This window comes from Mustela putorius, unplaced genomic scaffold (assembly GCF_011764305.1).
Source record: "Mustela putorius furo isolate JIRA1106 unplaced genomic scaffold, ASM1176430v1.1 tig00000095_pilon_pilon_pilon, whole genome shotgun sequence".
Classification (NCBI taxonomy): Eukaryota; Metazoa; Chordata; class Mammalia; order Carnivora; family Mustelidae; genus Mustela; species Mustela putorius.
This window is the reverse complement of record NW_025421280.1, coordinates 16,068,053-16,356,410: the sequence shown is the minus strand read 5'-3', so window position 1 is coordinate 16,356,410 and position 288,358 is coordinate 16,068,053. Positions and strand designations below refer to the sequence as shown.

Below are 288,358 nucleotides of genomic sequence, written 5' to 3'. Positions count from 1 at the left end.
ACCATGTAGAAAAAAATATAAATTAAGAAATCAACACCTGGAGAGCAATATTATGCATACAGTTACCACTGCTTTTTCATCTTTAAGTAGAATTAATCATTTCACACTTTAGGCCCCTAAACAGATATAAAATGAGAGAAAATACTGTATTTCAAATAACCACATGAGAATCTTCGGATTGTGCAGCACATTAGATACAACCAGTCCTTAAAATGCATTAGAGCATCCAACTTACAAGACAATTACCCCCAAATGTAGTCTATTAAGTAGAAAGAGATTTTGCACATATGTGTGTAAACTTCACATTTTTATCATGAATCGCTGGACTAAGTCACAAAAGTAGCAGAGGGACACCTGGGTGGCTCAGTGGGTTAAAGCCACTGCCTTTGGCTCAGGTCATGATCTCAGGGTCCAGGGATCAAGCCCCACATGGGGCTCTCTGTTCAGTGGGGAGCCTGCTTCCTCCTCTTTCTCTCTCTCTCTCTCTCTCTGCCTGCCTCTCTGCCTACTTGAGATCTCTGTCAAATAAATAAATAAACAAACAAATAAATAAATAATCCTGCATTTTAGGTTAGCTCTGCACAGTCTAATGGAAATATAAAGAAAGCTGCATACATAATTTTATATTTTCTAGTAGCCACATTTTTTTAAAAGATTTTATTTATTTATTTGACAGAGATCACAAGTAGGCAGAGAGGCAGCAGAGAGAAAGGAAGGGAAGCAGGCTCTCTGCCGAGCAGAGAGCCGGATGCGGGGCTTGACCCTAAATGAGCCACCCAGGTGACCCAAGTAGCCACATTTTTAAGATGTAAACACAAACAGGTGAAATTAATTTCAATATTTTTTATTTAACCCAATATATCAAAAGTAATATCATTTCAACATGTAACCAACATTAAAAGTTGCTGACATACTTTACAATCCTTTTTCTGTACTTTACTTTTTTACTTTTTCCCCAGTTTTATTGAGAAATAATTGATATACATCACTACGTAAGTGTAAGGCATACAAAACACTGGTTTGATTTGCATATATTGTGAAATGATTGCTGCAGTAAGTTCAGCTGACAACTATCTTCCCATATAGATACAATTAAAAAGGAAGAAGAATGACTAAAGGGAAAAAAAAGAAATTTCTCCTTGTGATGAGAATTCTTAGGATTTACTCTCTTAACTTTCATATACATCATACAGCAGTGTTAGCTATCTCCTTGTAGATTACGTTCCTGGTAATTAATTATCTTATAGCTGGAAGTTCATATCTTACTTAAAATTTTATTTTTTCGGTGTTCCAAAATTCATTGTTTATGCACCACACCCAGTGCTCCATGCAATATGTGCCCTCCTTAATATCCACCGCCAGGCTCACATAACCGCCCACCCTCTGTACTGTCTTTTGACCCCACATGTACATGTACTGTCTTTTAACCGCACATGTATGTCAGACTTAAAGCACATCTCAATTTGGATAGCCCACATTTCAAATTCTCAGTCACCACATGTGACCCATAACTACTGTATTGGACAGTGCGGGGTTAGTGCATTTCTTCTATCTTATTAATCTGCAGAGAACTTTTTTCATGCTGTTATTGCTTACCAAGATAGCTCATCTATCCTGAATTTAAACTAAAGCCCAACCACATAGAGATGAAAAAGCAAAATAACCTGGTGCAGCTTCTATTCACTCATGAAATAACAGAAATAGTGAGCACTTTCTTCAGGCAGACATTGAGCCAAGTACTTTACATAGCTCATTTCATTTCATGCTCACAACAACCAAATAGGAAGGTTCAATGTAATCCCCATTTTACAGAAGAGAAAACGGAAACACAGAAAATTAATAATTTGCCTAAAGCACTTTTCTAGCAAGTGGTATTCCTTGGATTTCAACCCAAAAATGCTGACTCTAGAATGTACACTCTTATTCATCATACTTACTTAATCAGAGGGACAGGAGATAAATGGTTAAGAAATCTTAGTCTGATGTGAGTGTGAATAACAGAAAAGATTCAGGAAGTATTTGAAAATGCTGGGACAGAAATCTAGGCTTGAGGTACAGGGATAAATTCATCTACAAGGTAAGGAAAGGAGAGCAAAAACCACGCAACCAACTGAAAACTCTTGTATCGACAACGATGATGACAATAATAATGACAATGATGTTAATGATAAGAGCTACCATTTTTGGAGCCTCTGTTCTGGGCCAGACATTGTGCTAAAATCAGAGTTTCTCAACCCCAGTACTACTGACATTTGTAACTAAATAAAGGTTGTGGGGGCTATCCTCATACTATAGGACATGTAACAGTATCCCTGGCTTCTACCAGTAATCGCCTTCCACTCTCACCAGGCCTGTCAATCAAAAATGTTTTTAGACATTGACAAATGTTCCCTGGCAGGCAAAACTGCCCCCAGTTGAGAACCCTGGATTAAGTGCTTCCCATACATTATCTTACTTAATTTCTTCACAGCTGCCCACAGGAAAGAAATATTATTGCTTAGTCCCCACTACTAATTAAAAAAAAGACCTGGGACTAGAACCCAGGTTTGTCTAATTCTAAGGCATATTTTTACTGCTGGTCAATACAAGTTCCCCTCTTGTCTCTGATTCATGCATGGGTTTGCACGCTCTCCCACTCCCTCATCAGATCCCAAAGAGGAATATAAACAAAACATCTTCAAGGCTCATTGCTGAGAAGTTCTCCTCCTACTACAATCACCTTTAGCTTCCCTTTTCATTTTAAGCTCTTTGAGCTCTACTTGTACCCATGTTTTCATGGCTAATTACCCTTTAGGTCAGCTTGGCATGAATGAACAAATAAATGTTTATAGCCTGAATACCTCCTTCTGGAGAATGTGTGTTCATGTCCTTCATACAAAAACCTAACCAACAGCAATTAAAAGCCACAAATATGTTTTTATAAAGAAATTGAGCTATCAGCATATCACCTTTGATATAAAGTGAGATGTGACTAAAAATGTAAACTTGACAAATGGAGCTTAAGTTCAAATTGATACAAGTTGTAAATTTGTTCTTGAAATATTAAACACATGGGAAACAGAAGCTAATTATTTTGTCCTATTTTGGTATGTGAAAATTACTTATAATCTGCCTGTTAAACAATTCAAAATGATTTTAAATGATAATTGACTATAAAAGTAGGCCAATTTACACCTACAATCCCTCTGAAACCACCTAAAATGGGGACAAAGCAAAAGAAAAGAAAAACACTTCCATGTGTGTCAATTTCTTTCTGTTTCTTAACCATCAGTCCCCAAGGCTAAAAGAAGGAAAATCAGAAAAGTTTAACTAAACACAACTGATTAATAAGGTAGCACTTTTCAAGCTTTGCAAGTTTCACATTATTTGACTTGACTACACCAAGGAAAATCCTATGACTCACACTTAAAACAAGTCATTATTCCAATGTGGTTCATGGGAAATTTCAGGTTTTTTTAAGTAAGAAAAAATGAGAATTTCTTCTAACCACATCATCAACAGTATTTTTAAAGAACTGCATGATTTTTTTAATGCCTTTATCCCATCCCAAAGAAGGAAAATGTATTTGCATTCATATTATTTAGTTTTTCATCAAAATGCTCAACATCAGTCAGGGAAATACAAATCAAAACCACAATGAGCTACCACCTCATACCAGTCAGTATGGCTAAAATAAACTCAGGGAACAATAGATGTTGGCAGGATGTGGAGAAAGGGGAACCCTCTTACACAGTTGGTGGGAATACAAACTGGTGCACCCACTCTGGAAAACAGTATGGAGGTTCTCAAAAACTTAAAAATAGAACTACCCTATGACCCAGCAATTGTACTCCTAAGTATTTATCCGAAGGATACAAACATAGTGATTTGAAAGGGCACACACACCCCAATGTTTAAAGCAGCAATATCCACAATAGCCAAAATATGGAAAGAGCCCAGATGTCCATTGACAGAAGAATGGATAAAGAGGATATGATATATATGTATATATCATAGTGATGGAGATAGATACATATATATATACATACACACACATACTTACATACATATATCATGGAATATTACTCAGTGATCAAAAAGAATGAAATCTTGCCATTTGCAATGACATAGATGGAACTAGAGGGTATTGTGCTAAGGGAAGGAAGTCAGTCAGAGAAAGACAAATACCATATGATTTCACTCATATGTGGAATTTAAGAAACAAAAGATGAACATAAAGGGAAAGAAAAATAAAATAAGGCAAAAAAAAAAAAAAAAAAAGAGGGGCACCTGGGTGGCTCAGTGGGTTAAGCCTCTGCCTTCAGCTCAGGTCATGATCTCAGGGTCCTGCAATCGAGCTCCGCATCAGGCTCTCTGCTCAGCAGGGAGTCTGCTTTCCCTGTCTCTCTCTGCCTGCCCCTGCCTACTTGTGATCTGTGTCAAATAAATAAATAAAATCTTAAAAAAAAAAAAACAGAGGGAGGTAAACAATAAGAGACTCTTAACTCTAGGAAGTAAACAGGGTTGCTGGAGGGGAAGTGGATGGAGGGGTGGGATAATTGGGTGACCGGCATTAAGGAGGGCACCTGATGTAATGAGCACTGGGTGTTATATGCAATAGATGAATCACTAAATTCTACCCCTGAAACTAATAATATAACATACATTAACTAAATTGTATTTAAATTATAAAAATTTTCCACCATTTCCCCAAAAAAGCTCTTAGCAATTTTGGGGTCCTCATACTCTTTATAAGTCAACAGTCAATTTTCAGTTCCCAAATAATCTGATCTGAAGCATCTGAAACAACTGATTATGTCCTGCATTATGAAATACTTTTCTGCACTTGACTTCAAAGATACCATATTCCTTATTTTCATTCCAGCGCAACTACTTGACCTCTTAATGTTACAATATCTGAGGGCTCAATTCTTGGCCATCTTCTCTTCTCTGTTTATACTATATAGTTTATTTTGTACTCGCACTTTTGGTGATCTGATCCAGACTTCTACCCAAGTTTATGTCTTGAGCCTGACTGTCTCTCCCTTGAATTCCTAACTTACAGAGCCTAGCCATCTCCACTTAGAAGTCTAACAGACATCCCAAGTTTCACATTGCCAAAACCAAATACCTGGTTTTACCTTCCAAACTTGCTTCCCTGAAATATCCCCCTCAGTAAATAACAACTCCATCTTACTGAGTGCCCAAGACCCAAACCTTGGAATCATTCTCAATATGATATACATACACAATGGAATATTATTCAGCTGTAAAAATGAATGAAATATTGCCATTTGTGACAACATGGATGGAACTACAGAGTACAGAGCAAGTGAAATAAGTCATTTAGAGAAAGACAAATACCATAGGATTTCATTTATATGTGAAATCTAAAAAACAAACAAAATGAACAAACAATAGACAAATGGATTCATAAATATAGAGAAAAAACTGGTAGTTGCCAGAGAGGAGAGGTAAGGGAATAGGCAAAATAGGTGATGGGGATTAAGAGGTACAAGCTTCCAATTATAAAGTAAATAAGTAAGTAACGGGGATGAAATTTATAGCATAGGGAATATACTCAGTAGTATTATAATAACTTTTTATGGTGACAGATGGTAACTACACTTACCATGGTGAGCATTTCATAATGTATATAATTATCAAATCATTATGTTAAAATTATGTATTATATGTAAAATACACTTCAATTAAAATTTTTTATAAGGGTCACCTGGGTGGCTCAGTGGGTTAAAGCCTCTCTGCCTTTGGCTCAGGTCATGATCCCAGAGTCCTGGAGTCGAGCCCCACATCAGGCTCTCTACTTAGCGAGGAGCCTACTCCCCCGCCCCCGTGCCTGCCTGCCTACTTGTGATCTCTGTCTGTCAAATAAATAAATAAATAAATAAATAAATAATAAATAATTCTTTCAAAAAAATTTTTTTATAAAAGAGGAGAAAAAAGAGAAAATGGGAAGGGTTGTTTATTTTGACTAAATGAAGACTCCAAACTACATCGTAAGAGTGAACATAGCTCCACAAGAATTAGAAACCTACTGGAAATAATTAGGAAAATAGTCAAACCATAGGTGAAAAATCAAGATATCCCAAATTCAATAACAGAAAAAAAAAAAAGATGATTTCAAATTCAGAATATTCTAGAGTAAATAAAATATTAATGCTTAAGTCAGAGTGAAACTCTCAAGCATTCCAGATTCCTATGACTCTTGTTCCTGGTTCAATGCTCATAGAAAGCAGCTCTGATTATAATTTTCTCTTATTTTATATATTTTTTAAAGACTTATTTATTTAAGGGGCACCTGGTGGCTCAGTCGGTTAAGAGACCAGTTCTTCCGAGATCAGACGAGATCGGGCGCGTTCAGGGTGGTATGGCCGTAGACAAGAGACCAGTTCTTGATATGACTCAGATCATGATCTCAGTGCCCTTCAACAGACAAATGGATAATGAAGATGTGACCCATATACACATAGAATATTACTCAGCCATCAGAAAGGAAGAATACCCAACTTTTGCATCAACATGGACGGGACTGGAGGAGATTATGCTAAGTGAAATAAGTAGAGAAAGTTAATTATCATATGGTTTCACTTATTTGGGTAACATAAGGAATAGCATGGAGGATATTAGGAGAAGGAAGGTAAAAATGAAGGGGTGGAAATCAGAGCGGGAAACGAACCATGAGAGACCGTGGACTCTGAGAAACAAACTGAGGGTTTTAGAGGGGAGAGGGTTTGGGGGATGGCTTAGTCCAGTGACGGGTATTAAGGAGGGCATATATTGCATGGAAAAGTGGGTATTATTCGCAAACAATGAATCATGGAACACTACATCAAAAACTAATAATGTACTGTATGGTGACTAACATAACATAATAAAAAATTTAAAAACTTAAAAAAACAAAATAAATTTTAAAAAAGAAAGATCATGATCTTGGTGGGCAGGGATGGGGTGGGGGGGCGCCTCAGGCTCCTTGATCATAAGGGAGTCTGCTTCTCTCCCTCTCCTCCCTATGCCCTCCCCCTATTGATGCACTCTCTTGTCTAAAATAAATACTTATGTTATAAATAAATAGAGAGAGAGCATGTGTGTGAGAACAGAACAGAGGGGCAAGAGGGATAGGGAAAGAAAATTTGAAGCAAACTCCATGCTGAATGTGGAGCCAGCTATTTCATTCAGTTTCACAACACTGAGTTCATGACCTAAGCTGAAATCAAGAGTTGGACACTCAACCAACTATGCTACCCAGGCGCCCCAGCTTAGTTTATTTTAATAGAAAGACCCAGATTACAGAATTATCCTCAGAGCTTCCCAACTCTGGAGATCTTCCACACCTTCTGGAGATATTTTAGAAATACAGGCTCCAGTCCAGACACTAAATCAGAATCTCTACTGTTGGGTGTTGTTACCTGTTTTCTTCTTATTGTTTTTTAAACTCCTCCCCACCCCCGGCCCCAGCTGATTCTAATGATAAGTGGAGCTTGGGAACTGTTGGTCCAGACCCCACACCTCTACTGGTTTCCCATGCTGGAGAGATAGCAATAGTAATTGGCTGGGTCAATGAACAGGGCACCACTGTCACTGGGAGATAGCTACTGCTATTAAAGATGATGAATTCTAGACCACACAGAAACATGGAGAAGTGCATATAATATAATGCTAATTATAAAACAAACACCAAATATAAACAGTTTACATAATTTAAAGTTGTGGCCTGGTAAAATAATAGGCACAATATAAGCTCTTTTATCCAACATGAACAGCATATAAAGGTGATTACAACAGAGCCTAAAGCCTTCTGTTGGTAGCAAGGAGTTGTCTAGAACCACCTATGAGAAGGATTCAGGTGGTTTTCAAGTGCTCTCCTATCACAGATATCCCTTAAATGAATAGAAGTTCTGCCACAGGCATTCTCCATCAGTATATCATCCTTAACTTCAATTCAATAGCAACAGACATCCAACTGCACTGGTCACAATGAACAAGTCTTTTTTTGTTGTTTGTTTACAAAATAAGAAGTCTTGAGGTAGGTGGCTGCTGGCATTAGTTATGCCATTTAATGATGCCATCCAAAACCCTGATTCTTTCCATCGTTTTTCATTCTTACCTTCATACTTCTATCACCAGAACAAAATAGCCACTTCAGTTCCAGCATCAAGTCCAGGTTCAAAGCAAAGGAAGAGGAAAATGGGAAGGCATCAGCTTTCCCAGATGCTCCCTCCAGCCTTTTTCCTCTTATGTGTCAGTAGTCCTTGGGTTACATGACCACTCCTAACTATAAGGGATGCCAGGAAATAAAAATTCTATCAAAGAAAGTAGGATTATCTTTACCAATTTATATCAATCCTGGTTCATCTTCTGGGCATGGATTTTGTTTGGTGATCCAATCAAAATTAACTTCTGTTACCAAGAAAGATGAGTAGTAATTGTTGAGTAGAAATAGTTTCTACTACAACTTTCTTGCCTCGGTTTTGAAATAAATATTACAACAACAAAAGAATTAACGTGCTTTGCTTTAGAACTATAACAGGCCAACCATCACGCTAGTCACATCAAGGGCTAAATCTGGATCAGACAATGGTTCTGTCTGAAACTTAACCTAGCTGGGACTTACAGTAAAGCCACAGAGATAAGGCTTGACCATAGACAACCAGAATCAAGGTATGTTAAGATTCCTAAATATGTATTATTAAAAATGTGCTATAGCGAAATAGTATCCAAAGTCCCTAATCTATAATAATTTATTACTATATTAAAATTTTAAGTATGTGCAAATTTCAGGTAAATTAGAAATACAATAGAGACATTAAGGAATGTCAAATTAACTTTAAAAAATGCAAAAGTGCTATGAATTGAAATCATTTACAATTCCTGTGGAAGATTTAACAATTGTTATTATGACTATAGAGAAATCTCTACTATGATATTCAATAGTTTTGACCTCCATCTAATTTTGCCTAAGCCTCAAGAATTCTCATCACACTGTGGATGTTCTTGGTTTCTTTAACCCACACAATGTAAAGTGATTTTTTTTAAATCCTCTAAAATGGACATGCCAGTAAAATGGGCAGTGGACCATACTAAAGATTACTTCCCTGCTGTCCCTCCCTTGTTTGACTATTCAGTCTCAACCATTTTGTGTCCGTGAAACCTGGGATCAGGTCAGGCAGGTGCAGGATAATATTCTTTCACCATGACAACACCATCACCTCTGCTAATGCATCCAAGCCTTCAAAAATGATGAGAAGATTTTAAAACCTCTCTAGTTGGGCTCTTCTCACTGCCTGAACAGAGGAGAGGCTAATCAAATTCCATTTCAAAGAAAAATATCATTGCCCTTCTGCCACCTCTTTCCTTTCCAGGAGAGTCCTCACAAAAAGTTTATGACCCAGCCATCAATGCTAAAGAGAAATGATTGATTGGGTAAAAGGACAGAGAGAGTATCGCATTTCTGTCTCTAACTCTCTTTTTCAAGAAAGGCTGTCTGCCTGTGACTAGAATCATTTGTTATGTAGACAAAACTGGAATTAACAGATGAATACCACATCTTCTTATACATTTGTAGATGTAGACGTGATCCTCATAGATGATTCCTGTTTTCGTCCTCCAATCTTATTCCTTCCATGATCACTCCTTTCCTTTGAGTAAAACTTTTCCAATGTCATATTTACACATCCAAACCTCAACTCATGATTTTCATAATAAAATATTTATGGAGTACCTACTGTGCGCTAAGGATTATGTTCAGCCCTAAGCATACAATGGGACACAAGAGTCCACAGAACTTGCCCTCACAGAGCTTAAAGTCTGAATTTCCCATGGCTATTTCAAATGTCACCTCCTCCAGGCCTTCTACGGTTACCTTCCTTATTCTACATCCCCACATCTATATCATTTTCTACTTTATACAGCAATTGTATATACATCTCATCTCCTCTGTTCATCTGGAAGAAGCTGAAGCGCGCATTCATTTTTTTAACCCCCAAAAGCACCTCACCTAATAGCTTGCTTATAAGTGGAATCCCCCCCAAATTATAAACTGGATAAAAAACACAAGGAAAAAGAAATGTGGCAACCTTCAAAATCAGCACTAATTACATTTCCAGAGTTCAAAGAGAAATTACAGATAAGAAAAGAAACTTATGAAAATTATGAGGCAATAGAACATTCATAGTATTGGGAAACACAGAGTATAAAAATTATAGTGCACATATTATAAGTCTTCTTATAAGGATGGAGAAGGAATAGCTCACTTTCTGGTCTGACCACACTCTACCTGGGGAAAACAAAAAATAAAAGCCAGTTAAGCAATAGATGTTAGGTGTTGAATATTGATCACAGGACAAACAATGAAAGGGAGGAAAGAAATATATCAAGGAGTTCATTAACAAATACAGAAGAATCTATGCCAGTCATCCAGAGGCGAGAGTCATACTTCATAGAGAAAGAGAGCTAACAAAATACAGAGAAAAAGCAGGTGTCAGTGTGGAATGATCTGTGTTCATTTTACCAGAAGAGTAAGTGAGGCACAGAGAAGTAGCCTGACTGAGCAGTGTTCATGATCTCTAGACCCATATACATATTATTCAGCTATGCTGACAGGGGTACCCTAGTTCATGTCAATGGCACAACAATGAGATAAATCACCTCCAAATGAAATGAAATCAACTCACCTACAATCTCTGGTGAGGCCCACACATGTTCTTTCTAGTGCCATCTCAGAAGTTGTGCTACAGAAAGAACAATGTCCCAGAAAGAAAGACCAGACATTAGGTTGAGCCTGTGCTCTCTACAGCACTGGTCTGTTGTTTCTCCAGTTGACTTTGGCTGGAATCAACAGAGATAATAACTCATGTCTTTGTCTAGTCCCTTTATCTCACTCTGCTACTCTTTGATGTTGTGCTTGAAACAAAACCCTAGAAATCAGGAAGCCTAAGCAGAAAACCAACAGATGTCATTCTGTGGGTAAAGAAAGGTTCAAAGCATTCAAGAAATCTGCAGAAATCTATTGTCTCTTGACCTAGAAGTGCTAGACCCATCTAGATGGAGGTTAAGAACAGGAAGTTAACAACAACTAACCACAGCTCCAAAAATCCAACTTCACAAAGCCTGCTAAGTTTTGTAGTTAAATCTACAGGTGACTCTGAAAGGGAGACTAAAATAAGGCTGAAATTTTAACAATGAAAAATGATCTTAGTTAGTAATTCCTTTTTCCATTCAAAACCAGTGACAGTGAATAAATAAATGCCCATGTTGAACTCAGGAATGGAATAAAGTGTTCTTACAATGAAAAATGTAATCCTTTTCTCAGAACCTCTTTCAACAGGATAAAATGCCCTGATTAGTAACTTTGTTAATTAGCTTTTCCATCAAGTGTATTTTACCCTCCTCAAAAGATCTATCATTCAACTTCTTGGAAATCCTCCTGCTGAGTTTCAGGGAAAAAGATTACAACCAACTCAACACTAGGTTTCTAATAACTTTCTTATTCATACAACAAAAATAGAATTTAGTGACTTTCTTCTCATAGCTTGCTTTTCAAACTAAAAAGCAAGTTTGACTCTATGTGATTAAGTAATGAGAATATTATAAGCTACATTAACAATGAAAAGCAAAAGAAAAAAAAGAAAGAATGAAGGAAAGAAAGAAAGAAACAAAACAGCAAATGATAGTGACTGGTTACCTTGGCATCCTGGGTTTAGAGGGATTCCAAAGCCAAAACTAGTTTTAGTGTAGTGGGAAAAGTGTTATGACTGATTAGTGATTTCTGCCATTGGAGCCAAAATGGAGAGCAGCAGTACATTTATCACTGGGGCAATCTATATACACACTACTTAGAAATAAGAGGAAAAAAATGAGAAATATTTTCAATAGGAAGAAGATTATTGAGTTTTATTTTTAGGATTCAGCTAGTTCACATGCCACATAAAGAGTTCAAAGATCTGGGGCGCCTGGGTGGCTCAGTGGGTTAAGCTGCTGCCTTTGGCTCAGGTCATGATCTCAGGGTCCTGGGATCGAATCCCGCATTGGGCTCTCTGCTCGGCAGGGAGCCTACTTCCTCCTCTCTCTCTCTCTCTGCCTGCCTCTCTGCCTACTTGTGATCTCTCTCTGTCAAATAAATAAATAAAATCTTTAAAAAAAGAAAAGAGTTCAAAGATCTGATCTGATGAAAGTGGGGGATTATCATGCCACAGGATGTAATCTTAACACTTGCTTGCTTCCGGCCTAGGTCACATCCAGGACTAGCAAAGTACTATTCACAAGGACCCCTCCCAGTTACAAGAGTCCATTCATTCTGTTTTACTCCAACATCCTAATAGAGCTATGGGCAAAAGGGTATGAAGGAAAAGCACTGAACTTAGAGCACCTTTTCAATTCCTAAATGTGACTCAGACTACATCAGACTGACCCCTGAGCCTTAGTTTTGTCATCAGTTAAATGATGATAATGGTTCTTGCACCCATCTCATCCCTTATGGAAATTAAAATGAGAACCTGAATGAAGCATTCCGACCACAACATGCTTTAAAAACTTTTTGATCTCACATCTAAAAGACATTCCAAAAATAAGTGTTAAATTAGATTCCCAAATACAATACCAACACTGCAAATTACTCTCCACCAAAAGATTACTATAAGGAATAGGAGGCTGAGTCCCCTGCTGTCCCCTGGATGAAAGCCACAGTGTCACTCCACCTAAGCAGCCTATTCCCAGCTTGCAATGCACAACACTGACTATACACCCCTCATCAGTGAGGGGTTAAGAACAAAATAATGTCAGAGATTAATGTCCATCTAGAACTTCAAAGTTTATCAATCACTGACCACATACACTAGAGATATTACCATCATTCCCATTTTTGGAATAAGGAGCCTGAGAAAGAGAAAGATTAAAGGACTAGGGATTGGGGGGCAGGGAGAGAGTTGTAGTCTTGATTCTAAATGTCATGCCATGTCTACTGTTTAAGGTAAGAAGTAGCAACTTTAGTGGCTCCTGGGTGGTTCATTGGGTTAAAGCCTCTGCCTTTGGCTCAGGTCATGATCCAAACGTCCTGGGATCAGCCCCGCCATAGGGCTCTCTGCTCAGCAGGGAGCCTGCTTCCCTTCCTCTCTCTCTCTCTGCCTGCCTCTCTGCCTACCTGTGATCTCTGTCTGTCAAATAAATAAATAAAATCTTAAAAAAAAAAAAGTACCAACTCTAGTAAGTAGGTATATGGTGACAGCTGAGTGATCACCCCACATTCCTTCTTATCACTTAGAAAGAGACAGAAAAAATTAGTTATTTATAGAGGTAAAAACAGGTTTCATGTAAGGTAGAGTGTACTGACTCATGCACAGGAATGGGTTACTAATGACACTGTGGAGAACATCTCTCCAGGGTGCAGAAAAATATGGCTGTAATTAGATACTTTTTTTATTTGCCAAATTAAAATAGGCCTATGGGCTTTAGAAAAAATACTAAAAATAACCTCTCTATCCCCTGGGCATCATACTATCCCAAATCATATCTGATGGAAGATTAATTTTTCCATTCCATGAATGCTATCCAATTTTAAGTCAAATCAAATATGTATCATGCATCTACTGTGTACAAAGCAGTCTAGCAGATTACATGCTATGCAATGTATTCAAGTAAACATATTAGAACCATGTACTAAAACCATTAGCAAAGATACTACCTACCCTCTGCTAGATAAAGGTGAAGAAACTTCAAAGAAACAATTTTAAAGAAATGGTTTTAAAGAAATGTTTCAAATATCAGTATTATCAAGATGCAAGCAAATTCCTCCAAGAAAGAGTATGTATGCGTGTATATACGAATGTCCATGTAACATTTGATTCCACCACAGAGTTTTATTTCCTTTATGTTTTCTGGCCATAAACTATGGAAATATTTCACTTATATCTTGGTTCTCCATCTTGAACCAAGTTAACCTCATGGAATGTTTATGTCATCATGATATTTGCTACCAACAAAAGCATCCTCTATCAATACCATTGAGTCTTATAACATGACAATTTCAAAAAGCAGCTGTGGGCATGTATACAGTGACTCTAAAATCACTGCTTCTACAGGGAGATGAAAAATATTTATGTTGACTCCCTTACTGAAATTCATTTTGCCCAAAGGTACTTAAATTCATTAACGGATGGCAATTGTCCTTCCTTGACCATTATGCTAGGATTCACCAAAGTATAAAGTCCTCTTTCAGTACAAAGTAACAGAATAGGAAAAAGTTAACTAGCTTTCCATGGAGGTGAGAAGGAGGAAATAAAATCCTTGAATACATTTCATTTTTTTAATATGTATTTTAAAGTATGCATTTTAAAATATGTATTTTAAATATGAGACTTTTATACAAAGTTCAAAAGTAAATGGCTTCCAATAAAGACAGTGGTGGTTATAATGAAAGAATGTCAATGACCAAGGACCTCAAATTTGTGAACCTTTCCTCACTAGTCCCTCACTGTGACTAGAAAAGCCCAAACAAGCTTCCCTGGCCCAGGAAGTCCTACCTAACAGTACTACTATCAACCTTCATAAACTCACCTAAAACCACCCTCCCTTTAGCTCGCTCTTCTCCAAAATTCCCTTTCATTTCCTCCCACTTGCCACTTTCTCAAGGTCTCCACACCTGCTATTCCCTTTGCCTGGAACATCCTATACCTTCACCCTCCCCCACTGTCCCTTTATATTACAGCTAAAATGTCATTCCCTCAGAGAAGCTTTCTCTGTATCCTACACGGATAAGACTTCCATTATGGTCCCTAGTTATGCCCTCTTTACATGCCACTTAACATTACTGTAATTCATTATTTGTACAGCTGTTTAGGAACTATCAGGCTGGACTATTAGATCTTGAAACCATGGATTAAGTCTGTTTTTTTCACCTCCGTATCCTTAATAGTCAAGCCAGTTTCTGGCACAGAACCTAATAAATTCATAGATTAAATGAATGAACTGAATTAAATAACTAGAAAGTTCTCTAACCAAGAAACCTTCTCCTTTCATTTTTTCTCTAAATCAAACACCATGTACTTAACTGAAAGCCAGGATCAGCAAACCATCGGCTATACCACCATAAACCTCAGTAAAGACCATAAAAGCATCATAGCACAAAGTTCAGTAAGCCATCAAACAAAATTTCTTTTTCAGGAGATGAAACATTCTAAAATAAATTGTGGTGATGTTTGTTCATCTCTTTGAATACACTAAAAAAATCACTGAATTGTCCACTTTAAATGGGTGAATTGTATGGTATGTAAATTACATCTCAATAAAACTGTTATTTTTTAAAAATTTCATGATTTACGCTATAAAAACCAAAGTGCCAGCGTCTTTAAGTACTTTATTTCAAACCTTAAGTTCATTAAGTTGTCTCTGGATTCAGTCTTCAATTGTTAAAAGAAAAACTGGAGTTTTTTATGGCTTGAGAAATCCAGCTGGAGACTGCTGTATTTTGAATGGGAAGTTCATGAAAGAATACTTTTTACCAGTGGGCTAAGGGTCTCTCCTTTCATAGAATGGACAGTTCACTAAGGAGAAACTCCAAATGGATGCTAAACTAATTGGCTTACAAAGATTTTTTTAAATGTAAATTAAAATGAAATCTTATTTTTTTGCTTATAATTCAGTAAAAGGCTCGGGATTGGAAAATGTGTAGTTAACAAGGAATTCATACTCACTGTTGGAGAGAGTAGAAATTTGCCTAACCATCTGAGGGACAATTTGGCAAGAGCTATTAAAATTGTACATGTTCATATCATTTTACCTTGATACTCTCTCCTATTAGCTCATTCTTCAGAAACACTTGCTCAATTGAGAAATTATTTGTAATACTGAAAAGCTAGAAACAAACTGGATGTCCATGGTAAGGACAAGGTAAGGTAGATAAAATAGTCTGTCTACTCAAAATTGAGTATTAAAAAGAATGAGGTAGGGGTGCCTGGAAGGCTCAGTAAGTTAAGCATCTGCTTTCGGCTCAGATCATTTTCCCAGGGTCCTGGGATTGAGCCCCATGTTGGAACCCCTGCTCTGTGGGGAGCTTGCTTCTCCCCCTCCTTCTGCAGCTTCCTCTACTTGTGTGTGCAAGATCTCTCTTTCTTTCTAAGAAATAAAAAAAATATTTAAAAAAAAAAAAAAAAGCAAAGAGGTAGGGGTGCCTGGCTGGCTCAGTTGGTGGAGTGCGCAACTCCTGATCTCAAGGTTGTAAGTTTGAGCCCCACATTGGTTGTACAGATTACTTACAAATAAAATCTTTTGAACAATACAAATGAACATAGGATAAGCAAAGGTAAAATATAATAAGATAAAAAGAGGGAGGCAAACTGTAAGAGACTCTTAACTATAGAGAACAAACTGAGGGTTGCTACAGGGGCTGTGGGTAGAGAGATAGGTTAAATGGGTGACAGACATTAAGGAGGGCACTTGTTGGGATGGGCACTGGGTGTTGTAAGTGATGAATCACTAAATTCTACTCCTAAAACCAATACTACACTATATATTAACTAATTTGAATTCAAATAAAAACTTAGAAGAAAAAATAATTTTTTAAAAAAATTAAAAAATAAAAAGAATGAGGTGGTTTGACATGTACTTACATAGAAAAGTGTCCAAGATGTATCATTAAACAAATAAAAAAGAAAGCTCAACTATAAATGCCTTTATAATGTTAATACATGCATAGGAAAAATATGAAGGAATATACTCCAAATTTAATGGTAGTTATCTTAGAGTGATGGTATTTCATATTCTACCTTAAATATTTCTATCAACTTTGAATTTTTTACAATTCAAGTCTTAATCGTATTACTCTTGCAAGCAGAAAACAGAAAGTTGTTCTTTGTTTTGTTTTATTTTAATTTTCCCTTTCCTTTGGCTCTCTGGAGAATGGGGGCGAGGGGAACTAAGAGAGGCAAAAATTGCAACTAATTCCAATAACTAGGAAGAGGGGCAATTTTCTAACTTCCATTGTGATAAATCATTCCCTTCCCCTTTTCTTATTCTCCTATAGTCCTTCCTTTCTGGATTCTGGCACTTAACAACTTTTTACCTCAAACTGAATGGATCAATCAATTCTCATGCCTTTATCCTCCTGTTGGAACACAAGCTCCTAGAAAACAGAGGACTCAATTCATCTCTAGGCCTCCACAGCACAAAGGATAATGCCTGTACACAGTGTTCTGGGGAGCTTCAGCAAGCGTATCAGAACTTTTAAAAAAAACATTTTTTATCGTTAAAGTTTTTTAAATGGCTTGGGTTTTAAAATTCAATCAGTACAAAAAAAATTAAAAATGTCTGTCTTCCTCTCATTCTGGATTCTCAGTTCCCCAGAAAATTATTTATTTATTATGTTCTTTATTATTATTTATCACAAAGTGCCTGGAAGTCAGTATTATACGGCTGTTCTGGTACTCTACTATGTCAGGCACCCATGTCTCTCTTCTCTTATTATTCTACTAGACATGGCCTCATTCCAACCAAGTCCACTGCATAGTCCAAGATGGTGGCTCCAACTCCAGCTACTGTGTCCATATTCCAGTCAATAAGAAGAAAAAGAAAGGAGAAAGGCGCACCTTCCCTTTAAGTGCACTTCCCAGAAACAGTACGTACTACTTACACTTACAACTTAGTCATACGTTGTTCCAAAGAAAGTTAAGAAATGCAGTTTTTACTCCAGGCAACCACGTGCTCACCATAAATTACCAATTCCTTTACTACAGAGTATGGGAGAAAAGAGTGTTGGAAATAACAGTCTCTACCATATCTTCCAATCTTTAGAAAGTCAAACAAAACCACAAAGAACATCGTTATGTATCTGCCTATATACACTTATGTGAGAGTGTCTTTGCACAAATTATAAGAGCAACATTAGAGACCCTATTCCAGCTCCCTCATTTTACAGATGAGGATTAAGACTCAAAGAGGTGAAGTAACTAGCCAAAAGTCATATAACTAGCTCCCAGCAGAGTAGGGATGCCAGATAAAATTTAGAACACACAGTAAAACTTGAATTTCAGGTAAACAATATTTTAGTATAATGTCATATGTAATATTTGGGATATACTTACACTGAAAAATTATCCCGTGCTTATCTGAAATTCAAATTGAACTGGACATCCTGTATTTTTATTTGCTAATGCTAGCAACTCTATAGCAGAGCTTTAGAATTTAAATCTCTTGACTTTAGCCGACCAGTTCTCCTATATATAATGTGGCTATGTCACACGGACACTCAGTTAATAAATGAAGTAGAGTACACCAATAATTCACAGACAAAGAATATACCTTCCCATCAAAGATTAGCCTTTATAAAGGATCAGACATGGTATTCATGCAATATGCTTAAATTAACTGAGTTTTTCTATGTCATCAATACAGAGATAACAGAACAACTGTTCCACGGAGATTACAATAAATCCAACAGCCATTAGAGCATACATGCTCCTATTCAAAATAAAATTAGCCTTAAATTAATGCAGATATCCAAAAGCTGAAAGTAGGCAAATCTTGTCAGAGTTCTGCTTTTTACACATATAGAGAAGAACACAAGGATGGAATACAGACATGCTACAGCACTCAGAACTCCTTTGAAATACAGTAGTCACTTCATAGTAGTGATAATGACTGGGAATGGGGAACTAAGCCGAAAATTACAATTATGCCAGCAAATATATTTCATTCTCTATATATGGTTTAAAATTTTTAAACCTAACAAAGTAAGACCTCTGCATATTCTCTTCCTGATTGCAAATAAACAGTACTGCAAAGTTTTTCATCACAAGATTTTACAGGCACACCCCCACATTTTATAACAAAGAAATCAAGAACTGTAGCTCTAAGCGTATTTTTCATGCTAAGTTAGTATATCATTTCCCTAAAAGAGAATCACCTGAAAACTTAACTTCCCAAAATTTAGCAAACTGTATTTAAAAAAAAAAAAAAGAACCTGATTGTTACCCAGTCTCTATATTCAGCTACCAATTTCCAGAAAACACAAAAAGAATAGCATTTTAAACTCTGCAGGGATGCAATCAACAAAATCCAGGCCACAGGAATCTCAACAGGACAAACAACCTGGTCTCTTCAGTTTCTAAAAAACAAATGGAAAAAAAGTAAATGACACTTAAAAAGCATCATCCAATCACAAAGTGTGATCCTTATTTAAACCCTGATTCAAACTGTTTTTAAGAAACAAATCAGGGGCACCTGGGTGGCTCAGTCAGTTAAACAACTGACTCTTGTTTTCAGCTCAGATCATGATCTCAGGGTCTTGAGATCAAGCTCAGTGTGGGACTCTGCTTAGCACAGAAGCTGCTAGAGATTCTCTCTTTCTCTCCCTTCTCCTCTGCCCATCCCCACCCCAGTATGTGCACACTTGCTCTGTCTCTCAAATAAATAAATACCTTTAAAAACAAAACTATGGCACCAATGAGAAGATTAAAAATGTGGACACTGCCTGGATATTTGGTAGTAGTAAAAAAGTATTGTTGGGGCTCCTGGGAGGCTCAGTGGGTTAAGCTTCTGCCTTCATCTCAGGTCATGATGTCAGGGTCCTGGGACTGAGCCCTGCATTGGGCTCTCTGCTGATCGTGAAGCCTGCTTCCCCTTCTCTCTCTGCCAGCCTCTCTGCCTATTTGTGATCTCTCTCTCTGTGTCAAATAAATAAATAAAATCTCAAAAAAGAGAAAGTATTGTTAATTTTTCAGTGCATGTGATAGTGTTACAGGATTTCTATTCCCTTAGAGCCAGCAGTTCCTGGTCACACCACTTCAAAGAATGAGGAGGTAGACCAGACAAAGAGTAGTAGGCAGCAAGGCAAAGTTCACTGATAAATAGTACAAAGCCCCCAGAGAGGGAGAGGACCCAAGAGGGTCGCCGTTTTGCCATTCACATCTAAGGGGGTTCATAAGCTTTTTTGCAGAACTATCTTGAGCATCCTGAGTGTGGGCCTCCTGTGGATTGGCTGCAAAGCTGTGCCAGTCAAGGCTTTGATCATGTCTACCTATCGGGTTATTGTTCATGTGCTGACAGCCTCTTGAGCTGACATTTGAAGACTAATTGCCTCAACTTGTGATAGGGACCAATGTTTTATGGATAACTGTTTTGTTTCAGGATGTTTTGCAAAAGTCACTTCTGTAAAGGCTAATAAATAGAAATGTTATTGTGGTCTTGTCTAAGCTGTAAAACAGGATGCTAGTGTGATTTTCTTAGCTGTCCTAGCTCCCTGTTTTCTTGTTGGGGACTCTGGCCTTGACTACCTAATTGTCCAATAAACTCTTAACAATAATAGCATTATATTAGAACTTGTTTAAGATCCTTATCTTTTAGAGATAAAACTAAAATATTTACGTATGAACTGATAGAATGTCTGCTTCAAACTAACAGAGAAGGAGGAAGTAGGTGGGCGGGGGGGGGGGGGGGAGCAGGCAGGAGTGTGCACAGGTTGATGGATTAGGAAAAGATGATAAGTACACAGGGAGTCATTATGCTATTTTCTGTTTATATTTCTGCATGTTTGAGATTCTCCATAATTTTTTTAAAATGTCTAGTACATGCCAAAAAAATTAAACTAAAATCTGAGGATAGTTGCAAATATCTGAAATATGATAATGTTCCATCAGAAAAAATAACTTAGGGGCGCCTGGGTGGCTCAGTCGGATAAATCCTCTGCCTTCGGCTCAGGTCATGATCCCAGGGTCCTGGGATCGAGCCCCGCATCCGTCTCTCTGCTCAGCGGGGAGCCTGCTTCCCTTCCTTTCTCTCTGCCTGCCTCTGCCTACTTGTGATCTTTGTCTATCAAATAAATAAATAAAATCTTTAAAAAAAAAAAAAGAAAGAAAGAAAAAATAACTTAAACAATCCGCTATTTCAGATCTTATTGTGGATAATGCATTAATTCAGATAAAAATCTTGTCTTTAATAGTTTTCAGAAGGGCTTGACTCACCAGTTATGAATTAAATGAAGAAAAATACAAGTTAAGGTAATTTCAAACATACAAATTTCCCACAAGCCAGCAAAATCAAGACTCTCTCCTAAAAAAGCAATTATTATTTTCCACCAAAAAAACTGTAAACAAAACCCTAACAAATAATTTTTTAATATTTGTTTTTACTATGTTCAGTACTCTGTGATCCAATTTCTAGTCTGATATATAATTAGAACATCTATCAAATATCAAGAGAAGGATAAGTTAGTCTGATTTTTTTTTTAAGATTTTATTTATTTATTTCAGAGAGATCACAAGTAGTCAGAGAGGCAGGTGGGTGGGGAGGGGGGCAGCGTGGAAAGCAGAGAGCCTGATGCGGGGCTCAATCCCAGGACCCTGAGATCATGACTAGAGCTGAAGGCAGAGGCTTAACTACTGAGCCACACAGATGCCCCAGTTAGTCTAATTTTAATAGAAGCTAAGAAACCTAAGCTCCAAGCACTTTTTTAAAAAAAGGTTCCAAGTGAGAAACCTCAACAGCCATACCCTGAAATAATTTTTAACAGCCTTATCAGCCATAACCTTGAAAAAAATAAATAAATAAAAGCTGCCCTCCTCTTGCATGTTCTTTCAGTTTGTTTTCTCTCCCTTGCAATTACCTGAAAAGAGGGAAGAAGGCAAGTCCCAAGGTTGTGCAATCTAAACAATGCCTGGGGGAAACAGCCTGTGAATTCTTCTAGCTCGCTTAAACTTTTATATCACAAAAGCTCAAATAATTTTAAATTAGGCCAGTGCCAACCTGGAGGCATTAAAACACAGAGTGCCTTTTTGCAAACAAAGCATCAATTTCAGTCTAGGCATCTTGTAAAATGAGTAGACTGCTCAGGAATTACTCTCACTTTACACATGAAGAAACTGCAACACTGAATTAACAGATTTGTCAAATGAGAAGAGTCAAGGAGTAGCTGACTTAAACTCGAAATCCCCTGACAACTAGTCCTAATTTTTCCCCATTCCTCCCAAATGTAAACACATGGTCATACGTGCATATCTTTTGCAAAATAAAATACTATTCCATAACCTGGCCAATATTTTTTTCTATCATCAAAATCCTTCCATTGATCAAGGTCCACCTTACTATATGAATGACTGCAGAATATTCCATGGCAGAAAAGTACCATGATTAATTTAGCCAATCCTTTAAATTGGACATTTAGTTTCTTATCAGTCTTTGCCATAATAAACAATGCTATATAATGCATGTCCAAATATGCATATCTACATGAATCTGTTCCATTATTTCTCCAGGATAAATTCTTAGAAGTAGCTTGTGGGCAAAGGGTATGCCCTTTTAAAATACGGATTTTGGGCGCCTGGGTGGCTCAGTGGGTTAAGCCGCTGCCTTCGGCTCAGGTCATGATCTCGAGGTCCTGGGATCGAGTCCCGCATCGGGCTCTCTGCTTGGCAGGGAGCCTGCTTCCCTCTCTCTCTCTCTCTGCCTGCCTCTCTGACTACTTGTGATCTCTCTCTGTCAAATAAATAAATAAAATCTTTAAAAATAAAATAAAATACGGATTTTAACAGCAAATTGTTCCCAGAAGGGCTGGGGTAACTTAGAGCCCCCACTAACAGTGATTAAGGTCCATTTTACCACTCTGCCCACTACTGCCCATTTTTTCCTTTAAACTTTAGCAATTTGAGGGGCACCTGGGTGGCTCAGTGGGTTTTGCTCAGGTCATGACCGCATTGGGCTCTCTCTCTCCCTGCCTGCCTCTCTGTCTACTTGTGATCTGTCAAATAAATAAAATCTTTTTAAAAAAATAATAAAAATAATAAACTTTGGCAATATGATAACTGAAAATAATCTCATTATTTTAGCCTGCATTTGTTTTTATCAGTAGTAAGGTTACTATCTCTCCCTGAATCTTCTTCCCTCCTGGGAATTGCCTATCCATGCTTTTCACTAATTTCTCTGCTTCATTGTTAAAATTATTATTGATTTATAAAAGCTCTCTATATATTAAGGCAAGGTTCCTTCACCTCAGCATTATTGACATTTGGGGCTGGATAATTCTTTGTTGTGGAGAACTGTCCTGAGTTTTGCAGGATGCTTAGCAGCATCCCTGGCATCTACCCACTAAATGCCAGCAGCATTCCCTCCAGCTGTGACAACCAAAAATGTCTCCAGGTGTTGCCTCTGGAATGCAAAACAGCCCCTAGCTGAGAACCACAGTATTATATAGATTAACTCTCTGTTCCAATTACACGCTATAGCCTCTTGGGTACTAGTACTCCCCAACACCCGTCCCATAGGAGTATCCCTTCTTCAGTATTCTTTGAAGATTCTTTACAGACTTGATTACTAATTTTCCAGGAAGCTGTCTCAATACTGAATTACTACAATTGCTCCAAAACTCATAAAACTAAAATGAAGTCTAAATCCCTTTAAGCTCCAGTCATTAATTTTAGTTATACTACCAAGAACTGTACTGTTTAATACAGCAGCTACAAAAAAAAAAAAAGCAGCTACTAGCCATCTATAACTATTTAAATTTAAATTAAGTAAAATTAAATAAAATTTAAAATTCAGTTCCTCACACCAGCCATATTTCAAAAGCTCAATAGCACATGTGGCAGGTGGCTATCATATTGGACAGCACAGATATAGAACACTCCCATCATCTTAGAATGTTCCACTGTACAGAGCTGCTCTAGAACATTTGCCACTCCAAGTGTGGTCCAAGGACAAGCAGCACTGGCATCATGTAGATGCTTTTTAGAAATATAAAATCTTGGACCCCACCCCAGACCTACTAAATCAAATCAGGATCTTCATTTTAACAAAATCCTCAGGTGATTTACATACACTCGTAAGTATGAAAAGTACTGCATTAGGAGACTGAAACATCTGATGTCAGTTATCAAAAGTGCTTTCATTCCACAAATGTTTACTTCTCCAGACTCAACAACCTCAGCTTTTCATCATAGGACCTAGTTTCCAAATTTCTACTGATCCAACTATTGATTGGCTTCTATAAGCTTCTTGTCTATAAATGACAGAAGGTAAAGCTATGCTTCAGGAGAGGTCAGAAAATGAAACATGGCCTTCTTCGAGGTGAGTATCAGGTTCCTTTCAATGTTGTCTTAGTGCACATTAGTTTTGTCCTTATTTAGTAATTTCCCATTAGTTAGATCACACTAGAGGCATGTAATAAACTTATGGCCAACAGGTTCCTTGCCTTCTTCACGGAACTGCAGTGAAGTCACACATTTCAGAAACCTTTACAGATGCTTGTTTAAATTGATGTTCAGAAAGTACAATTATCTGTATTAAATTTAACCTTGTTGGCTTCTTTTGGTTTCATCTGCCAAGTTCCCAATGTGTCCCAATTCTTTCATCCAAATTTGAAAACTTGACGAGCATACCTATTTCTTCTTCCAAACACTCAAAAATGTCAAGCAGAAGGAAATCCTGAATAGTGATCTAGAGTCCCACAGAATCTTCTCCCCACTGCCTTTGTGAATCTACTGAGATTCTTCGGTGTATTTCTAGACCAGTCATTAATCCGCCTAACTGACCTGATACTTGAAATCACTTCCTAACTCCAAAGTGCGTTGCTTCAAAAACCAATAGAATTCTTCTAGCAAAAGAAAAAAATTATGATGTTAGATTTATAGGTCTTAAAGACTGAAAACCAGGTGATATTTCCCAAGTCCTCTCTCACTACCAATACTTTATAATAAAAGCATGACACTCTCTTTTCTATCCAGTCCCCAAATTAGGTTGACCAAAACGACGCCTTTTCATTAAGATATCTTCATTTACAATGAAATAAATAATCAAAAGTAATCTTAACACTTAACTTGTATCTGTGATGGGATCAACTCTCCACTGCACAAATGTGGTTTACCCAGAGACTCTCTCATTACTTACATCAATGACTCAGTTGTCTTTACGTCTTATAATGTTCTCCTCATTATTTTTACAAATACATTCCACATAGATTAATGAATGATGTACCAGTGAAGAAAAACACTAGATATATGAAAACCTGTGAGATGGCCTCTTATTTTCAAATATGATAAAATTATTTTTATTCTTCCACTAATTTAATTTTAGACTTTTAAAGTTTGTATATCCCTAAACTTTTATCCTTTTCTCATTTTGCTGTATCTTTTCTTTGTCATCCTTAGAAATTTCCTACTCATGTTGCCCTCATCATGCAATTAATTGAACATATGCACTAGGAGATTATATATCAAATGACTCCTACAAGGGAGATGACTTGGGTGATTCAAAGATTCAAATATAAGAATTCCTCCTTGAAGGACTAATAATCCAGTGGGGGGGAGACTTGGCACCAATAATTATGATAGAAAGCAATATACAGGGTGCCTGGGTGGCTCAGTGGGTTGAGCCGCTGCCTTCGGCTCAGGTCATGATCTCAGAGTCCTGGGATCGAGTCCCGCATCGGGCTCTCTGCTCAGCGGAGAGCCTGCTTCCTCCTCTCTCTCTCTCTCTGCCTGCCTCTCTGCCTACTGTGATGTCTCTCTGTCAAATAAATAAATAAATAAAATCTTTAAAAAAAAAAAAAAGAAAGCAATATACAGAGCATGCCATATAAGTAATACAATCAATAAGCTATTTAAAAAATGAGAGGAAGAACCACTCAATGTCTGGCTAGGATAATTAGAAGGGGCTTAGAACTTCTCAGAGAGGGCGCCTGGGTGGCTCAGTGGTTAAGCCGCTGCCTTCGGCTCAGGTCATGATCTCAGGATCCTGGGATCGAGTCCCGCATCGGGCTCTCTGCTCGGCAGGGAGCCTGCTTCCCTCTCTCTCTCTCTCTGCCTGCCTCTCCGTCTACTTGTGATTTCTCTCTGTCAAATAAATAAATAAAATCTTAAAAAAAAAAAAAAAAGAACTTCTCAGAGAGAATAGAATTGGTAATTCTATTTGAAAGATGGATAGGATTTCAAGATGTAGATGAGGAGATCTAGAGATTAGTCCTGGCCAACCAAGCAAAGGTGCAGAACAACAGAGGTGTAAATACAAATGCATCTACTTTGGCCAAAGTAATGGATAGATGGTGGAAACAAGGCAAAAAAGGCCACAGTTCAAGTGGTGGACACATCTGATGATTAGAAAAGAATGAATCAATCTTGACTGGGCAGTAGCCCTGAGCAATGTCACTGTCCCTACAATATCTAAGCGTGTCTATTATCAGGGGTGACTGGAGGGGAAGAATCAAGGACCATTTATTTATAATATATGGCATAAGATACAGCAACTCCCATGTCATTAAAAATTCTTCAGCTTTTAAATGTCCGGTGGGCATTTAGTAATATGATAACACGGATATCCTTTATTGCTGGATATTTAGGTTAGTTCCAATGTTTTGTTAATAGAACAATTGTGATGGATATCTTTTTATTTTGTGTGCATATAATTCCTAGAAGAGGAATTACTGGTAGAAGGATAAGAATATTTTTAAGAATCTCAATACACATTTACTAATTCCATATCACAAAACAGGTATCCATTTAAATCTCTAATACTGGTATGTATTTTTGTTCAGTATATGTGACTATATCCATCTCACCAAAAAAAAGATTTCTGAATACTCTGCCTTCTTCCTCAATGGTGTGAGGAATCAAACCAGAGAGAAGAGGGTCTACTGCCCCAGCCCCAGGGAGGTGCAAAAAGGAGCCAAGTTACAGTTGATTCTGCTCTCTCCATATGACTGTGACTCCTCAATGAGCACTGCAGAACCCCACACCCAGGCTGACTTCATGGGTATAACCTGTGGAGCCTCATAGGGCCCCAGGCTTAGAAGATCCCATGCTGGAGGTTCCTCAAAATGTTGAAAATAGAACTACCCTATGACCCAGCAATTGCACTACTGGGTATTTACCCTAAAGATACAAACGTAGTGATCCGAAGGGGCACGTGCACCTGAATGTTTATAGCAGCAATGTCTACAATAGCCAAACTATGGACAAAACCTAGATGTCCATCAACAGATGAATGGATAAAGAAGATGTGGTATATATACACAATGGAATATTATGCAGCCATCAAAAGAAATGAAATCTTGCCATTTGTGACCATGTGGATGGAACTAGAGAGTATCATGCTTAGCGAAATAAGTCAAGCAGAGAAAGACAACTATCATATGATCTTCCTGATATGAGGAAGTGGAGATGCAACATGGGAGGTTTGAGGGGTAGGAAAAGAATAAATGAAACAAGATGGGATCAGGAGGGAGACAAACCATAAGTGACTCTTAATCTCACAAAACAAATTGAGGATTGCTGGGGAGAGGGGAGTTGGGAGAAGCGGGGTGGGGTTATGGACATTGGGGAGGGTATGTGCTATGGTGAGTGCTGTGAAGTGTGTAAACCTGGCGATTCACAGACCCATACCCCTGGGGATAAAAATATGTTTATAAAAAATAAAAATAAAAAAATCTTAAAAAAAAAAAGAAGATCCCATGCTTAGTTTAATGTCTGTTGTCCAATAATTTTTAACAAGGCCCTGAATTTTCATTCTGAGCCCCCAAGATTAGCCAGTCTTGTTGCTACCCCCACAGTGCCTAAGAGGGTGTGTTGCACATAAGAGACATTCAAAATTTCACCCAATTAGCACAATATTATTGTGTTTATGGGAAAGGGGGAGGAGAAAAATCAAACTAAATCCACATTAATTGCATCTCTAAAGAGTATGCATTTTTCAAAAAAGTCATTTTCAAATTACCTTTTAATTTCATTAGTTACACAGTTCAAAGGAACAATTAAGTTAAATCAAAGTCACAGAAATTCAGAAGAGTCATGAAAAGAAAAAGTAAACAAAGTTTTAAAAACCTAGAGAGACAATAATTCAGAAAAACATTAAATTCAAAGTCAATGAGACTTTGGCATTTGCTATAACTATATCATCTTCCCAGTAGGTTCTTGAACTAAATAAATGTGATTTCTGCTTGGAAATTTTCCTGGAGGCCATCTGGAAAATTAAGACAGACAGGATAAGTGTCTTTTTATTATTCTGAGCCACATAAAACAATTGGTCTCAGGAGCTGACAAAAACTATTCCAGAGGAACCCAGACCACTAATCTTGCTACCCTCAACAACTTTCCCCAACTTCCAAATTTAATAGGCCATTAGTATCCCTAGTGTGAACATTGCCCTTTTCCAAAGTTTTATTTAAAGCTTAGATGACCAAAAAGTATTTGAAATCTGCAGATGGATTCACCAAAGGGAGGCCCCAGACTTCAGAAGGCCAGAAGCAGTTTCAAGTTTAAGTTCAAGTCCATATCCTTCTCCCCTCCTTAATTCTATCCCAACTCCCATCCTGACAGTCAAAAGCGTGTTCTTAAATCTGGTCTTTGATCAATTGCTTCTGAACTACATTCTTAAGAATGCAGATTTCTGGGCCCTATGACTGACCTTCTGAAACAACATATCTGAGATAGAATGAAGAAACCGACTGATTCTTTTGACCAACATTAGGTGAATCTATGGGCAAACCAGAGCTTCTCCCTTCATTGCGCACACATGTCACCTGGAGATCTTGTTAAAATGCAAATTGTCTGATTCACTAGATCTAGGTAGAGGTTTGAGAGTCTGTATGTCTAATAACCCAAGAGCAGTAGTTCCCACCCCAGTTGCACATTAGAGTGTAGAGCCCAATTCTAATTCCCAGATGAATCAGAATCCCTATAATGGAGCCCAGGCAACACTCTGGAATGAAATTCTGGGTAGATAAACCCTGAACCTCAGTTTCCCGCTCTACAAAATGAGAATAATACCCACATGAGATATCACTCATCGCTAGTCATCTCACAAACTCCCTGCTCCCCCATCATGCTGTCCTTCACTTTGGAGCCTTTGCAGACACGATTCCTCCACCGCCAGCTACCCCCTCATTGTGGGCCTCATTAAACCGTACTCTCTGTCTTCACACTGAAGCTCAAATGTCACCTCTGCTGGGAAGACTTCCTGACCAGCCCCCAGTGCAAATCTAAATGAGGTTCCTGCATTTGTACTGTTCACAGCACCTTGAACATCCTTCAGAGCCCCACATATTTCATAACGATGTACTTTCATGCAAGGAATAATACCCACCTCATCCCACTAGTCTTAGTGGGTCCCAGATCCCAGTCCTTGATTCGTCACTGTAACCTCCACAGCTCCCCAGCACTTCACCCTAACAAATGTTAATGTAGGTTGAGCTACCTTACTCTGTGCCAGCTTCTGCTCTCAGCATTTTACAAGATTCAATTAACTTCATCTTCACACACTCATACAGGACAGGTGCCATTATTATCCCTATTTTATGGACGAAAAACAAGCATAGAGAGACTAGGTTGCTCGCCCAAGGAGTCACAACTGGAGGCCCCTAGTGGAGGAAACACGATTTGAACCCAAGTAATCTGGGTTAAGAAAGGTAAAAAGGGGGCGCCTGGGTGGCTCAGTGGGTTAAGCCGCTGCCTTCGGCTCGGGTCATGATCTCAGTGTCCTGGGATCGAGTCCCGAGTCGGGCTCTCTGCTCAGCGGGGAGCCTGCTTCCCTCTCTCTCTCTTTCTGCCTGCCTCTCTGCCTACTTGTGATCTCTCTCTGTCAAATAAATAAATAAAAATATTAAAAAAAAAAAAGAAAGAAAGGTAAAAAGGCACAATGAGGGACTAGAGAGGTTCCCTGGAGATTCTTCCTCTTCTTCCTTTCCTTTTCTTTCTTGCTTCCTTCCCTCCCTCCTTCCTTCTCTCTCTCTTCTCTCTCTCTCATACACACACACTTTATAATGGTCACTATGCAGGGGCAGCCACAGCTCATTTATTCTATTTGCATCGCAGATACCTTAGTTCATGCTCCTTCTTTGAAAACAAAGGTACTGACAAGTCCCTGCTCCGATGGAGGTATTCCAGAAACATGTAACACACTCAATGTACCTTTACCAGACAGCTAACGGGAATAAGCAACCAACGAAACTGATCAAATGCACAGCTGAACTAAATGGGGTTGTGAGGTGGGGTCGGCAGGCTCCTTGGCACACCGTCAGGAAGGCAGGCCTCTCGGAGGAGGTGCGGTCGAGCTGGAACCTGGAGGGAACAGAAGCCAGCTCTTCCCCCGGGGAGGAGAGGGCAAGGTGGGAAAAGCAATGCAGGCAAAGGCCCAAAGCACCACACTGCGGCCATGCCTGAGAAGCGAGAGCCGTCAGTGTGACGGTCGCTGAGGGACGGACAAACGTGCTTGGAGAAGAGACGTTAATAAGAGAACTCGGGTCAATATTTAAAACCCTCATTCCGGGGCGCCTGGGTGGCTCAGTGGGTTAAAGCCTCTGCCTTTGGCTCAGGTCATGATCTCAGGGTCCTGGGATCGAGCCCCGCATGGGGCTCTCCGCTCAGTGGGGAGCCTGCTTCCTTCTCTCTCTCTCAGCCTGCCTCTCTGCCTACTTGTGATCTCTCTCTGTCAAATAAATAAATAAAATTTAAAAATAAATAAATAAATAAAACCCTCATTCCTCTGCCTCTCGTGTGGCCATGTATTCTCAACTCCAAGCCCCAGCTAGACGTCGGTTCTTATCATCAGATTTCTGGAAGAAGCTAGACGTCTTAATACCACTTGAGTAATAATAGCACTTATTAAACACTTACTCTGTGCTTTGCTTTAGGGACTTTCCATGCTAGCTCACATAGTCTTGCTAGCAGTTACTGAAGCCAGAATCACTATCCCTGTGCTTATACCTAAAGAGTCATCTCCAAGAAGTTGAGTTACTTACCCAAAGTCATAAGAAAGCTGTAATGGGCAGACCTGGGACTCCAACAGTCTGTTCTATTAACCACTATGATTAACTGATTCTTATTTTTCTTAAAACAGAGCCTCATTTACTAGAGGTGGTCTGAGTGAGGCTCTGTTCCCTACAGATGGAACAGAATATCCTTTTCAAGTGTACAAGTATCTATTGGTGCTTGTAATTAGAGTGACTTTTTTTTTTTTAATTATGTACAAGCTGTATCCAAAATGTCAAATTTCAGGATATATATATAGCAAACTGATTTTAATTTGTGTCCATGCGATATAGAATGTCAATTAGTAAATGAGCTTTGGCCAAAGATTTAAAGACGGATAATAGAGCATTCACTCATTAAATGTACCATGCAATGTAACGCATAAGTAAATATCAAGCCGTATGAATAAATTAACAAAATTACTCCATAAACAGCTCTTCCCATGATTCTTTATTCCTATTGTAATAACGACTAGCATTTACTGGACACTTGCTATGTGCCAAGTTTCATGATTAAGCACTCTGTATATTATCTCATTTAAACCTCACTATTGGGAAAATAGTAAAATAACCCCAGTTTACAGATGTGAAAATAGAAACTCAAATACAGACCAAGTGTCCAATTTTGATTTTAGAGAGGCAAAATTTAAATGCAGGTATATCCCCCTCTAGAAGACTTGTCCTTGACTACTTCAAGCAATTAGCACACCTCAATCAGAGCACCTATCACATACTATGCTTTGGTGGTTTATCTGAAGATCTGTCCTCCACTAAGAATCCACCTTTGAAGAGTTTATGGACTCTCCTATTCACCTCTATCTCCTCCTTGATTAAAACAGAAGAGAAATATATTATTTTTTAAAAGATTTTATTTATTTATTTGACAGAGAGATAGAGAGAGAGAGATCACAAGTAGGCAGAGAGGCAGGCAGAGGTGGGGTGGGGAGCAGGCTCCCTGCTGAGCAGAGAGCCCAATGCGGGGCTCAATCCCAGGACCCTGAGATCATGACCTGAGCCAAAGGCAGAGGCTTAACCCACTGAGCCACCCAGGCGCCCTGAGAAATATAATATTAATACAAAGCAATTAGCTCATCTGTTTTTAAAACAAAACTTAGTCCAATAATCACTCCTGCTGACTCTAGGCTACTGGATGAATTTTGCAAGGCACTGAATTATCACAGAAAATAAAATCAGGACCAGAAAACTAAATTTCATTTTAGATACAAAACTGAACGGCAGCCAGTCTCCACACAGGAGACTGCTAAGTTCTTCAGCTTCTTATTAACAGATTGATTTGTGACAACTCTGCGCCACTCAGAGATGAGGGAAAAAACTGAGCATCTCTGAAAATTTCTCATAAAAATTATCTGTAAATAACGAGAAAGATGTTGAAATATTAACGCCTCCTCCATGAGCACATCAAAATGCTCCCTCAGCCACCTTCCATCTGCTTGCCCGCCTCTTCCAACGTGAGCACAGCCACGCTCCGTTTTCAGCTTATTTGATGTCTAAAAAGATTAGCCAAAAATTGTTTCAGGAAAAAAAAAATTGTTTCAGCATGCTGGAAAGTATAATCCTCACATTTCAGACATATTTGGACATCCTAATTTAAAATATGGTGGAAAAATAGCATACTTGTGGGTTGTTCCTTGTCATATTTTAAATGCATTCCTGTAAAATATATTTCTCTATTAAAACCATGGGCATAAACTTAACTTCTAAATGGATGTAACAACAGCAACAATAATAATGGCAGCTAACACCAACATAATATTGTTCTAAATACTTTATGGTCATTCACTTAATGATCCTGAAATGTTTCTATTACTAGCTCCATTTTACAGAGTAGAAATCAGAGGCCCAGAAGCATTCAGTGACTTGTTCAAGGTCACAGGGCTGACGGTAACAGAGCCACTGCTTGAAACAGGGGTCTTGACATACTATGTTCTTACCCACTGTATCAATCTATCCAGGAGGCATTAGCCACTACCTAGCTTTAATCCTTCTTTTCTAATATCTTTTGTCATTGTCATATTGCAGCAGATAAAAAGCTGGATCATGACTGTTGTGGGTTAAATAGTGGCCTCAAAAAAGATATGCCTACGTCCTTACCTCCCAAATCTGTGAATGTGAACTTATTTGGAAAAAAGAGTCTTTGAAGATATAATTAAAGTTAAAAATCTTGAGATGAGATCTTCCCAGATTTAGGACAAGCCCTAAATCCAAAGACAAGTGTCCTCATAAGAGGAAGACAGACAGAAATTTGAGACACAGAGACACAGGGGAGAAGGTGATGTGAAAATCAGAGGCAAAGACTGCAGTGATGTGTCTACAAGCCAAGGAATGCCAAGGGTTACCAACAGAAACTAAGAGAAAGGCATGGTATGCATTCTCCCTCCAAGCCTCCAGAGGAAACCAACCCTGCATATACCTTGATTTCAGACTTCTGGGTCCTACAGGTGTGAGAGAATAAATTTCTGCTGTGAAATTAAGTGAAGTTAGTAGTCATTTATTACAGTAGCCCCAGGAAGCTGATACAGTGAGTCTTGGGCCCAAAAACCCTGAACAAAAATCACATCCTCACTTGATAGATCAGGGAAATAGGTTCAGAATGAGGAATACATTAGCATGCTGTCAATCATACAACAGGTTTGTGGCAGAGCCAACCCAGGCTCTAAGGTACATGCTGGTCTCCCAATTCCTGGGCCAGCTCCCTCTTCTTAACCCACCTCTTTGAGAGACAGAATTATACATGCACTTTAGAACCTGACCACCTACGTGGTGTCCTTGTTCTAACATTTGCTAGCTGTGTACCTCTATTTTCTCATCTGTAAAATGAGAATAGAAATGACAACTACATCACTGTGTTATTTGGGGAACAAGTGAGTCAATATATGTGAATAGTATGCAGTAGCTCTCAATAAATGTTAGTTATTACTCTTATTTTATTCCAATATCTATTTAGCTATTGATAAAGGGCAAATTATGAAATCAAGAATATGGGAGTACCTAGGAAAAAAAGAAACCTGATAGACACATTAGCAGGGTTTATCATTATGTGTGGAAATTTGTGACAAACCTTATTTCCCAATTTCTTATGAAGATGTTGGACATCAAAAGGTAATGCCCATCACCCTTGACTTATACCTCTCTGACAGTCTTCACTGGCCCCACTCCCAATGTGATTGACCAGTGACCAGGACATTGACTAGAATGTGGTGCTAGCAAAAGGAACACAGGCATGCCCCCACATCCTCTTTCCCACTTGTGCAGCCCCGAAAGAGCAAGTGGCCCCGCGCCTCCCATCTGCTTCCTGCTCTCCCACGGTGACCACTCCTGAAAACACTGCTTTCTTAGGCAGTTCGGCCATCCACCCAACTTTCCAGCTATGGGAACCCGCCCACCTTCCTTAACCCTTTCACTTCTGGGTATCCATGTAGTAAGCACAGCAGAACCTCCTCCTTTCGCTAACCTTGATTTCCCCCTGAACATCGTGGCTACCTGGAGTCAACATGCAGCAGGGATGGCCATCTGGAGGTCTGATGGGGACGGAACAGCAAGGTCTCTCACCTAGTCAAAAAATCCCTGCATGAGGGATACTGAGCCCATCCTTGGGCATTGATAAAGACTTACTATGTTTCTCTTTTGACTTCTAGTCCTCAGGTGTATATTCCTTTTTGGTCAGACCCTGGATAGGGGCAGAAAGAACAGTAGCACTCAGACACCAAAACCCCACCCAAACTCCTAACAACCTCTTATTATCTTCTGATGGAACTGTACAATAAGCTCACTTTTTTCCAAGAATAATGTTCATTATAAAGTGTCCTCCAATGTATTGAACTTCCTACTAGTCATCTGAATGATAATGCACACTTGCAGAATACCAAGAAAATGAAACACTTGGGGAAATTAAAGCCATTTCACCCCCAAATCAAATAACCATCAGTTTTTTGTAATAGTTATCCTGCTCTAATTATAGTGCTGGATCTAAACACACACACACACACACACACACACACACACGCACACTCTACACTCCTTGTCATATCTATCCCTATATAAAATCTAAGCCAGCTGCTGGAATTAAGCTAAATAGTATTGGAATCAACAGTGTCCTTAGGAAACATAGGGCTGGGATGCTGATTTCATCACAATTCTATCGCCTGTACTTTTTCCAGGAAGTTCAAGAACCATGAGCAGCTGTAGAAATCCAAGTCATCAGAAAAGCAAACAAAGGCAGTGCCTCTCCTGCAAAGCAAGTTCCCTCAAAGGGCCTTAGCGTCTGCCTTCTTAGCATAAAAGCCAAGCCCTTGATCTATGGTGAATTTTTAATACTTCTCTCTTTTTGTTTCAGTCATTTGGGAAACATGATCCCTTTTTCTCCAGGCCTGGTACCAGACTTCCACCATCACCCATAATCATGTCATTTGCCTCCAACTCTCAAGAATTAACCAATGCCTGACACACCTTACCCATTTCTCCTTCCCCCAATAGCAAAAGGAGGTCCTGTCCCATTCCCAAGCCTGGGTGGAGATTACCATGATGCTGTCACCTCTTTCACAGGAGGGTTAGGATTTCATCTAAGTCTCTGAGACCAAAAGATGCTTATATCTTATTAATATCTCAAATTTGAAAACATTCTCTATTTCACCTTCAAACTAAGAATCTGTCAACCAAGGGGTAGACCAGAGCAAACTGGAGATACAACACCCCAGCTAAGGCGAGCAGTAACTCACTCAATCCCAGCTCACTCAGTTCAGGGCTACCAGATATGCCCAGCATTGAAAAAAAATCAGAAATCCAGGCTTTTCATAAAGTCTCCCAGTTTTACAATGCTGGCAACTAGTTCCCAAGGTCACACGGCCAAATTATGGCCGAGTGAGGACTAGATCCAGGCCGCCTAACTTCACAAAGCCCAAGAGGTCTTGACTCAGTATATACTTCTGTATTTTACTCAACAGCTATTTATTAAACAATTACTATATTGAGGGATATTATTTTAAGAAGTAGATGAATGGATGGAGGGACACCCAGATATTTATTAAGGAACTAAAGAATAAGGCAAAAAAAGAAAGAAGGAAGAAGAAGAGGGAGAAAGCAAAACTTAATTCCCAAGTTTACAACATACCTTTTTAAAAAACTGAGATACCCGGGGCAGCTGGGTGGCTCAGTTGGTTATCAGCTCAGGTCATGATCCTGGAGTCCCAGAGTCCCCGGATCAAGCCCTGCACTGGGCTCCCTGCTCAGCAGGGAGTCTGCTTCTCCCTCTACCCCTCACCCTGCTCATGCCCTCTCTCTCAAATAAATAAATGAAATCTTAAAAAAAAAAAAAAAAACTAAGAATACAACATTTAATTCATAACTATCATTTTCCTTCCAACAATAATTATATTTGAGAGTAATGCTGAATAGGGAATAGATCACATAGTCTGAAATCTTAGAGTAAGGCAAACATAGAAATTCTGTTTAAGCCAGAGCATCTTCCACTAAGAAAACCATGACTGTGGGCTGTAGCTTTAATCCACAGGTAAAACCTCTTCTTGGATTATTTAAGAACAACCTCTTTACTCCTCTGCACTATTGGGAGCACAGGGTATATTTCTGCAGTGTTTCTATCAGGATGGTAATTAGTATAGCTGAGAAATGCCATCAACAGCAAAAGTAAAATTAGCCTTTACTTGTAAAATGTCTCCTGGGGCATACTGGTGGCTCCTGTCTCAACCAAGCAGAGTTTTGGGCTTGCTGTGTCATCCCACAGCAAGCAAATTGCCCCATTAGCAGCACCTGAATAAAACCACCAACACATCATACTGACCACCAACATGTCTTCCTTTGCCTATTTTTTTTTTTAAGATTCACCCATTTATTAGAGAGTGAGAGAGAGAGAGAGCGTACAGGAGACAGGGACAGAGGGAGAGAAAGAGAGATAATCTCATACAGACTGCCCACTGAGTGTGGAACCCAAACTGGGACTCAATCTGATGACCTTGAGATCACCAAGTGAGCGGAAACCAAGAGCTGAACGCTTAAAACACTGCACCACCCAGACACCCTTTCCTTTGCCTATTTCAACCACACGTGCCTCATCCTAGCCACATACTTCCATCAAATTGCACACATGACCTTTTTTTGCCACTGGGGCACTCCTAATTTCCCTGAAAATTAGCTTAGACCTGTAGCATGTGTTAGCCAACATGAGTTTTTGAGACCATTTTATTCAACATAGTGATGCAACAGGGAAAACAGGGACTCAGGGAGCGGAGATGATTTGGCCAATATCACATCCTGTTTGGCATTAAAGTGAAATGTAAACTAATTCCTAGTCTGGAGCATTCTCTTTTCACTGAGCCAAGCAATCTCTTTAGGTTTAATCTTTTTACTCCACACCCACCATCTCTTTATCTGAACCTTTCCTGACCACCTCTTCCCTGGGTTTGAGGAAACCTCAACATCCTTTCTCTCTCTCTTTCTCTCTCTCACTATCTCTACTGGCCCACTCCCTACATGGTAAGAATATGGTCAAATGTGTCACATATTGGTAAGAGAAGATTCCCCAAACTCCGCATCTCCAGTTACCATATTCAAAGCCAAGCTACCTGCAGAAAGAATACAAAAATCAACATTACCACTTCTAACCCACTACAGCCCAATATCTATTCTCACCACCTTCATAATGTTCTAGCAGAGGCCACAAGACAGCCAGCTCCACCAAACCCACATCTCTACTTAGTGTCACCACTTGGATGAATGAGGTTTTGCAATAAAATGTGATCAAAGAACAAACTCCTGATCTACCCTCCTACTAAGCCTGTTTGGCCTCAATCTTCCCTAGGGGCTCAAGCCCCAAACTTAACTCCTTTTGTTTCCCCCACTAGAATGGAAGCTCCAAAGAGGCAGGAATTTTTGTCTATTATTATACACTCAGCACCTAGCCTAACACATGGTAGAAGTTCCATATTGGTTGACTTGATCCATTTCAGCCATTCAATCATCATCTTGCTTGACTCTCTTGGGGATACCAGTGACACCTCTAGTGGAAAATGAGTAAACACATCTAAGGCCAATGGAGAGATTTGGGTTAGAGAACTTTGTCTGATAGATCATTCCTTTGGTACAAACTGTTAAAGTGTCATTGTAAGAGTTTTAGTTGGCCAGAGATAATGCAGCAGATGGATTTAGTAGACAAAGATTAGCAAAACAGGCCAAAGTTTACAAAAATCAATCAGTCAAACACTTCCTATGAGTCCTCAGCTTTCTAACTGGTTGGATTAATGTGTGGAATTATCTAGACCTGGAAGCCATGTGAACTTTCTTGGGCGACTTGAGTCTGTCTTTCCCAAGGGTTCAGACAACATCTTTTACTAGGAAGTTTTCTTCATCTTTTTTTCTCTATTACTCCCTATAGCGATACAAAAATTTACAGTTTCCATCTTATGCTGCAAAAAATATTTCAATTCAGCCTACCAGGAAAATGTAATGTGATTCTCTTTATTTTTTTAAAGCATGAGAAAAGTCTGGCTATGGCCCAAAATTTTCCAGAGCAGCCATCTGCAAAACAACATGAACTGGCTTGGATTCAGCTAAAAAGGTCAATACCTCGGTCAAGAAAACTCTCCTAGCCACCCCTAAGAACAGAACAACAACAACAAAACTGTTCCCAAGATTGTGATTTGGTATTTCCTTGGAATATAACAATACTTACACATCCAACAATGATAATCTGGAGACCTTCTCTCTCTCTCTCACACACACACACACACACATATTAATAATAGAAAAGGGATATCAAAGAATTAAGTCAAGGAAAATTAAACTATTCTCAACCCAATAGACCCATAACTTCTGCTGTGTATAATAAGCACTTTTCCCTTTTGACCTTTGGTATATTACAGTGGAGCTCTTAAAGTCATCCTGGTGCTGTACCATGGCAGTCCCAGAGGATTTCACAGAACCAGAAACATATAGGAAAAACCATAGAAACAAAATACAGTTTGTCCCAACATATGCCTCTGTGCCTATTATGTGCCATAGTAACATCTCTTAAATTAGAAAAATTTAAAAAGTGATCTCCAAGGGCCAAACTCTCTTTCTCCTCTTTAGATAGAAGTGTAATACTTGGGCCACTACTTTGCCCTATCTCCATATCTAGGCTTTATGAATAAATCTCTAGTCATCTAGTTTTTCTTGGCAATTCCCTCCATTGAGCACTTGGACCTCTACAACCAACCCCTGCTCCCACCTACCATTTTGAATAGTTGTCCATCCTCAGGGACTATCTCTAATGTCACCTTCTCTATATAAAGTCTTCCTTCATCTTTTCCTTCTCTGGACTCCTAATCAACTTAATTATATTTTGAATGGGCAGGGACAAATTTCTTCCTTTTTTATGGGTCTTTTTTTATAAGTTTTTATGAGTACAGCATTTTCTCTGTAGACTAGGTTCTCATGGCAGGAACTGGGACTTCCTCATTTTTTAACTATAAAGCTTCTAAACAGAGAGCCCTAAATATTCATAGCTCTATCAGTCAAGATGCATTGAGCTATTAGTAACAAAGCCTGAACTCAAATTGGCTTATACAAATTAAAGGAAAATCAGAGACAAGACAATCTTCAGGTGTGGCTTTGATTTCATTTCTCTACCATTCTTTTAGCACTCTACTTCCCCCATCTGACGACTTTGTCCTCAGATTGGTTTCCCTCATGGTTATCATCATCATCATCTATTATTTGGATATTTACCCATGTTGACATGGTGCTAAATATTTTTTACCTGAACTCTCTCATTTAATCCAATGAAACTTAAGTCCTATTAAATTTACTCCACTAGCAGTAAATTTACCCCTAGAGCAGGTACTATTATTACACTTATTTCACAAGTGGGGAAACAGTTTCAGAAAGATAAGGTTGCCTGAAATCCCACAGATGGAAATGAAACCCAAGCAATCCACCTCCAAACCTGGTGCTCTCAACCACTGTCAAAGACAGTCATGCAAGACCCAAGAAGACAGCCCCCACTAAGACCACATTACCAGACTGCTCACAGAAACTCTAAACAGACAGCGTTATCAGATACAAAGAGTAAAAATGGGGCTGCCAGATTATGATATAAGCATCGTTTAGGAATGTCACTCCACATCCTACAGTAAGGACAGGAAACACCTAACAGGTATTAGGAAGGTGATCAAGACTGGTAAGAAGTTGAGACTTTCTCACTGAAGTTCATCAGAAGTACTAGATGAGATTTGGAAAGGCAATGACTTTCTCATTGTAAAGCCCAGTGGCTTGGGCCTCTAAGTTGTGTAATGCAGAGTCCATACCTGTACTAAGATCACCTTGTGTACACACGACTGGCCACTCCATATTACAATTAGGGTTGACTGACTGGAGACCAAATTTGGAGTTAATTTGGCTGGGCTCAATTCCCTCTCTGCCACTTACTAACTGCAGCCTTGGACAAGTGATCTCTCCTCTAGCTTTGCCTTACATCCAAATGAAATAGTGATTTTTTTAAAAAACAATTTTGTTTATTTATTTGTCAGAGAGAGAGAGAGAGCACAAGCAGGGGAAGCAGCAGGCAGAGGAAGAAGCAGGCTCCTGCTGAGCAAGGAAACCATGCAAGACTCAATCCCAGGACCCCAGGATCATGACCTGAGCTGACTGAGTTGCTTAACCGACTGAGCCACACAGGCATCCCAAAATAGTGATATTATTAACAGTACCTACTTCACAGGATCATCATGAGGATTAAATGAGATACCATATGTGAGCCCATCAGCACAGTGTTTGAAATATCATTATTTCATTTAGGGTATACGTAGGAAGTGCTTTACGAGCTATACTGATCATCTTTATTCTTATCAAGGGAACATATTGTAGTCAGGTGGGTGTGCTAGATGGGAAAGTGATTCACAGGCTCACATGCTCGTCTGAGAAAGGCAGGAGCCCAGACTTTCTCCAACTTCCCCTCCCCAACCCCTTCCAGAAGCCCTACAATATCCGGGTGTTGGAAAGCTGCTGTGCCCACTCTCCTGGACTCTGGCTAGGCTTCTACAGAAGAGAAAGCTCACATCAAGGGCTCTTCTCAGAAAGAGAACTGAGAAAGAAGCTTCCTTCCCTAACCCAAATGTCATGCTCAAGTAAAGTTCCAAGGTAGAGTAAACTGTCAAGGTACATCACTGCTGTTTCTTAGTTATGTTCCACATAGGAAAAAAAAAAAAAAAAAGGTCCTCTAATGATTTTCCAAGATAGTAAGAGTGTCTTACACTTTATAGCCTTCCTCAGCCCTTAGTCTTCACTGGAAACACAGTAGGTATCCAATGATCCTTACTTGGTAACTTCCAAAATTCCTTTTTTTCCTTGCGCTATCACAAATGTCTACAGCACAATTTATCTACAGTTTAATTTTACCTGCAATCACACACACACACAAAAAAAAAAGTGAAACAATTATCGGCAGTGAACTGGGAATTTTGGAACCCCAAGAAAAACATAATGAACTAAAAGTCCTTAATGAAAATATGTGAACATATATTCAGTATGACACCCAACCCCATACAAACTCTTCAGTCATAACTTATTCCTGAGTGTAGACTAAAATCTATCACCTCTAGGATATTGTACTTGAATACGTTTAGTGAATGTAGTGCTGTCCATCTATCAGTTTCCACCCTACCAATGTACACACCTTTTAACTCATCAAAATCCTGGCACATGTCCTCTACTTCTCAGCAAAAATTGAAGAGCAGTGAGCTGAAGACATGTCTCACATTACCAAGAGCTCATTCATTTCATTAACTACCAGGAACTACTTACTCCTAATACATGTGCAATACGTAATATTAAGTGGCATTATCTAGAGAGAGGTTGTACCTAAATATCCTCAGATGCCCTTGGGGTTAGAGTGGGGATAAGGAAGTGAAATGCTGTGCACAATTCAGGTTATACACATTTTTCTAGAAAAGATATAAAAGTTTTCATTGGCTTCTAAAAGAGTACATGGCTCACCAAAGTTAAAAATCACAAACAGAAGTTTAAAAAATTTGAGAAAGCAAACTTTATTATTTGCTACATTTCTAAATTTGAGCAATTTCTAAATTTGGTCATCATGTGCACTGTCCAACTATCCACCTCATATATTTACTTATTTCTCTGGTTCTAAAACTCCTTGGGAACTTGTATATTATTTTACATGGATATTTCAGAAAGCTCACCCAAGGGACAAATCAGTGAATTTTAATTTTATTCAATTCCTTTTTAGATAATATATGCTCAGGAGACAATACTTTTTAGAACTCAAGCTAACTGTTATAACTTAAAATAGAAGATGCCAGATTATAACACGCCTAGTTCTGAAAGTTTATAACTGGCATCCTAGCCTCATCCACTTTGGAGACCCAATTCTTCAATAAGACTAAAGGAGTTTATAAAAAGTGGAGAATGTTTTAGAGTTCCATAGAGGATGTGATCTGACATTATATTAAAAAAAAAAAAAAACCATATGGGTCCACTAAGATAAGACAGCATGATTTGATCCTGCTGTCAGTTAATACCATCTCTAGACTTTCTCCAGTGGGCACCATCAGAGGTAGGGATTGACAACGTGGGTGTGAAGGTCAGGAGATCCCAAAAGGCTACTGATGTTGCTCTTGAAACAGCTGTCTACAGACAGAGGTGAGAGTAGTTACCTTTCTTTGCTTGTGGCCTTCTTAAAAACTGAAAAAGGTAAGCTCCCACAGAGGTATTTCCCAGCAAGGGCTATCCTTTCCTCCTTACCAAAACTTATCCTTATGTTTCCTCCTTAGAGAATCTACCCATCATGATCCTTTCTCAGAAAGATTCTTTCCATAATTCTGCTGAGAGACTGTGCTTCTCCTGACTCCCTTGGGCACAGCTGACTGGACCTAGCACAAACTCTGGATTCACACTGGGCCAATGAGATTTTTGGTTCTCTGAATTTGAAACTGAAACTCTAGGCAGTCTCAGTTAAGCACTTGAATGGAGAAGATGCTTTCCTTAAGTGGCCACTTTTTCATAAGCAGCATATAAAAACAGGCATCAAGAAAGAAAGTAGTGAGACAGGAGGGAAAAATAATGAGCAACTGACTTCGTCCTTTTATTCCTGATTATTTTCCAACTATCTTTATTCCAACCCCCAGGGACACCTGACTGCCCTATCTACATTTAGAGCCTGAAAATAACTCTTCTATGTCCCTAGTAAATCTTTCTTTTCCCCTTCAACATGTTTGAATGGGCCTCTGCTAATTGGAACTACATTTTCCCTTAAATAAGTGGTGACTGAATCAATTATTTAAAAAAAAAAAAAATAAGCTGGATTCTCAAAGAAGACAAAGAAGAGGTTTCATAGGAGAAAGTTGCTGGGAGAAGTGGAAACCAGGAACGCTGGGACCCAAGAGGGCAAGATCTGACTTGGAGACACAAGATTGAGAACAATCCGAAGACAAATTCTGAATAAGTGTAACCATTCCCTGAAGTCAGACAGAAACCACCTGAAAAGGATGCCTAGAGCCCCAGTTGAAGGGAATACTGGGTCAGGAAGCTATCCATGTCCCTTTAAATTCCTGTAGAGAGAGGCAAGTTCAGGAAGAATTCTATCTAGATTAATGAGACCATCCTCACTGGATACAATAATCCATAATAAAGAATTTCCCCATTCCTGAAGCCCTGCCCTTATGGATCCAGTGAATTTGTCAAAGTCATAACCACCTCAGCAGATCTACCAGAACGTTAATGAGCATTCTGAGAGATGATCTCTCTCATTCTTCTGCCACCTGCAGTTTTAATTTTCCAGCCAGTCCCTGGAGTTGCTACTTCCCATCCTTCTGGGTGGGCTTCCAAGATAGGAGTTTTCCTCTGGCATTCTCCTCTGCACATGTAACTGACAAGAGTGCATTTGGTCTTTCCTGCTTCCCTCTCTCCTCTGTTGTTCTCGAAAACATGCTCCCTTCCTTGCTCTGGCTTTCTGTTCTTCCTGTATAACTTCTTGACAGCATCCTTAAGATACCTTCAAGCAGTACATTCCTACTTCCACTCTATATTAGGGCTTCCATTTCCACACCAAATTCCCTGGTTTTCAAGCAAATCTGTTGTTTTTCTCATTAAGACAATAGAAAGAACACACTTGTGAAGCTAAAGCATACCTCAGATTCAAATTCCAGCTCCACCTAAGGGTGAGGGCTCTGGCAGGCCATTTAATCTCTCCATCTTGTTTCTCATCTATAAAATGGGGGTACCATGTTTCGCAGGGCTGTTGAGCTCACGCACATGGAAAGCAACTACTAAATTCCTGATACACAGTAGGAGCTAAAAAATGCTTATTCTCTCTCCCTTTCCTTTCCAAGATCAGTATCAGACATAGTCAAAAAACACCATTAAAAAGCCAGTAAAGGGGCACCTGGGTGGCTCAGTGGGTTAAAGCCTCTGCCTTCGGCTCAGGTCATGATCCCGGGGTCCTGGGATCGAGGCCCGCATCAGGTTCTCTGTTCAGTGGGAAGCCTGCCCCCTCCTCTCTCTCTCTGCCTGCCTCTCCGCCAACTTGTGATCTCCCTCTCTCTGTGAAATAAATAAATGAAATCTTTAAAAAAAAAAAAAAAGAAAAAGCCAGTAAAGTTATAAAGAAATGATGGTTTAAAAAATGGGTTTCACGGTGCCTGAGTGGCTCAGTCGGTTAAAGTGTCTGGCTCTTGATTTCAGCTCAGGTCATGAACTTGGGGTTGTGAGATCGAGCCCTGTGTAGGAGGACTCTGCATTGGGTGTGGAGTCTGCTTAAGATTCTCTATCTCTTCTTCTGCCCCTCCCACCTCTCTCTCTCTCTCTCTCTCTCTCTTTAAGAAAAAAAAAAAAGTTCATTTCCTTAAAGGGTTGTCTATTTCCTTAAAAGATTAATCTCTATTTACCAAATATCCACCTCCAAAAGAATCAAGGTATTTGAAGATTCATGGTTACTAGTCCAGGTCATTATTTTTTTAAAAAAAGAAAAAAAAAAGATATAATTTACAATTAATTCCTTCCCATACAATGTTGAATCAGGTTTTACCTTTTATATGAATATTTTTGCATAAATACATACATTTTGATCACCACTCCACAAAGTGAAAGAATTGAGTGTAGGCAAGGTATTAAGAAAAATGAAGATACAGTAATCACCCAATTAACTCAAGGTTTCTCATCATTGTAGGTATAGACATTCTTGGCCGGATAATGTAGAGCTCAATTCTATGCACTTTCGGCTATTTAGCAACACCCCTAGCCTCTACCCACTGGATGTCACCTCTTCCAGTAGTGACAACGAAAAACGTCTCCAGACATTGCCAAATGTCCCTTGGGAGGCAAACTGCCCTCACCTGAGAACAGGTAAGTTACAGTGTACAGAGCCAAACCAGACAGTACAAGCCCAGCCATTGGTTTATAAGACAGGAAGTAGCTGTACTTTTTCTCTCCAGAATGTTCCCACTGAAAACAAAATCGCTGCACATCACTTCCAAGATATAAACAAATGCTGGCTTCACAGAGAAACAGAACGTGCCAGAGTTCTATTTGTTGAGCTGCCCTAGCTCTTGGCTACATGCCCACACTCTGCCTAAAACCTACTTCCCAAACTTTTTGAAAATGCTTTCCACAGCTTTCAGAATCTGACCTTTAGAGCAGCTGTGTGTGTGTGTGCGTGTGTGTGTGCATGCGTGTATGAAATAGATTTACAATTTTCTATATTCTTGCAAAGCCAAAAACCACTTATTGAGTCCAAATGCCAACTGGGGGTGGTGGGAATTTGCACACAGATGTCAGTGGACTCCTAAACAGCAACACAAGAGCTCCACCTGCAACTAATTATAGAAACTGAAATTGCACTCTGGCCAGAGGAGGCTAGGTTCAGAAACCACCCCATCTGCTTTGGCCAATAAAATCACTCTGTTACTTTTCTCCTGTCAACATAGACTTGCTTCTTAAAATCCTCTGAGGATGTTGTCTGTAGGGAAATTTATTAGGCAGTGAATTTTTTGAGGGTGACCGCTCCCTCTGCCTTCTCCCCCTAGAGCTTGGTTTCAAAAAGTGCCTTGGCACAAGTGAGACTAAAATAATCTATCCATTGAAATATTCCAAAATGTTTTCTTTAGTTCCTGGTGTGCTGTTGCTACCCCTTTGCCAAAATAAAATGATCCAGAGAGAAAATGGAAGAGGGAAGTCATTTAGCTCTCCCAAGGTCCAGCATACAGGAATGTTTATATTCCTCCCCCCATTAGCCATGTCTTTCATAAAATAAAACCTGGGAATAAAAATTTGTAAGGCTACTAATGCAGTGCACATGGCTGATCCTAGGGCTGACTATAAGAGATTACGGAGGCAAAACAGCAGACATCTGTGACAAAGATGTGTGTAGCTCACTTCAAATCATTCTCCTACATTCTAGCAAACAAAGAAATCAACTGTTGGCTCTGTGCCATGTCATCTATCTTCAGAACCAAAGGAAGTTTTCACCTACCCAGGAAATCCATTTAAAATCGTGGTTTCAGACTAAGTAGGTCATTGCCTAAGTCTGGACCAGAGTTTTTCCACCTTTCTGGAAAGGTAGACAAAAGCTACACTTCTCTGAAGAGCTGAAGACTATTTCAAGATGAGAAAGGTGAACTTTTGTTGTTGTTGTCCTTGTAAAATTCAGGACATGTCCTTTCAAAATTCAAGTTATGCTGTGGTGCTAAACTGGTTTATATTATGCAGTTCTAAATCTGTGTGCCTATGCAACATTGAGGAAGGCATACATAAACACTCATACTTTAAATCAGAGTTAAAATGAAAAAAAGTTATATACCTATACAACATTTGATTGACTTAATTTCTCAGGTCTCTTTTCTTTATTTTTATTTATTTATTTATTTTTTTTACTTATTTATTTGACAGAGAGAGTGAGATCACAAGTAGGCAGGGAGGCAGGCAGAGAGAGAGGGGGAAGCAGGCTCCCTGCTGAGCAGAGAGCCCAATGCAGGACTCGATCCCCGGACCCTGAGATCATGACCTGAGCCAAAGGCAGAGGCTTAACCCACTGAGCCACCCAGGAGCCCCAGGTCTCTTTTTTTTTTTTAAAAGATTTATCTATTTGCTTGAGAGAGAACACAGTGTGGGAGGGGCAGAGGAAGGAGGGAGAGAATCTCAAGTAGACTCCCCACTGAGTAAGAAAACTGACACAGGGCTTAGTCCCATGACCCTGAGATCATGACGTGAGCAGAAATCAAGAATCAGACTTAACCGACTGAATCACTCAGGCACCCCTCAGTCTCTTAATATGACTTATGAACCCTTTAAGATATTTGAAGAAAGAAGGTGACTAAGGACAACTCAAGTCAGTGCAATAAAAGTCTGGTTTTTTCCTACAGCATCCCTTTGTCCTTCATCTCAGTTCCTGTAAAGAACCTCCCTTCTCCCAATGCCTGCAATCTAAAGGGCTCACCAGTCACAGTAACCCCTTCTCACATACCTATCCTTTGCCCCAGCTGTACACACTCACCAAGTCCTGGAGCAGGATATGACTAAGGTGAGACAAAGTCCTGCAAATTTTCCAAATGGGAAGTAAAGACATAGGGATCCCTTAACCCTTCAGTTATGACCCTGGGGTACAGGCAGCCAAGACCACCCACCACATCAAAGACAAAAATGAGGCTTACACGTAGATGGAGGCAGATATCAAGAACCAGAGATGAACAATAGTGAGAGACAAAATCCTGCTACAGTTTGAGGCACTGGATCTAGTCAACCCCAAGTTCCACATCCAAGCCTTCCTGCAATTTCATTACAGGAACTAATAAGTCTCCATTTTTCGTCTACATAGGCTTTTTTTTTTTTTTTAAGATTTTATTTATTTATTTGACAGAGAGAGAGACCACAAGTAGGCAGAGAGGAAGCAGCTCCCTGCTGAGCAGAGAGCCCCATGCGGGACTCGATCCCATGACCCCGGCATCATGACTTGAGCCAAAGGCAGAGGCTTAACCCACTGAGCCATCCAGGCACCCCACATCTATATAGGCTTAAAAACTTTTCTGTCACTACTTTGGAGTGTTGCCCAATACTATTAGTAAGTAGGTTTTTTCATTCTAATGTGTAAGGTCCTTTAAGATCTCATTTCACTCCACTGAAATGCACCTATTTTTCTGGTTATCATGACTTATAATTATTATGAAAAATATTATCAATTAATAATTTTTTATTTTATCAGTTAGGAAGGTATTGAGCTGCCCAACTAACAATGACTTAAACCACTAGTGGTATTTTCTCATATGACTAGAGGGCTGGAGACCAGCCCCTGTGGGTGCTGCTGCAAGTGCTCAGTGAACATAGGACATAGGACATAGTCTCTGTTTTTGGCATGGCCTTTCTTTCATGGTTACTACACAGCTGTCACAGCCCCAGGCAACAAATCAACACTTATGACAAGAAAAAGGGGGAAGGAACATTGCTGGTGACATTTACAAAAAAAAACTTTCCCAGAATCTCTCACTTGGGTTTCATTGGCCAGTTACATGAGGCAAAAAGGGAGAAGTCTGATGCTGAGACATTAAATAGGCATCACGAGGGCACTCTGGAAGGCCCAGCCACTGAAGGAATTGGTTACACTGAAAATGCCATCTGCCTTCACAGGTTTCAAACTTTAATACCTTGCTTCTAGAGCTACTCCTGAGCCAGTCTTTTCCAAAGTGTGGCCTTTATTTGCTTAGTTTAGAAAATATTTATAGTTTATGGCAAATAAAATTATTAAAAATATATATTAAACTGTGTGTGTGTGTGTGTGTGTATAAAATAACATCCATATGTTAACCTATATAACTATATATATATGAGACTTGGAAGGAAGTATATTCCTCTGACCCCACTGACTTTGGGCTTGGCCATGTAACATGCTTTGGGCAATACGTGAGTTGACTTGATGATATAAGCAGAGGCTTTAAAAGTGTCTGTGTGGTTTGGTTGGACTCTTGGCATCTATGATCTACCATAAGAGGAATTACTGAATAGATTCTGTCCCAAGGAGAATGTGGACACATGTAAAACATATTTACAGCCAACTTTCAACCTCCAGCCTGGTGTCAAAAGTCCAGCCCTGCCCAACTAAGTAGCACCCAACCTGCAGATACATGAGGGAGAGGTAAATGCTTATCTTTTTAAGCCAATTAGGTTTTGGAACAGCTTGTTACACAGCATTACTACAGCAACAGCTGCTCAATATATAGATGCTTGGTTTAAGATAAGGTTTCATGGTCTTTGCTGGGGTTAAGCAAACTTAATAGATTTTTTTTTCCTTTTTTTAAAAATTTATTTTGGAGGGGTGTGGCAGAGAAAGAATCTCAAGCAGACTCTCCACTGAGCATGCAGCTTGACGCATGGTTCAATCTCACGACCCCAAGATCAGGATATAAGCCAAAATCAAGAGTCGGACGCTCAACTGCTCAACCAACTGAGCCACCCAAGTGTCCCCTTAATAATCATTTTTTAGGGGCACCTGGGTGGCTCAGTGGGTTAAGCCTCTGCCTTCAGCTCAGGTGATGATCTCAAGGTTCTGGGATCAAGCCCCACATCAGGCTCTCTGCTTGAGCGGAGCCTGCTTCCCCCTCTCTCTCTCTGCCTGCCTCTCTGCCTACTTGTGATCTCCTTCTCTTTCTGTGTGTCAAGTAAATAAATAAGCAAATAAAATCTTTTTAAAAAAATCATCATCATCATTTTTTTAACTGCAAAAGTGAGAGCATTTCATTTCACATGCTGATATATCGTATGTGTTTGTTAGGGCTGCCATAACAAAGAATCACGAACCAGGTGGCTTAAACAACAGAAATTTATTGCCTCATAGTTCTGGAGGCTAGAAGATCCAGATAAAGGTATCACTGGGGTTGCTTCCTTCTGAGAACTGTGAGGGAAGAATCCAGGCCTCTTTCCTTGGATGGTAGATAACCATCTTCTCCCTGCGTCTTCACGTGGTCTTCCCTCTGTTCATGTTTATGTCTGTGTCCAACTTTCCCCTTTTGGTAAGGACATCAGACATATTGGGTTAGTGCCCACGCAAATGACCTCATTTTAACTTGATTACCTTTCAAAAGGCCTTATCTCCAAATAAAATCACATTCTGAGTTACAGGAAATTAAGATTCTAACATATCATTTAGGGGGGAACATAATTCAACCCATAACATTATGCATTATGGATTTCCGGGATAAGAGTATCTAGTATGTCATGCCTCAAGTTTATTTGACTGGGAAATCCCCTCTGGAAAGTATTGTTTCCCTGGAAATACTTTGGAAAGGTGGCTTTGATGGCTCCATGGATCTCAGATTCAAAGTAGCAGGAGGAATGGAGCCTGAAAGAAGGCACAGGGATAAAACGGATCTATCTGAACAGTGAATATATTTAAGTTCCATTGACAGACTAGATGGACCTGGGCACTGCAAGGCTGAGTCCTTGATTTCACAAAAACCCAGTGCTCAAGGGGACTGCAGCTGCATTTAACAGTTAGTGGATGCCCCCTTCACAATGCAGCTACCTCGCCATCTTCCCAACAGGAAACAGAATGAATTCTACCACCTTTTTCCAACTGGCACAGCTCTTCGTATCTGGATACTCCCAGTGACAGCAGTATTTTAGAACAGAGTTTAATGACCCCTGTTGAAATGGCCCTAGAGTTAATCAAATAAAACAAAAAATAATGATAAAAGAAACATGGAAACGTGACCTATCTCGACCTGTTCAAGTTACAGGCTCAGAATGAGAACCAAAAAAAATCATACGTTGAAACTAGCTTAAAAAAAAAGTCATCAAAACCCCATACGAATATTGATTTAGAGTAGATTATTTCCTATTGTGTTAAGCCAGAAATAGAAATGATCACATAACCATTGCTTCAAAGCCATAAAACTCCCCAGGCAGGTTTACTTACACTTCTTAGGTTACGTTTCCCAGTGACCTTGTCCCACTTCTTCGTGCAAGATGGGTAAATATTAGATCGAGTACAATCTCCCAGCGTGTGATGCTATTTATATTCAAGCAGATCCTTGGCTAGCCATGCACAAGTTAGGAAAACGTCTCAAAACTGCTTAATACACATCTAATTTAGAAAAAGTAATCTATTAGAAATATAAAGTTAATAACGACCCCAAAAAATCCAGGAATATGAAAAGTCAGTAACTTACATGCATCAAACTGCAAGACATAAGTCCTTATGAACTTTCTGAAAATTTCTTCTCTATCATGTTTTCCCTCTCTGATCTCTATCATGCAGGTAAATAGAATGAAGGGGTAAAAAAAAGACAATAGTATAAACTTTAAGAGAAAATTAGGTCACTTAACCTTCCAGGATTTGGATTCTCCTGCCCTCAACATCCACCCCAACTCCACAGGCTATTACAAATAATAAGGGGGCTATCTCAAGTGGTAGCCAAACACCCATTCCGAATCTTTTCTTCTCACCTCTCCCCAAATCAGTCTACATGGGTGACATTGAGAGCAGAGGCTATGGGTTCACACCATTTCAAAGAATTAGACGTCATAATACTCCACCACCCTCTTCCTCCATTCCAGAAAGTACATCATGAAGCAGAAAGCGCAAGTGATAACATAAGGGTAACTGCATCCATGCATTCCAGTGATTCCACATGCCAATACTACAACTCTTAGTAGTCCCAAATTTATTTCTATTCATGCAGACCTACGTGGCTGAGAAGTAGCACCTTGGAGAGAGACTAGGAGATGGAAGTGAGGAGTCTGGATAGGTGTCTGGTGTGGAATACCCATCCAGGAATCTGAGTATCTATCCTTTGCCTGTATGATATTTGGTCACAGCTCCCTACCCAATTGCCTCCAAGGTTGCAAATGTCCTGCCCTTCCTGTAACACAGGAAAGGTGTTCAACATCGTCTCTTAGATCTGGAGCTGGGTTCACCTCCCCTGGACAGAATCACTAGAACTTCAAAATATAGTGCAAAAGAACTGATGAGTGGTTTCCCTCTTCAACACTGCACATAAGAGTGAAAGGTCTGTATTAGTGACCATTAAGTACACAGAACCATGAATCTCATACACAAGAGCACTTGAGCTTCCTGACCTCTAGCCTATGATGGACCTGCTTCCCATTTGTATTCACGTAATATAGTTCAAATTGTTTTAGATCACCTGAATTTATGCTAGCAAACTTCTAATTATCCAAACAGACAGTGGTTGAACTTCATTTGTAGATGCAGTCTCTGGTTGTTGTGCATAAGAAACCACAGTCAAATGTTCCCCATCTGCTTTACATTTTTTTCTTTCATATAGAAAAATTTTCCATGATTTTTTCCTCTAAAGGGAAATTACAGTCAGTAATGGTAAATGGTTGAAATTCTAAACAGCACAAAAAACCACTTCTACGAAAATGAAATAAATTCCTAATTAAGGGGGCGCCTGGGTGGCTCAGTGGGTTAAGCCGCTGCCTTCGGCTCAGGTCATGATCTCAGGGTCCTGGGATCGAGTCCCGCATCGGGCTCTCTGCTCAGCAGGGAGCCTGCTTCCTCCTCTCTCTCTCTGCCTGCCTCTCTGCCTACTTGTGATCTCTCTCTGTCAAATAAATAAATAAATCTTAAAAAAAAAAAAAAATTCCTAATTAAGAATAAAAATCCCCCCCCCCAAAAAAAAGAATAAAAATCCCCAGGGATGCCTGGGTGGTTCAGTTGGTTAAGCTGCTGCGTTCGGCTCAGGTCAGGATCTCAGGATCCCAGGGGCTCCCATCAAGGAATCCTGCATTGGGTTCGTTGCTCAGCAGGGAGCCTTCTTCTCTCTGCCTCTGCCTGCTGCTCTGCCTGCTTGTGTTCTCCCCCTCCATCTCTCTCTGACAAATAAATAAATAAATAACATCTTTAAAAAAAAAGAATAAAAATCCCAGGGCACCTGGGTGGCTCAGTGGGTTAAACCTCTGCCTTCAGCTTGGGTCAGGATCTCAGGGTCCTGGGATTGAGCCCCGCATCAGGCTCTCTGCTCAGCAGGGAGCCTGCTTCCCCAGCTCTCTCTGCCTGCCTCTCTGAATATTTGTGATCTGTCTGTCAAATAAATAAATAAAATCTTAAAAAAAAAAAAAAGAATAGAAATCCATTAAACTAAATCACATTCTTAGTCACTCTATCAGAACAAGTCATTTTTCTCATCTAACATATATGATCTTCCCATTAAACTAAGATTACACTCACAGTTCAGTGTTCCTGTAAGGAGTTACTGAACATAAGTCCTAGACATTTCCATGAACTAGACCAAAGCATTGAAGACCAGCTCTCATTAACTAGCTGTGTGAACTTAGGCAAACTGCTCATTCTTTCTACATTTATTGTTCATGTGCAAAACAAGAAAAAGTCTAGCACCTACTCAAGGTGACTAATGCAAACAATAAATAAGCTAATACACACAAAGCTCCAAGAACAATGATTGGCACATAGTAAGCCCCCAACAGAGGTCTACTGGTCACAGTAGTAGTAATAATAGAAACAGCAGCAACAGCAGGAGTCTAGATTGTTCCCCAAGCTTTATTTCATCTTGCTCCACTTTTTGATGAACACCAAAACCCCACTGGTAGAAATTTCTAGATGTCCTTTGTATCTTACTCTCCTCCCTGGAAAGAAGAAAGGACTATACTATAACTCCCAATCCCTTGCAATTGGGTCACTTCCAGCCCAAGGAACTGAGGAGCCAATGTGCCATCTCCACACACCCCCTTCCTCTGGTGTGACAACTCCTGAAGCCATGTGCCAAGATGCAGAAAGCTTGAATCCTGAGTCACTGCCTGGAGGAGGGCTGCCCTGGAGTCACCTGACCTACTTCATATTTCCAGTGAATCTTGATGTGTTAAGCCACTGAGATTTGACTGCTGCAGAAGGATCTACCCTATCCTGACCAATAGGTACTCACATACTCCTAAAACAGATGCTGGCATAATTCCTACAGGAGAAGGAGAAGTGCTTCAATTTTTAAAAAATGACTTGCTTTTTGTCAATCTTTATATTCTTTACTTTGTAATACTACCTCATACTGCAAGTAAATTGACTTTTCAAACACTCCATGCTGCTTCCTCCTTTTGCATTTTTAGCCTAAAAAAGAAAATGTTCACATTTTAATCATATTTAATAGAAAGATTAACACTGGAGCTTTTACTGGATCATACGTCACATGATCACAGGGCACCCATAGTACCTAAGGTAGCCTATGATCATAGTATTTTCCAGAACTAAGAAGGGGTAGTAGGAGCCCCCTCAAGTATTCACTTATTTCTGACTTATAGCAACTTGGGACAGTTAAGTAGGATTATGGATATTTAAACTAAACTAACGCTAACAAAATAGACAAGGGGTTTAAAATGCTTTTACAACAGCATGAAGGTTTTGTGTGTCATTAAAATGTACCTCAATATGTCATTTATTTTATTTTGTCAACAACTTCCATACATATTTAATTCTGTGTGAATGTCGGAAAAGACACATAATAGATTGGCATAATAGCACATCACGTAATTTATAAGTAAACATACATGTGTGTAAGTGAGAGTCTGTGCTCAAAAAAAAATTTAATGATAGCAACATAAGATAAAAGTAATTTTTGAGCTGACAGTTTAAAGAATGGATTTCAAACTTTTTTGTCATTATTTGCATGATTCCTAAATAGCTGTAACCGTTTTTCCAAAACAACTAAATAAGAAAACCAGTACAGAATTAGGGAAATACACATAGCAGTGACAGGTTCATAAAGACATCACGAACCAGCAAAGTCAGGGGAAAAAAGCAGAAATGATAGTAAAGAGCATTAATTTGATTTAGGACTGAAGAACAAAACTTTCTGTTCTAACTAAAAATCACACTTTCACATCTGAAAACCAGCAAAGACTCTGTCAGATAGTCAAAAGGATAAGGTGATTGCTTTCTACACATAGAAGAGAATGAAGAACAGATTCTCACAAAGATCAGAAATGCTTCTAAAGATACTTGGACTCCAAGGGGTGGTATCCAGGGCAACAGATAGGAGGGCCAGCAGATAACCCCAAGAAAGGCAGAGAGCTTCGTGAGGCCAACATCAAGACCAATTATCAAAGAATCACAAGGTCAGCCAAGTTAGAATTATCTCAAATTTCTACAGAAAGTTAAGTGATACCCAGAAATTTTTCCACCAAATGCCACAGCACTCTACTCCCCATCTCCTAGCACTTATCTCACTACTCATAAGAGGTGAAGCTGGGATTTAAACCCAGGAATGTCAGACTCCAAAGCCCTTATGAAAACAGGAGCAGATGAATGAGCCCCACAGAATAGGTAGGATTTGGAAATGGGAGACTAGCCAACTATAAAAGGGAAAAGGAAGGGAGAGGCTTCCAGAGAAGGGAAACCTTTCTCTGGCAGAAAGCTACCAGAGAAAGGGAACAGAAAGAGTAAAGAACTGAAGGGGTAAAACCCTGAGTAAGTGCAGCAATCACCAAGTTGGAGTGCAGGTAACACAGGAGATGCGCAGGGAGAGGGTATGAGATAAGGCTGGAAAGCCTGGCTCAGGCCTTCCAAAGTAAGGTGCTGATGGCTCAGCCAAAATGCCAAATTCACTCTGAAGCCAATAAGTAATTATTGAGGGCTGTAAAGCAGAGAAATGGTATAACTGAAAGTAGACACAGGGAAAACTAATCTTGCTATAACATGGAAGATAGATCAAAGAGTAAGAAGGTGTCTTGCACATAGTACATGCTTATTTAATATGAATGGATAAAGGAAAGATCAGGTTACAAATTTTTTTGTTTCTCCAACCTGGTATCAAACCCATTCCACCCAGTGTTACTTAATATTATTTGGTTTGCTGTTTAGAGTATAAACTCCACTCATTCTAGAAAGAAATAAACTTGCTCTCACTTCAAAAATAAATCAATTCATCAGTCAAATGTGGCTCTTTAAATGTTGCTGTTAAAGTGTCTACTCTTGCAAAAATTAACATTTTCCTCTTCCATGCAGAAGGAAGTACATCTGAGCTGCTGTTGTTACCACTGAAAAAAGAAAAAAAATAACCAAGTATAAAAGTTAGGCAATAAAGAATGATTCCCCCTCTTCTGCAACAGTGTGAAAAAGTTAATGGAAAATAAGATCAGAAGTTATAATTTCATATTGCTTATATGACCTTTTGTAGTCTTTAAGTCAAACACGTCCTAAACCATAGCTTTCTTGATGATGCTGAACTTTCTTCCACATAGGTCGTGGTGCCATCTGCAAAGCATCAACTACTCAGTGAAAAGCCAAGGCTGAAAAACACAGAGATGAGTCATAACCTACCTGATTTTCTTCATGGGACACCCTCATCTGTTCCTTGAGAACGGACATTCGGGCTGCCTCTTCTTTCCTCAAGACTCTCTCCTTTTTGAGCTCAGGACTCCAGAAGGTCTTGATACTGTTCATGGAAGATCCTAACTTGCTGTCTTTGATGTCTAGTTCTTTCCGGAGGAGGTCATTCTCTCTCTGAAGTTCTTTGAGCTGAGCTTGAAGGTCTAACATTGTGCTGTCCCTTACCTGCCTCAACATGGAAGGGACCTGATGGTGGTGGTGATGGGATGAGCTAGTCAGACCACCATGTTGATCTGTGTATGAAAGAACATCTGTGTGGGAAAGTCCAGCAGAAGCAATATTGGGACTACTCCCCATGGCTGTGACTCGGCCTCCATAAACAGCTCGATTTGTGGCTCTTCCCAGAGTCATGGTGCCCTTTGGGTAAGTTGTCGAAGCCACCCCTTCATGATCACTCAGGTACATAGGTCCAGATGTAGCATAGGCTGCATTTAGGGACTGGATGTTCTCCATGGACAGTGTCTTGCCTGTTCCTCCACCTCCCCCACTGCTTGTTCTTCTGTGGCCCAAACGAGGAGACCTTGGCAAACGAGGAGATCTGGAAGGACTACCTTCCAGATTGGTGATTGTTCTTGCACTTCCATACATTTTTCTTCTATTATGAGGTGCTATTGAAGAGAAGGAATGTTATACTAAGTTGGGGGTTAAGCCAGTATTTCCACTATTGGCCAGAATTTTCAATGCATTCTTTTCACACTCTGTTCCAGAAAATGACTCCAGAGGATCTGAAAAATGAGAAGAAGAAAAAAATAATCAAAAACAAACTTCTTTAGAACTCTGACTACATTATATTTTTTAAAATGTATCAATAGGTTAATGATGATAATGACAGATACAAGAACAATAGTCACACCCATATTCTTTTTTTTAAGTAGTCCCAAACTTTATTTACTACATGTAAATATTTTGTCTATTTCCCACACCCAAATCCCAAGCAAGCTCAAAAGTTCTCAGAGCAAAGAAGCAGCTCATTTTTCTTCAGGAAAATGATGCTCTGCATTTTGGTTTGTGCTAAGTGACAGCTGGGACTTCCAGAAAATTCACCATAGAATTCCTCATCATAGGGAAATTTGCTATAAAATACTCCATCCTAGGGGCATGGCCCCCATACACAAGTGGCTTGACAGTGACTCTGAGAAGCTTTTTCTTCCTAGGACGTCACATAATAGTCAGGCATGTTGTTACTTCCCACCCCTGTACACATTCCAGTCATCACTAATCCACCACAGTCCTCATTTCCACTAAGGCTGGAACTCTTCTCAACATAACACTCTAGAGGGTTTACCACCAATCAACTTGCACTGGCTCAGGAGTGAAACTATTGGCCATTTTGGAGCTAGAAGAAAAAAAGGAGGCTCAACCATTAAGATTCCTGTACATCTAGCCAGATCCTAAATGCTATTACCAGAGAAAATGGTAGTCCTGTCTTTTTCTCCCGTCACACACTTCTTTCAGGCTGGTGTTTTGGGACTTCCTTTTCCAATTCTGGTTGACCTAAATAATTACTCCACATTAATTCACACCTGAAGAGAAATGGCACAAGGGAATAGTAGACCATGTTAGAGCTCCTGGGCCGATACCCCCTGGAGAAGAGTAGTAGAAGCTCCCTGTCATAGTCACTCAAGAACTTTGTTGTAGAATTTTATGTAGCTGGGATACAGGGTTGTGATTATCCCTTCAATGTTGGGCCCAAATGGCCTTATTGTGGTGCATAATGGCCTCCCGCTCTTCCTTTGAGGATATGTTTAGTATACTTTATTTTTCTTCACGTTTTAGACACTAAGAACACAGATTTTGGAGAAGGGCAAACCAGGGTTCAAATTTCTATTCTAACACTGACTACCTTAGTGACCTTAGGTTAGGGATAGGCATGTGGTCCACATTGGCCCAAAAAGAGTTACACCATACTTTAGTTGGAACAATTGGGAAAGGCAAGCTCTTTTGCAGCTAGAATTACTTGCTTTTGAGATGGAGCTTCAGAGGACCTCCACATGGAAATGGCTGTCTTGGGAGTGAAGCTAATGCAAAGGAAAGCAGAGCCAAACTTTTTGTTTCCCCCAAGATTTTATTTATCTATTTGACAGAGAAAGAGAGAGAGCGCACAAGCAAGGGGAGTGGCAGGCTGAGGGAGAAGGAGAAGCAGACTCTCCATTGAGCAAGGAGATACATGTGGGGCTCCATCCCAGGACCTGGGGTAATGACCAGAGCTGAAGGCAGTTACTTAACCAATTGAGCCTCCCAGGCACCCCAGAGCCAAACTTTAGATAGTATGAAATCAAACCAAGTGACATAACTTGATACCCTGGATCCAGCACTCACTGAAGGTACATCTACTCCAGACCATTTTGGCTACACATGCCAGGCAGACTGACTGAATTATTGACCCCAATTCATCACTCCTTCTTGCACCTATGTCCTTGGCAGTGCCCTCCCAATCTGACTCTGAGTTCACTCATATGATTTGTTCTGGCCAATAAGGTGGTAGCATATGTGAAGGAAGCAGAGGCCTAAAGCAGCTCTTGTGTATCTATTTTCTTGCTCATTTTCCTCTGCAACAGTAATTAGAATATGCCCAGTCTTGCTTGCTGGAAGATGAGAAATATGAAATAGAGTCAAGGTGTCCTGGCCAACAGCCAACCAACCCCAAGACATTTAAGCAAGCCCACTCAAGATGAGCAGAGCTGCCTAGCCAACCTGCAGCTGACCACAGAGGCATAAGCAAGTGCAGCTGATATCCAATGAGCCCCATACACCAATGGACAAAACAAATCCTTATTATGTCAATGATGTTTTGCAGCTGGATGTTCTGCAGCATTACTAGAGCAACAGACAATGGATAGCTTCACTCATATGTTTCTTTTTTCATTACGTTCAATTCTAGTTGGGGTATCTGTGTTTTACATCCTAAAAAGTCCTCATATACAGTATGAATAAATATTTTCCATAAAGTCTCCTCCTTTCCCTAAAAAGTCCCAAGAGTTACACTCATTTCTAACTAAGGAACTTCGTTTCAAATGTTTACATTACTTAGAGCTATATTTTATTCTACTTGAAAATACACAAAAATCATTTTGTATCTAAGATTTTTGCATGATAATCTGTTCTGTAGAAAAGGCAAATCAACAGTTCCAACAATAGGATTCAGTTACATAAATGATGAAAGAGACAGACTGACAGTGGATAGAATAATGTAACCATAACATGAATAGTTAATGAGATGGAAAGATATTCGTGACACACTAGTCGGGAACGACTACAAAACATTTTTTGACTTACATAAAACACGCATACATACACACTACTTAAAGAGAAGACTGGGACAACACACATAAAACGTTATCAAGTGGTGGGGTTCCACATGGTTTTCATTTTCTTTTGTTTATATGTATGTGTGAAAATTTCTATAATAAAGATCTTTTAGATTGTGTTTTTAGTCTCTATTTCATTTGTTTGGCCTTGTGACTACTTAGACCAGCATCTCCTACAGAAGTGACACTGTTCCAGCTCTGAGCCTGGCTCTAAAAGGCCTAGCAGCCCTAAAAAAACAGAGATTTAAGGTCCAAGCTATCTTACTGGAAAGAGAGTCACACAAGAAGATCCCAGAAGAGAACACTCCTACACTGTTGGTGGGAATGCAAGCTAGTGCAGCCACTCTGGAAAACAGCATGGAGGTTCCTCAAAAAGTTGAAAATAGAGCTACCCTACGACCCAGTGATTGCACTACTGGGTACTTACCCTAAAGATACAAAAGTAGTGATCCGAAGGGGCATGTGCACCCGAACATTTATAGCAGCAATGTCACAATAGCCAAACTATAGAAAAAGCCTAGATGTCCATCAACAGATGAATGGATAAGGAAGACGGGGTATGTGTGTATGTATATATGCATATGTGTACACACACACACACACACACACACACACACACACACACAGGAATACTATGCAGCCATCAAAAAGAAATCTTGCCATTAGCAATGATGTAAATGGAACTAGAGGATATTATGCTAAGCGAAATAAGTCAATCAGAGAAACAATTATCATATGATCTGTCTGATATAAGGAATTTTGAGAGGCAAGGTTGGGGGGTTCATGAAGGGAAGGGAGGTAAAAAATGAAACAAAATGGGACTGGGGAAGGAGACAAAGCATAAGACAATCTTAATTTCAGGAAACAAACTGAGGGTTGCTGGAGGGCAGGGGGGTGGGAGGGGTAGGGTGGCTGGGTGATAGGACACTGGGGAGGGCATGTGCTATGGTGAGTGCATTGTGTAAGACTAATGATTCAGACCCGTACCCCTGAAAAAATATATTATATGTTAATTTTTTTTTAAATCCCAGAAGATGAGACATCACATGAAGAGAGCTACAAGGAGAACCAAAACATCCCAGCTAAAAGCCAGCACCAAGACACCAGACTGGTGAGACAGGCCTCTTAGACCGTCCAATCCAGCTGCCATCTAAAATTAGGTATGTGAGTGACAGCCAACACTGTGTAATAGAAGGACCACCCAATCAACCCGAAGAGTGATAGGAAATATAGGAGATCAAAATAATGACTGGTTGGAATTCTGACCCTATTAGAATAAGAAAGAAATATAATTCTGTATTTATTTTGCAAACACTTAACAGAGAAGTCAGAATGTCAAAAGGAATACAGGTCCATCATCATCAGTCTGGGTGTCTAAGAAATGAAGAAACAGGTGGAAATTGGTTACTCCCAGAGCACACCAGACAAGAGTTATGTACGATTCCACAGAACTTATTAAATCAAAGAGGAATTTCAGGGACCATCAAAATGGTTAACAGAATAATTTCTTTACCAGTACACATCTTCTTAACAATAAATCATCATTAGCAACCTAGGCCTGAAACTTTATTTGGAAATTACTCTCTTCCGCCACATTCGCAAAGAGTGGGATGGTTTCCTGGAACAACATTGCCCTTATAGCTAGCTGCAGCACACACGGTGATGTTCTTCTCCCAGATGAGGCAGGCCCAGTTGACAAGGTAAGCCAAGGCAAGTTCCCATGGCTGTCATGTCCTCCTAAGCCTCATGATTCTTATTTGTTCTACTGAGACACTCACAAACCCCCCACCCCCAGCTGTGTTTAAGTCTCCTGATATATTTTTAGGTACTTTGTTTTGACACTCGGGCCTTTTTGGGTTGTAGTCTCCTAATTCTCGTCTATCCTAATTCTCGTCTAATTTTTTTCTTTCGTTCTGTAAAATGAATATCACAGCAAAGAGATCAACTTTATTCAGCAATCAATAATGCAATAACGCCTTCTATTTCCAATCACTGACTTCAAGGTAACCATTTCTAAGCTTTTCCCTCTACCTATGAATGCATTACAGAAAATAAGGTCAAAGTTAAGATCTTACGGTTTCAAATACTATGATGAAGCCAAGATAGGCTCAGTCATTGAGCTTTCTTGTAAACTCTTAAAAACACCTGCTTTCTTATATAGTTGGATATAAGGATAAATTATTAATTAGATTAAACCAAGCACAGAAAAACAGACAAATACTGCTGAATACAATACCAAAGAAATTAATTGCATGACACCTTTCACTTCAAAAGGACCTCATGAAAAAAATTCAAAGTTTGAGGGTAAATTCCATTTAAGGCTCAAAAACAAAATCAAGTCAAGGATGCTATTATAAACCTATATGAATACTTTCTCTAATTGCATATGGATTCATAAATAAAATATACACTCATCCACTCATTCTTTAAAAGGTTTATGGACTCTTGATCTCTAAGCTCAGGGGGAAACAAGGTGGAGAGAGCCTTGATTTCTGTCTACCTCAGTGTCTCAGACTATCATGGTCTGGAATGGTCTATTTTAAGACGAAAGCACTTCCTGCTATCTGCTCTAAATTAGGTTAAGTTTATTTCCACAGATCTCAGCCTCAGCCCATCACCTGAGCCCTGCTGACAGACCGTGTGAGCTGAGATCATCAGTATCTCCCAAGATTTAGCCCAAATTAACAAATCCTTTTTTTTCTTCTCAGCATCCCTAAATTTTAAAATATTTTGTGTCACAGAGTACAGTAACTTCTGAAATTCTTCTAGAGGAAGACAGAGTGTAGGAAAAAATCTCAAGCAAGAAGCAGCTGCCCAGGAGCCAGATGCTGCCTGCAGATGTGTTATATATGGCTAGCCCCGTGTTCTTTAGGATTTTGATCTAGTTGCCAACAGGGAGAGATACAGACATTTCACATTAAAACACAGACTGCAGCATCTCCTGAAAAGCCGGAAAATCTGACACCATGAAACCCATTTCACCGCATGACAACAACTGGTTAGAGCCAGCCAGCAGCTACCCCTTCAAGAGAGACCATGCCACCTACAGTTTGCCACAGTCCCCTCCACTCCTAATGGCCTTATATTAAGTCTGACTCCCTCTTTTCATGTTTGTCCCTCTAGGCATTTACATTTTACCAATCTTACCCATATAAAATATCTTTTTTTTTTTAAGAGTTTTAAAATTTATTTTAGAGAGAGTGAATGGGGGCGAGGGGATGGAGCAGAAGAAAGGGAGGGAGGGGGGAATATCAATCAGACTCTGCACTGAGTGGGAAGCCTGACATGTGGCACAAACTCAGAACCCTGAGATCATGACCTGGACCGAAACCAAGAGTCAGACACTTAACTGACTGAGCCCCTAAAATATTTTAGAAAATAATTCATTCTCCTTCACCACCCAGTTTGAGTCTGTTACCAATATCTATCAATTTTGCCTCCAAAATCTGTCTTTTTTTTTTTAAGATTTCATTTATTTGTCAGAGAGAGGGGGAGAGAGCGAGCACAGGCAGAAGAATGGCAGGCAGAGGCAGAGGGAGAAGCAGGCTCCCTGCCAAGCAAGGAGCCCGATGTGGGACATGATCCCAGGACGCTGGGATCATGACCTGAGCCGAAGGCAGCTGCTCAACCAACTGAGCCACCCAGGTGTCCCATCCAAAATCTGTCTTGATCGATTGGCTCTCTTGTTTCCACTTCTACTGCCTTCACTCTATTGCTTCAATGTGACTGGCTTCAGCTCTCCCATACACCCCCCCATACACCCCCCCTCCCGCAAAAGCATCTCTCCTTTTCTATTCCTCCTTCTGTCTCACATCGCATTCTAAAGTGCAATTCTCAATCACAAAATACCTCCCCTGAACCTGACCCTCTTAAAGCCCTTCAAAGCATCTCATTGCTCTTTGGACAAAGACGAAAATCCTTTCCATGGCTGGAGGCCCTACCGGATTTGGCCAATGCCAACAGTTCTAGCCTCCTTTCTTGCCATTCTAATTGCTGACTCTGCCTGAGTCTTCTCTCTGATGTTCAGTTGCATCAAGTCCCTTCCTGACTCAGAGCTTCAGATCTCATTCCTAGTCATCACTTTAGATCACAACATCCAATAGCACACTCTCTACGAGTCTATCCCATCCAAATCAGGTCTCTTGGCTACATTCTCCCAAAGCATAATGTGGGTTTTTTTTTTCATGGTAATGGAAGACCCAATCAAAGCTGTACCTCCTCAGACTCTTGGTTTGCAAAATAGGAAACCGTGCAGAAGAGTAATCAGTATGCACAAAGGATTCTGGGAGGAAAGTCAGTGACACTCTAGTCACAAAGACCAAAATCCAGAGTAAGGAGATGAACATGCTTACAAGCAACACTACAGCTTCCAGGAACAAAATCATTACCTCAAGATAAGAAGGTATCCAGGCTGGTGATGGGGACTCAAGACAAGTGACCAAGGAGTCATGGAGAAGCCTGTATGGGCAAAGCATGTGGGTGAGGTGGGAAACTCCCAGGCACCATGCCATACTGTGTGGAGCCTATGCAGTGGGGCACAATGCTATGTAGAAGGATATGAGCCACGAGGAGGTCCAAGTGTTCCAGAGAGGGTTCCCCACAACCAGACATTGAGACAAGGATTTGAGTATAGGTGGTTCACTTAGAAAGTAATTCCAGGAAGCACTTAGGGGAGATTTGACACTAAAACATGGAAGTGAAAGAAGTCAATATGGGGTACATTTTCAAGGGAGTTTCTGCTCCAGAAAACTGGTTTCAGTCCTGCTGAAGGATCTCTGAGAAACAGTGTAAAGCCTGCCTCACAGTTATCCCTCCATAAGAGTAAGATACCCAAAGACCGCTGGCAGACATCTGCTCCCCTGGCATTTCCAGCCGGCACTGCATGGAGGCCATGAGAAAGCCTTCATGTTCCAAGTACAGTCCGTAAGCACTGCGATGTGGGCGAGGCACCAACAGCACCTGCTGCACCATGCAAGGCACACCAGTGGCTGATCTGGCCACTGAGAAATGGGTTGGCCTTCCCTCGCTGGACCATATAGCAAGGACCATAGCATCTTTTTGTCTGAAGACCAGTCTCCGTGGCAACACCTGGTGGCTCAAAGATGCAATCATATAGCAGGACAGCTGGACAGAAACCATCTCTGAACTTAGGTAAGGGATTTAGAGCCATATCCCCCTCACTTTGGGGCAGTGTAATTCTGGGGTAGGGAGTCAGGGGAGAAGAAAGGGAGATGTAGAGAGGTAGGGGAAGCCTCGAATGAAAGATCTGGAACTTCCTACAAAGCTGGCAGGTGTGTTCCAGCATTTTGGGTTTAATTTGGACAAGTGAAATTTGGAGCAATTTTTTGTTTGTTTGTTTGTTTGTTTGTTTTTAAAGATTTTATTTATTTCTTTGTCAGTGATAGAGGGAGAGAGAGCGAGCAAGCACAGGCAGACAGAGAGGCAGGCAGAGGCAGAGGGAGAAGCAGGCTCCCTGCCGAGCAAGGAGCCCGATGTGGGACATGATCCCAGGACGCTGGGATCATGACCTGAGCCGAAGGCAGCCGCTTAACCAACTGAGCCACCCAGGCGTCCCTGGAGCAAGGTTTTTAAACAATCCATATAAGACCCAAAAACACTTCTATAATTTATAATTCTATATTAATTTATGTGATTATTTACTGGGGCCTTGGTGGCCTCCTACTTTAAACCCTAACCCTGTACCCCAGGGTTTAACATTTCTTCTAACATTTGTAGGGCCCAGGGGAAGGGTACAAATAGTCACCCAAGTACGGTATGTCCATATGTTTTACAGTCATAAACAAGCTAACAAACTGGTAAATAAAATATATTCTATCTTCCTTCTTTGACAAACATAAAAATGTGGAAGGTGAAGTTTGAATTTTAAACTGAGAATTCTTGGATTCTTCAAAGTCCTAGCCAAAATATTGTGGCAAGAGGCAGGCCTGTCTCCAGCCAACATCCTCCTCTCCACACCCCTGGCTTAGACACACCTCAGAGGGTCTCACACACAGGAATTCTGCAGTCTGCACACGAGGCTAGCTCTGTCTAGACCAGAGGTCAGCCAACTTTCTCTATAAAATACCAGACAGTAAATATTTCAGGTTTTGTGGGTCATCAGTCTTCATCACAACTACTCAACTCTGCATTTCAGCACAAAGGCAGCCATAGACAATCTGCAATCAGATGAGTGTGGCTGGGTTTCAATAAAACTTTATTTATAGAAACAAGTGTTAGCTGGATTCAGCCCACAGGCAGTAGTTTGCTGACACTTGGTCTATTCTTTTATAAACAGGCGCCCCTCAGCAACTCCAGGCCTAAGGGTATACACACAGGTAGCATGATTTCTCCTCAGGAGGACAGACCTGGCAAAAAAAGCCCAAACAGACCCTGGAAGACAGCTCAAGGTCATTTAGGAAGGGAAGTCTCAGGCCTGTGGGTACCGAGTAGACCCTAGAAAGCCGACAGGTGGGCACCACCTCTCAGCAGTGCAGACTCCTCCCCCACAGGGAAGACCCAGTCAGATGAGGGCTAGAGTGGGCCCTCTAGAGCCTGAGGCCCTGTACAAGGACTCTTCTGACCAGACCTAAGGGTACACAGGAGATTCAAAACAGTTTTGAATATCTGAAAAAACATGTTTAATATTATGACCTTTCCATCATTTCACTGAAATCCCTTCCATGACAACTGATACAACAATTTCATTATCACAGTCAGAAAGGTGAAACACAGTGTTTGCTTTTTATTTTTATCTATTTATTTTTAAATATTTTATTCTTTATTTGAGAAAGAGTGAGCAAGAGACAGAAAGACAGAACAGAAGCAGGGGTGGAGGGTGCATAGGGAAAAGCAGGCTCCACACTGAGCAGCGAGCCACATATAGGAGGCTGGGATAATGACCTGAGCTGAAAGCAGATGCTCAACTGACTGAGCCACCTAGTGTGTTTGTTTAAAAAAAAAAAAAAAAAAAAAAATTTTAAGATTTATTTATTTATTTGAGAAAGAGAGTGCACCCACCTGTGCATGGGATGGGAGAGGGGCAGAGGGAGAGAGAATGCCAAGCAGACGTCATGCTGAGCATGGAACCCAATGTGGGGATTGATCTCACAAACCTGAGATCACGACCTCAGCTGAAATCAAGAGTCAGATGCTTAACCGACTGTGCCACCCAGGTGCCCTGACATAGTATTTTTTTAAAGACTTTATTTATTTATTTGACAGAGATCACAAGTAGGCAGAGAACGAGGGGTAAGCAGGCTCCACCCTGAGCAGAGAGCCCGGTGCGGGGCTCAATCCCAGGACCCTGGGATCACGACCTGAGCCAAAGGCAGAGGCTTTAACCCACTGAGCCCCCCAGGTACCCCCTAAAATAGTATTTCTTTTTTAAGATTTTATTTATTTATTTGACAGATGGAGAACACAAGTAGGCAGAGAGGCAGGCAGAGAGGGAGGGGAAAGTAGGCTCCCCGCTGAGCAGAGAGCCCGATGTGGGGCTCTATCCCAGGACCCTGAGATCATGACCTGAGCCAAAGGCAGAGGCTTTAACCCACTGAGCCACGCAGGCGCCCCCCCAACATAGTATTTTTTTAAAGGAAAGAAAAGACCTCAAAATCAGAGAGACATCTTTAATTTCTTGATGTGCAGCCTTAAGCAAATTATTTAACTTCTCCAATTCTCACTTTTCTCAGCTACAAATGGGGATAATGGCAGTCCTTTTCATAGTGATTTGGGAAAGAGTAAATAAGATAATAAAAGAAAAGTAATTAGCAGAATGCCCAGCACACAGCCAATGCTCAAATAAAGCTGACCGTCATAAGCTCAAGGCTACCAGAACAGGGCACACTGGTTCCAAAATTCCAAGGTGTCAGAATTCTCTCATTCCACAAAGCTTGCCTCGTCAGACAATGCTAAGACAAACTCAGCCTACTATTCAAAACGGCTCAATCAAGATATCAGCCATTTTTTAAAACTGGAAAGAAAAATCTACAGATGTGGAATATTGTAGTCTTCAAGCTACAATATTCCACATCTGTAGATACTGAAAGTCCCAATAATAAGCCATTTCATTTTAAATTCCACAATGATACAAATCAGGGGGGGAAAAAGTCAAGCTTGATGTGGCAGAGATTTTTTTTTTTAATATTTTTATTTATTTGCCAGAGAGAGCGTCCACACATCAGGCTAAGAGGCAGGCAGAGGCAGCGAGAGAAGCAGGCTCCCGGCTTCTCTCTGCAAGGAGCCTGATGCGGGACTGGATCCCAGGACCCCGGGGTCATGACCTGAGCTGAAGGCAGCCAACTAACCAACTGAGCCACCCAGGCGTCCCAATGTGGCAGAGATTTTAAAAAATGCTTTCCCATCATTCTCCAAGAAGCACACTGCAACTCAAACGCATACATCCACACATCACTACTCTCTCCTTTGGTTCCCTCAAACTCGTTTTATAATTACTGTTTTCCATACGCAGATTTAGCATGATTACATGTTCAGCTGCCTTGGCTCTATTTTATGGTAAGGTACTTACGTGAAGAGGCTGACTGTATTCTGTACTACAAGGTAAAGACTCTGTATATCCATGTATTAGTTAACTGCACTTTCCATTAACCATTTCCGTAGTTTTAATTTCAAACTCTGTCAATTTATTCTAAAGGATTAAATTTAAAACCTGAAACACCTAAAAACTTTTGTTAAAGGAATAGACCACAATCTAGTACACAGCTAAATCCCCAAGTTAAAAATACAGCAAAATTTCAAACAATAAAAACAGTAAAAATAGAAAAGCTGAGATGCTAAATCAAAATAAAAAGACAATTATGGTTAATATAATATACTGACTATAACAACATTATTTATTGCCTCATAAAGTTTCATAAATGTAACAAATTAAGCTGGTTGCACCGAAGAGATAAATAAGGTTTTTAGATTCATTTTTAAAACATCTGTGCATTTTCTTTAATCTGCAAACATAAAATGTCAATTGGCAAAGCTTTAGCTATAGTGAACTTGCAAAAAAAGAATAGTCAGGAATTATTGGGTTCACACTAAAAAATTCTCCATCTGTCAACAGATGTTCCAGAGAAAGTGACAGAAAGGTAAAAGAATAACTCTACCCCTACGTCCTTAAAAACTCAATCACACAAAATTTTTTTACATTTAAAATCAACATGAAGGATTATGTCTAAATAGGCTTTGGCTAGAAAAGAATATACACATAATCATGCACATAAGGAAAAATTCTGGCAAAGATTTAAGCTATTCCCAAAAAAGAAGGGAAAAAAAGGACCACCATCAACAGCAAGAGATGGGAAATGGCTTCAATGTGCACATTCTGGAGACAAGCATTCATCTATGTATTCTGCAAAGAAGAGAAAGAATAAATGCAGTATCTTAATTCTGGGGTCTCTCAAAAAATATGACTGATTACCATGAAGGAGTCACATGAGACTTTAGCAAGGGCCGAGTGCAAGGCAGTGCTGAATGGTACTCAGAAATGCCTCAAAAAAAACTGAAATTACAGTGAATCAGAGTCAATATCTACATTAAGTCATCAAGAAACTCAGTTAAATCTCTAAGTGCACAGATAAGGGTGAATTATCAAATATAAAAATATATTAGAAGGGAAATTACAGCACATAGTTAAAATCTCTTCAACAATATTTCTAGAGAACAAGTCTGTAATATGGTTTCTGACCTTCCAGAGACCCAAAGTCCTCCATTTCAAAGGGAAGCCACAGCCCCTTTATTCAGGTACCATGAGCAATAACTCTAGTTACTGTGCAGGGCTGCCAGGTGTTGGGAACACTGGAAATAGATGAGAGCCTCTCTAGGAGTACAGGGTGCTGCCGCAGATGGAGAGTCTTATGACAGAAGACGGAGTAGTGCTAGAGAGACAAAACCCAGTTTTTTAACCTGGTCAAGTACTGAGAGGGGGCAGATTCACAGCTGTGTATAAAGAATTTATAGGGGCGGGACGCCTGGGTGGCTCAGTGGGTTAAAGCCTCTGCCTTCGGCCAGGGTCGTGATCTCGGGGTCCTGGGATCGAGCCCCGCATCAGGCTCTCTGCTCAGCGGGGAACCTGTTCCCCCCACCCCCCGCCTGCCTCTCTGCCTACTTGTGATCTCTGTCTGTCAAATAAATAAATAAAATCTTTGGGGGGAAAAAAAAAGGATTTATAGGGGCTCCTGGGTGGCTCAGTCATTAAGCGTCTGCCTTCGGCTCAGGTCATGATACCAGGGTCCTGGAACTGAGTCCATCATGGGTTCCTTGCTCAGCTCAGCGGGGAGCCTGCTTCTCCTCTGCCTGCGATCCCCCTGCTTATGCATGCTCGCTCTCTCTCTGTCTCTCTGGTAAATAAATAAATTCTTTTAAAAAATTATCGGTGTTCCTGGGTGTCTCAGTCAGTTTAGCGTCTGCCTTCAGCTCAGGTCTTAATCTCCTGGTCCTGGGAGGGAGCCCTGAATCAGGCTCTCTGCTCAGTGGGAAGCCCGATTCTCCCTCTCCCTCTGCCTGCCACTCCCCCTGCCTGTGCACTGTGTGTGTGTCAAATAGATAAATAAAATCTTTAAAAAAAAAAATTCTAAAACTCGTGACAATTTCAGGTTGTTTTTATTTCAATACTCTAAAAACAAATAATGTAAGGATACCCTTGATCATCAAAGCAGCTATGCCCACTGTGTTTGAGCAACAAGCCCTACCCTCAGGAATCACCTTGGGTCATTGAGAAAGGAAAAAAGATGGACTTGGGAATCTAAATGATGTGTTCTTACTCAGTGAAAGGTAAGGGAGGTCAAGCTCCTTGGCGTGAATCGGAGTTTCCCAGAAGTTGCATATTGCGAATGTGATGGGAGAACTAAGTTACCACCCAGTACATGGCAGGGTAGAGCAGCTGACTGCCAAAGAACCCACCCAGAAGAGGAAGCAGATTTTTATATGTTTATCACACTTATTACAAGCAGTAATTTAGTTATTGTGGTTAAATTAATTTTCTCTATTTGAATTAGTAATATGAAGTGTACTTAATTTCTTTTGTTAAGTTTATTTATTTTTAGTAATCTCTACACCCAGTGCGGGTCTCAAACCCACCACCTCAAAATCAAGAGTCACATGCTCCATGGATTGAGCCAGTCGCGTGTCCTGAAGTATATTTAATTTCCAAATTGACTAAGGTTTTATAAAGGAGAAGGAACTAAAAACAAAAAACAAAACCAAAAAAACCTCACCTGCAATTACATTACATCTTAACATTACAATCATTAAACATTACGTAGTCTAATAATTACAATACAATGATTTAAGTCAACCCTGGGGTGCTATAAATCATTTCTTTATAAGGTATCTCATCTCAGCACCTAGGTGGCGCCTTCAGCTCAGGTGAAGATCCAGGGTTCTGGGATGGAGCCACTAGTTGGGCTCCTGGCTCAGAGGGGAGCCTGCTTCTCTCTCTGTTCCCTCCTTCCTTTCCCTCAACCAGCACCTGTGCATGTGTGTGTGCCTGCCCCCTCTCAAAAATAAACAAAATATTTTTAAAAAGCGGGGTGGGGGGGTAAGGATCTCATCCAACTTTTAAGAAATTCTGTTTAAGTCCTGAATCCCATATTCATTAGCTGTTTGAGTTCTGAATCCACATTTATTATCTTTTTAACCTTGAGCAAGTTAACAAACCTCTCTGAGCCTCAGTGAATAACAATGGCCTCTGGAGTAATGGCTCCATTACTCCATGGAGTAATGGAAGATCGGCTACTTCACAAAACTAAGGTGAGTCCTGATTAAATCAGAGAAAGTGCAAGTGCTCAGCACAGTGACTGAAGCTTAGTAAATACCAGTACAACCTCATCTTCATCAATATTCTTGTTGTTAATATTTAGTTCTTTGCTTTCTATTAATTTCACATATGATACGAAAATCATTCGAATTTTGAGCCTTATGTTCTCTTTAATCTCTATAATCAGTTCTTGAAAGACAGTAAATTGACTGAATTATTAGAAATAATACTACTACTTATGTGTGTGGTTTTACATGGATTCCAGGAAGAGAGCTAGACCTTTAAGCACAATGTATTATGTATAAAAGAGGAATAATAATATTAAATATGTTGCAATGGCTCTACAAAGATTGGCTGATTAAAAAGGTTGCTAAGCAATTTGCTCATGAAGGTAAAATTTTTGCCAGTGCAGCAAATTGCCTCATTTGTTCAAAATATTCACTGTCCCTCTCTAGTTAGTTCATTCCCACAGTCTGTTTTCCGTAAGAGGAGAATCCGTCCTGCCCCTCTGACATCGGCCTTGGCCATGTGTCTTGTTTCACCAAATACAATGCGAGCTGAGGTAACACATGCCAGATCCAAACAGAAGCTGTAAGAGCCATCTTATGCGCCATCCATTGGTTTCTTCTTCTTCACAGTAAGACTGGCTCATCCAAGAAAGAGACCACTCCTTCAGCCCGAGAACCAGAATAAAGACAATGTAGGGCAGCACCACAGACAACCCATGAGAGAGAAATAAACCACTGAGATTTGAAGGTTGTTATCTCAGCATAACCTAGCAGTATCTGATTAATACACTCAGCTCCCACAACTGCAGTCCTAAAACAAAATATTTAACATTTAGGTTAAAATATAGAGCAGCATTTTCTCGCTGATTTATTTCTCATATCTTTCCTCCTATTGCCACAATATCAATCTGGTAATGTCATTCCTTCAGGGATAAAATATCTTATGTTAGGTCTCTAAATAAATGCAAATCACTTGTAAATGATGTATTTTGAGGCAGAGATATACATACATAACCAACCGTTTTAACTGCCTCCAAATGTATTCTTTTTATCATTCCTGGGCTCTGATTTCTTTCCTAACAAATAGCTATTTCTAATGCTTGGACATCTAGAGGAAGATAATGGTTGGAAAGACTTAAAGGAGGATAAACCCTGCAAAGATAATATAGTTATGCAAACAGCTCAAGTGAATAGCAGGAAACATCAATGCGTGTAGGCTGCAACTCATAACACCAATGGTCTCCACATGTGTGAGTGCCTGCCCTGGAACACAGTCCCATGAAGCGTCCAGTCATGTCTGGTCCAAGCATGCCTCACCATAGGATGTCAAGAAAAAGGGATCCCATGCACCTGTTATCTGTGATTCCATCTTACAGTGACTGGTTCTGTAAGTTCCAGATTGTACTAAATAATGCCACCGTCTTCCTGGGAACCTTTTGCAGACAGAGGATTCAACCCTGACAGATCTCTTAAAGGCGATAACCATGTCTCATTCATCTTCATACCCCAGTGCTATTATACTTGTAATTAAAGGGAGCTCAGTGCAGAGCAATTAAAAGAATGGGCTTTTAGTCAACAGCTCAAGATTCAACTACTAGCTTCTCCATTTCCTTGTATAACAACCTTATGAGCAGATGCTGTTAAGTGCCCTACTAATGTCCCTCTGACTTGAAAATTCTAGAGTGCTCCAAAGGACTTCATATCACCAACATCAGCATCTTTACCGAGGACTTCTTTTGAACCTTGGAAAACTACTCTGCTCTTGCAGGGTTCCAAATAGAGTGCAAGGGGAATTAATCACCCTCAAAAACAACTGGCACAGATGCTTATACATCAATGTCTACAGAAGCATTATTCACAATAGCCAAAAAATAGAAACCAGATTCCCATCAATGGATGAATGGGTAAACAAAATGTGGTATATAAATACAATGGAGTCTTATTCATCCTTAAGAAGGAATGAAATTCTCACTCATGCTATATCAAAGATGAGCCTTGAAAATATTATGCTGAGTGAATTAAGCCAGACAAAAGGGGACAAATATTGCATGATTCCACTTGCATGAGGTACCTAGATTAGTCAAATCTGTAGAAACAGAAAGTGGAATCATGGCTGCCAAGGAACTGGGGGCAGGAAGGAATGGGGAGTCATTGTTTAATGGGTGTAGAGTTTCCATGTGGGATGATGCAAAAATTCTGGAGATGGAATACCTGAGTGGCTCAGTCGGTTAAGCATCCAACTCTTGATTTTGGCTCAGGTCATGATTTCAGGATTGTGAGATCCAACCCCACACTGGGTCCTATGCTGCGTGTGGAGCCTGCTTAAGATTCTCTCTCTCATTCTTAATCTCTCCCTCTCTCTCTATCTCTTTCTCACTCTCCCTCACCAAAAAATTAAAATAAAAAAAAATTAAAAATTCTGGAGATGGATGGTCATAATGGTTTCACAACATTGTGAATGTACTTAATACCACAAAAGTATAATTTAAAAATGGTTAAAACTGTAAATATTATATTATATATATTTTACCACAATAAAAAAAATAAAGTTAACAATAAAAATAAGTTTAAAAAAATAAAAGAAAAAAACAACTGACAGAAGCGGGTGGTTACACATCCCTGTTTCCTCACCACTCGTGTGAGATCATCTAAGGGAGGTGTTTTACGCCATCTCCAGAACTTCCTTGTGAGCTTAAACTCTAGCCACCACTGTAGCAGCTTACTGAATAAGCTACTGCCTGTTGCCTGCCTTCTCCTCCTTCACACCCTTGTTCACCTACTGGTGATACCTGTATGCCCCCAAATAATTACGTTCGCAAGTATGCTTGTCTCAGGGTTTGCTACTGAAGGCAAGTTTCTTAACTTCTCTAAATATGAATTTCCTCATCATGAGAAATAATACTTGGATCATGGACTTATTGTAAAGATTAAATGAGATAAGTCTTGAACATGCTTAGCAAAGTGCCTGACACATAGTAGCTACCTGTAAATTTCTTGAACTTCTAATCCAATAGTTACTTGCCTTTTTAACTGAAGATAAATTAAGTCTCTCAGTTTCAGAAGAGACTGAAAGTGCAAGAGCTATTGTATCCCATCTTCTACCTAATTAGCACCTTCCATGATTTATCATTCACCCTTTAAACACAAGAGGCATCAAAAGGAACTGGAATTTTGCATTCCATCCAATCCTTCGCTTGGAAGTGGGCTAGGACCACAAAGTAAGTTAGATAAGTTCCCAGATATCAACCAGATTTTCCAAAACAGACAGATCACCACCATATCCTTCCGTCCTAAAGAATTAGGGTGAGGTTAACTACACACAAACCTTAATGCCTACCCTTGCTCTTTGCCTCCAAATATCCCATCTTAGCATCATTATGGCTTATGATGAAAACTTAAGATGCACTTTAGTCTTTTTCTGTTCTACAGTATACCAAGTGAAACCACAGAATCATGAAAATCCATTGAAGTGTATCCTTTGCTAAGTACCATTTTATTTGCTTTGGTTTCTCTTTACTTGCTTGCCAAAACACACAGAGAATTTTGTTAGCACAGCGATCACCTATGCCCATTAGCAAACCAGAAAAATAGGTTACTAACTCTGGTGGACATTCCTAAATAAGACTGGTGAGATATTCAGTTTCTGTCCCCAGTTTTTATAGAAAATGGCTCTAAGAATATGTTAAAAAAAAAAAAAAAAGCTGAACAAATTTGCTAAACTTACATGTTAAAAAGGGAAGCTCTGTTACCCAATTAATAATAAAACCCCAAATTACAACTTGCCCTTTATCATAATCCCCAAAGCTTGTTTCTAATATCTCATATATGCATAGCCTTTAACTTTGTTCTTATCTTTCACAGGTATACAGGGGTGACCAACTTACATCCAAAGCGTCTGACCAAAGGTAAACCATCCATACTGGACATGTCTAATGGATTCCATCTTTGCCTCAATTACATTAAGTTTATGAGGTTCAAACTTCTCCCTACATTATTATATTTTTCCTTTTCACTTACTTTTTATAAAACAATGACAAGATTCAAGAAATATTCAAATAATCACACAAACTCTGCTACACAAATATGATGATGGTGCTGGTGAACTAAAACGTTTGTTATGAGTTGAGGTCAGGATTACAATAGCTTAGAATGCTGGTTCACCAGCTGAAGCATCAAAGTCAAGATTAGTGTATAAAAGGCAGTTTAGCCATGTTACCATCTGATGTACGAAAGTGGTGTAAGTCACATCAAAGTCAAGTCACAGGAGTATGGCTGGGATGCATGGGACACTGGTCGTGGCTACAGCACACTCAATCTTGTAAATTTCAGGGAGTAAATCATTTCCCTCCATGAGCTTTCTCACACCACTTTCAGAAGCTTCACATTACGAATTGCCTTCTGTTAGTCTAACAAAGGCGGTTTAATGCCATCCATTAACTGCAAACATTTGCAAGGATTTTAAAACAAGCGCCATACTCTCTGGCTCTGCTCAAAACTCACTGAAAAGAACTTGGTCCCTGGAGACATTTGGAGAGATTCTCAAAATCAACAAGCAGTGTGGAGTCCCACTACAGATCAGGAGCAACTTCACTTGGAAAGCGGTCTTTTAAAGGGAGGAAAGTTGCGTAAATTGTGTTTGGTCAATGGAATCGAAATGGGCGCCGCTAGGATTTCCAAGGCCATATTCATAATCTTCCTATTGCTTTCCAGCCCATTCTTCCACTCGCCCACCCCAAACCCCATGTCCTCCCACAAACACCAAAAGCAGGTGTTATTGCCATGAACGGGGAATGGAAGAATATAGAGAATTCAGCATCTCGGTTTATGTCAGCCTCCGACTGAAACCGCTTAGTGATTAAGTTCAAACCTCATCTCCTTAGTGGATCATAGGGTCTTCACACCTGCCACTCTGTCTAGCCCCTTTCATCAGCCCCCATCCCAGCCAAGCGAATATCCAGTTCCACAGGTCTTTCATTCTCCCAAATCCCAAATCTCCCATTCTCTTGCTCACCTTGGGACCTAGACTGTCCCCTCTGTTATTTGTACCGTCAAAACCAAGAGCACCCAGCTAACACCACTTAATGCTCTGCCTCTCCCTAGGTGTCACCCTCTTCAAGAAGACCTCCTCATCCTTCATCCATGAATCTCCTAAGTCCTCCATGACAGCCTGGGTGCCCCGCCATAAGAGTTCCCATTACAACAGCCTCCTTACTTGTCTAGTGCTCCACTAAAGGCTACATACAACCCCTGAGCCCCTAAAAATCACTTGCTCGGTTTATAATTGCACCCCCATTGTGCCCAGCAGAGGACTGGCAAGGAGCACACACACATTTGGTGACTATATAATACAAACACTTAACTCTTTGTTAATTAAGTCCATCATGAAAGCACACTGGCCATTCTTGTTTTCCAGGATAAAACAGCTAATACAATGACAGTTCCTCCATCGATTCTTTGCAAGAAGAAACTGTTGTAAAAAATATATATATATATCACTTTAGATCTGGAAAAGGACCAGCCTGATTTTGACATATACCAAGAGATTCCCCAAATAAGGAGAAAGCTAGTGGCAAAGCCAAAAATGGAACTTGGGTCTTTTGACTCACAGGTCAGTGCTCACGTCTCTTTATCCAAAAGAATCTGCTCTGAAGTTATTCTAAGCAACTATTTGTGTAACTGAATTCAAGATGGGCTGTCAAAGTATTTGAAGCCTGTGTATGAAAAGATAGCTTTTCCCTGGACTTTACAAAAAAGGTAAAGAATTTCCCTGTGTACCCCGCTAACTGCTCTGTGCTTGCCAGCCTGAAGAACAGCAGTCCCTGAAACTCAGCTGCCTTTGTATCCACCCAGCATCAAACAAGATCTATTTTCAAAGAGTCCCTAAGAATGCCAAGCTATCATCCCATTCACAACCAAACCTCCTGCATCCCCCCCATGGAGAGGTTCCAGGGACAAGATGGTTAAAGGGCCAAAATGCAAAAGAGGGGGTGGGAGGGAATTTTACCTAGAAGGAAAAAGACACACGCATCATGGGAAAGAAAGAAAATACATCAAAAGCCGTCTCCTGAGAGCCAAATGTGAGTCAACCACACTGCTCCCAGGATCCTGCCCTTTTAAACCACGGTCTTGCTCCTCCAGGTGGTAAGAGTTAATGTTAAGAGGGCTGGCAGGAAGTCTAACCTGCCTGAAACCAGGCTTAAGAAAGCCATCTTGGGGGGCGCCTGTGTGGCTCAGTGGGTTAGAGCCTTTGCCTTCGGCTTGGGTCATGGTCCCAGGGTCCTGGGATTGAGCCCTGCATCCGCTCTCTGCTCTGCAGGGAGCCTGCTTCCTCCTCTCTCTCTCTCTGCCTGCCTCTCTGCCTACTTGTGATCTCTGTCAAATAAATGGATAAAATCTTTAAAAAAAAAAAAAAAAGAAAGAAAGCCATCTTGGTGGCCACCAGGATCACCAAGAAAATAACAAGATCACGGTACCAATCCAACCACATATCTTGCAGAGTTCAAGCTCAAACCTCCACCTTCAAAGCAGAGTTCACCCCCAAAGCAACTCCCAGACCTCACCTTCAGTCACCTTGGACCCACAGAAGATGAACCCCCCCACCCACAACCACACCCACCTTGTTTCAGAGAAACTTGATACAAAGGAGCTAGTAACTGCAATGCACAACTAGGTTTAGTTTGTTCTCTAAAACCCTGCCCTTTCTTACTATAATTAGCCACACTGCTTTAGGGGAAAGTCTCTCTCAGTCTGTATAAGGATCCGAGCATATTCCTATAGAACAGAAACATTGCTTAATTCCCACTCAAGCTCCTGTCTTCTGAGCCACTAAGGAGTTGCCTTGAATTAATAGTTTGCTCTTAATACATTTACGGGGAAGGCACTTTGCTGCCTGTAATTCATTCATACTCTGAAATCATGTAATGACAACTACGTTTAGGGGTGGAAAGCTGTAAGGCAAGGGGGAAAAAAAGAAACACTATCAGACACCCCCCCACACACACACACATGCACGCGCAAACACGCTGCATACATACAAGAGAATCAAATGAGCAAAACGTACACTCTAAAGAATAAGCCACGGCAAAGTAAAGCTGCTTCTGCAAGGCACCAATGACTAGCGTCTCACTGGCCTTCCATCTACAGGGGTATCCCAGGGATGCCCTCTGACCCAACCCATATTTTTCATCTGCTGGGGCCACAATCTCACTACTGACTTCCAGGAAAAAGTAATCCCTTAGTTTCTTCCTGAAAGTGCTGGCAGCCTTTCCTTCCTTCTCTCTTTTTAATTTTGTTGAGTGCCCACTAGGTGCCAGCAACCAGAGATTTCCTGGACCTTCAAAGCAATAAATCTGAAAGATGGAAGTGGAAAAGGAATACCCAAAAAGTTAAATGCAGAACTCTGAAGCACAACACTGGGAAACAGAGCCAGCCAAGAGCTAAGAAAATCGGACTACAGCAGAAGTTGAACTGGCCCAAGAGAGGGGTGACCAATTATATCAGCAATTAAGTCACTGAGGTTGTAGCCTTGAGCTTCCACAGCTGAGGCAGAATTAATAGCAAATCACACAGAGGACTCAGCCCTAGCTGTGTAAGAAAAACAGCTTGCCTCTTCGTGATGCCTTCCCACTGACAACAGGGGCTACTTGTTGCTTCTATTGCAATCATGGGGCCACACACTGCTCTTTCTACAGCAAGCAATAATTTACGACCTTGAGAATCAGGCAGATGGGGGTTCAAATTCCAGATCTGCCACGGCATTAGCTTTGAGCGAGTTCTTCCGTTCATTCGTTCAATCAACAGATATTTATTTGAGCATCTACTACGTGTTAAAAACTCTTCTTGAGGGTGGGTGCCTGGGCGCCTCTGCCAATTAAGTGTCTGACTCTTGATCTCAGCTCAGGTCTTGATCTCAGGGTCATGAGTTCAAGCCCCACATTGGGCTCCATACTGGGCATGGAGTCTACTTTATAAAAAACAAAAACAAAAACCCTCCTCTTGGCACTGGGGATACAGCAAAAAGCAAAAGCAACTGCCTTCATAGAACTTAACAAATTCTTCGAGCCTCAGTTTCCTCATCTATAGAATAAGAATAATATTACCTACCATTATAGGTAGTTTGAAATGAGGAATACAAAGCACCTAGCACCTAGTAAATGCTCAGTAAATGGTATCCTTCACAGAACAGAGTTAACTTACCTACAGTTTCTAACTAGAGTGTAAGCTCCAAGTAAAGAACTATCTATGGCTCACCTCTATACCTCCCCAGTACCTATCACCATAGTAGATGCTCAATAAATATTTCAATGAATAAGTACTCAATCAATAGTAGCCATTATTATGGTAACTGATATTCATTATTCTTCTCCAAGACACTGAGCTCTATTACTTAAAAAAGCAAAAGGTCATTAAATTAAAGCCCCCCCCCCACTTTTTTTAAGGAAAGTAAGGTACACTACATAATATATCTTCAGAGGTTTTTTTGTTTTTTGTTTTTAATTTGAAAGTGAATGTTACTAAGCATAAGTATTTCAATCCAAGGACTCTCTTAATACAGAGACCTGCATGGACAGCTAATATAGATGCCTACCCCCTGCTTTCCTAACCACAAAGTAAGGACAAGTTGGACAAGCTTCAGGTTGATCCAGGAGACATGTAAAAAGTAAGTTAAAAGATGGGGCATCTGGCTAGCTCAGTTGGTGGAGACTACAACTCTTGATCTCAGGTAGTGAGTTTGAGTCCCACACTGTGTATAGCAATTACTTAAAAATAAAATTTTTAGGGGTCCCTGCATGGTTCAGTCAGTCGATTAACCATCCAACTCTTGATTTTTGGCTCAGGTCATTTTCTCAGGTTTGTGAGATCATGCTCTGCACTGGGTATGGAACCTGTTTAAGACTCTCTCCCTCTCCCTCTGATCCTCCCCTCTTCTCTCTCCCTCTCCCCTGTCCCTCCCTCCCTCACTTTAAAAAATAATAGTAAAACCAAAATAAAATAAATTATTTAAAAATAAAAGTAAAGTAAATGAAGTTTGTCACATGTACTAAACGATAATCAGAAAGGTTAAGGTTTTTAAAAAATGCCACATAAACAAACAATCACAAAATCTCAATGGCTTAAAACAACAAAGGTTTCTTTCTTGGTCACATTGTAGATCCAATGCCAGTTGCTCATTCACTGACTCAGGGACCCAGGCAAACGGAGGCTCCATCTCAACACATGCTTCCATGACCATCAGAGCAGAAGTGAGCACTGTAGGGTCTCACACCGGAAATTAAATATTGTAGCATGGAAGTGGCTTGTGTCACTTCTATGTGGAAGGAAAGAGAGAAACGTAGCTAGGGAGAATATGAATGATCTCCAACAAAGGTGATACAAAGACCAACAAGCTGTGGAATAACAAAGGGATTGGTTAAAGAAGATGCTCCAAAAACACAACTCCATCACTCTAAGGTTCTCAAATTCTAGACCTGGGAAGGTGTTTAGGGAGCATTTGAGAGCAGCGACCTCAATATGAAGGCATCTCAAACAACATAAACCTAGACTCTGACTTTTCAGAGCAGCTCTGCTTTTTTCTCTAACTGTATGGAGAGGCCAGATAAGTTTTTTTGTTTTTTTGTTTTTTTTAGGAAACACGAGAAAAGTTTCTACAGCTGAAAAACCTATGAAAACCACTAATGTAAACCAAATCCTTTGTTTTACAGATTTTTAAAAAAAGCAGAGGGGCACCTGGGTGGCTCAGTGGGGAGGGCCTCTGCCTTCAGCTTGGGTCAGGATCCCAGAATCTGGGATAGAGCCCCATGTCCAGCTCTCTACTCAGCGGGGAGCCTGCTTCCTTCTTTCTTTCTCTCTGCCTGCCTCTCTGCCTACTAGTGATCTCTGTCTGTCAAATAAATAAATAAAATCTTTTAAAAAATAAATGTAGAGAGAGAGGAGGGAAAGAAGAGAGACCCAGGAAGTTCAAGTGACCCCGCCCCACCCCAGCCACAGGAAAGTTCCGGAATACTTAGCCGCTGTCCTTTGATGGATTTGTTGTACCGCTGCACCACCCTCTGGTCTTACCCTTCTTCTCTGCTCCCTTTAACTGGCACAAGAGAGCCAGACCCAGACCAAGATCATGTCACACAACGAATGGTATGGACGATAAGTAGTCCCCACTCTACTGCACTAAATAATGATTCACAACCCATTAGCAATTCTCTACATTACTCATTCCCCACTTCCTGGCAAATGTGAAGCCATTAGTAGACGTTAATACTAACCTTCAGAAGACTTTCATTTTGTTCTCAGAACAGGTTAACAGCCACCTATGATTTGCATTCACTCAATTCCATTCTCTTCTCATGTTCCCAGCTCTGCTTTGTGCCCAGCTTTTCCTCTACCTTCATTCACACTAAAGCACTGGGTGTCACATACTTAAACCTCAATGGTCTTCTAACCTCCAGTCTCTGCCTTTTTCAAATCATCTTATACTTGCTAGCCCATGAAATAAAACTCACACTTTTCAACTGGGAATCCAGTTACCTCTTCAATTTTCCCCCAGCCTATTTTCCCAACATCATCTCCGCTGTAGTACTTATCCTGCCCAGCCAAAAGCAAGATGATGAGCCTGGAAGTCGAAACGACATAGTAATCAATCCTAGATTTTGTGCTAGTTCTTAATCTGAGTTTCAATGTTCTCTCCTACAAAATTGGTATGATGATGTCTACTTTGAGAGGCCCTTAAGCGAGTGTAACAGTGAGGATTATGTTTGACTGCAAGCAACAAATAGTGGCTTGCAAGTAAGAAGGTTATTGGTTTTGGGCAATAGGAAGTATAAGGAAGGGGGTGCTGGGTGGCTCAGAAGATTAAGTGTCTGACTCTTTATTTTGGCTCAGGTCATGATCTCAGAGTTTTGGGATAGAGCCCGGTGTTGGGCTCCGTGCTGGGCATGGAGCCTGCTTAAGATTCTCTTTCCTGGGGCGCCTGGGTGGCTCATTGGGTTAAACCTCTGCCTTCGGCTCAGGTCATGATCCCAGAGTCCTGGGATCAAGCCCCGCCTCGGGCTCTCTGCTCAGCGGGGAGCCTGCTTCCCTCTCTCTCTGCCTACTTGTGATCTCTCTCTGTCAAATAAATAAATAAAATCTTTAAAAAAAAAAAAATTCTCTTTCCTTCTCCCTCTGCCCTCCCCCTCCAAAAAAAAAAAAAAAGGAAAGAAGAAGAAGTTTGGGAAAAGTCCGTTTAGGCTGGTACTATGGCTCAACAAGGTCATCAAGATCAAGACCCTTCCAAGTTCCAACTTGGCCATTTTTAATACATGGTCCTATTTCTGTTGCTGTAGCTGGCTGCTGTCCTTTCAGGCACTGCACCTAGGTCCCCAGCACCAAGAAGCAGAAAGGGGCCAAAGCTGTTGGGGTGTACTAGCCAAGTGTGTCCTCCTCATTTAGCTTTCAGGAAAGCCCCCATCCAACAACATCTACTTATATCATTGTAAGACCTGAGTCTCATGACTGCTGTGGGTTGTTACGGGAGTCTTGGAAAGTGAGATGGGCATATTCCCACCTCAAGCAAAATTGGAGTTTTTCTAGTTAGAAAAGAGATGAGGAATATTGGATAAGCAATCAGTAATGTCTATCTCAGTATTAAAGTACATATTTTATATAAAGTGCTAAGCACAGTAGTTAGCTGCTCAATCAAAATTGAGCTGTAATTACTGCTATTATTATGATTACTGTTGTTATTATCACCATTTACCTATCTTACCCTCTAACCAAATGGAATAACTCATTATATCTAGATTTTTTTTACATTTCTACTATATAGCATCTGTATATGCTATATGTATCTCCCACAGTATCTCTGCTTCAAGGTCCAGGAAAATGCCATTTAATCCAAGAAGTCTTTCCTGACACCTACTCCTAATAGTAAGTTCTATGAACCCACATCAGACAAAAACTCCTGCGTTCATTATTCCATTGAGCATAGTCTCTTGGAACACGGTAGTTCTAATAAAGAGTGCCTTGATAATTTAAGTAATTAATGTACCTATTTTTCTTTAAGATTATATTTATTTGAGAGAGAGAGAGTGAGAGAGAGCATAAGAGGGGAGAGGATCAGAGGGAGAAGCAGATTCCCCACTGAGCTGGGAGCCCAATGTGGGACTCCGTCCTGGGATTCCAGGATCATGACCTAAGCCAAAGGCAGTTTAACCAACTGAGCCACCCAGCCACCCAGCATGTACATATTCATATCCACATTTACAGTCAGTCTTTTAGAATCAAATATGGTATATTCCTGAAATGTCAAAGTAAAACACTAGCTTTATATGTCATAAAGTTAGTTGTGGGAGTGAGGGGATGAAGACTGTATTCCCCAAGAATAAGAAGAAAAAAGTAAAAAATTCTCTAAAACACCATACGTTCTACATGTTGTCGGAGTTCAGATTATAGTTCATCACATATCCCCTCCTCTACTATGGGCAGAGTCTACTTTTATCCATGGATGTTGATCTTCACCATGTGACATGCTATGTCCGAAAAGGCTGTTTGTGAAGATGACATTGCTTGTGCAGTTTGACTCAGCTATCAAATCCAGTTATCCACCATGAGAAGGGTATGCCTCAAGTAGCTGCTATCCCTTCCACTTCGGCCCCAGAACACATAGCAGACCAAAACCAAGTGCAGCCAGCAGCAAAGCCACCCGGGAACCCAGCCTAGATCAGTCAAATTAGAGTCAACCTAAAAACTCAGGAGAGGGAGGGACATCTGGGTGGCTCAGCGGGTTAAACCTCTGCCTTCAGCTCAGGTCATGATCTCAGGGTTCTGGGACTGAGCCCCACACGGGCTCTCTGCTCAGCGGGGAGCCTGCTCCCCCCACCCCTCTGCATGCCTCTCTGCCTACTTGTGATCTCTGTCTGTCAAATAAATAAATAAATCTTTAAAAAAAAAAAAAGAAAAGAAAACTCAGGAGAGTGAGAATTAATACCTGTTGCTGTAAGTCCAAGAAGTTTTGATACACAACTAATATAACTTTATCAATTGACATATCTTAGCATTTCTTACATATTAATTTACTTTTTTTTCCTTTTATTCACACACACACACACACAAAAAAAAAAACAGACTGAAGAATCTCTGTGTTTGGTACACCCAATGATGATTGGATCATTTGGATCAACTGTTTTAGATATAGGACCTACAACTATCATTAATATCAGTCCTTTTCCATTTCCCATTTGTTCTATTTTTCTAAAATAAGGAAAATCACAATAAAGTATCAAGGAATAATTGCTGAAATTAAACCACTGGCTGGCAAGTAGTTCTCCCATATAACAGCCAAAATGTTAACTTCTTTTTTTTTATTAAGATTTTATTTATTTATTTGACAGAGAGAGAGAGCACAAGCAGGAGGAGCAGCAGGAAGAGGGAGAAGCAGACTCCTCACAGAGCAAGGAGCCCAATGGAAAACTGGATCCCAGGACCATGGGATCATGACCTGAGCCAAAGGCAGACACTAAACCAAGAGACACCCAGGCATCCCCAAAATGTTAACTTTTTAGCTGATAAAAGAGGTTAAAGATTGTCCCTAGTAAGATAAACAAAAATGTAGATTATACAAAATTAACCTCACCGAACTCAAAGACTATCTGTTGAGGTGAATTTATGGATTCCAACACCATTCATTCAAACTAATATTTGAGTATATGTCTTTCGGCAAATCACGATCATTGAATTTCACCAAAGGGAAAACACTGATAAGGCTTAAGTCTTGTGGCTTTTCCAACATAATAAAACAAGAGGGCCACACTACTTCAATAGAATAATTTTAAATACAATTATATTTTATCCCTAATGAAAAAGAGTCTCTTTGAAGGTGAAAGAGAAAATAAAAGTCTAATCCCTTAGCAAAAGAAAAAAAAAAGCCAAATGAATGATAAGAGCCCATATTCAACCTATACCTATTCAGAACTCCAACTGGAAATATAAGGTATCAGTAAAAATAGAAGAGTAAGGATTTTGTTTTGTTTTACCTTCTTTTAAATAATCATCATTACATTCGGAACCAAATTTCCACTGGGCCAAAGCTGACTTACTAGAAATATACACGAAGTTACTAAATTTATCTACTGGTGAAGTGATGGCGTTCAGAGAGTCAAGGCACACATTAACATCACAGTGGATTCTAAACGAAATAGAACTTATGTATGCTGGAAAAGTCCATACTTCAGAATGGACACATAGACGGCACAGCCAAAATTTGAATTCAAGGCCATAGCCAAGGTCACAGGCTCTGGGTCAGAGAAATGTGCACTCAAGTGCTCACTCTTACCCTAAACTGTGGCAAGATACATAATCCCTTTAGCTTCCTTACCTATAATTTGAGGGTAATAATAGCCCCTACCTCATAGGAGCTCTGAAAGTTTTTAAAAAGATAATGGCATGTAAAATACTCCACAAAGTGCTAACATTTACAAAGTGCTAGCCTTCACAATAGTAATAATACTACCTTGACAAACCTGGCTTGGACATGAAAACCATCCTAATCAGTGCACTCTGGCTTACAATCTGTTCACGAAACAGCGAAGGCACAGCTTTATATTCACATCCACATACAGCTTCTATAAGGTAACAGGATCAACCAGTAATTTTTCTACTGAATTCAGAGAGAAGGGCACTGAAAAAAATAAGCCTTTCATTTATAGAGAATGAGGAGGAGCTGGTCCTGCTGCCCACACTCCAGCCACCCATGAAAAGTCTTGCTGATGAAACCATCACCATCCACACACCGCCCTCCCAAACTGTGCAGGGTTTTTATTTAAGCACAGAGGCAGACAGACAAGATGGCTCACCTTAGAAGCAAACTCACCTTAAAGGCAAACTCTTCTAACCCTCCGGAAGGGATCTTTCTTGACCTCACTGCCACCTCCAAACTGACAGCCAAACTGTAAGTGAAGAAGGCAAGCCCTCACTTTCAGAAGTTGAGTCACACTGTCAAAAACTACAGGAACCCCTTCTATTCATGGTAATCCTAATAAAGTATGCCTGTCTGCTTCAAAAATATCTTATAAATCCATTAATAGAGCCAAGAGCCAATTACAACTGTATACTGAGAAAACGATGTGACTTTACAAGGACAAGAGTGACCATTGGAGACAAAGTGCCACACCCTTTTCCCAGAGAGCTCAACAGTAAATGGTGTCTCTTATAAAGGAGCCTGCAATTCCAGAGAAATAGGTGGACGATTCTAACCCCCCAATACGTACCCCCATCATTGCATTTTTTTTACACAGATCCATTTCATTTTCATTTTTAAGCCAATGGCCTGAACATCCCCAACTACAACTAGTGAGGAGAGAAAAAGGAAAGAAAAAACAAACACGAGTCAAGCATACTTGCTTCTAAGCCCATTTTCCAAGAGTTTCCTTCCCGCTCGTCTTGCCTCTCACAGCTGGAGCCTCATACCTGGTGGAAACCAATGGTTAAGTAAAACCACTGATTTAAAAAGCCAACCAGGAAACTAACCATGACAAGTGGGAGCTGCCCTCCTCTCCCGAGCGTTGATTGGCTCTTGAGGTTTTACCGGTCCCCGTTCTGCCCACATAAGTGGCAGGTGTGACTGTCAATCACAGAGGGACCTGACAATTCACCACTCCGGGAGTAAACTGCCTTTCATCCAGCAAAGGCAGGTAGCCGCCTAAAATCGATCCGCTCCTAACAGAGCAGACCCTCCCTCTTTGGCAAGAACAGAGACCCTTAAGTACAAAATAAATAAGGCCGGGCCGATCCGCGAGTTTATGAGCGCTGTTTTATTATCCCGCACCAAAGCAGCCCTTAATCTTCACTGTCCTAAGATGATCTTTCAAAGGCTCGGGCGAATTTTTTTTAAATGAGAATAAAAAATTAGGTACCACCTTCTAAGTACGCCTTTTCTTGTAAAATTCGGAGATGGGGAGGGAGAGGAAAGGAATGTCGTTCCATTTAATGTCACGTCGTATTCGTTTTCATACACCACCACACTCTACCCCTCCCCAATAAAGCCGGCTTCATTTTCCCTGACACGGATTTTTTTTTTTTTTTCTTAACACGCTCCCCTCGAAGCCCACCGAGGCAGCCAGGCACCCCACCCCCCTGGACTGGGGCTCCACCTTTCAACACTTTGTTCTGCTTGGGGTTCCCCGAGACCCTTGCCCCTGAGAACACCCACCCTCGAGGCAAGAGGGGGAAAGCCAGGAGAAAGAGGGGAAGCTGGAGAGAAGAAAGGCGATGGCAGTGAGGGTGGCAGCCGGAGAGGGACTGCGGGAGGTGGCCCGGGCCGCTGGGGCGAGCGAGCGGCGCCCGCGCGCCAGAGCAAGCCGTGCACTTGTTCCAATCCGGGGGTTTCTACATCAAGGCAAATCCGCCCTTAGGCCGCCCCATCCTTTCCTCCGCCCCAGAAAGCCCCGGTGGAGGCGGATGGTTCACCCCTCGGCTCCCCGCGATAACGCATTGCAGCTCCCCACGAGTGAGGGGGACCCGGCACGAGGGATGCCCGGCACGCGCGCCCCGAGGGAGCCAGGCGCCCAGCGGCCCCAGCCCCGGCGTCGACGTCTCACCTTTCTGATGCTCGCCCCGGGGCCGTCCCACATGGATTTTTACAACCTCACGTCGCCCTGGCCCCGGGCGGCCGGGAGGAGCCGGAGCCGGCGCCGAAGCCGGAGCCCGAGCGAGCCGGAGAGGGAGGAGGAGGAGGAGGTGGAGCGAGGCTGGGAGGGAGGGCACGGCTCGAAGGGCCGGGGCCGGGCGCGGGGCCGGGCGGGGCTGACGGCCGAGGGGGCGGCACCCGCCGCAGTCCTGAGACGCGCGCTCGCGCGGCGCTGCCAGAGCTGCGCTCTGCCGGGCCCCCCGCCCGGCCGCTCCGCGCGCTCGCCCGCTCGCCCTGACTCACATTCCCAGCATTCCCGAGGAGCCGCTGGGGGGGCCGGGGCTGGGACGCGGGCGCCTCCGCGGGGGGCAGCAGAGAGCGCCTGGCCCCGCGCCGCGGGGGGTCTTCGAAGCGCCTCCTCCCAGGTAGCTGCCTTCTCAAAGCACCTGGTCCTCATCTCCTCTCCCGGACTCCTCTTCTCGGGTACCCTCCAAAGGCTGCCAGGCACTCCTGGGACTGGTCAGGTGGCTTTGGCGACAGGGACAGGGAAGACACTCGATAGAGGGGATGCAACTGTCTTGTAAGTTAAGCTTGGGGGGTGGGGGGGAAGTCGGGGTTCCCATACCCTGGCACCCTCCTGTTAGCTTAATCTTGTTTAGGAGAGTGAAGGGATTTCGTAAGGTTTTCACTTCCCCGTTCCCTAAGGAAAAGAGAGAATGGAAGATGAAAAAAAAAAAAAAAAATCATCATCAACCTCATAGTTATCGTTCATTGAATGCCTTCTCTGTGCCCTCCAATGTGTGTGCATCGTCCCATTTAAGGTAGAAAGATGGCGTCAGAGTTCATTCACACACACACACCTCAAAATAATGTGCAGCAAGAGTTAGACACGTTTTTCAATGGAAAAAGCTACCATCCAACAAGTCTGGAGCCCCAGCCACTACCATTTTATATTGGGGAGAAGACCTTACTGGAATCTCCAGATTTGGTCTCACACTGAGTAGTCAATTTGCAAGACTAAAGCAGTGATTTCCTTCCTGTCCTGATGAGTCTGCTGCTGGCAATGTCAGCGACCAAACCTAAATGTCTCCTGCTGGGAAGCTCTAACAAATGAAGCTGAATCCAGCCTTGGATGTCTGGACCAGCAGAGATACAGAATCAGCACAATGATTAGGGATGACTCCTTCCTTCCTCCCACAATGGGAATTGAAATATTAAATGAAGGAAGTAGACTCGAGTCAAATGCCCTGTTCCTTAAGCCTTCCTTTTACACCTCTGTGTTCACTGACTCACGGCCCCTGAAGCCTCTTTGCCCTTACCCTCTTCTTTCTCTCAGCCACCAAGAAACCAGCACTCATCATTCTGTTGACCTGGCTGCTCCAGGGTAAAAGCAAGCTACACCTGTTGTGTTTAGTTCTCTTTGTACCTCCTTGACTGCCTCTGCTAAAACGGCCTGTTAAATAGATGGATGGATGGATAGACAGATAGATGTACTTTGTTGAGAGGGCTTTAAGAAGTCCTAAAATCCCTTATCTTTTGAAATGTGACCAGCTTATTGACTCCCTCCTATGTGCACCACTTACATTTCCTCCACTACTCTCACAAAAACTTCATAAGATATTTACTCTCTTTCAGAAAGTCATGTAACATATCCAGCTGAGAATGTATTTAAATCTATGCCTAAAGCTCACCACTCTTGGCCATCCATTCTCTATCCCTTTGATCCATAGGTTCTAAACAAGAATCGCTGGACTTCGTGGGGACAATTTCCTGTTTGTATGCCTAGGTGCATTTTTCCCCCAGAGAGAAGATCTATGGTTCTCAACAGATTTCTTTGCATTGGGTCCTTGAAAAAGTTAAGAATAACCACTTTAAACAGAAAACAACTTCATGTAGTAAAACAAGGACTGGAAGTTTAGGGATCTTAAGTCATCTTTATCCTCTCTGGGACTTAGTTTTTGTTGGGCTGGCAGGAAGGGCTACCAAAGATGGCGAAAATTCCCGCCACAAGACCTGAACTCGGACAGGAGAACAAAGGACCAAATGGCGAAAGTTCCCGCCACACGAAACTTCACCGGAGAGAACCTTTAATAAACCTTGCCTTACACTCACTTTGCCTGGTGTTGTGTTTATCTCGCCAGAAAAACCTTACAGTTTTCTCATCCGAAAAATTTAAAAGCTGACCTAAAGGATCTTAAGTACACTACAGTAAGGGAGACAGGCAAGAAAACAGGCCATTACAATATGGCTTATGAAGGAACAATGCTGGGGTGCCTGGGTGGATTAGTTGGTTAAGCATCTGCCTTCGGCTCAGGTCATGATCCTGGAGTTCCAAGATCAAGCCCTGTGCCAGGCTCCCTGCTCAGCCGAGAGCCTGCTTCTCCTTCTGCACCTTGTCCTCCGTGTAAGGGAGCCAGTTTGTGAATTGTGAATTGTGATTTGAATCTCTTGCTCTCTCTCTCTCTCTCAAATAAATAAATAGAATCTTAACCACCACCACCCCCCCCCCAAAAAGGAGCAATGCTCTAGGTACTCTAGGAGCATATGGAAAAGACAGAGAGCCCTTACCCTGGGGCTCAGAAATGGATTCCCAGGAAAATGTCATCAAATTTGCTTGCTATATTCACACTCCCTGTCCCCACCCTGTGCTCAGCCCAGAGTAGCAGCCTGCATACTCTGTGAAGCCAACCATAGGAGACTGAATCTTTGGAGAACACCTGCCCCTGGGTGGGCTGTCACAAGCTCTCCTCACAGTATTTGAAACTAGGCCATTGGAATGAGTCAGCCAGTGGGTACTGAGTGAGCTTGTAGCCCAAATCAGAACTAGGACACCCAAAACCATGGTGCCAAAGTCACCAAAAAATGAGCTCTAAGACCTTGGTTCATTGGCAGAAAGGAGAATAGACAGCCAAGTAGACAGAAACTGAGATTCCTAAAGGTCTGAAAGATTTGAATATCTACCTGCTTACCTGATAATACTGATGTGGGTATCTAACTGGCATCTCAAACTTGATCTGTTCTAACAGGACTCTGGATTTGTGTGTACCACATCTCTTCTCTCCCAAGGTCACCCATCAGATTAATGACACCACCCTTTAACCAGTTGCTCACGTACAAACCTAGAAGCATCTTTGATTCCCCCTTTTGCTTATACTACACCTTTATCTCATCAACCAATTTTATTAGCTCTGCCCAGGACCATATTGGAGCTTGAGACCAAAAGAAAACTGTGTACTCCTATGTATATATACATATATATGTATATATGCATATATATACATAAACATATATACATATATATCCATATATGTATATATATACATACATATATATACATTATATATATATAAGCTCAAAAATATATATATATATATATTTTTTTTTTTTTAACTAAGTAGAAAAAGTTAACAAAATCTCCACACTGAAAAAAACACAACTGTATCTAAAGCCCCATGTTGCCTAATATGTTTGGTCACTACTGCCAACCCTCATAAACCCAGCCAGTAGGTAAACACAATGGCCAAGTGGCCCAGGAACTGAGCACTTGTTAGAAATGATTATTCTTGTTGCACGATGATACAGAGTCATAAAACACAGCAACAGCAACCTCTCTCTCTTTTATATACACAACTAGGAAGTTTCAGGACTGAGATTCAAATCACAATTCACAATTCACAAACTGGCTCCCTTATATGGAGGGCCAGGAGAGACCAAGAAAGAAGCAGACCACTCCAGATAGGTAGGTGGCAGGTTTAATAAGAAAAGGAAGGCTTATCTCCAGTGATTCCAAGATGAATAGATCTCTGCACCTGCCCATCAGAATCTTAAAGTTTATATAAAGGCCCTAACTGCATTCAGTCATGTGTACTATCCAGATGGTCTCAACGACACCTTACTCTCTCAAGGCTACGTCCTTAAATGGTTCCCCCTGTGGGAACGGTGAGCAGAGTGTACATTCTAAGGACTGGGGAGTGGATGAGGAGCTTCAAATTCCCCACCTCCAGCTCGTGGCTAACTGGTGAACACATTCTCTCAATTACCTGCTCCAACACAGGGCAGTCACAATCAACACAGCAAAATCAACTAAACTTGGTGAGTACTTGGATATGGGACATGAGGGAGGAGCCAAGAGTGCTCCCAGGAGTCTGGTTCCAGCAAATGGTTAATGTGCCATTCACTAAGACCAGAAATAAAGTTGGGGGGAGGTGATAAAGATTTATAGAAAATTTATGAATAATTTATGGGTTCATTTGGAGCTTTCTGAATTTTCAGTGCCAGGGACCTCAAGGTAGAAATATCCAGAAGGTGACTATTTCAGTGTGCTCTGAAGTCTGTTGAAAGATTCCACACACTGAAGACAGGAAAAATATTTAAAGATTTTAAAGATTTTATTTTTTCATTTGACAGAGATCACAAGCAGGCAGAGAGAGAGAGGAAAGCAGGCTCCCTGCTGAGCCCCATGTGAGACTCTATCCCAGGATCCTGAGGTCATGACCTGAGCTGAAGGCAGAGGCTTAACCCACTGAGCCACCCAGGTACCCGGAAATTTTTTTTTTTAAGATTTTATTTATTTGACAGAGAGATCACAAGTAGGTAGAGAACCCGGCAGAGAGAGAGGAGGGAAGTAGGCTCCCCGCTGAGCAGAGAGCCCCATGCGGGACTCAATCCCAGGAACCTGAGATCATGACCTGAGCTGAAGGCAGAGGCTTAACCCACTGAGCCACCCAGGCACCCCTCCCCATGGAAATTTTTGAAAGTTTTTTGGCTTTGCTTTTACAATTATTTAGCTAATTTATTAAATTCACTGTGGCTATGATTTGTCCGTAATCATAGAGCATACGCAAGAATTATTGTGAAATGAGGAGAAAATCTAAACCTACAATTATTTTCAAATGGAATGAAATGTTTGTAAATATGAAAAACCATAAAGTTATGTTTTGTACACATTTATAAAATTAAACATTTATTAATTCCCCATTTGCAGTTTCCTATAAATCAGTAATCTCAAGGTATACAAGGCTTTCAGGGGCTTGCAAAAATGTTGGTTAAATGTCTATATAATGTAAAATTACATCAATTGCTTTAGTTCCTCATAACTTAGTTAGTTCCAATAACTTTCCATTTCCACAATTCTAACCACTCATGAAATCTGGCCACCCTTGCTGTCCTTGGGTTCCATGAGGTGCTCTGTGTCCTTCCAATAGATACATACCGTTATTTTTTTGCCTCAGGTAGCTTAAGCAATTTTCTCTTCCTCATAGCCACAATTACTCCCTGAGTTGGAAAGCTAGCTTCCTTAGCTTAAACAAAGCCCTTCCCAGTCCACTAGAATCCAAATCCCGAATCTGGCCTAGCTAGCTACCAGATTCCCCAAAGAAAACAAACCTGGGAGAAACCGCATAAGTGGATATTGTTATAGTTATTGGGTATTCCTTACTCTGCTTCTGGAAAGATACGGCAGATGGCCATGCCAAGCCCTGAGCCTGGACTGTGTCTGTTTCTTTATGGTATTTTCCATGATCTACTGCCCATTCCATAGGCCTCCACTTCTTTCTGCAGTCCCTGGTTTGGCTATTTAAAGGTAGTTCATTAACACATTTTAAATTATGCTAAAAGCTGTAAAATTAAAAGGACTTTTTGCCATGCTCATTTTTCAAGAACAATTTCAAGGTGGAAAAGGTCTCTTGGAAGCCCCTAAGGAGAGAAATAACTACAGATGCAGGGTTTAAACCCTTCCAAATGCTGCAGGCTCACATATTCTTTTGGCTTCACCCAAACCCTGGCTCCTTCACACTTGTGCTTTTTGCTACTAAAGAAATTACATTCAGACACCACCATGTTCTCTTTCTGAAAAGCTAAAGGCCTTATGGAGAGTTAAGCTATTCTAAAAACCCATAAAAATTTCTTACCTTGAATCCTCTCTGCATTTCCATCCATGCAGATGCTGGAAAGACCCAGCAAAACTTTTAAGGGCGCTAATAATGGGATTCATTACATGAGAGAAAAATAATTTTTAAAAATGGGGATGAGGGAGTTGAAACATGAAAGATGTTTAAAATATCAATAACATAGCAAAGCCACCCACTTTTCTGTTTTTCTCCCTAGTGGCAAAAGTTCAGCATTTAAAAAGCTATGTGTCTTCAGACAAGTTACTTACTTTGAGATTCAGTCTCCTTATTTATAAAAGGGGAGTAGTTCACAGTCTCTTCTGTACATGGCTATGACAAGGGTAAAATAAAATCATGCAGGTAAAGTCCTTAGAAGCTTCAAGGAATGGGGGTGCCTGGGTGGCTCAGTGGGTTAAGCCACTGCCTTCAGCTCAAGTCATGATCTCAGGGTCCTGGGATCGAGTCCCACATCTGGCTTCTGCTCAGCAGGGAGCCTGCTTCCTCCTCTCTCTCTGCCTGCCTCTCTGCCTGCTTGTGATCTCTGTCTGTCAAATAAATAAATAAAATCCTAAAAAAAAAAAAAAAAAAAAAGATTCAAGGAATGGTGACTTCTGTACCCATAATGCTTATCCTGTTAAGGAAAAGAGTAAAACTTACATTAATATTGTCAGGAGTTTTAAACAAATTTGTGAATCTCCATGCTAAATGGTCAGGACCAGGATAGATGCTGGGCTTGGGTGCAAAATTAGAGGCATCAAAATCTCAGCAATCAAGGTAAATCTTACTTTTTAAAAAGATTTTATTTATTTATTTGACAGAGAGAGATCACAAGTAGACTGAGAGGCATGTGGAGAGAAGGGAGGAAGCAGGCTTCTTGCGAAGCAGAAAGCCCGATGTGGGCCTCGATCCCAGGACCCTGAGATCACGACCCGAGCTGAAGGCAGAGGCTTAACCCACTGAGCCACCCAGGCACCTGGTAAATCTTATCTTAATACAGTATTTTTTGAAAAAACAAATCAGCAAACTACAGCCCAGGGGCTGACTGCCTGTTTTTGTAAATGAAGTTTTATTGGAACTTTTAGGAACCAAAACCAAAACCAAATGAAAACAAACAAACAAATAAACAAACAAAACCACAAAAAAACTTTAAAAGAAACATCGAGAAAAAGAGGCTGGAGCTTCAGTTATAGGCATTTTACACTCTGGCATTCCAAAAAAGAATTTCTTACGCTCGGGCTTTTAACCAACAGCCTGATGTGCTTCCAGTATATTGTTCCTGTGAGAACGCCTGTATTCATCTAGTGTCTTTACCGCCTGGAGTCTCTCCGGGAGAGAGAAAAACAACTGCCCTAAAAGGTGGATTCTTGTGAGAAAAAGGGTTAACATGATGCCTAGAAATGTTTCTTGGGACCAAAATGGACTTGTTTACCCAACTTAACCAAGAACCCAAGGTCTTCAAGATAACAGCTTCGGGCTACATATTTGAAAAGTCACTGAGACAAATGTCTGAATAAACACTCTGAGAACTCCATAAACATGAGTTGTTTTTTTAGTAACTGGAGAATCGTTAATGTAATATGAAGAGTGGAATCCACAGTCGCACTGCAAAGATAAAAGTGATCGGCTCATTAATCAGCCTGCCCCAGGGCAGGGGTTGATGCTAGATAAAGGTAGACATGCGTGTGAACGCAGAAAACAGAAGAGGGAGCTCCTTCCAATCATAGGTATCTATCCTACTACCTACGAAAATAGCTCTGATTACTGAGTGTTCTATCACCAAGCAATTCATATAGACAGTAAAAAGCTTCATAACTTACATTGCCAAAAATTCATCCATTTCTTGAAACAGGCTTTGGATCAGCTCTGAGAAACAGAGTTCTTTTCCAAACAAAAGCCTTAACTACACAATTAAATGAAAGGGAACTAATTTGCTTGGAGGAGAATAATAAAAGAAAACAAGCTATTCTGAATGATAAAAATATGTACCAAATTGGCAACAGCTTTAGAATGATGCTCCTGGGTTTGATTAATGAGATATATTATCAACTGAACAAACAAAGAGCATACGGGTTTACGACCTTTTCTGCTTAACTTTTTTTTTTTTTTTAAGATTTTATTTATTTTATTTGACGCAGAGAGAGAGAGAGATCACAAGCAAGCAGAGAGGCAGGCAGAGGGGGTGGGAGGAACTGGCTCCCTGCTGAGCAGAGAGCATGATTCGGGGCTCCATCCCAGGATCCTGAGATTATGACCTGAGCCAAAGGCAGAGGCTTAACCCACTGAGCCACCCAGGTGCCCCTTCTGCTTAACTTTTTTTTTTTTTTAAGATTTTATTTATTTTATTTGACAGACAGAGATCACAAGTAGGCAGAGAGGCAGGCAGAGAGAGAGGGACGAGGAAGCAGGCTCCCTGCCGAGCAGAGAGCCCGATGCGGGGCTCGATTCCAGGACCCCGGGATCACGACCCTAGCCGAAGGCAGAGGCCTTAACCCACTGAGCCACCCAGGGGCCCCTCTGCTTAACTTTTTAATAAAAATCTTTAAAAGAATTTTTGAGTTACAAAAGTTAGAAGAATGGATTATAAAATAAAATTCAAACATTCCAGGGGCACCTGAGTGGCTCAGTTGGTTAAGCATCTTCCTTCGGCTCAGATCAGGGAACTGGATTGAGCCCCACATGGATCCCCACTTCAGGCTCCCTGCTCAGTGGGGAGCCTGCTTCTCCCTCTCCCTCTGCCTGCTGCTCCCTCTGCTTGTGCCCACCCCCGATCAAATAAATAAATAAATAATTTTTTAAAAGTTTAAAACAAATCAAACATTCCAGAAAAAGTGAAAATCTACCCTCAGAGACAACCAATCACTTTTTAAAAATTTTTTTTAAATTTTTATTTATTTAGGGCACCTGCGTGGCTCATTTGGTTAAGCAACTGCCTTTGTTCAGCTCAGGTCATGATCCCAGAGTCCTGGGATGGAGTCCCACAATAGGTTCCCTGCTCAGCAGGGAGTCTGCTTCTCCTTCTGATCTTCCCCCTCTCATGCTCTCTCTCTCTCTCTCATTCTCTTTCTCTCTCAAAAAAATAAATCCATAAATAAAAACTTTTAAAATTTTTTAAAAAAGATTTTATTAATTTTTTTAAAAGATTTTTTTAAAAAGATCTTTTTTTAAAGATTTTATTAATTTGAGAGACCACAAGCAGAAGGAGGGGCAGAGAGAGAGGGAGAAGCAGAGCAGGGAAGGCTCAGGGAGTCCAACTCACAGTTTGGCAGGGAAATTCCATCCCAGGACACTGGGATCATGACCTGAGTCGAAGGCAGAGGCTTAACTGACTGAGCCACCCAGGCACCCCAACAACCAATCTCATTTAACACGGGCTGGTATATATTCCCTTGGATTTTTTAAATGTATATTTTAACAAAAATTGAGCCAAATTGCGTTTTTTTCTCTCAGTATCCTTTATCTTCTCCTCTGAGGTTTAGACCTTGTCTTTCTGGTTTCAGGGATTTTCATATCACCTTTCTTCTTTGGCCACAGTGATTGCTCCAAGAGCTGGACATATGACCACAGTCAGACCAGTCAGAATCCTTCCCTGGGATTTTTCAACTGGCTCTCTGTTCTTTAGTCAAAGAGCTCTAAGAAGGTAATTACAGAGTTGGTGGCATCCATGGCTCCACTCTTATGGAAAATTTGCAAACTCTGAGAAGCAGAGATAAGAGGCAGAGAGGACCTCAGCTCTAAGAACATTCAGGTCCCTGATTCCATTGCTAAGGACCACAAAGCTCCCATGATTCCAAAAGCTCTTTTGTGCAACATTGTCTCCAACTCTCTGAGCTACTCTATCATCCTTCTAGTTCTTGTGACTGTGCTAGACCCACAGTAAGTTCTATTTCTCCCTGAAGCTATTTCCCATGGTCATCTGCCACTTGCAACCAAGAGAGTCCTAAGACACATTTACTTCCGCGATTTGATTTTGTTCAGCTGAAATTCTGTAAATCATGGACAATTTCATGTTAGTACACATCTCCCTTTTCTCTTTTAATGGCTGAATCATTGTCCATTGTATGGATGAATGTTTCTGATCTTCTAGAGCCAGGAACACAAGATAGTTTAAAAAGTGATAAACACAAGATTCTCAAACTCACATATCAGGAAAATACAAATCAAAACCACAGTGGTATATTTTCTTACACTAGTCAGAATGGCTAATATCAAAAAGACAAGAAATAACAAATGTTGGCATGGATGTGGAGAAAAGAGACAGACCCCTCATGCACTGTTGGTGAAAATGTGAATTGGTGCAGCCACTATGGAAAATGGTATGGAGGTTTCTCAAAAAATTAAAAATAGAAATATCATACAACCCAGTAATTCCACTTCTGGGTGATTTACCCAAAGAAAAAAAATAAGGTCAATTTAAAAAGATAAATGCACCCCTATGTTTATCCCAGCATTATTTATAATAGCCAAAATATGGAAGCATCCAAAGTGTCCATTGATAGCTGAATGGATAAAGTTTTACCACTGGATAAATGTAACACACACACACACACATACACACACACACACACTGAAATATTACTCAGCCATAAAGAAGAATTAAATCTTGTCCATGGTGACAACACAGATGGATCTCGAGGTTATTACATATGCTAAGTGAAATAAGTCAGACAGAAAAAGACAAATACAATATGATTCCACTTATATATGGAATCTAAAAACAAACAAAAAACAGAACAGAAATAGATTCATAAATACCAAAAACAAACTGGTGGCTGCCAGGGGGGGTGGATAAATAGATAACAGGGATAAAAAGTTACAAACGTCCAGTTATAAAACAAATTAAGTCCCAGAGATGAAAACTACAGCATAAGGAATAGAGTCATCAATATTGTAATAACTTCGTATGTGGCGAGTGGTGTCTACACTGACTGTGGTGAGCATTGCATAAGGGACATAATTGTTGAATCACTACGCTGTACCCCTGAAACCAGTATAATATCATATGTCAACTATTTCAGTAGAAATAAGAATTTAAAAAATTAATTAAAAATAAGTAAAGGAAAGGAAAATTTAAAACAAAAAGAAGAAGAAGAAGAAAGAAAAGAAAAGAAAACTGCTCCAGAAATAAAAGTGGGGGGAGTCGAAGAAGGATGGATGTCAAGCAATGGTGAAGCTGAATTCGTTTTCACTTTTTTCTCTACTTTCATGTATGCTGGAAAACTTGCAAAATGAAAAGTTAAGAAGAAGGGGGGAAAGGAAACAAGGGAAAAGAAAGAGAGAGAGAGAGAGAGAGTGGTAAAACTTGGTGGAAATTTGTTCCTAAATGAAATAAAGTCTACAAAGTATCATTCTTTTAAACAAGAAAAAGCGATAAGCATGGAGAATTATATTCAGCTTGAAGAGCAGCAGGCACAGCTCTGCGTGGGGACGATTGTCTTGTAAATGACAGGCCAGCCCAGATGAAGGTCAAGTGTGGGTGTTCCCCAACCGCCCCGCCCACGCAGTACTTATCACACCTGCCTCAGGGAGAGTCCCTCCAGGCTTGTATTACCTCGCCTTTTGCATCTCAAGTTTCTCCATCACACCTAGTAGTGAACTTGTCCATTCAGAGGGTCTTTAAACCTCTGTTTGTCAGAGGAACTTTGTGAGTCACGTGGAGCGAGGGGAGGTTGTGCTTGTAGATGTGGTAAACAAAGACAGAAGAATACTTTGATTTCCTTACTACCTAGAGCCTACAGACAAGTCCTTGAGAAAGGCAGAGTGACATTCCTCTAAGGACTCAACTGCCTTGCTGTTAATACTTTGTGGAGGGCCAAAGGCAATCAAAGCCTAGCCCTCTAGCCACCACCACCACTCCCAGCCACCACCACCGCTCCCCACCCCCCCTTCATCCCCAGGATCCTGTAAGTCTAATGTATAAAAATTCCTTTAGAGGGCGTCTGGGTGGCTCAGTCGGCTGGGCGACTGCCTTCTGCTCAGGTCCTGATCCTGGAACCCCGGAATCAAGTCCCGCATCGGGCTCCCAGCTCCACGGGGAGTCTGCTTCTCCCTCTGATCTTCTTCTCTATCAAGCTCTCTCTCACTGTCTCTCTCTCAAATAAATAAATAAAATATTTTTTAAAAATTCCTTTAGAAATTTATCTCTAACCTCCCAAGAAACGTGCTATCAGTCATCCCCCAAGCATATGGCCCACCAAAGTGTCTCATGACTAAGGTTTTACTAGCTGGTAATAAATGACACTTTCCCAACAATAGCTATCCTGGAGACCTTGCTTCCAAAACTCCTTAGAAATTTACACCATCCCTAACTCCCTCTCAACTTGAAATTATATGACGGGTCACTCCTCATGACCCCGGTGCAGCTCCTTCTGCCCACGGGGTCCTGTCTCCGTACTTTAATAAAACCACCTTTTTTGCACCAAAAAAATCTCAAGAGTTCTTTCTTGGATGTTGGCTTCGAACCCTAACATTCTTTCCTACCTCGCTTGCATTAGTTGTTGAGGCCCAGAACCCTAAGTACAATTGAGTTTGAATTTGTCTGAAGATCTAACACCCCGTGTTTCTGTATTTCCACTGTGCAGTTTCCAAGACATGGAGCAACTGTAAAAGAGCTGAACTTGGGCTTTGTGGCCACACAATTATGGGTTCAAGTCCCAGTCCCTCCATTGATGAGTTGTGTGATCTTGGGCAATTTACTTATCCCATCTAAGCCTGTTCCTCATTAGAAAAAAAAGGGGTGAGGTGAGTTGATGAATAGTACTTGCCCCATAGGCATTTTGAGAGAATTAAATACGAAATTGTGTGGAAAGTTTCTATGACTGTGCTAAGCTTGTAGTAAATGCTCCGTAAATAGGGAGGAACATCATCTTCGTGCTCTACAGTAAATTCCATTGTCGGGCTGTATGCTGTTTTCACTTTCTGAGTTTCTCCGTTGCCAGTCTAACTTTCAAAAACTATTCTTTCCAAACTTTCAGAACACACATAAAAAGCTGGGTGCTGGGACGCCTGGGTGGCTCAGTTGGTTAAGCAGCTGCCTTCGGCTCAGGTCATGATCCCAGCGTCCTGGGATCATGTCCCACATCGGGCTCCTTGCTCCGCAGGGAGCCTGCTTCTCCCTCTGCCTCTGCCTTCCACTCTGTCTGCCTGTGCTCGCTCTCACTCTCTCTCTCTCACAAATAAATAAATAAAATCTTTAAAAAAAAAAAAAAAAAAGCTGGGTGCTAGCCAGAACACATCTGAAAGCAAAACAGTCCTAAAAATAAGAAAAGGATGCATGACTTTTTAATGCTGGGTTTCTCTTTAAGAGAGAAATTAAACTGTGAGTAAAGACCAAAATTCATTCTTTCTGTGACCTTGTTCAAAAACAGAGCTTATTGGAACATCATGCATGTCAGATGTTGTTTAGAGTGGCATATGCCCTTCTCAGGACATTCTGAACATGCATTGTATGTCTGCATTTATCGCTAGTGGGTATTTCTGGGCCGAAGAGGGAAGAAGGGTCCTACACTGGACTACAGTGTCCACAGTGCTCAGGGTTGCCCTGGATTATGTTCCGCAAAATACAAACAGGTACAAAAAAGATAATTTCCTATAGTCTTAAGACAAACAGTCTGGGAGATAAAATTCAAGGGCTTTTCCCATATAGGTTTTGAGGTGCCTTGGGAATTCAGACTGATATTCATAGAAAATCCACCAGGGGAAAAAGTGCAACCTGATTCTGGATGCAAATGAATGCTTTCCCAGAAACAAACTCCTTTTTGCTTTATCCTCTGCTTAACACCCTCCTCTCTGCCCACGGGAGCCTGCTCTCTCACCACTCACCTAGTTAACTTTTATTCAGCTTTCAGCCTCAACTCAGATGGCATCTTCTCCAGAAGCTCTCCCCAAGCCATCTGTGGGATGCCCACGCAACCAAATCTCATTGCCCCCTGCAATTCTCTTTCACGGTTCCCATCATGACTATGCTAGGATAACCACATTATTCGTGGTCCAGCCAGTGCTGTCCAGCATCTACATGCTCCAGCTCCACCAGGAACAGGATCACCTCTATTACGTGGACACCAACATCAGTGATATAATAAATATATATATAATATATATTATATATGGTATATATAATATATATTATATATGGTATATATAATATAATGTGTAATAGTGATATAATAAATATCTGTTGAAAATTCCAGAATAAATTTTTTTATTCTGTGAATTTAGACTCTAAGTTTTAGAAACTCAAAGAGTACCTAATTTGCTAAGAAGCTTTCCTTATGAAAGTCAGAAGAATGCCTTTATTCCATGTAACCAAACCAAACAAAACCAAATAAAAACAAAAACTCTAGCTATTTGATGTCATATCATCTACATTCTATGAAATTAATTGGTTATCAGCTTCACGAAAAAGTGATAATTAAAACAATTAGCACTAATTGGATGTGTAACTGGTTAGATCCAAAAAGGAATTGAGAAAGACTCAGATAAGAGGGGGGTTTAGAAGCCATACCTTACCTCCCTGTTCGGGCATACTTGAAAATGAGGGTTCTAGAAAAAAGAGCTAACAGGTTGCTAATGATACCACTCACCTTCTCAGAGCACCTGCAACATTAGGCTTTAGCACAATATTGAAAAGAAAGCAATTCTGACACAGCTGCTGCTTCTCAGAGCCTACCCTCTGCTTGGATCTTCCCTGTGAGACAGGACTCACTCACACCACAAAGCGGTCCTTTCCATTATTGAATGGTTCAAAGGGTTAAGCAATTTCTTCCTATATTAAGACCAACGTGTGTCTGACTTTAATTCTGCTCCTCCAAGGCAAAACAAATGGATGTGTCAATAAACTAATATTTACTAATTTGGAAAATGAGGCTTATTGCTGTGTTTAAAAATATAATAAACCTCCGAGTTTCTTCATTCTGTGTGTAAATCGTGAGCAAGCATGTGTGTGACTGTGTGCATGTGTGTGCAGATATATATGCGTAAGCATAATTGTTTTTTGTCACATCAGCATAAACAGTTGTAGGTTTATAAGATTCTGGAGGGTTACTCCACTGTAGTTATTTTATAGCCTTCTTTGTTAATTCTCAAAACTATTAAAAATCAAAAGCACCTAAATAAGGCAAATTTAATTATGGACTAAACACATAGATCTGCCTCATTTTTAATACAAGACGAGAAATGGAATAGAGTCAAATGTTTTGTCTGTTTTGCCAAAGCCCAAAACCTTTCTTCTTTGGGCAAGGAAATACTTACACCATAAGGAGTAATTCTTTAATTGCTACTAATTAGAATAAATGGCCAATGCATGCTGGGTCTCAGGGAACATGACTAACACTTGCCTCACCTTGCAATAACTGCAGATGAAGTGTGGGTGAGGGCGTGAAAATGGGGGGCATCGCCTCGACTCCACCTCCTCCTCTATCCTTGTAGCTGAAATCAGGCACCCGTTAATATCAGAGCCTGGAGGCTCTTTCCGACAAGTGTGTGAAATATTAGGGGAGCTCAGATGCTGAGTCATTCTTGAAACAGTTTTTGGGAAGAAGTAGCTGGGTCGTTCGTCTAGCCTTTGGAGACCAAGAGACACCGCACCGCCCCCCTGCAAGTTCCACCCAGGCTCAACCTCAAACTCAGCCCCGAGCAGCTTACGTAGGCTCTCAGTAGAATGGGGATAACACCTCATATGGTTGTTATGAGGATTCCATAAGCTAATTCATAGAAAGCTCTTAGCACAGTGCCTGGAATAAACACTCAAAACCATATATATATATATATATATATATATATATATATATAGGGCTATATATAGATATCTATAAATATCTATCTCTATAAATAGATATCTATATATAGCCCTATATATAGATAGCCCTATATATATATATATATATATATATATATATATATGTTTTTGAATGTTTATTCCAGTTTATCCATATATATATATATATATGGATATATATAGATATCTATATATATCCCAGATATATAGGACCAGTCCCACACAGTGATTTAACTGTCAACAGTGTGGCACCTATATGTTCTAGAAGCCCCCCACCATACAATCTAATGTGTAGCCAGGACTGAGAAGCCCTGCATCAGTTTTAACCCAAACATTGATGAAGACTGAGTGAGGGCACCCGCTATATCCATGATTGAGCTCCAGTGGCAAGTCAGTTACGTGTTTCAGAATGAGCAATAATAAATTTTTCCTGAGGAACTTCTGGATTTGCTTGAGGGTTTGGAGGCATTTAGTGTGTGGGGGTGGGGGGTGTTGAGAGGGAGAGGAAGAGGGTCATGATAGTCTTAGGCAGACAGAAGGATGAGGACAGCTGAGAGATACTTGAGATACTTTAGATACTGCCCCAGGGAGTCAAATCTCGGTTCTGTGCCGAGGGAGCCTGCAAGCCAGAAATGATGGGACCGCTTCCATTGCATAAGGGTCTGTGAGACCAGGGGGCTGAAGCAAAGCCGGTTCAAGGTCCAGGTGACAAGGGACAACACTCACAATAATTATGGTATAGCAGCCACCCTTAATATACATATTTGTGCCAAGCACTTTGCATGTGTTGATAACACTAGCCCATATCCATTGAGTGCCTACTACTTATCAGACATTACTCTAAGAGCTTTATAGGGTTCATTTCATTTAACCTTCATTTCATTTAACCTTCAGAGCAATACTCTAGAACGGTTACCATTCTAGGTACACTATAAAAGAAAACAGAAGCTCAGAGAGGTGAAGTGACTTCCCCAAGCTCACACAGTTAACAAGGTCAGGCTCTAACCTGGTCATGCTCATCCCAAGTCCAAGCTCCCAACTAACCACTAGACTACTAAGACTCTCTCCACCGAACACATCTGTGACAGTTCCTGAATGCCTATCCTAACCTTCAAATAAACAATTACCTCTTTAGAAGATGCTCCCCACACAACCAGAGGATATAATTTGGTACCAGCCTCCTCAGAGTGGTCTGTGGTTGGGTTTCTTAATTGTCCAAGGAGCTCTGGCTATTCAGTCCACTTTGAGGAAAGACAGCTGGTGATCTGTCAAAGGGAACACTGCAAAATATTTAAAAGGCAGGGGGTAGGGGAACAGATGTAGTCTCAAGTAGGAAGGAAGGTTAAAGAACGCATTTCTTCCATGAGATTGGCTTCTAAAACGTAAAATGACAAACGAACCTCAGCTTCTGGGCAATGGAAATGTCTCCCAGGATATCAGCAGTAAGTGTGATTTTTTTAGTATCTCTATGGTTCTTCCTTGTCTCAACCCATTGACTGAGAAAGTAGACCTTCACAGCACCTTCACCTCAAGGAGCTGAAACACTTCCATGTCAGAAGTAAATCAGAGAGGACAGTATTTCTGCCCCATCTCTGCCTTTAAGACTTGGCTTTTGACCTTAGGTAAGGGATTGTACCACAGGGAGTTCATGAGAGGAAGTAGAAAACAGGATAGCCGACCCTCTCACATTGGCAGTCCACAGAGGAAGACCAAAGACAAACAAATAAGGCTTTATTCTGTCACTGGGTTTCTTTATGGGTTTGGGCTGTTTCCTGTTGCAGAACATACCCTTTGTGGCATTTCCAAGGTCTTTAGAAGCTGATAGTAAGGACTGCTGGTAGTACATTTTAGCTTTCCATTTGTTGGATTTGTCAGCTGACTAAAGACCATTTGGGGAACAGAGTACCAATTTTATCCCTGCTGAAAAGTAAGGAAACTGAGGCACAGGGCTTGTCTAATTTTACACAGCTGAGATTAGTATTATGGCCTCTGACTTCTCCAATTAACTTGGACCCAAGCATGCTTATACGGAGATTGACTCAGAGCCTCTATCTTGAACACTCTTTGACAGTAGGTATAACGTGAACCTTAAATAATGAAGATATGGGGCGCCTGGGTGGCTCAGTGGGTTAGAGCCTCTGCCTTCAGCTCAGGTCATGATCCTTGGGTCCTGGGATCGAGCCCTGAACTGGGCTCTCAGCTCTGCGGGGAGCCTGCTTCCTCCTCTCTCTGCCTGACTCTCTGCCTACTTGTGATCGCTGTCTGTCAAATAAATAAACAAAATCTTAAAAAAAAATAATGAAGATGTATATGAAGGCTACGGAGTCAGGAACATGGAAGAGAAAATAGAGGAGGCCTCTAGAGCTGAACTCGAAGGACTCCCTGAATAACAACAGAATCAGCTTCCACTCAGGGAGCACTTGCGTGTGCCAGGCACAGGACCAAGAGCTTCACAGACATACACTCCTCTCTCAGCACTCACCACAATTCTGGGAGGTGCAATTTAGTACTCCCCACTTGCAAGATAAGGGACCGTGTCCCAAAAAGTAATTCTCCCCCTATTGGGACTCTTCTCACACCAAAGGTGTGACTGCTCACTGACACCATGATGTCTCCTGTAACATTTCTTAAAAGTAATTCAGTGGTTCAATTCTTAAAAGTACATTATCTTAAGATTTTGTATGCCAAAAAGAAAAGAAGGCAAGTGTTTCTAAGGAACATTTAAATTATTTCTAAGCTTTCCGTTGCTATATATAGCATGGGAGAATGGTTAAGCAGCCTGGCTGGCTTTGAAGCAGGAGAACTTTGTTAAGCCTCAGTTTCCTTCTTAGTAAAATGGGAATAATATAGCACCTCGTTGTGTTGCTGTGAGAACTCGATGATGTATGTAGTGTTTGGCACAGCTGTTGTTCCATAGTAGGCACTGTATGAAAGACTGCTGCCGATACGTCATGGTAATATGACAATATTGTTGATAATAGATTGGTGATAATTATCCGTGATAAGCAAAATATTCTGACTTAAGACTACCACTTTTTTTTCTTTTTTGCTAATAACTATTTCTCATTGATGGGTATTTTGTCGGTGTTTATTCATAGAAGCTTAGATTTGTGGCTTTGTTTGGTGGGGAAGGTTCTGGAATCATTATAGAGTGATGGTTGCTTCTGCTTGGAGAATAGCCAGAATAGCACCAACAGCGGGGTGGAAAGATGTGATTTATTAGTTCTTCTCCTATTGCAAAACCAGCAGTGCAGATTGACCAGATAAGAGCCAAGCAGGATACTCCAGGTTTTAAGAAAATGATATTGGGGCATCCACCATCTGGCCTCCAAGTATGCATGGAGGATGGCCTTTCTTGTTTAAGGTGAGGAACAGTGGTAAAGGCAGTACCAGGAGCATCCCAAGTGTCTAAGTTCCTCACCTTGTGGGAAAAAACAGCTGTAGCTCCATGGCTGGCTCCCTGTAGAGGCTCAATGCCATCTGAAATGTCCTCAATCCCAAGGACTAATTGACACTCTTCAAGAAGTCAGACAGGAAAATTCTTTTTTTTTTTTTAAGATTTTATTTATTTATTTGACAGACAGAGATCATAAGTAGGCAGAGAGGCAGGAGGGGGGTCGGGTGGGGGGCAAGCAGGCTCCCCATTGAGCAGGGAGCCCAATATGGGGGCTCGATCCCAGGACCCTGAAATTATGACCTGAATGGAAGGCAGAGGCTTTAACCCCCTGAGCTACCCAGGCGCCCCTGAGCTCCCAGTTTCATACTCATCATCTTCATGACCCCAAGCATATTCTTGCCCTCTCTGAGCCTTGATTTCCTCATCTGTAAATTGGTTATAATCACAGAAAACCTGGATTTAGTTTAGCAACAATACAATTTTGGGGCACCTGAGTGGCTCAGTTGGTTGAGTGTCTAACTCTTGGTTTCAGCTCAGGTCTTGACATCATGCATTATGGCTCAAACTCTGCAACAGGCCCTGCCTTCAGCAGGGAGTCTGCTTGGGGATTCTCTCCCTCTGCCCCTCCCAACCCCCACTCATGAACGCGCTTTCTCTTTCCATCTCTCACTCTCTAAAATAATTAAGTAAATCTTAACCAAAAAAAGAAACAATGCGACTTTGAAAATAACATTTCAGTAGGTTTTACCTAACAAACTAAATGATGCACTGTCACACAAAATTGTGACTTACACCCAAAAGGTCCTTTATAACTGGATCAACTACAAAATTTTTTTTCTTTTTTTTTTTCTTTAAGATTTTATTTATTTATTTGACAGAGAGAAATCACAAGTAGACGGAAAGGCAGGCAGAGAGAGAGAGGGAAGCAGGCTCCCCGCTGAGCAGAGAGCCCGATGCGGGACTCGATCCCAGGACCCTGAGATCATGACCTGAGCTGAAGGCAGCGGCCCAACCCACTGAGCCACCCAGGTGCCCTACAAAATTCTTTTTCAATAGATAATTCTCAGCTGTAATTTTTTTTGTCAGTTTTTATACCCTGCTTCTAATTTACAGTAGTATTTCTCCCAAGAGTCAAAGTGCATTCCATTCCCTTGAGATGCTTCTAGAAGAGAAACTGGACACTAGAAACCTCTCTCAGAAATTCCCATTACAGGGTGGCTCAATGGGTTAAGCCTCTGCCTTTGGCTCAGGTCATGATCTCAGGGTCCTGGGATCAAGCTCTGCATTGGGCTCTCTGCTCAGCAGGCAGCCTGCTCCCCACGCCCCAACACCGACTGCTTCTTGCCTACTTGTAATCTCTCTCTCTCTGTCAAATAAATAAAATAGTTTTTTAAAAATTCCCTTTACAAATTAACAAAGTAAAGGTTCTGAGCAAGTGCAGTATAGAAACCTACCTGTATTTAAGTCAGTGTTTCCCGGGGTGCCTGGGTGGCTCAGTGGGTTAAAGCCTCTGCCTTCAGCTCAGGTCATGATCTCAGGGTCCTGGGATCAGGCCCTGTATCAGGCTCTTTGCTCAGTGGGGAGCCTGCTTCCTCCTCTCTCTCTCTGCCTACTTGTGATCTCTGTCTGTCAAATAAATAAATAAATAAAATCTTAAAAAAAAAAAAAAGATCAGTGTTTCCCAGTCATTGGTCCCTTGAATGCTTTTATCCTTTAACACTCATTTAAATCCCATTTAAAATCCAAGGAACATACCTTGGGACAACGGTTCCTAAATTTTTTATGTTCCTTAGAATCACCTATACAGCTCAATAAAACACAGGTTCCCAGTCATGTCCCCAGAGTTTCTGATTTAGTAGGAGCCCCAAGAATTTGCATTTCTGGGATGCCTGAGTGGCTCAGTGGGTTAAGCTGATGCCTTCTGCTCAGGTCATAATCCTAGGGTCCTGGGATCAAGTCCCTCATCGGGCTCCTTGCTCAGTGGGGAGACTGTTTCTCTCTCTGCCTCTGCCTGCCTTTCTGCCTGCTTGTGCACACTCTCTTTCTCTGACAAATAAATAAATAAAATCTTTAAAAAAAAAAAGAAAATAATTTGCATTTCTAATAAGTTTCTATGGGATACAAATGCTGCTGACTCAGGGACCATAGTTTGAGAACCACTACTTTGAGACAGGCAGAATTAAACCAAGTTTCAGGCTGTTTTATAATAACTCTGGGCTGTTAAAATCCACAGCAATCAATAGAATATCAGATCTGAGCTGGAACTTGCATTCACTTATTCAACCAATATTAATTGAGCACCAACTATTTGTGGTTTTTTAGGGGGGTGGGCTGGAGTTTTTTTTTTTTAAAGATTTTATTTATTTGAGAGAGAGAAAGAGCACAAGCTGGGGTGGGTGGGGTAGAGGGAGAGGGAGAAGCGGACTGCCCCCTCAGGAGGAAACCCGACATGGAGCTCGACCCCAGGACCCTGGGATCATGACCTGAGCTGAAGGCAGATGCTTAGCCAATTGAGCCACCCAAGCGCCTGGACACCAACTATTTATAAGGCACTAGGGTAGGCAGTTGGGATAAGTAGAGAAACACTGGCATGCTATCTATCCTCTCAGAGCTCACAGCATAGCAGAGAAAAATTAAGACAGAAATAAACCTGATTGTCAGTTGTGGTTAGAAGAACAATGAAGGAAAATCAGGGCATGGACAGGGAGAGATTAGCATGAGAATTTAGGTTAGTTTGCTCAGATAGATCCAATATGACCACAAAGTCATTGTAGCTCTTTCCACAAAAGGCAGATCTGTTTTCCTACCCGTGAATCTGGGCTGCCTGTGTGACCTGCTTTGACCAACAGAATACGGCAGGAGTGGTGATATGCATGTTTCAGGGCCTAGGCATCAAGAGGCTTTCAGCTTCCGTTCTCAGCCTCTTGGAACCTTGAAACCCCCATACCATGACAAAGCCAAAATGAAAGACCAGAGGAGAAAGGGAGACTCCCTGTCCCAGCGGAGCCCAGCCCCAAGTCAACCTGCCAGCTGACTACTACCCCATGAATGAGCCCAGGCAACACCAGCAGAAGACCCAGTCCACCCATTCACATGATCATAAATAATATTGTTACGCCACTACGTTTTATGGTATTTGGTACAAAACAGTAGAAGCAATCGAGGATCATGCAAGAGCTCTGTGAGTGGGTCATTTAGGCTGATGAACGCATAGAAGTTGCCGGGGGCAGCTGGGTGGCTCAGTCGGTTGAGCAGCTTGATTTCTCTTGATTTCGGCTCAGGTTGTGATCCCAGGGTCCTGGGAGGGAGGGTGTATCAGACTCCCTGCTTGGCGGGGAGTCTGCTTGTCTGTCTCCTCCCTGCTTGTGCTTTCCCTTGCTATCTCTCTCTTTCTCTCAAATAAATAAATAAATAAATAAAATCTTTAAAAAATAAAAAAAGTAAAATCTTGGTATTTTTTCCATTATGAGTATTTTACATAATTTTGATTTTTAATATTATTTATCTTTGTCACTGAATTTTTTGGTCATGCCCCTAACTTTTGTACCTCCCTCCCTCTCTCTTGTCTCAGTCCTGAAAATGTTTGCTGTCCCAAGAGACTAAGTTTGAAATAATTCATTATACAGCAAAAGTTAACTAGTGTGCTATCAGTCCTTTGGAAATTTATCTGATCTCTCCAAGCCTCAGTTTCTTACCTGTGAAATAGGGATAACATCGTATTTCTCATAGTTATAAATGAAAAGTAAATGAAATATTTCAGGAAAAGCCCTTAGTGTATTGATTGCTACATAGCATTTCAATGCAAACATAATTATCATCAATAGAATCTTAAGAGTTTGATCCTGGTTTTAAGATCTCAGAGTAATATTGATCTTTTTTTTTTTCCAGACCACTGATGAGAATTCCCTGTTCTGTTTCTTAAATAAGTTTTCTAATTTTCTCCATTTACTTCTTAAAAAATAATTTTTATAAGCCTAAGTCTGGACGTTTAAAAATGGGAGGTAAAATCTAGTTGCTTAAGAGCAACGGGTAAATCATCCTGAGGTACTATATTTTTTTTTAATATTTTATTTATTTGATAGAGAGAGATTACAAGTAGAGAGGCAGGCAGAGAGAGAGGAGGAAGCAGGCTCCCCGCTGAGCAGAGAGCCTGATGTGAGCTCGATCCCAGGACCCTGAGACCATGACCCTATCGGAAGGCAGAGGCTTCAACCCACTGAGCCACCCAGGAGCCCCCTGAGGTACTATCTTAATTACTGTTAGCGTTTATGGAGTACTCATGAAGTGTGAGAACACTAAGGCAAGAATGTCACATACATTATGTCACTTAACCCTCCAGGACCACCTACAAAGAAAGCATTCCTCCGCTCCCCCCAAGATATTCCCCATTTTACATAGCGAAGGTAAGCCCTATGCCCAAGGGTACAGCTAGAAGGAATTTGCCTCCAGCACTAGGGCTCCCAAGCGCTCCACAGCTTGTGTACAGTTCACAAATGGAAGCATTTCTCTCAATTCCAGCTGTGCCCTTGACTGGGCAAATCACCTTTCCGTTGCCCAATGTAAAAATCGCATCGGGTCATGCTCGCCCAAAATAATATGGGTGTTTCATCCCTTAGGAGTTAGCCCTTTCAAGGATTTCTCTATTCATAATACGAATTGTAGGCTGATGCTGAGTCAGCACGTTGAGTCTTACTGGTATCCCCGCTTCTGCAAGAATATCAGCATGTGCTGAGTAAGAGGTCTGGCCTTGCTTTAATTCCCTCCCCGTGGCTTTTGCCTCAAGAATTGGCTTACTCCGCTGCTGGGGCCCGATATGCCAGCACGACACAGCAGCCTTCTTGGGTTGCAGGACTCTTCGTTTTTTCAGTGCCTTATGGTCTCTTTTGCCCTTGAACTACAGATATTGACTTTTCACTTTAATGCACATTACCTCGAGAAATTCAAGGCCAAAGACAAACATTCCACAAGACCTGCCTCTGTAGGAACTGGAATTGAGTAGGAATTGGGAGAGATGGCGCAGAGGCCACATTTGTGCCCACAAGTCCGGATTGCCTGAGCAACACTGAACAACTCCCCTCACCAGGGAGGGCTTATCTTGGGGAGACTCAACATACTCAGAAACAACTGGATTTCTTATCTTTTTGAAAAAAAAAAATGAAGTTTGACATCCAGAAGGCAAAGTATTGCATTTTTATTCTTTATATTTACTTTTAAAAAACATCTCTTGGTAGGAAGGATCATAGTATTAGTGCAGGTGTTATGTATTTGCCAAGCCCACATTAGATTGCTAAGCACTTAAATTTATCTTGTGTCCTAAAGTTTTGAGAAGTTTAAATCAGATCCAACTGAAAATGGATGTCCCTCTAAAGAAGGTATAAATATCTTAATCCCAGAAAATAAAACCCTTGACCTTCTGAGTTATAGAAATCCTAGAAAATGACAGAGGCTTATGTACTACACTATCTACATAAAAAAGGGAAAAGGAATTATTTATTTATGCACATTGAGGATCAATTTAACTTCATCAGTTCATTACATATTGTCAGGAGTGTTTATCAGGCACTCTTCCCGAAAGGTCTCTGCCAGCTGGAGAATTCTCTGACCTAATATTCACAGAATCTTATACTTGGACAGGCTTTTTGAGGTCACCTCATCAAACACTTTCCTAGTGCAGAGTTTCCTCCCTGACATTCCTGACAGATGGTTTGCAGATGCAGGTCCTCCTCTGGCATCATCTTCCCCTGCAAGCTTCCCTGACCTCAGTCAGAATTCACTGCTGCCCCCGCGGAGTCTCTGTGTGCCACTTCATACATCACAAATGGGATCATTATTCAATCATCAGAATAATTGCAACTTCCTGAGCACCTACTATACCCCAGGCAGTATAGGACCTAATATTCTATAATAACCCTGCATAATAGATATGATCATCCCCATATTTCACATAGGAGATGGGGTAAATGTGCACTCCCATGTGACTGTATTTAGAGATAGAGCCTTCATAGAGGTAATTAAGAGGGTGCCTGGGTCTCTCAGACAGTTAATCATCCAGCTCTTGAGTTCAGCTCCAACCATGATCTCAGGGTCCTGGGATTGAGCCCTGAGTCAGGCTCCATCCACACTCAGTGAGGAGTCTGCTTGGGATTCTCTCTCCCTCGCCCTCTGACTCCCCCGCTTCCCTGGCTTTGTGTTCTCTTTCTATTAAATAAATAAAGTAAAATATTTTTTAAAAAATAAATTAAATAGGGGCACCTGGGTGGCTCAGTGGGGTAAAGCCTCTGCCTTTGGCTCAGGTCATGATCTCAGGGTCCTGGGATCGAGTCCTGCATCGGGCTCTGTGCTCAGCAGGGAGCCTGCTTCCCCCCAGCCTCCTGCCTCCCTGCCTACTTGTGATCTCCATCTGTCAAATAAATAAATTTTTAAAATTAATTAAATAAAGAGGTAATTAAGGTTAAATGAAGTCATAAGGTTGGGGTCCTAATCCAACAGGACTGATGTCATTGTAAGAGGAGGAGTAGGGCACACAGAAGAAAAGCCATGTGAGGACATAGAGACAATATGGCCATGGGCAAGCCAGTGAGAGTCCTTCAGACAATCCGACGCTGTCAATACCTTGATCTTGGCCTTCCGGCCTGCAGAATTGTAAGAAAATAAATTTATGCTGTTTAAGCCACCCAGTCTTCAATATTTTGTTATGGCAGCCTGAGCAGACTAAGACATTTCTCTCTGGAGATTTTTGGCCTTTTTTTTTTTTTTTTTTTAAAGATTTTATTTATTTATTTGACAGAGAGAGATCACAAGTAGGCAGAGAGGCAGGCAGAGAGAGAGAGAGAGAGGAGGAAGCAGGCTCCCTGCTGAGCAGAGAGCCTGATGCGGGACTCGATCCCAGGACCCTGAGATCATGACCTGAGCCGAAGGCAGAGGCTTTAACCCACTGAGCCACCCAGGCGCCCGATTTTTGGCCTTTTGTGTAGCCTCTTTGGTAGTTTACACTGTCTTGTTTTCAGTCTTCGTATCAGATTTAAACCTGTTCTATTTACTGCTCCCTTGTTCACACATTACTTCATCAAAATGTGTCTTATCTCCCAAAGCACATTATCAACTCACAGGGAGAAAAAAAAAAATCAGGTTACATAAGCATCTTTTATTCTAAAAGGCCCAGAAAGAAGGTATAAACTCTGGACATTCAACAAATCTAAACTGCTTAAGTAAATGGCAGTTAAATTACTCCTCTTCGTTACCTGCCATGTAACTGGGGTAAATTAATCCTGTTTTCACAGCTGTAAATGGGAAATAAATTATCTCTTTAACAGAATTTTTCTGAGACAGCAGCGGGGATTAAATGAGATAAAACTATTTGGCACATAGTAAGTGTTTCATTATAAAAGAACTATTATCATCTTATTGTTTCGTTCTAAAGCCACATCTGGGAAAGGGAAAATGATCTCACCTAGAAGGCGCAAAGTCACTGCTGATTCAGTTTTCTCCAGTGGGCAGAGAAGTCCATGTCTCTTGCCTTTCACTTTTTCTTGTTTTGAGATGAGCCAGACTGAAGTTTACTGGTTGAAAGAAATAAATAATGGAACCCAGGTTCCCTTTTTTCTCCGCTGGTACTCCAAACTGGAATGCTCTTTGCCTCAGTAATGTTTTCTGTTTCAGTTTAAATCACAATTTGATATGGCCAAAGCATCAACTGTAATATGCTTTATTTATGAAACACATAAAATGTAAGGATGAGGAAATGTTAAAAGCCAGACCTACCAGTCCCTAGTTGTGAAGGGCCTGGTTTGACTTTTTAACTTTCTAACAACTCCAATGTCCTCAAGATGATTCTGAACAGATTGTACAGAAAAGACAGCTTAACTGTATTAAGATCTTATTAGAAAATTTCTAATTACCCACATGCAGATGGAAGTGTAATCTGTTTTAGGATTTCAGCCTTTGTGGTGACTCACTCCACCCCACCCCACTGACACAAGTCAAAGGAATTATCCTACGACTGTACAATTTGCAAACTGGATAAATCTGAAGACCTAGATTGTTTTTATGAAGGATCTATTGCAATATTCACCTTTAAATTAGAATCTTTACAGAGATTCCTTCTATGGCTAGTTCAGAAATCTTTCTAATACTAAACAGACTTCCTACTCCCCCTTCCTCACTGCCCCTTCCAAAGTCAAAGAGTTTAATCATTACTAATTGAGCTTGGCATAAGGCACTTAAAAATTATCCTTATAAGCTGGCATGGATCCAAACCATGTTTTGCCAGATCGTTGGATTCAAAAGAGCAGCACCTGAAACCTCACAGCCAAGAAGCCTTGGTGAGTGGCTTATATAGCCTTAGCTATCTGCTGCTATAAGACGCGAAGAAGAGACATGTGAGCTGATCTACCTGAGCTGCCAATGGACTTTGTGATTTGATTTTTGGTGAGGAATTTTTAGTGTAATAGCAATCTCACTTTTAAAGAGGTTTCTGATAAAGTTTCTTGCTGGGGACCAAAAGGGGGAAAGAAAGACTAAGGAGTATCAAATTTCCTAGTGGCATTAATTATAAAATTGCAAAGAATAAAATTTTAGGAGATATGGACATAGGAATGGTAATACATTCTACCTCAATATTTTTGTTTAAATAATTCCTTTTTATCTTTTAAAAATATACAATGGTACATGCTAATTGTATATATGAATAATATATATATGCACAAAACAAGTGAAAAATCCCTCACCTTTCCCCTGGCATCCCATTTATTTGACATTAATATTTCAGTGGATGGCCTTCTATATTCTTCTACACATACATATGCAAATTTCTTCACCTTAATAAATTATACTATGTATATCATTCTCTACTCTGTATTTTTTTAATCCAACAAAATGTTATGGTTCTCTTTCCTTGTTAATTCATATAAATCAACCTTCTTAGTGTCTGTATCTTAATTGCTGAGGCGTAATTTCACCTCTCTCTTGCTAATAACATTTAGGTTGGTTTCAACTTTTTTACCACAAGAAACAATGGTATAATGTCTGTATGATTGCAATATAAAGATACTGCATACTTACTAATATTTCTCTAGGTTAAATACTTAATGTGGAATTATTGGGCCAAAAAAAAAATACTCACTGATATTTTAATGGGTTCTGCCACATTGCCCTCTAAAGGGCTGTAGCAATTTAAATATTTTGTTTTTAACTAATCTCTACACCTAACATGGGGCTTGAACTCACAAATCCAAGATCAAGAGTTGCATGCTGTACTGATGGAACCACTCAGGCACCCCAAGAGCTGCAACAATTTAAACTCTCAGGAACATTATACATCTATACTTATTTTCTCAATCCCTCACCAACTTTGAGCACTGTAGACAGTTTTCATTTTTATGAAGTTTTCATTTCCACAATTACTTACAATCTTTACAGTGTAGGGCTTGGTTATCATTTACAAACTGTGTGATGAAAGAGTTCAAAGTTTGGGCTCTTTAAGTTAAAGACAATGAAATCTTTGGAGTGCCTGGGTGGCTCAGTCAATTAAGCACCTGGCTCTTGATTTTGGCTCAGGTCATGGTCTCATGGTAGTAGGATTGAGACTGTCATCTGGCTCTGTGCTCAGTGGGAAGTCTGCGTGAGATTCTCTCTCTGCCCCTCTCCTTCCTCAGTCTCTACCTCTCTCTAAAATAAATAAATAAACCTTTATTAAAAAAAAAAAGACAAACTGGCTGTGGTGCATAAACAATGAATTCTGGAACATTGAAAAGATATTTTAAAAAGTAAATAAAAATTTTAAAAAATAAAATAAAATAAAATTTAAAAAGACAATATAGTCTTTAAAAAAACTTATCTTCTTTTCCTAGGCCATATCCTCTCCCAATTTTTGAGAAGTAGGCTAGAATTCATAATCTCTTTTGCTAGATGAACTTTATACTCCAAGTTTCTGGGCTGTCAATCTCACCAGAATTCCTGATGACAAAGAGTCCTCTCTTTTCTTGAGTGAGGAGCATATTGAAAGACAATCACTTGGGGTGCCTGTGTGTCTCAGTTGGCTGGGTGACAGACTTGATTTTTGGCTCAGGTCATGATCTAAGGGTCGTGAGATCGAGCCCTACATCAGACTCCATGATCAGCATGTAGTCTGCATAGTCTGCTTGTCCCTTTCCCTCGGTTCTCCCCCTCACCTTACTGTCTCTCTTTCTTAAACAAACAAACAAACAAACAAACAAAATCTAAAATTTAAAAAAAAAAAGTACAGGGGCGCCTGGGTGGCTCAGTGGGTTAAGCCGCTGCCTTCGGCTCAGGTCATGATCTCAGGGTCCTGGGATCGAGTCCCGCATCGGGCTCTCTGCTCAGCGGGGAGCCTTCTTCCTCCTCTCTCTGCCTGCCTCTCTGCCTATTTGTGATCTCTCTCTGTAAAATAAATAAATAAAATCTTAAAAAAAAAAAAAAAAGTACAGTCACTTGCTTACCCTTCTCTGACATGCCAGAGCTGACTCGTGCTGGAATGACAGAGAGGGCTAAAGAATTTAGTGCAATCCATAGTCTAGCCTAACACCCAACACCAATTGACTCTCAGCTGCAGAACTTGGTAGTGGAGGCTCCAAAGGGCTTTCTAAATGTTCCTGTGTCACTCCAGTGAGCTACCCAGCCTACACACTTCAGCACCTGGACAGCTCTCTCAGCACGACCTCTAGAGGGAGATCATGCTAAGCAGCTTGTCGAGCCCTCTAGTGGTTGCTTTAGTTGTTGCACAACCGTTGTTTAATAACACAGATAACAAATGAAGGCATTACCGTTAGAAAAGACCTAAGCATTTTAAGAATACAGAAAGTAAATATGAAAAATGTTCATTATCCTTTCCACTCCACTCCCCTTCTCAGAGGAAAGTACTGATAATACACAACACACACATATACTTACCCACATCTTTTTTTGTGTGAACGGATTCATCAGAGACCCATTTCCTTTTATCTCCAACAATACAATTCCTAGTTGTTGGGTTTTTTTTAAGATTTTATTTATTTATTTGTCAGAGAGAGAGCGAGCGCGAGCGAGCACAGGCAGACAGAGTAGAAGGCAGAGTCACAGGGAGAAGCAGGCTCCCCGCGGAGCAAGGATCCCGATGTGGGACTCAATCCCAGGACGCCGGGACCATGACCTGAGCGGAAGGCAGCTGCTTAACCAATTGAGCCACCCAGACGTCCCTGTTGTTTTGTTTTTAATCTGAGCACATATGTCTCCTCATATTCGCGGAAGACAGTATAAAAGAGTGGTTGAAAGTATGTGTGTTAGCAACACACGGGCTGTGAACCCTAATTCTGCCACTTCCTAATTGTCTAACCTTGGCCAAATCATTCAAATTCTATGTGCCTCAGTTCATTCATCTGTAAAGTAGGGATAATAAAAAATGATACCTTACCGGGATTTTAGGGGAGATCAATGATAAAATACAGGTAAGCATTCAATAACTCTTAGCTCCTATTGTTATTACTACTGTTAATTACAAATTAAGGTACAATAGAATTCCATAGTGTGGTTGCATCATAAATTATGTAACGGCCCTCTTACTGATGGACATTTCCATTGTTTTCTAGTTTTCCTCTGTTGCAAACAATGCTGTTAAGAACCACTCCCGTATATATGTCTTTATGTCCACATGTATGTGATTCTTTAAGATCTATTCCCAGCATGAGAGTGAAATTTTTTCAATTAACTTCCAAAGACTCTGAAAGTCCACATCATCGAATGATTTGCAAAGTTCTACTGACAGAGAGAGACCCTGAGAGACAATTTCCCCAAGAAAGATGGTATCGTTATAGGTCTAAGTGCTGTGAAGAAAAACAAAGCAGGGTCAGGCATAGAAGAGACTAGGGATGATAGATCGGGCACCCTATTCAGATGGGGTGGTGCACAATGACTTCAAGGACCTGAACGAAGTAAAAAACTAAACATAGCAAATGGTTTATAAATATGTGGGTCCAGAAAACAGTCCTGACTTTCTGGTCCTTTCCTCCCCTTTTCCAGTGAAAGCAAACCTTATATCCACCCCTCCATCCCTCCTACCAACCCCCATACATTGTCTCTATTTATCTTAGGGTTCTCCCCCATTCATCTTCCCCTACCTTGAACTTAAGTATTTAGCAGACAGGACTTAATTTCTTATGTTTCATATTTTCTCATCTCCCCACCAGAATAGGATTCTGGGTTATATAGTCTGTGGGCACACCAATGTTAACTGGCGGGGATGAGGCTGCTGTTAAATTTAAGTAATCCCTAAGGTTGCTATGCAACACGGCCCTTGGCCACTAGAACACACTCTACCCAGTGACATGAGCACATGGATGGGGAGGCATTCGAATGTGTATTCTACAGGTGTCAATATTCTGAACAAAATGAGTCCTTCACCAAGACCTTGGGCTTTAGTCAAAAGAAAGCTATTTTTTGCCGGAGCTGTGTATTAGATGTGGAGTTAGTGTTTTTTGTATAGTCCTAAAGGTATCCGAGGGTTTATAGAACTTATTTTGTTCTAATGTGTTTTGTTCTGGGTTTCAATTGTACCAATTAGGATGCTTTTGGCTGCAAGAAAGAGAAAACACATTTCAACTGGCTTAAAAATAAAGAAAATATGTAACTTTATTAAACTAGTCAGAGGTGGTTGACCCCAGGATGATTTATTCAGGGATTAAATAGCATTATTAAGGATTCCGATTCTTTCTGTTTTTCTGCTTTCCTATCCTCAGCAAGGCAGAGTGACTCCTTGGACTGCCTTCTCTCATCCCAACACGGCTATGGAGTTCCAGACACCATTGTAACTAAAACTGAAAAGGAGACTGTGCCTTACTATATGTCTCACAACCTAGGAAAATGCAGAAACACTCTGAACTTTTCATCTCTCTCTTTTTTTAAAAATTTATTTATTTGACAGACAGAGATCACAAGTAGGCAGAGAGGCAGGCAGAGAGAGAGGAAGGGGGGCTCCCTGCTGAGCAGAGAGCCCCGATGCTGGGCTGATCCCAGGACTTTGGGATCATGACCTGAGCCGAAGGCAGAGACTTTAACCCACTGAGCCACCCAGGTGCCCTGGACTTTTCATCTTTTAAAAATTTATTTGGTTGGGATGCCTGGGTGGCTCAGTTGGTTGGACGACTGCCTTTGGCTCAGGTCATGATCCTGGAGTCCCGGGATTGAGTCCCGCATCGGGCTCCCAGCTCCACGGGGAGTCTGCTTCTCCCTCTGACCTTCTCCTCGCTCATGCTCTCTCTCACTGTCTCTCTCTCAAATAAATAAATAAAATCTTTAAAAAATTATTTTGTTTATTTATTTGAGAGAAAGACAGAGTGAGCACAGGCAGGGAGAGGGGCAAAGGGAGAAGGACAAGAAGACTGCCTCCCTGTAGGGAGCCTAATGTGGGACTCAATACCCAGACCCTGACATCTTTACTGGAGTTGAAGTCAGATGCTCAACCAACTGAGCCACCCAGGTGCCCCTTTTCACTTATCATTGGCTAGAACTGAGTCACATGTGCATTTCGAAATCAATAACCGATGCAAGAAGGGACCTACCAGTCCCTTTCAGCACCCTTCAGGTGTTGCTGGCATCTACTGGCACAAACACGAATTGGGCCCATTTCTCACAGAGAAAAGTGGACATTTAAACCAAGTTAAGTTTCTATTGGAGAGGAAGAGGGGATGAAGATTGTTGGGGTTTGGGTACTATATTAATTTGTGAAGGCTGCTGTAACTAAATACTGTCAACTGGGCAGCTTAAATAACATAAATTTGTTTTCTCACTGTTCTAGAAGCTGGAAGTCCAAGATCAAGGTGTTGATGGGATCAGTTTCTTCTGAGTTTCTTCTTGTGGCCTGTACATGGCCGTCTGTTCCCTATGTCATCATATGGTATTCTCTGAACACGTCTATGTCCAGATTTGCACTCCTTATGAGTATACCAGTCCTATTAGATTAAGGCCCTTCTAATGACATCTTTTAAACTTAATTATTTCTGCAAAGATTCAGTCTCCAACTATAATCACATCCTGAGGTACTGGGGGTTAGGATTTGACCTTATGAATTTTGGTGGGGACATAATTCAGCCCATAACAGTTACCAACAATGACTGCCACTAGTTATTTGCAGAATATATAGAGAACCAAAAAGAAGGAAATCTAAAGTACTCATATTTTCACTATCCCTAGGGACCCACTGTGTATATCTTTCTAATCTTTTCTTATACAGATGCACATACCATAAAGATATGTTCTTTTTTCTGAAATGGCATCTAACTGTGCCTACAGTTTGCAGTCTGCTTTTTTGGTCTTACCATATCTTGAATATCTTTCTATGTCAACTTTTTTTTTTAAACAGGTGCAGAATATTCCACTTTTAAGGTACTTAGGAAATCTCCACTTTTTTTATTAGAAACAACACTGCAGTGAACATCTTTATAGTTAGATCATACCTATTCCTATCATCTTTTAAAGATAGGTTTCTAGAAGCAGAATTGCTCACTTAATCTTTCCGGAAATGCTAAGTCAAGAAGCCCTGGGCCTTTCAGTTGTCATGTCATTACTGTCACTGTCATTGTAGAGTTGAGAAACAGCCCAAAGAAAGCAGAGAAGGGAACTTCTCCTCTGCTCCTCAGAATTCTTGTAGCCCCAGAGAATGTGTGATCAACCATTCATTATTCTATTTCATGATTTGTTTTACAAACAATTGGAGGCAACATGACAAGGATGTATGTTTTAGGGGCCAGAAAGCAAAGAACTTCATATTCATGCCACTCAGATCAGTTATAAAATCCCCCTAAAGGTTTTGAGTGATAATTACAAAGTGAAGCTGAGAAGTGCAGAGAAAATGCATTACTTTCTAATCGTGCTTTTGAAAATTGGTTTCTAAATCTAAAAAGAAAATGAGGGGCACCTGGGTGGCTCAGTTAGTTAAGCATCTGTCTTTGGCTCAGGTCATGATCTTGGGGTCCTGGGATTGAGCCCCGTGTCTGGCTCCCTGCTCAGTGGGGAGTCTGCTTCTCCCTCTGCCTGCTGCTCCCCCTACTCATGCTTGCTCTCTATATATCAAATAATAAGTAAAATTTTAAATAAATAAATAAACAAATAAATAGAAAATGAACTATACACAATGTCCCCATGGAAAGTCTCCCATGCCCAGGATGTAATATGAACAACTGAGTGGGGTTGAAGGTAGACCAGGCAGGATATGGGATCATTTAAGTCCCCGGTGTTGGCACTCTGGTTCTGTGAACAGGTTTTCTCATGTGTCTCTGCAAACCACACCAGCTATTCTTATTTTCAACAACAACAAAAATGATACTTGATTTAAGAGGCTTTCTGGAAGGTTAAGACTCAACATTCGTATCAAGCTTATTTCTAAGCATTGAAAATGACCATAGAATAACATTGTAAAATTATCAAGTCTCTTCCTAATAATTCCTATTTGAACTTTTTGATCAATTTTCAAAGTAATTTTTCTAATAGGGCTTTTACCTTCACTTAATCAAAAGAACCTTCCATTTAAATCTATCTACCGTACTCAAAATGATAAAAACTGGACTGTAAGCTCTATGAAGGCAGGACTGTTTCTTTTTCTTTTCTTCTCCTTTCTTTCTCCCTTTTTATTCCCTCCCTCCCTTCCTTCCTTTCTTTCTTCCTTCCTTCTTGTTATTGTCTACCACCTGGACCATAGCTGGTGTTTGATAAATATTGTAGAGAGAAAAAAAAAATCAATGGTTGGATAGCTAACATTTACTGTACACTTGCCATGTGCCGGAAACAATGCTAAAAGCAGTATATCATGTGAGTCCATGAAGAAGGTGCTATTCTTTCTCCACTTTACAAAGCAAGAAACAGGCTTTAAAAAGTTTTACCTTTTTTCAAATCAAACTGCTAGTATGCAGCAGAACTGGAATTACAATCATGGTCTGAATTTTACTTGTGCTCTTAACTATGACACTATGGAGGAGAAATTCAAACTACTAGCAACATCCAGCATCTTAACAAAAGAAGATCCCAAAGGGAAATCATGGAACTGAATCTTTTGAGTGCCATGATTTCCATCTGTATTTCAAAGAGCACTATGAAATGCATCATCCTCACTGATCATTCTGATAATCCATCATTTCAGCCATTGCCACAGAGCAGCAACTGACTGGTGGTATTTGTTTATTTTGAAAGTAATCAAGGTGATAAGCCTAGAGCTTCTGAAATTCATTTCAGAGGAAAGAATGGTTAAGGAAGTGGGTGATGTCCATGAGTCTGTGTCATAGCAATGCAGTAATTGTGTACAGCAGCATTTCCTCTTATGCAGCCAATCATACCTATTGAGCATCAAGAAAGGATCTGTCTCTGGCAAGACAGGGGAGAAATTTAACACAAAATCCCCTTCTTTAACTAAGTTCATTCTGTTTGGACAGTTAAGATAAACATACCTGAAACAACTCAAAAGTCAAAAAGAGCCTATATACTAAAGATGCCATCTCAATCACTTGCAAAGGAGAGATTGTGGTCTCCATTATGCTAATGAGGAGACAAGGCACAGAGAGGCTAAACAGAGAGTTGTCCAAGTCACACAGCTTATATGTATGAATGTCGGGGTTATCCCCACATTCACCTTATTCTGAAGTCCATCCACTTAAACCACTTGAATTCACTGCCTCCAAAGAATGACACAGTTACTGGTTGAAATCATCAGAAAATGTTGTATGAAGAAATGGGACTTGAGTCTGACCTTGAAGAGCAAACAGGAGGGCAGGCAAACAGAAACAGATAAATCACTGTAAGATGCTGAAAAGCATGCACGAAGCCCAGAGGCGAGAATGAGCCTAACACAGAGGGCAGAGGAACAGGGAGGGAGGTAGGTCTCCCTGACTGATGGGAAGAAGTGAGAAATAAATAGGAATTGAGGGCAGATTATGACAAGTCCTGAAAGTACGTGGGGGTAAGAGGAGGTGAAGGAAGAGTTTGAGTGTATCGTGTCAGGCACATGGGAGGCTATTGGAGCCTTGAAGCAATATCAAAAGTCAGTTAGGATGGTGGTTCTTAAGTAGAGTGACATTGCCCTCCAGGGGCGTGGCAATGTCCAGAGACATTTTTAGTTGTCACCACTGGGGAAGGTGCTCCTGGCATCTAGTGTGTAAAGGATAGGGGTGATATGCAACATCATTCAATGCAAAGAAGAGCTATCCACCCAAAATTCTCAGTTGTGTCAAGCTGAGAAACCCTGGTGTAGGCAGATAGTATGATGGTAGCTGTCAAGATAGGACAGAGAGGAGGGGATGGAAGCCAAGAGTCCAGGGAAGACAGTCATTCAGGGAGATAGAAGTTAGACCAGGTTTAAGGGGGGTGGAGGAGGATGAACAGGAAATAGGAAATCCTCCAAGTAGTTGAAAAGAAAAAGAAAGATGCAATGTGTTAATCCCTCTTACAGGTTGTTTGCTACAAAATGTGGGAAAACTAAACAAAACTTTTTTCTTTTAAATCATCTAAGGGCATCTTATTATATGATCTAAAAACTTGTAAATGATATACAACTGCAAGAAAATTGCCACCATGAGGGTATAGGGCATAGAGCTTTAACTGTAGCATAACATTTTCATTCTTTTTTTAAAGCAAAAGCTGAAGCAAATTTGACAAAATGTTAACATCTGTTACATTTGGATGGTGGATACATGAGTATCTGTTATATTATTTTCTGTACCTTATGTATACTTGAAAATGTTCGTGATTAACAAAAAACAGGGTGGAGAAAGAAAGAAAAAAAGTCTTGGAGTGGTAGTTGATAGCTTTCATTAGAACTTATATTAATATTGACAAATGTCATTTTTTAAGTCCAGAAGTTATATGTGAATATGTGTACATTGAAGAAGCTGTCCAACCATACAAAAAAAAAAAAGAAACAAAAAATAGAAATTTCTCTTTCATTCTTCTTCAATGCTTTTCCTTTTTCCATAGTTAACCACTGCTAAACGTTCATGTGTATGTATATATCCAGATCTCTTTCTATACATTTATAGAAAGATGGGGAAGGAGCTTGAGAGGCAGGGAGAAGAGGGATATGTTGCTTCTAGATACAGATATAAATTTATAGATCTTTCTATCCATCTGTCTTATGTGGGACCACAGCACTCATAAAGCATGCTTTTTAAAAAGAATTTATTTATTTATTTGAGAAAGAGGGAGAACAGGAGGGAGGAGTGAGGGGCAGGGGGAGAGGGAGAAGCAGACTTCCCACTGAGTAGGGATCACGATGAGGGACTTGATCCCAGACCCTGAGATCATGACCTGAACTGAAGGAGATGCTTAACTGACTGAGCCACCCAGGTGCCCATAACGTGCTTTTCTTATTAACACATCTTATAGGGCTGTCTTTCCAAGTCAATTCATAAAGATTCCTCTCTTTCTTTTTACCTTGTCATAATATGTCATAGTATAGATATACCATAATTTATTTACTAAGATTGCTGTATATTTAGGTTGATTTCAGTGTTTTGCCATCTCAAACAATGTTGGAATGTATAACTTCATGTTCATTTGTAAGGATTTCTATAGGGAGGATTCCTAAAAATAGAACTTCTGGATCAAAGGGTAAGCATGTTTCTAATCGTGATGCAGCACAACTGCGCCCCTCAGACAGTGTATGAGCTACCCACTTCCCAGAACCTTCACTGACGCTATATACAATCAACCTTTAAAAGTGTTGCCATTTTTTTACTTCTGTTTGGTTCTGGGAGCAGCAGGAAATTTATTTAGTCTCTTGTGACTAGTTGCCAATGGTGATTGACGTCTGGGTTACCTCTTGTCCTACACGCTCCTCCTTTAGTCTGGCATAGACATTGTAGAACTTCTGGTAGCCAAGATTGGAAGGGGAGGTAGAAAGGGAGAGAGAGACCTTTATGCAGGCTCCACCTGTGGTGCAGAGCATGATACATGCCAGGGGCTCGATCTCATAACCCTGATATCAGGATCTCAGCGAAAATCAAGAGTTTGTCCCTTAAATAAAAGAACCATACAGGCAAAAAAAAAAAAAAAAAGTGTTGCCATTTTTATCAAATCTCTGTGTAGGCATCTACTCCAGACATATATAAAGTGATGAATGTCCAGGACAATGTAAATGGGAAAATGCTGAAAAAACATTCACACCAATAGGGAACATTTAAATAAACTGTGGTATATCTGCACATGACATTCTATACAGCTTTAAAAAAATTGGGGCGGCTGGCTGGCTCACTCGGTTAAGTGTCTGTCTTGGGCTCAAGTCATGATCTCAGGGTCCTGGGATTGAGTCCTGTATAAGCTCCTTGCTCAGTGGGGAGCCTGCTTCTCCCTTTCCCTTTGTCTGCTGCTCCCCCTGCTTGTGCTCTCTCTCTCTCTCTCTCTCTCTGGCAAATAAATAAAATCTTTAAAAAACAAAAACAATGAGGACACTATCCAGGGACTCACTGGGGTAGCTCTTGAAAGGGAGAGGACAGAGCAATGTGCGCAGCAGCATAAACAGGGGCAAAATATCTGTGCATAAAATGGTGGTGGTAGATACACAGATTTCCCCCAACATACATTAAGGATCTCTGTAAAATTCACAGGAGCCTGTTAACACTGGTTGCAGTGAGGGAAAAGACATTAGATGTCTGGGAGAAAGAACCAGAAAGGGGACCTTCACTGTCCATTTTTACATTCTTTCCCATTTTTATCTTTGAATGTTTTAGATGTATTCCCTACTCAAATAATGTATACAATTTGAATTAAAATGCTAAAAAATTGCCAAATGATTTACGACAAGTATACTTATTGCTGCTTTACAATGTAGTTCCCTTATTGCTAGTGAAATTGAGCTTATTTATATCTTTATTAGCCATCTGTACTTGCTTTCCTGCAAACTTCCCGCTTATATCTCTTTCACATTTTGCTGTTGACCTGTTTCCCCAAAACAAAAAATTGTTTTGTAGTTCTTTGTGTATCGAGGACTTTTTTATGTAGTTATATTGAGGTATATTTTACATACCAGCAAACTCACCCATTGTAAGCTATTCAACAATTTTAAGCAAATTTATAAAGTTGTGCCACCGTTATTGTATATGAAGGATATTAATTCATTGTTACAGAGTTCTTTGATGCCTCTTGATTACATAATCCCCTTTTGCAAACGTAACTAGAGGAAATGTTTTCTCTCAATCTGATGTTTATCTTCTAGTTCAGACTCTGATATGAATATTTTAAAATTTATCTAGTCAAATTTGAATACAGAAAGACAAAAAGAGACAAAAACAAGGAGAAAATGCCAGTCATACTGGGTCTCAAGAAGAAAAAAAGGCCTCATTATCCAAGCAGACCAAATGGAATATACTTGATTTTGTCATTAATTTCATTTATAAAAAATAAATTTAAACTGAGCGTAGCCGAGAACATGTATCACCACCAAAGCAATTATGTAGTTAAATGTAGTACATGAAAAAAGCTACTTTTGAAAACATACACAGTTCTATGTAACTTACACAGTTTAAGAATAACTAAAAAAAAAAAAAAAAACAAACAAAAAAAACAAAACAAAACCCCAAACCCTCCATATTCCTCAAACAGTACCTTGAAGCTATCTGTGAAAAAGGACACTCTCAATCAGAAGGATGACACCGCCTTCCCCACCACCACCTCCAATGCAGGAGCTTCCTGGGATGGGTTGATTCTTTCTGCTTTCAATGACAGCTCTGAGTCTCCTGTCAACTGCACAGGCCTTAGAATTTTAAAAATGACCAAGGCTAACATTACTGACCTTTTTTTGTAGAAAGCCCCATGGTGGGCACTTTACAATTAGTGTCTTGCTTAATTCTCACAGCAACAGTGACACCTGAGAGCCGCGTTATTGTGGATTTACAGATGGTGAACCCGAGACCTGAAGAAAGAAATAGCTTCCCCAAACTCACAGAGCTGGGAGGTTGTGAGGATTTGCACCCAGGTGTGCTAGCCTTCCAAGTCCAACTTTTGTAACCACTGAATTCTATTGCATCTCAAGACAGAAATGCTATTTTTTTAAAAGATTTTATTTATGTGACAGAGATCACAAGCAGGCAGAGAGACAGGCAGAGAGAGAGGGGGAAGCAGGCTCCCTGCTGAGCAGAGAGCCTGATGCGGGGCTTGGTCCAAGGACCCTGTGATCTTGACCTGAGCTGAAAGCAGAGGATTTAACCCACTGAGCCACCCAGGCGCCCCAAGACAGAAATGCTACTAAATAAATCTTTAAAAATCTCATATTTCTACATAACTTACTTTCTTATTTTTTAAAGATTTTATTTATTTATTTGACAGAGAGAGAGGAGAACACAAGAGTGAGAGCAGGAACACAAGCAGGGGGAGTGGGAGAGGGAAAGCAGGCTTCCCACCAAGCAGGGAGCCCGATGTGGGGCTTGATCCCAGGACCCTGGGATCATAACCTGAGCCAAAGGCAGATGCTTAACCATCTGATCCAGCCAGGTACCCCTCTACATAACTAACTTTCTCTTCTCAGATGTAGGTGTATACCATTTCTCAACAATCGGCAGTGTGTACGTGTGTGTTTTATTTTTTACTTTTTCCATAATAAATATTTTTAGATTGTCCAAATAACACAAAATGGGACTGTCCTATTCAGTCTTTCAGATCTTCCTTTAACCAAGTGGGTTGTTTTTTTTTTTTAAAGCAGCTTTTACCTTTCCGGCCCAGCTGGAATTTTGTTTATATTTTAAAACCATGAGCAAATGACAAAAGTTTTGCCTGCTGCCTGACTTTCTCTCCCTGTGGAGTCCAGGCGAGATACTCCTACAGACAAGCAAATACAGATAAAATCTCTTTGTTGACATACCATTATGGTAATGATAATTTCCTACCTGAATTTTCATCTTTGAAATTCTAAGGGAATTAGGGAATACTTCCATTCAATAAACAATGTTTGCATAGTTCTTGTTAAGACTCCTCAGTCTAAGCCTAAACTGGGATTTAAAAAGTAACTTTCCCTTAAAGAGCTCTCTAAGAGTGCCCCAAATTACAAGTCATGTGAAAGAGTGCTGAAAACACCATCTTTCCCTGAACACAGAGTTTGTCTATTTTCCTAGTTATGCATCTGTTCTGAATAATTTCTTCTGATCTGCGATTTCCACTGCCATGGCCGTTAAAGAGATGGTAAAGGCAATTTGAATTGGACAGTGAAAGCATCAATAGGTAGCTTGTATCTAGTCTTGAGGATAAAAATGAGTAGATTCAGACTCACTGGTAATTTGTCTTAAATCCAAATTGCCCTCTTAACAGAGGTGCCAGATAAGATGCAAGCCAGCCCCTGCATGGGAGTGATGTTGCTTTATTTAAGTATTCATAAAGTGACCAATATCTGGCACACTCATTGATCTTGTAGAACAGGAACTTTCCCAAAAGCATGCTTGAAACATAAACACATTACCAAGCTAGTTTAAAGGATAATTTCCCCCCAAATCCAGCCATTTACATTTCTGTGGCAAAAAGGACTACTGTTGGGGCTCCTGGGTGGCTCAGTGGGTTAAAGCCTCTGCCTTCGTCTCAGGTTGTGATCCCAGGGTCCTGGAATCGAGCCCAGCATTGGGCTCTCTGCTCAGCAGGGAGTCTGCTTCCACCTCTCTCTCTGTCTGCCTCCCTGCCTACTTGTTATCTCTGTCTGTCAAATAAATAAATGTTTTAAAAATCTAAAAAAAAAAAAAAGACTACTGTTTGAGTTGTTCTCTGTGCCAAGCCCTTTTTATATATGTCTGTTATCAACTGCAGAGTAGATATTATTATCCACATCTTAGAGAGGAGGACACAATCCTAGAGAGAGAGGCTGCATTGCCCAAAGGCACACAGCTGAGCACTAGCTGCTGAACTGTAGCTATGTGACACCAATTCCTGGGCTATTTTTATGCCCACCAGCCTTGATTAACCCTTTTTCCAGGTTCAGCAGATTCATCAGTGACTTCTTGGACTTCACAACTTTGTGTTCTTTTAGGTCTTCCTCTTTCTAGCAACAGACCCGACTCCCTCAATAATTTCATCTCAGGGCATTTGCCATCGAGCTACAAAATGACTGTCCTTCGAGATGGAACTATGCTGATGTATCTACCAGTCACCACCACCCTGGTTTGCAGATCATGACTGCATTCGGTTTCTGGTTGCAGAAGAGGTACTTCAGATCTTGCATTATAGTTTACATAACGGGGATGGAAATTATGGGACATGTGCCATCCCCCGCCCCCCACCTGTATCAGCCAAGGAAGACATTAATAATCCATCATGTGAAGTAGCCTTCTCTAGAGGGTTCAGGATTGGCCTCAGAATCCTTCTCAGTCTGGCACTCCAGGCAAACCAATCAATCAAAATCAGCAAGTGAGATGAAATCCATTCGCCATCACTGATATAAGAAAACCTCCTTTAAGCTTACATGATGCAGAAATCTTTCTTAATTAGTGAAATGTCTGAGATACCAAAAATCATCCCCAAATAATAACTTCTAAGTATATGCATCTGGAATTCAAATTGTCTTATGTAAATCAAAATGTAACCCCTAATCTTCAAGAATTTGTAATTAAATCAGAGCGCTGGCCAAATAGGCATTGATGCCTACTTTAAATGTAATCATAGAAGCACCTGGTGCTCCTCCCCAAAAAGCTGAGGTCTCTGGGAACCCACATTCCTCGTGCGCTTCTACTGGGCCTTGGGTCTTTGGTATATCAAGTGTAATTCCCAATCAACTAATCAAAGGAGCTATAAAAATCATCTGACTAAGAATTCAAGGAGATTTAATTTTGTCTTCTCTTGCTCAAAGCATCGTTTCTTTTTTTCATGTTTATTCATTCAGGTAACAAATACTTACTGAGTGTCAACCCTACCAGCTAGTGCTTTGTGCTGGGGATGCCAATAAGATCATGGCAGAAGGCATCTCTGTCCTCTCAGAGTTGTGCTCTCCAAGGCAGCCCTGGTGGACAATGCAATTGAGGGGCATGGGGGGTGGTGAAGGAAGGAAGCCTACAGACCTCTGATTTTGCTTGCTACAGACCCTGCTCCAAATAGCTTCCAAAGCTTCCCGATACCTCTTTTTATTTTTTTTTATTTTTTTAAAAGATTTTATTTATTTATTTGACAGAGAGAAATCACAAGTAGTCGGAGAGGCAGGCAGAGAGAGAGAGAGAGAGAGGAGGAAGCAGGCTCCCTGCTGAGCAGAGAGCCCGATGCGGGACTCGATCCCAGGACCCTGAGATCATGACCTGAGCCGAAGGCAGCGGCTTAACCACTGAGCCACCCAGGCGCCCTCTGATACCTCTTTTTAAACCACATGGAGCATTTAACAGTCAACCTTATCTATCTCAAGAAACACACACGCGCACATGTGCGCGCGCGCGCACACACACACACACACCCCTTAAGCACAAGTATGTTCTTTCAGGTTTGGGGAAAAGCTGCTTTTTCTTTTTTCACGGAGAGTTCCAAGATAATTCCTTGAAAGATTTATGTACTATAAGTTGAAGGTCACAGATCAAATTTGTGGAGAATCTTGCCTCTCCCTAGTTGCTCCATTTTGTTTTAAAGAAAAAGAAATGAAATTAGGGGAAGTGGGCATATATGTTAAAGATAGAAGGTAGAGAAATAAATACTGTATCTTCATTCCCAAATATGAAGGGTGAGTATTCTTTTTGGACTCTCCAGTGCATTTTGGCATAGTTGTATGACTTGGGTATTTGGAATAGTTGCATATTCAAGCTATAAATTTTCTTCTAAATTAACATAACAGTAGAATGTGATACTCACTAGAGTTCAGACTCTACACGGGTAGGTATTGTCCCCATCCCTGGTGCCTAGTACAGCACTTGGCATAGAGTAGATACTTGATAAATAATTAAGGATAAATGGGTAAGACAGCTGCTTAGGAGACTAGTGAATTATAATTACCGAATTCCATTTTATGTATATATCATTTCCATTTTACCTTTCTATCTTTTTAAAAAGTTTTTATTTAAATTCCAGTTAACATACAGTGTGATATTAGTTTCAGGTGTACAACTTATCTGATTTAAAACTGCATTGCAGGGGCACCTGGGTGGCTCAGTGTGTTAAAGCTTCTGCCTTCAGCTCAGGTCATGATCCCAGAGTCCTGGGATCGAGCGCCGCATCAGGCTTTCTGCTTAGCAGGAGTCTTCTTCCTCCTCTCTCTCTCTGCCTGCCTCTCTGCCTACTTGTGATCTCTGTCTGTCAAATGAATAAATAAAATTTTTTTTAAAAAATGAAACACTTCAATAATTAAAATAAATAGATTTGAAAAAAAACTGCATTGCAAATAAATAAAGTTGTATTGCACCAATGCTAGCTATAATACTGTGTGCATAATCACTTCTGTGGGCATTACTGAGATTAGGAAATTTTCTTTCTAACATATTCTAGTGCTCTGATCTGGAAAAAAATAAAACAAAACAAAGCACCTTATGTGCAGCTTTGAAGGGTACAATCACCCTGAAAATAAATGTCAACATATTGGTTTTACATTTCAGATCTACAATAAATAAGACTGAGTTTACAGGATGTAGAGTAATCAAGAAGAATATGATAGACAATATATTTTTGACCAAACCCTGGGACAAAATGTATTCTGGCCACCTTTCTCCTGACACGTTGACCCTCAAATCAGAAAGCTGGTGGGGAAGGAATTATACCAAATTCCTGGGCCCATCCATTTTCCTTAGAATCTTCAGAACCCATTGAAAGTAGTCTTGGTAGATGGTCCATCACAGCCCCACCTAGCCTGGATAGGGTCACGTGACTCAAGCAAGACCAGTCAAATAATCTCTTTAGCACCTGAATCGTGAACTGAAAAACACAGGAAAAAATTAAAGCCTAATCATTCCAGCTGCACCCTTTAACCCTCACTGGTTCTTGATCCCTAGATTCCCATACCTGTCTAAATTAATATTTTTCAAACTATCTGATATCTTTCCATTAAATTCTGGTTTGTTTTTGTTCTGTGTTTTGCTTAGATTGGGCAGAATCAGTTGTTTTGTTGCTTATAACCAGAGAAATCCTGCTCGGGCTGGAACAAAGTTTCCTACCCTTTCAAGTTCAAAGTTATTGAGACTTTTTTGGTAGCCCTGGGTTAAAATAGGGGATGGTTAGACCTACTGGGGGCCCAATGGCCCAAAAAGCATTAGAATGGGGAAGTATGTAACTCATACGGAAGGAACTTCTGTATATGGTAAGGGTAGACATTTCAGAGGTGACATGGCCCCACTCTAAGCTAAAGGATAAAAGACAGTGAACCCACATATCAAGATTCTTCCCACCGCAGATTTCTTACTCCATGCAAATGCTAAGATCTCCACTTTTAAGGGGTACCTCTATGAGATGAAATAGACACTGAGAAGCTGTGTCTACTCACTGGGTCCTGCACGTGTGTCCTTTGCACCGAGTATGTGCTGGCTCAGTGGTACAACAAAGAGAGGACAATTTTAAATCAAGTCCAAGTCCTTCTTTTCTCCAGGATCCAAGTTTGGTCTATTTTTTTATTACCTGGTCCAGCTCAGGGATCACCCTGATCAAGGCAATAGAGATGGGAAGCTAGATCAGTAAGGACACAAGGAAGAAATACGAAAATGCAGAGTCATGTATGCTGTCCTCCACACCAGGAATCAGGTGGAAGGAAACCTTCAAAATAGGTCCAAGAGGCAGCCCAAACCAGATCCTAGCCCATGCCTCCATCTTTCTTAGTGCAAGACTGGCAATATATGAGAATGTAGAGAGCTATAACCCTGGGACCCAGCAATGCAGCGCAGAGAACGTTCCCTAAATGTGAATCATAGAAAATGCATGTTCTCCTTCAAGATGCCTCTGAGGCCTTAGTTGGGGTCAGCAGCAGCAGCAGCAACAGCAAAAGCCAATAGGCCAGCAGCTCGGTTCAAGCCATCTCTATTCCAACTGCAAATAGACATATCAAGTCTTGGCTTTGGCAGCATGAATGAGTGTCATAAAGAACAGGTATATGTAGCCACTCTTGTGTATCTTTTCCAAAGGCAAAGGTTTCATTAGGAGATAATGTCCGGTCTCTGATTCTGAAAGGAGCAGCATGCTCTGGATCAAGCAGCATCCTGTGATGTGGCTTGGGAGTCCTCAAGCCTGAGAGGCACACCCAAATTCCACACATGATCAAGAGCCAAGAGCCCCTCAGAACCAACGCTATAGATCTTGGAGTGACTAAAAGAAACCCTACAGGGGAAAAAGAATAACGGAAGATGTGAGGAGAAGACAATCACCAAATTTTCAGGGTCTGCAGGATATAGAAGCAGAGACATCACTTGGAAGTTGCTTAATAGTTGGAGTTCAAGGTGAACATTAGAACTGAAGGCATGGGTACAGCAGGAATAGAAGCTTCTTCCAATGGAAATGGTTGGTGTGGCTCAGAGAGAGTACATCAGGAAAACAAAACTAAAAGGGTAAGGAAGGAGAGCTGGGCAATTCCAAATTTTGGGGGGTGCTGAGAAGAAAAAGGGGGTGCCTGGGTGGCTCAGTCTGTTGAGTGTCTGACTCTTGGTTTCAGCGTAGGTCATCTCAGGGTCATGAGATCAAGCCACACATCTGGCTCTGAGCTCAACCCAGAGTCTGCTTGAGAATCTCTCTCTCTCTCTTTCTCTCTGCTCCTCCCACTTTCTCTCTCTCTCTCTCTCTCAAATAAATAAATAAATCTTTTTAAAAAAATAAGTAGAGCATACCTGGGTGGCTCAGTTGGTTGAGCCACTGCCTTCGGCTCAGGTCATGATCCCGGAATCCAGGGATCGAGTCCCGCATCGGGCTCCAGCTCCACGGGGAGTCTGCTTCTCCTTCTGACCTTCTCCCCTCTCATGCTCTCTCTCACTCTCTCAAATAAATAAATAAATAAATCTTTAAAAAAGAAGAAGAAGAAAGGGATCCCATGAAGGAGACAGAAAAAGAATGGTCAAGGATAAGGATTTCTCAAACTTGGCATGATTGACATTTGGGCCCAAATAATTCTTTGTCACAAGAGCTGTCTTATGCATTTGTTTAACATCCCTGGCCTCTACCCATGAGATGCCAATAATACCCTTTGCCCCTTGTAACAACCAAAAAATGTCTCCAAACATTCCTATATGTCCTCTGCAGGGAAAGACTGTCCCTGACTAAAAACCATTGGTCAAAGATGTAGGAGAAAAATTAGAAGCAAATTATGTCCCAGAAGGCACAGACTTGCAAAGTAATTAATAACAATAAATGTCTAAAAGATATTGAGTTATATGAGGGCTGAAGGGTCTAGTGCTTTGTCACTAGAAGTCATTAATGAACCAGCAGAGAGCAGTTTCAATGGGACAATTGAGGATGTCCAGTCTAGCTGAATATCCGTATAAGAAATACATAGTAGGGACTCCTGGGTGCCTCAGTCAGTTAAGCACCTGACTCTTGATTTCAGCTCAGGTCCTGATCTCAGGATCATGAGATCGAGGCCCATGTGGGGCTCTGCATTGAGCATGGATCCCGCTTAAGATTCTCTCTCTTCCTCTCCATCTGCCCTTCCCCACCCCTTTATATATATATATATAAACAAAGAGAAAAGAAAAAAAATACATAGTAAAGGATATTCAAGAGTTAAAAGGGTGTTTGTTGAACTAGGTGACTCTTTTAAGGGTCCTTCCAACCCTGAAACTGTGTGATTCCAGATGACCTTCAAGGAAGATCTTTTGAGATCCCTCAAGTTCTCATCTGCTGGTGGCTATTTTGTTTGCATGTAAAACCGGCCGTATCTCTGCTTGCCCTACTCATGTCACATGAAATAAAAATCCAAAGAACCACCAGCTGCTATGTGGTTTGGCCCCAGTGCATGTTGAAAACTAAAATATGTTTGTTTTTTATGTCATCACATAACTAACAGTTAAGCAATAAAAATTTGCCAGGCAGCTGTGGGTTAGAGAGAGATTGAATTGATAAGTCAGTCTGAAGGTGTCAGGCTTAAGCTTGGTCTGAGAAGAAAGAAGTGGGGTTGAAGTCACCCAAGGTCTGCTAGAAGCCTTTGTGCACCATCCAACTGCTCCAGACTTCATCCCATGTTTGGCTCAGATGAAGAAAGTCTTAGTCACAGGTCAGACTAGCAGGGGCTGGCACGTCCTGAGAGTGCCACGGGAAGCCTGCGTGGCAATTTGCCTACACAATTGCTAGCACTCTTCTCCACTTTTTGAACAATCGAACCAACTTCAATGTAAGCTGAAAAGGAATCCAAAGCAAGATGAGGTTTTCCAACTAAAGCAGAAAGAAAGCATAGCAGAGAGGTTGTTCTTTTTTCCTTTTTGTTTATGTATTTTAATGCTGAATTGAGAAATAAGACACAAAACAAAAGTTTTAGTCCTGGTTTAATTACTAACAAAAGGTAGGTCACTTCCCATGGGTTCCCATTTAAACTAGATGCTAAGCAAAGTACTTTTTGCTTCTCTAGGCAAGTAAAAGAGTTCATGGCATGTGTTTCCACTGTTGAGGTTCTTCTTACACTTTAGAGTCATAATATGTTGTGTTTATTTAGATGTTCTCCCACCAGCCTATCAGATCCTCCAGAGAATGCACCAAGCTTCTCTGATTCACCACTGAGTCCGTACCCTGCAGTTCTTGATAAATATCAAAGCATATCAAAGGCTAGCTCCAGATGACTCTAAGAGGCAACTCTAAGAAAAGGTGATTTGGTATAAATCTTTGGTGCCTGGGTGGCTCAGTGGGTTAAAGCCTCTGCCTTTGGCTCAGGTCATGACCCCAGGGTCCTGGGATCGAGCCCCAAATCGGGCTGTCTTCTCGGTGGGGAGCCTGCTTCCCCCTCTCTCTCTGCCTGCCTCTCTGCCTACTTGTGATCTCTGTCTGTCAAATAAATAAATAAAATCTTAAAAAAAAAAAAAAAGTGAGCCAAGATCAGAGCCTCTCTCTTCACTTTGCTTCCTCAAGTTTTTATAAAAGTCCAACAATGATATACAATTAGTGACAACATCCAAAGCTATTTCCCACACCTCTGACATGGATACCACTACCAGACTGTCTTATAACTTCTAATTAAACTAAAATTTTTGAAACTGTATCCCATGTCAGCTATTTTGAAAGAAAAAGAAAATCCAGTATTACCAATCCTGTTATTTACGTGTCTGTCCTTCTTTAAGGCAGTTAATTTGCCTTGAGAGTAATAAGCAGACTGTGTGGCCAGAAGAACAAAAAATAAAATATATATTTTTTTAAGGATTTTATTTATTGGGGCGCCTGGGTGGCTCAGTGGGTTAAGTGCCTTCGGCTCGGGTCATGATCCCAGGGTCCTGGGATGGAGCCCCACATCAGGATCTCTGATTGGCGGGGAGCCTGTTTCCCCCTCCCTCTCTGCCTGCCTCTCTGCCTACTTGTGATCTCTGTCAAATAAATAAATAAAAATCCTTAAAAAAAAACATACAATGAAAACTGAACATTCACAAATATGTAGAAATAAAACAACATATTCTTAAACAACCAACGGGTCAAAGATGAAATCAAAACAGAAATTAGAAAATACTTGAGAAAATGAAATGAAAACACAAAATATGTATGGAATGTAGTCAAGGCAGTGGTCAGAAAGAAATTTTATATCAGTAAATGCCTTTATTAAAAATCAGGAAAGATGTCAAATCAAAAATCTAACTTTACAACTTGAACCAGAAAAAGAGCAAACTAAACCTAAAGCAAGCAGGAAAAAAAAAAGGAAATAATAAAGATTAGAGAGAAATAAATGAAATAGAGAATTTAAAAAATAGAATTAACAAAATCAAAAGCTTCTTCTTTAAAAAGATCAACAAAACTGACAAACTTTAGCTAGGCTGACAAAGACAAAAAGATAGAAGATGCAAATAACTAAATCGGAAATGAAGACGGAGGGGCACCTGGGAGGGGCACCTGGGTGGCTCACTCAGCTGGGCATCTACCTTTGGCTTGGGACATGGTCTCAGCGTCCTGTGATCAAGCCCTGCATCAGGCTCCCTGCTCAGTGGGGAGTCTGCTTCTCCCTCTGCTTCTGCTGCTTCTCCTGCTTGTGCTCTCTCTCTGTCTGTGTCAAATTAATAAATAAAATCTTTAAATTTAAAAGAAAGAAATGAAAATGGAGACATTACTACTGAGCTGACAGAGAAAAGGGGGTTATAAGAGAATATTATGAATATTTATTTATGAATATTTATTGTGAATATTTTAATATTCACAGTATTATATACTGTGTTTTTACAATAAAGTAATCTAGAAAAAAAGAAGATGTTATTAAGAAAATCACAAGAGGGGCACCTGGGTGGCTCAGTGGGTTAAGCCTCTGCCTTTTGCTCAGGTCATGATCTCAGAGTCCTGGGAAGGAGCTCTCTGCTCTCTGGGCTCTCTGCTCAGCTGGGATCCTGCTTCCCCCTTTCTGTCTGTCTGCCTCTCTGCCTACTTGTGATCTCTGTCTGTCAAATAAAAATAAAATCTTTAAAAAAAAATTAGCAAAAAAGATTGAATAGACATTTCTCCAAAGAAGATCGACAAATGACCAATAAGCATATGAAAAGATGATTAATATCAGTAGTCATTAAGTAAACGCAAATCAAAACTGCAAAGAGATATTGCTCCACACTCCCTGGAATGGCTCTGTGAGTGTGTGTGTGTGTGTGTGTGTATTTAAAGGAAAATAACAAAAACTATAATTTTTTAAAGGGGTTGGAGAGGATATGGAGAAATTGGAACATTCACATGTTGCTGGTGGAAATGTAAAATGGTCAGCTGTTGTGTAAAACAGTTTGGTGGTTCCTCAAAAAGCTAAATGTAGAATTACCATATGACCTAGCAATTCCACTCCAAGGTTTATACATAGAAGAATTGAAAACAGCTATTCAAACAAGTACATATACATATAGGTTCATAGCAGAAGTATCCACAGTAGCCAAAAGGTAAAAATAGTCCAAATGTCTATCAACAAATGAATGGATAAGCCAAATGTGGTATTTCTGTACAATGGAATATTATTCAGCCTTCAAATGGAATCCAGCACTGGCACCTTCTGCAACATGAAAGAATCTCGAAAACATTGTGCTAAGAAAGAAGTCAGACATAAAAAAACAAATGTTGTATGATTCCATTATGTGAAATATCCAGAACGGATAAATCCATGGTGACAGAACACAGACTGGTTGTTGCTAGGAGCTGAGGGGGGGGGATGACAATGGGCAGAAATCTTTAATGGTTAAAGGGTTTTACTATGGAGTGATATGAGTGTTTTTTAACTACGTAGAAGTGGAGGTTGCACAACATTGTGAATATAATTAATACCGTTGAATTGTTTACTTTAAACTGGTTAATTTTGTATTATGGGAATTCCACCTCAACAAACTATTTTCTAAAGATAGCACCTAAAATAAGTCTTTCCTACAAATGTGCTATTTAAAAAAAAAAAAACCACTTTATTAAACACTTATTTGAATACAAAAATTAATTCCAAATTAAATAATTCCTTCTGGAGAAAGGCCCAGAAAAAGAATATAGAGCTGTTTATAGCTTATTGTTAACTTGCAAATGCTGCTGAATCCTTGCCATGCTTTTTGCATAATATGGTTCCGTCAAGTGTTGGGTAATGAGCAGTTCATTTGGAGCCATTTTTCCAAAATAGAGGATGCTATTCATGAAATGATTCTTAGAGTATTTATAGTTAGATGCCAATCTTTGTTTTTCAGTTTACGGGAAGACTCCTTTTTAAAAGCTCTTATTTGTGACTTGAGTAACTAAAGGAGCCCTGGGATGCTTCTCATTGATAATGGATACTTTCCCCTCCTCAGAGCTATTGTTTTTAGGCCAATGTCATAGTTTGCTAGGGCTGCTATAACTGAACACCACACACTGCGTGGCTTAAACAGCAGAAATTAATTTTCTCACAGTTCTGGAGGCTAGAAATCCAAGATCAAGGTGTTGGCAGATTTTGCTTGCAGATGGCATCTTTTCAGTATGACCTCACGTGGTCTTTTCTCTCTGTGCGTGCCCATCCCTGGTGTGTCTCTGTGTGTCCACATTCCCCTTGTTGTAAGGACACCAGTCATATCTGAGTAGAGCCCAGCCTCACAGCCCCATTTTAAATTATTCACCTCTTTTAAAAGCCTTGTCTCCAAATATAGTCACATTCTGAATTTGAGGGGAACACAATTTAGCCCCTAAGATGACATATCCACATTGACCCAACAAATTACAAATGTTTCAAATAATCCTGCCATATTAAAGTAGACTCAATCTCACGACTCGCAAAGGCAGTTTTTCATGATGCTTTTCTCATGTTGTTTCTGTGGCCAAGAGAAAAAATTATTCTCAGTAACATAAAAATGTTTTTGCTCTTCAAAGATCAAACTTTTTCCTTTTTGTAAAGCAAGGAGTAGTTATCAATGAAGGGATCTTAATCAAGCTCTGATAATACCCTTTCTAAGTACTTGGTGCTTTAATATTCCCAATGGGAAATACGTGATTATTCCCATTTGTAAAATAGGAATGATACCTATCTTGCAGATATCACTGTCCAGTTTTGGAAAGACATAGAGATGATATTTAACAACAGTAGTTTTAATCTATGAAATGCAACATTAATGCAAAGTGAAACTATTAATAATGCCATTCAGTGCAACAAATGGGGAATGAGGAAATTTGTGACAAAAATTCTCAGTTAATTTTTATGCAGCCTTTATTTTTTTGGCTAAGGTTTATTTCAAGAACTATTGAATGAGTTTAGAAGGAGTAGTGAAATGTATGTATATGCCATTAAGCAAGCTGCTCTTTCCATTAACTAAGAAAAGAATCCGAAGGTGGGGATTTAGGAAGGGAAGAAACTCAGCCAGATTCTAATTTCGTTTCCCTTCTATGTATACTTTTTTTTTTTTTTTGCAAACATAAATTTGTTTGAACTCACTCAGCACTCCTTTTGTGAAGGAAGTGTATGAAATGAAGGGAGTTTCAGAACTGGCCCAGTGTCTATGGCAACACAACATTCTAAGGAATGGCAATGCTCATCAATCTTTCCTATCTGATAGCACAAGAGAGGAGCTAGATGCACGTCTGGGGAAAGGTGGCAATCAGCTTCAATTCGTCTTGTGTAAATAAGGATTCTCTTTCTTTCAATGGAAGTTCAAAGCTTTTCATTTTTGTCTTTCCTGTCTACATAAATGCTCACCAAGGAAGCATTAGGCTTAGAGAAGATTCTCAAAATTTGTAATTGCTTTATCTTTTCTCTCTTGTTAGTTACCTGTGGTGAATACTGCAGGAAGGTTGAGATGTTAACACTAATTATTTCAATTCTGATTTGTTATTCAGCTTTGCAAGTGTCAGTCCCCATATGTTTCTGTTTCTATACCTAGCTTTGAAGGTTATAGATAAGATAAAGATACTTATATCAAAATTTTCAGGTAATAAGCTATTCCAATCTTATGCAGACTCTCCAGAAAATAAAAAGAAAATGAAGAATAAGACTCAGGTTATTTCATAAACTTAATATAACCTTGATATCAAAACAAAACAAGGAATATTCAGGAAAAGAAAGTTTCAGGCCAATTTTACTCACTTATGCACCAAAACAAGAATCCTGAACAAAATATTGGTAGACTAAATTATATACTATTATCACACCAAGTTTAATTTATCCAAGTAATGTACTGTTGGTCTAACACTAGAATAATTCGCTAGTGTACTTAATGATATTTAGAGGCTAAAGGGAAAAAAAATCATATAATCAACTGGGTAGGATCAGAAAAAATATTTGATAAAATTTAACACACTCTTTCAGGATCAAAGTGAGCTTCCTTAACCTATAAAAGAATAACTACAAAATGTTGACAGCAAATGTCCTTCATAATGGCAAGATTTTGAGCAATCTTATTAAAATAATAATAAGACAAGCCTACCTTCTATCATCATGTCTCTTTAGCATTACACCAGAGCTTTTAACCAGATGAGTTCTAAGAGATTAAAAAGAAATAAAGTGTATTGGGACTAGATAGTAAAAAAAAAAAAATTGTATTTATTTGAAAATGATCTAATTGTTTACACAGAAAACCAAAAGAACCTGTAAATTACTGAAATAAATAGTTATGATATGTTAACATAAGATTAATAAACATATATGAGTAATAAACAGTCAATATTCTTTTTTTTAGTCAATATTCTTTTTGTTTTATTTTTTATTTTTTTAAAGATTTTATTTATTTATTTGACAGAGACAGAGAGATCACAAGTAGGCAGAGAGAGAGAGAGAGGAGGAAGCAGACTCCCTGTGGAGCAGAGAGCCCGATGAGGGGCTTGATCCCAGGACCCTGGGATCACAACCTGAGCCGAAGGCAGAGGCTCAACCCAATGAGCCACCCAGGCGCCCTCAATATTCTTTTTAAAAAAATACTATTTACAGACACAAAACAGCTATAAAGATACCATTTGCAAAGCCAAAAACTGTGAGATACTTTTAAATTAATCTAACAAGTATGTTGAAGACTTCTATGAAGAAAATTGTAAATTTTTTTTTTAAGATTGTATTTATTTATTCGACAGACAGAGATCACAAGTAGGCAGAGAAGCAGGCCGAGAGAGAGATAGAGGGAAGCAGGCTCCCCGCTGAGCAGAGAGCCCGATGCGGGACTCGATCCCAGGACCCTGAGATCATGACCTGAGCCGAAGGCAGCGGCCTAACCCACTGAGCCACCCAGGCGCCTGAAAATTGTAAATTTTTTGAAAGACATTAAAAAGTAACTCAGACAAAGAGATATGTCCTGTTCTGGCTAGGAAACATCGATATCATAAAGATTTCAGTTCTTCCTGAGCTGACCTATAGTATAGGTTCAGTGCAATTCCTACCCAGGAACTTGACAAGCTAATGTTACAATATATATGGAAGGTGTGTTGAAATATGTATCAGAGAAAAGACCTCCCAAGATGAAAATCAGAGTGGAAAGACTTGCCATCCTGGAAATCAAGATTTATTTTCAAGCTTTAGTAATTAAGGTATTAAGATAAGCAAATATACTGATGGGGGAAAAGAAAAAAGCAAATAGGCCCAACACATACAGAACCTTGATATAGGAGAGGAGTAGCATCGTAAAGCGGTGGAGGAGGATCCCAAACTCATCCCTCACACAAAAAATCAATTACTGGGGGATTAGGGACTTTAATATGAGAAACACAACTTTTAGGGCATGGAGAGATGACTAGGTGGAACACAGAGGGTTTTTTAAGCGGTGAAAATATTCTGTAGGTTATAATCATGGTTTTATGTCATTATACATTTGTCTGAATGCACGGAATGTGCGTTCACCAAGAGTGAACCCTACTGTCATCTGCGGCTTTGGGTAATTATAATGTGTGAATGTACTTCTTCAGTTATAACACATGTACGGCTCTGGTGGGGGATAGTGACAGTGGGAGAGACTCTATATGTGTGAGGACAAGGTGTATATGGGAAATCTCTGTACCTTCCTCTCAATTTTGTTATAAACATAAAACTCTCTTTAAAAAAAATTGTCTTTATTTATTTATTTATTTTTAGGCATGGAGCACAATGCAGGGCTTAAACTCATGACCCTGAGATCAAGACCTGAGCTGGGATCAAGAGTCAGACACTTAACTGATGGAGCTACCCAGGTGCCTCCCCAAAACTAACTTTAAACAAAACTGAATTGGGGGAAACTGGAAGGGGAGAAGAACCATGAGAGACTGTGGACTCCGAGAAACAAAGTGGGGTTTTGGAGGGGAGGTGGGGTGGGGGGATGAGTGAGCCTGGTGGTGGGTATTGAGGGCATGTATGGCATGGAGCACTGGGTATGGTGCATAAACAACGAATCTTAGAACACTGTATCAAAAGCTAATGATGTATTTTTTTCCCCAAGATTTTATTTATTTATTTGATAGAGATACACACACAGCAAGAAAGGGAACACAGGCAGGGGAAGTGGGAGAGTGGGAGAGGGAGAAGCAGGTTTCTCACCAAGCTGGGAGCCCAATGTGGGGCTCTATCCCAGGACCCTGGGATCACGACCTGATCCAATGGCAGGAGCCATCCGTATTTAAGCAATCTTGATTTCTATCTTTCTCAGACAGTAAGCCAACAATTTCCCTTTGCACATGAGCTAATTTGGTTGGATTTCCGTTGCATGCAACCAGAACCTCCTGACGTGTATGTTATATTTTTCTTTTTTTAAGAATTAAAAAAAAATTATTTCATTCATTTGACAGAGAGAGAGAATGTGTGCACAAGCAGGGGGAGAGACAGAGGGAAAGGGAGAAGCAGGCTCCTTGCTTGGCAAGGAGCCTGACACAGGGCTCGATCCTAGGACCCTGAAATCATGACCTAAGCTGAAGGCAAATGCCCAACCGACTGAGCCACCCAGGCAGCCCCCCCATTTTTCTTTTTTTAGAAGAAGTTGATTTTATGAAATTTTCAATCACATACAAGGACATATGTAATAGATACAATAGGAGATATCAAAGTATTCACACAAGAAACAAATTTTCACAAAGACCACTGGCATCTCTGGTGTGCTTCCTCCTGGGCTCATCCCTCTCCTAGCCACCAAAAAGACCCACTGTTTTGATTAGGTATCTTTTTTTTTTTTTTTTTTGCTTTCCATTGTAGTTTTGCTTATATGTAGATATCTGTTATAGGCTGAATTCTATTTCCCCAAATTCATACGTTGAAGTCCTATGTAGCTAAATCTACAAAAGATGGAAAGTAAAATTCCTGAATATGTTAATTGTGAAAGTTCCATATTAGTTCATCTTCAAAAAATGAGTGCTTTACCATAATTACATAACAAGTTTTAAAATTTACATGTGTTTCTTTTTTGAAACATCCATAACCTGGAAAAATGTAATTATGTGTACATGACTACATGGTAAATTGTTTACTCTTGAATCCGCAAGCCAATCAATCCCCAAAAACCGATCTCAAAGGGTGTCAAATTCTTGCACTCAGAAGAGAAACATTTATCAAGAAAAGAAAAATAAGGACATTTCATATGACAAAATGAAACTACTTTTGTTTGTTGTTGCAATGAATGACATTAAAACCAAATAGGCTCATGAAAACCTGAAGAGAGATTATGGCTTTACTACTCTCTAAACTGATGGTATTTATATCTCTAAGAAAGGACACTAAATGATGTGACAATTACACAGGGCTCTCATTGGCAGTGGAAACATTATTCAAGAAGATGTGAATAAAGCATCAAGTGGATAGAATTGGATTATGTTTCTCCCCTTTGCAATTCTTCTTTTTTTTTTTTTAATTTTAAGATTTTATTTATTTGACAGAGATCACAAGTAGGTAGAGAGGCAAGCAGAGAGAGGGGGGAAGCAGGCTCCCTGCTGAGCAGAGAGCCAGATGTGGGCCTTGATCCCAGGACCCTGGGATCATGACCTGAACTGAAGGCAGAGGCTTTAACCCACTGAGCCACCCAGGGCACCCTCCCCTTTGCAATTCTTGAGGAGGCAGTGTTTTGCACACTGGTGGGAGGAGGAAAGAAATATTAAAAAGTCATCACAGTACATTCAGCATTTACACGTTGCATGTACCAAGGACTCCATTTACTAAGCACCTACTATGAGCCATGAACTACATGTTGAATCACATTACATGCAGTTTCTTCCACATTTTTCTCTGGCTTAATTGAATTTAACCAGGTCAAAAGCTTCTCTATAGAGACAAAAAAAAATAGATCAGGAGTTGCCTGGGGGTAAAGGAGGGAGTGTGGGTTGAATGTCATTTGTTTTCTAAATTGGATTTTTGAGGTTGATTGGCTTATCTAATCAACAACAAACATTAACATATAATTACAGTCGAACCTTGAACAACACGGTTGGAACTGCTTGGATCCACTTATACATGAATTTTTTTTATATAAATATAGTTTAGTACTGCAAGTGTATTTCTTTTTTTTTTTTTAACACATTCTAAATTTTATTTATTTATTTGAGAGAAACAGTGAGAGAGAGTATGAGCGAGAAGGTCAGAGGGAGAAGCAGACTCCCCATGGAGCTGGGAGCCCGATATGGGACTCGATCCCAGAACTCCAGGATCATGACCTGAGCCGAAGGCAGTCGTCCAACCAACTGAGCCACCCAGGCATCTCCTGCAAGTGTATTTTCTCATTCTTGTGGTTTTCAAGATTTTATTTATTTATTTATTTATTTGACAGAGAGAGAGAGATCACAAGGAGGCGGAGAGGCAGGTAGAGAGAGGAAGGGAAGCAGGCTTCCCACCAAGCAGAGAGCCTGATGTGGGGCTCGATCTCAGGACTCTGGGATCATGACCTGAGCCAAAGGCAGAGGCCTTAACCCACTGAGTCACCCAGGCGCCCCTCTTATGATTTTCTTAATAACACCTTCTTTTTTCCTAGACTACTTTATTGTATAAGCACAGTATATAATACACCTGACATACAAAATATGTGTTAATCAACTGCTTATGTTCTCTGTAAGGTTTCCAGTCAACAGTACATTATTAGTAGTTAAGTTTAGGGAAGTCAAAATTTGTATGTGGATTTTCAACTGTGCTGAGGTTCAGCACCCCGATCCCTGTGTTGTTTGTTCAAGGGTTAACAGTACTGATTCTTTCAGGTTACAGTTGTTTCAAAAGATGTGCATATAAATCATAATGGGAACTTTTGGAGTGATGGTGGTGCTCTAGAACTAGATGGTGGTGATGGATGACTTCTCAAAAGATTTTTTTTCCCCCCAAATGCTACTCATTTAAAAATAAGACCCAAGGTGATATTGAAATTTGGTACTAAGAGTAAAAACACTTAAGTGTATCAACTATTATGTGAAATAAGTATTTGTGTCACCAGCTAGTTCCCCAAGACCTGGCCTTTACAACTCAGTTGCTTGTGCTCACTAACCTTTGTCTTACACATTTCCCCAAAATCTTTTTTTCTGGCTTCCTCTACACTCAGGCCAATGAAACCCCAGAGCAACCCCCAGGTGATGGAAACCAGCCTCACCAGGTCCAGGCCCAGAACTCCCACACCTTTTGAGCTAAACCTGAGCTGCACCTGCACAGATGGACCATGGAGTTATCTCATTATAATACTAATATCCTCTCAAGGAGGAGCCTTAGCCTCATTTACATAACACACAATGTATGTATAGGCATGTTTCCTTAAGGCATATCTGTGACCGTATGCCCCTCTCTACAGAGGATGGCAGGTTTCCTTATCTAAATATTCATCCTAACCCTAAACTAAAGGAACCCAATCAGCCTCTCTCAGGGCGTCAAAGCTTTGGAAGCTATTCCCTGTGATCTCCTGATTTGCTACAAATAGAAGTTTTATTTGTTGGACAACTCAACCTCCCACAGTTTCAGACTCACCAAAGAGTGAACTCATTTTGGTTAGGTTACATTTGTGTATGAGAAATGCTTCTAAAGAACGATTACAAAATTTGATCTGGGTTTTCATGACTATTTTATCTTACAGTTAATGATGTATTGCTAGAATTTTTAAAGCTCAAGCAATAATTATGCCCATGATCAACATTTAATTCTATTTAGTAGACAAGTTTTAAGGTGTCATATTTAATTAATGATTACACATACAGCTATGAAAACATCTATCTTGGCTCTTGTAGTTTATGCAAATTTTACATAATTATTCCCCAGAGAGAATAGTCCACTTAATGTAAAACTCTTAAACTTTATTTAAATTGCTTTTTCTTTATCATGAGTGATATAACAACATCCTTATTATCATACTGTAGAAAACTACATCTCGATAAAATTTGACTTAATTTTGACTCCAAACTTGTTCAACCTTTAGATATGGATCAGCTGAAATACACAAAAAATACAATTATTTGTGTCCTCAGAAAAGTAGGTGACCTCATTAAATCCACATTTGAAATTTTCTGTTATTAACTGAAGTACACTAATATCACAAATAGGAACAGGTGGAATCATCTATAAACCTGCACTTGTGTCCAAGTTGTCAGATGTTAAAAGCAAAGAAGTCATTTTCAGAGTGTGCTGCCATTAGGGTGTATCACAGGTTCCCTCCAGCCACAGACCCTTTGCACACACTGTTTGTGTTTGCCATGCTCTTCATTCACCCCTCATATCTGAGTTCTGGCATTTCTTCCTGTAGGAAGTCTATCCCCAGCCCCCAAGTCAGATCAGACTCCCTTGTTAAACACTCTCCCCCTCCAAGAGGCATTCATTTCCTTCTAGAGCATTTCCTTGGATTGCAATTGCATAATCATTAAGTCAAAAGTTGAATTAATGCTGATCTCCCACAGTTCTACCCACCAGGGGAACAGAGTCCTTATCTTGTTTTGCTCTTTATTGACTGTATCTCTTTCTACTAACAAGTGCCTGGCACAGAACAAACACATAAAGTATTATTCCTTGAAGGAGGAAAGAAAGAAAAGAAAAACAGCATGCTAGAATATTTTCCTGGAGCCATCCTGCTTGAGGTCCAGCCAACCTCACCAAAGAGGGAAAGCGGGTGATTGGAGTCACACTTTGGGAAAGCAATATGATTGTGACCATGTGCCTCCAGGCAAGCCAATCAGACCTGTTCTCTCCCAGGAATTTAAATCTTGAGGGGATTATATAGGACAAACCCTTAGAGGTAAAACCTTATCTGGAGTGCCCAAGGTCCTACAAAGACAAGCTGTCAGCTTTTGTTCCATTGGGCCCGGGAGCAGCCTTTTGGCTTTGCTCTCTGAGACATGGTTCTTCAACTTTCATTTACATCCTGTGAGTTACTCCAGAATTTTTTATTTTTGCTCAAATTTGCCGAAGTTCCTTTCTTTTGCTCATAGCCAAAGAATTCCAACTGTTACATTTTCCTATCTCCTTTATACTGATCGGATGTAGACTTCTATATTGCAATACTTCTCAAGTCTAGGGACTCATGCTTTAAATTGTAGCTAAAGGAGTATGCTTCATTTAACCTACACAAGTGCTCAAACACAATGATTGCCTGGACCTGTTGTTTTAAATTGACCCAGACAACCCCGCTTCCCAGCCCTCCTCCTGCTGGTGCATTTCTAACACACCTTCTGCAAGACCCTGTCTATTTTCTACCTCCAAACTGTGATGTGTGGGGTGCTTTTTTTTTTTACATCCAAGTAACCTTTCTCAAAATTCAATCAGCTCTTTAAGTTCCACCTCCCTAAAACATAAAACTTCAGCTCCGTGGACTCCTTCATTTCTCTGGAGCTCGCCTACCTCTACCCAACCTTCTTCCTTCCTTCCTGTCCCTGAATGAGAGACTTCTTCCTCCAGAAACCTGGGCAGCTCAGTCAGTTGGTTGTCTTCGGCTATAAAGACCCTGATCCCAGGGTCCTTCCTGAGTCTCACAACAGGCTCTTTGCTCAGCAGGGATCCTGCTTCTCCCTCTCCTTGCTGCTCCTTCTGCCTGCTGCTCCCCCTGCTTAGGCTCTCTCTCTCTCTCTCTGACAAATGTGTACATAAAATCTTTAAAAAGAAAAAAAAAAAAAAGAGGGGCGCCTGGGTGGCTCAGTGGGTTAAAGCCTCTGCCTTCGGCTCAGGTCATGATCTCAGGGTCCTGGGATCGAGCCCTGCATCGGGCTCTCTGCTCAGCGGGGAGCCTGCTTCCTCCTCTCTCTCTGCCTGCCTTTCTGCCTACTTGTGATCTCTGTCTGTCAAATAAATAAATAAAAATCTTAAAAAAAAAAAAGAAAAAGAAAAAAAAGAGAGAGACTCCTTCCTCATTAAGGCAATCTTCCACCTGTGCCCACCTGTCTGTCTCTTCCGGTGCCATCCTCTTGGCAGTCCCAGCGAGCATTCGCCGAACTTGGGACAGCTCCAAATACTTTGCCTGCATTACCTCATTAAATCCTGACAACAGCCTTAGGAGGCGGGGAGTACTATTGCAGACCCAGGAGATAAGGCTCAGAGCAGTTAATTAACTCTAGATGAGTTCAGGATACAACATTTGGCCCATACAATTCAACACCTGAACGTGCGTGTGCTCTGAAACACTATGTTTTTCTGCCTCAATATTGTGCAAATCCACAGCCCCTCCCCAAATTAGTTTTACTGGATCCTGCATCTTCCCATGGCCTTCTCTTCAATTTCCAGTCACTAAATGCACTATAGTCTAGCTTCTGGCCTTTAAAAAAGAAAAAAAAAAAAGAAAGATTTATTTTATTTATTTATTTTACAGACAGAGAGAGTAAGCATGCTTGTGCCCACGAGCACATGTATACACACGCACTCAGGTATTAGACAGGGAGGAGGAAGGAGATCAGAGGGAGAGGATTCCCCGCTGAGCACAGACCTCAATGTGGGGCTCCATTCTACAACCCTGAGATCATGACCTGAGCCAAAATCAAGAGTCAGAAGCCTAACCGACTGAGCCACCCTAGCTTCTGAGCATCCCTAGCTTCTGCCCTTTTGATCCCACTAAATCTGCTACAGTTCTCATCACAAAAGAGATCTTCCACACACAGAGTATCTCGTAACTATTGAATTGATCCATCCATTCACCAAATTATTTTGAGCACCCATTCTGTTCCAGACACTGCAGGATATGCACTGGGTGAGCAAAACAGATGGGATCCCTTCCATCACATATGTGAGATATCAGTGACCTCCTACTTGCCAGGTCCAGAGACCACTCTGGCCACTTCTCATTTTTTTTCCAGTTGATCTCTGTAGTGCTGGTCATGCCAACCATGTCCTTCTTGAAATTTGGGGCTTTGGCTTCCACGAGCCTCTTATCCCTGCTCTCCCTCTCCTAGGACCACATCTTCTCAACTGCTTTGATAAGTTCCTCCTTTTTTTGTCAATCCCTTAAATGATTGAGTTCCTCAGAGTTCTATCACGAAGCACTTCAAAGTCATTAAGCTGCAAACTCAGTTTTCCCCACACCCCATTCTCATCTTTCCCTCCTTATTCCCTTGTTCTTGCTAACGTCAGCATTTGATATCTAATCTCTCTTTCTCTTTCTGCCCCTACACTCTCATACAATGGTCAAAAAATTCTCATAGTATTTTTCATCTTTAGAAGTTCAATTTGGAAAAAAAAAAAAAAGAGAAGTTCAATTTGGGAGGTCCCTGGTTGGCTCAGTTGGTAGGGCATTCAACTCTTGATCTTGGGGTTGCACTAGGCTTTTTAAATATGCGCAATATAGTTATGACAGTTGTTTTCATGTTTTTTTTCTTTCTCTGCTAATTCTAATATCCGTGTGGGTTCTTAGTCAGTTTCAATTGATTGATTCTTCTTCTTCTTCTGGACCACGTTTTTCTACTTCTTTGTATGTGTGGTAATCTTTGATTGGATGCCAGACAGCCGAGTACTGAATGTTTTGTAATCCTATAACTCTTCTTGAGCTTGCTCCAGGAGGCAGTTAAGTAAATTGGGAACAGTTTTATCCTTTCTAGTTTTTCATGATTTGTTAGCGAGGTCCAGAGCTGTGCTCAGTCTAGGAAAAATTATTCCTCAATACTGGGGGGTAAAAAAAAAAAAAGGAAAACCTTCCTGATTGATCTACCCAACACCATAAATCATTGGTTTTTCAATTCTGGCTGGTGGAAATTGTTACTGCTTCTGGCCCTGCATGGGTGTCAGGTACTATTCTTTCTAATCCTTTTGAATGGTTCTTTCCCTGGTGTCATACACAAGCTGGTCAGTACTCTGCTGAATACTGGAGGGGATGTCTGCAAATCTACAGGCTCTCCCTCTCCATTACTCTCTTGTCTCCAATGCTCTGTTCAATGAACTCAACTGTCCTGGTCTCCCCAGACTCTTAACTCTTTCTCTTTGATCAGGGAGACCTCTGGACTCCATATGTTCTCCTCTCCGTGCATTGCAGTCTAGAAACTCTCTTAAGGCAGTAAGTTGGGGCCACCAATCAGAGCATTCATCCCACTTGTTTACTGTTTCACAGGGATCTCTGTTCTTTGTTGTCTGATGTCCAGTGTTTTGAAAAAATATAAATATAAATAAATATATTAAAATATACATATATATGTGTGTATATATGTATATACAGTTTCAGGAAGGAGGGTAAATCCAGCCCTATTATTCCATACTGATCAGAAGAGGAAATCTTGTAGTGAAATCTTAACAGATCACCTTGCCTCAAACTTCTGTAATCTGTTCTCACTTCACCAGAGTTATTTATTTTTTTTCCTGAAACATCAATCTCTTAGTATCCCCCTGCTTAAAGGTCTTTTATGACATTCTCATTACTTACAGAGTAAAACTTAAGCTGCTTAGTGTGGTATATTTCATGCCTCCATGATGAGATCCCTTCCCAAACCTCCACCTTCATCCCTTGCCATTCCCCCATAGGTACTGTTGCTTCTAACCATTTCAAGGCATTAATTGTTGTCTTCTCCATCCCACCAACAAGCGCTTACCAGCACCTACTTCCCTGTCTTTGAACACATTGTTTCTTCTACCTGGAATATTCTTTTCCTCTTCCACGTGGTGAAATCTTCTTTAACCTAGAAGATCTTTTTAAGCATCTGTAAACTTTCCCCAGACCTGCCCATCCTTACCAGGTAGAATCACTCCCTTGCCTTTTTGCACCATTATGAACTAAATCTTGTATATGTCCCTTTAACCGCATTTGTCACACTATATTACGTTGTATGCATTTGCTTATATGTCTGTTCCCAGTAATATCTAATATACTCCATGAGGGCAAAGAATGCACTTCCTTCATCTTTTTTTTAAAAAAAGATTTTATTTATTTATTTATTTATATTTTATTTATTTATTTGACAGAGATCACAAGTAGGCAGAGAGGCAGGCAGAGAGAGAGGGGGAACCAGGCTCCCCGCTGAGCAGAGAGCCCGATGTGGGGCTCGATCCCAGGACCCTGGGATCATGACCTGAGCTGAAAGCAGAGGCTTTAACCCACTGAACCACCCAGGCGCCCCTTATTTATTTTAGAGAGAAAGAGAGTGTGCATGCACACGTGAGATGGGAGGCAGAGAGATAAAGAATCTCAAGTAGACTCTGTGCTGAATGCAGAGTCCTATGCAGAGCTCAGTCTCATGACCCCAAGATTATGACCTGAGCTGAAATCAAGAGTTGGACACTTAACCAACTGAGCCACCCAGGTACCCCCACTTCCTTCATCTTTGTATGCCTGGTGTTAAATTCATCCAACCAATGAACATTTCCTGAGTTCTAGGTCCTGGAGGCACAGCATTAAACAACACAGGGTCTTTGCCTTTATGCAGTTTATATGGGCGTGAAAGAGGCAGCTAATAAACAAATAAAAGTAGGGCATATTTAGAGAACAGAGAAGAGAGCCCGATTAAAAGGCTGTTCCAGCCATCTAGAGAACAGAGATGATACTAGCTTGGAATAGGGTGTGGGAAGGGAGGAGAAAGGGGAGAGAACTGGATCCACTTGAGACACATTTCTGAGATAAAGTCAGAAGGGTTTGTAGATGGATTTTTTGTGGGTGGGAAGGGAAGGGGAAAAAATTAGGAATGACTTTTAAAGGATAGGTACCTAGTAAATTGTGTATGAATAAGCTCCTTGATAATTAAAAACTGGTTTTAAAAAGATGAAACTAAAGGGGCTCCTGGGTGGCTCAGTCGGTTAAGCGTCTGACTTGATTTTGGCTCAGGTCATGATCTCAGGGTTGTGGGACTGAGCCGCACATCATACTTCATGCTCAGCAGAGAGTCTGCTTGAGATTCTCACCCTCTCCCTCTGCCCCTCACCTGCTCATGCACATGTTCTCTCTCTCTCTCTCTCAAGTTAATAAATAAATGAATCTAAAAAAAAAAAAGATGAACCTATAGAATTGATTCAGCATCCAACTGGCCAATTTCACTGGGAAAACTTGCCTTGTACTGACTAGTTACCATAGAATAGAAACATTGAGCAAAATGGGTGAAGGTGGTAAAAAGGTACAAAATTCTAGGTGTAAGATAAATAACTCCTGGGATGTAATATATAGCATGATGACTTAGCTAACTATACTGTATTGTATATGTGAAAGTTGCTAAGAGGTAGATCTTAAAAGTACTCATCACAAGAAAAAAGTATAACTATGTATGATGATGGATATTAACTAGACTTATTGTGGTGATCATTTTGCAATATATACACATATAAAAAATTATTATGTGGCCCACCTGAAACTAATTTAATGGTATACATCAATTATATCTCAATAATAATACAAATTAATTTTACATTAAGGTTAAACTCCAGAGTTGAACTAATTAAGCTTTATAGTTGCTTATGGTCTGAACTTACTCAAGTTATAGAAATTTTCAGGGTTTTAATTTTATCAACTGTATCATGGAGGTAATATTAGTAAGTATAGTTTAGGGGTTTTTTAAAAGAATAAACTGAGAAAAAAAGAATAAATTGAAATGCTTTTAAAGCCTTCAGTACTATGTCTAATATAGTAGGTATCCAATAAAAGGGAGCTAATTTCAAGAAAGTACTAGTGAAACAACCAATTAATTAGTTATTTTGTTGTTCTGTGTTCAAGAAGAATATCGTGATTAAAATTTTTGTTCCTATCCAGTGATTCTCTGTAGAAATAAAGTTGGGTAATTTTTGCTGTGATGTATTTTGTGTTCTGTTAAAATTAAAGAAGCTTTCAAAAATACATACGAAATAAGATACAAAATTTAACTATTACAAAAATCTTTCCAACAGAATGAAAATTTTATAATGATTTAATACCTTCAAGTATCTTTCTAAAGTGGCCCATTTCCATATATTTCTAACATTGAAAGAAGAACCTGTTGGTGCATCTTCTAGCTGAGGCAAGAAGTTCTTAGTTCTCCTGAGCCTTTCTTGGGGAAATGTGGGTGGACCCTGAAGAGAAGAAGTTTGTGTCCCCAGCAGGGAAGCAGTAGACAAGGTTTGTTGCTAAGTTCTTTAGAAATCAGGAATGAATGAGATGAACATTGGTTTATCATGAGTGAAAGGAGAGGCAAGTGGGATTTCAGAATGGTAATGACGATGAGAAGGAGGGAAGAAAAATATCAGGGCCCAGTGAAGAGCAGCACCTTAGAAAGACACATTACTCCAAAGGCTAGCAAGGAAAGACATCAGGTGATGGGTGTTTTTACATAATCTATAGAAAGGAAGAGAGAGAGGGAGAGAATATATACAAGAGGATAATAGTAGGAGTGAAGGCTGGCAATCCTTTTTTTTTTTTTTTTAAGATTTTATTTATTTATTTGTCAGAGAGAGAGATTGCACAAGCAGGCAAAGTGGCAGGCAGAGGAAGAGAGAGAAGGAGCTCCCCACTGAGCAAGGAGCCCTATGTGGGATCATGACCTGAGCGAAAGGCAGCAGCTTAACCGACTGAGCCACCCAGGTATCCCAAGGCTGGCAATCCTTAAGAGCAATTATCTGTGGTAATACTGTGAACATATTATCACCATAATCCTAAAAGCTAACATCTGTTGTTATCTTCATTTTACAGGGAAAGAAACTGAGGCTCAGAGTGGCAAATTAACCCCCCCCCCCACCGCACATGTCACAGGTGGTTAGCAGCAAAGCAGAGATTTGTTTTTCTTTTTTCAAATTTTATTTATTTATTTATTTGACAGACAGAGATCACAAGCAGGCAGAGGGGAGGGGGAAGCAGGCTCCCTGCTGAGCAGAAAGCCAGATGTCGGGCTCAATCCCAGGACCCTGGGATCATGACCCAAGCCAGAGACAGACGCTTTAACCCACTGAGCCACCCAGGTGCCCTTAAAGCAGAGGTTTGAATCTGGTTCTGTTTAACCAGAGACTTTTCTTTCCTGCATCTTCCCATTTTGTCCTTGAAGTTCTTGCTAATGGGAGGAAAGCTACAGATTCAGTAGAACCTGGGAGGGAAACCAAGGTGGTGGGGGAGAGGGGATGCCAAGAAAATTTACTGGCAAAATCTCTTATCTTCAGTTCTTTTTTTTTTTTAAAGATTTTATTTGACAGAAAGAGATCACAAGTAGACAGAGAGGCAGGCAGAGGGAGAGGGAAAAGCAGGCTCCCCGCTGAACAGAGAGCCTGACACGGGACTCGATTCCAGGACTCTGGGATCATGACCCGAGCTGAAGGCAGACACTTAACCACTGAGCCACCCAGGCATCCCTTATCTTCAGTTCTTAAATAAAAATCAATTTAACTCTCTTTGCATTTGATTTTTTTTTAAGTCTTGCAAAAAAGTGTAATCTTACATCATGGTAATGAAACATGAAGATTCCCAAGTAATTTTCTGTAAGGAGGTTTATTTTCCAAAGTCAAACTTGAAGTACCAACGAGTTCAGACAATCACTCAAATCTTGTGAGAATGAGAGTCTCTCAGTGTCTCTTTGGAAGTGATGATTCCTATTTCTGCTTAAGAATTAACTTTTCCTTTATTAACGAAGTATTTTTAATGAGCTTAATATAATTAGAAAATGTGTCTCTAAATCCCCAGGAAGGGAGTCATGACTTTGTATGATTTTATATTTTCTATGTTAACTATTTAAAACCACAAATTTTCAGCTTAAGTAAGTTTCATTGTGAATATGTCCATGTTATTATTGCATAGGAAACTGGACCTATGCTGCCATCTGCTGTGTCAAGATTAGGTGAAAAATCATCCTCATAAACTATGATTGAGGAATACAAAATATACCTGTATTACTGCACTTTATAGAAAACGAGTGCAAGGGAAAAGAAATGCCTACAGTTATATATTTCAAACTGTATTGAAAGTGTGAGGAGGGATTTATGTGTGTTTTGAATATGACATGAAAAAGATAATAAAGAACAATATAACAAAACTTATGTCCCCACCATCTATATGTAAAAAATGAATATTACCAGAGCGCCTGGGGGGCTCAGTGGGTTGAGTGACCGACTCTTGGTTTCGGCTCAGGTCATGATCTCAGGGTTGTAAGATCAAGACCTGAGTAAGGTTCCACATTCAGAGCAGAGTCTGCTTGAGATTCTCTCCTCTGCCCAGCCCCCAACCCCATGGGCTCTCTCTTTTTCTCTCCCTCAAATAAATACATAAATACATAAATAAATAAAATCTTAAAAGAAGAAAGAAAGGAAAAATGACTATTACCAATGCCTTTTTTTCTTGCTGGTCCCATTGTCCACCACTCTTAGACCCCTGCCAAAGAAATCCCTCTCTGATGTCATGTTTATTTTTTTTTAAAGATTTAATTTATTTATTTGGCAGACAGAGATCACAAGTAGACAGAGAGGCAGGCAGAGAGGAGGAAGCAGGCTCCCTGCTGAGCAGAGAGCCCGATGCGGGGCTCGATCCTAGGACTCCGGGATAACGACCCGAGGCAAAGGCAGAGACTTTAACCCACTGAGCCATCCAGGTGCCCCTGATGTCATGTTTATCACTGGAAATGTTTTAATAAGCAAATGTATACATTTATTTTTTGTAAGATATTTTATTTATTTGACAGAGAGATCACAAGTGGGCAGAGAGAGGAGGAAGCAGGCTCCCTGCTGAGCCAAAAGCCCGATTCAGAGCTTGATCCCAGGACCCTAAGATCAGGACCTGAGCAGTGGCTCAGTGGCTTAACCAACTGAGCCACCCAGGCATCCCTCTCTCTGGGTATTTCTTACTATCTTTCTCAGATTTGCTGACCTTTCTCAGATTTGCGCAATTAAGACCTTCATCCTTCACACCTGAAAAACTTACTTAATTTAATTTTGCTTTTGCCTAATATATTGTTGGTCCTTTGATCTATATCATCTGCTCCTAGTGTTATATTTAGGGCAGCAAGTTATACAGATGGATGCCACATTCAGTAGGCCAAATTGAGGAGTCTTTATTAAAAAGTCGGCGGCTGCGAGGTGGCTTATACACTCCAAAATCTCACAGCTCCAAATGAGCTCAGGGGTAGACTTATAAAGGCATAAGTTACAACCTGTTGCCAGTTTCTAAAAATTGCCAAGCACAGTACAGAAGCAAAAATGCTGGGTTAAGGAGATATTTAGGGTAGGGGTACATTTCCTGAAATTGTTATGTCTGGAGTATTTTGCGTTTTTTTTTTAGTTAAGGTTGCAATAACACAGGTATAATAATATGACTGTGTTATAAAATGCCCCCTTTTATAAAGATGGCTTGATTTTACCAGGTTCATTTCCTAGGTGTCTCACTAGAGACAGAGAAGACAGCTAATTACTGGCTCTGCAGAGTGGTGGTCACCAATGAATCACAAACCCTGCTTCACAGTAATGCTGTTTAAGGAGGAAAAGTGAATTCCACAAATGGAGGATGCAGGAAGGTCTTCCCAATTGTGTATTTCTGAGAGGCTTTTGAACAATTTCAAGCAAAACTGCAGAAATCAGCCTAGGATGCAACTTTCCAAGGTAGGGTTTTAATGATTGTGTATCATACAAAGGTGGGTGTGCTCATGTGCTCTAGGAAGAAAACCACAAAAGTAGACAGCAGGTGGGGCACCTGGGTGGCTCAGTGGGTTAAAGCCTCTGCCTTCAGCTCAGGTCATGATCCCAGGATCCTGGGATCAAGCCCTGCATCTGGCTCTCTGCTCGGCAGGGAGCCTGCTTCTTCTTCTCTCTCTCTGCCTGCCTCTCTGCCTATTTGTGATCTGTCTGTCAAATGAATAAATAAAATCTTTAAAAAAAAAAAAAAGAAGTAGACAGCAGGGTCCTTATTCACTGACAGTGAAAAGGGTTTTAGGTAGTCCTGATAGTAAAAGACTTCACAGTTTTACAGTTCTACCATCAATCCAAATGCCCCTGCACCAACTGCTGATGCTTGAGATACATGATATAATCATGTTGTAAGTGTGCCTCGGTGGCTCAGTGGGTTGAACCTCTGCCTTTGGCTTGGGTCATGATCTTGGGGTCCTGGGATCGAGCCCCATGTTGGGCTCTCTGCTCAGTGGGGGGCCTGCTTCCCCCTCTCTCGCTGCCTGCTACTCTGCCTACTTGTGATCTCTCTCTCTCTCTGTGTGTCAAATAGATAAACAAACAAACAAAAATTTAAAAAAAATCAGGTTGCAATATAAATTAAGACCGATTGATACACTGCCACAACTGCCAGTAAGAAATGTTGAAGGGTATCTGATACACTGGTAGAGTGGAACTGTGGAAGTGATTTTTTTTCAAAAAACCCTTTATTAATTTGAGAGAGAGAGTGGTATTAGTGAAAACCTTGATAGATATCAAAAATATATGTCAGTTATCATCTTACTGGTTCACTTCAGATTCATCCTTTACATCTCTGTGGAAATGGGCCCTTTAAGTATTTTTCTTTGTAGCTGACAGCATGTTAAGCTTTCTTAGTAGAGGGGGCTGGAGAGACACTGCAGGAGGAAAGGGTCCTGTCCTTGCTTCCAGTGTTTTCACTTGGCAGGCTCCTTGACATCCACCATCTTTGTGGAAGAGGCTTCGCACACTTTCCAGCTTCTGTAGCACTGGCAGCTTCTCCAACATCAGGCTCATGGAGCATAGGCAGTATCTTCCAGGGTCCAGCCCCCAGCACACAAGTCCTCAGCATTTAACTCTTGTACAGCATAGTGGCCAGTAGCACCCAGCCATCAGCAACTTCCCCCAGCAACCCTCTCAGGCAGTACTGTAGTGGCATGCCCCTGGTGCCATACCTCCTCCAAAATATTGCCCCAGGAACCTAGAGGATGGATTTCTGGCAAGATCCTCCAGTAAGTTCTGGATCTCTGTCCTGTGGGATAAGGGAGCTATTCTTCGAGGGCTCTATCTAAGTGGCTCCTTGTATCTGTTATTCCCATATTTTTTAGAGTTCTCTTTATTTTTTTTTTAAAGATTTTATTTATTTATTTGACACAGAGAGAGAGATCACAAGTAGGCAGAGAGGCAGGCAGAGAGCGAGAAGAAGCAGCAGAGAGGGAGAGAGGAGGAAGCAGGCTCTCCACTGAGCAGAGAGCCCGATGTGGATCCCAAGACCCCGAGACCATGACCTGAGCCGAAGGCAGAGGCTTTAACCCACTAAGCCACCCAGGTGCCCCAAGTTCTCTTTATTTCTTAGAGGCAATCTCTCATTATGCCAAACCCCTACTAACTATTATCATTGTTAATAATTCTCCATATTAAATTTTCCCTGTTCAAATTGCCACGTGGCTTCTCTCTCTTGACTGGACCCAGACTGTTACAAACTCCTGGAAACAAAATAAACAGAAAACACCTTTTCAACTTGAAGGTAGCTTCCTGGGCACTTGAGAAAGGCAGAAGTTTCCATAACAAAAAAGTGTTTACTCATACAGGAATAAAATATAGGGGCACCTGGGTGATACAGTTGGTTAAGTGTCTAACTCTAGATTTTGGCTCTGGTCGTGATCTCATGGATTGTGAAAATGACCCCCACACTGAGCCCTGCTTTCAGTGGGGTCTGCTTGAGATTCTTTCTCTCTCTGTCTCCCTCTGCCCTTCCCCCGCAAATAAGTAAATAAATCCTCAAAAAAAGAAAAAGAAAATACAATATACAAAGAAATAGAAATGATTTACACATCTGGGGTTTAGATGACTGAGCAAAGTAAGAGCATGGAGTTCTTTTTTTAATGCTTTTATACAAACAGTTCAAATAATCATAACCATATTTGTTTACTTTTGGATAAGCAAGATGTATACCTGTTATTATGTTAGGAGGGTCTCTGCAATGCCCTTAAGTTTGGCTTAATCAAAAGTTAAGTTCAGCAGAATCAGACAACCAAATGACTTACAAGCATTCCTTTCTCTGGTAAGATGACTCTTGGCTGGTTCTGTGGGACCCCATCAAGGTCCTCGGACCTGTCCAGCCTATATCAGTATGAATCCATTTATATGAAGTATCTAGAATAGGCAAGTCCATAGAAACAGAAATGAGATTAGAGGTTACCAGAGGGTTGCAGAGAAGAAGAAATGGGAAGTTATTGCTTAATGAGTACAGTTTCTATTTGGCACAACATTGTGCCACAGAATTGTACACTTGAAGATGGTTAACAGGGCAAATTTTATTATTATACCACAATAAAAATAAAAGATGTAGAGATTGGCTAAGTATTTACTAATAAATATACTATGTTGTTATTCTGTGTGGGGGAGAGAGATGATATTTAACAACCAAATGTAATCTGTACTCCTTAGTTGACTCTAGCTTTCTAAATAAAAAGCAATCAAAGATATTCTTAGGATAGAGAGGACAATTAAATACAGGCAGAACACTAGATGTTATCATGAAATGCTAATTTTCTTAGGTACAATAATAGTGCTATGGTTATATAAGAGAATTTCCTATTCCTAGGAGATAGTTACTTTAGTGTTTAAGGGCAAAGTGTTACAACATCTGTAACTTGCAAATAGTAATGCTAATAAAGGTGTATGGTAGGGGGCAGTGTATGGTTGTGCCTGCCCACGTGTGTGCCAATAGAGAGTAAGAGAGAGAAAGCATATATGACAAAATTTTAACAATCATCAAATCTAGGTAGAGGATATACAGGTGTTCATTGCACCCTTCTGTAATTTTTTATTTAAATATTTTCGTAATAGTAAGTTAGAAGCAAAGTAACATTTTGAAAGTCACACCATTGTATCTCCCAGAAATACTCCTGTTAACATGTTGGTTTAAATCCTTTTTGTCTTTTTTTTCTATGCAAAGATAAGTATTCCTTACACAATACACACACACAAAAGCAAGGGATCAAACGTACATCGGTCCATGTTCATTTTTTCAGTCAAGTTAATTAACACGTGCTTGTTTAAGTATATCTTCCAGAGACCAGGGACATACACGAATTTTAGAAGATCTCTGAGTTTTCACAGAATGTACCCTAAGAATTCATTGTGCCTCATTCATTACAACTACAGTTCATAAAAATCTTATGAGCAGACAGATGAAAATACTTGTGAGGTTTTAGTAATTGCATTATGATCCTCATCATGAAATAGTATTCCACCAACATAATAAAGTTGGCATTTTTTATTTTTGCTGTTCTTTCATTTCGCAAGTATTTACTGTCTACAATGTTCAGTGTCACGTGCTGCAAGGAAGTATGTAAGATACCAGCTGGCTGCCCTTCTGAAGCTCACTCTGACACAGGATTGTAAATGCATTACTATGGGGATCAAAAGGGAAGAGAATGGGGGGATAGAGAATGGGTTCCTGATTTACCAGCAGGGTCTTCCAGAGGAGGTTCTTGGAGGAAACGACTTTTAAATTTAGATTTTTAAGAATGAACGGGAGTTAGACTCATACACTAGTTCCGAACACAAACGGACTTTGGGGTATTTGATAGTCCTCGGGCAAGTTGCTTAACCTCTCTGCGCTTCAGGGATGTTGTTGTAAAGCTCCAGTAACAAAGGGCTGGGGCACCTGGGTGGCTCAGTGGGTTGAAGCCTTTGCTTTCGGCTCAGGTCATGATCCCGGGGTCTTGGGATTGAGCCCCACATCGGGCTCTCTGCTCAGCGGGGAGCCTGCTTCCTCCTCTCTCTCTGCCTCTCTGCCTACTTGTGATCTCTGTCTGTCAAGTAAATAAATAAAATCTTAAAAAAAACAAAAAACAACCAAAGTGCTTAGATCCCTGTCTGGAACAAAAGAGCTAAATTTATTGAGTACTCCTTATTATTGCAATTTATTTTTTTTTAAATATTTTATTTATCTATTGGACAGAGAGAGAGAGACAGCAAGAGAGGGAACATAAGCAGGGGGAGTGGAGAGGGAGAAGCAGGCTTCCTGCTGATCAGGGAGCCCCATGCAGGGCTGGATCTCAGGACCCTGGCATCGTGACCTGAGCGGAAGGCAGATGCTTAACGACTGAGCCACCCAGGTGCCCCTAATTATTACAATTTACAAAGAGTTATAATGTACCAGGCTTCATGCCGAGCTCAGAGCCAGAAACTAGACAAACTCTGTACCCAATCTAGGAGTCTCTTCCCAATAGCCTGCCCTCCACCTTATTTTATACCCCAGTAACCTCTCCTGCAAATATAAAATGTTCATTTCCTAAAAAGCTTATGCTTTTTGTTTCTCCACATTTTTGCCATCTACGCTTGAGCTGAGGTGCTTCTCCGAGCGCTCCGAGTGAAATCGGAGTGCTACAAGAGAAGCCAAGAGCCTCGGCACCCGAGAGGCAGGGTAGAGAGGCTGAGGCCCAGCCGACAACACCACCAGTTGCCCCTGCAGCCTCGCTCCCCTGTGAGCGCACCCGCCAGCACGCCCCACTTTGATTGGTCCGTTCTTCCGGCTCGCCGGCATCACTGTGTCCAATCGGAGCAGCGCTTGTTGAGCGGCGGCGGCAACCGGCGTACACAGAGTTTACGCGTCCTGTGGAGAGAGCGAGAGGTCAGGCCATGAACCTGGGGTAAGCTGGGCCGAGGAGGGTGGTCTTTAGCGAAGGTGGGATTCAAGCTGGGTTGGCCCCTTGGAGCCCCCTGGAACACCTTCGCAGCTTGCGCCGCCTTCAGCGGCTTTGCCCGGCTGCCCGAAGTGGAGCGGGGTTAGGGGCTAGGGGCCCGGGACGGCCTTTGCCACCGCCGTCGCTTTTCCACATCATAACTCGGAGTACATCTGCCAGGGACCTCTTTCGTCCTGTCACTGACCTCGGGGTGGTGACGGGGAAGAGACGATAAGCGGAGAGGGCAGATGGAGAGATAAAGCTTAGCGGCTTCCTGGGAGAAATCCTGGCCCAGGCCCCCGGTACTTAGCGCCTCTGGCTTTGGCGTCTTTTCAGGCTGTCGGCGCTCCCAGATGAGTTTAACCCCCGGAACGCTAGGAACCGGGTCTTCAGGGACCGAGGCGCTGCCAGTGCTTGGCTCCTGATAGACCCTCATTAAGTAGCGGTTGAGTCAAAAAGGACTGTTGCAGGGTTTTCATCCCTGGGAAGTGTAATATTTTAAGAAGATGAAAAGCCACCAAATTCAGACTGTTGCACGTCATGGAGCCAATGAATTTTGCGTTCTAGAATGTGGAGAGAGAGAGAGAGAGACCGAGAGAGAGAAAGAAAGAAGACATCAGCCCCTGAAGGAGTTTACAGTGCAGTCATGCCCAACAGGCATACTTGTCGGGTTCCTTTGGTTGGTTCCGTTTCACAGACGTAAACATGAACGGTTCTAACCCTGCCTCAGGGAAACCTTTAGAACCCATTTTTCCCCCCCAGTATTTTATCTTGACAAATTAAGTTGGGGTATTTTGATGGCCTCCACTGAGCGGCCCTGCAAATTTCGTTCTTCCCAATCAGACCTTTCCCAACCTTTCTCTTCTGGCCTCTGCTGGATTTAATTCTGTCTCTTGGACAGCACTTTTGTCCCAATTGATGATTTAGTGACACACCCCCCCCTTCTCTTAGGAAACAGTGAATTAAATGGGAACTATTTTTGTTTTCAGTGGTTTTTTATTAGAATCTTACATTGAAGTTTCCTTGGCAGTGTCTGCTGTTAACTTTGTGCTTTTGCATTGAACATGCACAAATCAATTAGAGCCGCCAAAGTTCATTACAGATTTGTTGTTGTGATAGTAAGGAACTGTCACTATGCTAAAAAAGTTAATACTCCTGGTGGCAGTGTTATAGTTCACTTTGAAAGCTGTGGCATGCCGTAGAATGCATTAGTCATGAGATCTTTATGAAACTGGTAAACAGATACATTTTGCTCTTTTAACATAGGTGGGGAGTTTTGGTAACAGCATTTTTTTTTCCCCCAGTCTCCAGTTGTAAGATTTAAGTAATGCTATGATGATTGAATTGTTGCTTACCAGTAAGAAAATGAAGTTTCATGTTAAAGATAACAAAGCTTTGCGTTATTGGAAAGTTTCAGGAATTTTCTCCCTCTAGTGTTTAGTTTTATCTTGGATTGGAAAACGTTTTTTAATTAAAAGAATGGCTTACTATTTACAAGATTACTGTATAAATTCAAAAGAACATATTTACTTTCAAGATTCAAATGAGCCTTTCGTTTCTATTTAAAATGTTGCTGCTTCTTAAAAATGACAACTTTCTTTTATTTTTGCAGAGATGGTTTAAAGCTTGAAACTGAATTGTTGGATGGAAAAACCAAGTTAATATTATCTCCATATGGTATGCTGTGTTATCAGAATCTAAAATGTTAATTTTAAATTCCTAGATAAAATTTATATGAGTTTAATATACTTTTTCCTTATAATAGAGTAATATTTAAATGGTACTTTGCAGAAAGCTGTTTGGCTAACTTTCTCAGATTTATTTTTAGCCAAGTAAAGTCAGATTACGTCTCTGCTTACCACTGTCAGTATTTATTCATAAAACTTAATGCTTCAGTATATTTATGTTTAATATGTTGCCTAATAAATAATTTAGATGAAATCTATGTAATTATGTTCTGTACATGTAAAATGTGCTGTTATAGAAAATTAAATTTGTAGTAAGACCACAGTTGCTAAAGTTTTTAGGTTTTAATTTTAAAACTCCGTATACTTTGGTAGTCCTCTTTTTCACATTATTTTCTTTTTCTCTGATCTGTTTATAGTTCTACCTTGGAAAATAAACAGAAATGAAATAGAAATACTTGCACTACACTCTAAAAGTTAGAATACTCAGACAGGAACCTAAAGTTAATGCTTTGGGTGGTTAATATTTCTACTAAGTATCTTCTTAAAACAATGCTAATCAAAATTTTCTTTTATGACTGCCTTAGTATGTTTTTGTTTGATAGTTCAGTAATTATTGTTTTCTTTTGTAGAATGTAAATCAAAAAATTCTGTGAAGGTAAGCCAAATGAACTGACATGTTCTTAATGTAAAATGCGGTATTTTTTTTTTTTTTTACAGTGGTTTGAAAATAATTCCTGTCAATATATTATAAGGGATATGAGATAATGATGAGAAGTTATTGTTCTCTTGCTTTCAGGCTGGTCCTTTCACAGAAATGGGATCATAATTTTTCAGTTTAAAAAGTCATACAGAACCTCTTTCTCTAGGTCAGTGCTGTCTAATAAATCTTTTTGTGATGATGGAAATGTTCTAAGATTAGTGTTTTCCAAGATGGTAACCAGTCACTAGTCGTATGTAGTTACTGAACACTTAAAATGTGGCTAGTGTAACTAAGGAAGTGAATTTTTAATTTTGTTTAATTTTTAATGTAGATTTAGTAGTTATTATGCAGTGCATATAACATTAACTCAGGGCAGTTCCTGAGATTTTTAAAAATATATATTCACACTTTAAAATGAAAACATTTTTCTTTTCATACTCAAATTCCATTTTCCCACACCAAAATGGTGAATTTGATTCACAAATTCATACATGCACTTTGCTTTCTCCTTTAAGAGATCATACTTGAACTTAATGATAATTTTCCTTTTAAATTATTTTTATCAGCAGCCCAAAATACCTTTACCACTTTAACAACTTTTTGATATACTACTTTTCTTATTCCCTATTTCTTTTTCCATTTTTAGATTAGTATCGGCAGAAATTTCAACTCCCCCTAAAATTCACTGTAGTCCTCTTTTTTCTTTTATCTTTGTAGCATCTTAAAGTCTTAGTTTGCGTTTCTTGAATAGAGCTCAGTTTGGATGGTGTACTTTTCACTAAGCTCTTGATGGCTTTGCTGTTTTTTCCAGGTTTAATCAAGGTGAAATTGCTTGAGTATCCAGCGTAAGTGGGTGATGATAATCAGAGTAATTCCACATGCTACCTGTAAAAGTTACTTCTTTCTAAATATGGTATATAGCTATATACCTTGTGTGCTTTTTTTTTAGTCACAATACAGAGAGAGAGATCACAAGTAGGCAGAGAGACGGGAAGCAGGTGCCCTGCTGAGCAGAGAGCCCGATGTGGTGCTCGATCCCAGGACCCTGAGATCATGACCAGAGCCAAAGGCAGAGGCTTAACCTGCTAAGCCACCCAGGTGCCCCCTTTTAGTCACAATACAAATTGTATAATTTTTCCTGGTCCTGCACTACTTTTTTTTAAAATTTAAAATTTAAATTTAATTTTAAAATTTATTTTATTGGGGGGTGCAGAGGGAGAGGAGACTTAGCTGTCTCCACAGTGAGTGCGGAGCACCACATGAAGCTCTAGGCTCAATCTCTGGACCCCGAGATCATGACCTTATCTGAAACCAAGAGTTGGATGCTTAACTGACTGTGTCACCCAGGCACCACAGGTCCTGCTCTATTAAAATACTGCAACTAATTATTTTATTCGAGTCACATTAGCAAATACTGCACCCCTTTTTGAGATGTTAGATAAAAAGCTGCTTGTCATAGTTGATTTCCATCTTCCCCTGATCTCTTCTCTTTCACTTTTCCCCTCCTTCCATTGATGTCTTTAACAGATTTGCTCTAGCTTCCACATTTGTGAAGACATTTCAGTCTTTTTAATCAACCTAGAACATATGATGGTTTCTGATAAAATCATTACAAGATTTTGCTAGTAGTCTAGAAATATTTTTTTCTAGGATTCTTTTTTCTAGAATAATGTGTCTCAGCCGATGTTAAATCGTTTACTCTCTTAGAGCAGATTGTTTGGTTTTATTCCTCTTGCTTTGGGGACTTCAGAATACTGATGATGGTAGCTATGTGAGGTGATGGATATGTTAATTCGCTTGATTGTGACTATTTCACAGTGTATGCATATATCAAATCAAGTTGTACACTTTAAATATATACAAATTTTAATTGTCAATTATACCTTAATAAAGCTGGAAAAAATTACTGATGCAACCTAAGTCTCCCTTCTATATTGGTTTTAAGTAGCTTCTCTTCCTGTATTTACAGGGGTTGCTAAGATCCTCCTCATTTTTTTCTTTGCTATTTACAGAAGACAAAAGAACAAAAAGAGTAGTGCTTATCTTTTTTTGCTTAAATCTGTTTTTCAGTCTCCCAGATCTCAGTTATATAGCTGTATGTTGGATTCTCTTTTCCATAAGTTACTGGTGAATTCTCTTTTCATAGTGCTTTTCTTTTTCTGCTGGGAGAAGTTCCTGAGTAACTACAACACCTATCTGCATTTCTGGTTTTTCCCCTACCTCACAGGTTGAATTACTGTCATTGTCATAGTGTCTTCTTTAAACACAACTGAACTTGCATCATCAAGTTAAACACGTATGGTCAGAGTACTTTCTTAATTTTTTTCAAAATCCCTTCTGCAATTTTTTGAATCTGTGTAAGGAATATAAAGTAAAAATGTTTACCAGCTCAATTTCTTAAGCTTATAGGAGGAGAAATGAAAGAAATATTTATGATTCTGTGTCATGAGTAATTTACAGATTCCAAATGCTTATGCATTTGTCTCACAAATTAGTTGAAATATTAAACATTTAAAGATTTTTTAACAGGTATTTCTACATGTGAGAACCAGAGTAGTGACACACTAAAGGGTGTATAGAGTATTGGTGTTAGGTAGCATATTTTATAACTTAAAATGTTACTTTTCTCTGGTTCTATCTGGCCTTGGATCTTGGCCCCATATAAATGGTAAACTCAGCCAATATTAAAAAATGCTTTGGACTTTGTTTATATTATGAAAAATATTGGTAGAATTAAAACTTGTTAAAAGAGCCAGCTTGCTACATAAAAATGTTTGAGACATGAAGACTATTCTTCAATCTATTAAAAAAATAATCTGATCCAATAAATGCTTGGGGAATTATTTGGGCTAGATTGCTTTGTCCTGAAGTAACTGAATATGATTGAATGTTTATTTGGTAGGTCATGATTTTTTGCTGGTTCCATTCATTTTTTTTTTTTTTTTCCTGCTGTTCAGCTACAAAAAATAATCAGGGGCTGCCTGGGCGGCTCTATCATTGAAGCATCCAAATCTTGGTTTGGGCTCAGGTCATGACATCAGGGTTGTGAGATCAAGGCCTGCTCTGAGCTGGTTGTGGACCCCGCGAGGAATTCTCCCTCTCCCTTTCCCGGGCCCCGCCCCCCCAAAAGTAATCAGACTTGAGCTGAATATATACGTACTTATGCCAGATCATTGCCCTTTTCCCCCTTCTTATTAAATATTTTTAGAAGATTTTTTTTTTTTTGGTATATTTTTTTTCTCTTGTAAGTTGAATGTGGTGGGATAATTCTACTTAAATTAGAACTCCAGTTAGTAGGTTTCTATTTAGCAAGGATTTATTAAAGCTGTAAAATTTTAGTGGAGTGCCGTTCTTGGCACTCGTATTTCTTCTGTGACTGAGAGGGAAAAATGAGTAAAGCCTAGGCCTTATTTTCTGAATGTGGGGTTATCAGTCAGGTAAATAACTACAATAAAGTAGAATATAATGTATGCTGTGGTAGTTCTATAAAAGGCAGAGAACACTGCAAAGAGCATCTCTTTGTGGTTTGCGGAGACCAGGGAAAGCTTCGTAAAACAAGGTGACATTTTAATTAGAACTTAAAAGATGAGGCAGATATTTATAGGTAAGTAGGTATGGGAGTATATTCTAACCTTAGAAAATAGCAAAACACCAAGATAGCATAATTTGCATTTGGGGAATAGTGGGTATCTTGGGGAAGTGTAGAACATAAAGCTTGGAAGGAAGGGAGCCTTACAGAGTTTAGATGTGTACTCAGACAGTTTGAACTTCCTTGATTTATGTATATGAGCATTAAAGAATTTTTGAAAAGAGAAGTCCATACAGTATAATTTGTGTTGTAGGAAAGGGCTTCAGACAGTGTGGTGAAGGGCAGATTATAATGGGGAGACCAGTCATGGACCAGTTACAGTTCAGGGAGAGTCTTAGGTGTTCCTGAATATGTGTAGTGGTTAGTGAAATGGGGAAAAGGGGACAGAAATGGGAGACTTTCAGGATATGTTAATGGTATGCACTGTACTTATTAGTAGTTTGAATGAGCAATTGATTAGAGATAGGAAATGTTCAACTATCAGTGACCCAAAAAAGGCCAATGGGAATCAGAGAAAGGTGACATCACAGTAGCTGTAGTTAGAGACTGAGGAGGTAGGGCTCAGCTGTGTAAGCTGTATGCAATCTGCTGATAATTTGCTTAATCCACATAGTAAAGTAAAAACTAGAGTGAACTATCTAAAAGTTGGAAAATTTAATGTAAATCTGGCTTTTTTGGTTCTCTTGAAATATTGGGTAATCTAGCAAGTAGACTAAAATTCCTCTTTGGAGGTGTAGGCTGGTTCTGAGTTGTGGCTGCCTCCTTTAGATGGAAAAATGATTTTCAGCTCATCCCAGTTCCTACCAAGCCTAATTTACAGTAGGTATTTGAGGTTGCCATCTCTCTTAGAGAATTAGTTGTATTAAAATAGCCTTAGTAGCACCTGGTTGGCACAGCCACTTTAACGTCCCACTCGGTTTTGGCTTGGTCATGACCTCAGAGCTGTGAGGTCAAGCCCTACACTGGGCTCTGTGTTCATTGAGGAGTCTGCTTGAGACTCTCTCCCTCCCTCTCCCTGGATCCCCCCCTTGTCTACTCTAAAATAAATAAATAAATCTTAAAAAATGCCATAAGTTGGGAGGGTAAAAAGGCATTTTCCATTGTGGTACTGGTGTTATTAAAAGCCTAAGGCCAGGAACAAATAGGATGTAGATGAGATGAAGAGGAAAATAAGCAGATCTTGTGGCTGATAGTACAGGTACATTTTGAATAGTAGGCTGAAATGGGATTGGCTGTTGGTCTACGTATGGTTATATATTTTGTAAGTTACGAAGGACAGGGAGAGTTGGGATGTAAGCTGGATGAAAGTCATGTGGCATCTACCTCACTCTTTGACGGCAAGTATGTTACTAATCTTTATCTAACACTTTTCCATATTGGTGAGCACATAAAAAGCAACAGTGAATTTTGATTGAATGACCGTTGAATTATTTTAGTTTAATTGGGTTTGCCAAATGTACAGTAGATTAAATAGAGGAAAGATATGAGATAGGCAGGGTATAATCTAGTAATGTTGTAGTGAAATCCTGAATTTAGGCTTATAATCCTGTAAATGGTGAGAAAAAGATATTTGGAAGGAAGAAATGACCAATACTTGTGCATAAGCTAAAGAAGACCATGAGGATAAAGTTAAAGACGACTCCATGCTTACTGGTCTGAGAGATTAGAAAACAGTGCCACAGAAATGGGATATTTTAAAAGAGGGAACAAGTATGGGAGAGAAAGATAATTCAGTTTTAAAATGGTATAGTTGAGGATAATAAAAAATTTACTGAACACCTACTCTGTTCCACTCCGTGTTTTGTACTGGGGTTATAGATAGCAGTGGACAAAGTATACAAAAATTTCTGCCCTAGGGAGTTTGCATTGGAAAAGGAGTTAAATGGACATACATTTAGCAAAATAAATGTAGAATGTTACAAGATGAAAAGTGGTATAGAGAAAAATAAAGGAGAGAAAGGGGGGAGAGGCACACTACAGGGGCATAGCAGACTTTGGGAAAGGGTATGCTAGATAGGTAAGAGTGTGAGAGAGTGTGAGAAAGCTGCTACAACTACCCCCCCCCCCAAAAAAAAAACACCCCAGGAAATCTACAATTTTAAATAGGATGGTCAGAGAAGACCTTACAGAGTTAGTGATGTTGGTTGAGTGCATGAACCATGTAGAATCTGAAGGAAGGGTGTCCCAGTTAGAGGGATTGTTTAGTGCTAAGGCCTAAAACTGGAGTCTCTTATGAATACGAGGAATAGTCAAGAAGCCCATATGACTGGAGGCTAGGATAGAAGATGAGATCAAAGAGATCAGATAAGGGGATAAAGTGTGAAGAATGCACAGATCATTAGGTCTGTTTTGGTTATTGTATGAAGTTCAGTTTTCCCTCCTAAGTAAGATAGGAAACCATTGGAAAGTTTTGAAGAAAGCAACATGATCTGACTTAACTTAACCTTTTAAGATACTCACTGTGGCCGCTGTGTTGAGAACAGATTGGGGAGCAAGGGCAGAAGCAAGAAAATCTGAAGGCTTTTCAGTAATTCAGGCAAGAACTAATGTCTTCAGGTAGAGGGATGGTAAGAGTTTTTCAGGAGTGGTCAGATTTAGGATATATTTTGAAGATGGAGCAAAACAAGGTCTGATGAAAGTGTGGCATATGAGAGAGGTGATCATTCCAAAATTTTTATCACGGGTAGGTGAGATGGGCAAAATGAAGGGAGGGTTATTTAGGGGCATGTGGGAGATCAAGAGTTTCGTTTTAGGCATGCTATTTTAAATGGCTATTAATAACCCAGTGGAAGTGTTTGGATAGGGAGGTGGAACCTCAAGTTAGGGGAGAGATCCATCCTGGAGACAAATTTGGGAGTCATCAGCATATGGATAATACTTAAAACCACAAGGGTAAATGAAATTAACAAGTGAATGAGGTAAGTGAGAGCTAAGAGATTCTGGGACTAAGCAATTGTTAAGAGGTCTGGGGGAAAGGGAGCCAGCCAGTGAAGACTGAGAAGGAACAGCAAGAACCAGAATTGTGGAGTCCTCAGGAAATAAAGTAGAGAAAGTGATTCAAAATGGGAGGAATAATCAACTGTGTCATGCTGCTAGTAAGTCTGGTAAGATGATCTGAAGAAGTCACAATTTGCAAAGTTATTAATGACCTTGATGAGCAGCTTTGGTGGAATGGTGTTGTTGAAAGCTTGGCTGGAATGGGGTTGTGGGAGAGGAGAAAGTAGTATCATGTATTTTTAAAGATGATAAAGATGTGATCTAGCAGGAAAGAAACAGTTGGTTCAGGAGAAAGCAAAGGCTTGCTAGAGAAAGATCCCTGAGAAAGAAGGAGTTATAGGAGTATCTACAAATAACAGAAGTATAGGCAGTTTGTATGAGTACTGATGCTGGTACAGATTTAGTAGTAGAAACTTGGAAATTTTTTCTGAATGCTTCTCTGTAAGATTGTCAGTGCAGTAGTAATCAAGATCTTCAGCTGAGAATTAAGTATGAAAGGGAAAGTGTTAGTTTTGGGAAAGAGGAGAAAGTTGAAATTGTTAAAATTTTGAGTAAGAGAATTAATGAATTTGTGAAATGTGTAACTGCCAGGTAGCATGAAGGGCACAATTGTTGTTTTGGGTTATGTATTTAAAGTGAAACTAGATATTGTGGCTTTGTGTTTTTCTTCCTGAGTGTAGGCACAGAGTAGGTGAAGAGTTAGATTTTACCAGTCTGGGGTTTTGCAAAGCATATATGTTAGAACAGAGGAGTTGAGAATACAGGATGGTGGTGGTTTTGGTTAATCGTGGAATTTAAGATTGGTAAGGGAGGACAAGAAGAAGGTGGTAGGATAAATAGATCATAGATCCCAGCTGAGTTAAAGAATTATCAGAATTGGGATATGCAAGAAAAGTGAGCTGGGAAACATTGGGTGTTGGTCATTGTGCCATACTTGAAACAGATCATGGAGGGATTGTAGTTAAGAGTAGTTACAAGGTTAGTATAAGCTGTCACTATGAGATTAAGTAGCTGAGGTAGCATGGAGGACAAGAATATAGGAGCAGAGTTCAAGGAAATGAGAGGCCAGGAAATTGAAAGAATGATCGATGTGGATATGAAAGCACTAATAATTAAGATAGGAGTTATGTTAGAGGGACGTTGACCCACAAGTTAAGTTATTCAAGAAATAACTAACCTACGTTACTAACTCACAGGTCTATAGATATCTATAAAGAAAAGAGGTGGTCTGAGTGACATAATCATGACATGAGATTCAAAGTCGAAGTAGAATGGAGATTCCTGTAACAACTAGAATCAAACTTCTGAATTCATTATGTTGAAATAAAATCGTAATTTCCAGTTGTTGATGAAGCTTTCAAGTGAAGATTTGGAAAAGTTAAATGTTAGTGTCTCATGGAGATAGTGTCTTAACAGCAAAATGGAAAAAAGTTTAGAGGCCTGACGTCACAGATTATATAAAGATAATTGTTGATTTTTCACGGACTATTATAAAGAATAAATTTTTGGTGTTTTAACAGATGGGAAATAAGACCAAGCTTGCAAAATGTCCTTTAAGAACAAAACAAACTGGATACATTCTCAAATCAACACAAAATACTTGTATCAGGAGTGGAAAACTTTTGCAAAAGAAGAGAATGGGTTCAGAAACTTCACTGGCAAAAGGTGAAAAAAATAGTATGACTTTTTCACCCACTAAGGATTTATGCAAGCAGTGTATAGATAAAGACTGTCTTTATGTCCAGAAAGAGATTTCATCTGCAACCCCCAATATACAGAAGACTAGAAACACCATAAATACATCTGTAGTAGCTAAACAGAAGCTTTGCAAAAAACACATCACAGCTGAAAATATGAAGAGCAGTTTGGTGTGTCTAACACAAGACCAACTACAACAGATTTTGATGACTGTGAACCAAGGAAATAAATCTGTTCCCCTGATTGAAAATGGAAAGGAAGAAAAAAGTAAGGTTTTTCTGAAGTTTTAATTAATATTAATTTTACCAGTATGTGTTTTAGAATTTCTCATTCTTTGGATTTTACATAACTTTGCCTCTGAAATTCTAATTTACCATGTAGCAGTCTTTTAAAATATTCTTTTAGAGAATATTCTCATGCAAAATTACTTTTATAGCTGTAATATGCCATATTTTAAGGTTAATGCTCAGAATATTACAATCATGTTACAATAGCCTTAAGAAACCCAGTTCTATGGATTCTAGAGTAAAGATCTTAGTACGAAAAGATGTACTTATTCCGAAATGTAGAAAGCTTTACTTACATTAAAAATAATTTCATAGGGGCACCAGGGTGGCTCAGTGGGTTAAAGCCTCTGTCTTCAGCTCAGGTCATGATCCCAGGGTCCTTGGATCCAGCCCTGCATCAGGCTCTCTGCTCAGTGGGGAGCCTGCTTTCCCCTCTCTCTCTCTGCCTGCTGCTCTGCCTACTTGTGATCTCTCTCTCTGCCAAATAAATAATAAAATCTTTAAAAAAATAATTATATAAAATGTTCTAAAAAATCAGTATAGTATTTCTAGTAAAAATTGGAGAAACCTTATTTTGAATATTTGACTTGAGTTGCTGAAAGGATTATTTTCCTGGCCCCTGCGTTGTACTTTTCCTGACCCTTAATCCCTGCTAAGGATTGGCAGCACTGTCTTTTTAACCAATATAAAATACAGACTTGGGGGCCGCCTGGGTGGCTCAGTGGGTTAAGCCTTTGCCTTCGGCTCAGGTCATGATCTAAGGGTCCTGGGATTGAGCCCCCATTGGACTCTGCTCAACGGGGAACTTGCTCCCCCCCCACCTGCCTCTGCCTACTTGTGATCTCTGTCTGTCAAATAAATAAATAAAATCTTAAAAAGAAAATACAGACTTGGAAGGAATAGAACAATGTTACATGTCTTCGGTTTCATTAGCCAGAGCATTGTATTATGTTTTTAAAAGTCTTCTGATTTCTTTAGTGTTGAGCTAGGAATTAATATGAATAGAAATGTCATTAAAATTTTGTTAGGCAATAATGAAATAAATAAAAATAACATTAACAGTCACCAGGAGGAGGTCCCACAATAATCTGGGGATTAGGTAAGCTTCTGTGTATTCCCAGGGTGTTCAAGTTCAAGTAATTTGTCTTGGTTTAGATTATTCTTTGCAAAATGAGGGAGCTGGGTCTTTAAAGCTAGAATTGTAGCCTAGAGAACAAAAGATAAAAACTTAAAGCATGTAATGAGAGAGAATGTCAACAAAGTTGAAGGTAGAATTTGTCTAATCATACAGTGACCTGCATATTAAATATACTTTCTCCTCGGAGCGCCTGTGTGGCTCAGTGGATTAAGCCTCTGCCTTCGGCTTAGGTCATAATCTCAGGGTCCTGGGATCAGTCCCACATCAGGCTCTCTGCTCAGCGAGGAGCTTGCTTCCTCCCCCCACCCCGCCTGCTTGTGTTATCTCTGTCAAATAAATAAAATCTTTAAAAAATATATATGTGTGTGTATATATATATATACACGCACACACTTTATCCTCATTGGGAAAACTAGCACATTAAGAAGAACTAGAACAGTTTCTGAGCCAAGCATAGAGCCTATATGAAATATTTGGAATAGATATAATGGAGGTATAGATGAAATATTTGGAATAGATATAATGGAGGTATAGAGATGGTTTTTCATTGATTTTCCAGCTAAATGAGAAAAATAAAGACAAGGTGATGAGTTTTTCATAAACCTATTTGCATTTATTCTTTAAGTTCTGATTTGTGTTTTATATTATTGGTAAAAATACTGTTAGCAAGAGTAAATAGAAGATTTTTGTTGTTGTTTGTTTTCATATTGGACACATGAGGTTATATAGCAATGGCCATATCACTGGACCATTTAACCTCTGGGCTCAGTTTCCTTTTTTGACAAAAGGGAATCATAATACCCACTAAAGGACGGCTGTGAGAGGTGATTACTTTGTTAATGTGTAAGGCAGTGTTTCTAAAGTGTGTAGTAGTATGCCAAAATAAGGTATTGTAATACATGCGATTTTAGTGTTCATTTTAAAACGTTCATTTTTACCCCCTAGGTCAGGGCAGTCTACATTTAAACAATATTTCCAATCAGCCAGAGGATGAGAACGTTATGGGAGTATTCCAGAAAACTGAGACGCTTTCATCTCTCCTAGATGAAAATAAATCTGTTTTAAGTACAAATCAAGAGACATCTAAGCAGTATGAGCAGAAAATTGCCATGTATGTAATTCATATCCGTTATGGTGGAGTCGTCTTGTGAAAATGGTTTTGCTTTTCTTTGAATTTCATGTGAAATTTTCAGTCTGAAGACTGAAAGCTATTTAAGTTTATTACTTAATATTTATGGAGTAGCTTGTATAGAAACATACAAGATTTCTGTTATTTTTTTGTGTTGTTTTAGAGAGAATGTGTGGAAACCAGCTGACATATTCAGTACTCTGGGGGAAAGAGAACGTGACAGAAGCTTGTTGGAAGCAAAAAAAGCCCAGTGGAGAAAAGAGCTTGGTAGATAATTGTTATGCCTTTTATTATAGTTTTGTTGAGGTTGAAATAGATTTTTTCAGTATGATTTTATAAAAAATTTTCGTTTTATAACATTTACCATCTAGACTAATTTGTTGAAATATGTAGAAAGCGTTGTGGTTTTATATTTCTTTAGGTTGTGACTTTTGTCTGGTAGTCTCTTGGTGTGTACTAGAAGACCAGAGGTGAGCAGTAAGCCTTACTGTCTTCAGTATCATTCCGGAGCTCAAAGATTGCTAAACTTTTCTCATTTCCTGAGAATCCATTTTCATATTTCTCCATTGAAGAAATCATATGGATTTAAAGATGGTTTGATTTAAAAATAGAGTTCATTCTTTAAAATAAAACATTCTGACCAAGAATCATTAATACGGTATCAGTAAGTATATTCCATACAAAAACAAACTTATTGCTCTTTTTCAGCCAAAGACCTTGTAACAGAAAAAATTATCTTTTCTATGAGAGTCTTAAAATATTTATAGTAACTAAGAACTCTTGCTTCTTCTTGGGCTAGATTTATGGTCTACATGTCAGAATTTGGAAAATATGTGAAGTAACAGTTATACTTCCCTTTTTTTTTTTTTTTAAAGATTTTATTTATTTATTTGAGAGAGAATGAGTGAGAGAGAGCATGAGAGAGGAGAAGGTCAGAGGGAGAAGCAGACTCCTCGAGGAGCTGGGAGCTCGATGCGGGACTCGATCCTGGAAGTCCGGGATCATGACCTGAGCTGAGGCAGTCGCTCAACCAACTGAGCCACCCAGGTGCCCCGGCAGTTGTACTTCTTAAGAATAACTGTACTAAAAGCATAAAGATGGGCTTTACCCATCTTTATGGTTAGGAAATACCTCATAGGAAATCCTATGAGGCAGTCATAACACTGTGGAGACAGGTGATAGTAAAAAAGAGATAAGCAGAAGAAAACAGGCATGAATTGGTGTTGGAAGTCAAGGTAACAGAGAAGTTTGAAGAAATTAAATGTATAGTAGCAGTATCTGAAGGTTTGGAGATTTGATGTGTGTATATCATACTTTTAGTTTTAAATATTTTCTTTCAGTACAAATTTAGCTTATCAAACTATAATACCAAACTTCTGAAGTTGGATGGAACTACTTGGAAACGACTGAAGTATTTTATGCTTTATTATGTAAAAGATTTACTTTCTTATATTTGATCTTGTTTAAAAAACTGATCTCTCTTTATTGAAGTCATGCTTTCATTAATATTCTTGAAATTTAAGTTTATATATCTCCAAAGTTTTAAGAACTACTGATGCTTTTCAGGCCTAGTTTTTATATCAGTTTGTTAGTTTTTACTCTTCAGCAGTTATGAATAACAAAGGCTAATATTTATTTCATATTACTTTGAGCTAGACCCTGTACTGGAAGGGACACTTCACATTTTACAGAAGAAACTGAGTTTTAAGAATGCTAATGGCAATTTGCCCACAGTTGCATAGCTAGGAAGTGGTTGAACTTGGATTTGATTCTAGGATCCTTGATTTTTATTGCTAATTATAATAAACATTTTATATCCATTGTGCTATACTTAAGTTTGGTTCTGGTTAAATGTTTTTTTCCATATCTCTTAAAATTCTTCTCTGTCTTGTGAGTTAATCTCCTTAAAAAACAATTTTGATTAGATCTGTATTGGAATCTCCGCTCTTTAAGAAGGTCATGATTTGTTTACATGATTTTTTTTTTACAGTTTTTTTACATTTTTTAAAAAAGGACATTATTTACAGATGAACAGGTTGCTTTAAAGAAGAAAGAAAAAGAAGCTTCTGAAAAATGGAACAATCCTTGGAAAAAATTTGACAGTGATAAAATAGTATGGGAAAAATTTCAAATTCTTGACCAGCCTAAGGTAAGAATATCAAAATGAAGCATTTATGGAATATAAGACATTTTAATTTTACTTCTTAAAATGCTAAGCCATATTTATATCATAAAGCTTTTTAAAAATTATCTTTCCTATGTTACTGTAAAACAATGTTATTTTGAATTTAATTATGACCTCATCTGGTATCTATTTGCATTCTGTAAATTGTCTTACTATGTAGGTAATTGTAGAGGCCTGAGGCACCTTGTTTAGGCTCTTGTAAAAGAGCTCTACAAATTTTTAGATGACCACGAAACTCTTACCACTGACATGTGGTATCTGCCACAAGGTTATATCAAACATAAGTGATTGCTTATCAAGCACAAGTATACACCAGGTGTCCCTCAGGTAGTGTTTTAGTGACCTTTTTTTTTTGTCTGTGCTTAATACTATACAGAGAAAAAGTACCTTTGTTTTCTCTTTGTTTTTAGACTTGTGCTAGCTCTTCCAGCATTCTGTCACAGTCTCCCAGTCAGATAACAGTGGTCCAGACTGAAGGGCACCCACTACCTAGAGCTAGTCAGATTTTAGAGGTAAGTCATAGGTGTCACTACTTTGAATATATAAGCCCTTTAATACTTGATCTTTATATTACCTATTTTCCTTAAAAGAGTGGACCTTAATACTCTTATTTTTAAATATAGGTTAATTTTTACTGAATGCACTATGCTCCTTAAATTTAAAAAAGTTATGAACTGTTTCTTTTATATGCATGTAGTAATTGTTCGTTCCTAGTGAACACTTGCTTTTAACAAATGTATTCTGAAAATAGAATAGTAACCTAAAGGGGATGATTCTGACAGGAGACATTTTCAGCACTGGTAGATTTCTTATAGAATCCCTCCAAGTTAGATTGTTTGTATGGCTTTCATGGCTGTTTGTTCTGCTCCATATAGAGCTGACTGCCTATATCATAGAGTTTTATAGTTGTTGATAATTTTACATTAATGAAGGAATGAAATCTGAATTATATTTTTCCACGTTCCGAAAAGCACTTTGACTATTGAAAGGCAGTAAATTAGCCTTGATAGAAGACATTTTGCAAAAATCTATAGTTCTGGATGATAGGTTTTTTTGTTTGTTTTTGTTATGGATGATTAGTTTTTTTTAAAGTGGGGGAGCAGCAGCGGTAGAGGGAGAGAGTATCTTCAGCAAGCTTCACTCTCATCACTCTGAGATCATGACCCAAGGCAAAATCAAGTGTTGGACACTTAATTGAGTGAGCCAGTCAGGCACCCCTGCATGATAATTTTGTAAAGTTTAAAAATTAATGCATGCTAATACTACTAAAAACTTCAGCTAAAGCTATTCATGAAGTTGGTAGGAATCAGTTGTTAGTTTATTTACATTTCAACATTAAGATCGAAGAATCTTTAATACTAAAGATATTAAGGTATTCTCAGTTTGCAAAAAAGTATGTGTTGAAATGTAGTATATTATTTATTGCTTAATTTGCACTATTTTTAAGGTTATTTGTGTAATTCATAGTATGATTGCTAATACAAATAAATAGCCATTTGAGACTATTTTTAGGTGTTTTTACATTTTGTATATATTTTTAAATGCTAGCATGCATCTTTTTTTATAATCCAAAAAACCAATAAAATTATTTATATTTTGCAGTAGAGATGGGAGTTGGGGATGGGAGAAAGACTAAAAAGAAAAATACACACTAAATATAAGGCTGGACAACCCGTGGTTAAAGAATATGATTATCTACTCATCTTCATAGTATTTAAGTACAGTTTTTATGCATTTTTATATGCGTGTGGTAAGATATTGGAGAGATGCTATTGATGGGAAGTGAATTTAACTGTGTAACTAAAAAACCCCCCTTCTTAAATGTCTGAAAACGGTTTCAGAAATCCAAGCCATAGCCAGAACTATTTATATTATTTGAATATCAAACTTTTCATGTAATTAAGAGGAGCAGAAATTTGGTTACAGGCAGAATCACCAAGGCCAATTTTGTTAAAACACAAGGTAGTGTATATAAAGTGCTTAGAACAGTGACTGACAACTAGCAAGTGTGAAGGTTTACTCTATTTATAACTTAACAAAGCAGATCCATTTGGGGCTATGCGACTGTTACGGGTCTGTCATCTCAACAGCTTTCCTTCCTCTCTTCTTGATTCTCAGTCTTACACGTCCTCCCCCAGTGGAATTGCCCCTATATTGTTCAGCCCAAACATTCTTTTATACTGTGTAATTTTGAACTATTCTGCGTTTAAGTTTCTTTTGCTACCACTATACCACAGTTCTGCATTTGTTCAGTAAAAAATTCTATTTTCATTCCTTTTGTTTTTTTAAATTTTATTTACTTGTTTGACAGAGAGACAGAGTGACAAAGGGAGCACAAGCATGGGGAGTGGGAGAGGGAGAGGGAGAAGCAGGCTTCCCACTGAGCAGGGAGTCTGATGTGGGGCTCGATCCCAGGACCCTGGGATCATGACCTGAGCCGAAGGCAGATGCCTAATGACTGAGCCACCCAGGCACCCCCTATTTTAATTCCTTTTCAACCTTTTTTTTTTTTTTTATTGTGGCAAAAGATACATAACATAGAATTTACCATTTTAATTATTTTTAAATGTGCCATATTGAGAGATTAAGTACATTCACATTGTCAGGCAACCATTACTACTGTCCACCTCCAGAATTTTTTCATCTCTGCAAACTGAAACTGTATCCATTAAACACTCCCCATTTTTCCCTCCCCCGACTGCTGGAAACCATTCTAGTTTGCCTATGATTTTGACTATTCTGAATAACTTTAAGTAGAATCCTGTAATATTTGCCTTTTGGTGTCTGACAAAGTTCATTTATCTTAATGTTTTCAGGGTTCATCCATGTTCTACACTGTATCAGAATTTCATTCCTTTTTAAGGCTAAATAATATTTCATTGTATTTATAACAATTGCATTTTGTTTATCCATTCAGATGTTGATGGACATTTGAGTTATTACCTCTTTTTGGCTACTGTGGAATAATGCTGCTATAAACATTACGTATAATCTCTTTGAGGCTTTGTTCTTAGTACTTTTGGCTATATACCCATAAGTGGAATTGTTGGATCCTATGGTATTTTATATTTAATTTTTTGGTTAAGCTTTTATCAATTTACTTTCCTATTTAAGAAGAGGGAGAAAAAAATAAAGAGTTTTTGTGGGGTGCCTGGGTGGGTCTGTTAGTTAAGCGTCTGCCTTGGGCTCAAGTCATGATCCCAGGGTCCCCGGATCGAGTCCCGCATTGGGCTCCCTGCTCAGTGGGGAGCCTGCTTCTCCTTCTTCCACTCTCCCTGCTTGTACTCTCTCTCTGTCAAGTAAATAAATAAAATCTTAAAAAAAAATTTGTGTTTGTTTTTTTGAGAGAGACCACATGCAAGCTCGTGGGGTATGAGGGGGAGCATGGAGAGTGGAGGAGCAGAGGCAGAAAGAGAGAATCTTAAGCAGGCTCCACACCTACTTTGGAGCCACATGTGGGTCTTGATCTCATGACCCTGAGATCATGACCTGAGCTGAAGTCAAGAGTTGGATGCTTAACTGACTGAGTGACCCAGGCACCCCAGACTTCTACCAATTTTCATTTGGCAGTTCTATGTTTAATTACTATCCTGTTTTCCATAGTTGCTACACTATTGTACATTTCCATCAGCAATGCACAAAGGTTCTGATTTCTTCACATTCTCAACTTTGTTTTTAAATAATAGATGACTTCTAATAGGTGTGAAGTAGTAGTAGCTCTTTGTAGTGTTGATTTATATTTCCTTTAATAATTTGTAATGTTGAACATTTTTTCATAGCTTATTGGCTATCTCTGTATGTTCTTTGGAGAAGTATAAATTTTTTGCCCATTGGAAAAAAATTGTTTTCATTGTTATAGGCATTCTTTTTTTTTTTTTTTAAATTTTTATTTCTATATGTTGGAGAGCATGAGAGGGGAGAGGGTCAGAGGGAGAAGCAGATTCCTGCTGAGCAGGGAGCCCAGTGCAGGACTCCCATCCTGGGACTCTAGCATCATGACCTGAGCCCAATGCTGTTGCTTAACCAACTGAGCCCAGGTGCCCTGAGTTGTAGGCATTCTTTATAAATTTTGCATACCTGATCAGATATATTGTTTGCAAATATTTTGTATCATGCTTCATTTTACCTTTTCATTTGCTTGATAGAGCCCTTTGATGCACAAAAGCTTTTAATTTTGATGAAGTCCATTTTATGTTTTTGTTTTTGTTTTTTTCCTTTGTTGCCTGTGCTTTTGATATCCTGTCTAATAAATCATTGCCAAATCTGGTAGGGAGCTTTTCTATGTTTTCTTCTAAGAGTTTTAAGAGTTTTATAGTTTCAGCTCTTATGTTTAGGTCTTTGATCCATTTAGAGTTATTTTTTGTATGTAATATAAGACAGGATTTTTTTTCTTTTCCATATTTTGCATTTATATCCAGTTTTCTCAGTGCCACTTGTTTGAAAAGATTATTCTTTCCCAATTGAATGGTCTTGGCACATTTGTCAAAAATCATTTGACTGTTTATAGGAGTATTTAATTCTGGGCTGTCCATTCTAGTCCGTTGTTCTGTATGTCTCTTTATGTCATTGTCTCACTGTTTTAATTATCATACCTTTGTAGTAGGTTTTAAAAGCATTTATTTTCCAGTTTTTGTTCTTTTTCAAGATTGTTGTAGCTATTCAGGGTTTCTTGAGATACCATGGGAATCTTAGGGTAGATTTTTTTCATTTCTGCAAAGTACAGCAAGTTTTTCATAGAGGTTACTTTGAATCTGTAGATTGCACTAGGTGATCTTTTTTTTTTTTTTTTTGGTAAAGATTTCATTTATTTATTTGACAGATGGAGATTACAAGTAGGCAGAGAGGCAGGCAAGAGAGAGGGGGGAAGCAGACTCCCTGCTGAGAGCCTGATGTGGGGCTCGATCCCATGACCCTGAGATCATGACCTGAGCCCAAGGCAGAGACTTAACTCACTGAGCCACCCAGGCACCCCTGTTGACAATACTGTCTTTTGATTCATGGATGCAATATCTTTCCATTTATTTGTGACTTCTTTAATGTCTTTTAGCAATGTTTTTTGTTTCCCATGTACACAACTTGGTGCCTACTTATTCCTAGGTATTTTATTCTTTTTGGTGCTATTACACATGGAATTGTTTTCCTAATTTCCTTTTCCCAGATTGTTCATCATTAGTATATAGAAATATGATTAGTTTTTCTGTGTTTGTGTTGTATCCTGCAACTTTGCTGTATTTATTTCTAATATTTTATTTCTTATGTAGAATCTTGAGGGTGATGATTATTATATGGCACATGAACTTGTAGATCTTTCTGGAACTATATTGTTTTCTTAATGAGTAGATACATAAAACACTGGTCTGCATTAATAAGACATTCATATGTATGCATAATCCTGCCTGGGTAATATGTATGTATAATTTCCTTTTTTGACTTTTACTTTGAAAAATACTATGTAATATTTCTGGCGTGCAAAAGGATATAAAGGATAATACAAAACACATTTCTACCCATGTCCTGTCCCAGAAACAGTGCAGTATAGAATAGTATAGTTTAGAGTTCATGCATTTTTATGGATTTCTATCAGTAATGGGCCAAGCTTTTTTTTAAGATTTTATTTACTCATTTAAGAGAGAGAGAGCACAGGGAGGGAGAGTGGCAGAGGGAGAGGGAGAAGTGGGCTCTCCACTGAGCAGGGAACCTGATGCAGGGTTCGATCCCAGGACCCTGGGATTATGAACTGAGCTGAAGGCAGTTGCCTACTAACTAAGCCACCCAGGCACCCCAAGATTTTTTCTTTTATAAAGATTTTGTTTATTTATATATAGAGAGAGAGAATGAGCAGGAAAAGTGCCAGAGGGAGGGGGAGAAGCACACTCCTCCCTGAGCAGGGAGCTGGATGTGGGGCTGAGCCAAAGGCAGACGCTTAACCAACTGAGCCACCCAGGCACCCAGGACAAGAATTTTTAAAAATACAGTCCACAGCCCAGTAGAATGAAAATGGAATACATATAACCATTATGTTCCTTCTCTTGTCAGTTTACTTCTGAATCTTGACAATAATGTTTGTGGATTGTGAGGCTCTTCCCACAGCAGAACTGGGATGTGACTAAGTTATAACTTAGTCCCAATCCATTGATGGCCTTATTTCAGGACAAAGAAATACTGCAGCCTGACCAAAATGAGCCAGTACTGGCGAGAGCCTTTTCCTCTCTACACAGGCAGTCTTGAACTCAAGGGAACTCTATCTCAGTTCTCCAAAATTGAACTCCCTAGGAAGAGACCTTCCTTATTCAAAACTAGGAGGGTCTCTTGGCCTTGCCAAAAAGATGTAATGGTTAACTAGAATAAGTAAATGGAATTGTTTAAAGGCTTGTTAGGCTCCAAAAGTATACTAGGCACTTCACAGACTTGTGCATCCAGTTTTAGAATAAGAGCCAAATATACTAACACTTAAACAGGTGCAGGAGAGCACTAAGAGTAACTTACACATCCTGACTACCTGTAACAATAGGCTGGATAGGTCTTTGTTCAAGGAGGGATATATAGGGAAAAATGGAGACTATGAAAATTTCACACTAGAAAGAGAGATATTCCTGCTGAGTACTCAGAAAAATCTCAAATAAGAAATATGTCTCATTTTGTGAACTAAGAAATTTTTTAAGAAAACACTGACTTAGTTTTTATTTATTCCTATCTTATTCCACAAAGGACTTGAAATGATTTAGGAAATCTGTATACAAGAATAGACCCAAGATGAGAGTAGTAGAAAACTAAGAATACAGTAGAAGGAAAGAAAAAAGATTTGGCAATGAAATAAATTGAAATCACAGGAGGGAGAGGAAATCACTGTGGGGACACTCCATGAATATAGGTAAAATTTTGTTTTTAAAGATTTTTATTTATTTGAAAGAGAGGTAGAGGGAGTATGAGTAGGCTGAGGGGCAGAGGGAAAGGGAATGGGACAAGCAGATTACCCATGGAGTGTGGAGCCTAATGCAGAGTTCAGTCCCAGGAATATAAGATCATGACTTGAGCAAAGTCAGACACTTAACTGACTGAGCCATCCAGGTGCCCCAAATAGACATAGAATTTTTAAATGAAAGTCTGGCAGAGAAGATTACAAATAGCTTATAAAGATACAACCTTGAATGATATGCTTTTTTGAAAAAGAAAACAGCAAATAGATAGCTGTTAATAGGTATCAGAGAAAAAACTTCCCTAGATCAGAAAAAAATTAAATGAAAGAGGCTGATTTGAAGAGACATCCTGATAACTGTTAAAATTTATTGAACAAGTATAGGCTTCTTCAGGCATTTAAAATAAGAAGACCGGGAACAAAGCTCAAATTAACCTTAGATTTCTTCTCTGTAGATAATAGAACAGTGTTCTTAAAGGTTTATTTGTTTGTTGTTAACATACGTATTATTTGCTTCAGGGGTACAGGTCTGTGATTCATTAATTCATAGCACTCACCATAGCACATACCCTCCCCAAAAACCATCTCCAGCCACCCCATCCCTCCCATTCCCCTCCCCTCAAACAACCCTCAGTTTGTTTACTGAGATGATGAGTCTCTTATGGTTTGTCTCCCTCTCTGGTTTCGTCTTCTTTCATTTTTCCCTCCCTTCCCCTATGATCCTCTGTCCTGTTTCTCACATTCTTCAGATCAGTGAGATCATATGATAATTGGCTTTCTCTGATTGACTTATTTTGCTTAGCAAAATAGCCTCTAATTCCATCTACGTTGTTGCAAATAGCAAGATACTGAGTTTCTTGATGGCTGCATAATATTCCATACATCTATATACATACATGTATATATATGTATACACACACAAACACACACACACACACACACGACATCATCTTTATCCATTCATCTGTTGATGGACATCTAGGCTCTTTTCCATAGTTTGGCTATTGTGGACATGGCTGCTATAAACATTGGGATGCACATGCCTCCTCAGATCACTACATTTGTATCATTGGGTAAATACCCAATAGTATAATTGCTGGGTCATAGGGTAGCTCTATTCTCAACTCTTTGAGGAACCTCCCTACTGTTTTCCAGAGTGGCTGCCCCAACTTGCATTCCCACCAACAATGTAGGAGGGCTTCCCTTTCTCTGCATCCTGGCCAACTCCTGTCATTTCCTGACTGGTTAACTTTAGCCATACTGACTAATGTGAAGTGGTATCTCACTGTGGTTTTGATTTATATCTCCCTGATCCTGAGTGATGTGGAGCACTTTTTCCTGTGTCTGTTGGCCATTTGGATGTCGTCTTTGCCGAAACATCTGTTCATGTCTTCTGCCCATTTCTTGATTGTATTGTTTGTTCTTTGGGTGTTGAGTTTGGTAAGTTCTTTATACGCTTTGGATACTAACCCTTTTTGAGACATGTCATTTGCAAATATCTTCTCCCATTCTGTTGGTTGTCTTTTGGTTTTGTTAACTGTTTCCTTTGTTGTGCAAATGATTTTGATCTTGATGAAGTCCCAGTAGTTCATTTTTGCCCTTGCTTCCCTTGCCTCTGGCGGTGTTTCTAGGAAGAAGATGCTGTGGCTGAGGTGGAGGTGGCTGCCTGTGTTCTCCTCAAGGATTTTTGAAGGATTCCTGTCTCACATTGAGGCCTTTCATCCATTTTGAGTCTGTTTTTTGTGTGTGGTGTAAGGAAGTGGCCCAGTTTCATTCTTCTGCATTTGGCTGTCCAATTCTCCCAGCACCATTTGTTGAAGAGACTCATTTTTCCATTGGACATTCTTTCCCGCTTTGTCAGTGATCAGTTGATCATAGAGTTGCGGGTGCATTTCTGGGTTCTCTGTTCTGTTCCATTGATCTATGTGTCTGTTTTTGTGCCAGGATCATACTGTCTTGATGATCACAGTTTTGTAATAGAGCTTGAATTCTGGAATTGTGATGCCACCAACTTTGGTTTTCTTTTTCAACATTCCTCTGGCTATTTGGGATCTTTTCTGGTTCTGTACAACTTTTAGGGTTATTTGTTCCATTTCTTTGAAAAAGTTGGAGGTATTTTGATAGGGATTGCATTAAATGTGTGATTGTTCTAGGTAGCATAGACATTGTCACTATGTTTGTTCTTCCAGTCCATGAGCATGGAACGTTTTTCCATTTCTTTGTGTCCTTCAGTCTTTCATGAGTGCTCTATATAGGTTTTTGAGTACAGATTCTTTGCCTCCTTGGTTAGGTTTATTCATAGGTATCTTATGGTTTTGGGTGCAATTGTAGATGGGATCGACTTTTTAATTTCTCTTTCTTCTGTCTTGTTGTTGGTATATAGAAATACAACTGATTTCTCTGCATTTATTTTATGTCCTGATATTCTACTGAATTCCTGCAGGAGTTCTAGCAGTTTTGGAGTAGAGTCTTTTGGGTTTTCCACATAAAGTATCATGTTATATGCAAAGAGTGAGAGTTTGAATTCTTTGCTGATTTGGGTGCCTTTTATTTCATTTTGTTGTCTGATTGCCAAGGCTAGGACTTCTAGTACTGTGTTGAATAACAGTGGTGATAGTGGACAGCCCTGCCGTGTTCCTGACCTTTGGGGAGAATCTCTCAGTTTTTCCCAATTGAGAATGTTAATCGCTATGGGATTTCATAGATGGCTTTGATGATATTGAGGTATGTACCCTCTATCTGTACACTTTGAAGAGTTTCGATCATGAAAGGATGCTGTACTTTGTCAAATGCTTTTTCAGCATCTATTGAGAGTACCATATGGTTCTTGTTCTTTTTTTTATTAATGTATTGTATCACATTGATTGATTTGCAGATGTTGATCCAACATTGCAGCCCAGGAATAAATCCCACTTGGTCCTGGTGAATAATCCTTTTAATGTACTGTTGGATCCTATTGGTTAGTATTTTGGTGAGAATTTTCACATCTGTGTTCATCAAAGATATTGGTTTGTAATTCTCCCTTTTGATGGGGTCTTTGTCTGGTTTCAGGATCAAGGTAATGCTGGCCTCATAAAATGAGTTTGGAAGTTCTTCCATTTCTGTTTTTTGGAACAGTTTTAGGAGAATAGGTATTAATTCTTCTTTAAATGTTTGTTAGAATCCCCCTGGGCAGCCGTCTGGCCCTGGGCTCTTGTTTGTTGAGAGATTTTTGATGACTTCTTTAATCTCCTTACTGGTTATGGGTCTGTTCAGGTTTTCTGTTTCTTCCTGGTTCAGTTTTGGTAGTTTATATGTCTGTAGGAATGCATCCATTTCTTTCAGAGCTGGCATATAGCTGCTTATAATATGTTTTTATAATTGTATTTTTTGGTGGTGTTTGTGATCTCTCCTTTTTCTTTTTCTTAAAAATTTTTTTCCTTTTTTTTTTTTTAAAGATTTATTCATTAATTTGAGAGAGAGAGAGAGCAAGCACAAGTGAGAGAGGAGAAGCAGAAGGAGCAGGCAGAGGGAGAGGGAGAAGGGAAGAAGGGAAGGGAAGAAGAAGACTCCCTCCTGAGCAGGGGGCCCAATGTGGACCCCAATTGTGACCCAAACCCAAGGAGACGCTTAACCAACAGGAGCACCTGTCCAATAGGAGGACCCACAGGTGCTCCCGTGATCTCTTCTGTTTCATTCATGATTTTACTTATTTGGGTCCTTTCTCTTTTCTTTTTGATAAATCTGGCCAGGTGTTTATTAGTCTTATTAATTCTTTCAGAGAACTAGCTCCTAGTTTGGGGGATCTGTTGGTTTCTATTTCATTGATTTCTACTCTGGTCTTTATTATTTCTCTTCTCCTGCTGGGTTTAGGCTTTGCCATTGTTTCTCCAGCTCTTTAGGTGTCCTTAGGTCTTTGTGGATAGGTCTGCTGCCAATCTAATGTTTCAACCTTTGTAGTTTACAGACCCTTTGTTCCTCTGGATGCTTTCAGGATTTTCTCTTTGTCTCTGACATTTATAAGTGTTACTATTACATGTCAGGGTGTTCACCCATTTTTAGTGATTTTGAGGGGGATTCTTTGTGCCTCCTGGATTTCAAAAAAAAAAAAATTATTCAAGATTCCATTTATTAATTTGACAGGGAGAGATCACAAGTAGGCAGAGGAGCAGGCGGAGGGGTGGAGGGAAGCAGGCTCCCCGCTGAGCAAAGAGCCTGATGGGGAGCTCCATCCCAGGACCCTGGGATCATGACCTGAGCTGAATGTGGATGCTTAACCCACTTAGCCACTCAGGTGGCCTGCCTCCTGGATTTTGATGCCTGTTTCCTTCTTTAATTTAGGGAAGTTCTCTGCTATAATTTACTACAATAAACCTTCTGCCCCTCTCTCTTCCTTCTTCTTCTGGGATCCCAATTATTCTAATATTCTTTTGCTTTATGTTATTACTTACCTCTTGAATTCTCCCCTCACGATCCAGTAGTTTATCTCTCTTTTTCTTACTTTATTCTCTATCATTTGGTCTTCTATATCACTAATTTTTTTTTAAAGATTTTATTTATTTGACAGAGAGAGATCACAAGTAGGCAGAGAGGCAGGCAGAGAGAGAGAGAGAGAGGAGGAAGCAAGCTCCCTGCTGAGCAGAGAGCCCAATGCGGGACTTGATCCCAGGACCCCAAGATCATGACCTGAGCCGAAGGCAGCGGCTTAACCCACTGAGCCACCCAGGCGCCCTATATCACTAATTTTCCCTTCCGCTTCATTTATCCTAGAGTTAGAGCCTTCATGTTTGATTGCACTTCATTAATTGCTTTTTTTATTTCAACTTGGTTAGATTTTATTTCTCCAGAAATGGATTCTCTAGTATCTTCTGTGCTTTCTTCAAGCTCAGCTAGTATCTTTACAGTCATCATTCTGAATCTAGTTCTGACATCTTAATAATGTCCCCGATGATTAGGTCCCTGACATTTGGCACCACCTCTTCTTTTTTTTTGAGGTGAGTTTTCCCATTTTGTCATTTTGTTCAGAGAATACATGGTCGAGAGAAAAAAATGCTAAAAGGGTAACAACGACCCCAGAAAAATATACACTAAACAAATCAGAAGAGACCTGTAACTGCGGAGGAGGGAGGGGAACAACAAGAAAAAGAATATGATTAGGCTGGTGAATAGAACGGAGCTGCACAGTAGATTTTGTGTATATTTTGATATGTTTGAACAAACTGCCCCTAAAATTTTAAGGAAAGAAAAACTTATATACATATATTCAAAAATAAGGGTAAATACAATGTAGGGATGGACTATGACTGTAAAAATGAACATGTAAGAAGATTTTTAAAAAGGAATTGATAAGAAGTTGGTTTGAAAGAAGAATGAAACATAATTTACAAAAAATGAATGTGATCAGGCGGGTGAATAGAATAAAACTATGTATTAGATTTAGGGTGTATTTTGGTCTGTTAGAAGAAACTGCATCCCAAACTTAAAGAAAGAAAAACTTATATACAAAAAGTAAAGTCATATACAATGAAGGGATAGAATATGACTGTAAAAATGAATATTAAAAAGATTTTAAAGAAGCAGTTGATAAGAAGTTGGTTGGAAGAGGAAAGAGGAAACATTCTTTAGAAAATCTAAAAAAAATTTAAAAAAAAACTTAGTTCTATTCCTCTGGCTCTGGAGTTTTGTGGTTCTGATTGTTTGGTATACTTGGTCTTTGTTGGATTTTTTTTTTTTTTTTAAGATTTTATTTATTTGAGAGAGAGGATGAGAGGAGAGCAGTCAGTGGGAGAAGCAGACTCCCTGCCAAGCGGGGAGTCCAATGTGGGACTCGATCCTGGAACTCCAGGATCATGACCTGAGCTGAAGGCAGTCGCTTAACCAACTGAACCACCCAGGCGCCCTTGGTTGAATGTTCTTGCTGATTTTCTTGGAGAGGGGCCTGTTGCAGTGATTCTCCAATGTCTTTGCCTGGGTGAAATTTCACTGTCCTTGTTGGGCCAGGCTGAGTAACCTGCTCAGGTTTGCTCTTGGTAGCTTTTGTTCCCTGAAATCTTTCTACATGTACAGCTTTGGAGGATGAGAATGAGAATGGTGGCGTTCCAATATCCAGCCCCAGAGATGCTTCAGACTCAAGGCCCCACTCCTCAGTGAGCCCTCAGAGAAAAGCAGTTAATCACTACTGTCTCCTGCACTCTGAGCTCACCTGGCCTGTGACTGAGCATTTCTGTCTCTGGCACAGGACCTTGTTTGGAGTTTACAAACCTAGCAGATTCCTGCTGTGTGCTCCTGTGCTATTCCTTCTAGGGGAGGAAGGGGAATCTCCCTGGATCTGCCACTTGTTCACTCTGTGCTTGAAGAGTAGTGGCCTGACTGTGCCACGGATCATGGTTAATGGCAACCCCAAGCTGAGAGCCCCCTCCTCGGCTCCCGTCTTTGCAGCCAGTTTCCTTCCTCCAATATGTGGGGGCTGTGGCACACTCAGGCATACCTGGTCTTTCTATGACCCTGAGGATCCTGAGACCACAATGTCCCAGCGAGAGTTCCAACCCCTGCTTAGCCACTGGAGTGATGTCCCTCCATGGAGCAGACTTCTAAAAGTTTTGATTTTGTGCTCCACTGCTCTGTCACTTACCAGGAGCCAGCTGATGGAGGTTCCCCCCATCAGCTGTGGTCTGTCTTCCCAGATATTGCCTTGGATTCACTTCTCTGCATGTCCTACCTTCCAGAAAGTAGTCCTTTTTATGTTGATATCATTGCTGCTATTCTTTTCTTCGATCTCCTGTTGAGTTTGTAGATGTTTAGAATGGTTTGAATTCCCCTTGTACAGGTTTAATAGGTACACTGAGACAAAGAATTTAATGCCTAAACAGCACGTTCACATGTAAAGGGACCATAAAGTTATGTTCAGACCTATAAGAATTTATAAAATATTCTTCCCAAAGATCTTTCTTTGATTTTTTTTAAAGCAGTTTTTAAAGATTATTCCTGGGTCAGAAAAGTGAATCAGAATTAAAACATAATAAGGAATTTATGGTTTTAAAAAAGGGAATATATAGCTGACACAAAGTCTCTATAAGACTTTGTGAAATAAGGTAAATTGCAAAAAAATACATACAGTGTCACCATTTCCATGTTTAAAGGAAAAAAAATCTGGAAGACCTATTAACAAATACAAATATGTAAAAGAAAGCAGATTGTTGGCATTGTCTAAGTCTAAGAGTAATGGAAACAAAGGGGACCTTTCCACTTTTGTTCTTTATGCTTTTGTTTGTTTTATGCCTTATATTTTTATGTTGATATGTTGCGTGATCTCTCTGTAAAGACAGTTAATTATGATTCTGAAACCCGGATAAAGGTTTAAGAATATGGAAAGCAAAGATAATCACTGCTTTAAGTATAAAGAGAATATCTACTAATGTAACCTGTACAACAGAAACAAAAAATAAGCTCCGAAATGTCAGAAATCTTTTATTTAAAAGCAGAGGTATGAGAACTGCCCCCTCCCCCGCAGACCTGCTGCTTAAAAGAGATACACTTAATAATAGAATTATACATTATTAAAAATAGATAACATAAAACCAAAATTTAAAAAAAATGCAAAAGGCAAAATTGCTTGTAATTTTAGAAACATTACTTTGGGAGAGAAAGCTGTTAACTTATTTTTTTTAATGTAGGCTCTATGCCTAGGGTGGAGCCCCATATGAGACTTGAACACATGCCCCTAGGGATGTTTGACTGAGTCACCCAGGCACCCCCATAACAAATTATTTTTGATGAAAAGTAGAGTCAATAACAAAGATGTAAGAATAATATTTTTGTGATTCATAAGCCAAAAATAAGTAGGAGAAATTGAGGCACATTTTTACTGGGGTATTATCAGAGTATTTAGACCATAAAAGTATCAGTGATTTTATTTTCTACAAATACAAATACCAAATTTTTAAATGTCAACAGAACATTTACAAAATTTGCTGTAATGTTATAAGAAAAACATAACCAAAATTTAAAGTCAAGCAGAAAATATTGACAATAAATAAGCTTTTACAAACTTAAAAATACTAAGATCCCATGATCAAGATACTGAACCTTGGTTATAAACTGCTAGTATCTCCCCTTAAGGTCATTTTTTGAGATAATAGGAAAATGAGGGAAGGATACTTTTTTGATTTGTTGGATTGGTAGGTGGCCTGTGATAGAAATTAACCCAGCATCTCTGTGGGAAAGGAAAATAAGAAATGAATTTTTAGAGTTCTGTTCTTGTTGAAATGCTTTCCCCCATCCCCTGATGTCATTGTCTTAAACAGTGCCTCACTTCCCATTAACTGTAAATTGGATCTCTGTTCTAGCTGTCCTCTAGAATAAAATCCTGGGCCAGTCCTTGCTTAAATCTTACTTCTTTGCAGGAACTTGGAAAATCAGGTGGAGACTACTCTACTCCTTCCTATTGATACTCACTTGTCTCGTGAATTACAATAACAGTCTAAGGAATGCTCCCAAAAAAGAAGCTCTGGGGGGAGTGATTGTAGTTTAACACCCTAAGTTTCAACCCTAGGGCTAGTCTGCTCTTTGCCATTCCTCCCACTGAATATTTGGCTGTTCATTGCTGGACAAGTTCGGTTGATAGTGCCAGGAAAAAAAATGAACTGCTGCAAATAACAAAAATGTTGGAGGCACACAGCTATTTCAAAGGAAGCAGTGTAGATAGAGTATATCAGAGTCTAACAGAAGCAAAAATATTAGGACAGATAAATCGATAAATTTAGTCTAAAGAACATAATAAAAGAAGTTAGGGAAAGTGTTACAATAAGAACATAGAACAAACAACCATGCAGAAAATTTAAGTGTGAAACATAAAAAAAAGTGTAAAATACAATAGATGTGAAATAGTGGGAATGATAGAGCTAGGGAGTAAATAAATAATTGGTAGGGCCTATTTAGAAAATATCTTGGAAAGGACAAATAGGGAAAAAAATTTAAGGCAGAATGAGAATGAAAATAGAAATGCTGACTTTTCCCTCCAAACAAGAGCGACATTGGGAGAAGAGAGGAAATACTTGAAAAAGTAATTGAGATCTGTATGTTAACTGACCTCAGATTTAAAGGGCTAGAAAGCACCCCAAAAAGAAAATAAGGAAGACCTCACTACACATACTAACCTGAAATTTAAGAATATGGAAGACCCAGAAATTCTAAAAGCCTGCAGAAAGAAAGAACAAGCAATATATAAGAGAACAAATATGAGCTTTTTTTTTTCCCCCCGGCAGTAGCACTGGGTATAAGATAACTATTAAAATTTAGAATTTAATATCTAGCCAAACTGTCATTGAAATGAGAGTAGATAATATTTCCAGTCATTAAAGTGCTCTGAGGATTTTTACTAAAAGGTGACACTGAAAACAGGTTTGAATGAAGTGCTTAACCAAAAATGTAAGGTAAATTAAGGGATGCTGGAAGAGATTTGTGATTATTTACCTTAGTAGAGTGGATTGTTACTTTTATAACAAATAAAGAAGGTCTAGTTAATACCAGTCTTGATGGGTTGGCAGAGGAAGGCAAGGTCAAAGGATATGAGAGCATTTTAAAGTTCTTATTAGAAGATGATATCTTTGACGTCAAAAATTTAGAGAGAGTCTTAAAAATAAAGTGAGATAAAGTGGAATGTAAGATTAAGATAGAAATAGGACCAAATACATCAATAAATATAATAAATCTAAGTGAACCAAAACTCACCAATTAAGAAAATACTAATTAACATAAAGAAATCTAGATACTTTCTAGAATCCAAGACACACTTAAAGCATAGGAATGCAGCAAGGTTTAAAATAATAGGATTAAAAAAAAAGAAATGCTAAACAAAATAAAATTGTTATTGCTACACTAATAAAAATAAGATCATTATTAGGTTGGTGAGGGTTGTAAATATAGATAGAAGATTTAGGAAATCAAGAAATAGCAATTTTTAACATGCATGAATCTGATAAAATAAATGAAGCAAAAATTGGATTTAAATAAATGAAAACTTCAATATCTAAATTTCTCAATTGAGAAATTGCTAAACAGATTGTTTTCAAAGATTTATTTACTTATTTATTTATTTTAGAAAGTGAGAAAGATCATGAGTGGGAGGGGCAGGGGCAGAGACAGGACAGACATTTCATCAAAGAAGACATACTCCAGACAGCCAATAGACGTATGAAGAGATACTCAGCATCACTCAGCATCTGGGAAATGCAAATGAAAAGTTAATGAGATATCACCTCACACATGTCAGAATGGCTAAAATCAAAAACACAAGAAACAACAAGTATTGGCATGGATGTGGAGAAATAGGAATTGTCACATGCTCTTGGTAGGAATGCAAACTTGTGCAGCCACTGTGGAAAAGAGTATGCTTAGAAAATGAAATATAGGGCGCCTGGGTGGCTCAGTGGGTTAAGCCGCTGCCTTTGGCTCAGGTCATGATCTCAGGGTCCTGGGATCGAGTCCCGCATCGGGGTCTCTGCTCAGCAGGGAGCCTGTTTCCTCCTCTCTCTCTCTCTCTGCCTGCCTCTGCCTACTTGTGATCTCTCTCTGTCAAATAAATAAATAAAATCTTTAAAAAAAAAAAAAGAAAGAAAATGAAATATAGAACTACCATATGACCCAGAAATTGCAGAACTGGGTTTTTACTCAAAGAATAAGAAAACACTAATTTGAATAGGTAGGTGCACCCCTATGTTCATTGCAGCATTATTTACAACGTCCAAATTGTGGAAGCAGCCCAAGTATCCATAGATGAATGGATAAAGAAGATATGGTATATGTACAATGGAATATAACCCAGCTATAAAAAAGAATGAAATCTTGCCATTTGCAACAACATGGAGCTAGAGAGTAAAATGCTAAGCAAAGTAAGTCAGAGAAGGACAGATACCATATTATTTCACTCAAATGTGTATGTAAAAAAAATTAAAAGGTAAACTGAAAAAACAGATTTGAAACCAAATCTGGTTAAATCATATGTAAGAAACGTGAACAGAGTTCTAAGGTGATTGAGTGCTGTGTTCAGAATGTCTTGTAAGGAGTTCAAAGAGCCATTTGTTTTTCTTTTCCATTTTCATCCTTAAGATAACATTTTTAAAGCTAGAATTGTTCAGTTACTTACCTGAAGATAATGCTCCTTTTGAAGTGGTTCTTTTAGGCTTAAAGAAATGTGATGGTTTTTATCTCTTTAAAACATGTAAGAATAACTGAGATACTAAGATCTTTTTTCTTTTTTATAAATATTTCCTTTGATTTAAGCAACTGCTTATAAACTAGGAGCTTTGCCATTGTTTCTGTTAAAAACAAAGGCAGAAGGTAACATCAGGTATATCGCCATTGTAGTATTCTGTCAAGCTATTTTTTAAAACATATCCTGCAGTTATTCTGTATAACAAAGTGTTTGTTGCTTAGCTTTTGCCTTTCAGAACAATCTGAGTAGAATATATTATTTTCTTTTTGTTAGAGCATGCCAAATTCTCATAAATTAAGAAGCAACTTCAATTAGGAAATTTTTCAAAATTTTTTTTTTAAAGATTTTATTTATTTGACAGAGAGAGATCACAAGTAGGCAGAGGCAGGCAGAGAGAGAGAGAGGGAGGCAGGCTCCCTGCTGAGCAGAGAGCCTGATGTGGGACTCAATCCCAGGACCCTGAGATCATGACCTGAGCCGAAGGCAGTGGCCTAACCCACTGAGCCACCCAGGCGCCCCTCAATTTTTAATTTTTTTTTTTCCTTAGAATTCAAGGACTTAATCCAAACGCAATACATTTTTCTTATTGAAATGTCATAGACTGTGATAGGGCTATAGCAGTAGAAATGGAAAAGAGGGATATCCTAAAGAGACATGATTCAGGAGAGAAAGCCTCTGGCTCTCTTACATCCTCCTGGCTTTTGGTACAAAGGCAGTATTTGTTGTATCCTGAAGCCAGATTTAAAACAATATTCATCGGGGCGCCTGGGTGACTCAGTGGGTTGAGCCTCTGCCTTCAGCTCAGGTCATGGTCCCAAAGTTCTGGGATCGAGTCCCGCATTACATTTACATTTAGTTATTCTATGTTCTCTACTTTATGTTACAAATATGATTCTGAAAATTGGAATACATCTGTTTAAGTCTTGTATAATTCAAAATTTTTTGTTTACAGTTGTTGTTCCTCTCAGATAAATGCCTTTCTGTTTGTATAAATTTTTGTCAAGATTGATAAGGTGGTTAGAAAGAGAGAGTTGCGGGAGCCTGGGTGGCTCAGTGGGTTAAGCTGCTGCCTTCGGCTCAGGTTATGATCTCAGGGTCCTGGGATCGAGCCCCGCATCGGGCTCTCTGCTCAGCAGGGAGCCTGCTTCCCTCTCTCTCTCTGCCTGCCTCTCTGCCTACTTGTGATCTCTGTCTGTCAAATAAATAAATAAAATCTTTAAAAAAAAAAAAAGAGTTGCAATTTAAATAGTATTGATTACTATTGTTTAGGAAGCAGTACCACGGGAACGCCCTTTCAGTGCCATGAAACAAGAACAGCAGAGGAAATGGATTGAAGATTTGAACAAGCAAATAGAAGATGATCGGCAGAGAAAAATAGAGGAAAAAATTACATCTTCAAAGGTAACCTAACAAATTTAGGTGGATGTTGTCAACGGGAAAAAAAATAATTTGAGTCCTTAATCATAAACCTAAAAGTATCCTAAAGCTATTTGACAAGACTACAGTATTCAAATTAATACACATTTGCTCTTGTAAACCTTTTTTGAATGCATTTAGTAAGTGATTTTGTGTAATTTCTTAAAACTGGCTTTTCAGGAATTTCCTAATTTGAATTTCTTGTACTCGTTATGTTAGTTACCTAAGTATATATGGAATTAATAAAGAATATAGCTCCGTTGATTTTTGTGATGCTTATCCTGCTCTTTGGTGACTTTTAAAAATTGTGTTTGATTATCATTTTAGAACTTTATACATGAGAACAATTGGAAGAATTCTTAGTAATTCTTATTTATCATGATTAGGGTGAGGAACATGACAGATGGGCAATGCATTTTGATTCATTAAAGACCTATCCTGCTTCTCAGTCTCAACTGTCTTCTTGGTCAACACACAACCAACCAGAGTACTTCTGTGTCTCTCCGGACACTCACGAACTGGCTGATATCAGCAGTGTTTATACACCTATGACTGGAAGCCAGGTTGAACCTTCAGAGGAGGAGCATATAGCAAAACCAGTCAGAGATAAGACCATGGCAGATAGTCAGAAAACAAAGTAAGTTTATCTTTCAGTATTTATTAATGTTTAAGGAAGTCTATGTGCTTTATTAAAAGGACTGTCATAATGTGTGTTAATTGATTTCAGGTTTGGTATTTTCCTTTAGAGTAGAAATTACTAGTGGATGTATCTGGAGCAAAAATGATTTAGCATCTTTCGGGGGTTTTGTATAACTAAAGTGTCTATCTTGCCAGCTTTCTCCGTTCTATGACTGCTCTCTTGGATCCAGCTCAGATTGAAGAACGTGAGAGGCGACGACAAAAACAGTTAGAACATCAGGTATTGCACTGTAAAATACTATTCCTCGCCTTAATAAGTAAAGTCATTTCCAGCGGATACCTAAATAAATGGAAATTAAAATTCCAATATAAATGTACAGCACAGGCCCTTCCATTTCTGTGATGAATCTAATTCTTACTCCAGCTGGCAGTAATACTAAAATTATATTGATGCTGAGAACCAGACAGTATCACATAGTACAACCAGCCACTTGCCTTCCAGAAGAGTAGGTCTTTAATATATGTTTTATATATGAAATGGCACTAAATCTTAACTTAGTACTGGTTATTTTTTTTTCATCTGTTTATAGTTCTCCTGAATTTTGTTTAGGATGAGAATTAGTTCTTTAAGGGAACTATACAGGGCACTGAATTCTGATTGAGAAATCTAGCAGATAATATAAGGAAGGAGATGAAGATTAAAATTCTAATTTTAATCTAACACTAAAAGGACTTAAAATTCTGAATAATTCTTTAAAACCTTTGATACATGAGGAATTCGATGTAATTAATATTGTTAGTCTTAATCAGTAAGCAAATTAACAGACTGTCTGCTACTTACCAGGCACTATGCTAAGTGCTGAGATTTTTTTAGTTGTTTTTGGATTACTTCTTCTAACAGACCTCCTCTGTTAAAAGAAAAAGCATATAGGGCGCCTGGGTGGCTCAGGCGCCTCAGGCGCCTGGGTTAAGCCGCTGCCTTCGGCTCAGGTCATGATCTCAGGGTCCTGGGATCGAGGCCCGAAGCGGCCTCTCTGCTCAGCAGGGAGCCTACTTCCTCCTCTCTCTCTCTGCCTGCCTCTCTGCTTGCTTGTGATCTCTCTCTCTGTCAAATAAATAAATAATTAAATCTTTAAAAAAAAAAAAGAAAAAAGAAAAGAAAAAGCATATAGAATTCCAGGAACAAGAGATGGGATAAATACATTGGAAATTTGACATTTTAACTTTATTTATATATGTAATATTGCATTATATATTATCTGCTACTGATAAACTTATTTTAGAAATTCAAATGCTTCAAATAGATTTTTTAAATTTGTGACAGTGCATTTTGTGATTTATAATTTATAACTAGAAAGCCATCACCGCTCAGGTAGAAGAGAAACGCAGGAAGAAACAGCTGGAAGAACAGCAAAGAAAGAAGGAAGAACAAGAAGAGGAGCGTCGCTTAGCACGGGAACGAGAAGAGATGCAGAAACAGTATGAAGAAGACATACTTAAGCAAAAACAAAAGGAAGTAAGTATATATTAAAACTTTTTTCATTGAAATATAGTTAACACAGTGTTACATTAGTTTCAGGTGTACAACAACATAGTGATTCAGGAGTCCTATATGTTATACTATGTTAACAAGCATACAGTACACGCTATTATAGTACCATTGACTATATTCCCTATGCTGTTGCTTTCATCCCTATGACGTGTTCATTTAATAACTGGAAGCCTGTACCTCCCACTCCTCTTCCCTCATTTACTGACTCCTGCTCCCCTGCTACCAGTTTGTGAGTCTATTGCTTTGTTTTGTTTTGTAAAGATTTTATTTATTTGACAGAGATCACAAGTAGGCAGAGAGGCAGGCAGAGAGATAGGCAGAGAGGCAGGCAGAGAAAGAGAGAGAGGAGGAAGCAGACTCCCTGCAGAGCAGAGAGCCCGATGGGATCATGACCCGAGCCAAAGGCAGAGGCTTTAACCCACTGAGCCACCCAGGTACCCCTGTGGGTCTGTTTTATTGTTTGTTTGGGATTTTTTGTTTTGCTTTTCATTTTATCTTTTTAGTTTCCACATATAAGTGACTTCATATAGTATCGATCTTTCCCATCTGACTGACTGACTTTAGCATAATACCCTCTAGGTCCATCCGTGTTATTGCAAATGGCAAGGTCTCTTTCTTTTTTATGGCTGAATGATACTCTACTTTTTGTATATACCACATCTTCTTATGCATTCTTCTGCTGATGGATACTTGAGTTGCTTCCATATCTTGGCTGTTACAGATAATGCTGCAGTAAACATTTGGGTGCATATATCTTTTTTTCCCTTTGGGTAAATACTTTATAGTGAAATTACTAGACTGTGTGGTAATTCTACTTTTAATTTTTTTTGGAGGGTCCTTATTGTTTTCCACAGAGGGTATATCAATTTCCATTCCTACCAATAGTGCACAAAGGTTCCCTTTTCTCTACATCCTCACCAACACTTGTTGTTTCTTGTCTTTTTGATACTAGCTGTTCTGACAATGGTGAGATGATATAATTATGGTTTTGATTCACATTTCCCTAATGATTAGTGATGTTGAGGATCTTTTCCTGTGTCAGTTAGCCATCTGTATGCTTTGGAAAAATGTTTGTTTGGGTCCTCTGATCTTTTTTAAAAACTAAATTATTTTGGGGGCAGTAGACTAAGTGTCTGAGTCTTGGTTTCAGCTCAGGTCATGCTCACTGGGTTGTGAGATCAAGCCTAGTATGGAGCCTGCTTAAGATTCTCCCCCCTCCCCCACTTTGTCAGCCCATCTCCCCATTCATGTGGTCATGCTGTCTCCCTTAAAAAAAAATCATTATTTGGTGTTTTGGTGTTGAGTTGTATGAGTTATTTGTATATTTTGGATATTAACTCCTTTTCACATATGTTGTTTACAGATATCTTCTCCCATTCAGTAATTTGTTGTTTTGTGGATGGTTTCTTTTGTTGTGTAGAAGCTTTTTATTTTTATGTAATCCCAACAGTTTATTTTTGCTTTTATTTCCTTTGCCTGAGGAGACAGATCTAGAAAATGGAAATTAAAATTCCAGTATAAATGTACAGCGCAGCGCAGGACCATGGTAATGCCGATGTCCAAGAGGTTACTGCCTCTGTTTCCTTTAAGGAGTTTTATGGTCTTAGGTCTCACAGTTTATATCCATTTGAGTTTATTTATGTGTATGGTGGAAGAAAGTGGTCCAGTTTCATTCTTGTGCATGTAACTGTCCAGTTTTCCCAGCATATTTTACTGAAGAGACTGTCTTTTTCCCATTGGATATTCTTGCCTTCTTTGTCATTGATTACTTGACCATATAAACATGACCAGGTTTTATTCCTGGGCTCCCTTTCATCTTCTTTTGATCTGGTTTGTGCCATTGCTATACTATTTTGAGTACTGGCATTGTAGCATATATGATTTGAAATCTAAGATTGTGATACCTTCAGCTTTGTTCTGCTTCCTCAGAATTGCTTTGGCTATTTGGGGTCCTTTGTGGTTCCATACAGATTTTAAGATTATTTGTTCTAGCTCTGTGGAAAATTCTGTTGGTATTTTGATAGGGATTACATTCAATCTGTAGATTGCTTTAATAGAGTGGATGTTTAAAGTGTTAATTCTTCCAAACTGTGAACATGGTAGTATTTATATTATAAATAACATTATAGAGTAAAAATGGATAGAGTAAAAATGGGTGTATTTTTAAAAGAAAATAATCAGAAGTTGAACATTTGCATCTGTTTTGAAATTTTGAAGGTGTATGCAGAAACACTGAAGTGTTGCATTATAAAGGTTATGAATGTAAAGGAGAATCTAGAGAAGTTTTTAATTATTTCAAGTGATCAGTTCACAAATGCCATATTGCTTGGGTTTTTTTCTCTGCTAAGAAAGGCCAGTACAGCACAACAACAACAAAAATTACCCATGTGCTTCATTTTGAAATGTTTTCTAAGCAATAATTATTATTATTATTTTTTAAGATTTTATTTATTTATTTGACAGATCACAAGTAGGCAGAGAGGCAGGCAGAGAGGGGTAGCAGGCTTCCTGCTGAGCAGAGAGCCCAATGCAGGGCTCGATCCCAGGACCCTGAGATCATGACCTGAGCCAAAGGCAGAGGCTTAACTCTCTGAGCCACCCGTACACGCCTAAGCAGTAATTATTAATAAATATCCTAGATGTGTTAAGAGAAATGATATTGGCCTTTCTGTCTGTGTCCATTAGTGAACAGGAGCATATATTTGCAGGCTGGCATTGATGATACATTTCATTGCTGTGTTAGAGTTTTCCTGTGTGCTTAAATAAGATTATTTTTTTAAATCTTAAAATTTTATTTATTTATTTATTTTAAAGATTTCATTTATTTATTTGAAAGACAGAGATCACAAGTAGGCAGAGAGGCAGGCAGAGAGAGAGGGGAAGCAGGCTCCCTGCTGAGCAGAGAGCCCAGTGCGGGGCTCTATCCCAGCACCCTGGGATCATGACCTGAGCCAAAGGCAAAGGCTTTAACCCGCTGAGCCACCCAGACGCCCATTTTTTTTTTATTTTTTTATGATTTTATTTATCCATTTGTCAGAGAGAGAGAGAGAGCGCACAAGGGAGAGCACAAGCAGGGGGAGGGGCAGAGGGAAAAGCAGGCTCCCCATCGAGCAGGGAGCCGGATGTAGGACTCGATCCCAGGACAGTGGAATCATGACCTAAGCTGAAGGCAGCTGCTTAACCAACTGAGCCAACCAGGTATCTCTAAATAAGATCGTTTTTTTAAAAAAGAGTAGATACCTGGTTAGCTACAAGAACATCTCTGTTAAGTGGTACATGTGGCCTAGGGATGATTTTGTGAAGTGTCATGTTTGAGCTGACCTGACGTGAGCAAATCCTACAGTGACGTGATTACCAAGGATTTGTGAGGTTTATAGTAGAGCATAGAGCATTTCCACTCGCCCTCGGAGATGCAGCCCAGAGCCTGCATTTTCTTGATTTTTCCCTTTTCAGCCTTAACTCCACACTGATGAAGTGGATGATCTGGGTTCTATTTTCATTATGTTGAATAGGTTAAGCCAACTGCTCCTATGAAAAAACTATATATGTGAATAAAGTCAAAGGGTCATTTGTTTGAATTGTAAGAAATGGCTGTAAATCCTGTTTTACCTCTTAATAATCTGTTTTTAATCTTAATGGAATTTTGATGGAATTAATCACTGGTTTTAGAAGCTTTGAAGACTTTATTATAATAAATTTCAGTGGGTAAAAGAATTTTTACATTTGTGGTCTAATACAGCTGTAGAATATGATACTAAAATGTAAGTTCCAAAAGGGAGAACGCTTTGCCCTATTGACTTTGTCCCAGTATCTTGAATAGTGCCTCGCACATAGTAGGAGCTAATCTGCTCAGAATAGTCAAGTCTGCAGGTGTCTGATAATTGCATTTAATAATTCTGTGCCCTTCAATATTAACAGGAAATCATGACTCTCAAAACAAATGAGCTATTTCAGACAATGCAGAGAGCACAGGAGCTAGCACAGAGGCTGAAACAAGAACAGAGAATCCGAGAATTGGCTCAAAAGGGACACGACACTTCTGGATTGATTAAAAATCTTGGTGGTAAGCAGTTCACTACAATTTTACTTAAAATATCTTTTGAAGAGGATTTTAAATAACTGCCTATTTTCGGTACCTTTAACGCACCTAGTGAATAAATACTGTTTTAGGAATTTCAGATCTTGACCTGATGTAACTTTATAAAAATGCTTATTTTGTTTGGGAAATTGGTTTAAGAGAAGAACTAAATAATAACTAAGCAGGGTCGGGCACTTTCCAATAATCTTTGATACAGGAAGGATGTTAGGGGTTGAAGACAACAACCAAGAATTCTCCAGATGTTTTTGGTGCAAAAAGGTGGTTTTATTAAAGCACTGGGACAGGACCCGTGGGCAGAAAGAGTTGTGCTAGGGTCGTGAGGAGTGGCCCATCATATACTTTCAAGTTGTGAGGGATTAGGGATAGTGTAAATATGTAAGGAATTTGGAAGAACAGTTTCCAGGACCTTAAGGGGGCTAGCAGTTATTGGGAAAACGTCATTTATTACTTACTGTCTAATAAAAACTTAGTCATGAGACCCTTCAGATGTATATCAGTGGGTCGTATGATTGGGGGATGATTGCCAACATGTATTGGGAAGAGGGGTAGAGATAAATGCAGTTTCCAGAGGAAATTTTTTTATGTTACAGTAGATGTACAAGATCGTGGGGGTTGGGCTAAGATTGCTTTCTGCCCTTAGCAAAGTGTGAACATCCAGGCAGTTGAGTTCCTAGAGGAATGTCACTGACGACCTATTTCAAGGACTTGTCAGTGGGCCGTAAGTAGTAAGGAAATTTAATAATTTTTCTTCTGCCTTTGTTTCCTACTTTTTACATAAATTTTCTTATGTTTTGTTTATAATAGGTAAAATGTATACTTTTTTTTACCCAGTGTTTTTAGAGAAATCTCTGAAAGGATCCTCATATTCAATAAGGGATAAAAATGCAGGTCACTTTTTGTAAGAAAATTTAGGATAGCCCTTTTATATTTTTATTGTAATGTTCACATTGATTACACTGAAAATCTTGTGCGTATTTAGTTGCTGCTACACATACTTTCTCTTAATCTTCCTGAACTGTCATTATGTTGGATAATATATTTCTCTTGCTATTTGATAAAGTGACTAACAACATTTCAAATTTAGGACATGGCTTGGATGATGTCAGTGGTAAAAAGAATACATGTATCAGTTCTACAACCTCTCCCAAAAAGGATACTGCTGTGCAAACAGGTATTTGTTTAACAGTTGTGATTTGGTTTAAAATTTACTTAAAATTAACGTCACAGTCAGAATTAAGCTTAGTTTAGAATTGAGCTCTGTTTGTCTACGGCCATACCACCCTGAACGTGCCCGATCTCGTCTGATCTCGGAAGCCAAGCAGGCTTGGGCCTGGTTAGTACTTGGATGGGAGAATTGAGCTCTGTTTAAAAATGAAAGGAATTCACCAGTTTTTAGCAAGGATTAGAAAATAAAGGGATCTCTTGATTTTTAATTTCTCTGTAACAGCTTCATTGAGGTTTAATTCACATAGCATATAGTTAACCCCCCTAAAGGATACAGTGCAGTGTTTTGGTTTTGTTCTTCAAGTTTTAAATTAAATTCTAGTTAACATATATGGTAAAATTGTTTCAGATGTAGAATTTAGTGATTCACCACTTACATATAATGCCCAGTGCACATCACAAGTGCCCTCCTAAATACCCATCACCCAGTTAGCCCATTTCCCCACTCCCCTCCCTCTATAATCACTCAGTTCTCTTTTTTCCCCTCATTTATGTGAGAGAGAGGGAGAATGAGTGAGAGGCAGCAGAAGCAGAGGGAGAAGCAGAGGGAAAGGGAGAAGCGACCTAAGCTAAAGGCAGATGCTTAACCGACTGAGCCACCCAAGTGCCCCAGTATCTTCTAGTTCTGTCCATGTCATTGCACATGGCAAGCTTTCATTCTTTTTGATGGCCAAGTTATATACCATCTTCTTCATCCATGGATATTTGGGCTCTTTCTATATTTTGGCTGTTGTTGATAATGCTGCTATAAACATCATGGTGCATGTGCCCCTTTGAATCAGTATTTTTGTGTCCTTTAGGTAAATATCTAGTAGTATAATTACTGGGTCATAGGGTAGTTATATTTTAACTTTTTGAGGGACCCCCCTCATACAGTTTTCCAGAGTGGCTGCATTAATTTGCATTCTCATCAACAGTGTAGGAGGATTCCCTTTTCTCCATATATTTGCCAACATCTGTTGTTTTCTGTGCAATTAAATTTTAGCCAGTTTGATAGGTGTGAGGTGGTATCTCATTACGGTTTTGATTTGTATTTTCCTGATGAGTGAAGTTGAGCATCTTTTCATGTGCCTATTAGGCAACTATATGTCTTTGGGAAAATGTCTGTGTCTTCTGCACCGCCCCCCCTTTTCTTTTTTTTTTTTTTTTTAGGATTTTTAAATTTATTTCACAGAGAGAGCACAAGCAGGGGGAGTGGCAGGGAGAGGGACAGGGAGAAGCAGGCTCCCCACTGAGCAGGGAGTCTAGTGCAGGGCTCCATCCTAGGACTCTTGGAACGTGACTTGAGCCCAAGGTAGCTGCTTAAGTGACTGAGCTACTGGAGGTGCCCCTTCTAGCCCATTTCTTAACTGGATTATTCATTTTTTTGGTGTTGAGTTTGATAAGTTATTTATAGATTTTGGATACTAACCCTTTTTCAGACACGTCATTTGCAAATATCTTCTCCCATTCTGTAGGTTTTCTTTTAGTTTTGTTGATTTTTTTCTTCACTGTGTAGAAGCTTTTTATCTTGATGAAGAAAGTCCCAGTAGTTCACTTTTGATTTGCTTTTGTTTCCCTTGCCTCTAGAGACGTGTTTAATAAGAAGTTGTTATGGCTGAGGTCAAAGAGGTTGCTGCCTGTGTTCTCAAGGATTTTGATGGATTCCTGTCTCACATTTAGGTCTTTCATCCATTTTGAATTTATTTTTGTGAATGGTGTATGAAAGTGGCTCAGTTTCATTCTTCTGCTTGTTGCTGTCCAGTTTTCCCAGCACCACTTGTTGAAGAGACTGTATTTTTTCCATTGGATATTCTTTCCTGTTTTGTCGAAGATTAGTCAACCATGGAGTTGAGGGTCCATTTCTGGGTTCTCTGTTCTGTTCCATTGATCTATATGTCTGTTTTTTTGCCAGTACCATTCTGTCTTGATGATTACAGCTTTGTAGTAGAGCTTGGAGTCCAGAATTGTGATGCCACCAGCTTTGGTTTTCTTTTTCAACATTCCTTTGGCTATTTGGGGTCTTTTCTGGTTCCATATAAATTTTAGGATTATTTGTTCCAGCTCTGAAAAAAATTGATGGTATTTTAATAGAGACTGCATTGAATGTGTAGATTGCTCTAGGTAGCATAGACATTTTAACAATATTTGTTCTTGAAGGTCTACAAGCAGGGAATGTTTTTGCATATCTTTGTCTTTCTCAGTTTCTTTTATGAGTGTTTTGTAGTTTTGTGAGTACAAATACTTTGCCTCTTTGGTTAGGTTAATTCTTAGGTATCTTACAGTTTTTGGTGCATTTGTAGATGGGATTGACTCCCTAATTTCTTTCTTCTGCCTCATTGTTAGCATATAGAAATGCAGCTCATTTCTCTGCCTTGATTTTATATCCTGCCACTTTGCTGAATTCCTATATGAGTTTTAGTGATTTTGAGGTGGAATCTTTTGTGTTTTCTACATAGAGTATTATGTCATCTGCAAAGAGTTAGAGTTTGACTTTTTTGCCAATTGAGATGCCTTTTATTTCTTCTTGTTGCATGATTGCTGAGGCTAGGACTTCTAGTACTATGTTGAAAAACAGTGGTGACAGTGGACATCCCTGCCATGTTCCTGACCTTAGGAGGAAAGCTCTGTTTTTCTCCATTGAGAATGATATTTGCTGTGGGCTTTTTGTCTATGGCTTGTATGATATTGAGGTATGTTCCCTCTGAAGAGTTTTAATCAAGAAAGAATGCTGTACTTTGTCAGATGCTTTTTCTGCATCAGTTGAGAGGATGATATGGTTCTTATCCTTTCTCTTACTCATGTGGTATATTATGTTGATTGATTTGCAAATATTGAACCTTCCCTGCAGCCAAGGAATAAGTCCCACTTGATTGTGGTGAATAATTGTTTTAATAATTGAAATTATTAAAATGTACCCTCAATTTTTTTTTTTAAATTTATTAATTTGACAGAGAGAAATCACAAGTAGATGGAGAGGCAGCCAGAGAGAGAGAGAGAGAGAGAGAGATAGGGAAGCAGGCTCCCTGCTGAGCAGAGAGCCCGATGCGGGACTCGATCCCAGGACCCTGAGATCATGACCCGAGCCGAAGGCAGCAGCTTAACCCACTGAGCCACCCAGGCGCCCTGTACTCTCAATTATTGAAATAGACCCTCAACTCCATGTTTGACTGATCTTTGACAAAGCAGGAAAGAATGTCCAATGGAAAAAACAGTCTTCAACAAATGGTGCTGAGAAAGCTGGACAGCCACATGTAGAAGAATGTTTTAATGTACTTTTGTTTAATGTTTTAATGCAGAAGAACGTTTAAATGTACTTTTAATGTACTGTTGGGTTTGATCTGCCTGCCTCTCTGCGTACTTGTTATCTCTGTCTTTCAAATAAATAAAATCTTAAAAAAATTTTTTTCTTCTTAATTTCCTGGTTAACCTCTTCATTTTTTTTTTAATATTTAATTTATTTATTTGACAGAGATCACAGGTAGGTAGGTAGAGAGGGGAAGCAGGCTCCCTGCTGAGTAGAGAGCTGATTCCAGGACCCTGAGATCATGACCTGAGCCAAAGACAGAGGCTTAACCCACTGAGCCACCCAGGTGCCCCCCTTTTCATTCTTTAGTAGGATGTTCTTTAATCTTGTTGAGAATTTTCACACCCATGTTTATCAATTATATATTAGGTATAATTCTCTTTTTTGCTGGGGTCTTTGTCTGGTTTTGGAATCAAGGTAATGCTGGCCTCATAGAATGAATTTAGAAGTTTTCTTCCATTTATTTCTCTTTTTTTGGAACTGTTTTGAGAAGAATGTGTATTAACTTTTTTTTTTGTTTTTTTTTTTTTTTAAGTCTAGTAGAATTCCCCTGGGAAGCCATCTGGCCCTGTACTTTTGTATTTGAGAGATTTTTGATTACAGATTCAGTTTCTTTGCTGGTTATGGGTCTATTTAAATTTTTTTCTTCCTGTTTCAGTTTTGGCAGTTTGTAGATTTCTAAGAATTTATCCATTTCTTCCAGATGCTTGTTTTGTTGACATATGATTTTTCCTAATAATCTCTAATAATTATATTTCTGTGGTGTTGGTTGTGATCTCTCTTCTTTCATTGGTGATTTTATTTATTTTGGTCTTTCTGTTTTGATTAAGTCTGGCTAGGGGTTTATCAGTTTTATTCTTTCAGAGAAAAATATTTTAGTTTCATTGATCTGTCCTACTAGTTTTTTTATTTCTGCTCTAATCTTTTTATTTCCTTCCTTCTGCTGACTTTAGGCTTTATTTGATGATCCTTTTCTAGCTTCCTTTAGGTGTAAGGTTAGGTTGTATATTTGAGATTTTTCTAGCTTCAAAGTAGGCTTGTATTGCAGTATACTTTCTTTTCAGGACCATCTTTGCTGCATCCCCGAGGTTTTGGACTATCGTGTTTTCATTTGCTTCTGTGGATTTTTAAAAATTTCTTCTTTAGGGCGCCTGGGTGGCTCAGTGGGTTGGGCCGCTGCCTTTGGCTCGAGTCATGATCCCAAGGTCCTGGGATGGAGTCCTGCATCGGGCTCTCTGATCATTGGGGAGCCTGCTTCTCCCCCGCTCTCTTTGCCTGCCTGCCTACTTGTGATCTCTGTCTTTCAAATAAATAAAATCTTAAAAAAAAAAATTTCTTCTTTAATTTCCTGGTTAACCTCTTCATTATTTTTTTTAAAATATTTAATTAATTTATTTATTTGACAGAGATCACAGGTAGGTAGAGAGGGGAAGCAGGCTCCCTGCTGAGTAGAGAGCTGGATGCGGAGCCTGATTCCAGGACCCTGAGATCATGACCTGAACCAAAGACAGAGGCTTAACCCACTGAGCCACCCAGGTGCCCCCCTTTTCATTCTTTAGTAGGATGTTCTTTAATCTCCATGTATTTGTGATCTTTCCAAATTTTTTCTTGTGGTTGACTTCAGGATTCATTGCACTGTGGTCTGAAAATATGCATGGTATGATCTCATTCTTTTTGTATTTGTCGAAGGCCTGATTTGTGATCCACCATGTGATCTATTTTGGAGAATATTCCATGTGTACTTAGAAAGAATGTGTATTCTGCTGCTGCTTTAGGATGAAATGTTCTGAATATGTCTGTTAAGTCCCTCTGGTCCAGTTGTGTCATTCAGAGCCGTTGTTTTCTTTTGATTTTACGCTTAGATGATCTGTCTGTTTCTGTTAAGTAGTGTATTAAGGTCTCCTATTGTTACTAATGAGTTTCTTTATGTTTGTTATCAATTGACTTGTGTATTAGGTGCTTGCCAAGTTGGGGGCATAAATATTTGCAATTGTTAGATCTTCTTGTTGGATAGACACCTTGTTTATGAGATAGTGCCCTTTGTCTCATATTATATATTTTTTTCATTTAAAATCAAGTTTGATATTAAACATGCCTACTCTGGCTCTCTGTTGACTTCTGAAACTTTGGTTTTCATCACCTCACTTTCAATCTGCAGGTGTCTTTAGGTCTAAAAATGAGTCTCTTGTAAGCAGTATATAGGTAGATCTTTTTTTTAAAAAATCCATTCTGATACCTTAAACATCTTCTGATTGGGGCATTTAGTCCATTTACATTCAGGAATTCTTATATTCAGGAATTATTATAGATAAGAAGGTAGTGCCATTGTATTGCCTGTAAAGTCACTGTTTCTGGAGATTTTTCTCTGTATCTTTCTAGACTTTGTTGCTTTTGGTCTTTCCGACTTTAAAGGAGGAAATTTAAAGGAAATTTTTAATATTTTTTGCAGGGTGGTAGTTTAGTCATCGTAAACTCCTAGTTTTGTTTGTCTGGGAATCTCTTTATTTCCTTCTATTCCAAATCCTTGATGGATAAAATTTTCTTTACTGTGTATTTTTCCCATTCAGGACCTTGAATATATCATGCCACTCTCTTCTGGCCTGCTGTGTTTCTTTGGTAAGATTTACTACTAACCTGATTTGTCTTCCCTTGTAGATTAGGGATTTCTTTTCTCTTGCTGCTCTCAGGATTCTTTCCTTATCTCTGTATTTTGCAGATTTTGCTGCAATATGTCTTGGGGTTGGCCAGCTTTTGTTGAGTTTGATGGGAGTTCTCTGTGCCTCCCAGGTTTGGATAGCTGTTTCCTTCCCCAGATTATAGAAGTTTTCATCTATAATGTGTTCATATAAACCTTCTGATACAGTATTTTTTTTAAAGAGTACAATTAGAGTTGTGCAACCATCCTCACAATGAATTTAAGAACATTTTTATCACCCCAGAAAGAACCCCTGTGTTCATTCTTTTCTCCCTTTTCTCCAGTTAAAGGTAACCAGCAATCTACTTTCTGTTACTCTAGATTTGCCTATTCTAGACATTTCATATAATTGGAATCATACCATATGTAGTATTTTGTGCCTGGATTCTTTCATTTAGCGTAATGTTTTAAGGTTCATCATGTTGTAGCATGTAGCAATACCTCATCATCCTTCATCACTGAATAATATCCCATTTTGTGCATATACCACATTTTGTTTATTCCTTCATCAGTTGGTGGATGTTTGGGTTATTAAAGATACGCTATGAACACTTAAGCAGAACTTACCTAGATGTATATTTTCAGATCTCTTGGGAGAGAAGAATAGCATTGCTGAGTTATATATAACTATATGTTTAGCATTTGATGAATTGTAAAACTTTTCCAAATTGTATGATTTTACATTTCCATCAGCACTATATTTAATTTCTCTGCATGTTATAACCTACACATATTATTCTTGTGGTTATGAAGTGGTATGTCATTGTGGTTTTGATTTACATTTTCCCGGTGACCAATGATGAACATTTTTTATGTGTTCATTTTATTCATTTTTTAAAAGATTTTATTTATTTGAGAGAGAGAGAAATAGAGAGCAAGCAAGTGCACAAGGAAGGCGAAGGGAAAGCAGGAGAGGGAGAAGCAGGCTCCCCATTGAGCAGGGAGCCAGATATGCAGGGCTCAGTCCCAGAACGCTGGAATCATGACCTGAGCCAAAGGCAGACAATTAACTGACTGAGCCACCCAGGCCTCCTCATGGGTTCATTTTAAATTTTTAAAAATGTGAGAAGGTAATATCTATATTTGGGCCTTATTATTATAGGTCTCCATGCTTACTGTGAATCTTTTCAATCCTTTACATATCTTTCTGGGAATTTTTTTTTTTAAAGATTTTATTTATTAATTTGACAGAGAGAAATCACAAGTAGATGGAGGCAGCCAGAGAGAGAGAGAGAGAGGGAAGCAGGCTCCCTGCCGAGCAGAGAGCCCGATGCGGGACTCGATCCCAGGACCCCGAGACCATGACCTGAGCCAAAGGCAGCGGGTTAACCCACTGAGCCACCTAGGCGCCCCTGGGAGTTTTTTTTTTAATACCTTCCAGAAAATCCCTTTAACTTTTCACTTTTTAAAAATCCAGGGATAATTGACATACAACATTAGTTTCAGGTGTAGAGCATAATGATTCTATATTTGTGTATGTTGCAGAATAGTCACAGTAAGTCCAGTTAATATCACCATCAGTTAGAAAATTTTTTCTTGTGATGAGAAGATTTATTCTCTTAAATATGGAATTATTATTAACTAGAGTCACTGTGTTGTATGTTTTATCCCCAAGACTTATAACTGGAATTTGTAGTTTTTGACTCTTCACCCATTTTGTCCTTCTTTCCCCTCCCCACTGCTGCCTTTGGCAGCAATATTTCTGTGAGCTTCTGTGGTTTGTGTGTGTGTGTGTGGTTTTTTTTTTTTTTTAAGATTCCACTTGTAAGTAAAAGAAAAAAAATTCCCCATATAAGTTAGATCTTAATGGTATTGGTCTTTCTCTGTCTTTTTTTACTTAGTATAATGCCCTCAATGTCCATCCATGTGGTCACAGATGGCAAGATTTCATTTCTTTTTATGGCTGAATAATATTCCTTTGTGTATGTAAACACTACATTTTCTTTATATTTATCTGACACTTAGGTTGCTTCCATGCCTCCACTATTACAAATAGTGCTCCAGTGAACACAGGAGTGCATACATCTTTTTGAGTTAGTGGTTTTGTTTCTTTCGGATAAATCCTGAGGTGGAATTGCTGGATCATGTGGTAGTTCTTCTTTTAACTTTTTGAGGAATCTTTATATTTTCTGTAGTGAAGATTAACCAATTTAGAAGTCTACCAACAATGCGTGAGTGTTCTCTTTTCTCTACCTCCTTGCTGACTCTTGTCGTTTCTTCTTTTTGATACTCAACATTCTGAATGGTGCGAAGCCGTTATCTCACAGTGGTTTTGATTTTTCATTTCCCTGATAATTAGTGATGTTGAGCATCTTTTTATGTAGCTGTTAGCCATCTGTAGGTCTTTCTTTGATAATTGTTCAAATCTTCTGCCCATTTAAAAAATCAGATTGTATCTTTGCTTTTCTTATTGCATTGTATAATTTCTTTTAATTAATGTATAATATATTACCTGTTTCATGGGTACAGGTCTGTGAATCATCAGTCTTACACAGTTCACAGCATTCACCATAGCACATACGCTCCCTAATGTCCATAACTCAGACACCATATCCTTCCCCCTGCCCCACCCCAGCAACCCTTAGCTTATTTCCTGAGATGAAGAGTCCCTTTATGGTTTGGCTCCCTCCCTGTTCCCATCTTGTTTCATTCTTCCCTCCCTTCCCCCCATGTACCCCCACCCTGCCTCTCAAATTCCTCATATAAGAGCGATCATATGATAATTGTCTTTCTCTGACTGACTTAACTTTGCTTAACATAATGGCCTCTGGTTCCACCCATGTTGTTGCAAATGGCAAGATTTCGGGGTATTTTTTGATGGCTGCATAGAATTCGTGTGTGTGTGTACATGTGTGTGTTTATGTATCCACACCACATCTTCTTCATCCATTCATCTGTTGATGGACATCCAGGCTCTTTCCATAGTTCTGCTTTTGTGGACATTGCAATCTGCTATAAACATTTGGGTGTGTGTGCCCCTTCAGATCACTACATTTGTATCTTTAGGGTAAATACCCAGTACTGCAAATGCTGGGTTGTAGGGTTCCTCTTTGAGGAACCTCCATACTGTTTTCCAGAGTGGCTGCCCCAGCTTGCATTCCCACCAACAGTGTAGGAGGGCTCCCCTTTCTCTGCATCCTGGCCAACTCCTGTCATTTCCTGACTGGTTAACTTTAGCCATACTGACTAATGTGAAGTGGTATCTCACTGTGGTTTTGATTTGTATCTCCCTGATCCCGAGTGATGTGGAGCACTTTTTCCTTGGCCATTTGGATGTTGTCTTTGCCGAAACATCTGTTCATGTCTTCTGCCCATTTCTTGATTGTATTGTTTGTTCTTTGGGTGTTGAGTTTGGTAAGTTCTTTATACGCTTTGGATACTAACCCTTTTTGAGACATGTCATTTGCAAATATCTTCTCCCATTCTGTTGGTTGTCTTTTGGTTTTGTTAACTGTTTCCTTTGTTGTGCAAATGATTTTGATCTTGATGAAGTCCCAGTAGTTCATTTTTGCCCTTGCTTCCCTTGCCTCTGGCGGTGTTTCTAAGAAGATGCTGTGGCTGAGGTGGAGGTGGCTGCCTGTGTTCTCAAGGATTTTTGAAGGATTCCTGTCTCACATTGAGGCCTTTCATCCATTTTGAGTCTGTTTTTTGTGTTGAAAGACCCGCGGATCCCCTTACCCAAGAATCCAACACTGCCACTGGATGCAATCAGCAAGAGGTTCTTTATTGTTACGCAGGCGCCTGCGGGTGGTCAGCAGCTCCTGCTAGCTGAGCACACCCGGCTGGGGTGGTGCCGGGTTTTTATAGACAGGTACAAACAAGTTTTGGGTGGGGTGCAACTGATTGGTGGACAGTTTGAACTTTTGAAAAAGGCATACTTGGTGTTAGCGGATTGGCTTTGGAAGACCCCCTCGCGCTAAGAGAAAGGCGGGAAGGGGAAACAAAGAGGGGAAGTTTGACCTTATCACTCAGCAGAAAGGCATCCTGGCTACGTGACCTATGTGACCATGCAGCCCCCTTGCCTACGTGACCTATGTGACCATGCAGCCCCCTTGCCTACGTGACCATGCCCCGGCTATTAGGAGAGGGTATCTTGTTCAAACAGGAGTCAAGTGTCATGCCCTAAAAGCCAAGCTGTTACAGAAAGGCAAAAGAGCAGTTACATTGAATTCAACCCTGTGGGAAGGGTCTTTTCATTGCAAGGGGAGGAGGGGTACTTTTACACAACAAAAGAGCAGTTAATTAGTTAACGAAGGGGGGGGTGTCTTTCAGTGTGTGGTGTAAGGAAGTGGCCCAGTTTCATTCTTCTGCATGTGGCTGTCCAATTCTCCCAGCTCCCAGCACCATTTGTTGAAGAGACTCATTTTTCCATTGGACATTCTTTCCCGCTTTGTCAGTGATCAGTTGATCATAGAATTGCGGGTGCATTTCTGGGTTGTCTGTTCTGTTCCATTGATCTATGTGTCTGTTTTTGTGCCAGGATCATACTGTCTTGATGATTACAGTTTTGTAATAGAGCTTGAATTCTGGAATTGTGATGCCACCAACTTTGGTTTTCTTTTTCAACATTCCTCTGGCTATTTGGGATCTTTTCTGGTTCTGTACAACTTTTAGGGTTATTTGTTCCATTTCTTTGAAAAAGTTGGAGGTATTTTGATAGGGATTGCATTAAATGTGTGATTGTTCTAGGTAATATAGACATTGTCACTATGTTCTTCCAGTCCATGAGCATGGAATGTTTTTCCATTTCTTTGTGTCTTCTTCAGTCTTTCATGAGTGCTCTATATAGGTTTTTGAGTACAGATTCTTTGCCTCTTTGGTTAGGTTTATTCGTAGGTATCTTATGGTTTTGGGTGCAATTATAGATAGGATCGACTTTTTAATTTCTCTTTCTTCTGTCTTGTTGTTGGTATATAGAAATACAACTGATTTCTCTGCATTTATTTTATGTCCTGATATTCTACTGAATTCCTGCATGAGTTCTAGCAGTTTCTGGTATTTTATTTTTGATGCAATTGCAAGTGAGATTTTTTTCTTTATTTCTCTAACAGTATTAGTGTATAGAAACACAACAGATTCATGTGTATTGAGTTTTTTATCTTGCACCTTTTTGGAATTTGTTTTTTCTGACAGATTTTGGTGGAATCTTGGGGTATCCACACTTCTTTTTTGCCAATTCGGGTACCTTTTATTTCTTTCTGGTGTGTGATTGCCAAAGCTAGAACTTCTAGTACTGTGTTGAATAGCAGTGGTGATAGTGGACAGCCCTGCCATGTTCCTGACTTTAGGGAAAAAGTTCTCAGTTTTTCCGCATTGAGAATGATATTCGCTGTGAGATTCTGATGATACTGAGGTATGTGCCTTGTATCCCTACACCGTGAAGAGTTTTGATCAAAAAAGGATGTTGTGCTTTGTCAAATGCTTTTTCAGTATATGTTGAGAGTATCATCTTGTTCTTTTTCTTCTGTATGATTTATTTATATATTTTAGATATTAACCCCTTATCAGGTACATTATTTGCAAATATTTTCTCCCATTTAGTAGGTTGCCTTTTCATTTTGTTGGTTTCCTTTGCCCTTTGATGTAAAGAAATGTTTTTAGTTTGATACAGTCTTAGTTGTTTACTTTTATTTTTGTGGCCTTTGCTTTTGGACTCAGATTTTAAAAACGATTGCCAACATCAATGTCAGGGAGTTTATTACTGCTTATGTTTTCATTTCTAGGGTTTCATGTTTCAGGTCCTGTATTGAAGATTTTATCTATTTTGGGTTCATTTATGTGTATACTGTAAGATAGTTGTCAAGTGTCATGTTTTGCATTTGACAGTCCAGTTTTCCCAGCACCATTTACTAAAAAGACTGTCCTTTCCCCATTGTGTATTCTGGGCTTTGTTGTAATTAACCCTTCATATAAGTGTGGGTTTATTTCTAGGCACCTTGTTCTGTTCTTTTGATCTGTGTCTCTGTTTTTATGTGAGTACTGTACTGTTTTGATTACTATAGATTTGTAATGTAGTTTGAAATCATCTACTGTGATACCTCCAGCTTTGTTCTTTCTCAGGGTTGCTTTCTTTATAGGGTCTTCTGTGTTGCCCTAGAAATTTGGGGATTGTTCTATTTCTGTTGGCCATTGGAATTTTGATAGGAATTGCAATGAGTCTGCAGATTATTTTGGACAATATAGACATTTTAGGAATAGTAATTCTTCCAATCAGCATGACATGTTTTTGCATTTATTTGTGTATTCTTCAGTTTCTTTTAGTAGTATCTTACAGTTTTCAGTGTACAGGTTTTTTACCTCCAAGGTTAAATTTATTCCTAGTATTATATTTTTGATGCAATTGCAAGTGGGATTTTTCCTTAATTTCCTTAACAGTATTAGTGTATAGAAACAGAACAGATTCGTGTATAATGATTTTTATATCCTGCACCTTTATGGAAATTGTTTTTTCTGACAGATTTTTGTGGAGTTTTTAGAGTTTTCTCTAAATAAATGCCATCTGCTAATAGTGACAATTAGGTTACTTCTTCCTTTCCAGCTTGGATGCCTTTTCCTTTTCTTGCCTAATTGCTATGGCTAGGGTTTCCAGTGCTATGTTGAGTAAAAGTGTGGAGAATAGACATCCTTGTCTTGTTCTTGATCTTAGATAAAAGCTTTCACCTTTTCACTGCTGAGTATGATGTTAGCTACTTGCTTGGCATACATATATAGTCTAATTTTGAGGTATAGTCTCTTTATACCTTGTATAAGAATTTTTATCATAAATGGATTTGAACTTTGCCAAATGCTTTTTCTGCCTCTGTTGAGATGATCATATGATCTGTAGCTTTCATTTTGTTAATCTGTTGTGTCTCAGTTTATTAGCAGATGTTGCATCATCCTTGCATCTCTGTAATAAATCCTACTTGATCATGGTGTATGATCCCTTTAATGTATTGTTGAATTTTGTTTGCTAATATTCTGTTTAGGAAATTTTTTTAAAAAATATTTTTATTTATTTATTTGACACAGAGAGCAGGATAATGAGAGAGAGAGCACAAGCAGGGAGAGCAGCAGGCAGGCAAAGGGAGGAGAAGCAGGCTCTCTGCCGAGCAAGGAGCCCGATGTGGGGCTTGATCCCAGGACCCTGGGATCATGACCTGAGCCGAAGGCAGCCACTTAACTGACTGAGCCACCCAGACGTCCCTGTTGAGGAATTCTTGCATCTATATTTATCATGGGTATTGGCCCATAACTTTCTTTTCTTGTAGCAGTCTTCTCTGATTTTGGTATCAGGGTGATGCTGGCCTCATAAAATAAGTTTGGAAGTGTTCCTTGTTCTTGTGTTTTTGGGAAGAATTTGAGAAGGATTTGTATTAATTCTTTGAATGTAGGGTAGAATTCATCATTGAATCCATCTGGGCCTGGTCTTCTATTTGTAGGGAGGTTTTTTAAATTATTAATTCTCTTTACTAGTAATAAGTGTGTTTCGATTTTTCTTTGTGGTTGTATGTTTCGAGGAATTTATCCATTTGTTCTAGGTTGTCGAATAGTTCATTTGTAGTTGTTCATAGTAGTTTATGATCCTTTGCATCTCTTTGGTATCTTTATCATGTCTCTTATCCTGATTTTGAGTCGTCTCTTATTTTTCTTGAAGATTCTAGCTAAAGTTGGTGAGTTTTATCTTTTCAAAAAACAGCTCTTAGTTTCATTGATACTGTGTGTTGTCATTGTATATTTGTATTTCATTTATTTCCATCCTGATCTTCATTATTTCCTTCTTTGTTCTGAGTTTGTTTGGTTTTCTATTTCCCTGGATTTAAAGTTATGTTTAGTTGAGACTTTTCTTGTTTCTTGATGTAGGCATTTATCACTCAAGTTTCCCTTCCCTCTTAGAACTGTTTTTGCTGCATCGTGTAAGTTTTGATGTGTTGTATTTCTAGTTTAAATTGCCTCAAGACATTTATTTCTTTTCTTTTTTAAAAGATTTTATTTATTTATTTCACAGACAGAGATCACAAGTAGGCAGGAGGCAGGCAGAGAGAGAGAGGGGGAAGCAGGCTCCCCACCGAGCAGAGAGCCTGATGCAGGGCTCAATCCCAGGACCCTGGGATCGTGACCTGAGCTGAAGGCAGAGGCTTTAACCCACTGAGCCACCCAGGTGCCCCAACCCATTTATTTCTTTTGAGTTTTTGTTTGACCTACTGATTAAGTGGTATGTTATTTAATCTCCACATAATTGTGAATTTTCCAGTTTTCCTCAGGTAATTATTAATTTCTAGTTTTGTATTATTGTTGAAAAAAATGCATAATATTGTTGGAATTTTCATGACTATTATTAAAACGGACTTTGTGGCATTCCATGATCTATCTTGGAAAATGTTCCTTGTGTACTTGAGTGTGTATTCTGTTGCTTTTAAAATTTTCTGAATCTGCCCATAAGGTTTATCTGGTCTAATGTTTAAGGTCTTGTTTTTTTACTTTCTCTCTTGATGTTCTATGCATTGATATAAATGGGTTGTTAAAGTCTCCTACTATTATTGTACTCCTTTCAGTTTCTCTCTTTAGGTGTGTGAATATTTCCCTTATATATTTAGGTTCTCCTGTGTTGAGTGCATAAATATTTACAGATGTTATATTCTCTTGTTGGATTGACCCCTTTATCATTATGTATTGCCCTTCTTTGTCTCATAATTATTGCAGTCTTTGTTTTAAAGTCTATTTGTCTGAAAGAAGTGTAGCTACCTTCACTTCCTTTTCCATTGGCATAGAACATCTTTTCCCATCTGTTTATTTTCATTCTGTGTGTGTTCCCTTCTGAAATGAGGCAGTCTCATTATAGGCAGCCTAATTTTCTTTCCCATTCAGCCACTCCATCTTTTGATTTGGAAAATTTAGTACGTTTAAACTTAAAGAAATTATTGATATGTGTGTGCTTATTGCCATTTTGTTCATTTTTTTCTAGTTCCTTTCTTCTCTGAATTGTTTTGATGACTTTAATAGTATTGTTAGATTCTTTTTTTGATCTTTTGTGAATCTATCTTTTGTGTGTCTACTAGAGGTTTTTACTTTGTGGTTACACGTAGTCTTACATATAACTTAATTTATAAGTCTTTTTAAAGTTTGTAACAATTTTGAGAGCACTCTAAAGCTCTGTCTCATCTTTTTATCTTTTGTATCTTTATCTTTCATATCCCATAACTAATTATTCCAGTTATAGTTATTTTTACTACTTTTCTGTTTTAACTTTCAGACTAGCTGTCAAAGTGATTAACCCACTACTTTTATTTTGTATTAATGTTTACTACGGAGATTTTTATTTTCCTAAGTTTTCTTGTTGATTAGCGCCCTTTGTTTTCAACTTGAAGAAATTTCACATTCTTTTTACAGCCAGTTTAGTGGTGGGGTGGCCTGGGTGACTCAGTCATTAAGGTCAGTTTAGTGGTGATTAACTCTTTTATTTTTTGCTTGTTTGGAAAACTTTACTCTCCTTTAATTCTGAATAACTCTGCCACATAAAATTGGCTGGAAGTTTTTTTTTTTCAGCACTTTGAATATATTGAGCCACTGTCTTCTGACCTACAAAGTATCTGCTAAAAAAATCTCATGGGGGTTTCTTGTATGTAACAAGTTGATTTTCTACCATTTTTAAGATATAGTCCTTGTCTTTAAGTTTCCGCGTTTTAATTATAAAGAATCACAGTGATGGTTTCTTTGTGTTTCTTATTTTGAATTCTCTGTGCTTCCTGAATCTGGATATTGGTTTCTTTTCTGCGTTAGGGATGTTTTCAGCCATTGTTTCTTCAAGTAAGTTTTTTGCTGCTTTTCTCCTCTGAGGCTCCAAATAATTTGAATATTTGTTGGCTTGGTGTTGTCCCATAACTTCCTTGAGCTATCTTCATTTCTATTTTTTTTTGATGCTCTGATTGGATGAATTCCACTATCCTTTCTTTGAGTTCACCGATCCTTTCCTCTGCATCATCTAGTCTCCTATTGAACCCTTCTAGTGTTATTTTTCAGTGAATATATTCCTCAGGTCTGTGACTTGTATTTGGTACCCTGAGTACTTATATTTTCTTTTTGAAGTTTTCACTGTGTTTATCCATTCTTTCAAGGTCTGTGAGCATCTTTGTCACCATTACTTCGAACTCTGTTAGGTAAATTTTTTCATTAAGGTTTTTATCCTGAGGTTTTATCTTATTCTCCTGTTTAGAACATATTCCTCTGGTTTCTTCATTCTGTCTTGATTTGTGTGCATCAGTTATAACAACTGCCTGTCTCAGGATTGGAGGATGGCCTCATGTATGCACTGAACCTTATTGTTCAACCCTACTCACGCTCTTGGTTGTCTCTCAAGCTTTTGTGATAGTCCCTGCAGCCAGTTTTATTTACAAAAGCTCCTAGTTGTTGAGTGTGCCAAGATTGGTCAGTGTCCTAGAGAGGGGAGTATCTGAGTCAGCACTTAGATTCAGGCTGATGGAAGCCAGACCTTCAGGCAGCAGCTTTTAACATATATAAATATATATAAATATCCACTAGGACCACAAGCAGAAGCCCCCCGGCCTTCAGGGCCTGGTTATTCAGGGTACGACATAAAATACAGGGCAACAGCGTGTAAAAAGTTCCCTTCCAGGGGATATTGGCGCTATGGGGTAGGACAGGAAAAGCATGAAGGTGACACCTGCTGGTTGGGGTGAGGTGGGGTGGGGTGGAGGCTAGAACTCTAAAGATAGCAACTGTTAGAGGTTCAAAGTAGGCATGTATATTTTTTGTACTTTATTTTTAAGTTTTTCTTTAAAGGTTTTATTTTTATTTAATAGAGAGCAGTCATGAATGGGGGATAGGGGGAGGTGGAGGGAGAAGCAGACTCCCTGCTGAGCAGGAAGCCTAATGCCAGACTCAGTCCCAGGACTCCCGGACCATGACCTGCTTAACCAACTGAATCGCCCAGGCGCCCAGGCCTAGTGTTTTAAATGAAGGTAGTGCCTGCCAGCCTTACTTCCCTGGAATAGTATACCAGTAAGTCCCTAGATACATGGTTAAGTTAGATGCCTGCCCCTTAGGCCAACACTTTATGTGAAAAGAAGTTTGTTTACTTATATTAGTAACTCTGGGTACCGTTGACTGCATCTTTGCTGGGCCCTGGGGGGTTAGTCCCCACAACAGGCATTTTCACCTTCTGCTATAACTTTGTGGGTCTCATAGACATCAGCCCTATTGGCTTTCTAAGCTAGATGTTTTGTGAACTCTGAACTCCTCTCTCAAGATCAGATCTTAAAAGCTGGAGTGCCCGGTGTAGGGTTCAAACCCATTGCACCTCAAGAAGGTGGTCTGGGTTACTTACCTGAAAGCTGCTCACTTATCTAAAATTATTCTGCTTATGAGCTCTTGGTATTGTTTGATACTTTGTGCTTAAGGTTGGTGAATCGGTTTCAGTCCTTTCCCTATGTCCAGATAAGTAACAGACTTATATGAATCCTACACATTTAAGGGAAAGTGAAAATAATTCCTTAAGACAGTGAAGTTATGTGTATTATCACTGAGTGGCTCTAAATAAGAGAATTTAATCAGTCAGGTTCAAAATAGAGTAACTCAGGATGCTTTATGTAGAAAGGGACCATTTCCAAAAAAACTCGGTGTGAGGGAATCAGAGAGAATTCATGACTTCCGTGCTAGTAGCAACTGAGCTGATTACCAGAACCTAGAAGGCAAAAGTTGTGTTAGAGGTAGCTTTGAGGGGAACAGTGACCTTTGGTAAAGGGACAGAGTCAGCCTCAGGTCAATACAGGGAATGAGCCAGTGGAATAAATATCCTGACTTCATTTGCTTTCCTCCCTTTAATCTGCCAGTGAACCCCTCTTGACTGAAGTTGAAGGATCCAAGAACCCATTGGTAACGGTTCATACCAGTTTAGCTTGCCAGGGCAGTGAGTCATGGTAGAAAAAGGCGTTAAATGGGTATAGAATGGCAAAAGAAGATATCCAGTATTAGAATGATGCAGGCTAGGCAGCCTTACTAGGGATTGGGCCTACAGCATCTCCATTCTGGAATAACAAACCTGGTAAGTGTCCAGGATAAGAGAGCAATAAATGGATTATTAATTTTTAATGTGTAGCAAGACCTTTTTTCCTTAGCTAATTGTGTATTTAAAATTTTAATCATGGGGGGCTGCCTGGGTGGCTCAGTGGGTTAGGCCTCTGCCTCCAGCTCAGGTCGTGATCTCGGTCCTGGGATCAAGTCCCGCATCGGGCTCTCTGCTAGGCAGGGAGCCTGCTTCCTCCTCCCTCTCTCTCTCTCTCCCTCTCTGCCTACTTGGGATGTCTCTCTGTCAAATAAATAAAATCTTTAAGAAAAAATTTTAATCATGAGTCAAAGATTTTGAAATTTTGTAAAACTGTTCAACTGGTTTCACAGCTGTTACAGCTGAATACATCCGTAAACATGTAAGAAGAAAATTTCAGAAGTCTTTTTTGCGTAAACTTTTCCAGTGTTTTATGTGATTTAGCTATGGTCTGCAGGCAGAATATAATGGTATATGAGTCATATGGATCTAAAAGTACAAAAAAACACATGACTTTTCATCAACAACATTTCCCTAAAAATTTGACTCCAAGAAGGGAGGTATAAGAGACATTTTCCCAGTACTTTAGACAGTGGAAGGATATTTTCCAGATCCTGTATATTTATGTACTTTAATTTCAAGCCAAGTTATGAAAAAGAACTTAGTATCTCACTTTTTTTGTCAGTTACCACTGATATGACTTTTGCTGAGAAGGAAATACTCTTAGATATACAAGATGATATTCTATACTATATGGCTTTTGTATATTCTAAGTGAAATCCAGGACAGTCTTGTGAAAAGTTTCTTTTAAAAAATGGTCTGGGGGCACCTGGGTGGCTCAGTGGGTTAAGGCCTCTGCCTTCGGCTCGGGTCATGATCTCAGGGTTCTGGGATTGAGCCCCGCATCGGGCTCTCTGCTCAGCTGAGAGCCTGCTTCCCCCTCTCTCTCCGCCTGCCTCTCTGCCTATTCGTGATCTCTGTCTGTCAAATAAATGGATAAAATATTTAAAAAAAATAAAAATAAAAAATAAAAAATGGTCTGTATTATGTGATGTTGAGAACAGATCATCTGGGGGAGTCTGGATGGCTAAGTGTCTAACTCAATCTTACCGGAAGTCGTGATCTCAGGGTTGTGAGTTCAAGCCTGGCATTGGGCTCCACAAAAGACTGAACCTTCTTAAGTTGTGAAACACTTTATGGCATGGATGACCAAGGCACCTTGCTGAGTAAATACTGTGGGTCTGTGTTCAGCAGGAGTGCCAAGAAACACAAATACCCTATAGCTTCACTTGTGGGAGGAATTGAGAGTGGGGTGGACAAATTCATAGAAATGGAAGGTAGAGAGGTGGGGAGGGAGGGTGGAATGTGGAGTTACTACTTAGTGGATGTAGGGTTTCTGTTTGGAGTAAATGAAAGCGTCAAAATTGTGGAGTACTGTGGGTTTGTCTGATACGGGAACGGTACACTTAAAAATGGTTTAATGTAAGATTTAGAACCCTTGTGCGCTTTGGTAACACAAAATACAGTAGTCACTATAGGAAACATAAAGCATTTCCTCAAAAAATTCAAAAATAGGGATGCCTGGGTGGCTCAGTGGGTTAAAACCTCTGCCTTCTGCTTGGGTCGTGATCCCAGGGTCCTGGGATCGAGCCCTGCATTGGGCTCTCTGCTCAGCAGGGAGCCTGCTTGTCCTCTCCATCTCCCTCTCTGCCTACTTGTAATCTGTCTGTCAAATAAATAAACAAAAAATCTTTAAAAAAAAATTCAAAAATATAATTAGCATATTATATTCCCGTTCTGGGTATATACTCAAAAGAGCTGGAAAGTGAGAAGAGATATTTGGACACCAGTGTGCATAGCAACATTAGTCACAGTAACTAAAAGGTAGAAGCAATCCAAATGTTGTCCCTTGAAAGATGAATGGATAAACGAAGTGTGATATACACCTACGATGGTGTATTACTCAGCCTTATAAAGGGAGGAATTATGACACATGCTGTACGAATACAGGGTGAACTTCAAGGACATTATACTAATACGAAATAAGCCTGTCATTAAAAGACAAATACTGTATGATTCTACTCGTATGAGGTACTTAATACAGTCAAATCATAGAAACAAAGTAGAATGCTGTTTGCCAGAAGCCGGCAGGGAGAATAGAAGTTGTTTAATTATACAGAATTTTGGGGGGGAACCCCACAAAACTATAATGCCTTTGAAAAAAATAAAGCAGTAAATTCTGTATTTTATAACAATTAAAAATTAATCCTCTGAAATTTTTCTTTAGATGACTTAAATACAGGAGCATTCACCAATGCAAAATCATTCTGTGGAACAGTAATAGAGAGGGAAATTCTAAACTGTTCATCTCCTGAGATTCCTGCAGAATTTAATGAACAGTTTAACACTAAGAAGGACAAAGAAGAACTAATAAATCAGGTTAAAGGAGCCAATCTAGAAAAAGAAAACAGTTGGTGTGATGATCAGTGTAACGAGCTTGCAAGGACAGAGAAAGCACTTATGAGGAAATGTCCTAAAAGGCCTGATTGGAATATAAACAAACCACTCAAAAGGTATATTCCAGCATCAGAAAAGTACCCCAAACAGCTTCAAAAGCAGAGAGAAGAAAAAAAAGTAAGAAGGCAGATGGAACTGCTTAATTTGGTAGAAAGAAATAGTCCTGGACATCTCTCTCAAAATAGAGGCACTTCACCAGTTCTTCCTTCATCTCAAGAAACTGAGCCAAGGTTCAGGTGGCATCTAATCAAAAAGGTAAAATTTTTGTCTTAAAAATATTTTTAAAGTATGTATTGATGTTTCTAGATTGAAAACAGTTCCCCACATGTATATTTTGACAAGGTGGCTCTGTATCTGAGCAAGAATTTAAGAAACATACTTGGTTTATACTAGGGGTTGTCAGACTGTGGCCTGTGGGCAAATCCATCATGCTGCTGCTTTTGTAAATCAAGTTTTATAAAAATGCTCATTCTTTTATAAATTGTGTCTGGCTTAGAGTAGTTGTAAGAGATCACCACATGGCCCACAAAGCTGAAAGTGTTTACTATCTGGTCCTTTACAGAAAAACTTGACACTTTAACCTTGTATAGATGAATGCTGTTCATTGTTTTAATAGCCATTCAGAATTCTTGTTTGTAGTTCATATAGACAGGATAATTTTACAAGGTCAGGAATTACTGCATTGGTTCTGTGATTGGAAAAATATAAAATCTGTCCCATTATCCAATATCTGTTATTCAGTTATCCTCCTCAGATTATCTCAAATTTTAAGAAATATTTGTGGGACATACAGCAGTACTGCTACTCTGTCTGCATTTTTCTACCCTTTAGGAAGAAGAGCCTCTGAAAATTAATTCTTTCAGCAAGGAAAGGTACGCTATGGACTGGATTGATTCCATAGTTACTTAGTGCTGTGTGGGACAAGAGTACAAAATATTTGCTCAGAATATAGGTAAAATCAAAGCTTGTATATATATGAAGTCAGAAACCAGTAACGTGTAGGAACTTAGAGGTGAGAAATACAGGTTTAAGGGAAATGTGGCTGACATTTTACCTAAAATTTGAAGGTCCAATTTGGACTGGGCCTAACTATCTAGGTAGGAATGTAAATCTGGCAAGCTTAGCTAACATAATTTTGACTTGGGGCACCTGGCTGGCTCAGTCAGTTAAGTGACTGACTCTTGGTTTCATGAGGTTGTGGTCATGGATGGAGACCCACGTCAGGCTCTGTGCTTAGCACAGAGTGTGCTTGGGACTCTGTCTCTAAATCTTTTTAAAAAATAAAAGTTTTGACTTTCCAGTTCTGTCACAAGTGGAACATACCTTCTGCTTGGATTGAGGAGGTTATGAAGAAATGACCAGGAGGGATAATGAGAAATTCAGCTACAATAGGAGATTTAGATGGTTAGAAATTTTATTTTATGCTTTTGTGCATGAACCAGGTAGTTTAGAGTTGTGTCAGAATGTGGCTGTAACAGGAAGTTTGGTTCACATGGTAAGTATATTGTTTTATGGTGAATTATCAAAGAAACACTAGTCTTTTTTTTTAAGATTTTATTTATTAATTTGACACACAAAGATCACAAGTAGGCACAGAGGCAGGCAGAGAGAGAAAGGAGGAAGCAGGCTCCCCGCTGAGCAGATGATGTGGGGCTCCCTCCCAGGACCTGGGATCATGACCTGAGCTGAAGGCAGAGGCTTTAACCCACTGAGCCACCCAGGCGCCCCAAAGAAACACTAGTCTTAAATCAGCCCGGCTAGTGTTGATCCTCATTTTCCTCTGTATATCCTTGCCAAGTAAAAAGTCATCCTATTCTCTTGCCATTTTAAGAAAAGGATCATAGAACTCATTTGTCTTCCTAGTGTTCCAAAGGGGTTACGTGTAGACTGAATTGAAATGTGATTGAAGAGTAGATATGCTCAAATACATAATTTGCATTAAAGCTTCTTAGTCCTTAATTGTGCTTTTTTGGGGGGGAAAAACAGGTCTCAGTCACCACCACCAGTTCCAGTGGTGAAAAACAGAACACAACAAACTCTAAAAAACAGTAATTTTGAAAGACAAAATCTGATCTTAGAAGACAGTCAAACAGAAACATCACCTGGACTTCCTGAACGGTCCCATTTTATCCCCTATGTCCGAACCAATGAGATTTATTACCTTGATCCAGATGCACCACTGTCTAGGCCTTTAACCCACGATCTTCAGTACCAAAATCCACACGGTAAGTAAACATAAGTATCCTTCCCTCCTTCCCCCCAACACTAAATTCAAAATCCAAACTAAAATTCAGAATCCAAACTAATTTTCTTGCCCTTCGGAGGGGTAGAATTTCTATTTTGGGGTCCATTACTAAAAGTTTATTAATGAATCCTTAGACATAGTATAGTATAGGGAGTATCATACTAGAGATGTATTTAACCTACCACTTTCATCTGTCTGCAGCCTGTGACCAAGAACAACGGCAGCTCTTTGATGCTGATGTCAGGGACCCACTTCTTAATCCTAACTTGGTGAAAAACAGGGACCGACAGCAAGCAATCCTTAAGGGACTGTCAGAACTGAGACAGGTAGGAGGAGCTTTTTCACCAAGTGTGAATGTAACTTTTCTGTTTATGGCTAATGGAGGACTGTGTATCAGAAGGGCGAATTTAAAGGCTTAATTAGTTACATGATTATATGGGACTTTTACCACATCCCAGTTAAAAAGTTATTTCCTTCAATTTGATTCACATCACAATACTCCAGTATGAAATCGTGAGACAGTTCTAATATTAAGACAATTTTATTAAAGGAAAGAAAGCATACATGTTTAAAGGTACTAGTCATGAATTAATAAGCCCTAAAACCCAAGACAGAAAATACACAATTATCCTTTAATGGATTCTTAGTAAGTAATCAGTTCACATTTTTAATTGAATGTGTTGGCAGTGTTCAGAACAGAATATTTGCAAGTCCCAAAGAATAATAATAAAATTCGGTGTGAAAGTATACACATAACCTTAACCTTACCCATCAGACTACATCTCCTCCCAGGTCAGTTATTGTCATTTCTCATTAGCTTGCTCAGGCAAGAATAAAATCTAGTAACATTCAATATTTAAGTGTATATAACCTTTATCAGCTGGCCTTTAAATACCGATCCCTGATCTTAGGAAAAATAAATTGCCACTTCAGGAGTGCCCTTTTCCATGTCCAGTCATTTACATATATGCCTCTTGCATTTCAAATTGTTGATTCACGCGTTGCTTTCCCAATTTGTTCACATAGAGCTAGAAAATCATAGTAACAATTATGTACTTTTGGTCCTTTAAATGGTTACATATAGATTATGTAACAAGCAGTAAATCTTTTAAATTTTCCTTTAAAAGTGACAAGGCACTTTTCTTAATAGAGGTAAAAGTTGTGAGGTCAAGAGGCAGGAATATAGACCATGTACGTAGTGACCCACCTGTATAGTAGCCACATCTTAATTTCAGCAGGGCCTTGTCTAAGCCACTAAGGTCAGCGCAGTCAAGATAAACACTGGATGTTGGGAGACTCCTTCAGTGTGTCTCATTACCGTTTTAAGAGCCTTTAAGGGGATTTCAGCTCCATAGTTATGCAGACTTGGAAAAATCATCCCTATTGGTTTTTATGCGGAAAAACATAATCTTACACATATATGGTAGCTACACAATATCCAAGTGAGAAAGTCTGATGTAGGTTTTTTGAGTGGTTAAAATTTAACATGACAAAGATAAAGCTTAAGCTATAGCCAAGTAACTGAATTAATTACAGGTTCTCAAAGTAATGTAAATATAATTCTGGATTAGAAGGGCAGAGATGTAAAATAGGAGTAATTTGCAAGTCTGCTGCACACCTTACTAACATATCAATGTGATTTCAGGGCCTTCTCCAGAAGCAAAGGGAGTTGGAAACTAATCTCATGCCTTTAGCTGCAAATCAAGAAGAGAATTTTAATTCTTCGTTTTAAATGTAGAAAATCAAATCCTTCACATTTGTTGCTTCTAAATTATAAAATGTGTTCATTGCATTACTGTATTTTCCAAATAACCTAGATTTTATAAATGCTTATTTCAAACTTGTACATTATGTAGTACAACGCTGTGTGTGTATATATATATATTTTTTACAATAAAACAGATTTTTGTAAAGCTTAGTAAAAAAACATTTTTTTGCTCTATCACAATCTAGGTATTTAAACACTTTCTACTTACCTTAAGACAGGTTTCTGACCTGTTCACAGACCACGTTCTTCTATACTTATGTAGCTTATTATTGGAATACCACTTAGGTATTTTGTTCTACAAAAAGATTTAAGAGGTTAGAACTCTCCCAAGTTCTTCTGAGGGGCCAAAGGAAGGTCTGACTTAACACATCCCAACTTTAACTAAAATAGCTCCGTTTTTTCCCTCCGTTTTAGGACTTTACAAAAACATTTTACAAGTTTGCATTTCTAATGCAGGCAGTTATCAGGAACAGATATGGTTTTAAAATTGATCATCTTATACTTTATCTGTGAATATTAAGTTATTTTTAGTAAAGTACTTAAGTTTTTACCCCCTCAAAAATATACTTAAATTTCTCTAACACTACTAATTTAAAAATCTGTAACAAAGTTCTTCCAACAGAAGCCTATCTTTTGGAAGTATGGGATTGAATTTGGTTACGTCTAGGACCATACTAATAAGCACTGAAAACTGTAATGATCAAACACCTCGAATAAGAGGTTGATCCAAAATTTTAGCAAAAGGCAATTTTTACATGACTAAGCCTAAAGATAAAAATAATGCTGCATGGTATTATGTCCTAAATTATACTTATATACATAGTTTATCATCTAAATTGAAACTGTATTCACTGTTAGATCAATCTTGAGGTATTGAACCAAAATCCAATAAGTATCTGTTGATATCACTGGCTTATACCTGTATAAAATACTATACAAAAGCTTAAAATAAATACAATAGTTGATTGGTACATCATTTTAGCAAAAGTAATTGGTATCATCTGATGGGGAGAAGAAAAGCCATTGTTGACTATCCTTTTGCAAATTATCTGATTTTATATATATAAAACAGGCTTCAATTTGAAGCCCAGGTATAGGTAACTTATAAATGTAGAACTTAAAAAGTGCCAACATGAGATAATTCAAGTACAATATATGTTAAAAATATATATATTTATTTCAGTTTTCAGATGCTTCAACTGTTACAGGCCATCATGATTTAAATAAGAGGAAAAAAAAACATTGAGGAAGGACAAGAAACCTTTGTTTAGAGAATGAAATATAAATTGTTAATTCACTTATAAGAAACAGATAAAGTCCATAACAACCTATTTCCAAAAAAAAAAAAAAAAAAGTGACTATTTCTCTTTTGAAAAAGGCCTGGATGAATCACTTTTTCCCCAACTTAATGGAGATGGAGATTTATCTCTATCCAAGCTTTGAGTATAAGCAGATAAAAAGTAATTTTCACTTTCTTGAGACTGACTTGATGAAAGGGCATATGGTGTCCCCAAAAATGTCTGATGAGTAAGAACATTAAAATGACTAAACTGATGGGACATATTTAATTGACTGTGATAAACCTGAAAGTTGCTATATGAATCTTGTTCAGTTGCATTGCTGTTCTCTCCTTCAGAGCATACTATAGCAACAGCAGCTCTTTCTTCAGAATCAATTTGATAAGTCTTATCTTCTAATAAACTTTTTTGCACGTCAAGAGACGATTGCAACTCAATTTGAATATTCTTATTTTGATCTGTTCCACGTGATCCTTTGGTCTCTTTCGCCAATATTTCTGAATGAAAATTGCTGCATACTTCTATTTGTGAGATTTCATCCCCTGAATCCAGAGACATATCCTCTTCATCCTTTTCATCGTTTTCTAAAAGAGCTACATTTAAAAAACAAAAAGTCCTCCTCTATTGAAATACACAATTTGTTTAAGTTTTAAAATTATACACTACTCACACAATATAATGCGTCAGGGTCTGCAAGTCCACAATCCCTTAAAGCTTGGTCTTCTGCCACAAGTTCACTTAGTCACAACACTCACACTAGGTGTGAATGTCCAGATAATCCGATGCTAAAAGCTTCTGCGAAATGTGTTCACGTTTAATGTTGGGAAATCCCAACTCCCAGCTCCAAAGGGGTTAATGTCAAAACAGCATCTAAAGTTATACGGTAATTCAGTATTTGACAAGACAAATAAAAAATAAAAATTTTGACATCTAGCTTCACTGGATTATGACTAAACTGGTTAGTTCTAGCAAATGTTTGATCATCTCTGCTTTTCATCAAAAATAAAGTACGTACATCTTTCATTTAACACAGAACCTAGAAGCAAAGCAGAGGCCATCTCACAGAACACTAAAGCTATGGATATATTCCTACTACCTTGTACTTAAATTCCTGTATACATCTGGGGAGATTCTGTAGCCCAATGCTAAATTCCCCATTATCTGGTGTCCTTTTTAAAAAAACAAAAACAAAAAAACAACCCCTCTGGGTGCCTGGGTGGCTCAGTAATTTAAGCCTCTGTCTTCAGCTCAGGTCACGATCTCGGGGTCCTGGGATCGAGCCCCGAATCGGGCTCTCTGCTCAGCAGGAAGCCTGCCTCCCTCTCTCTCTCTGCTTGCCTCTCTGGCTACTTATGATCTGTCAAATAAATAAAATCCTTGAAAACAAAACAAAACAAAAAATCCCTCTGTTGACAACAGCCAATAAAGTTTACATACCCTCAAAAGAGAAAATGCCTACTCTAGTAGTATCCAGCATACTAAGAGCTTTTATTGACTATACTATAATAAATGAGGTTTTGTGTACGCTAAGAACGGCTTAGTGGCTAAGTGGCTTGAAACACTTCCCCTGAAGCTGTTTACACAGAGGGCGAGTAGTTTCAAAGCAGGCATTTTGTTCTATGAAAACAACACAAAACCATTCCTCTTTTTCTGTCTGCCTTAAAGAAAAGTAAGACTACTGAAAAGTTACCTGACTGTGACTCAAGAGTCTCATTAGCACCAAGCAGTGGAAGGTTTTCTTCTGTGATTGAGTTGTGATAGCCCACAAGATTTTTAAAGTTTTGCATAAAGTCTTCAGTACTCGCAACCACTATTCCATTATCTGTATAACTGGAGACCATCTTGATATTCTTTTCTAAAATGAAAAAAATAAAAAGGTTCGGGTATAAAACGTGAAAACCTACGTGGGACAGACAGACGATGATGCCACCCCCACGAAAGTACTTAACACCCACCACTGGCAACAGTACCCTTCCGTCCACATTCCTACATTCATAATAAAAAGCTTATTAAGACGGCACTTTTTACCTGTTAGAAAGACTATGTGTCGTTGCTGTATGTTTTGAGCCTGAAGTCTGATAAGGCAGTCCAATTCTGGAGCATTTCGAGTTTGTGAATCACAATTGTGGTATGACAAAATTTCAACCAGATGTTTCTTTTGATAGACATTCAGAAGTGTCAGTAGACTTAGAGCTTTAGCATTCAATCTGTGGAAGTAAGTAGTTCAATATCTGGATCTGCATTTCTAAAATTTAGTATGGATGTTTTTGCTTCAAATTAAAACCATAATTTCTCAATAGAGGCAACCAGTGACAACTGCACTGCTTTAGTTCACTGCCTGATGGACGGGTGTTTCCTAGGAGAGGGAGGGGAGCAGGAATTGTACAACCCATGCTGACATCCAGGGGCTTTCTTTGCAAAGCCCGAGAGCCAGCTGTTCAGCTTTATACTACAATCTCATTGTACCTACTGAATAACAATACTTTCCCCTTTAGCTTTACTAATTTAGAATGTGAACAAAGGGCATAGGAGGACCAAAACAAAAAACCTTTCCTTCAAAAAAATACATGGCTCGAAACTATTTGTACACCTCCAAGCACAAGGCAACAATTGGTAGAAACTACTGTTGTCAGCAAGATGAGGGTACTAACTTTGCACCAGTCACACCTTTGGGCCTCATTCTCATCTGCTTACTGTTATCCATTACACAAAAGTAAAGGCTCTTCCAATGCCTATTTTCACATAATTTGAAGATAAAACAAGTTTTTAAGAAGTGAATTACTATAAAAAGTTAAATACTTGTCAATCATTTAAACCTTAATTTCCCTAAGTGTTCCATAGAAAGTATTAGGGTATTAGAAGAAAAATGTTTTCCCATTAAGTTTCAAAAATGCTGGTTGACAGAATGTAAAACAATTCTTAACTAGAGAGTCTCTTAGATCCTTAAATATGTAAATATACTATATAGACACTCTAAGATATATAGATATTTAAGAAGATCCAAAATCCATCTTATTATAGAATAATTTGTGGAGCCTTTCAAGTGGATTAGTAATACAAGAATCACTGGGGAAATCAACTACTTACATAAATAAATGTCCTAATCACAAATCCCCTTATCATGTTGGGATTAATGTCTCAGTATATGTGTAAATAGATTAGCTGCCTAAGGTAGTTCTCCATTGGGAGAGAGCCTAAACTAGTTGGCATATATAGTTTGGTTAAAAAAAAAAAAAAAAATTGAGTGCTGTTTTTCTTTTTTTTTTTAATTCTAAAAGCCCTCAAGTGGCAAAGATTAAACCAATTTTACCTATATACCTAATGGACTTCAACTTTAGCAAACTTCTACCTAAATAAGAATACTATTTCCAAACAGGCTAGAAAAATAACTACATTCCCCCTTATGACTGGCTAAGGACATCTGGGAAAACTGCTATAAACACAGAAAAATGAACACAATGTTGACATCAACAATTATGTAGTTATTGTCCAACTCTCCCTTTTTTCTTTAAAGATTTTAATTATTTATTTGACATGGAGATCACAAGCAGGCAGAGCAGCCGTCAGAGAGGAAGGGGGAAGCAGCCTCCCTGCCAAGCAGGGAGCCCCATGCTGGGCTCTATCCCAGGACCCTGAGATCATGACCTGAGCCAAAAGCAGAGGCCTTATCCCCTGAGCCACCCAGGCACCCCTATTTATATCAACTCTTACCTGCCCAATTCCTTCAGTTTTTTCTGGAATTTACAGTGGACTTTCCATTGCCATTTTCCTTCTGGAGTACTAAGTTCTTCAAGGAATGTCAAAAAATTTTTAAGGTTCTCTGTTAGAGATAATGAAGTTTATTTTAAATTCAATAAAAGTCACTCAATCAATTATGTAAGATACTATATAGAAATATCTACTTCCCTATGTAGTATTTTACCCTCAAAGGGAGACAGACATCTATATATACTCTTAGATTTAAGAACATCTATGTAACAGAAACATGCTAGTAACAATAACAAAGCAGAACGGATCCAAATGCAACCGGTGCAGACAGACTTGCTTTATATCAGATTTAGAGGAAATGTGCAGTGACTAAGAGACAAGGAAAGAAATTTGAGGTAATAAAATGATGGTAATGTACTCATCCATTTTGCCAATCAGAGATAACAATACATTTAAAAGCATGAGTCATTTATGAGAAAAAAACCTAGAAGGGACAAAGTTCATACTCCAAATAAAGCATAAATCTTACCAATTGTAATAACTTCCGGATTTAGAATGGATTCATCAGACACAATGAAACCTCCAGATACAAATAATTCATTATATGTATGATTTTTAACATCATCCAGACTATCAACACCAGCAAAACTAACGCAAGAGAGCTTCTTTAAAGTCACCAAGCCAGGTACCTATTTAAACCCCAAAACAAAAACAGAAATAAGGACATAAGAGAATGAAATGGTAAGACTCAAGTGTGAAGTAACCTACAAGAGAAGTCTAACAAAATACAAAAATATTCCCAACATATCCAAAGACATAAACCAACATTTCTGTCCTGGGTACATACCATGAACAGAACATTCTGACAAAAAGGGACCTACAATAGACCTGGCAACAGAATAATGAAGGCCAACCTGTCTGGCCCTGTGACTGCGGTCAGAATTCAGAGGACAGCAAGAGCCCATGCAGTCAGGAAAGCCTTAAAAGGGCAGAAGGACTTGAAACAGGTTCCCAAGACTGTATGGGTACCTCCAAATGCAATGGAAAGGGGAAATGGTCTGGCAAAGGGAGGGTACAAACAGGTTTTACCTGGGACATACAAATGAAGGCAATACAGAGTCAATGCACTCACTGACATTCAAGGAGTCAATACTCTTAGTCCTGATGAGTGACAGGGTCTGTGATGTGACGCAATTTAAAATTTTGCAAGGGTGCAAACGTGATCACAAGCTGATTCACAGATGGATCGTTTACATCTCAAGCCCTAAATCTCCCAAACTTGAAGTTCTACCTCTTTTAGACGTTATAAGGATATTTTAAAAACAAAGTTTAGCCTCGAAGACAGTAAGATTTTATTTTATTTTTTTTTTAATTTTTTTATTTTATTTATTTTTTTTTTTTTAAAGATTTTTATTTATTTATCAGAGAGAGAGAGGGGGAGAGAGCGAGCACAGGCAGACAGAATGGCAGGCAGAGGCAGAGGGAGAAGCAGGCTCCCCGCCGAGCAAGGAGCCTGATGTGGGACTCGATCCCAGGACGCTGGGATCATGACCTGAGCTGAAGGCAGCTGCTTAACCAACTGAGCCACCCAGGCATCCCAAGACAGTAAGATTTTAAAATAAGGGAACTTTTATAACCAAAATAGTAGTGAATTTGACTTAAGAGTCTACCTTGTGAATGAAACCTGCAATGTCTTCATTCTGAATAATAATCAATAGTTTATCTAATTTTGATCTTCTTTCCAAAAACTGTTCTGGATGACATTCTGTATTGCCCAATTTGATAAGATATTCCTGTTAAAGAGAAAAACTAAATCAACATTAAAAGCCTTTTTTTGCAAATATCCACTCAACACCAGAAATGCAGGATCAACTGATAAGTAGTCACTTAGAAATGGCCACTAGTAGTGATGACCTTATACTATGGACCTTAGAGATCATCAGTTCCATTCTTCTTACAGAATCTATAGATTTGAGCCTAAATGGCCATGCCACGGTCACAATGTTACAGTGCTATGCAATCAAAGTGAAGTAAATGCCAGTGGTGGGTACAAAAAGAACCGTAAGAACAATGGATTAGCCCAGGTTCTTAACCCAGTTCCATCATTTATTCTGGGCAACCCAGAGCCCAATCATTAACCACTCTCTCATTTCATTTTCCTCTTCTTTCAAGGGAAGCCCTTGGTTATTTGCAGCAAGGTTACCAGTATAGTACACCTTCCCTTGCAAAGCACTTTTCGGACTACTGGAATCATTTAATTCACAACAATCCCAAAGTCATTCATACAGCGCTTCAGTATGGCATTCACGAACTATTTAGCCATGTCTGTCAGAGTCACACCTTCAAATAAAATAGACCCTCCCACCTAATACCTCCCTCCATGCTGGTGACATGGGACTACCTTTCAAAGGACACAGAGTGAGTGGTATAGGCAGTTTCCTTTGCTCTTTGGTTGCTGGTAGAATCCTGAAATCTGAAGTATAACGGGAGCAGATTCATTTTCTCAAGGTTGGCAAGGCTGGTTAGACAGCCATTAAGTCTAAACCCAGCTTGCCTCACAAAGAGTCTGTTGCTCTATCAAGAACGGTCTACAAGCATCACCTCAAAGAGGATATTTCTGTGTAGCCCTGAACTGAAGCAGCATGTTCTACATTATTAGATTTTGATCTAACCTCTACAGCTTCTGGGCAGATCTCAGAACAGCTTACAGACTGGTAATGAGAAAGTAAATTACGGGCCAGCTTGTAATTTTTGGTCTTTTTACATTAAGAAGATTTAACTGCGAGTTCATTTTAAATGAGACCACTGAACTCCTATAGTAAGTCCGTTGGACTTATTCTAGATGCTTAAAATTTTATTAATATATTTTTACTCTATTTTAACATTTTTGCTTGATATTTTCTAATGGATATTGATTAAAAGAAAGTTCTGATCTGATTTGTAAAACACACAGCATCCTTCTCTCCTACATAGTAACAAAACCAAGATTTATTCTATGGCAGAATGAAATATATGCACCATCATAAGGCAGTGCATTTTCTGTGTGATACAATTAGTGTATAAATTAATGCGGTGAGGAAGATGGGATGATGCTGAGCACAGTGGAGGACTGGATCCACTCTGTCCTCTCAACTAGAACCCCCAACACACAGCTATTTCCCCTCCCCACCAATACTACACTTGAACATGCTGCTGGGGATAGAAAAAGTTAAGCAGCTCTATATTCAATAATACAGGGCAAAATGCAACCAAGAAAACTCCTATACGTCTGATTTCAGCCTCCTAAGAAATCACAGGGAATTAGCAGGAAAGAAGGCACACTGAGCACTCTTCTACCTCCTTCATTTCCATGTTCTCCATGTTCTCAAGGGCACTCTACATGAAACATGTTGACACCAAAGAAACTCCCTGTTGGGCTGGCAGGAAGGGCTACCAAAGATGGCAAAAGTTCCCGCCACAAGACCTGAGGTGGGACAGGAGAACAAAGGCCCAAGCAGGAATCTGAGACCCCCGCCCCGGGCTCCTGTGGACCAATGGGATCCCGATGAGCGGCGGGATATCCAAATAAGGGAAACTTGCCAAAAGACCCCTGAGCTTTCCCCAAGACTCCTTAAAAGCCCCCTCCTCCCTGCCTTGGGCGCGACTTCCGCCACTCTGCTTTCCAGAGTCGCGGAACCTCGCCCGAGGGTGCCCACCTCCTCCGGGCGCAACTTTCCTGGCTCCCCTTCTCCTGAGCCCTGAAACTTCGCCGGGGAGCGTTTTTAATAAATCTTGCCTTGCACCCACTGTGCCTGGTGTTGTGTTTATCTCGCCGGAAAAAACTTTACACTCCCAAACTGACAAAGGCTCAGAACATAGCAGCACAGATTCTGGGCCACTCTCAGCTATAAGGCATTTATTTATAGTACTTTCTGCTTCCTCTAACAAAACAAGCAGGAACTTGTCATGATAAGTTAATTCCATAAATGGGAACAGGCATTTATTTTAAAACCTGTATCATTTCCTGAAGGGATTAAAATCCTAGAGTTTAGTAAATACTGTTAACATTAAATACTGATACAGCTATTCCTTTGTGTCATAATTTACCTGTTATAAATTTTATATATGTCTGTATCTACACATACAAATACATGCATTTATTTTTAAAAATCAAATACTTGAAAGACTAGTCTTACTCTGTAGCTTCAGTAGAAAAAAATATACCTTGCATTGAGGAATTTTTCATGATTGGGGAGTCTTTGAGGATCATCATGGTTTTTGATCAAAAAGGCTGTAGGGAACCCTGACATGATCAGGGTATCAGGAAATGCCAAGAGACTATATATATATCACCATTAGGTCATCCCTGGGCAGTTTTTTTCTATTTGACTGATAAACCCTCCCCCACCCCCAAGAAATAAACACTAACAGCTTCTTCTACCTCTCTGTATCTTTCTAGTTAAAAACTCAGGTAAGAAACATTTAAAATCTTTGAAGCAACAGTTTAAAGGTATTTGCAGTGTATATACAAATGGTCTATAAAATCATGATAAAACAAGATTCTAAGATACTTAGAGGTTCTACATTTAATTGAACTTACTAGTCTTATTCCACTGTTTTAAATTATGAAAATATATGGTCAACATTTAAAAACAAAAAAATCCCCCTCCACTTTATAGAGATCAGACCCAGTAAGACAAGTTTATATAGCATTCCCATTATTACCTTCTCATTTAGTTACCTTTATTTCTTTACAGAGCACACTCTCTTCTTCTTCATGAATATAAAATTTCACAGTATTTTTCTGGACATCTTTCATGATTTTAACCAAACTGTTAAATACTTCAGGTTCTAACTGGCTTATAAAATTTGAAAGAGCTGGCTGGGCAGAAATGTTTACATCACTGGGCGATTTTGTTGTTTCTTTTTCTACCGGTTCCCGGGCAGTATCACCAGGTACAGTATGATCAGAAGTCACCATCAGCTCTGTGGCATGGTATGGCTGGTTCACTTCTACTTCAGTTAAACCCAAAGCTGAAGAGGAATGCTGCTCAATGGAGTTGGTGTCTTTCAAAGTATCACTACAAAGTGGCTCAAGGAGCTGTTTATTGTTGAAGTCACTTGAGGAAACTGGTAGGACAGGCTTTCCCAGAGGATTCAATGCTATCTTACTACCAGAATCATTGGGACTGACTGGTGGCAAATTCCGACCCTTGGCCGATGCTTTGATAATAATAGTATTTAGTTTCTCATGCAAGCCATCTACAAACTCCTGTACACCAGCTTTGGAAGTCTTAGAATATATGAACTCAGAAAGCCGTTTCATCTTCTCTTGTGTTGAAAAAATAGGTGTGGAAATTCTACTGACATATGAAACATTCTTTTGCTTCAAAATCTCTTCTATCTTCCTAGAAAAGAGATTGTACTCTCCTAACACTGTCCTCTCTGTGGTTTCACTCATTGTGGGCGGCTCTGCTGCTGGCACACACTGCTCCTCCACTGTCACCACCTGACCTGTCAACACGTCATCCTCAGTGGTGCCCTTTAGTGTGTCTGTAAATGGAGAGGATGGAAACTGGTAATCAGAACTTCTCTGTCTACTTATTACCCGGGGGTCGTTAGGAAAGGCCTCCTGTGGTGGCAGATACACCACTTGTTCTTCTGGTGATTTCATACCTATATAGGAAGAGTTCATTATTATAAGAGCAATCCCAAAAAATAACATCTGAAAACACAAACTCATAAATAGGAATGTCAGATCAAAGTATGTATTTAAAACTCTACACTGGAAGGTAGAATAAATATCTCAAATGATGGTATGAGCTTCATTTTCTATGTGCTCTACTTATGGCTGGTCTTTGGATTTCAGTAGCTAGAGTAAAAAGTCTGGATGTTATTTTCTTTGATTTCTTTTAAAGTGTTCGAACATGTGCAAATCTGGCATCAATACAAATTGTTTGCTTATTTCTGCTTCCCAGATCTGTTGAGGGGGAGGGTTCAGTAATATGGAAAAAAACATATTTCATATCTGCATTAACAGTAACACTCCTGAGATCTTGAGAAGAGAAGGTCATTCAGCTACCTGGTGTTAATGGAACCGTAACACTCTGACTTTTGACAGCTAGCTCCATCTACAGATTATACTTTTTCCCCAGAGACTGTAATTCAAACATATTTTAAATTTTTTTATTTTAAAGATTTTATTTATTTACTTGACAGAGAGACACACAGCAAGAAAGGGAACACAAGCAGGGGGAGTGGGAGAGGGAGAAGCTCCCTGCTGAGCAGGGCTCAGTTCTAGGACGCTGGGATTATGACCTGAGCCGAAGGTAGACGCTTAATGACTGAGCCACCCAGGTACCCCCATATTATGTTTTTTAAACTGTATTTCAAAACACATACCCTAAGTCCCTTTTTAAAAGACAAGGGGAAAATATGTTTAACAGCAATTTATAGTATTTTAGGAAAAGAAAAAAGTTTGTGATCTTTGCCCAGATATTATAAAGTTTTATTTTTTTTAATTAATTCTTCTTAAATCTTGGCCAATATTTCCTAACAAATCGCTGTTGTAGTCTATGAAATGGTACCTCTATATCAGGAAGTTGCAGGTATAAGTACAGTTTTTAGAACTATGGTACTTTGAGGATACAGCGAATTCCTTATTCAAGTTTGCACCCACATGTGGCAACATACCCTCTCCACACAAATTCAGTTTAGGTTTTCCTCACACTCACACTTTTCTAAAGCTCTTAACAGCCTCAGAAGCAGCCAGCTTGTGACATTTCTCCACCAACCCTGGTAGTTGCCATGAACCACTACACCCGTTAACTACTGCAAAGGTCTGCTGGCAAGTAAGACCACAACAGGTCTGTAGGTGGAAGAAGGGTAAGGGAGCAAAATATCCAATGTAAGAATTAAAAACTTGTGAAACTGAGGGGCGCCTGGGTGGCTCAGTGGGTTGGGCCTCTGCCTTCGGCTTAGGTCATGATCTGGGATCATGCCCCACATTGGGCTCTCTGCTCAGAGGGGAGCCTGCTTCCCCTTCTCTCTCTGCTGCCTCTCTGCCTACTTGTGATTCTCTCTCTGTCAAATAAATAAATAAAATCTTAAAAAAAAAAAAAGTTAAAAAAAAAAAAAACAAACAAACCCAAAAAACTTATGAAACTGTTAAAGCAGAAATTCAAGTTCCATAAAATAAATCCAGAATACAGAACATCCTTCTTAAATCTGTAACATGGGGTTTAGTGCACAAACAAAATGTCCGGAAGGATACATAAGAAATTTCTAACAGAGGTTGATCCATGCAATGAAACTAAGTGTCTAGGACAGGGCTGCAAGACTTTTTGAGGTATTTTACTTTTTGAGATACTTTTCCACTTCTTCTTGAGTACCATATCAGATGTCTGATTTATTTATATAAAAACATTTAAACTGTACCTTGTAAAACAAAGAGGTTGGGGAATACCACCTATAATTTTTAAAATTACAATTATGTATTATTTCAAATGAAATACCTGCTCCCAAGACATATAGCTGTAGTTCAGACCAATAAGCTTATGCCTGAAGGGCTATGATAAAGGGAATTTTTTTTTTTTTAAGCTGAATTAAGCTTAAATCCATGTAGGGAATTTTCCTCCATTAAAAAAGTTTAAATCTCTTTTAAAAAAGCAAAAAAAATCTTTTAAAAAAGTACCATCATCTAATTCTATTTTGCACAAACTTCCCCTATAAGATTCTAATCACTAGAACTGACTTTATCTTTAAAAATGTCTTCTCAGTAATGAACTAAAGGAAACACATGTCAATAACAATAATACATGTTTTCTAGTGATTGTCATTCAAGCATTGCAGTACTTTGACTCTGAAAGGGGAATAATGAGTTCTCTAAGGCAGCATCATTTACATATTTACATTTTCCATCACAAAATATAAAGATGGTATGACAAATAAAAGAGGACTGCAGATGCCAATGGCGCAAGTTGAAGCATAAACAAGATACCTGGCTGCTTCTAATGAGAAAGGATTACTGACAGAAAATAGGTGAATCCCAGGGATAATGTTGAGTGAAACAGCCAAAAACAAAACAAGACATTGTAGGTTCCATTTACCTTAAATTTAAGAACAGGTAAAACTAATCTATGGTAAAACAAACAAACAAACAAAATTAGATTAGTGCTTACAGCTGGGTCAGGGGGAGTACCTACTGGAAGACTAAAGAAGAAAACCTGGGGGTGTTGGAAATGTTCTAAATTTTGATTTGGGCAGTTGTAATATGAGTCTATATAAAAGTAAAAACCCATTGAGCTGTGTACTAAAGATTTATGCACTTTCCTGTATGTCTTATATCTTTTGTTCCTGTTTTGCTTTTTTGGGTCATTTTTCCTAGGAGGAGACAAAAGATTTTCTTAAAGAAAAGCATTCAGTCTTTTAAAAAAAAAAACTCTATGGAGAGGAAAACCATAAAGATCAACTAAAACTATGCCACTTAGCTTTCCTTCAAATTAAGGAAAAAAACCCATTACCACTTACGATTTCAGAAAGAATAAGATATAATGAAATTGAAACAAACAAAAAAGGCCTACCACCAAACTCTAAGCAAGAAAACAATGCCTATGACTATCTACAGAGATGCTGAATGGACTGAACTCAGACAAAAGAAAAGGTCTTCTAAGAACCAACAGCAACTGGCTAATCAGCAACATCTGTAACTTTCTGAAATCCCAAAGTTTCCTAATCTCTTATTTACACTACTTTACTTAAATAATCAGAAGAATTGGGTCAAAAATTCAAGATTAGGAATAATGAACCTAGAAGATAACGGGCCTCAATCCTTTTGTTTTTTAAACTTTAAAGAAACTTGAAGACTGTTTTGCATAGGGTATTCTACAGAAATGGATTAAGAAAAAAATTCCCACCTTCCCAAGACATCGTATCAGACAGAATCACTACAGTGAAGAAAACTTAATCTCCGAATACTCAGTGACCTCTTTAAACACATTCTTTGTAGAAGAATATTTGATACAAATCAAAGATTTTAAATGCAAATAATGATGTTGTCCAAATTTTCTGTAATAACAGAACTCAAAATGGTGCCCTACTGATAGAGAACCAGAAATGCCAGGAGCAATTCTGAAGGGCACATCGGGAGGAAAAGCAAGGGGAGGCTTCTCACCTGGTGTTTGTTTCTCACCATGTTTCCCCAGCTGGTCTTCTGGGCTTCTTGCATTCCCTCCTGAGGGAAAGCATCCATTAGATTTGTAGACTCTTTTCAGATATATGTGATACCTATATTAAGCACCTTTCCGACAAACCCAAATGCTAACAAATCCAAGTATTACATCTTCTGCCTAAAACAATCCAGAAGGGTCATTCAGAGAAAGAAGTTGCTTCCCTTTCCATTCAGATGATGATGAATGAAGAATGGTTAGGATAATGACTTGTATTGACTACTTTTTTACTGTGTTCTCCCATTCAAGCCAACATCTCCAGCTCTTCAGTACCAGTCACTTCTCTACCATCACTTCTAGAGCTCTTGCCCTTCTGGTAAGATACTAAGTAGAGAATGGTGCTGAAGCCCATGGTAATTCTTCAAGTTTTAGAAATTCTTCTGAGTTCTTGGAGGTCTCAGTAGCTTCTAGGTCACAAGCCAGTCTAACTTTTTAGCAAAAAGTTGCGTTTTGTTTGTTTTTATTTTTGTTTTGTTTGTTTTTATTTTTGTTTTTTTCTTTTTAAAGGACTAGGAATGGAAAAGATGTGCCCTGGGAATATTTCCAAAAATGCTTAGCTAACAAAGGTAAGAACTTAGAATATTAAGAGTATGTATATGTGTGTGTGTGTTTATGTGTCTACACAGAGAAATTAGAATACTGTAAAATGATCTTTCAATATTAACCTAGTCTTGCCCCATGGTCCAATAAGCTTTCTAGGGACTTCTGCATTTGATCACTTCAGGGTAATCTCTATGATGATCTAAGTTTTCTAAGATAATCCAATGTTAAGAAATCAAGTTTGTTTGTTTGCTTTTTCCCAAACAGATGAACCTCAACATAACTTCTTAGATGATAGCTCCTTATAGTGAAGTGTATTCTAATAATTTGAGAAGATAACATTTAATCTGTTGTCCCAAAGAGGTGTCATTTCACCTCTGTCACTATCTCACCTTATTAGAAACTCAATTTCTGCCAACAATATTCATTTGGAAGTCTGCATGCTAAACTCCATTGGGAAAGCATGTTTTAAATCCCTCTGCTTTTATAGGCTGTTTTGCAGATACTTGCTGATGCTGACCAAAACCAGCATCATTGCTCCAAATGCACCAAAACCAACATTACATTGCTCAAAATAAGATGATGTCAGAACCAAGTAAGATGAACCACCCACTCACCCAAGAATGGAATCTAGAAAAGATAAACCCTTTAGGAAACTGCTAAGTAAAATCAAACAAACCGAAGTCCCAGTATACGTGTTCTTACCTGTAATTGGAATCAGTTTCCAATGTATTTCAGTCTCTTCAACATTATTTGACTTAGACTGTCTGCGGAATCCATGTTCAATGGGAACAGTGGGACACAGACTACAATCTTCAAAATTACTCATGTTAATTAAATTTGGATCCTAAAAATTAGAGTACATATTCAATAGCTTTTCAAGTAACTTTTATGTCCAGAATAAACAAGTAGGCTCCACACCCAATGTGGGGTTTGAACTCACAACCCTGAAACCAAGTCACACATTCCACTGTTTTTTGATAGCAAATCCACAAGCTTCAATCTAAACATTACAAATGAGTAAAAAACAGCATGGCAAAGTTAAAATACTCTCGTCTTAATTAAAACATAATGTTTTCCCTCAAAACATAATTTGATGTTGATTTAGAGCAGTGGCTGTAAGAATTTTCAGAAAAGCACCAAGTATTTTAGGCTTTGTGGGCTGGATACCCAGGTCTGCCTGTGTAGTGCAAAAGCAGCCAGAGTACCCACCTACACAAATGGCTGCGTTCCACAGTGTTCCACTAAAGCCTTAGTTACAAAAATGGGCAGTGGGCGGGGGCACCGAGATGGCTCAGTCAGTTAAGAATCTGGCTTTTGACTTTGGCTCAGATCATGATGAGGGTTGAGATTAAGTCCCATGATGGGCTAAGATTCTCTCTCTCCCTCTCCCTCGTGGCTGCACTCTCAAATAAATAAATAAATAAATAGAGAGATGAAGGCAGCGGGCAGAGTTTGGCCCATGCTCCTATCAACTCAATTTAGAATATTAAATATGTCAGGAAATGTTAATAATATTAGTTAGTTACCTAAGTTACATACTTCTGCAAGTGGGTCTCCTGATACCATCCTCCCCCTAAAATAAATATCCTAAAACTATGTGCAGAAAGCCTGGGGACATGCATATGACTTTTATTCAAAGGCAGGTGAGAGAAATAGGAGAGAAAAGGAAATTAGAAATGAACCCTTAGGAAAATGGTGCCATCCTGTTATTGTTATTTTCCAGAGATGCAGCCACATTTTGGGGAAGACAAGGTTACTTCTCAGCTGGAGATCAGTACTAAGTTTCCTTCATAAATAAACTGGATGTCCTGTCAAGCAATGCTCAGAGTCATTTCAGAAGTAATCCTTAAAGGACACTCACATTCCATTCCTCTTTGCATGAAAAATACAAACTACCTAATCTTGTTTATATCACTTTTGGATTCTAGAACTGCCAGAAGAAAGCCAATCTTTTGAGGATTCAATTTTATTAACTATATATATGCCGATACACACAAACCTATAAGCAGGAAGGAAAACAGGTACTTCTGCATTTATCCCTTTGTAATAAGGAATAACTTAGAACTACTATCCTGGACAGATACTTTCATTGCAATGTGTATGTTCTTTCTTTTTGAAAGGGAAAAAAATCCCATTGAAACACACCTACATCCTCTTCCAGACACACATTCACAAAAACAACATATATAATCAAAAGACACATGCTTACTTCTTTCAAATGTAGCTTATGGTCCATGCCTGCTTCACCAGTAGAACCAGCAACAGGATACTTTAACAATGATGTATCAACTTCTAGCAATGGGCTCTGAGTGCCCTTAAAATGCACACTTTCAATTTTTGCACAAGTAGGCTGCTCATATTCTTTCTTATCTGGGGGAGAGCTCAACTCATACTCATGCTTTTGCCTCAGCTCTTCATAGGCATCATCAGTATTCAATCCTAAGGCTTTGTTGACTGTATCTGTCAAGGATGCATCAGAATGCCGTGCATTTGCTAGTGTTTCTGATAGCCAATTAAATAGCCGATGGATATCAGCAACACCGGAATTAGAGGTATCCTGCAGCTGCTGTCTCAAATCAGCATCATGCCCAAGAGAGCCAATAGGCTGAGGAGACCCTGAAGGTAAAGAGAAAGAAAAACCTTATCTTAGTTTGGAATGTTTGCATAAAAACTTAAAAATCATATATATCTAGAAATTAATTGTCATAAGATATATATGGGAAAGAATCCAATCAGACCACTGGCTTAGACTGTACGAGTACATCCATCCCTTTCTTTACAAATATAACTGGTTCTAAAATTTTGCACATAGCAGGTACCAAGGTGGCTCAGTTGGTTAAGCACCTGCCTTTTGCTCAAGTCATGATCCTAGGGGTTTGGGATTAAGCCCCACATCAGGCTCCCTGCTCAGTGGCGTGCTTGCTTCTCCCCATATGTATGTACTTTATCTTTCAAATAAATAAATAAAAATCCTTTAAAAGTAATAAGAAAAATTAAAAAAAAAATTTGCACATAGCTAGAAATTACCATAAATGAAAGCTTATTTTCATAACTTGAAAACTGTATTAATGGAGAAATGAGCTCAGACATCATGCTAGTAGTATGGATAATATATATTAATACCTGTAGTGTAGTTACCTTAAACTCTATTACCAAAATCCCAATCCATTTACCCCCAGTTTTATCTGACTTGAAAACAGAAAAAATATCTGTACTTGTTATTCTGCAAAATGTTAGGACATGCAGATTACATTTAATCTACTAAAAAAAACCAAACCATGGCTTAATTTGATTTCTATCTCCTATATACCTATTAGATTTTGTCTTTAAGATAAAGCTTGATATTCTTATAATCTAAAACCTTATCTTGAATGACTAGATTACTTAATTCATAACAAAGCTAAACTAGAGATACAAAATTATCCTGAAGCAGTCTATACCAAACTTGCACTAAGAACAAAAAAGACTATGAGAGAAAACATGTTAAGAGATGGTTACAAGCAGGTATAAATATGGGTGATCTGCACAACCATTATATTTAAAACCTGCAAAGGGAATAGACATTCAGGAAATGGTGCTTGTAATGCTGAAGAAGGGTAAAGCCTGGATAGATGTCAGGATTTCCAATTTAAGCAGGGTATAATGAACCACAGGGGGAAAAAATTTAGAAACACAAATGAGGAACACCTAGAAATGCAAGTCTGACTGTCACTAGTTCAAATTTAACCTATCTCTCCCTACTCCCCTGCCTATTTGGCCTCTACTTTGGCCTATTGGCCTGGCTTTCCCACCATTTTTATTATTGATAAAGCCTGACTGTAACACACGACTATTTTTTCACATAGACAAAATCAATTATCAGCTAAAACAGTACTGAAACTTAAGTATCTTGACCATTATGTGCTAGTGCTAGTAAATACAGCCAAGTTTGGGCTGTATTTACAATGTTTTAGAGTCAGTCACAACTAAGTTATGAATTAAACATGGATTAATGAACTACATAACTTCAGGTAAAATTACTCAAATTCTTCAGATTTTTTTTTTATCTGTAAATTAAGGATAATAATGTCTACAACTCAAGAACTAAATGAGTCCTGGCACATGGTAAACAGTTAATTCTCAAGACACCAGGTCAACAGTTAAGGCAGTGCAGATCAGTAAATGTCCACAGATTCAGCATGGCGTAAGCTAAAGGTAATAACAATAAGAAACAGAAGAGCCAAAATCTAGGGAGGGATCTGAAATGCAAAGATATAAGGGTTGAGAGAAATGAAAGATGCTTCGGGAAGAAAGAAAAAGGAGTGTAAAGGGCTGACTATGACATATTCTGGGGAGAGAGATGAACCCTAATCAAGGAATATGGGAAAAAAGAGTGGGAAACATGGTTACCCATGTGGGTTAGGGCCAATCTATCAAAAACTTTTGAAAAGACGTATACGAAGCTGAGACTGGAAGAACATGATACTGAAATGGGTGACAGATGCCAGGAAAGCCACCCAAGAGGTAAGAACAAGATGAAAATGCTGGAAAGAAAAAAACACTTTAAAGTTACTGAAGATGACAGCACTGTCAAACAGAACTCTCTACAATGATGGAAATGTTCTCTATCTGTGCTATTGCAATACAGTAGTATGGCTTATGCAATGTTCCAAATATAATATATGAAATGAACCTTTATTTCATTTTAATTTAAACATTTTTTTTTAAGATTTTTATTTGACAGAGATCACAAGTAGGCAGAGTGGCAGGCAGAGAGAGAGAGAGAGGAGGAAGCAGGCTCCCCACAGAGCTGAGAGCCTGATGCGGGGCTCGATCTCAGGACCCCGAGATCATGACTTGAGCTGAATGCAGAGGCTTTAACCCAATGAGCCACCCAGGTGCCCCCATTTTAATTTAAATTTAAATACAACACGTGGCCAGCGGTTACCATATGTGCAGGAATAGAGAAAGAAGAGCAGATAAGTGAAAAGTAACTGAGGATACAAGCACTGATGGCTAAGAGAACAGTATAAAAACACTGATTTAACCTAATCAGTTCTGAGACACACTGGATTTGAACATATACAAGTAAAATAGCTTAGTAAGAAACAGGAATGGAATACTGGTATCTGCCAATAAACAACAAGAAGAGCAGCAGCACAAAATTCAAAGGTTCACGAACTCAAAGACATTTCATGCTTTTTTAAGCAGTGTGAAGATATTAAAAATCTAGATGAAAAAGGTTTTAGAGTACTTGCAGTACTGAAACACACACTTAAAAAAAGGATCTCCCATTTCTGACTTTTACTGTCAACTAAAACAAAATAAAGAAAAATAGAAAAAAAGAACAAGTCAAACATATTACTGGGGTGGGAAAAAAAATGTGTATGCATCTAAGATATCAAATTTTAAACCTCAGAAGGTTCCTTTCACTAAGCAACATGCTAAAGGGACCTAATATTCAATGTACTTTCCCAATTATAAAATTAACAGGACATAAAAGGACAAGAACTCCAATTAATAGGACAATAGCCAAGCATACTTTATTTTCCTTGTATTAGCCTAAGCTATACAATTCAGAAATCTGATTACTTTCTTTACAAAAATAGGGGACAGGCTGGATTGGTTCTGAGGCTATAACTTGCAGACGCCTGTACTAGGGGAAAGGACAGAACTATTTTACTGTATTTTTGGTTATTATTTTTATACTATATAAAAGCAACCTGATATTTTTACCTTCATATAGATGGCAATTTTCAGATAAATTACTGGTTTTGGCGAGCTTTCTCATATTTTCAGGTAGATCCTCAAGCTTCCTCTTCAAGACAGTTTTGCTTCTCATATCTTCTGTGTCTGAGTCCCCACCCACATTTTTTTTCCTACACTGAATTAAATTAATCAATTCTTTGACTCTATCCTTATCATAATCCAAAGAGTGAGAGGACTTCTGCTTTCTAGGTATAATAGTTTCACCCCTTGAGTTATTTCGTTTTCCAAATTTCATTTTTGTACCATTCATTTCTTCTTCTTGGCCTTCATAATCTGAGAGTGGACTGAACTGTTGAAGTTTTCTATTTTCTTCAAAAAGCTCTTTCAATTTACAAATTGGTAACTGATACATTTCAGGCCGAAAAATATAGGCATGCAAACAATTATCAATATGGGATTTATTTTTTGGAGCTGAGTATAAGAACTTTTTATCATCTAATCGGGAATCATATGGAAACATGATAAACTCTCGTTTACCTGAACCAAAACCTCGCTTAAAAAATTCATTTACATACTTTTCAACAACAGAATGAAAATTTATAGTATTTATATTTTTGAATTCCTTTCGACACTGAATCAAAGCAAACTGTAAAAACTGAGTTATTTTTAATACATCTGTCATGCTCTCATGTCTCTTCTGTGGTGTTGCATTAGTTGAACCTTTCTGTGCTGTAAACAAACAAAAAGACAAACCATGTTTTAGCAATCAAGAATCAAACACAGATCTACATGTTGTCAAAGAAATGCAACAACATTTATACATTAATGGTAAACCAGACTAGCAGTATGTACCCTAATACATATATGCAACATAGAAATAAACGAAGAGTGTTGCTTCTAAAAAGAGGCCGCTTAAGAAACTAAAAATTGTAGAGGATATTTTTTTAAAGGGAAAAACACCCACTCATTGAAGATCTTCATTTCTTATTGTCCCTTGGCATTCAACTGGTAGCAGGGAAATGTAAAGAGAAATAAAGAAGCAAGGCAAAATCTGAGGTCCCTTGTAAGAGAATCCTGCAACTGATAGCAATGTCACTCCTTCCTGCTGTACTGTAATAAATCTAACTTTACATTAATGTTTTATACCGTATAGACAGATATCTCAACACCAAGTGGCTACAATTGAAAATGTCATTCTTAATTTAACAATGAAACCCATCAGTGGGAATTTTACCTTAATATAGCATTCAAGTACTTTCTTAGAAACAGTGAATAGCAAATTTTCTTTAACACCAGTGTAAATTTTTATTAATTTTAAATGGCCTAAATTTAGACTAGCATATGATCTTTTTATTGTTGTTAAAATTTGAACGCAAAAATGAACTCAGCTAAAAAAAATACTACTAATAATATAGAACCCTAAAAACCAAAGCTACTATAGTATTTTAATAATTACAATCAATGGGGCACCTGGGTGGCTCAGTGGGTTAAGCCTCTGCCTTCGGCTCAGGTCATGATCCCAGGGTCCTGGGATCAAGCCCCGAATCGGGTTCCCTGCTGAGCAGGGTTCCTCTGCCTGCCTCTCTGCCTACTGGTGATCTGTCAAATAAATAAATGAAATTAAAAAAAATAATAATTACAATCAATGTTCATTTAGTGAAAACACTGTTAACTCCCAAAGAATTTTCCATTAAAAAATAATCAAGTCATATATAGTTTATGTTTTATTTTGCTTTGCTAATACATCTTAATAGCCCCATAGTATTTTCCAAAATATGATATAAGAAAAAAAATGTTTACTGAGTTATGTGGAAAATTTCAAAGAAATGTAAGTATTTATCAGTGACTTGATTTAGATATTCAAAGAACTTACAAGTAACTACGCCTCTAGGTTCTTGAAATAGAAATAAAGCATGTAGGACTCGAGATCTGGCAGTTTGATGTTCTAAAAAAACAGAAGCCAAACTGGTTAGCAGTATGTTCTAATGAAAAAATTAAAAAGAATTGTAAAGATTAGAGAGATCACTTACCATATGGAGAAACCATTTGACAAGGAGAGAGAAGAAAAAGGTATCCTCGGTCTCCCAAAGGTTTAACAAGGACCTGCATTTTTGGAAAAGGGAAGAAGTTGAATCTGCTTCATTATTACTCATCATAAGGCAGGCACACAGCAGTTTCTAATAATTAAAGCAAACAAGTTACTGATCATCTTGCTTTAGGAAAAATATTGCTACCACATTAAAAACTCTATGAACTCTCTGATTAACAGAATTCCAAGCAAACAAAAATTCCCTAGTTCCCATATTAGTAATAAGAAGAAGATATTACTGAACGAATTCCCCTAATTAACCGTGAAACCAACTCAATTTTTCCTTGACACTAAAATACAAGGACCAAATTAAAGTCTTCAAATACCTTCCTCAACAATTCAAAAGACATGTTAAATTGCCAAAGCGGTGTGCTAAATGTTAGGGGTATAAAAACAAGTATAGCACAAACATTACATTTCATGAGGTCAAGCTAATCTCAAATTAAATGTGTTGCTATAATCTAATTCTTCACATAGTTAATGAACACCTTTCAACCTGAGGCAATTTGCCTTGCCAGAAAGAACTTTAAAGACAAGCAACACAAGAGCCTTGATCATAAGAAATTTATAATTGGGTGGAGAGTAACAGAAGAAATATCAATAATTATTCAAAACAGAGAAGTTCTCAAAAAAATATACAAAACAACAAGAAGAGAAAAAATATAGTTTATAGTTGGAAAAGATACTGACAGTGTACTTTAGGTGGATTTTGAAGGATAGGAACACTGCCAAGAGCCTAAGATTATGGGAAGGACTATTTTAAGAGTCAACATCATGAGCAAAGGCAGTTACAATTGATGAATGGTCTGCAGGCATTAGAGTACTTAAGATTAGCAAAAAGGTGATGGCAGACTAGGACAAACATACAAGTCTAGAAAGAAAGATTATGAGCTCAATTGTAAAAAGGTAAGAATACCAGGTTAGCCAGGAATGCCCTCAAGAGTATATGTCCTTTTGAAATGGAGTTCAAAAACCAACAAAAAAACTCCAACAGCACTGTGAAGGAGGGGGAAATAATAAAAGTAATGCAAAAAAGTTTGTCAGCTACTGCAATCATTTGCAGTATGTTTTAGATTGAAGAAAGGGGAAGAAAAGAAGACCTAAGCAGGACAGTTGAACATAAAAGGTTATCGGGACTCTAAAAGGAAGTACGTGTCACCTAAATTTCTATTAATTCCAGTAAACAAAGTCTGTGAAAGAACCCATAATTTAATGGACAGAAAATAACTGCTATTGATTTACATTTAATAAAGACAATGAACAGCCAAAAGTAAAATGGACAATGTACATGCAAAATTTGTTTCAGACTCAAATACTTTTATCCAAAATGTTTCATTTTTATTTATTTAGAAAGAGAGTATGCACAGAGGGTGGGGGGAGAGAGAATCTCAAGCAGACTCTTGAGCACAGAGCCTGACATGGAGCTGGATTTCACAACCATGAGATCATGACCTAATCAAGAGTCAGATCCTTAAGCTACTGAGCCACCTAGGTATCCCTAAAACATTTTACATATCATATTCCTTTTAACATTTTACCCATCTCTTGGTTTGTCAGAACACGAAGCTGGGAAGTACGAGTAAGATTTTCATGTTTTGTGGTCATTAAGGAAAAAATAGATAATTTTAATGTCTCACCCACTCTAATACCAGGGTTTTAAATTCCACTGGTTCAGTGCCATAAAGACCCTTGTCTTTTAATGGGCCTTAACATCCCCAGAGACCCATGGAGCACAGGGAATCCACATCCTAAAACAACACTCCAGCAGAGAGAGGCCCTAAAAATAGTATCTTTGCCTTTAGCTCCCAGAAACACTTTAAATGCTGTAGGGGAGGAAACATCCTTTGAATTCCATCCTTCTGCTGCCTCTATTATACCTTACTGTTTTCTTCCCCTCAGAAAACAGTATTAATCTAGTCTGCCAATTTTTATTTCTTGATTCTACTATTTTGACTTTTCAAATAAACATTAAAGGTAACATGGTACAAACACAAAAATGCTGGAGAAGCTGGCTAGCTCAGTTGGTAGAGTGTGTGACTTGATCTCGGGGCTGTGAGTTCAAGCTCCGTGTTGGATGTGGAGATTACTTAAAAATAAAATCTTTCAGGACCTGGGTGGCTCAACTGGTTGAGTCTGACTCTTGGTTTCGGCTCAGGTCATGATCTCACGGTCCTGGGATCCAGCCCCAAGTCAGGCTCCATGCTCAGCAGAGTCTTCTTGAGATTCTCTCTTCTCCCTCTGCGCCCCCCCCCGCCCCCCTTCTCTCTCTAAATTAAATAAAATCTTTCCCCTGAAAGGAATACTACACTATATGTTAACTAACCTTAATTTACATAAAAACTAAAATAATAATAAAGTCTAAAAAAAAGGCAAACAAAAATATGTTAAAAATATAAAACAGTAAGCTCACAACCTAGGAGGAAATAAGCCACACTAACTGAGATTTAGCAGAAACAACAGATTCCAACACCCCAGGATTTCACCTGGAATTTCAGATGTAATATATAAAACAGGTTATGAGCTGCTTAAAGAAATAACTTGAAGAACTGAAAACATGTTCACATAAAAACTGGTACAAATGTTCATAGCAGCTATTTATAAAGAAGAATGGAAACAACTGATAAATGGACAAAATGTGGTATTATCCATACAAGGAAATACTGTTCAGCCATGAAAAGGAATTTAGTACTGATATGTGCTACAACATGGGATGAACCTTAAAAGTATTATGCTAAGAGGGATGCCTGTGTGACTGAGTCAGTTGAGTAATTGACTCTTGGTTTTGGCTGAGGTCATGATCCCATGGGTCTTGAGACTGAGCCCCATGTGGGCCCTCCATGCTCAGTGAGGAGTCTATGTGAAGATTCTCTCTCTGCCCCTCCCCCTCTTAGATATACAAATCTTAAAAAAAATATGCTAAGTGAAAGAAGCCAGGCACATACTGCATGATTCCACTTACATAAAGTATCTAGAACAGACAAATCCATAAAGAAAGAAGTAGATTCGTTGTTATTAGGGACTGGAGAACAAATGCGGAGCGTATGCTTAATGGGTATGAGGTTTCTTTCTGGGGTGAACAAAATGTTCTGAAAACAGATAGTTGTGATGGTTGCACAACACTGTGAATCCACTAAAAATTACTAAAAAAGTGTACACTTAAAAATGGCTAAAACATATAGCAGCAATATCCACAATAGCCAAACTACAGAAAGAGCCTAGATGCCCATCAACAGATGAATGGATAAAGAAGATGTGATACTTGGGGCACCTAGGTGGCTCAGTGGGTTAAAACCTCTGCCTTTTGGCTCAGGTCATGATCCCAGGGTCCTGGGGATCGAGCCCCACATCAGGCTCTCTGCTTCGCAGGGAGCCTGCTTCCTCCTCTTGCTCTCTCTGCCTGTCAAATAAATAAATAAAATCTTAAAAAAAAAAAAAAAAAGATGTGGGGTGTGCATACACACACACACAACAAACAAACAAAAAGGAATATTATGCAGCCATCAAAAAGGAAATCTTGCCATTTGCAATGACGTGGATAGAACTAGAGGCTATTGTGCTACGTGACATAAGTTAATCAGAGAAAGACAATTATCATATGATCTCACTGATATGAGGAATCTGAGAAATAAGACAGAGGATCATAGGAAAAAAGGAGGGAAAAATGAAACAAGACAAAACCAGAGAGGGAGACAAACCATAAGAGACCCTTCTCAAGAAACAAACCAAGGGTTGCTGGAGGGGAAGGGGGTAGGGAGATGAGGTGGCTGGGTGATGGACACCGGAGAGGGGGAGTGCTGTGAACTGCATAGGACTGATGAATCACAGACCCGTACCCCTGCAATTACATGTCTGGGTGTAGATTTCTTATTTAAACAAATAAATTAGATGTTAAAAAAAAAAAAAAAGACTAAAACAGTGAAGCTCCTTTCAATAAAAAAATACCAAGGAACATCAGAATGTAACACCTCCACCTCCTATAACAGTGCCTGGCACATGATAGGTACTCAGGAAGTATTCCTAAAAAATTAACAAGAATCTATCTATTAAAAAAAAAAAAAAGACCAGGCAGATCAAGAATAATCAAAGATAACTTTCGGAAATCAAAAATATGTGAAATTAAACACTCAATGAATGAATTAAACAACAAATTAGACACAGCTAAAGACAGAATTTGTAAACTAGAAAACAGCTATGATGAAATTACTCAGAATGCAGCACACAGAAACAAGTGAATACAAAACACAAAAGAAAATAAAAAATACCAAGTACAAAATGAAAAGACCTGACATATGGTGCTCTAGGGTCCTACAGACAGTCTAAACAGAATGAAGGACAAATATAGCCAGATAATACCTAACTGTATTACAGAAATGAATATGTAAATCCAGATACAAAAGAATATACACCAGCTAGATAAATAAGAAATCTACACCCAGACATGTAATTGCAAAACACCAAAGATGAAGATAAAAAGCAATCAGAAAAAAGATAACTTACAAAAGAATAGTAATTAGACTAAGAACTGACCTCTCAACAAAAATAGAAACCAGAAGATACTGTAAGATAGCTAAAGTGCTAAGAGAAAATAGCTGTCAACCCAGAATTATGCACCCAGGATCTAACAATTAAGGAATACATGGGGGTTTTTGGGGGGGGGGCAGCAAATCTACCAAGAGGACATGTTCAAAAATTGACCACAAAGTGAGTTTTAGATCAAGTATCAATAAATTTCCAATAATCACCACCTATTCTAACAGGATCAAATTAAAAAAGTATAATATTTGGAAATTTAAAAACATCCTCTGTATCATGTGTCAAAGAAGGAATCACAATGGAAACCAAGAAATATTTAGAACAGAACAATTATGAAAACTCTACACATTAGAAGTTGTGGAATGCAACTAAAACAGTTGTTGGAACTCAAAATCCAATGACCATTTTCCCAACTTCCAAAGAAGGCAGAAATAATAAAATGAACCCTCCAAAAGTGGAAGTTAATAAAACTAAAATTAATAAAACTAAAATTAGTAAAAGATAAAACAAAGATACAATAGAAGGTTAAAACCATAATTTGAGACCAATAAAATAAATAAACCTCTGGTGAAAGTGACTAAACAAGGAAAGCAAAATGAAATTACCATATAATAACGCTCATAACAGCTATTAATAAGAAGCTATATAAATGACTATCACAATAAACACAAAAACACAAGAAATGGACAAATTCCTAAAAACCAAACAAAACCATATGTTCAAACTTAACCAAGGAAAAATAGAAAGCCTGAAAAGTTCAATTATTAAACTGAATCATTACTTTAAAGTCATCCATAAATGACAAGTTTTGCAGTTAAGTGGTAGAAAACATCCAAAGAATGTATCATTTTAATCATTTATACACCCATCTCTTGCAAAATGAGGAATACTACTTAAATCAAATCTAAGAAACTAGTAGAATATGGATACAAAACCCAGACAAGGACAATATGAGAAAGAAAGTTCGCACGTTAAAACTCACTCATCATCACAGATAAAAAATTCCTAAAGAGAACATTCACAGACCAAACCACACATTTCATAAAGAAAAAAAGTGGAGCTGATAGTTTTTTGTTTTTATTTAAAGGTAGGCTCCACTCCACCCTGGTGGGGCTCAAACTCATCATGACCATGAGATCAAGACCTAAGCCAAGATCAAGAGTTGGACCCTTAACCAACTGAGCAACCCAGGTGCCCCTCGAGTTGGTGTTCTTAACCAGCAAAACAAATACAGTTTAATACTGGAGAAAGATAAAATATAATTCATCTTATAAGTCTACAGGATAAATTCTACATGTGATGGTTCATTTTATGTGTCAACTTGACTAGACCACAGGGTGTCCAAATATTTGGTCAAACTTTATTCCAGCTATTTCTGAGTATTTTTGGATGAGTTTAATATATAAACTCTCCTGAATCTCCAGCTTGCTGACTGCAAATCTTGGAACTTTTTAGCCTCCATAACTGTGTGAGCCAATTCTTTATAATAAATCTTTTTCTGTATGTGTACATCCTACAAGTTCTATCCCTCTGGAGGACCCTAATACACTAATATACCATGTTACCATCTTGATAAAGGCCCTCCCAGAGCATTCAATAAATTTAAAACCCATTATGGTTAAAATGAAGAAAATTTTTAAACTAATGAAGAGATTTGTGAAAAACCTACTGCAAACTTCCTACCTCGTGACTGATGTTAGACATGTTCAAAAAGGTAAGAGAATGCCTACAACCACCACTTTTATTCAACATTGTAGTACTAGAGACCCTAGATTAAACAAATAATTAATTTGATTACACAAATAATTAATTTGAATAAAAAAGCTAAAGGAAAGGAGAGGAAAAAAATACAACAATGTAGTTCTCAGATGATAAAGTCTATACAGCAATCCCAAATAATGTATAAAAAAGAACAAAATAAGGATGCCTGGGTGGCTCAGTGGGTTAAGGCTCTGCCTTCAGCTCAAGTCATGATCCCAGGGTCCTGGGATCAAGCCCCACATCAGGCTCTCTGCTCAGCGGGAAGCCTGCTTCCTCCTCTCTCTCTGCCTGCCTCTCTGCCTACTTGTGATCTCTCTGTGTGTCAAATAAATAAATAAAATCTTTAAAAAAAAAAAAAAAAGAACAAATTACTCAAATTTCATACACTGATCTAACAAAATCAATATATAAATATCAATACATTTTTTAAAAGATTTTTTTATTTGACAGAGATCACAAGTAGGCAGAGAGACAGGCAAGAGAGGAAGAAGCAGGCTCCCCATTGAGCAGACAGCCTGATGTGGGGCTCGAACCCAAGACCTTGAGATCATGACCTGAACCAAAGGCAGAGGTTTAACCCACTGAGCCACCCAGGCACCCCATCAATTACATTTTTTTTAAAAGATTTTATTTATTTATTTGACAGAGATCACAAGTAGTCAGAGAGGCAGGCGGTGGAGGCCAGGGGGAGCAGGCTCCCTGCCAAGCAGAGAGCCCAATGCAGGGCTTGATCCCAGGACCCTGAGATCATGACCTGAGCTGAAGGGAGAGGCTTTAACCCACTGAGCCACCCAGGCACCCTGCATCAATTACATTTTTAAATACAGAACAGAAAATGTACTGAAATGGAAAATACTGTTCATAATGGCATCAAAAAACAGCAATATGCCCAGGGATAAACTGAACAAAAACTAAGCAAGATGTGTATCCAGAAAATTATAAAACTCTATTAAAAGAATACCCTAAAGGGGTGCCTGGGTGGCTCAGTGGGTTAAAGCTTCTGCCTTCGGCTTGGTTCATGATCCCAGGGTCCTGGGATTGAGCCCATCCATCCCAGCATCTGGCTCTCTGCTCAGCAGGGAGCCTGCTTCCCTTCTTCTCTCTGCCTGCCTCTTGGCCTACTTGTGATCTCTGTCAAATAAATAAATAAAATCTTAAAAAAAAAAAAAAAAAGAATACCCTAAAGGAATGAAGAGATAATCTTGTTCATGGGTAAGACAGTATCACAAAAGACATCTATTCTGTCAAATGTGATCTACAGATTTGATAAAATTCCAATTAAAAAATCCCAGTAGGGGTTTTTTGGTGGGGGGAGAAGAGGGTTTAGGAGGAGGAACCTTGAAGCTGATTCTAAAATTTTTTTTTAAAAAGCAAAGTTGAAACTTAAATTTTTGAAAAAAGCTGAAGGTCATATAGCAAAACACTCCTAAAAAGGATGAAAAAAGTGGGGCAGTTGGCTCTACCTCCTATCAAGGCTTCTTAGTAGAGAAAGGTGACACTATTCAATAAATGGTTCAGAACAACTTGTTATTCATACTTGTTACTCATCAAAGTGAAGTCGGATTCCTAAATTATATCATGCCCCCCAAAATAAATAAATAAACCCACAGAGGCAAAAATCGTAACACATTCACAAGAAAACTTAGGGCAATATCTATAAAATCTAGGGGTAAGGAAAGATTTCTTAAACAGTGAAAGATTTCACAAACAGTGCTTAAAACTCAGGCAGATAAATTTAATTAGATTAAGAACATCTGTTCTTCAAAAAACCAACCATGAATAAAGAGGCAAGCAGCTTAAGAAAAAAAAAAATTCTAGCACACGTACCTCAGTATTAGTACCCAAAATATATACAAAATTCCTCAAATTAGTAAGAAAACATAAGCCACCCAAAGGAAAAACAGGCAAGTGAACACTAAAATAAATTTATAAAAGGATGATCGACTCGTATCTCAGGAAAATACTGGCTAAAATCACAGTACAATATAGTTGTAACTACAACTATAGTTATAACTACACAACTTTTATAGATTTTGCTACAGTCTGACTTTATCAGTGACTGCGTGAATTAAGGAGAACTTGCTCATAGTAGGGGATATAAATTGGTATACTTAAAACAGTATTGCATTATCTTGTAAAGCCAGTCATGTGTTTATGTTAAGATTCAATAATTCTACTTAGAGATAATAAAAATATATACCCAAGAGAAAAATATTCTTGTACATGTACACCAGGAAATATATAGAATGTTCACATCAGAAATAACATTCAAATTTAGGAACATCCATCATTTTCCTTTATATTGTTAGCTTTAAGAATTATTAACTTGGGCGCCTGGGTGGCTTAGTGGGTTGAGCCTCTGCCTTCGGCTTGGGTAATGATCTCAGGGTCCTGGGATGGAGGCCTGCATCAGGCTTGCTACTCAGTGGGGAGCCTGCTTCCCCCTCTCTCTGCCTACCTCTCTTCCTACTTGTGACTCCTCTCTCTCTGTCAAATAAACAAATAAAATATTAAAAAAAAAATTATTAACTTACCCCTACCAAAAGAGAGCTCAATATAATTTTACTTACATTATAAATCTCCCTGTGAGAAAATAAAATTTCCCTAGATTTTTCAGTGCTCCTGTATCAAAACTAGCCTTCGAATACACAGAAAAGTAAATATAAAGATAGGGAATGTTTGCTTTCATTCCCCCAGAAATATATTACTCCTCACATATTTTCAGAATTAGATCTGTAGTCAATTACCTAAGTAACTGCTCTGAGAGAAAATAAATAAATTTCCTTTATTTCCCTGAGAGTGCAAAGTGAGTACACAAGGGGGCCAAGAGGTTACAGAACAGATTAGTTCCTATGTTAAGCCCCAATGTGCCAGGAAGACTTAGGTATTAATATTTCAACGATGAAGGAGTCCCAGAAACTTGGAGATGTCTTTAGTCCCAGAAGGCTAAGCAGCTCATGAAGAGATTTTATTTATTTACTGCAGGGTTGGAGTTAATATTCATTACATTTTCTTTACCTTTTTTTTTTTTTTTTAAAGATTTGACAGAGAGAGATGACAAGTAGGCAGAGAGGCAGGCAGAGAGTGGAGGGGAAGTAGGCTTCCAGCTGAGCAGAAAGCCTGATGTGGGGCTTGATCCCAGAACCCTGGGATCATGACCTGAGCCCAAGGCAGAAGCTTTAACCCACTGAGCCACCCAGGTGCCCCCATTACGTTTTCAAGGAGAACTTTCCAGAAGGGGAGGGAGATAGTAGCCTCTTCCTTTAATAAGCAAAGAAAAACCATTTTCCTTGTCCTTGGCCTGTGGAATGTCCAGCTACTTGCCTAGGATAACAGACCTGTCTTTCCTTGGGTTGCCCTAAGGTTAAGGATGAGGGCAAAGGAAGACTAATAAATCTATTATTGTGAGGTATTCATTAAATCTCTGATCGATAATACTGTGTACATACTCAAGATAAAATTACTGAGAACCCAACAGTCCTCAATGCATCTTCCATCATCATTAGAACTATGAAGAAAGTAGCTGTAATTAGAATAATTTCCACAGAGGTCTGTAGAAAAGGTATAACTCCACAAAATACCCAGGGTCCATTAGATTCAGGTAGTGTATCCTTGTGGAACATTCATGCCCTCTAAGCTACAGAATCTTTATTTCTTAATTCTGGGAAAATCCAGTCCTCCAAGAACCTAGTATAATATTTGCTCAGGTAAAGAATAAAATACCAGGGGCGCCTGGGTGGCTCAGTGGGTTAAAGCCTCTGCTTTCGGCTCAGGTCATGATCCTAGGGTCCTGGGATCGAGCCCCGCATCGGGCTCTCTGCTTGGTGGGGAGCCTGCTTCCTCCTCTCTCTCTGCCTGCCTCTCTGCCTACTTGTGATCTCTCTCTGTCGAATAAATAAAATCTTAAAAAAAAAAAGAAAAAAGAATAAAATACCAGTATCTTCCTATTCTGATTTTCACTACTAGAAATGGAACAGATACTGTAATTCTCTGATAAACTACTCACTGTCAAGACTCAATACTCATTCTCTGAAATGCAAGAACCAAAGAGATTTGGATATCTCACCATATCCTAACCTACCATCTAAACTTTCACTTCCTGAACTCTGGAATTAAACAGATTTTGATGATGAGGAATAGCTGTATTTCAAAACAAAACAAGAAATGTAAATACAAAAGTATATCCTTATGTAGCAAATGTGCATCTGTATGTAAGATGCCTAACCTGAAGATTTCTAGCTGGTTAGTCAAAAAGTTATTATGTTAGGGGCACCTGGGTGGCTCAGTTAAGCATCTGCCTTCAGCTCATGTTATGAGTCCAGAGTTCTTGGATGGAGCCCCACACCCCCCACTCCCCACCCCCGGCTCCTTGCTCGGGGAGACCCTACTTCTCCCTCTCCCTCTCCCTCTCCCTCTGCCCATCCCCCTGCTTGTGTTTTCACACGCTCTCTCTCTGTCCTTCAGATAAATAAAATCTAAAAAAAAGTTATTGTTAGGTGTCCACCAATTCATAAGTGTATAATCTCTGCCTCTAAGTTTTGCATATAATTTGACTCTCTCCCACCCATAAACATATATGTAAACAATGAAATTCTACAAAGCCATTAAAAATGCAATTGTAAGTTCTGAAAATCATTGATACTAACCTCCATTTGACTACCTGGAAATTGAGGCTCAACAAAGTGAGGAGTAAAAGGAAGTCAATTGCTGAAAAACTTACTAGGTAGCATACCTTAGTAGGTAGCATAAGCAGGGAGGCTGCTTCCCTGTCTCTCTAGGTAGCAAAAAAACTTCCCCACTCTACTGCAATGTCCCATCAACATGTGAACATGAGTCCCTCTCTCTCCTCTGTAACTACCTCCTCTCTCTTCAGCTAAACTATGCATAATAGCATGAATTTTCTGTTCCTTCCTGAACCCATCACAACTGATGTCTGACCTAATCTGTGTATCTGAACTCAGTAAAATTGGTATCTGTTTAAGTATTATCTAGCAAATATCCCTTAAATCAGTCTCTTATATCATCATTCTTATCTTTCTCCTCCAACCCACTATCACCCTCTAATATAATGCCTCATCTCCCCTCTTCAGTTAGTTCTCTACAGAGTAACCAGATAAATTTCCAAAACACAGATGTGATCATGTTGCACACACAATCAAAACTTCATGCTACTCCCTTTAAAACCCAATTGCTGGGGTGCCTGGGTGGCTCAGTGGGTTAAGTCTCTGCTTTCGGCTCAGGTCATGATCACAGGGTCTTACAATCGAGTCCTACGTTGGGCTCCCTGCACAGCAGGGAGGCTGCTTCCCTGTCTCTCTCTGACTGCCTCTGTGCTTACTTGTGATCTCTCTGTGTCAATAAATAAGTATTTAAAAAAAAAAAAACACCCAATTGCTCTTAGGGTTACATCTAAACTTCCAATCACTTGAACACTGCCTACATAAGGCTGCAGGGACACAGCCCCCTACACACTTTTCTAGCCTCATGTCCTACCACTTTCTCTCAACTACTCTAGTGTTGTTCCTTTATCTCTTTTCAACCTCATCAAGCATCTTGTTCTTTCTGAATCTTCAAATACAGGACTGTCTGTATTGAAACAAACCATATCTATTGGAGGAACTCCATTTATCACTGTGTCATCTAGAAGAATAGTCTCATTTTTTACTGAAGTATACATTCTGCATAAGAAAATGGTATTCCATAAGTATTTGTTGTCACAATCACAAAATACAGTAAAGACACTTCAGGGGGAACACTGGCTTGCAGAAGGTCTAGCATCACGGCTAAAGTAAACAGGCTACTAAAGGCCATAGTAAAACTGTTTGCTGAATAGAAGCAATAAAGACAGAGACCTTATGGTACTTTCAGAGTGCAAAAATGAAATAAACTGAAATAATATGATCACTTATTCAAATACTTATCTCTAAGGGAGAATGAGGAACATTTTAAAACCTTTCACTCACAAGTTTTTCTTTCTCTAGTTTTTGTAGTAAACTCTCCATGTTACTTCCAATTCTTGTTTTTTCTACAACTTCATAAAGGCTGCAATACATTCCATTCTTCAAAACTGTCAAAAGAAAAAATACATAGTAAATACTCAAATCAAATCTGTTTTTTACATATTTTAATAAAATTCAATTACTTACCTTCACTTGGACCTAAGTATGTTTCCTTATAAAACAGTGCTGGAGGAATTTTCTGCTTCAGATGATCAATACTCATAACTGTTTCAACATCTAACTTCTCAGGGCTGAAAAGAAATTGAAAAGACATGTTTGCCTTACCTGTATGTTTAACTCTAGTAATGTTATTTCCTTCCCCTTCCCCACAAGGCTCTTGGTGTAAAGCAGAGCATACTTCTTAATATCATAGCTGATTCTAAAGAGGATTTGATATGGAAAATCCAGATATATACAGAAATAGGAAAAAAGCCTGGCAATACCACCAACCTTCCATCTTTAAGCAAGAAGCTAATTCTATACCCCAATTTTATTAAACCAAAAAGGATAAAATGCTGTCCTTTTACTAAAGATAATTCAAGTACGAACTGTTAAAGTAATCTTCAAACATCCACGAAGGCCCATAATATTCACTGGGATGGTAGCAAAAGATCATTCTAGACCTTTCTATTCCAATGTATATGCTGCACAGGAATGAAAACAGTCTGTAAATTTTAACAACTCACCATATCAAAGCAGTTTCCAACAAAGAACTGATAACTTTTAAGTTTATCATATTCAAATTACTAAATGAAAAATTTATCTAATTAGGAAACAACTCTGAAAAAAATCACTTTCAAAATTTAAAATCACTCAGAAAAAGTTTTATGCCATAAATGTGCCTGACTATTTAGCCCACTCTCAAACCTAGACAGAAAAGTAGAGCTCACTTTGCCAACTAAGTCTCCCAAGTTGCCGATTTTTATAAAAAACAAATTGACATTTATATTCTTTTGGATCAAAGTAAAGTTTAAATAAAAGAATAAAAAGCAAAAGAATAAACTTAATAACGAGCAACCATTAATTGCTATTTTCTTATAAAATAACATACTTACAGCTTGATAGGCAAAAAAGCACGAGTGGCTGACCTCAGAGAAATATAACACAAAAGCTTTCCTTTATTTAAAAGCTGTCCTTTCCACAAGGTGTAGTTAAATTTATCTAAATAAAAAGAGTAACACAATTCAGCCACTAGCAGCCCAGAAGCAAATACATGTTTCCTAGACAGAAATAAGGGAAACACATCTAGAAACAACGTTTAAGTAGAACAGCAGCAACAGCAACGAAAAACAAAATGGACAAAAACACCCATGACATTTCTCTTTACAAGAGAATTCAAATATTAGGATTTTTGTTTCAGTATCTTTTCCCTTGCAGTGTTATTCCAGCTGCAAAAAACAACAAATCTATTTGTCCAAATGTCTTATCAGAAAAGTTGAAGAGCAAAGACAATATGTTTACTGCCCTCTTATTTCTCCCTAAGGAGACTATATTAAATCCAGTCAACTACATGAATTCCTGTAACATCTCATACCTTTATTCACTCTCTTTTCATTGTGGAGAAACTTGATGACAGAAAATGTCAGTATTGCTTTCATCTTCTTTAGGTCTTATAAATCCTAAACCTCTGATACATACAGTATTTTAAAAAGCTGAGTTGTGAAGCTTGTTTTATTTTTTACATTTATCAAAGTACTAAAATCCTTTGATCTATTGACAGTATCAGCAGCTTCTAAGAGAGACCTTATGCTTGAACAACCAAATGTTGAAGCTACATCATAACACTGCCTCACCTCCTTTGAAGTTCCAGATTTTTGTTCATTATAAAAATAAAGCAAAACACTAATTTTTTACCATATGTACTTATTTTTTCAATTTACAAAACTAAAGAAAATAAAAGAATCTTACCTGTGTTTCTATCTGCATTGAAACTGTTAGCTCTATAAACAAATTAAAAAACAAAAAAAGAAAAACATTCATCAGTAACAAGAAAAGTTAACATTCAGGACCTTGACATAGTGCTATTTTTAATGGTATAATGTACAAGAAAATTAAGCCCTTCATCCAAGTAGGAAGAACATATTAACTACTTATTACAACATTTAACAGATCCAAACCTACATGAAGATCAATTACTTGTCTTAAATTACCATATCTGTCCAAATTTATATGAGGTATTTTATCCAAAAACAGTCATCAAAGTCCATTAAAGTCTCTGTAAATTACTTTATTTTAGCAATGAGATTTGAAGATAGCCTCAATATATATTTAAACCTATTTATTATTAAATGTTTATTATTAAATTAAATATTAAACAGCAAACCTAGTCAATAAATATTTACTAAGCGCCTACTACTTACCAGGCACAGTTCTAGGTAACAGGATTACCAGAATGAACAAAGCCCCTACCTTCACAGAGTTTACAATTTCATGAGAACAGATAACAATCAAAAATCAAATAGTTTACCAGATGATGATGGCTTTAAGTGCCATGGAGAAAAGGAGAAAGAAACTAAGGCTATGGGGTTAAAAATAAAAATCATGGAAGACCTTACTGGTAAGGTCACCTTTAAGGAGAGATCTGATAAAGTGTTAAATGTAAATGATGCCATGAATTGGGAAAAGAGAAGAGCAAATGCAGAGATCCTGCAGCAGAAGCATTTATGGCAGCATTTAACATACAGCAATGAGTTCAATCAATGCTCATTTTTAATGATACAGAGATCAAAGGATGGACTCAAAGAAGCAGCAAAGAAAATTACTATTCCTGGAGGTATGGCCTCATAATTAAGGGCTGGGTGCCTTTTAAAGATTACTACTGTAAAGGCACTAATGTAAATATATCATGGAAATCATAAATATAGAGCCACGAGAAAAATGAAAAATCACAAATGTCTGGGTATCATACGAAGTGCTACTTATGGCTATGGATGGATGGTTACCAGGGTTATTTGCTGACATGAAAAAAATGTGTTAGATCTCCAACCTAAATGAACACATGATTTGATCTGGAAAACAAATGAAAGGACTGACCTCAAAAATGTATGTATTTCATGAAATATGGCTTTTTAAAGCAGTCTTTTTATATTAATAGGTATCAATTTTACCAACATTTTTCTGGAATCACCATATGGGAAAAAAAATAATGGAAACTGTTTTATATTTGATCACTTTACATTAGAGCTTACAAGAAATCACGAGTGGTACTCAATTCAATAAAAATCAATCACTTAGAAGTTTTAAAAATTACCAATGCCTAGACTCCTTAGTAAACATTTGATTTTTTAATTGTCTGAGGTGGAATTAGAGTATCTTTTATAGAAGCTCCCCATTTCTAGGAGAGCTAATACACAAAATTTCACTTTTAAAAACTATATTTTACTCAACTATGCAAAACTTCAGTATCAAGAGAAAAAGGATTAACTGGTGAGGGTTAAGTAAATTTTAGTTTGTATTTCCATATAAATTATGTTCTTCACACTGACCTTTTAAAAGTCACCATGAACACTCATGCATCTAATTAATTGCAAGGTAAGAAAAAAAATGGGAGAAGTTCTTCCTAATTTAGCAAGGCAGAACACGTAAAATAATATTCGGGATGATGTAAAAAACTCCTAAGTCTTACCTTGATGAAGGCACAAACTTTGGAGTTTGTATATCATCTTTGTAAGTAAAAGACACAACCGCATATGGACACACATGTCTTGGTCTTCGCCTGAGTTCATCAAAGCTATACTCATAAAAATAATACTAAAAATAAGAAAATGCAAAATTAACTTCTGTAAGAAGGCAAGATGTACACAGGAGAATCTTTATTTGCCTGACTTTTGAGAAATATAACACCATTTATTTATTTATTTATTTTTAAATTTTATTTATTTATCAGAGAGAGAGAGGGGGAGAGAGCAAGCACAGGCAGACAGAATGGCAGGCAGAGGCAGAGGGAGAAGCAGGCTCCCTGCTGAGCAAGGAGCCCGATGTGGGACTCGATCCCAGGACGCTGGGATCATGACCTGAGCCGAAGGCAGCTGCCCAACCAACTGAGCCACCCAGGCGTCCCAATATAACACCATTTAAAAGTACCTCTAACAGAAACTGTCTTTAAGTACTGCTTGTCAATTTTTTAAAAATAATCTGTACTTCATATTCATTTTATGATATAAAATATTCTACTTCTCTATCTTATCTATCTTAGATGCACTAATGGGTACTCTAAAAGCTTACTTCTGAAAAGCTGACCGCTGGGAATGTGCAACAAATCCCCTCATAAAAATGTTACAAATGGGGCGCCTGGGTGGCTCAGTGGGTTAAGCCGCTGCCTTCAGCTCAGGTCATGATCTCAGGGTCCTGGGATCGAGTCCCGCATCGGGCTCTCTGCTCGGCAGGGAGCCTGCTTCCCTCTCTTTCTCTCTGCCTGCCTCTCCATCTACTTGTGATTTCTCTCTGTCAAATAAATAAATAAAATCTTTAAAAAAAAAAAAAAAAAAATGTTACAAATGGACATTTGTAAACTCCCAAGTCAGCCCAGAAAAGTCTATTTGATGCAAAAAAGTAAAATGCTAACAAAGGACACAATCTCAACCAAATCTAGCATTTTGTTCATTATTTTTTAAGATTTTATTTATTTGAGTGAGAGAATGAGCAAGAGAGAAAGCACAAGCTGGGTGGGTGGGAGAGGCAGAGGGAGAAAGCAGATTCCCTGCTAATAAGCAAGGAACATGACGGGGGGCTTGATCCAAGACCTGAGCCAAGACAGATATGAGCCACCCAGGTACCCCTGTTCATTATTTCAAAAGAAAAACATATTCTTGGTTCCAACTGCAGACCAAGCAGCAAAGAGGAGGTGGAAGAGATTATGAACACAAGTGACAAAGGCAGCTAATTCTCTTCTTACTACCCATCTACTTCTCCCCTACACCTATTCACAACATTCATTAGGGTTTTGTGACTTGCAGACTAGTGATTTTCATTAAAAAATAAAGTCCTAGTTTACAAACAAAGCATTGTCCTTCAAAGTCCATTCCCTTGGGAAACTACTGATTATCAATAATATTGTTGCTGCTCTAAAAATGCCTGAAAATTTTTTGGAAACATCAAGCTAGTTTACAAGTTCTGTTAGAAAAAACCTATTTAAAAGCTTCTGCATTCTGCAACTACTGTCCAAAAAGTAAAATCAAATGAGCCAGCCCAGATGACTCTGATGAATACAATTTTTGCTAAAAGCCCCCAACATTATGTCTTGCCCAGTCTTCGAAAAAAGTAAATTATACTTCAATTAAAAAAAGTTTCACTTACAACTGAGTGTTTTAAAAAAAAGAACAAATTTTATTTTACATAAATAAAGTGAAGATTAAAGAAAGAAAAAAAAAAGAGCATCTCCAGAGGTGTTATTGTACCACTCCTTTTCCCACACAATTCATTTGGCTATATACATTTTTTATACATTTGTTAAAAAAAAATAACATTCATTACTTTATACAGTAGCCTCTCCCATACATGCAGTTTCACCTTCCAATTACAGCTTCTGTGGTCAACCACAGTCCAGAAGCAGATGTTCCTCCCTTTGACAGTCAGGAGGTCAACAGCAGCCTAACACTATGGCTAGTACCTTCTGCCTGTATCATTCACCACACTTCATCTCATCACACAGGCATTTTATCATCTCACATCATCACAAGGGTGAATATAGCACAATGAGATTTTTAGAGAGAGAGAGACCACAGTAATTTTGTAGCTTAACTGTTCTAATTTATTATTATTGTGATTAATCTCTTACTGTGCACTTAATTTATAAATTAAACTTTATCATAAGTATGCAGGCATGGGAAAAACATAATATATACAGAGTTCAGTACTATCCACAGTGTCAGGCATCCACCAGGGAGCCTCAGAACCACCAGGGAGCTTCAGAAACTATCCCTGAGGATAAGGGCCGGGGGAGGACTACTGTAGTCAAAAATCATATAAAAATATAATGACTATAATTTGGCAAATACACACTTTTTTGCTGTATATCAATTATATCTGAGTAAAGCATAAAATTTAATTCTAAGTTTGCATCTTAGAAAAATGTAAATTAAAATAAATAACACCTATCAAATCAATAGTATAAAATGACATGAATTAAGGTAATTCAAGGGGCTTCAACTTTACCCCTTGAATTTTTAAGGGGATTTTATTAGGCAGATCTTTCTAGGCCAGAATTTAGGCCAAGAGAAGCCAAGGCTTCAAAATGAAATGAGGTGTTTGAGGACAACGACTATACAAAATGTGAAGTTCGAAGAAGGAGACTAAGAATCTCAGTATTACTCTGTAAGTCTAGGAAGCCATAGTATGTTTCTGAGCTGTTTTGAAAACATTGAATAAAGAGTAATGAGAGACACTCTGGTAGTATTATATGGAAACCAGAGGTTAAACTGATGTGGTGGCAGAAGGTACAGAAAGGGAAACAATTTAAAGGATTTGGTTACAGATATGAAGTCAGAACATTGAAATAAAACAAGGTACCTACCTGAGTAAGCTCATAGGCTCTGTAAGCCAAAAGCGATGTAATTCTATTGGCATTCTTTGACACATGACATTCATGCTTTGGTGTTGGGTCCAAAGCACTTTTATTTAATATAGATTCCAAACTTTTTACACCCATGGGGTCATATATACTCTTTATTTTACCCTAAAATAGACAAAACCTTTTAAGTTTAAGACTTAAAGTTTAAGACCTAAACTTAATTATGGACTATATATATAACATTATAGAACATAGATCACCTATGACAACAGTTCTTTCCTTTAATACCTGGTAACACTCAACAGCTTTTATCAATGTTGAAGCAATAAAAAAGACAACCATGAAAAAAAAAGTGCTGTTTGAATTTGCTTAACAAGGAAATAAAATTTTTATTTACAACACCATTCACTAGCCTAAGTGACATTACCAACATATTACTCTTTTCATTCTTTTCTTTGGAAGGGAAATCAAATAGATCAAAAATGGCAAACCACTCTCAAAAATATATTAAACTAAGCAAGCTCTGAATTTAATCAAACTCCTACTAAACACAGGGCCAACTAAAATCCAAATCAAATGTTGTCCTTGATATATAAAATGTAAATGTTAAAATTACCTTCATTATTTTAAAAATAACAACATCGCCCACTGCCCCAGCTTCCAAAGGATTAGCTTGTAATAAATCAGCATACCTAGAAAGATAGATACCTAGCAAAGAGGGAAAAATTAAAGAATTTGAATAAGGGCACACATACACATACGCACACACAAATTCCGGTTTTAACCTAATGATGAAAGATAAAAGGTATGACATATTAAAAAAAAATAGTAAGAGACAGTAAAGACAGCTGATATTTAACAAAGACAGAAAAAGCAAAAACAAAAAGAACCAGAAAAAAGCAAAAACAAAAAGAAACAGAAAAAAACCAAACAAACCCAAATTTCTCAAAATTACCAGGACTAGACAGACTTTAAGAAGAAAAAAAAAAAAGAGAGGTAATTTTTGATCAACTTGAAGTATGCAAAATCAGAAACAAAGGGCAAAACTAGTTTTACATTATAGAATCTGAAACTATCCTCTTCTAGGAACACAACAAAGAATACATGAATTTAATTTTCAGGAATGCAGCAAAATTAAATAATGTATGTTCAAGTGGCAACTTAAAAGTAGATAAATGGGAAAAAAAAAAAAAGATTACCCATGGAAGGACTGCCAAGAATTGTTATTTTGGACTGGCCCACCTGTAATCCTTTTTCACATATGCTTTGGACCTAAATAAACAAAACAGTTCATCTCACAATCATTATATTAAAAACATGAAAAGATAATTTGTAAACTTGCTCTAAATAAAACCCAAGCTTCTAAACTATGTAGGTTCTACATTAAGGAATTTTATATATATGACAGTTTATAACTAAATATCAATGTGAAACTGGCTTATGCTTCCAATGTAACCATAGCTAGAATCCATTTTCATTTATACTAGGTGTGACAGTTAGTCAAAATTCATGCCACTCACATATATAAACTTCCCTTTTAGATAGAATTAGAACTGGCAAAATATTTAAATAAAAATTCCATCTAAACATCTTCAATTGAAGAAGAAAAAAATGGTTCCCAACACATTTAACAATATAAAAGATAATCTATTTTAATAAAGGGAAGTTTATTCATTATCAAGTACATCCTAAGAAAAGAAAACAGGTTTGGTCAGAGCATCTGAAAAGCAAATTTAAAGCAAAAGCACATTTGAAAAGTAAATCACATGACAATGAAATACCTTGCCCTACTAAATCATTTCTTCCATTTACACATCATATCATTTATACTAACTTATAAAATACCAGTTTATAATTATCAAGCGTATTCTTACATCTTACAAGGGAAACAAACATCTTCAAATTGTTTACAAGTTCACTTACCTGGTATCGATCAACCATAAGAAATGCATAGGATTCTGAAAGTTCTTTATCTAAACGACCATCAAACTTCAGTTCTCTTCGCTTTTCTGTGAACTAAACAAAATTAAATCTATAAATTTAGATTTAACTCCTTAGTATGTGATTATGTCTTTCAAGCTAAGAGCTTCAGTAATTTTATTCCTAAGAAATCCAAAATATAACCAAAGTAGAAATTGTGTTTTCTCTCCTTGTGATTTCTGTGCTTCAATTTTTTTCCTCATTCTAACTAGCTCTTTACCTCATAATAATCAAATAAGCATCTAATGTTTATCAATTTTAACTAAATTTCTATTAAAATTTTACCACATTCCAAATCTCCCACAGATTTTTTTTTTTAAAGATTTTATTTATTTATTTGACAGAGAGAAAGAGATCACAAGTAGGCAGAGAAAGGGGGAAGAAGGCTCCCTGCTGAACAGAGAGCCCTATGTGGGGCTTGATCCCAGGACCCTGGGATCATGAGCTGAGCTGAAGGCAGAGGCTTTAACCCACTGAGCCACCCAAGCACCCCATTTCCCACAAATTTTTAAGTTCATGTTTTAGTTACCTTTGGATCTCTCAGTTTACTTAACATGATGAACTGCATACAGTAGGTGATTTAATAGATCTGCTGAATGACCAACTTTTGGACTATAAACTCAATTAGAACATGGAAAAGGTTTCATTTCTGTATAGTAATAGCCTCAATGCCAACTATGTAAGACAAGCTCCGGATGTATCGCCAGGATAAAAAAAGCGACTTTGTCTAAGTATAACTAAACTGCAAGTCACCCAAAATTGACTTTGACTTTTAGATACACGGAAACAGATACATATTCAAACTATGGAGCTCACATCTAACAGATTTATATGCAGTATTCAGGCCATTACTGATGTTCAGTAATATGATTAATCTATCATTAGAGTAAATTTTCATTTAAAATTAATAAATAACCCCTATCATACCATGAAACCACAACAAACTATCAAGGTTTTAATTTTCTTGGGGGAGCCAGTAACTTCAGATTCCCTCAAAACTCAATTCTGGTAGCACTGGGTTAACCAACACACAAAAATAAAGAATTAATAGTATTTCATGTGCCTTAGGGAACAATAAACACATAAAATATTGCTAAACATCTCATTTATATTACCTCAGAATTATGCATTCTGGCTTTTCCTAAAAATATTCTAAATATTAAAATATTCTAGATTTGTACATGAAACTTAATACTTTGTTTATACACTAAGAATTTCTACTAGTGATATTAAGAAAATTCTACTCCTAGTCAGTAATTGAGGAAAAAAATTAAGCATATCTTTAAAAAATACACATTTGATTTCACAAATTATCTTCCAACTGAGACATAATACAGATTATAAATTTCATTTAACAAGCACTTAAAAGAGCAAAGGGCCTTATAAATTTATAATTAAGCCAGTATACAGTAAGCTATTCCTATGCTTAAGATTAATTTTTATTAAGTTATTTTACATAATTGAACATTAATTTATCCAGATAAATAGTGATACATCAATATTTAGAAGAAAAAAAAAACTTGTTCTCCTTTCCATAATTTGGCTTTCCTAAGAATAAGCATTTTTAAAGAAAAGGAACATAAACCAACTTCCAGGCTATTAACTGGTTCTAAAGAATCTTACAATAAGCACAATTTAAAACATACCTCCTTTTCCAAAAGTTCATTATGTATCAAGCAAGCACGTTTGTAGTTAAAATTTGTTACCGAGGTTGGTTCAAGGTAAGATGAATGGAGAATATTTAGAACATCTTCGAATTCTCGAGAGCCTGGAGTTAATGGCTGAAAAAGTGCTAAAACAACAAAAAAATTAATTTTAACATTATTCCATCTTAAATGTAGTCTCTTAAATTTTGTGGTTTTTATAGAACTTTTAAGAGAAGTTGAAAAAACAGCACCAAAGTTATCTTATTTTGTGATATTCAAAAGAGATACTTATTAATTCACTAAAGGAAAATTACAATCAGTTGTCTACATTAATGGACCAGTTTCTTCAGCAATGAGCATCTGTCATTACAGATGAAGACGAGGTTACAGTTTTCCAAACCTTAAGAATGCTACATTAGGCAAGCTAAATTGCTTTAAACTCTCACAAGAAAGAACCTCTACACATCCTCAACTTGTCTCCATTTCTATCTTATGTTACACTGAAATAGTATGTCTAGGACATTTCAGCAAACTAAATGTTTACAGCATAAATGAACACATAAAAACATTTAAGACACTTAGGTGTCCATAAAATTATTCTATTTTGTTTTTAGAACTAAAGTTAGAATAAAATATGCTAGATCCATTGGCTTCTTGTATTACCAACAAAGTAGTAGAACATTTGTTATGAAAACAGTAAAACAAAGATGTAGAGCTTTGGAGTCAAGGCTGGACACAAATATCAAATCTAGCATTTATTAGCTTTGTGGGAGAGTCTGGGTAATCAACCAAAAATAAGCTCAGTTCTCTCATCGATAAAGATCCCTAGTCAACCTAATAACCGCTAAATTCTACATTCCACACATGAGACAACACATGGAAAAACCTCTAAGCACAGCATCCAGTATAAGGACAATAAAATTGTTTATTCTCTCCCTCCTAAAACTATTCTACACCCCCACTTAATTTTTAAAATACTTAAAGTCAAATATCCAATTTGTTCGATTACTGGTCGAATAATTTCAAATTTCCACTTCATGCATGAAATAGTTTAACTCACTAATAAATTTCAAAAGTCTAAACATATAAATGCTCCCCAAGCCAAAAAAGGAACCACTTATATTTCACTGTATATAGAAGTATCTATAGAACTTACTTAATACTATATTTACCTTAACTTCTTTTGAGATACTATTTCTCGACAGTCAATAAATGTCAGTCAAAATACTTTAAGGCTACTACTAAAAACAGTGTTCTGCTTATATATATTCTTAAAGATACTAGAGAGCAGCTAATAAACTGTTTACTATTTTTATATATAGCATTAAGCTTTAAAGGACATGATGTCAAATATCTATCCATACATCCATTTACCACACTGAGTATATATTATAAAAGTGTCTTTAAAAATGTAACATTCAATAATAAAATGTATATAAACAGTTCCTACTACTTTGGGATCCCACATTAAAGCAAAGATAAAGCCAACATACTTATGATGCAATAGACACTAACTAGGGATAAGCAGGGGGGAAAAATCACTCAAAAAACATACTATTAAATATAAAAATATGTCCTAAATATAAATTTGTAGATGAATATACTCAATAATCTATTGATTGTTAAGGTCCACAGGATCAAGAACTGTATCTGCTTTGTTCCTTACTCTATCATATGCCAATAGCTAGAAATGTGAGCACTGGCCCCCAAGTAAGTTGAATTAAAATTAAGTTAGTAAAGAAAATAAGAAAAACTTTGTCAAAGATTTTTTAAAAAACTGAATACAAATATATTCTACAACTACCGAAGTATCACTGCTATCATCTTAAGTCTTACAAATTCAACAATTAAGTAATATGTAAAACAAAATGAAAGCTTAAGAGAGGAAGAAATACAGCCTCATTCAAATCTGTTTTACAGAATGTGGTAGAAAAAAACATCTTTGTGACTGTTCCCAACTAAATTGGGAAAAACTTGACAATGAAAACAGCATGTGGAATAGTCTTTATAGGCTTTCACATCCAAAATGAGTTAAGTATGATTTTAAAAATTGGGTTTTATGAAGGTCTGATTTTTGTTTTTAACAGTGACTTCAGACATCTAAAATGCTCCCCCCTCAAGTACCATATGGCTTTAAACTTTTATGAAATTTTACATGCTTACATAAATTATTTTACTTTGTTAAGCTGTCCCAATACTACTTCCAGTATTGATCTAATCACAAATGAAAAAAATAAATTATATAAACTTATATAGAAGTTAACATTCCAATTCTCAGAGAAGTACTAAACAGTTTTTTTATTCCAAGGTATGTCCTAGAGTCATGTAAATGTACTCAAGTGGACTGACGGGCGGGGGAAACTATAGATGAAAATAGAGAAAAAAATGCATATGTCCTAGGTATTTTATATTTTAAATGACTCTTTTGGCTTTACTACTTAGGCCAGTTATAATTTTCCCCCCTCCCAGTCATCATTTCTACAAAAATAATTTAACTATTTTTAAGGATTTCAAGTCAATGTGCTGGTAATAGTTAGAAGTTTAACAAGTGTATGTTCTGAATGTACATTCTCTCACGGCCTATTTTATACTTAATAATCCTCAACACTGAACATCCTTTGGTCACTTCTCTTAAAGAGAACACATATGTATCATAATCTTAATTATGGGTCATTATCTGAGGCAGCAGTAAACAACCCTGCAATTAACCCAATGGGGAAAAGAACATTTTATACAGTAATTATTTCACTTAAAGTATCCAATATATTTTTCTCTGGATTCTGACAATTACTGAGTCTAATCACTAGCAGGTCATTATTACTATGCAGAGACTATACTAAGTGCTTTACATGCATTATCTCATTTAATCATTAAAAACCATACTATTAAATTCAATTATACCCATTTCACAAATGAACCTAACAGCTAACAGCTAATATGGCCCAATTGGTACATAGTTAATGAATAAACAGGGCAGGTAGGATGAAAATTCAGGCTGCCTAGCTCCAAATCTCGTATCCTGAGGTCTAAGTAAAAGTCAAGATTTATGTATGTATATACAAGAGCTGAAACTAATTACAGAGCTGGAAAAATTAAATTGTTTCCTCATTTTAGATCAAGAAATCATATAGAACACTTAGACACAAGAAATTAGGTGTGAAAGGAAAAGAACTTGACATCCAGGATTATGCTTTCTACCTCATGTGTCTTCTGTCAAATCTCTTTTCTCATTTCAATACATTTATCAGGACCAAAAGCCATCACACTTTTTTTTTTTTTTTTTTTGTTTATAAAGGTTAACAGAAGTAACAATAGTTCCTTCACACATTAAGAAACATATTGCTTATTTACAGGATTTCTATCAAATACATGTCAGACACATGGATAATGAGTTGACTTACATAATTCATAAGGCTTCCTTAATGACAAAATTGGTTATAGATGTTTTATGGAACTCAAAAGCAGATTTAGAAAGACATTAGGAAATTATAATTCAGACAAAGAAAATGACTGTATCACAGAATTAGAACCAGAATTCAGGTCTCCTGACTTCATATTATCCATACTATCACTATTTTTTTTTTTTTAAACTGGTAGCATACAAAACATACTCAATTTAATGTTCTCTTTAAGCAGTTGGAATGGACATATAATTTAGGTCACAAAACAGCTTGGTTCCTTAGTCAAAGGAACATTTCTTCCAATTACTTTTACCAATTTACTTAGCCATATATTAAGATGTGCATATGTAAAAAAACATATATACATGTATGTAAAAACAAGCTAACTTTTAAAATAAAAGACCACTGTTACTAAAACATATAAATAAAACAATGTGAACTACACATTCCAATTTAAAGTGATTCATGGAAGAAAAGGAAACAGCCAAAACTGGGCTCTGGATCATGTGTGTCTGTAATTCTCTGAATCTGTCTCTCTACTGGTACTGATTAAAAAACAACAAATATCCATGTTCTTCCCAGTAACTTACTTGAAAGGTTTTAAAAATCATTTTTCTTCAGTCTAATAAAATTGCTAGACATAATACCTTTGGAATGGAGGTTTCATCTCTAATCAAGATTGAACATACTGGGGTGCCTGGATGCCTCAGGTCATAATCCTGAGGTCCAGGGATCAACCCTAGCATAGGGCTCCCTGCTCAGTAGAAGTCTGCTTTTCCCTCTCCCTCTGCCCCTCCCTTACCCTCTGGTGCTCTAATAAAGAAAATCTTCAAATACATATACACACACATACATACATTTAAAATAGCGCAGAAAGGAAAAGAGAGACAAGTACAAATATGAAAACTGTTGACTTTTTCTGGCTTGGGGAATAAGTCAAAGAAAATTTTACTTCTATTACTTAAAACATAAACACACCGATCAAATGTTTTATATGGGTGACTAGATTCTGCCTATACTTCCCTGCTTATTTCTATATAGGGAAATCTATAGTACTTAGAATCCAATCATGCATATACAACTACTAAACAGCATGCAAATATCCTTAAAGGAGACTTTGCCCCAAAATCTTCAAAAAGACAACTGCAAATTTTGTGGGAAAAGATGGGTATCGGGGAGGAGAATTAGCCACTAATTCTGCTAGACTAGACCAGTATGGATGCGGGTATATGAGTAGTCAGTCTTGTGCCCCACAGAAAACATTAACCAATAAAACACTTTCCAGAGAGTGAATCATCACTATTTCATTCCCCAAAAACTTTGGAAGGAAAAATTATATCAAATTACCAATTTTAACTTGCTTTTAATGACTTAAAGTATTAATAGATTTTAAAGTAAAAAAAAAGGCAAGAGTGAAACATCTACTAACAAAATGCAATTGTACAATTTGGTTAAAGGTCGTAACAATGCCTCTTTACACTACAGAAAACAGCCCAGCCAATAAACACCACAACATATATCAAAGAGTAAATTTTACTCTTTCGGTCAATAGTTACATCACTTAATCTGTCACTACTGATTAAATGTGTTAATTTCATAATGAACGTTAAGTTCTGAATCTCAAAATACCCCAGAGATGAAGATATACTAAATATTTCTAAACACAACAGAGATTAAAATTTTTTTTAATAGATCAGATCAAAAGCTAACAAAAAAAGACGACTTGCTACAGTTTGAGTAGCGGTAAGTACTGTACACCTAAGTTCAAATTCCAACTCCACCTTTTACTAGCTGTATGACCTCAAGCAAGTTAATTGACTTCTCATTACTTTGGTTTCCTCATCTGTAAAATGGGAATAATATTTACTACGCAGAATTGTTGAGATTTAGTTAGTATGTACAAAGTGCTTTAAACAATGCCTACAACTTACTAATAAGCACCATAAAGTGTTTGCCAATATTATTAGTTAGAACGGAGGTATTCTGGATGTTATGCTATTGTCAAGACCAAAAAAAAAAGAACTTGAACTCAGCGAGTCATACTCACACAGTACTTAAGGTATCAAAAATAATCAAGTCATAATGTTAAATTTCACTGGAAAAGCATAGTTACAAGCACAGGTCTGCCATATTAAAATATGAATGCAAAAGAATTTTTGATGCTGAAAGGTTCAGAGGTATCTACTGAAAATGATCTACTATTCATAAGTGACTCACATGACCACAACTAAAATCTAGCCAAATCTGGTACACAGTGATACCTTTCAGGAGGTGATTTGGGGATGCAGTGTGAAACTAGCAGCACCTGCCAAATTATTTCTGATAAAGCATTTTTTTAAAATGATGGGAAAGTTCAATTTTCCTATTAAATTCTATCACCAAGCACTATCTACTTTCTGCTTGGACAGGATCAAGTTCATGGTGGTAAAATAGCTGCTTATTTAACTTTTAAAATCTCTAATTAAGTTGTTACTGCATCATTGAACAGCTGCTTACTGCATAAATTATTTTCACTAAACATGAAAAAAGTCTAGTGTGTTTTATAACCTCCCGGACAAGACAAAGGTTGACAACCTTTTGCTTCTAAGTGAAAACAGAAAACAAATTTTCCCCAAGGAGCATCAGACTCAGGGGAGAAAATTAGGTTTTAGATTTCCTAATTCCTAAATTATGTTCACTTTTAGTGTGTTCAAATAAAGCCTGTTTTACAGCAACCTCTGGATTTACCTAACTTAAAAAACCACATGTAAACACAATGCCTTTCAACATTTCCTGGTGACTTCTCTCGCCTCAAACCAAACTATGAGGATTTCTATTCTGGTCCTATCAAAAGAGATGGTAAATCCATGGTTTAAGATGTACCATAAACCATACTCTTGGGCACTTAGAAGAAAAAAAAATTAAAAGACGAAAAAAATGGACTTCAAAGTTTTATTAAGCTAGGCACAAGAAAAAAAGCTCAATCTCCTACCTCCTTAACAGAGCCCACCTGAATGTACTTTCAACCTATTCTCTGCCAATTGGTAATTTAGGCTGAGCATCTGAATTTCCTCATATAGACTCTACCATTCATCTTAACTAAATAAACCAAAGAACTGACAGCCCTGACCTTTACAAGTATCCTCCTGAACTCTAAAATACATTAATTCACTTAATAAAAAGATATTTCTAGAAACATTCCTCATGCTAGCGGGCAAAGGTAACTTCATTTTTGTCAACATCGTTTCTCACACCAAGGATTTCCTTGGCTTTGTCATGGAAATAGAAATTAACAGTTTGACTTTATTTGTATCTTATGGGTAATAGGCTCTAACAATTTCAGTTGTGCAAATGGAGATGGGTAAGCAATGGAAAAAGGAAGCTCATGCTTAATTCAAGATTCTAAGTCTTTACACTAAGATTTAAATTACAAATTAAAAGTTTCTGCAAAAAAAAAAAAAAAAAAATCCTTTAATTTTCCAAAAAGTGAATCATGAAAAACTGAGCCACGCAGCAAAACAAAAAAGAAATTTTAAACTGACTAAATCCAGAATATCCTAAAATCACTGGATAGTCAAAAATAGTATAATAGAAAACGGTAATACTAATTTTGATCTCCATTAGAAATGCGTCATAATACAGCATTAAATTCTTAAAAAGGTAAGAGTAGTTCATGTAACTGTTCCTATATTGGTTCCACTATCTAGACTGGCCTTTTTAAAAAAATAAACCAAAACAAACCAAAACCAAAAACAAAAACAAAAACAAAAAAAACCTGAAGTCTTCTCGTCTGCAAGATCAAGTTGGTGACTCTTGGGCATAAGCGAACTTCTATTTTTTTTCCACAGGGAAATTACTGCACCAAGAACCTACCTTCCCATTCTTCGGAAATACAAGAGAAAACATACTAAAGTTTGGATTTAAAGAGAAAGACCTATATAATCTAACGCTTCAAAAACAAGGGGAAAATTCTATATGGAAATGAGGTGTGATGGAAAATACCAGTGTGCATGGATCACATCTAATGGAGATTTCTAAACAAGAGGAGACGCTGACATCGAGCAAATTTCAAGTAGACAGAGCTGAAGAATTTCCAAAGGGAGAAGCACTTGTGGTCCTCTGAATGCAATGGCCTTGGAGAAAGCCCCAGAATCCATGGCCAAGGGCTATTTCCACAGTGAGACTTGTCAGAAGCATCCTTAGGAGGACACACCAGCTTCTGTGCCTTCAGGGGCTGGGAGGGAGGGGCGCCGAGCACCATCTTTCCTCTCTGGGAGCTGCAGCCTTACGGACAAGCTACTTCCAACTTCCACGGGGACAGGGGGAGCAGGGGAGCGTGGTTCCACCGCTTTCCTCTCGCACCAGGCGCAGCAGCTGGGTGGCCTTGGCAGTGAGGGGAGAGGCGGCTGGCGCTGCATGCGTGTTTACGTGTCCCGGATGGGTGTGGGAAGAAGAGACAGAGAGGTTCTAATGAAAAGATGGAGGGGAGAGAGAAAGAGGGGTTGGGGAGGAGGGGGAAGCACCACCTTTCTTTTCTCTGCTCTTCCTGGGGATCTGAAAACTCCTCCTAACGGGTCTTTCGGGCTCTTCGGGGCCTTTGAGGAGAGCGGCCGCGCCCGCCTCAGACGAGTCCTGAGGCTGCTCGTGGCTGACGCTCGGGGCGGCCGAGGCCGCAGCGGTTTCCTCAGGCCCGGCGCCGCCGCCGGGCTCCGCGATGCTGAGGCCGCCGCCGCCGCCATTTTGTGGGGAGGACTCAAGCTCCGGAAGCGCCTGCTTCATCTCGTCGTCTCCGCCGCCGCCACTTTCCCAGCTCGCGTCCGTCGGCGGGGAGGCCTCCGTCTCCCCAGCAGTCGCCATCGCGCCGGCGTGAGGAGCTCCGGGAAGCTTCTGCCGTCAAGGTCGGCGGGGGTGGGGGGAAGGGGCGGCGGGCCGGCCTCGCCACCGAGCTGCTCTCAGCCCACCCACCCCCTTCCCCCCGTGGCGGCTGGTCGCGGTCCCGACCCAGCAGCCTCTCGGGGGCCCCAAAGCTGGCGCCCCAACCCCGCCGCCCGGCCCCAGGAGCCGCTCCTCGCTCGGGCAGTTCTTCTGCCGGCCCCCGCCACTCAACGTGCTCGCGTCGGGGCCGAGAGGGGGCGGGCCCGCCGCGGGCCGCTCCGCCAATGGCGGTGCGGCGCCCGCCTCCGCGTGTGAGGATAGACGGCGCAGGGGGGGCGGAGCCTCGGGGCGACCGAGCCCGCCAAAAGGGGCGACGGCAACGCCCTGCTAATATCTCGACGCCGCGGACCGCTTCGGGGTGGACAGAGTTTAAGGCGAGCTGCAAATCCCGGGACCGCTCCTGGCCAGCGCTGCAGGGGAGGGAGGTGCGTCTGGACCGGTCCCGCGAGCCCAGGCGTCGCCTGTCGTAGTAAGATAACCTCTATCTCCGCGCACGAGTTTGCTCCTCCAAAAGAGGACTCAAGCAGTGGATGCCGGAGGAACTCAGCTCTGTGAAATATTCACGTGCATATGTGGGCCTGGAGAGAAGACAAGACAATGGATTACAGCGATAACAACCTGGAAGCCTCCGAACCCCGCCATCTGCCTTTCCCACGGGATCTTGCATCTTTTCAATACATTCTCCCCGCGCCCTTTGACCTTCAAAGCTTAGAACCAGTGGCATGCTTCCAGCCCATAGTCAATACCTGGGATCCTTAAAAGTGACTTCACAGCCTAGTGTTAACGGAATTTGGTTCTGGGGAACTTAAAGGGAGGGAGAAGGGGTTGCTGGCTTCTAGACTTTTTTCGTTTGATGTTTTGAGTTTTCCTGTATAAAAGAAGTCTAGAAGCTTACCGCCACATTAAAAGATACACAGCAGGTGGTCGGTCGCTCTCCCTTAAAACAATTTGTCAAGAGGAAGTCGTTTTAAATACTTGATGCTAACTAAATTGAAACTACTATCATGGGTTATCTTGAATACATACAGTATTCACGGGGTGCATTCTGTATGCCAGGCACTGGACAAAGCAGTATACATGCTATATTCTCCATTTAATCCTCACAACAACAGATATCAGGAAGATCTCTTATGCACAATTTAAATAAGTATTGCAAGACATTGAACAATTTAATAAAATCAGAATTTGAAACCAGATCTATTTAACTCCGACAGAGTACTTGCACTAAACTGCTTTTTCTAAAACTTAATCTTCACAGCAGGACTGCACCTTTAATGAATTTTGTGGATGAAGAAATGAGGATAGATATTTTGCTCAGTCTCCAAGCAGCAGGATCAGGACTGAGACCCAGATCTCCATTTTCAAATTCCAGCTGTCTCCCTAGGAGTTGACTGACCAAATCTATATAATTATAATAAAACCCTGGGCCTTGCCACCTGGGTACTACTTGAAGAGCATTCCCCAAGGACAACAGGAAAGTCAGATTCCTATGTCCCATATTAAATAACATCTCAGCTAATATGGAAAAGCTAATCAAGCTTGGCCAATATATTAGCATCAGCTCTGTAAATCATAGAAAAGTGAGTTTCAAACAATCACTCCTTTTATTACATGGTTAATGTAAAAACCTTTTTAAATACTGATGAAAACACTAGGGGCTATGTTGAGACAAAACACTACAATATTTTAAGTTAAAAATAACCTTTTAAACTTGGGGAAAGAGACTTTACTTAATATAAAAGAGGCTACAGAAGATCAGAAACTCAGATGTTGAGTTCTCCAGATGGTAACTCTCTTTTTTGTTGGTTCATTAAAGGCATCCCTACAAGCTCATTTTTATAAGATTTAAAGATAAGTAAGCCCTAACTGAAGGCTGGTGCCATTATTCAACTAACAGGCTTTTGTCATTTGCTCAGCAAAAGCCAACTTTACCTGGAAAGTAGAAACCCTTAGGCTATGAATAAGGCAAAAACCCTTAGGCTATGAATAAGGCAAATAAGGTTGTCGGTAGAGTACCTAAAACTAGGCCAGAGAAACCATTTTTACAGAGACTGAATCTTAAATTTTGTGAGGACGAAATTCCGTTCTAAAACATTTATTTAAAAATAATTTTAATAAATTTATCATTATACCTTATAGGGTAGAAAAAAATCGGGAATCTCTAACATATAATTTTAACTATTCAGTTATAGATAGCAAAAAGTTTTAGGTTTAGTTGGATCACATTTTGAATATTCAATATTAAAGATATTTTTTAATTGCTTACTGGAAGCTAAGCACTGCTATGCACTGAGGATGTAATGGAAGCAAATGGACATGGCTACCTCCTTTGAGTTTACAGGTAAGTGGGGAATATATGTAAATTAGGATCTATGGTGATGGCTAAGCAGAGACAAAGAATCAACTACAAGAAAGGGATAGAGGGGGGCATAAATTTGCTAAATCCTACCTATCTCAGGAAAATGAACACAGTAAGACAGGCTATCCATATGTGTTTTTATATATGCATGTACATATACATATATGTTTATGTACACTAGACAGTATATATATTTGTTAGTGGTGGGGGAATGCAAGTGGTGGCGCCATTACAGATGTTCATGGTTCTGGAACAAGGGCTATCAAAGGTTAAAAGTATAAAACTTATGTTGTCCCCTACCCACAGGAATGAACAAAACAATAACACAAAGAACATTAGAGAACAATATGAGACAGTATATAATTAAATATCCAGGGACCATAATCACCTTTTAAAACTTTGAAACACAAAAAAACAACTCAGTTCAACTTCTCGTTTTAAAAATAGGGAAAGACAGTGGCCCAAGATCACACTGCCAGCTAATAAGAGTTAGCATTTATTGAGCACTTTCCATGTGTCAGGCACTGGTATAAAAGTTTTATATGTATTATCTCATTAATCCCCGCCCCCCCCACAAAGTACCAATGCCATCTCTATTTTGCAGATGAACAAGCTGAATGGTTATTTAACTTTCCTAAGGTCATTTAGATCATAGTGGCAGAACTAAGATTCTAACCCAGGCAGTCTGCCTCCAAAGCCCATGCTCTTAATAACTGCTGTATGCTAACTTCTCTTCTAAGTGGTAAAATAAAGTCCAGAACTCAGTGCATTTTCCCCCATATAATTTCACCTCCCTTCCTCAAACAGTACTTTAAAAGACAGCTTATAAGTGGTATAGAGCACCTAGGTGGCTTGGTTGGTAAAGCATGTGCCTTTAGCTCAGGTCATGATCCCCAGGTCCTAGGATTCAGTCCCGCTTCAGACTCACTGCTCAGTGAGGAGCCTGCTTCTCCCTCTCCCCCCGCTGTTCCCCCTGCTTGTGCTTGCCCTCTCTCTCTCCTTCTCTCCCCCTCTGTCAAATAAATAAATAAAATCTTTTTTAAAAAGGACAGATTGTAAATGGTTTAACTTAACGATAAGTATCAGTATTACTGAAGGGTAAACCTGTGATCTAATAATTTTACTTCTAGAAATTTATAGCACAGATATACTCATTCACATTCAAAATGTTTACTTAAATATATCTATTGCTGTTTATAATGGGGTAGCAAGCATTTGTAATAGCAAAGTATTTGACACAACCTAAATATCCACCAAATGGCATATATCCATCCACACAGTGGAATACTGTGCAGCCATAACAAAGAATGAAGCACTGGCACATGCTACAACATGGATGCAACTTGAAAACATTGTACTGAGTGAAAGAAGCCAGACACAAAAGGTCACATACTGTATCATATATCTATTAATATGGATGTTCAGAAGAGGTGAATCCATAGAAACAAAAAGCAGATTGTTGGTTACCAGAAGCTAGAAAGGAGGGAGGGTTATTCAGGGAATGAGGCTAGACTGCTAATGAGTATGGGATTTCTCTTTAGGGTGGTGAAAATATTCTGAAATTAGACATGATGATAGTTGTACAACTTTGTGCATATACTAACAATCACTGAATTATGCACTTTAAAAGGATGGATTTTGGGGTACCTGCCTGGCTCATTCCATGGAATATGTAACTCTTGATCTCAGGGTCATGGGTTCAAGTCCCCTGTTGGGCATAGAGCTTACTTTAACTTGTTTTTTTAAAAGGATGGATTTTGTGATGTATGAATTATATCTCAATGAAAAAATTAATAGAAGACCTACTAATTCCCTGAAGACAGAGACTCCAAGCAGCAGAGACTATCTCTCCCCAAACCCCCTACACCCCCAGCCCTGCCACTGGCTCAGATAAAGCAAACTGCCATGAATTCAATAGCTGCCAACAACTTGAAGACACTTAAAAGCAAATTCTTTTCTAGTGAGTCTCCAGGTGAGAATGAAGACCAGCTGACATGATTTCAGACTTGTGATACCCAGGCACAGAAACCAGCTAAGCTATGCCCAGACTCTGGCCTATAGAAAATATAGGATAATACAGGGATATTGTTTTATGCCACTTTATGGTAATTTGTGGTAATTTTCTGTTAAGTTTGTGGTAATTTGTTATGCAGCAAAATGAAACAGATACAGCTACAATATACTTGGTGTGTTCCAAGTGCTTTGCATATGTTAAGCTTGTTTAATTTTCACAACTTTATGAGGTGGGTACTCAAATGATTCCCATTTTGGGGGGATAAAGTAGCTCATTCTGTGTTTTTAAAAAAAAAGGCAAGGTACAGAATAGGATGGATAGAATGTTAGCATTTGCACCAGGAAAGGGGAAATATAGTTAAGTATATGCACCTATTTGCATAAAATTTTTGTGTAAAGTTACATGAGTAACTAGCAACATTGGTGTCCTGTAGAAAGGGAACAGTCTCTGAAAGACAGAGATGGGCGAGACTTTACTCTATACCCTTTCAGACTTTATTATTTTTTTGAAGATTTATTTATTTATTTGAGAGTGGGGAGGAGCAGAGGAAGAGGGAGAGAGAGTCTTAAGCAGACTCTGCGCTGAGAGCAGAG

At 39.0% G+C, this 288,358-nt stretch overlaps 3 protein-coding genes and 1 long non-coding RNA gene across 22 annotated transcripts in view; 1 reads left to right on the top strand and 3 right to left on the bottom strand.

Moving 5' to 3' along the window:
* ERC2 (ELKS/RAB6-interacting/CAST family member 2) overlaps positions 1-87,953 on the bottom strand; it is a 923,400-nt gene extending 835,447 nt beyond the window's left edge. For 4 of the 7 annotated variants that reach the window (XM_045078756.1, XM_045078755.1, XM_045078764.1 and 1 more), the window contains exons 1-3: positions 87,730-87,953; positions 86,004-86,079; positions 56,016-56,809 (exon numbers count right to left, since the gene is read on the bottom strand). In XM_045078756.1, the coding sequence (XP_044934691.1) occupies positions 56,016-56,672 (657 nt within the window). In that variant the 5' untranslated portion in view covers positions 56,673-56,809; positions 86,004-86,079; positions 87,730-87,953. Of the gene's footprint in view, positions 1-56,015; positions 56,810-86,003; positions 86,080-86,529; positions 86,611-87,729 lie in introns of those variants that run through there. The other 3 variants (XM_045078768.1, XM_045078762.1, XM_045078759.1) reach the window with 3 other exon arrangements.
* Positions 49,459-52,119, bottom strand: LOC101673703. Its single transcript, XR_198407.3, has 3 exons — positions 50,640-52,119; positions 50,288-50,379; positions 49,459-49,728 (listed from the first exon to the last, which is right to left on the bottom strand). It is a non-coding gene; the product is annotated as an uncharacterized LOC101673703 (long non-coding RNA).
* A 75,054-nt stretch (positions 87,954-163,007) lies between the features above and the next one.
* Positions 163,008-231,853, top strand: CCDC66 (coiled-coil domain containing 66). 10 transcript variants are annotated; one of them, XM_013053113.2, is made up of 20 exons: positions 163,023-163,067; positions 164,732-164,796; positions 165,437-165,462; positions 165,604-165,673; positions 173,614-174,058; positions 176,162-176,327; positions 176,509-176,612; positions 178,373-178,494; positions 178,941-179,042; positions 197,907-198,038; positions 198,440-198,690; positions 198,888-198,972; positions 200,047-200,208; positions 204,163-204,307; positions 205,428-205,514; positions 225,876-226,360; positions 226,937-226,977; positions 228,092-228,330; positions 228,552-228,676; positions 229,996-231,853. In XM_013053113.2, exons 5-20 carry the CDS (start codon positions 173,614-173,616, stop codon positions 230,080-230,082), a joined length of 2,778 nt encoding a protein of 925 aa, XP_012908567.1. In that variant the 5' UTR covers positions 163,023-163,067; positions 164,732-164,796; positions 165,437-165,462; positions 165,604-165,673; the 3' UTR covers positions 230,083-231,853. The 10 variants fall into 10 exon arrangements, with proteins under 10 accessions (XP_012908571.1, XP_012908544.1, XP_012908541.1 ...); XM_013053117.2 differs by lacking the exon at positions 165,604-165,673 and having other exon boundaries at positions 163,008-163,086; positions 173,614-173,758; XM_013053090.2 differs by lacking the exon at positions 165,604-165,673 and having other exon boundaries at positions 163,008-163,086; positions 198,503-198,690.
* TASOR (transcription activation suppressor) lies at positions 228,876-283,540 on the bottom strand. 4 transcript variants are annotated; one of them, XM_004738224.3, is made up of 24 exons: positions 282,984-283,540; positions 275,078-275,223; positions 273,375-273,467; positions 272,651-272,723; positions 272,068-272,159; positions 271,455-271,616; positions 268,569-268,693; positions 266,852-266,883; positions 265,999-266,104; positions 265,091-265,194; positions 264,908-265,011; positions 252,592-252,664; positions 252,435-252,506; positions 250,589-251,290; positions 247,083-247,489; positions 245,576-245,717; positions 244,276-244,335; positions 239,845-240,656; positions 236,795-236,917; positions 235,654-235,813; positions 235,128-235,236; positions 233,445-233,623; positions 233,107-233,271; positions 228,876-232,009 (listed from the first exon to the last, which is right to left on the bottom strand). In XM_004738224.3, exons 1-24 carry the CDS (start codon positions 283,312-283,314, stop codon positions 231,477-231,479), a joined length of 4,905 nt encoding a protein of 1,634 aa, XP_004738281.2. In that variant the 5' UTR covers positions 283,315-283,540; the 3' UTR covers positions 228,876-231,476. The 4 variants fall into 4 exon arrangements, with proteins under 4 accessions (XP_004738281.2, XP_004738280.2, XP_004738279.1 ...); XM_004738223.3 differs by having other exon boundaries at positions 239,845-240,779; positions 282,984-283,539; XM_004738222.3 differs by having other exon boundaries at positions 231,867-232,286; positions 239,845-240,779; positions 282,984-283,538.
* Between the last annotated feature and the right edge of the window lie 4,818 nt (positions 283,541-288,358).

Coding starts and splice junctions, on each gene's coding strand:
- CCDC66 (XM_013053087.2), top strand. Junction 164,797..165,436: donor GTTAATATTATCTCCATATG/GTATGCTGTGTT, acceptor TTTCTTTTGTAG/AATGTAAATCAAAAAATTCT. Junction 226,361..226,936: donor GGTGGCATCTAATCAAAAAG/GTAAAATTTTTG, acceptor TCTACCCTTTAG/GAAGAAGAGCCTCTGAAAAT.
- TASOR (XM_004738223.3), bottom strand. CDS start 283,314: ATGGCGACTGCTGGGGAGACGGAGGCCTCCCCGCCGACGGACGCGAGC. Junction 265,195..265,998: donor GCTTTTTTGCCTATCAAGCT/GTAAGTATGTTA, acceptor ATTTCTTTTCAG/CCCTGAGAAGTTAGATGTTG. Junction 235,237..235,653: donor TCCGGAAGTTATTACAATTG/GTAAGATTTATG, acceptor TATCTCTAACAG/AGAACCTTAAAAATTTTTTG.